At 41.6% G+C, this 258,439-nt stretch overlaps 2 protein-coding genes across 2 annotated transcripts; both read right to left on the reverse strand.

Moving 5' to 3' along the window:
- Positions 1 to 32,325: 32,325 nt before the first annotated feature.
- Positions 32,326 to 167,070, reverse strand: DOP1B (DOP1 leucine zipper like protein B). The gene is made up of 37 exons (XM_063447437.1): positions 167,020 to 167,070; positions 142,513 to 142,671; positions 120,272 to 120,453; positions 115,888 to 116,058; positions 114,052 to 114,241; positions 110,355 to 110,453; positions 109,209 to 109,332; positions 108,692 to 108,801; positions 108,163 to 108,277; positions 107,019 to 107,139; positions 102,285 to 102,404; positions 101,540 to 101,642; positions 99,796 to 99,987; positions 98,872 to 99,541; positions 96,551 to 96,822; positions 95,704 to 95,856; positions 94,259 to 94,359; positions 93,638 to 93,828; positions 91,613 to 93,191; positions 90,768 to 90,882; positions 86,001 to 86,186; positions 85,762 to 85,887; positions 83,904 to 84,038; positions 82,623 to 82,678; positions 81,356 to 81,460; positions 72,807 to 72,873; positions 70,467 to 70,611; positions 55,282 to 55,367; positions 54,850 to 54,959; positions 53,853 to 53,999; positions 46,819 to 46,880; positions 46,444 to 46,572; positions 45,155 to 45,291; positions 43,509 to 43,564; positions 36,524 to 36,685; positions 34,768 to 34,897; positions 32,326 to 33,342 (listed from the first exon to the last, which is right to left on the reverse strand). Exons 2-37 carry the CDS (start codon positions 142,648 to 142,650, stop codon positions 33,088 to 33,090), a joined length of 6,840 nt encoding a protein of 2,279 aa, XP_063303507.1. The 5' UTR covers positions 142,651 to 142,671; positions 167,020 to 167,070; the 3' UTR covers positions 32,326 to 33,087.
- A 62,675-nt stretch (positions 167,071 to 229,745) lies between these two features.
- On the reverse strand, positions 229,746 to 233,899 carry LOC134602476 (carbonyl reductase [NADPH] 1-like). Its single transcript, XM_063447400.1, has 3 exons — positions 233,526 to 233,899; positions 231,498 to 231,605; positions 229,746 to 231,068 (listed from the first exon to the last, which is right to left on the reverse strand). The coding sequence occupies exons 1-3, from the start codon at positions 233,809 to 233,811 to the stop codon at positions 230,632 to 230,634; spliced, it is 831 nt and encodes a 276-aa protein (XP_063303470.1). The 5' UTR covers positions 233,812 to 233,899; the 3' UTR covers positions 229,746 to 230,631.
- Between the last annotated feature and the right edge of the window lie 24,540 nt (positions 233,900 to 258,439).

Consider the following 258,439-nt stretch of genomic DNA (forward strand, 5'->3'; position numbering starts at 1 on the left):
TGCTAGATACGCCAATTTAAAGGATGTGTGGTTTGATCTATCCATCACATCTACCTGGAGAGCCCCAGCAAATTTGTACTGGATCTGTGGTAAGAAAGCCTATTCGGAGTTGCCACAGGACTGGGAAGGGGCATGTGTGTTGGGTATGCTCAAACCATCCTTCTTCTTGTTACCTATTGAAACAGGTGAGACTTTAGGTGTTAAAGTATATGATGTGAATCATAGGAAGAAAAGGGGACCCATAGAGATAGGCGCCTGGGAAGATAATGAATGGCCTCCCCAGCGTATTATAGATTATTATGGGCCAGCCACGTGGGCAGAAGATGGTACCTTTGGTTATAGAACCCCTATTTATATGCTCAACCGTATTATAAGATTACAGGCGGTGGTTGAGATTATTACTAACGAGACATCACAAGCGCTCAATCTTCTAGCGAAGCATAAGACCAGGATGAGGACAGCAGTCTACCAAAATAGATTAGCCTTGGATTACCTTTTGGCAGTAGAGGGAGGTGACTGTGGGAAGTTTAACCTGAGCAATTGCTGTCTTCAAATAGATGACGAAGGGCAAGCAATAGCTGAGCTTACTAGCCATATGGTTAAACTAGCGCATGTGCCTACTCAGGTATGGAAAGGGTATAATCCAAGTAGTTGGTTTGGTAGCTGGTATGAGTGGTTTGGAGGGCTTAAGGCAGTGGTAGGTGGAGTCCTACTGATTTTAATGTTGTGTCTACTCCTGCCGTGTCTTATACCCTTAGTAGTTAGCTCTGTGCAAAGCCTGATAGAAAATATAGCAGAGAGGAAGGCTGCTGCACAGATAATGGCAATTTATAAATATGAGGCTCTAGATCAGGGAGAACCAATGCAGGAAGATGAGTGTTGAAGATTCACATCATAAGATAAGTCTGGTCTGGTTCAAGGTAACTTGCGGTGTATGCAAACTAAGGTTAAGTGATGCCTCAAGTAATTGTGAAATATCAAGAGGCATCAAAGGGGGGAATGTGGTGGAATCTCCGTAAAAATAAATTTAGTAGGCCGAGATTACCACGTGGCATGTGTACGTGCATATGCTGACGTATCGATCAGTTGGTTGCACGAGGCAAGATACGATCAGTAGTGTACGGAGTATGTGCAAGAATACAGGATGTAGTATTCCCCTCCTCCATTGTGCTGGACAGGCCATGCGGTCAAGCAGGAAGTTAATTCTTATTTGTATTGATTGGTCAAGAGAATGTGCGGGTGGAGCTTAATATGGGAGGAGTTATGTGCCTATATAAGGAGCCTGCACTATTGTCCGGGGCTCAGAACTTGCTGTATTTTGGTGACGTTAGTCCCTCTGAGTCCCGATCGGTGATCCAATAAAGAATCTCTTCCTTCCTGAAGAAACCTGTGTCCATCTCTCTGTGCTTTGCTTCCGTCAGTTTCTCCGGTATCAATCACAATATAAGTATTACACACAATCTAGTGAATAACCAATTAATGTGTAGAAATTAAATACAAATAAATGTATAAAATTCAGGAGTAGCAAGATGAGGTACTTAACTTGTCTGAGGGAGCAGCAAGAAAGAGGAGGAGTCAAGGAACACTACACCTATATGGATTATACTGTATGCTGATTGCTGCTACTGTTACCAGGCTATTGTTATGGTTTTCTTTTTTCTATTATTCTCTCATACTTCCCTTTTCTTGCTGCTGGGAGTATAATAAAGAAAGAGAATGCATAATAGGAGCCTCCGTGTCTTTAATAAAATTATATTTAATCATATATAAATAGTACCTAAGTTAATATGATGGAATATTCATGGATAGAATATCAATGAAGAAATGTCATATTTTTAAACATAGCTGAATGTGTAAGAGACACGTATATATATCACATGCTGTCACATTACTAACTATGTAGCTTCACACAAGAAAACCAGACACAGGATTACAAATAACACTAAAGTAATTCATTTTACTTTTTAAATATTAAGTCTCTGATACAAAGTTTAATTGTATTACGAGGGTGAACAAGGGTTCGGTGGTGTCAAAATCTAATTTTATGGACCAAAAAGGAGTCAGTCAGACTGAGAAAAGACTTTGAAGTCTGACATGTTTTGATGGATGGTTATCCATAAAGATAACCAAAGAATTTAAATGCAACACAAAATTTCGTTAACCCCTTACACAAAGGATCATTGGAATTCCTGACAAGAATTTCTGGTGGTGTTATGGCGCCATCTACTGACCAAAATCTAGATGATAGCCTATAGGAAAGACATGCCTGCCTTCCTCTATTGGTCACTGAAACTAATGACGTAAAGGAAGATTATCCTTTAAAAATTAAGGACAAAGGAGAGAGAGGGATGAGGACGCGCCTAACTTTCTCTACCTCTTCCAATTAATTCTAGAACTTTTTATTAAATTAATTTTTGATAATTTTTATGAAAATATTATTTTTAATATTTATCACCAAATAAATAACCTCACAGTGCTAATGAGTTGTAGTATACTTTCATATCGATGAATGGGATAATACTCTTCGTGTATTTACTATGTCTTGTTCTTTGTCTTGAGGAATCAAGCCATAAATAAATAAAACCAGCATAATTACCAGCTTTAAAAAAAAAAAAAAAAAAGGTTCTATTAGTGTACCCCATTGATCATGGGGCAATGAATCGATTATGTTTTCTAATAGTGATCAAAGAATATATGCTGAAATTAATTCATAAATGAGGCAATAATATTTTATGAAACTAATGTATTATACATGTTTTTGGTATTTTATGTATCTATTATATAGTGTATTGAGAAGAGTATATATTAAATTAATTAATTGAGATTATCAAATCAAGATTTAACTTCAGAAACTGTCCCCATGTGGATAATTAAATGACTGTGTTATTTCACTTGCTCCGGGAAGTCTTTTAGTAACTCATCTTTGTCCAATCAAGCGTTTATGTAGAGTGAATGCCTCTCTCATCACTATAAAAGACAGTATAAAAGTGATCTAAGGGAAAGTTATGTAAACTTTTTGTAATAGACAAATTACCTGAACTACAAACAAAGTTTAAAGAAGTTCATGATACACCATTTAAATGTTTAACTTTGGGTTTTGATTAGATTTTTTTGCATAGGTAATTATTTAATTAATGATGATAAACATATCCTTTAGTAATTGTCATGTATTGATGCTTGTGTTTGTATGTTGTAGAGACCATTCTGGAGTGTTTGTGCCGTTGGATCGTTGGGAAATGCTAACAAATCTCTCTGGCTAAATTCTACAGACTATTTTATAATGGTTGACAGAAAACAATCTATTTATCACAGAAAAATAAATATAATGTACTTAGCTGAGTACAGACTAGATAGCTTCCCTAGAGGTCTTCCCACTTGGACCTCTTTAATGTCAGATGTGTAGAAAAATAGAAATAGGGATACAGCTAGAATATAAAAAATAAACAGCGTATAGTGATGTACAGTTAAGTTAATAACACACTGCAATAATGGTTACACTCACAAGATGTTAATGAGGTAAACGCCTTGAAATCCACTAAGGGATTCAACTGGACCGCTTCCACCGTGGAGGATGGTAGATAGTGAGCAGGCTCAGATAATTCAGGATACAAAATCCAGATGAAAAAAGTACTATTTATTAAGGCACAATTGCCTGATAAAATAAAGTATATAGCACCCGGTTACCCAAAGAAAGACAACAGGAAAAATGATACCCTTTGCAAACACAAGGGATTTAACCCCTTAAGGACACATGACATGTCTGACACGTCATGATTCCCTTTTATTCCAGAAGTTTGGTCCTTAAGGGGTTAAAGGATGCTCAATGTGTAAAGCATCTCATAGGATGAATTTAGGTGAATCCCTGAATTCCACTAGTTTCATTAGTCAAATTAGTTTCCCTATTAGATCTGGTATTGGCTGCCACACGGACTGTGTTGTATATGTATTGCAATGTCCGTGTGGCAAACAGTACGTGGGAAAAACCAAAAGACACCATAAGATTCGTCTTATGGAGCACATAAATAATGTTAGAAAAGGTATGACCACGCGCTCTGTACCGGTCCATTGTAACTTGTGTCCCTCTTTTAATTGAAGAGATTGTAGGGGTGTAGGTATTGAACAAGTGTCCCCATACTGGAGGGGAGGGGATAGAGACCTTAAATTATCCCGAAGAGAAACCTATTGGATCTACCAATTGCATTCTCTAGAACCCAAAGGAATGACTGTTGACATAGATCTAGCTTGTTTTATGATATAGTACGATTTTCTGGTCTCATGTGTCACCACTTATTAAATGTATAAAATGTGTGAATTGATTATGAGGATCCGTTTGAATGTTTGGGAAAGGATATGTATCTCCCATCTACAAGAGATTTTTTTCTTAATAGTCACAATCATTTAGAACAGGGCTTCCCAAACTTTTATGGCCCGAGACCCACTTTTCAAAATGGTAATTTTTCGAGACCCACTTGCTTTTTTTAATGCATATTTTAAAAAGTGAACACCATGACAATCCGCTTTAGAGGCATACAATTGGCACACCATAGCAATCCGCTTTAGATGTACACCATGGCAATTGCTTTTAGAGGCATAAATCTGGCACACCATAGCAAACAGCTTAAGAGGCATACAATTGGCACACTATAGCAATCCGCTTTAGAGGCATACAGTTGGCATACCATGGCAATCAGCTTTATAGGCTTACAATTGGCACACCATGGCAATCATTTTTACAGGCATACAATTGGAACATTATGGCAGCTTTAGATGCATAAAATAGGCATACCGTGGCAATCAGTTTTAGAGGCATACAGTTGGGCATACCATGGCAATCAGCTTTAGAGGCTAACAATTGGCACACCATGGCAATCAGCTTTACAGGCATACAATTGGAACATTATGGCAGCTTTAGATGCATAAAATTGCTACATTATGGCAATCAGTTTTACATGTATAAACTTGGCACATCATGGCAACTTTAGGTGCATAAAATTGGCACACCAGTGCAATCAGTTTTAGAGGCTTACAAATGGCACACTATGGCATACAGGTTTAGAGGCATACAATTGGAACATCAGGGCAGCGTTAAATACATAAACTTGGCACACCATGGCAATCAGCATTAGATGCATAAACTTGGCACACCATGGCAATCAGCTTTAGATGCATAAACTTGGCATATCATGGCAATCACTTTTAGATGCATAAACTTGGCACATCATGGCAATCAGCTTCAGAGGCATACAATTGGCAAACAGTCAGATGCATTAAATTGGCACTCCATGGCAATCAGCTTTAAAAGCATACAATTGGCACACCATGGCAATCAGCTTTAGATGCATAAAATTGGCATATCATGGCAGTTTTAGAGGCATAATTTGGCATATCATGGCAGTTTTAGATGCATAATGTTGATATATCATGGAGTTTTAGAGGCAGAAACTTTGCATATCATGGCAATCAGTTTTAGAGGCATACAACTGCTTACTCACAGACTCAGTCAGAATCAGACGTTGTGTCCTGCTCATCCAGGCCCCTCACATTGATTATCCCAGTGGTGGAACTAATGCAGAGAGAGCCCTGGTGCAAGTATGCTTTCTGGGGCCCCCTCTAGTGCAAGTGTGGCCAAAAGGTAGATCTCCATCTGTCGGAGAACTTCAACAATGCTATGCCTGCTGGGAATCTACCATTTGCCCATCGTTGCAGGGTTATATTTGTGAGCATTGTTTGAGCGTTTAAATGTAAGCATGTTTGTGTATTAAAGGACCACTATAGTGCCAGGAAAACAAACTCGTTTTCCTGGCACTAAAGTGCCCTGAGGGTGCCCCCACCCTCAGGGTCCCATTCCCGCCAGGCTGAAGGGAGAGAAAGGGGGTTAAAAACTCACCTTTCTCCAGCGCCGGGCTCTCTCCTCCTTTAGCCGTCATCGGCTGAATGCGCATGCGCGGCAAGTGCCGTGCGCGCATATAGCCAGTCCATAGGAAAGCATTCTCAATGCTTTCCTATGGACGCTGGCGTCTTCTCACTGAAAATCACAGTAAGAAGCGCTGAAGCGCCTCTAGCAGCTGTCAATGAGTCAGCCACTAGAGGCTGGATTAACCCATTTGTAAACATAGCAATTTATCTGAAACTGCTATGTTTACAGCAGGCAGGGTTAATCCTAGATGGACCTGGCACCCAGACCACTTCATTAAGCTGAAGTGGTCCTTTAAGTATGTGTGTGCAAGTATGGGAGTGTTTGTATGTACTGTTGCCATTGGAATGTAGTGGTGTACTTGTTTGTAATGTTTGCGTCTGAACGCAGGGGTGTTTGAATGCAGTGCTGGACTTTAAATGCAGGTGTGCTTTTTGTGTGTAGTGTCGGTGTTTGAATGAAGGGGTGTTTGTATATAATTTTAGTGTTTTAATACATGGGTGTTTTGTATGTAATGTTTGTGTTTGATTGCAGTGCGTGTGTAATGGATGCAGTGTGTGTATATTGTGAATATAAAATATACATATACACAATGTGTGTTTGGATGTAAGCATGTTTTTTGCATGGAGTGTGTGTGCAGTGTATACACATACAGAGACACAAATACACACATACAGAGACACACACATACACATACTGACACAGCGATACACACACAATGACACTTATTTTCCTACACAAAGATACACATACACTCATGTAAACAGATACACACTGACACACAAATACACACACACTGACACAAAAGGAGACTCAGATACACATACACGCAGAGACAGGTGAGGGTGACCGTGTGGTAGGGAGTGTGTGTGCAGGTAACAGTGTAGGGGGGCAGGGTGAAAAAGGGTTACAGTGGGCGGCGGGCAGGGGGAGAAAGTGTTACAGTGGGTGGGCAGGGGAGAGAAAGGGCTACAGTGTAGGGGGCAGGGGGAGAAAGGGCTACAGTGTAGGGGGCAGGGGGAGAAAGGGCTACAGTGTAGGGGGCAGGGGGAGAGAGGGCTACAGTGGGGGGGCAGAGGGAGAGAGGGCTACAGTGGGGGGGCAGAGGGAGAGAGGGCTACAGTGGGGGGGGGGGCAGGGGGAGAGAGGGCTACAGTGGGGGGGGGGCAGGGGGAGAGAGGGCTACAGTGGGGGGGCAGGGGGAGAGAGGGCTACAGTGGGGGGCAGGGGGAGAGAGGGCTACAGTGGGGGGGCAGGGGGAGAGAAGGCTACAGTGGGGGGGCAGGAAGAAAATGGGTTACAGAGGGGGAGCAGGGAGAGCAGGCGTTACAGTGTGGGGGGGGCAGGGAGAGCAGGGGTTACAGTGGGGAGAGGGGGGCAGGGAGTGAAGGGGTTACAGTGTGGGGAGGGGGGCAGGGAGTGAAGGGGTTACAGTGTGGGGAGGGGGCAGGGAGTGAAGGGGTTACAGTGTGGGGAGGGGGGTTGGGAGTGAAGGGGTTACAGTGTGGGGAGGGGGGCAGGGAGTGAAGGGGTTACAGTGTGGGGAGGGGGCAGGGAGTGAAGGGGTTACAGTGTGGGGAGGGGGGCAGGGAGTGAAGGGGTTACAGTGTGGGGAGGGGGGCAGGGAGTGAAGGGGTTACAGTGTGGGGAGGGGGCAGGGAGTGAAGGGGTTACAGGGTGGGGAGGGGGCAGTGAGTGAAGGGGTTACAGTGTGGGGAGGGGGCAGGGAGTGAAGGGGTTACAGGGTGGGGAGGGGGCAGTGAGTGAAGGGGTTACAGGGTGGGGAGGGGGGCAGGGAGTGAAGGGGTTACAGGGTGGGGAGGGGGGCAGGGAGTGAAGGGGTTACAGTGTGGGGAGGGGGCAGGGAGTGAAGGGGTTACAGGGTGGGGAGGGGGCAGTGAGTGAAGGGGTTACAGGGTGGGGAGGGGGGCAGGGAGTGAAGGGGTTACAGGGTGGGGAGGGGGGCAGGGAGGGAAGGGGTTACAGGGTGGGGGGCAGGGAGTGAATGGGTTACAGTGTGGGGAGGGGGGCAGGGAGTGAAGGGGTTACAGGGTGGGGAGGGGGGCAGGGAGTGAAGGGGTTACAGCGTGGGGAGGGGGGCAGGGAGTGAAGGGGTTACAGGGTGGGGAGGGTGGCAGGGAGTGAAGGGGTTACAGGGTGGGGAGGGGGGCAGGGAGTGAAGGGGTTACAGTTTGGGGGGGGCAGGGAGTGAATGGGTTACAGTTGGGGGGGGGGGGTAGGGAGAAAATTATTTACATTAGGGGGCAGGATCTGGGGGCTGTGTCCTACCTTCATTTAATTCCCTGGTGGTCCAGTGTCTCCCTGGTGGTCCAGTGGGGTAACTCTCCGGTCTGAGCTCCGCCGGGTGCACAGCTGCAGACAGTGTAATAAAAGTCTTGCGAGCTCCCAGAGTGTTGCCATGGTAACGCTCTGGGAGCTCGCGAGACTTCTATCACACGGTCTGCAGCTCTGCACCCGGCGGAGCTCAGACCGGAGCTGCTGGGCAGACTGACTGGAGGGAGCCCGGCGGCATACAGGGCAAACCGCCGGGCTCCCTCCTGGTGTCAGTCTGCTTGCCTGACTGCTCGGCGGCCCTGGATGTGTGGGTCAGCGCGACCCACTGGGAATCGCCCTGCGACCCACCAGTGGGTCGCGACCCACACTTTGGGAACCGCTGATTTAGAAAATACTTTTTCAAAAGTCACAATCACTTAAAAGTATTCATTCGTACTAATTCAGTATCTATGGGCTATCATTGTCTAACAAGATCTTTTTTTCTCTATTGTATATATAAGGAAATAATGTTTCCATTTGATATAAAATAGCTTTTTCTATCTAGTATAAAATGGTTTCCTATCCAATATAAAGAAAAATTTTCTTTATATCACATAACATTTTTAACATTACGTAGTTCCACTCATAATATTGTTTTGTGGTGGCATTGTCTCCATCATTCACAATGATGGAGGAATGTTCGTCTTTCCTGTGTAGGACATAACACACATAAATCATTTTTTATGTTATAGTTTATTACAATGATATATCTTCTTTATGCACAAACATATAATAAAATCCTTTTACTGGTAACTTTTCTTGGACAGTGTTTTGTCCTTATAGCTTCGTGATGAGAGATGCATTTCCTCTTTAATACTTGTATTAAATGTGTATATCCTATTGGTATGCGATTAACAGCTTTATACCTAACTTTTGTTTCTCATTTTCTATATTGTATATGTATTACACCACTGCTTTCTGAGCACTATGCTCTATATGGAACGCATGTGAACACAGTAATGGAACGCATATAGCGTTCAGGACATTCCGACCGGAACCGGAAATGACTAAAGAAACCGGAAGGAGGACGTGGAATGCATACACGATCCGGTGGACCGCAAGCTGGACGAACGAAATCGACCCGCGAGAAATCTACACCTGTAATTGTGTTCACATGCTGATGCCAAACACCAAGACCTATGGGATTACCCGACCATCCTGTCCACCAATAGAATCTTCTTGGAGTTCAGCTACACCTGGATTGATCTTCAATCAACTCCATCTGGTTATTGTATATACTGGGACTTGGGGAGGGTGGTTATTATGCATGTTTTTTCCATGTACCACTGTTTATTCTGTTTTTATCTCTGATGAAGTCCACTGTGTTGGACGGAACGCGTTAGATTATTTTTTTTTTTATACTTTATTTTATCAGGCAATTGTGCCTTAATAAATAGTACTTTTTTCATCTGGATTTTGTATCCTGAAATATCTGAGCCTGCTCACTATCTACCATCCTCCATGGTGGAAGCGGTCCAGTTCAATCCCTTAGTGGATTTCAAGGCTTTTAGCTCATTAACATCTTGTGAGTGTAACCATTATTGCAGTGTGTTATTCACTTAACTGTACATCACTATGTGCTGTTTATTTTTTATATTCGAGCTGTATCCCTATTTTTATTTTTCTACACATATTTCATAATGGTGTCTGTTAAGCTACAACGCATGCAGGCCGAAGAGACTGAGTTGCTTACCTATGAGGACATAAATTGTGCACACAAGTACCTGGAAATTCTTGAAAGTAAAGTTGCCTAAAGCCGCAAGCTCATGGAATAACTTCTCAATTGGGAGTGTTGTATAGAGTATTGTTGTGAAAATCCAGCAACAAATGGAAGTACTAATGACCATGTAAAACCGGACATTGTTCATTTTGCTACTATTAGCCACTTTATGGAACATCACCTATGGCATACAAACTGATTGTTCCTATGTTTTTGAAAGATTTCTTTTTGTTTTTCTGAACTATGCTAAAGTATTTTCTGACAATATTTTTTTGTAGAGTTAGCCAAAGAGAGAGGAAGTGTTAGCAGACACAGGTGTATGATTGAGTGAAGGATGTGTGAAGTTGATAAATGTTGAATTTGTCAAGTTTAGACTCCACTGATTTCATAACTGGGAGCAAATCACTTATATATAGAAGTAAGATATATGACTGTCCAAAGAAAGTTTTTAAATTGCAACCTTGATGATGCTGTACCTTGATTCCCCTCATATTTCCCACAGAGTGGCATCTTTTCGATAATATTGATTGGACATATAAATTGGGAGGTTAGTCGCATAAATAACATAATTATAGGCCTTATAGTGGTAGTATAATTTATTGCTATTTATAAATTGTGTATGTTGTGGACATGAAATATTACTCTAATTTCTCTAGTTAGTAAAATGTCTATTTACTTTTATAGTTCTTGAATCAGCATTTATAACTTCATAATATGATTTACTTAGTTTACCTAAAATGGCCGCTAGGGCCAGGGAGTTTCCCTTAGTCATCGAATAACATCCTCACTAACAAGATGACGCTGGAATCTGGGGGAGACCCGCAAGATGCAAGTGACATCACACCCGGTAGGAGGAGCAATGAATCAACCACTTAACCCCTAACCAATTATTGATGTATAAATCAATGTTATCTCTGACAATGCTTATGATGTAATTTTGCTTTATAAGGGGCATGCCACCCCCTCTAATAAACATTCCTCAAGTCTTTCATTAACCTGAAACTTGTGCCCGATGTGAATTACTTCAGGGAACGTGCATGCACTGTTTCTTAATTTGGCCAGGGGCAGATACACAAAATAATCAATTTATTGATTGATTTCCACTTCATTTGGCACCCAACGTGGGGCCCCGGATTGGCCGGTTCGGAGGGCCGGAAACCAACGGACCGGAGCGGACCTCCGGAAAGTGGGACAACCGGAGCCTGATCACCTCCAAATACAGCCGTTGCCTGTATTCTCCTGTTTTGTGCCGGTCTGTCTCCGTGTCCACTTCCGGCTTCCAGAAGGCTACAAGACAGGTAAATTCTTATCCGGTGCCTCTTTAAATGAACCTGTCGATTGTCTATCTGCCTCCTGAGTGCTTGTATGTGTGTGTGTGACGGCCGGTGTATGTGTTTTACTTTTTAATAATTTTAGCTTGACTGCCTAGCGGGCAGGGGACGCTACAGTCGGTAAAGGGCTGGGGACCACCCGAGTTAGAGGGTTGGGGTATTAATAGCAGCGCTGGGGACCACCTGAGCAAGAGGGTTGGGTTATTCCTGATAGCCGGTGAAGGGCTAGGGACCACCTGAGCAAGAAGGTTGGGTTATTATTGACAGCCGGAGAAGGGCTGTGGACCACCCGGGAAGAAAAGGGTTGGGAAAATTATGAGCAGCCGGTGAAGGGCTGGGGCCACCTAGTGTAAGGTGGGGTTGTTACAACCGACCTGGTAAAAGGTTGGGTTACAGTCCAGAGAGACTGGGATTGTCATTATTGTGTTTCACTGTTTGTTGCTTAATGTTTTAATATGTACATGGCCATATTGCTTTCTGCTATTTTGTGGATCTTGTTTAATTGTTGCTACAGTGTGGGTACCCTTGGTGTGTGTGTGTGTGTGTGTCGTGGCTTGTCTTGGATTCTGGAGTTTATCCTCATCTCTACGTGTGTGATTTTTGCAAATGCCTCCTGCTTAGTTTCGCCACGTTTATCTTTTCCTTTGTACTCTATTTCTCCTGCTTTTGCTGCCCAGAGCTGTGTGAGTCACCCACGCTCCGGTCCGTGGCCACCATCTCGGGTGGGCGGATCCCTGTGACTAGTCTACGTTTAGGGAAGACGCACAGGACTCAAGTCCTCGTGGCAGTCGAGCACTGTAGACTTTCCTCTTTCTTCTTTTCCCTCCCACTGTCACTGTCACGTGGCGTTCTTTGTTTGGTAAAGATGGGGCAGGAACACGCTAGACCTGCTAAGGGATTTTTGGCTTGTGACATCGTGAAAGAGAGGGCAGGGGAGGAAGCAATGTTGAAAATAAAGAAAATAGCTAAGATTTGTGGTTTCCAGATGTCACCTAGTGGTAGATTACAGCCTGAATTTTGGAGGAAGTTACTTGTCGATAAGGAAGGGTTGTTATTGGATAATGGGCTAACAAAGGCTGTGGAAGCCTGGTATCGGGTTGTGAGAGGGCTCAAACGGGAGGGTTGGACAGAGGAAGAACTAGAATTTGAAGGTCAGACGATTTATGTATATCACCGAAATGTATGTAATGACGATGCACCCCCTACTACCCCACGGCCACCGCCCTATGATGGCGCCAGAGTGTGCTGAGTGACTCTCGCCCAGCTTCCCCGGTTAACGCCCGGACTCCACCCCCCAGTAATGTAGGACATGTCCCCACCCCTCTGTGTCCTGTGATTGGAGCTGATGGAGCTTACTATTACCCTGTGCCAATTCATTCTTTTCCCCATGCTCCTGTTCCACAACCGCTCTTCCAGGTTCCCACAGCCCCCGACCCTGTCACCACCCCACCTCTCGATCCCCTCCGATGTCCCGGCATCTTCGCCACCCCCTTGTCCACCATCCCTCCCGTTGTCTCCGCCTATTCCTATAGTTCCTCTGTCAGTCCCTCCTTCCCCCGTCTCCGATCCCGTCCCATCTCCTTCTGTCCCACCCTCTGACGCTCCTTCCTCTACATTACTCCCACCTGCTCCTCCCCTTACTAACGTCTCATCACTACTCTCCGCCATCTCTGCCTCTTCGGCCCGCCCAATCACTCCGCCTCCACCTCTTCCTGTTACTCCCTCTACTAGTCTATCGTCACTCCTCACTGCTATCTCTGCTGCCCACGGCCATGCCACTAATCCTACCCCACCTACTCCACCCACTGACGTCCCCGATCCTCTTCCTAACTCTCACAATCCTCCACCCTCTGATCTATCATCCCTCCTCACTGCTCTCTCTCCTCATTGAACCGTCCTACTACTCCCATTCCTCCCACTACACCCTCTGACGCTCCTTCTAATCCTCCTCCCTCTGATCTATCATCCCTCCTCACTGCTCTCTCCTCCTTGACCCATCCTACTACTCCTATTCCTCCCACTACACCCTCTGACGCTCCTTCTAATCCTCCTCCCTCTGATCTATCATCCCTCCTCACAGCTCTCTCCTCCTTGACCCGTCCTACTACTCCCATTCCTCCCACTACACCCTCTGATGCTCCTTCTAATCCTCCTCCCTCTGATCTATCATCCCTCCTCACAGCTCTCTCCTCCTTGACACGTCCTACTACTCCCATTCCTCCCACTACACCCTCTGACGCTCCTTCTAATCCTCCTTCCTCTGATCTATCATCCCTCCTCACAGCTCTCTCCTTCTTGACCCGTCCTACTACCCCGGATGCCCCTATTCCTCCTATCCCTACTCCTCCTGTGCCTGTCCCTGTTCCCTCCGACCCATTGTCAATCCTTGCCTCAGCCCTGTCCACCCGGTTCCCACACCTAGCCCGACCTGTGTCTGCCCCTGCCTCCTCTATGGCCCTCGTCCCATATTCCCCCGATACCGATCCCAGTTATCCGCTCATGGTGGTCGGCACAGACGAGTCCGCCGCCTCGGGGCCACCTCATGCTGTGGGTGTCTCTCTGACGGCCTCAGGTTACCATCCTACCACGTCACAGATGGTCACTACCCGCAACATAGTTACCGAGCTCCCTGTTCTGGGGCCGTCAGCCGTGCAACCCCCGGCTTCTCTTGATGTAGCCTCTTACCATGACCTCCCAAACTTACCCGATGATGATAATGTACATGGCCATATTTTGTTCCATTCCCGAGATCACAGACCCTCACAGAGACAGGTACCCCCCCACAACCAAAGGGGCTCCACCTATGTATGTCATGTTCAATCCTTCACAAGCAGCCACTCTGGTCACTTCCCTCTCTGACCCTGAAAAACAGCCTATGCCGTTCTACCTTGGATGGCTCAAATACGTAAGACATATTCCGCAGCTTGGCGGGACCTGTACAATTTGTGTGAAATTAAAGCTGGTGATGCCTATTGGCCAATTATGGCGAGGAGTTTTAATGATGCAATTCTCACCACTGACATGGACTGACAGTCAGGTATCACATTCTGTGAACAACTCCGGGCTTGGGCCCAAGATAAGTTGGCCGATCAAGCCACCTGTATAAATGATATTGTTCAAGATAAACTCGAGTCAGTAGAGAAGTACCATTCACGCCTCACCCAAACCTTCTCTGATCTTGGATTCAGTGTCTATAACAAGGCACATACTCAGATGTTGTCTGCTGCCTTCGTGGCTGGTTCAAAAGAAAATATACGTAAAGGTTTAGTCCTCTTACGCCCCGAATACAGGATAATTCCCCTGGACACGCTTTTGCTGGTAGCTAAGGGTTTAGAGTCAGTGTCACAGCCTGTTCAGAGAAGATGCTCGCTGCCCCAGCCCCCGTTACGGGCCTGACCACAGCTCCCCAAGTCTACCCCATACAACAACAGTCTACTATTCCTACTCAGGGTCGCATCCAGACCGCAGCCAGAACCTGCTATAATTGCCACCATACCGGACACTTCCGCAGGGAATGTCCTCATCCCAGGTTGACCAGGCCACTACTTCCCCGGTATTCCAACCCTTCTGCTACTGCGTATGGATATTTCCCTCCAGGGTACTTTCAACCGCCACCACCCCCACCTGTTCCGTATTTCCCTCATCCTGAGTACTCCCAAGCTCAGCCACCCCCTCCAGACGCCCAAGCTTATTCTCCAGCTCCTGCTGAAGGGTATGATGCTGATGATTTACAGGAAGAGCGCCCCGCACCCAGACAAGGCCGTACTATACGTCCAGCTCCCCACACAAGCCTTCCTACTACCTCCACACGCCGCTACACTGGCCCTGACCAGGCTCATTTAGATTTATTGCAATAGATTCATTTAGATTTATTGCAAGCCTGTGTCTGAAACCCCTGTCATTGCAGTGTCTACAGGGGATAGGGGGGGGGCCTCTTGCTACAGTTGTCCTACCCGTTGAGGGACATCCCACTACCTTTCTGGTTGACACAGGTGCAGCCCGCAGTGTTCTTAGAGAACAAGACCTGCCAGACCCGTCCTGTCTGTCAGACACCAATGTATCTTGTGTAGGTGTTGACGGTACTCCCCGCAGTAACCCACTAACTAAACTCCTGCGTGTGGGTTCTGACATACTCTCACGATTTGTTGTTTCCTCCACATGTCCCATTACTCTCTTGGGTGCAGATGTTTTGTCCTGCCTCTAGGCCTCAATTACATTTACTGCAGATGGCCAGGTACAACTACTCACACCCCTATCACGCAAAGACACCTCTGTTCTCTGCTCCTTACCCCTGCTAGTGCACCTCACATCCCCCACAGAGGAACCAAGGGTCACGGATGCCCCCAGTGCTCTGGACAGAATCCCTGCTAAGCTATGGTCCACAGGCCCCAATGACATAGGCTGCCTACGTGTCCCACCAGTTGTGGTCACCCTCCTACCAGGGGCTGCCCCGCCATGAAGACCCCAGTATCCGCTGAAACATGCACAGGCTCTCGCTATCACTAAACAAGTTGACAGTCTTCTAGCAAAAGGAGCTCTCATCAAATGTGTATCACAGTGCAATACCCCATTATTTCCTGTTAAGCAGAAAACTGAAAAGGGCCAACCAGATCAATACCGTATGGTCCAATATCTTCGCGCTGTCAATGATGTCACTGTCCGAGACACAGCTGTTGTCCCTAATCCACACACCTTGCTGTCCCAGGTTCCACCCACAGCCAGGTTTTTCACAGTGGGTGATCTTGCTAATGCCTTCTTCAGTGTACCCCTGGATCCGTCCTGTCAACATCTCTTCGCCTTCACACATGGCCGTCAGCAATATACGTGGACAGTCATGCCGCAGGGGGCACAAAATTCCCCCACACAGTTTGCAAAGGCCATGTCCGCTGTTTTGGAACCCTGGCAGAAATCCCATACTGATGTGGTCCTACTCCAGTATGTTGCTGAACGTGATTCTCAGGACCTTCTTTGTTACTTGGCTGAAGAAGGATGTAAAGCGTCTAAATCAAAATTACAGTGGTGCCGGCCCTCTGTGGTCTTCTTGGGACATTGTCTTTCCCATGGCACCCATCATCTAATCAGACAGAGAATTCAAGCTATTCTGAATTTGCCGCCTTCATCAACACACCAGACCCTACATGCTTTTCTGGGCCTGATAACATATTGCAGATCTTGGATTCCTGAGGCCTCCCAACTTATGCAACCACTCTATGATGTCTTGAAGACCGACCCATTCTCACTACCACCTCATGCAATGACATGTTTTTCAGCCCTGAAAAAGGCAATCTGCTCTGCACCCGCCCTGGGCCTACCCAATTACCAGTTGCCGTTCAAACTGTTTGTTTCAGAAAAGATGGGCCATGCTTCAGGGGTGCTCACTCAAACACATGGGCTAAGACAAAGACCAATCGGTTATTTCTCCTGCATGCTTGACCCCGTAGCCAGGGGTAGTCCTTCTTGTCTGCGTGCAGTTTTTGCTGCAAGTGCTTTGCTTGGATAAGACTAATGATTTCGTCTTGGGACATCCTCTGACTGTTCTTGCCCCCCATGACATATCTGCCATTTTACAACAAGTTCAGCCAAAGCACCTTTCTTCACAATGTCATCTTCGCCTGCAGACCTCTCTCCTGTTGCCTGATAATGTAACACTTCAAAGATGTTATACCTTGAATCCGGCCACTCTCCTGCCACTTCCCAAGGGGGGAGTGCCATACTACTGGTACAGTTTAGACATTAATCCTGACGTCCGGATGGAATTTCAGGTACCCACTCACACGGCTCCTCATGATGAGCAGCCCGAGAACCTGCTACACTGTACCCTGTGGTTCAAAGACACCCCAGGCCCTGACTCATACTATGAAGAAGAGTTATTCCACTTGGTGGAAATACGCATCACACTAACAGATTTAATATGGGATTCCAAAGGAAACATGGTCTCATTGGTTCACCTGCCAATGGAAGTATCACATCTCTATCATCATTGGGATGTAGCTGTTCCACATGTTTCATTCACCAAGTCCCCTGACCTCTCATGGGAAGACCTTGGCCCATTGGCCAAATCTTGGAGTACTGCAACCCAAGAACAGCTTGTATCAGCAGGAGTAATCAAGAAGATCATTAACTGCAATACAGTCAGTTATCCTAGGTATCATACTGAAATATGTGAAGACCTTCCGCCCAGGGGCCAAGATCCAGAGGCACCCCATGATTGCTTTGAACAGATGAAGATGGAAACTACCCACTTACCAACTGTGCATGAAACTGCCTTGCCAAATCCAGATTGCACGCTATTTGTGGATGGCTCCAGATTTGCTGATGAACAGGGACAATATCATACTGGGTATGCAGTCACTACAGAAAGTCAAGTTTTACAAGCTGCTGCACTCCCACCGTCAAAATCAGCTCAAGAGGCCGAACTAACTGCCCTCACCGTAGCTTGCAAACTGTCTGAAGGAACACGTGTCAATATTTATACAGATTCAAGATATGCCTTAGGGGTGGCACACGACTTTGGTCTAATTTGGAAAACCAGGGGTTTCCTCACAGCTACTGGTACTCCTGTGAAACATGGAGCGGCTATTGAAGAACTAATGGATGCCCTGTTACTACCTGAAGAGGTGGCCGTGTTGAAAGTAAAAGCCCACGGCAGATTAAATTCAGAAGAGGCCCAGGGTAACCATCTGGCTGACCAGGCCGCCAAGGAAGCCACACGACAAAGATGGAAAGTGGACAGGAGAGTGGCCGTCGAAGAAACTTCAATTTATACTATGCAAACCTTACCCACAGATCTCAATCTTCTGCGAGAACAACAAGCTGCAGCAACCCTTTAAGAAAAGCAGAGCTGGAAGGACAAGGGGGCAACCCTCCACAATGATATCTACACTGTTAATCTTAAGTTTTGTCTCCCCAGGAACATGGATCCAGCTGTTGTACAGTGGGCCCATGGACCAGTCCACCTGTCTAAACATCTGATGAATTCTTTAATTGATAAATACTTCGAAGCACCTGGTATCACCACCCTGACACGGAACTATTGTAGGTCTTGCACTATTTGCACCAAGTGTAACCCCGGGAAAGTTATCAAAGCTGCTCCTAATCACCTGGCCAGGCCACAGTATCCCTTCCAGAGGATTCAGATCGACCATATCCAGATGCCAAAGAGTGGTCGGTATGAGTACGCACTAGTTATAGTGGACATGTTCTCAGGTTGGCCAGAAGCTTTCCCAGTAACCAACCTAACAGCAAAGACTACAGCGAAACACCTCCTTACAGAAATTGTTTGCCGGTATGGAGTTCCAGAAGTAATTGAAAGTGATCAAGGAACCTCCTTCACCGCCCTGTTAACGAGGGAAGTCTGGACAGCACTGGGGGTGACCCTTGCCTTTCATACACCCTATTATCCACAGAGTAGCGGTAAGGTAGAACGCATGAATGGCACATTAAAGGCCAGAATGCTCAAAATGTCCCAGGAAACGTGAGCCCTGGCCCGAGAGTCTTCCCTTAGCACTGTTTAGTGTACGCTATAGCCCAAGGGGGAAATTCAGTCTGTCTCCCTATGAGATCTTGTTTGGTACAGCACCTAGGTACCTAGGTACCTGTTATTTTCCTCACCAGCTTCAGATTCAGTCAGACGCTATGGTAGACTATGTGACTGCTCTCTCTAATGCCTTGACCAAAATCCATGCCCAAGTGTTTTCTTCTATTCCAGATCCAGAGTCAAATACAGGCACCCACAAGTTACTTCCTGGTGACTGGGTTATGGTCAAGAAGTTCCTCAGGAAACATACTATTGAGCCAAGATTTGATGGTCCTTACCAAGTACTATTGACTACGGCTACCTCCGTAAAGTTGGCCGGAAAAAGTTCCTGGATACACGCTTCACATTGTAAGAAAGTACCTGATCCAGAGGAAGCCATCTCCGCTGAATCATGAGCTTCCTGTGTGTATTATTGCTGCTAGGCCTGATAGAGGTCCAACAAGTTGCTATCACTAAAGATAATCATGTTTACACGTTTTGGTACAACTCTTCAAACACACATGTGGCTACATTTACTTTTGATTATTGTGACATTGTTACTTGCACTTTTCCACAGACACAACACTCTGCCATATACAAGGACATACCCAACAAAAAGGATCCATATATTTGTGTAACAGGGGGTCACTGGGGACATCACTGTAGCTCCTGGAAGGCAGCTGGGTGGAACACTGGTAGACCCTGGGGCTATAAGCCTCAATGTGCCCTAGGCAAAGTTGACAGAAATGGGAAGTCCTTATTCAACCCCGAGAAAACTTACATTAAACATAGAGCATCCCAGCCCAGGGGATGCTGGGGAATATGTAATAGGTATGTATTGGAAGGGAGGTGGTTCACACAACCAATTGGGAACCTTCTATTTACAAGACATGCTCACATCTCCCGACTGGGTAAGTACTACACATATGACTATGAACCCACTGAAACCTCACATTAAGACTTTGAAAGACATGGTTGCTATTGCTAACCCCACTTTTGAAGACAATGGCAGTAGAAACTGGATTCTCAGACACTAACCTATGTCAAAAAAGTTTTTTGTTTTTTTTAAATGCAAGCTATTGTGACACCAGATATGAGTGGTGGCACTGGGCAAGTGGGCACAGTATACGCTGTGAGCCTGACACACACGCTGGCAGGCAGGCAACTGCAATCAGATTACACAGAAAAAAAAAAGCAGACTGATGTTCTAGCCCTAAAAAGGGCTTTTTGGGGTGCTGTCCTTACAGCAGAGATCAGATGAGTCCTTCAGGACTGTAGTGGACACTGAATACACTAGCCTAGCTATCGATTTCCCTATTAAATCAGCAGCAGCTACACTGTCCCTCCTCTCACTAAGAATGCAGCTTCCGGGGGGGCGGGGCCTAGCTGTCATGGAGGAAAGACGCACTTCGTGTGAGCTCCCTCAATATCTCACTTTAAGCAGCTATCAACAAGCGAATTTCACCCCAGAAGGGGATGACCCAGCAATGTTGCTCCTACCTGACCGACCCGACATGCTTAATAGCGGTCAGCAACTCGACAGAGTCTTACTTACCTCCGCGTGGCAAGTGTGGCCTGGTGCTCACCGGGCGGGAGAGGCGGGCGATCTCCCGATCCTGGGATGCCCAGGAGCAGTTACTTCCCGGCAGGAGCTCCGTTTCCCCCCCCCCCCCCTCGGACCGGTGGGGGTTATATCGGTCCACCCCTGAGAGGCTGTCTGGAGCTAATGGACGCACAGAGCACAGCCGCCCAGGCTGACATACTCATCTGCGACTCTCCAAATATGGCGGCAGCCGCGTGTCCTCCAAGTACCAGCAAAGCATGGCAGGATATTGAGTCTAAGCTGGACAGACTCTTTAATCAATTTTGGAAGCAAATAACAAGCAGGAAGCCCCAACAAGCTCCACCACAGTTAAGCGAAGCAGTCCCCATTAAAATCCACCAACGCAAAAGACGTCGAAGACGGGACCGGAGGCACAAACAGAAATGCAGAGCCTGCCCCACGTCAAGCACTCGCCTCCACCTTAAGCCACCACAATACCGCACCGGACGTGAGGCACCGCCGGGACAGATCCGACCACCCGACAAAACAAGCTTCCACCACCTCAAGCCGCGAACCCGGCACTCAGCCAGAGACTTTTTCAAGATTCTTTTGTTTCAGGTATTGTACCGGAGGATTGGAGGAAGGCAGATGTTGTTCCTATATTTAAAAAGGGTTCAAAATCCTTGCCTGGAAATTATAGACCTGTGAGCTTAACTTCTGTGACTGGGAAATTATTTGAACGGCTATTAAGGGATAATATTCAGGAATTCATTGGGAAGAACTGTGTTATTAGCAATAATCAGCATGGTTTTATGAAACATAGGTCATGTCAAACTAACCTAATTGCATTCTACGAAGAAGTAAGTAGAATTGAAATTGGTCTAGATGAATATTCTTGTTCTTGGGTAGAACATTGGCTTAAGGATAGAGTACAGCAAGTTGTCATAAATGGTAAATTTTCAAGCTGGACAAAAGTGGTAAGTGGTGTCCCTCAGGGTTCTGTTTTGGGACCGCTTCTATTTAACATATTTATAAATGATCTTGAAATGGGCATTGAAAGCCATGTATCAGTGTTTGCAGATGACACAAAACTTTGTAAAGTAATAAAATGTGAGCAGGATATTGCCTTGCTGCAGAGGGATTTGGATAGATTGGGGGACTGGGCACTAAAATGGCAGATGAAATTTAACGTAGAAAAATGCAAAGTTATGCACTTCGGGGTTAAGAATGCACAAGCAATTTACACACTAAATGGTAGTGAACTAGGGATAACCACACACGAGAAGGATTTGGGAATTGTTATAGACAACAAATTAGGTAGCAATATGCAATGTCAATCTGCCATTGCTAAGGCCAGTAAGGTTTTGTCATGTATAAATAGGGGCATAAATTCTCGAGATGAAAATATAATTTTGCCTCTTTATAAATCGCTGGTAAGACCACACCTTGAGTATGCTGTGCAATTTTGGGCACCTGTTCTAAAGAAGGATATCATGGCACTAGAAAAAGTGCAGAGACGAGCTACAAAATTGATAAAAGGATATGATAACATTATACAAATATATTCGGGGCCAGTACAAACCATTATCTGGAAATCTATTCATAAACAGGGCTATACATAGGACACGAGGTCACACATTTAGGCTTGAAGAAAGGAGATTTCATCTAAGGCAAAGAAAAGGTTTTTTTACAGTAAGAGCAATAAGGATATGGAATTCATTGCCGGAAGAGGTGGTTTTGTCAGAGTCTATACAGATGTTTAAATTGCAATTGGATAAATACTTGCAAAAACATAACATACAGGGATACAATTTCTAATTAGTGGGCTAATAGCTGCTTGATCCAAGGAGACATCTGACTGCTATTTTGGGGTCAAGAAGGAATTTTTTCCTAGTTTGTTGCAAAATTGGAAGCGCTTCAGACTGGGTTTTTTGCCTTCTTTTGGATCAACAGCAAAAGCATATGTGAGGAAGGCTGAACTTGATGGACGCAAGTCTCTTTTCAGCTATGTAACTATGTAACTATGTAACTTGCCTTTGTTGTTCCAGGTATCAGGGACTGCCAGGGTCTGCACCTGGCGCCCAATAGTGATCGGATGAGCACAAGCAGTAAACAGCAGCCTGCCAAGCATGTCCCACTATAGCTGATCCTCCATGAACTGCTCTCTGCACATTAACTAATCGTAAAGTAGCAAGCGTTTAAACATGTAATTATTTCACCTCCTAAAGAGTTTATTGTCGTAGTTCCTTACATGCCTTTACCTTAACCGTTCATGTATTATGTTATTCACTAGTCTCATCTCATGGGGCGACTCACACTTGATTTATAACTAGTGGTGGAGCTGCTGATATAAATACACAGTTGATAACGTGCAAGCTACACCCTAAACATGACAGCCATCTTTCACAATGTACTGCTATATACTCATACCCTCCGTGCAACTAGCCATGATATACACACGTTCAGCCTAGCATGCTCAAATATAACACACTTCTGTCTAAAAAAATTTAATAAATAAATAAAAAAAAAAAAAAAAAAAAAAAGCAGCTTCTGAATGAATCTAAAATGGATGCTGTCCAGGAGGTGGGAGGGTCCTGGGAGGGAGGGTCTGCTGCTGATTGGCTGGAATGTGTCTACTGACTGTGAGGTACAGGGTCAAAGTTTACTCAATGATGACGAAAAGGGGGCGGACCGAACATCGCATATGTTCGCCATCCGTGGCGAATGCGAACAAGCTATGTTCGCCAGGAACTATTCGCCAGCGAATTGTTAGGGACATCTCTATCCCAGTCCCTTTCTCTCTAGGGGTTCACAAATCTATTGCCTCCTCTGACTTCCTTTGGATAATTACATCATTTGTTGTTTTTATTAGGAATGAGTGATGGTTTGTTTCTCTTTTCCAGGGCCATGGATGTTAGAATGATATACATTAATTGTGTGAAAAGCTCTTAGTTATTTGACTGTGATCTCATTTATTTTGATATAACACTTTAGTTGAGGTGGCATGAGCAATACGAATTACTACTATTATATTGCTCAGAGCACGCACATGTACTTTGGGATCTGATCAATCTCTGGTGTTGGTGACAATACGATAAGAATTCTGTTTCCCGGAGCTACTCGACCAAGATTAATTGAAGAGGAGAGTGTGGAGAGGACACTCAGCAGCCCAGTATTTTCTACGACAACTAGTGTGCACTCCAGAGGCAGCCAAGGCGTGGGCCTAGGGTGGGCCCCTGTCTGAAGCTGGAGCTCCAGGAACTCCACTAGACCACCAAGGAATGTATTATGGCCCTCCTTCCTGCACAGGAGGTAAGCAGGAGAGGGGCAAGTGTAATAGAAATAATTACTATTTGGGGAGACTGGGTTTAACACAGCTTCCCCACTTACGGTCACTCAACCCCCTCCCCCGCGTGCAGAGACTCTGCCCACATACACGGCCATCCCCTCACTCACCCGCCAACATTGTCACACTTGTGAAATGCTCAATAAAGTAAAACACAGGTTCTTCACACAATTGTTGAATAAGCAGAGATTCCTTTATTGCTTGTGCACATGGAGAGTGTTAAAGAAGACAGCCCTCCCTCTATATGAAAGTACATACCTTATATACAGTTAAACAAGACAGCTTATGTGCCAGGAACAGCAGAGTGACAAAAGATCAGTATCTTGATGTATGCAATGAAAACACAGTACCCTTGAACTAGTTCCTTCTAAACCTACTCATCCTGCTATTCTCAAATGCCGCACACACATTAGACCTCTACATAGTAAAGCATTGAATCAATGCTTTCCTATGGGGAAGAATCTGATGCTGGAGTTCCTCATGCAGAGCGCTAGGACGTCTAGTGTCAGATACCGTACCAAAGGTCCGTTTTGATGCAGACAGCCACTGTGTGCAGTGGGTTTAACATTGCAGCACTAGGTACAAAAGGAACACTGTACCTAGACAACTTCAATGAGCTGAAGTGGTCTGGATAAAAACCAAAGAAAAACATGTTACTTGCGCTCTATCCTTTATCCCTATGTATTTTTAAAACAAATGGAGGTCTTTTAGTTACCTCCAATGGCCATGAGAGGATTGAGCCCACCTGCCACATCAAGGCAGACCCCCCTAGGTGGGTCATAACTCTAACCATTCACCTTGCTTCCTTGAGCCTCTGGCAAAAATCTCTAATGAGACAGAAAGGGGTATTTTTTTATATACACCCCTATACATTATTAACCCTTAATAGGGAACACATGGGATGGGCGGCTGCATTGTAACAAGGCTGAGTAATACAAAAATTGGATACAAATGCAGAAAGAAAAGTCCTGCGCTCAACTCCCATCACTACTGGGCGGCTGCAATGACTACAGTACACATCAGCCCCAATACATAGTAAAAACCAAAGAAAAAAATGGTTAGAGTTAGGACCCACCTAGGGGGGTCTGCCTTGATGTGGCAGGTGGGCTCAATCCTCTCATGGCCATTGGAACTAAAAGACCTCCATTTGTTTTAAAAAATACATAGGGATAAAGGATAGAGCGCAAGTAACATGTTTTTCTTTGGTTTTTACTATGTATTGGGGCTGATGTGTACTGTAGTCATTGCAGCCGCCCAGTAGTGATGGGAGTTGAGCGCAGGACTTTTCTTTCTGAAGTGGTCTGGATGCCTACAATGTCTCTTTAGCCCCACAGTGACCCTCCTGCTCACTCTACCATAGTCACTCCTTGAAGAAAGTCATCATCATACACGATCACCTCCCACACATGAAACACACAACGCAAGCAACTAACCCACACACATACATTCACAGACACACACAAGGATGCTCAGGCACATACACAGATACACAATGCAAGAGACAAAGACAGTCAGAAAAGCACACACACTCTCAGGCACATAATACTAAACACATAGACACACTCAGCCCCTCCCCTACTATACATGCTCTCCATTCACAGAAACAGAACTCAGGACTCTAGCAAGGGGTCCCAATCTGCCAATCTGCATAGGGTCCTGGCAACCTTATTCTGCCTCTGGTGCACTCACCTCCTGCATCTTGTCCACCATGTCCAAGTCCATCTGTATCTGCTCTACAATCAACTCATTCTAAGGAGACAGTTGAGACTTTAGTTGCACCTGCTAGCATGAGCACAATTGGCTCATCCACTGTCAATGTTACCACCTTGACAACTACCACGATCAACATTTCCATTAATCAACCAAGTGCTAGTGTACAGGCTATTGTTGTGGCCACTCTCACAGCCACTAATGCAAATTCACCTCCATCTTCAGCAGATGAAAGGCTAAGGGTTGAGGGCATTGTATTAAGAGTTTACATAGTTACATAGCCGGAAAGAGGCTTGCGTCCATCAAGTTCAGCCTTTCTCACATCTGTTTTTGCGGTTGATCAAAAAGAAGGCCAAAAACTCAGTCTGAAGCGCTTCCAATTTTGCAACAAACTAGGAAAAAATTCCTTCTTGACCCCAAAATCGCAGTCTGACATCTCCTTGGATCAATAAGCAACTACCCCACTAATTAAAAATTATATCCCTGTATATTGTGGTTTTGCAACTATTTATCCAGTTGCTGTTTAAACATCTATATAGACTCTGATAAAACCGCCTCTTCAAGCAGAGAATTCTAAAGTGGCACAAAATTCCTCATTGCACCCATGGATCAAAGTTTGGGATTACTTTAGGTGCATTCCAGAAGGCCAACTTGCAAAGTGCAAATTATGTGTCGTGGAAGTGTGTTGGAGGCAAGTGAAGGGTAATTTCGCTAGTGCCGCTATGAAGCAACATCTGCAAAGATACCACAAGTCTGTATTACTAAAGGAAGAAGCACAACAAGAAAGTACTCAAGAAAGAAGGTAGCAGTGTACATCTGTATAATTGACCTTTAGGCCTTTAATATAAAATATATACAAAGGAGATGTGTATAGATGTCACTCGGGTCTAGTTGAATACCAAGGTTAATTATTTTTAACAAGGTTTATTATTTATATCATATGGTACATTTGGTGTTAGAATTTCCAGGACCAAAAGTCTCTGATCCAACGGTTATCAAAACAAAGCTTCTGTGCTTTAAGACAAGATATGGGACAGGTCTTCAGACTCTTGTCCACTGCCAACCTTAAAACAGGTAAGTGGCCTGAGTTTATGAGTTTTCTCCAACTTGTAATTAAATGGTAAAAAGCACTCTACTGACCCTTGTGAACTGTTTACAACATACAAGTATCAAAGAATTTGGCGTTGAGACTTTGATTCTCCCCAACCAATCACAGGCTACCAACATTATTTAGGATAGGTGAAGGTAAATCTTCAAAGGAAAATCTGTAAAACGTAAGCCCAAAAAATTAGGTATAGAAAAGTTATTGGGGGGGCGGGGTGAAGGGGAGGAACTCCTGCTAAGGATCAAGGTATCAATCCTATCCTGACAACCAAGATATTGTTTGTTTTATTTAAGTGACCTCCCTAGCCACTAGTCACCTCATGATCTCCCGATTGGTGCGGTCACATAAAAAATAAAATAGACTTACCTAAGTTGCGGCGGATCACAGCCAGATCCGCTGGCATGTCGATCCTCAGCGAGCGCGGTGTTCCTATGGATGCTGGCCGCTGTAAAAGTAGCAATTTATATATATATAGACATGCCTCCAGCAGGGACACACAATGAACGCACATGCACGTTCTGGAGTCAGGTGACCCCTGTCCACCAACCATTGATTGGGAAGGGCTATATAAGCCTATTTCTTTATTTCTTCCTTGCCCTGTCGTGGTTTCCAATCTTTTGGTTATCCGAGAGCGCGTTTGGTTATTTGATTCCTGGTTTTTGATCTTGGCTTATTCTGACTATCCGTATTTCTGGTATCCCTGATCCTTTGGCTTTGTCTGCTCGTTTTTGCTCCTGTCTGTACCCCTGATTTCGGCTTGTTTCTGACTATTCTTTCTACATTAAATCTGACCAGTCTAAGGACCGGTAATACATTTTTATAGTTTACTTGATTCTGCGTGTTAGGCCTCAGCCCCCTCCTGACACACACCTGACTAAACCAAGTGGCCTTTACATTGAAAGAAGTTGGCTCTTACTTGTTTATGGTCTGATACAAAGACATCTGTTCCTGGCTCAACTGATTCCTCATAACATGCTCAACTCTGATTTCCTTTGATCCATCCTGATTCATCCAAACATCCTGCTTTAACTCAAACTGGACTTTGTTTTCTATTATTCCTTATTTGCGTTGGATCTAACCTTCCTGGACTTTACTAACCATACTATTATTTGCAACTCTGCTGGAAAAGCCTGATCCACATATCTAGTAACTTCTGTACAAATCATCCAAACTAAAGGGACTGTTTACCTTAACTTAGAACCAACCTGAATTCCATTATATTTATTATGCTGCTTATATTTCTGATATTATCTTTACTTGTTACCTATTCCACCAATAGGTTTCCCTTTCTCCTTTAAACCTGCTTTGGGGCATATTGCCTAAACTTCTATTTCTTCTTCTACTCCTTCATACTTACCTGTAATTCTGTTTCTAGTTTCTGCTTTCCCCCCTTTATCTTTATTATTCATTTTCTCTGTTATTCTTATTGTTTCCTTTGTCTGAACCATGTCTAATAACTCCAATAAACTACCTAAAGTCAACCCCGGCATAAGTCTACTCTCTGACCTGCTCAGAAACATGACATAGGGAGTCTTGTTTTCCATCCAGTCTTTAATTATCTGACCATGTGAATGAGAGCAGCATGGAGCAGAGGGAACCAAGCCATATAAGCAGGGCTGGGATATTTCCTGGTGGGCTCCCAGTGTCTGGGCCAATCCTCAAGGTGGCCGAAGGTGGGGGCGCCGAGAGGAGCCCTGTCACAGGGGGCCCAGGAGGTGGCCATCTGGCCACCTCAGGGCGCCCCAAACCTGTATTAGGTAAGGCAGAGCAGGCACCTGCTTACCTTGATGGCAGGTGCCTGCTCTGCCAAAAAATGCTGGTAACCGGAGGTGAGGGGGACGGAACAGGAAGGCGGCGAGGGAGGCTGTTCTTGCAGCCTCTCACTCCTCCCTTGCGCGCCCTCTGTAATGCCAGGAGCCGGAATGTGACGTCATTCGGGCCCCAGGATACTAAACAGCAAGCTGGAGGAGTGAGGAGCTGCCTCACACTGGACCCCAAGGAGGTGAGTGTTTGAGTGTCAGTGAGTGTCTGCCTGTGTGTTTGTTTGTCAGTGAGTGAGTATGTAAGTGTCTGTCAGTGAGTATGTTTGTGTCTGTGTGTTTGTGTCTGTCTGTCAGTAAGTGTATGTCTGTGTGAGTATGTCTGTCAGTGAGTGTGTGTGTCTATCAGTGTCTGTGTGTGTGTCAGTGAGTGTATGTTGGTCAGTCTGTGCGTGTCAGTGAGTGTATATGTGTCAGTGAGTGTGTGTGTGTGTGTGTCTGCCAGTGAGTTAGTGACATGAGGGGGCGGCAAAATGGATCTTTGCCTAGGGCGGCAGAAATTCTTGCACCGGCCCTGCATATAAGTATAAATAATGAAAATATTATTGTATTCTGTTTAGGACCTATGTATGTTTTTATGTTTATACTTATAAATATAATTTATAAAACAATGGATGTTGTTTTTTTTTTTTCCAAATACACTTGTCTGGGTGTTTTATTTGTCCCTAAAGAAATACTTTAGGGACAAATATGTGATGCTATTCAGGTAGATAGGGAGGTGGGGGGACGACTAGCTCGAGGTACGGATATTGACGGGGCATAAAATTTATATTTTATCTTGATAATGTTGTTACGGATTCCTTATATGGCCTATGGCCTTATACTGAGATCGCTATGTTCAATAATCATACATAGTATTGCTACATGGTTACTGAAGAGAACTTTATTTGAGGATCCATATGAAAATAAAAACCAACCGAATGCCAACGTATAAACAAACAATGGATCATACATTCTTCAATCAGTGAACATGGAAATCATGCATAATGCAGTGTAAATATACTTGTATCATTTACATCCTTTTTTTTTTTAAATTAAGTTTCATTATTTCACATATTTTTTTAATTTTTTTTTTTATTATTTGTCCCCAAAAAACAGTTCTTGCATTTGGAATAATTTTGTTTCCTCTCAGTACACCGTTGCTGGTTACAATAAACTTCCTGTAAATCTGTAACCAGTTATCAAATTACATTTAAAGCACAAACAACGTACATTTAAAAACTAAACACAAAGCGGAAAACAAACAAACAAAAAAATTAAAGGGAACACACACAGAAAACAGAAACACAATACATTCAGTTTTGAGGGAAACAAATCTGGTATTATTTACATAGAACCTTCCTAAAAAAAAAAAAAAAAAAAAAAAACAACCACCCTCCAAAACATGTATTTTGTACAAAAAGAAGTAAATCACATTCAGAGGCCTGTATGTATTATTAAATTCCGAGCGTGTTCTAGACTTGCATGCGTATCTCTTCTTCGTCATATGAATAGTTATATAATCATCAATTTGAACAGTGAAAGAAAAAAAGAAAAAATACCTGACAATTGTAGATAATAAGACATTCAATTTAGGCTAAAAGAGCCAATTTAGAGCAAAATGCATCAACACTATTTTTCCACTTGGGCTATTTTGCCCTAAAAGTTACATTTATCTTAACAATCCTTCACATTTCTTAGATTTGTAGATTAACGAATAGCAATAGAAAGTACTGGCCTAATGGGAGACTTCGCTTTTAGTGCAACATGAATCATGAGACAGGAGATCCTCAACCCATAAAAAAATCCACAAGTAAGAGCCTAGCAAGTGCATGTCTGTATTTGTCTACATGTCCGTTAAAGAGAGATTTTATAATATCACTGATACTTGATACTGCAAATACTGTTACATTCGATTTTGCGTCCTTAGACTGGGCGAGCAGTATGAGTAATGTAGTTCACAAAGGTGTTTATTCACAAAACCTGAAATCTGGGCTAAACCGGCCAATCTTTGACTTTAACAGAATTAAAAGTTTTCTTGCCTACATTTTGAAGCTTGGTTTTCAGTTTACAAGAATTCGGTGCTTAGTAAATATACTCTGCAATGATCTGCAATGCAAAGGTAATGGGATACATTTACTGTACTACACCAAGAAAACATGTTTAATAAGCAGTTACTGAAAGCATGTTACATTACACCGTGAGCCAACTTCCAGTTCCCACTGGATCTGAAATAAGATACCCTAAAGTAGTGTAGGTATGTCAATAAATCACTGCAGCCAAGAACAGATGATTTGGCCTGAGTACATGGAACTGTTCTTCCACGGACAAGCAGAGTATATTTCTGGGTCATGCTTTATGCACACTGCAGGGAGTGAGCCTTTACCAATGGTGGTACTGCACCTGTTATAGGCGAATACACACCGTTACCCTCCGTAAACTGTTTATTCTTAATCTAACGGGAGTTAAGCCCCTTTCTAGGATTTTGTATTTTATGGAAACTGCAGCTCAATAATGGTGTGAAAGTCAGAATATTACTGTCTTACCTTTATACGCTGAACAAAATTATAAACGCAATCCCTTTTGTTTTTGCCCCCATTTTTCATGAGCTGAACTCGAAGATCTAAGACTTTTTCTATGTACACAAAAGGCCTATTTCTCTCAAATATTGTTCACAAATCTGTCCAAATCTGTGTTAGTGAGCACTTCTCCTTTGTCGAAATAATCCATCCACCTCACAGGTGTGGCATATCAAGATGCTGATTAGACAGCATGATTATTGCACAGGTGTGCAATAACGGAGTTCAGTTAATGGAAAATGGGGGCAAAAACTAAAAAGTGTTGCTTTTTGTTAATTTTGTTCAGTGTAATTAGAATGAATAATTGACTTCACTACAAGCTACATTAAATAGTTTACCGGAAAAAATGCGCGCACTTTAATAAGCGTGTCAATTTAAATAGCATAAATTATATATATAAAAAAAAAAAATAGTAAAACCATTAACAGTGTGATTGTTTGTATGATTTACATTTAAGACAATACTTCGTAATAATTTAAGTCCCTTCACATTATATCATGAATGGAGTTTTTAATTCTTGCTGTGTTCGGATTTACCCGCTACTAAAAAGTCAGTGTCTCTTTCACAGTTAGTTTTAATTATCTTTTAACAATGTGTTAGGAACACAGATATTATTCTTAAAATCAAAACAATATACAACATGGTATAGTGAAAATACACGATTAGTGTTTAACGAAAAAAAAAAAAAAAGTGTTTTTTTTGTACAACTTCCCCCCCTTAATATGCACATCTCTTTGGCAGTTCCTACTGGTTTTAATGCAGCATATTAAATATTTAAAGTGTTGCTAATTTTACGTAATGTGGCTGGTTTGCAAACTTAATGTCTCCTGTCCCAAAAAGAAAACATCACAGAGAACCTGTTCGCCTAAATCGATTCTTGCTTATCATGTTCCCTGACAGATACAGCTGGAAGAGTTTAATCTGCAGTTCTCGAGGACACAGAAAGTAGAAGAATGCAAGAGAACAGGATATATCTGCTAATCCATCAAAAAGAAAATATAATTGGGATAACTATATATTAAAGTGATATGTGAGGCCTGTCAATCTTCTTTAAAGACTGTCATTCAATTTTAAAACTGATCACAGAAAAGAATAAAATTTCCAATTTGTACAACACATCAAGTGATTTACTAATATCCCCGTAATCTAACGAAATAGTTGAACATCGGAATAACTTCTAGCAGCAAATATTTCTCTTTACAGGGGCTCGTCAGTATAAATACTAAGCCATTCATATCGTAATTGTGACCGCTTTGGTTTGTTTTACATACAGGTCTCAGATTCCTTAATGGAAGAAGAAATTCTATTTTCTATGTATTAGTAATACATAAGTTATAATTAAAAAAAAAAAAAAAAAAAACAATTTGAGAAATCTTCAATAAAAAAAAACCCAAAAACAAACAAACAAAAAAAAAACCACAAAAACTTACGGCTCCAGAAAAAAAAAACACGCATTAGGCATTAAAGCTTTACAAGTCCTGACTAAATAAACACCTGCAGTTGTAATAATAGGAATGAAAAAAACAAGCATCAGACATTAATGTTTCCATTTATTTTTTTCATTTTCCACTGTAGATGTGTGTTTAGTCTGGGCTTGTGGGTGTTTTGTCACCCTACCATCTAGTTAAATGAAACAAAACTATTGTTTCGGATTTGTTATATATAGTGTTTTTTTTGTGTTGGGGTCCACTTTTTCTTTAAAAAAAAACAAAACAAAAAACCCATAGTTTAGGTGTTCCTTGTATTTTGTTAGTGAGTGTAGGCCTCTTTAAAGGCAGTTTGTGTATTACTTAGAATTAGTTCAAACAATCGAATATTAGTGATATAAAAGGCTGTGCTTGCCTAATATTATACATAATATAGGCAGTTTCCCTGGTTAAAAAGTATTTTCAGTGCCAACGCGTTTTAAAATTAACTTTAAGCTCAGTTAGCACTGGCAAACTAAACAATTTTACCTTTTCACATTAAATATGAGAAGATATTTTCATTATCCGACTCTTCTTGACTAACAAGCTGATATTTATCAAGTATTCACATAATTAATAACCTATGTAACGGTTCACGCATTTTGGGTACCAATCAAGTTTTTTGTTTGTTTTTTTTAAAACCTGGTCAAGACCCAAAAATGTGTATAGTCCCGAATGTATAATTTTTGCTCTAACATATTGCATTGTGTAATGTGAGTCAAATTCAATTTCCCATAATTTCAAGAAGATCAGACTCAATATTTTCTTCAAGTTCCTTCAAAACCCTTGAATAGTCTTCTACTGGGTATTCTATAGGCAGTCCAGTAGCTGGCCCTTTAGTAGATCCTTGTCCTTTTGGTTTGAATGCATAGCTGAGGGTTGTGAAGAATGGCGTCAATTGTGTGATGTGGGATATAGAACGTAGATTGAGAAGAGGAAACACATGTCGCTTTAAAGTCGAGTCTTCTGGAATGTTTTCCTATAGATTAAAAGGGCAGTGATTATGAAATGTATTCCAAAACTCTAACACGAATCAAGGTCATTTTTATAAGAGTATTGCTATTTAACCCCTTAAGGACACATGACATGTCTGACACGTCATGATTCCATTTTATTCCAGAAGTTTGGTCCTTAAGGGGTTAAAGGGACACTATAGTCACCAAAACAACTTTAGCTTAATTAAGCAGTGTTGGTGTATAGATCATGCCACTGCAGTCTCACTGCTCAATTCTCTTCCATTTAGGAGTTATACCACTTTGTTTATGTAGCCCTAGTCACACCTCACTGCATGTGACTTAAACAGCCTTCCTAACCACTTCCTGTAAAGAGTCAACTAATGTTTACACCTCCTTTATAGCAAATTCTGTTATATTAGAATGTATTACCTCCTGCTCTGTTAATAGATTGCTAGGCCTTGCAGGAGCCTCCTGTATGTAATTGTAATTCAAGTTCAAGTTTAGAGACCTGGAAAAACTTTAAAACTTTTAAAGGAAGTTAACATGTGACTGAAAATGAAACCATTTTTTCATACAGGTTGTGTTAGTCACAGCCAGGGGAGGTGTGGCCATGGCTCGACGGACATAAACAAAAGCGATTGAATTCCTAAATGGCAGAACATTGAGCAGTGAGACTGCAGGGGCATGATCTATGCACACAAGCTTCATTAAACTAAAGTTGCCTTGGTAACTATAGTGTCCCTTTAACACAGCATGTAACATCTGTAAGGAGCTCTGTTGGGGACATGCATTGCAACTACAATAGAGGTGCTTACAAAAGGTACTTGGAGTGCCTGGTATTACTTTCCCAGCACTTATTTTAAAACAACAAAGCAAACCAGAGAAAGTTGGCTGTGATCAATCAAAGGTAATGAGCATGTTTAATAACAGATTTTTTTTTTCAGAACCACAAATTACAATCACAACATGGAGGAATAAAGGATGTATCAGAAAAGTCCCAAATCAATCTGATTTTTTTTTTCTATTCTAACATATGAGAATCTTTTTTTTTATTTCATATTTCCCAACAAAACTTCTGGTTTCTAAATCCAAATACTTTTGAGAGTTCAAACAATGTACGGATGAAAGCCATAAAAGGCTAATGAGATATAGAAAATGCAGGACCGTCTGGTTTTCAGATCTTGCTTTATGTAGCTCCAATGAATAGTCCTTTTAACGTAAACTATGGTAATAAACAGGTGATTACATATTTTGCAGTGATTGCTCCAATGTACCGCTATTTTAGAGGTGAAGTGCTTTAAACATTCAGAGCAGCAGGTGACTAATGGCTCCAGTAACCAAATAAAGCTTTGTTTCCATCACTGTACAGACTCCATTCCTTACCTACTTCAGCTGTACATCCAGTTTAAGGTCTCACCAAAGTCTATCCAGTTAGAATTATTACTCACCCCGAACCTCAATTTCATGAGTTCCACAATTCGAACAACATGAGGTTTGCATTCATGGTGATTTTCACCCATGTCTGTTGGGATGCTACAGGAATCAGTGTCAACTTCAGGAACAAATGCCCACCTGTACCTGTAAAATACACATTAAGTGGTCAATGACCAACAAAAAAATGTTGTTTCTCAAAACCAGCCCGTAGCAAGATTAAAGGAACAGTCCAAACTCCATACCAAGGTAATTAGTCAATTAGAACTGTATGTAGTTTGCCACTTCTGAAACTGAAAGCTCATGCTAGGAGCTTCCATAGACACCCCTAATGCAGAGCTAGGAGCATTAGTGGAGTGCTCTCAGCCAATTAACTAAACCCTACACTGCTAGGATAAGCTCAGTGCTGCAGCTTCCCGCTCCAGAAGAGAGAGACACCCTAGTAGGTAAGCTGTGAAACCATTTTGACAACCGTTTTGACTATTTCCCCCTACTGCAGTGTGCCTTAGTGGTTATGGTTCTTGGGGTGTTCCTTTACCCACAAGATAAAAGCTTAGGGCCCAGGAATTAGGCCATTGGAACCATTAAGACACTTGGCTCAGCTTTTCTTTTTTACCGTCCCCATGCTAAGAGTAAAGAGTGAGGCTTTTATATAACCTTTAGATTGCAGTGTCTACATGATAGCTAGTCCCCCTATATGATGGCAACACCAGCTGACCCTTGGGGGTATTGATATTCAGTGACTAGCTATTAACCCTACTATATTGGAGCCTGGATCACTCTTCAAGTTGACTGGGCTCTTATACTCTGATACACACCCCCCCCCCCCCCATTGTAGCCTTAGTCTATCAATATATCAATTGGGTCACGTGTGCATTTACGTTATGAGTGCCCTTTATTGTTTTTACACATTTAATAATAGTTTAGTTTTATTATTCATTTGATACTTTTCCCCCTCTATACCTTTGGTGCGCAGCTTGGCTACAGCTTCTCTGTGTTTGATAGTTCTATTTGGGTTACCCATTTAGGGAGAATAGTTTGGTAACCGTTTTGTGATGGTTGCCTGCCAGATCCTGCACCTTGTGCTGGAAGACCCCTACCATAATTCTGTTTATACAATTTAATATATAGAATACAAGTCTATATGCAGAGCCCTGTCAGACAGACAGATAGCGAGAGACGTGACTGCATTTATTATTTATTTTTAATTGAATTGGTTTCTGTAGTCAAAGGAGATGAGACTGCTTCTAACATGGCAGTAAAAGTTATTCATTGGCAGAAAGAGAACGGTTAGCTCTCAGCTGCGTAATTACAATGAGAGTAGGTAACTGCGCAGGACATCATGGCTGTAACTGCAGTAATAAAGATAAGGAAAGGAAGTGGGATTCATTGTGCTCTATAATTAGACTTTCCACCTTAAGAGAATCCACTAAAGAGAGAATGATTTAGGATGGAGATTTAAAGATTCTCAAGGCATTTGAACCAATTACTACAAGTACGTCAAAGGATATCTTTTTATGCAACACGAGAGTAAGAAGCCTCCACTGCAGTAAGGCATTTCTATTGCAATAAATTATAGTGCCTCCACCGCAGTGCTTCCAACTATGTTTAAAAACGGTATAATACTCCATTTTGTACACAATAATCAGTACGTTTTATTCCCAGTGCCAAAGGTGCCTTAGGAACTGGATGGTTGCCGAATAAATGATAATCAATTGCCCCCCTCCCCACCCACAAAAAAAAAACCTGTCCTGGATTATTCTAATGACTTACATCTGAAATAAAGGCATCTTATCTGGTGGAAAAGACAGTGCGGTGTCCAGGAACTTGCAGGCGGACAGGTAGAGATCCATGACATTCTGTGTGATCTCACAGTATACAGGCCCGTTGCTCTCTGCTGCCGCTACTGACTTGGATTTGCTGGACTTACTGGTCCTGTAAGGGTTAACAGCAAAGACAAATAAATATGGAGCCAAGCTAAATAAACCATTCAAGGCAGTGTCAAGTCTGGATTTTGTGTACTGCTGTCTAGTGCTGCACATAACGTGTCCAATTAAAAAAAACCAAAAAAAAAAAAAACCTTTTGTAACGGATCCCCTATACTCTGAATGAGTACATCCATGGTAAGTCTCCCAACTCCCAAGTAAATCAGTGATCAGAGCCCTTGGTTACCCAAACATCAGCCGAGACTTGATGAAGAGTACAACAGGAATGTATCTTTAATGGGACATGGTACACCCAAGTTATACACAGACCCCCAGCAGGGGTTCTCCATACAATTACACACAAACTCCTCCCCTGTGCCTGGGAGATAATGGAGTCAGGAACTGTACAAACTCATTCCTCTCCCAGGTACAGGAAAGCTATTAAACATCTAAATGTACATTTTCAATTTCAAAAGGTATTAATGTAAATTGCATAGGAATGTGAAAGGGGCCAGTGCGTTTACCATATGGATTGATCCTTTGGTTAATCAAAGGTTCAGCAGTGTGTGAAATGCTACCCTTAAAAAGCCTGTGTGGGTAGCCTCTTAGATAGGAAGTCCTTTGATATGTAGATAGAATTGCTGGCTCCCACAGCAGGTGGTCACTCACAGGGCAGCATTTCTTGATTATGTACAGCGCTACGGAATTTGATGGCGCTATATAAATAATACAATAATAATAACAAAGAGAATACATTTCATACCTAACTATACTTTACAGTCTATAGAGCTGCTGCCCCCCCTCGTTGACCCACAGCTGCATATACAGACACACACACTGCATCATGTAGAATACGGCGCACACAATACAGCGACATCTAGACACATGGAAAACAGTCACAAAAATGGCACCGCAAGTTCGTGGCCCGCGCCAAACAAATCAGGCCATCCATCACATATGGGAACCCTACAAATAAACCAGGGAAATGTCTTGTGAATAGAAGGCAAACTATTAATTTTGGCACAAAGTATATGGCCCATATTTGATGGAAAAAACGTCCAGGGTAAGGAGCGTTCGTCTCAGCGTTTGGTTTACATTGGTTGGGGCGTTGGGAGGGGGGAGGGCGTTGGGAGGTTGCAGGGTGTGTACCAACAAGATGTTAGGATGCCTCATTGTGCCTCCTGAAGCTAATAACCTACATAAACTGACAACAATTGGTAAAGCTGCCCGACAGCCAGGTTTTGCAGGACAATACAAATTCAACTTTAAGCATGGCGTGGCATTTTACACTAGGGGTTCATGAATTCCATTTATACTTTGGCAAAAAATGGCTTTATCAGTAAGTGGAACTGTCAAGAAAGAATAACCCCCAAAACTTCTTCATTCTTCACACCTTCTTATGTTTCCCACAATAAACATGGCAGAACGGCAAATCTATCCAAGTCAATCTACTTTCCCTCTCTTCCTTTTCCAATCTTTTACTGTAACATTATTCGTTATAAATCAGTCACGACAAGTCAGTCATCCAATGCGTTTCGCCCTTTTGAGAGTTCCTTAGGGATAATTCATGTATCACAGTGAAAAAAAGCGATTACAGTTTAGCACACACCCAAAACATCCTTTTAAACCCCACTAATTATCTTCAGTCGATTAACTTTTTTTTTTAAAAAGATGCATCAAATTCTCCTCCGCCGATAGTCTTGTTCCGTCCGGTCCATCTGTAGAAAAAGATCACCAATGGGAGCCAACAGAAGAAATTAGTGGAGATTAAAAGGACGTCTGCGTTTGTGCGGAATTGTACTTGCATTTTTCTTTTTTTATCGGATATATAAATCGACCCTAAGGTAGTCCCAAAAGGATGAAACGCGTTGGACAACATGTAGTGACTTCTGTGAATACATTTGTTTTTTTTTTTAACCTAGATGCAAGTGAATATTTACATTTAAAAAACAGTAGTTTTCAGTAGGAAATCTTTGGGGCACATCCCTTATTGTTATGGTAATTTTTTTTTTCTCTCACAGTTTTACACTTTTATTGTGATTGTCACATTGTATATATACACATTGATCGTTAAGTCTGCTTATAGATATGCAGTTACATTATTCTTTTATTTATCCGCTGTTCTATCACAACCGTTATCTCTTGGATAGTTAGCAGACAGACTAACTGGGCAATTGGTTTTAGCATAATCTATTCTCTATAATGTGAGAATTATCTTTTTTTTTTTAGGTCCCTGGGGGTAACTGTATAGTCTCTTGCTGGTGCTGAACTGTTAAATAATGGATTGATGGAAAATTTGACAATCAGTTCTTTGCTGCAGTAGTTTATTGAAGGAAAACATATCTCTATTTTTGGATCAGAAACGTTTATATATTAGTACAAAGTTCAGACTAACCCACATAATGACATACGGCATCTAATGAACTGTAAGGATTGACTGGACTATCTGAAAACACTATATAAATCAGTTTTACACTCTTAAATGCTGTGTATTAAAATGTTTCTCTAAGCCACGTAAGCACTACAGCTAGTTACTGTTAGCCTGCTCCCAGCACCCTCAGCCCATCACAGCTCTCCATGATAATGTTAATTCTGCCTTATGAATATAGCTGGGGAGATGGGGTCAGTCTCCAGGTGCAATGAACAGCCGTGGTCATTTTTAATTGGACTCTAAATGGTTTGACATCAACCGAGATACAGCATTCAGAGGCTATATGCATTAAACCGCTACTCTGAACTGTAATGGTTTACTTGCTTAGAGTGTCCCTTTAAAGGGACACTATAGTCACCTGAGCAACTTTAGCTTAATGAAGCAGTTTTGGTGTATAGAACATGCCCCTGCAGCCTCACTGCTCAATCCTCTGGCATTTAGGAGTTAAATCCCTTTGTTTATGAACCCTAATCACACCTCCCTGCATGTGACTTGCACAGCCTTCCATAACCAGTTCCTGTAAAGAGAGCCCTATTTAGGCTTTCTTTATTGCAAGTTCTGTTTAATTAAGATGTTCTTATCCCCTGCTATGTTAATAGCTTGCTAGACCCTGCAAGAGCCTCCTGTATGTGATTAAAGTTCAATTTAGAGATTGAGATACAATTATTTAAGGTAAATTACATCTGTTTGAAAGTGAAACCATTTTTTTTCATGCAGGCTCTGTCAATCATAGCCAGGGGAGGTGTGGCTAGGGCTGTATAAACAGAAACAAAGTGATTTAACTCCTAAATGACAGTGAATTGAGCAGTGAAATGGCAGGGGAATGATCTATACACTAAAACTGCTTTATTTAGCGAAAGTAATTTAGGTGAATATAGTGTTCCTTTATATAATAAAAGCCTTACTGCTGGCCCTGACGTAACATTGTAAACTGACAGATCTTTTTAATTTTAGTCTTGGGAAGAAGTTTATTAGGATATCTTCTATATTATTTTGCCCTATAATAAGTTACGTGCAGTATATATGTTCATAGATCTGACTAACCATAGGAGACTTTTTGTCAGTGCTGTCTATCCTGTATTATTTTGAATTATAGCCGTTTTATATTGAATAAACAAATCATTGGCATTCAAAATGAGGTTGTGCTTTCTTCACAGGTACGATTATGGGATTTAAAATTTAAATCTCAATTGCACTTTACACTGACCAGCCACAACTATAGCAACAACAATGAAAACCAACCTCCTGCTGCCAAAACCGCTCAGAGGTGTCAAGGCATGGACTTCACAAGACCTCTGAATGTGTTCTGTGGTATCTGGCACTAGCAGCAGATCCCTTAGGTCCTGCAGATTGCGAGGTGGGGCCTCGATTTCCTGTTCCATCCACAGATGCTCAATCGGATTAAGTTCTGGGGAATCTGGAGACCAATGCAAAATCTTGAACTCTGTCATCATCAGCAGGGTGCATTATCCTGCTGAGAGAGGTCACTGCCATCATAGAACACCATTTCTATGAAGGGTGTACACTGTCAGCAACAATCTCTACGTAGGTGATACGGGTGAAAGTAACATCCATATAATTGCCACATTGCCCAGAGTAGAACACGGCTACCCCCAGTCTGCATTTTTTTCCCCATAGTGCATTCTGCTGCCACTTCTTCCCAATGTAAACAATGCACATGCAACTGGCCATCCACCTGACCTAAAATAAAATGTGAATCAGGCCAGGCGACTTTCTTCCATTGCTCCATGCTCCAGTCCTGATGGTCACGTTCTCATTGAATGTGTTTTTGGCAGTGGACAGGGGTCATCATAGGCACTCTGACTGCCCCATACACAGCAAACTGCAATGAACTGTGTGTTTTGATACCTTTCTAACATGGCCAGCATGAGGTTTTTCAGCAATTTGAGCTACAGTAGCTCTTCTTTGTGAGCAGACCAGATGGGCTACACATCGCTCCCAAAACATGAAATTCATGAACTGACTGTTCACTTGCTGCCGAATATATCTCACCCTTTGACAACTGCCATTGTAACGATATAATGTTACTCATTTTACCTGTCAGTGGTTTTAATTTTGTGGCTGATCAGTGTATATATCATAATGGAACAATTAAAAGTGTTTTTTTTTTTTAAATTAGAAGATTCTAAAATATTACACAAAAGACAAACTTAACTTCATGGGTTTTTCTTTCTATGTATATAAAAAAAAAACAAAAAAAAAACATTGTGCCCATTTCAAGACAGATGCATGTGTCAGGATGGCTAGATAACAATGGATGTGCCCAATGCTGTCTCTGAAGGAGTTCGAGGAACAAATGTGTATTTTTAACGCTATAGAACCCTTGTGGCCGTATAGGCTTCGGCTCTCACCTGTAGGGAGTAAAATAGATAGTTTACTTTTTTTTTTTTCATCACAGCGCCCGTCTCTGCACTGCCCTCCCGCCTCCATTGCTAAGATCATTGAGGTTAGGAAACCTTTGGGAGACTGGTGAGCATGTGCGGCAAAATGCTGGACTTCGCCAATCAACGGGCCTTTATGAGACCATCTGATTGAAATATAAGAGTTTTGGGGGCGGGGCCTGACCAGCATGGAGGACAGACGTGCCACAGCAGAGCTCCTCCGCATACAGGGAGCTTAAGGGCACATCCAGCCACACGAAGCCTACAAATGATGCTCAACACCGACTTACCAGACCCACGATGGGGCTGGGAACCGATGTGGCGGTCCATGACCCACACAAAGCCTGTTTACACTTCTCGCAGCATGGAACCTGGAGCGCACCGGTCGGGGGAGGCGGCCGATCTCCCGGTCCGGGACCGCGTGGTGAAGATGCCCAACGAGCAGGGGCCCTGCTACTCCCCCCCCCCCCTGGGCCGTCGGGGTTAATGGCGGTCCACTACAGAGAGGCAATCATGGAACGGGGAGAGCGCAAGGTGAAGCCATTTTAACCGGCAGAGCAACCAGCGTGACACCCATCATGGCGACTACAGCGCGCCCCCCCGGCCCCATGAACACAGACCATGGAACCTGGCAAAAGCTGGAAGCACTACTAGCCGATTTTTGGCGCAAGATAGAGGGCAGAAAGCAGCCACTCACCTCCCTCCAGCCACAGAGCCACCTGACAAAGAGGCTGTCTCCAGCTCAGAAGAGAGCTCCAAAGGCCTCACCTGCAGAACAGGCCACAACATGGCGGCGGACCACGCTGCATAAGAAGAGGAAACTTTGCAAGAGACACCAAAGGGGACACACCGCACAGAGAAAAAGCAGGACCCGAAGTGCATACTTAACCCACCTCGCGACACATAAGACCAGAAGCCTACAGTATCCCACTCCAATCCAGCTCACACTCGTGAACGACCGAAGGGACAACAACAAAGGGGCAGCGGCAGTCTCACACCAAGAAGGTGACCAGCTATGGCCCAACCACGACCCTCACACTAGGCTTCTGCACCAAGCCTCCAGAGTCGGAGTGGGATGAGCAATATGGACTACCATAAGTACTTAGCATGCAGAAAGCAGTCTATAAAGCCCGCAGTTAATCCCCATTAAGCCACATAAAGCTAGACACCCTTATTAGAGCCCCAGCACTTTTAGATGTTAAACAGACAGCGCTCACAAACCCTACTGGGCCTTTAAACCTCATCTCACTCCCACAATAGCCCAGTAAGTCTATATGCACAAGCCTATTAAAGCCCAAGGAACCTAATACGGAGGAGCTTTTCCTCACCTAACAGCCCCCCTATCTTGTAACTCAACTAGGATATACCTAGAATATTGCAGCCAGTTTTAAAAAATATCCTAAGACAAATGCATGATCCTAATTTGCCATTTCCTGCTGTTAACATGTCCAGTGTTTCCTGCCCATGCCGAGGTGACATATAGATAGCATATCTGTATATTTTTCATCTACTGAAAACTACCCTGTTAATCGTTAAATAATATAAAAATGTACCTGACTAACAATGCCACAAAATGTAATGCAAATGTTTGCCAATTCACCCTGATGTCGCTATTGTGGCGCACCAAGGATGCTTGTTTATCTTGTGTACAACAAAATAAAGTATTATTATTATTGACATTTAAAAAAAAAAAAGAAAAAAAAAGAAATATAAGAGTTTTGCTGTTTGAGTGACAGCCACTAGCAGCATTTAAACCCTAAAATAAAAGCATTGCCATTCTGCAAAATGACTAGGTTTTCACTTGCAGGTTTAAACAGGCTGGGACATGGCACCAAGAGCACTTCATTGAGATTAAGTGGTCAAGGTGCCTGAGATTAAGTGATCTGGGTGCCTAAGTGTCCCTTTAATCTTTACTCCTAAAAGAGGTCTATTCACAGTTCCTAATATGGATGGTTTAAGTGCGTCAAACTAAAGAAAGGCATACATGTAGAAGGTCTTACTTTGATGAACTCTCTTCTTCCATTAACTGATCTTGAAGTTGGACAAATGAGTGGATCTTAAAAAAACAAAACAAAAAAAAAAAACAAGAGTAAATCAACACTTATACAGCTCGTCAGGAAGAGAACAGCTATTAATAAACTATGAGGCTTAAATCTAGAGGCAAACATAAAAAATAGATAAAAAATTCTCACAGTCACAAGACTTCCTTTTGAGAGTGACTGAATTACAATACATAAATTTCACAGAAAAACCAAACAGTTTAATTGAAGTATTTAAATATTTTGAAACTGTTCAGCATTTTGGAAAGTAAAGTATAGAGACCTGCAAATGTACAAAAAAAACAAAAAACTAACAACATACCTGTCCTGAACTAGTAACACGTGTTACAGGAATTCAATATCAATGACATGTCACTAAACTGAAGGATCAGGGGAAGGTCATCGTAAAGTATTAGTCAAACCTTAAACAAAATGTAATTACTGATGATACTGCACTGTGGTTTTCCATTCTAATAAATATCCTGATAAAGTATTGCGTAAAACCTCAATATATGATACACATATTACTACTCAGGACCTGGGGATAAAGTGTAGGAAGATAAGCCTGTGGTAGTCTTAGTTGGATGATTTAAAAATATATATACATAAATCAATTAAAAATACAAAAATACCAAGAAACCAAAAATGTTGTAAGAGTTAAGAAAATAGCAATTTCAAAGTATTTATTAAGGAAATGTCCATTTAGCTAGTCGCTAGTCTCCAAGTACATCCTAGGTCTAGCAGTTTAATGGGATGCTCTATGTACCATAACCGCTTTAAACTATTGAAATGTTTAGGGTGCCCTGCATGCTTAAATTTGATTAATATGCACCAAAATTTGCAAAGAAAAAGAAAGGGAATACTTATATTATTCACTGAATGATGTTCCAATTCATGCCCGGCATGTAAAAAAATATAGAAACAGAAGGATCATAGAACAGATCTGTATGGCTTGCTAGAGAGCCTCTTAGGTACTATTCAAAGTACAGATGATGGCTTAATTAAGTTTTTATATAAAACAATTTATTGCTAGTGTAACAATTCCAATGATACAAAAAATTAATTTTTTGTAATTTTTTGTATCATTGGAATTGTTACACTAGCAATAAATTGTTTTATATAAAAACTTAATTAAGCCATCATCTGTACTTTGAATAGTACCTAAGAGGCTCTCTAGCAAGCCATACAGATCTGTTCTATGATCCTTCTGTTTCTATATTTTTTTACATGCCGGGCATGAATTGGAACATCATTCAGTGAATAATATAAGTATTCCCTTTCTTTTTCTTTGCAAATTTTGGTGCATGTGGGAGAGGGACCTATCATAATTTGTAAATCGCTCCACTTTTCAATATTTTGTTTGTATTACGTGAGATATGGTGAAGGGATCACTCTGAAGTGTTGTAGCGAATATAATAAGTATCTAAAGATTTGAATATTCATGAATAGCTCTATATAAGTCCCTATAGAGTATTTATATATCAAGCGCTCCAGTATTGTGCATTTTATTCTCTTTAGCAAACTGCAGGAGTTTTGCTACCTGAGATAACGAAATGCATTATTAAACCAACGCTCCGGGTTATTTATCTTTATTGGGGCTTTCTTACCAGTTCAGTTACCATAATTGGCCACAACGAGGTAAGATGCTGGGGTGAAATCCGTAGGAGGAGGATTCGGAAAAACAGGAACATTTGTGCAGCCATGATTGGGGTCTGTCCCACGCGAATATTATCCGTCAGACGTTCTAAATAAGAGGGGGCACAATTAGGCACAATTAGGAAAATTATTTTATAGGAAGCCAAACATAACAAGCAAAACAAATACGTGAGAGAGCAATTTGAAAACATGGGATTAGTGTTGTCCAAGTTTTAAAACCCAAAAATACTTTAGGGTGAAAGCTTTCAAATTATTCACCATCTATTTCCAATCCAAATCGGTCTGCTAGAAACAGGAAGAACAGCATGGTTTGTTTTATAAGAACAGTTTTACAAGTCGATTTCTCCAAGAAATCAGTGTAAAGCACTCTTCCAAGCCCAGTACAGTCATGATTGCAGCCACTCGGCTGATTAAAAGCACTTATTGCCTTACAGTTCATTGATTGCTAAATGTGAGCGCGTGACGAGTTCCTCCCTTTTGTTTGAATCCGAGAGCTGTGATTAAAGAATTGGTGAGTAGGACTGGGGGAAGGGCGTATTCCCAAACTGTAAACATATATACATTATACAGATTTCTGATTGCCGGGAAAAGTAACATTAACCCCTTAAGAACGCGACATGTGTGACATGTCATGATTCCCTTTTATTCCAGAAGTTTGGTCCTTAAGGGGTTAAAAAGGAATATTTTGAAATAAAACAACCTGTTTAATAACATCTACATGAGAGGGAGAAAAACAAACAAACAAACACTAACTACACTTCCTCCACCCAACCCAATTATACTCATATTTGATGCAAATTTTATTACACATCTATCTATATGCTTGTTGACCCAAATCCTCATTATCAGCAGAAACATTATCTAGCCACAATTATTAGATTTTCTTATTCCCCAAGTATGTGAATAGAACATTAAATACCAGAATGCACAAACACACAATCCTGGAACGGAGAATCTCCACCATGGATCACTGCCACTCGTGGTTTGCACTTTGCAAGCCTCAGTCAGCATAGAGAAAGAAGGGAAACATGTGCCCTGCCTGTGCCCGGACTGAACTGGATTGGGATGTCAATTGCTAAATCTTTTATTACACAATTCAAGGAAATGGAGCACCGCCTGAAAAAAATATTAACACAAGGTATAGGTCATTTAAAATGTTTTACCCAATGATGTAAATTCCAGAGATATTCCCCATATCATGTTTTTTTTTTTTTTTTTACCAAGGAAGAATTGTCCTTACCTTGTATGAGAGGCAGGTAAAGGTGATACTGATCAGGTTCTCCACTGAAAACAGCGAATCCTTGGCGCTTTAATAACATTGCCTTCTGCTCGTTACTTGGGTACAGCTTCAAGGAGCTGCTCGGCATATCTGTGAAAGAAATGGTTCCAGACCAAAGATTACTGTGGATCCCATATTTCTATTTATGTTGTGCCAGAAAGTATGCATTCTATAGCAGATTGCTATCTCTAATCTCTGCATTTTCTGGTGTGGATTGAGTTTAACATATCTAGCAAATGCAAATAAAATCGAACATAAGGAATCAAACATAAACCTAGAAAAGTAACACAAATATAACAATTAAATGGCATCTGGGTGTTAATGAAAGACACTTACTCATCAAGTCCTTAAACATAGTCTTCTCATGAGTCAGGAGATGGTCGATAATGGCTTTCCAGCTGCAGCACAAGAAAGTGTTGTTTTAGCAAAATTCATTCAAACACTTCATTCCCTCTGCCCTCAATAAAAACCCTGTTTAAAATAGCCAGTAAAGACTATAACTAAATATTGTGATAAACTACACAGACATTACATGTGATGCTCCTAGTCTGCTAACGCACAGCGCAGTGCCCAGTTAGTAGACACATTGCATTTCACACACTGCGCATGAGATTGAAATGTCAATGTAGTCACAGAGTACCTGCACCTCGTCAGTGGGCAGCCAAGTAAAGATGTGATTTCAGGAGATCAGAGCTCTAACATGGCTATTTACTAAAGTGATAAAGCAAAGTGAATTTCAAAATTTAAGGCCAGAGTAGCCAAACTGAAAGCGTAACTCAATCAAAGAGTGTTTCCAGGGGGAAGGGCTTGGAAGCCATACTGGATGGTCGCAGATCAGTGGAACTCAGGCCAGATACAGCTATTAACGCAACTTTAAGGGTGTTAAAACCCTATTTCCAGACATACCTGTACTGGACCCACGTTTGGTACTCAATGGGCAACTGTGGAGTGAATTCCGGGTCTCCTCACTTAAGCAGATCAACGATTGCTGCCTCCAGTCACTCACGGCCTGTGGGCTCTCAGCGGGAGAAGCGGTCGATCTCTCCACCCAAGTCAGCCCGGGCTCTTTTCATTGCGGAACAACGGAGCACGTACTTCCCCCTTTCTCCCCCCCTTTGGACCAGACAGGAATATCCCAGTCCCCACTGGGTAACTCTGATGGCTTAACCCCTTAAGAACCAAACTTCTGGAATAAAAGGGAATCATGACATGTCACACATGTCATGTGTCCTTAAGGGGTTAATCTACAATTAATCAATACTGGGAGGGGCTGGAGATGACCATGACAGCTGGAGATGACCCAGCTGCCATGGTCCATATTGGTACCAATGACAAAGTCAGAGGAAAATGGAAGGTCCTAAAGAATGAGTTCAGGGAACTAGGAAGTAAGTTAAAGAAAAGGACCTCCAAGGTAAATTGTTCAGAAATATTACCTGTGCCGCGCGCTACAGCAGAAAGGCAGCGGGAGATTAGAGAGGTCAATGCGTGACTAAAGTGTTGGTGCAGTGGGTTTTTAGACCACTGGGCCTACTTTGCGCTTGGGTACAACCTGTATTGTATAGCCATGATGGATTGCACCTAAACGGAAGAGGGTCTGCTGTGCTGGGGGATATGATGGCTAGAAGGTTGGAAAAGATTTTAAACTAGTAGTAGGGGGGAGGGTCAAAGCAATCTAGAAAATGGAGATAGGATGGAAAGGAGATGGGCTTTAGCTCAGAACAAAGGGGGTGGAGATGGGGGCAGGGGAAAGCTCAGAACAGAGGAGGTATGTAATATTGATAATTCACAAAAAGTACAAAAGACTCATGATAATATTGAATGTATGCTTACTAATGCAAGGAGCCTATATAACAAAATGGGGGCACTAGAGGAAATAGCATACACTAAACAATATGATATAATAGGCATAACAGAAACATGGTAGGATTAGACACATGACTGGCCAGTTAACCTAAATAGGTACACGTTATTTAGGAAGGATAGGAAAAACAAGAAGGGTGGTGAGGTATGTTTATATGTCGACCATGAGTTAAAGTCAAATCTTAGGCATGTGGAGTGTGACGAGGAAAATGTGGAGGCTTTATGGGTAGATATCTGCTTGGGGCAAAAGAAGGGAAATCCATTATTGGTTGGGATATGTTATAAACCACCCAATGTTAATATTGATGAGGAGCAACAGCTGTTTGAGCAAATTGAGAAAGCTGCAAATCTGGGTAACACGTTAATTATTGGAGATTTTAATTACCCGGACATAAATTGGGTTCGAGGGACTAGTACTTCAGCAAGGGGAATCAGGTTTTTGAATGTGTTAAATGACACCTTTATGTCACAACTGGTACAAGCACCAACTAGAAAGGATGCTTGTCTGGATCTAGTTATTACAAACAATGTTGATCTTTTAACCCCTTAAGACCGCAGCCAAATGTACAAGTTGTGAACGAAAGAAAATGTAAACAAAACCTGGCATTTGCGCTATATGTCTGTCCAACCGTAATTCACCTCTTTCATATTAAATGCACCCCCCTTATTATATATCATTTTATTCAGGGGAAACGGGGCTTTCATTTAATATCAAATATTTAGCTATGAAACATAATTTTATATGAAAAAAATGGGAGAAAATAAGATTTTTTTATTTTTTTAGTTCTACATGACATTTTAACTGTCAATGTCATAATACTGTTTGCTTTTACTGCAATGAAATACACATATTTGTATTCAGCAAAGTCTCACGTGTAAAACAGTACCCCCTATATACAGGTTTTATGGTGTTTTGGGAAGTTACAGGGTCAAATATAGTGTGTTACATTTGAAATTGAAATTCGCCAGATTGGTTACGTTGCCTTTGAGACTGTATAGTAGCCCAGGAAATACATTTACACCCATAATGGCATACCATTTGCAATAGAAGACGACCCAAGGTATTGCAAATGGGGTATGTCCAGTCTTTTTTAGTAGCCATTTGGTCACAAACACTGGCCAAAGTTAGCGTTAGTATTTGTTTGTGTGTGAAAAATGCAAAAAACGCCAATTTTGGCCAGTGTTTGTGACCAAATGGCTACTAAAAAGACTGGACATACCCCATATATATATATAATTTTTTAAAATATTTTTATTTATATATAGGTATATATATATATATATATATAGTGATATATACGTATATATTTATGTATATAGATATATATATTATTTCGTTCGTGTATTTTGATATAAATATATATATATATTAATATCACAATACAGTTAGAACTAAATAAAACACATCTATATATTTTTTAATATTTTATTTTTAATTATTTTTTTAATTTAATTTTTTACGTATTTACATATTTATTTTTTATATTATTTATAAATATATATATAACAATAGTTATAATACCAAAAAATCCTGCACTCCACCCAAAACAAAACAATAATTATATATATATTTAATCAGTATCAGTCTACGTGTAATTTGATATTAATATTTATATATATATTAATATTAGAATACACCTAGACAGTGTATGTGTGTGTGTGTATATGATCTATATGATAATATATATGATCTAAGTATATATATTTTTTTATCTATATGATAATATATATGATCTAAGTATATATATATATATTTTTTTACACTTATTTAATTTATTTGATTTTATTTTCAGCCAGCAGGGGGACCAACTGTCATAACAGGCAGTCCCCCTGCTGGCAATGCCTGAGCCAGCTATCCCGGCCATGTGATTGTGAGGTCCTCGCAAGGACCTCACTCTCACATGACCGGGGGGGACCGGAGGAGGAAGATCTGCAGCGGGGGGGCTCCCTGGGAGTCCCCCCAACCGCGATCGCCGGCGTGGGATCGCCGGCGACCGGGTAAGTGAATAAAAACCGGAGGGCGTACATTTACGTCCTGCGGCGTTTAGAGCCGCTTTTAAAAAGGACGTAAATGTACGCCCTCCGGACTTAAAGGGTTAACCAACATTCAAGTAGGGAAGCATTTGGGAAATAGTGATCACAATATGGTAATTTTTTAAATAAATTCAAAAAAGCAAGTGGGGTATATTAAAACTTATAATTTTAAAAAAGCCAATTTCAATAAGATTAGGGCAGCTCTACAACATATCAACTGGCATAAACTTCTTAGTGATAAAAACACTGAGGATAAATGGAAACTATTCAAACAAATATTAGAAAGGTACATTTCTCAGTATGTACCATTGGGTGATATATATAAAAGAAACAAATTAAAACAAATGTGGCTTAGTAGAGAAGTAAAACAAGAGATTCAAAATAAGAAAAGGGCATTTAAAGCATTTAAATCAGAGGCATCCTATTTAAGATATAAGGAAGCCAATAACGCTTGCAAAAAGGCTAAACTAGAAAATGAGAAATTGATAGCCAAAGAATGCAAAACCAACCCCCAAATTTTTTTCAAGTACATCAATTCTAAAAAAATAAAAAAAAAAATAAAAAAAATGAAAGTGTAGGTACACTGGAAACAGAGTTGGGTTTATTAGCTAATGAATACCAGGAAAAATAAATTTTAAATAACTATTTTTCTTCAGTATATATTAATGAGGATCCTATGGCAAGAGATATGCAATTGATTGCTGCAAAAAACTTGCAGATAACTTGTGATTGGATAACTCGAGACAAGGTGCTTCAGCTATTAAAGAAAATTAAATAAAGCTCCGGGGCCTGACGGTATTCACCCACGAGTACTTAAGGAGCTAAATGGGGAAATAAGTGAACCTCTGTATTTAATTTTTCAAGATTCTCTTGTTTCAGGTATTGTACTGGAGGATTGGAGGAAGGCAGATGTTGTTCCTATATTTAAAAAGGGTTAAAAATCCTTGCCTGGAAATTATAGACCTGTGAGCTTAACTTCTGTGACTGGGAAATTATTTGAACGGCTATTAAGGGATAATATTCAGGAATTCATTGGGAAGAACTTTGTTATTAGCAATAATCAGCATGGTTTTATGAAACATAGGTCATGTCAAATTAACCTAATTGCATTCTACAAAGAAGTAGGTAGAAGTATAGATCAGGGTGTTGCAGTGGATGTGATCTACTTGGATTTTGCCAAGGCATTTGATACGGTTCCTCACAATAGGTTAGTCTTCAAACGAAAATAAATTGGTCTAGATGAATATTCTTGTTCTTGGGTAGAACATTGGCTTAAGGATAGAGTACAGCGAGTTGTCATTAATGGTAAATTTTCAGGCTGGACAAAAGTGGTAAGTGGTGTCCCTCAGGGTTCTGTTTTGGGACCACTTCTATTTAACATATTTATAAATGATCTTGAAATAGGCATTGCAAGCCATGTATCAGTGTTTGCAGATGACACAAAACTTTTTAAAGTAATAAAATGTGAGCAGGATATCGCTTTCCTGCAGAGGGATTTGGATAGATTGGGGGACTGGGCACTAAAATGGCAGATGAAATTTAGCGTAGAAAAATGAAAAGTTATGCACTTCAGGGTTAAGAATGCACAAGCAATTTACACCCTAAATGGTAGTGAATTAGGGATAACCACACACGAGAAGGATTTGCAAATTGTTATAGACAACAAATTAGGCAGCAATATGCAATGTCAATCTGCAGTTGCTAAGGCCAGTAAGGTTTTGTCATGTATAAATAGGGGCATAAATTCTCGGGATGAAAATATAATTTTGCCTCTTTATAAATCGCTGGTAAGACCACACCTTGAATATGCTGTGCAATTTTGGGCGCCTGTTCTAAAGAAAGATATCATGGCACTATAAAAAATCCAGAGACGAGCTACAAAATTGATAAAAGGAATGGAGCATTTTAGTCATGAAGAAAGGTTAAAAAAAATTAAATCTGTTTAATTTGGAAAAACGGCGCCTGACAGGGGATATGATAACATTATACAAATATATTCGGGGCCAGTAGAAAACCTTTATCTGGAAATCTATTCATAAACAGGGCTATACATAGGACACGAGGTCACGCATTTAGGCTGGAAGAAAGGAGATTTCATCTAAGGCAAAGAAAAGGTTTTTTACAGTAAGAGCAATAAGGACATGGAATTCTCTGCCTGAAGAAGTGGTATCAGAGTCCATACAAATGATTAAACTGCAATTGGATAAATACTCGCAAAAACATAACATACAGGGATATAATTTCTAATTAGTGGGGTTATAGCTGCTTGATCCAATGAGACATCTGACTGCTATTTTGGGGTGAAGAAGGAATTTTTGTCCTAGTTTGTTGCAAAATTGGAAGCGCTTTAGACTGATTTGTTTGCCTTCTTTTGGATCAACAGCAAAAACATATGTGAGGAAAGCTGAACTTGATGGACGCAAGTCTCTTTTCAGCTATGTAACTATGTAACAATGTACTGACGAGTTGGAGGGTTGTGGCCTACCTCTTAAGATGGCCGCCTCCCCAAAGTCTCCCCATCTGTGGGTATTGGCTGAGCAGGCTACAGACTCCCCCTACAGAGACGCAGTTCTATTACCAGCCTTCCTCGTATCAGTTATAATTGCTTTGTTTATATTGTTTTAATTTCATGTTAAGCAGTGAATGTCGATTCTAATAGCACCCAGTGGTATTTCTTCCTCTCTAGTCAGTCTCATATATGTTCAGTTAAAGCAGTGTACAATATCAGCTCTCTATTACTCTCTTACTGACATATATCTGTTTGGAGCGTGCCTATATTACCTAGCATGAATCTTCTCAAGTGAGGACAGACAATACTTCATGTTTCCTAGCTTGCCTCTTGCTTGACTCATGTACCCAATATAAAATGTGCGGCCCCATCGACATTTCTTACCACAACTATACATCTTTATTATCGCATGTACGTTTGGTAAAATGTCATTGCCTATATGTTTGTTTCATTTTGCATGCAAAAAAAAAAAAAAAAAAAGAGGAGTGTTTCCAGTTCCATTATTTTGACCTTACAATATCAAATTAACTTTGAATTCTCACTTAAGTGAATAAACCTTTAAGCCTCTGGGCAACCACTGCCACATCACTATTTTATCCTATAAAAGAGTGGGCAATTATTGCTAAGAAGGCTTGTTACAGGAACTGTACTGACCAATACACGGGCCAATCACGAAGAGGAACGGAGATGATAATCATCATCTTAGCTGTTCTGAACCCTGTATTCCTTTTTAAGTCCTACATAAGAGCAGACTGTGAATGCACATGCCAGAATTAGTGAAAGAGCTTTTTTAATAGCATGAAAAAAACTAGGATGTTTCTAAAATGAAATGGGGTGAGAGAGGCCTGATTTACACCGTTTCTGAACACATCTCAAGAGAACAATTACAGAGAGAAAAAACACCATAGCTTCCTATCACTGTTCAATCTATAAAGTAAAGTAATGATTGACGGTCTGATCTCCTTACTGGACGCAGGAATTATCCATCTGGAAAAAGCCAGGGTCCATGAACAGGTCCAGGACGTCTTTCTTCCAGGCTCGCTTAGTGTAGGCGTACCCACTGAGACTGCTCAGGAGCTGGGAGCCAGCACGGAAACTGGGTGCATTGTACGAGCTAGAAAAGACAAGGGCAACCTTACTAAATCATACTACATCAAACTGATCTAAAAAACAAATATAATGAAACAAGTCAAAAGTGCAATGGGCTCTCTTTAATCTAGTCATTCCCTTTAATTCTCAGAGGGCTAAGGAGGAGAATGCATTACTCTCACTAGACAGCATTAAACCTGAGAGATGCAGAGAGACAGAAGCTCTGCATACACATGGATTTTTAATAAAGCGTAGAACTGAAAACGTTTGGCAATTGCTTCGATCGTCCAGAATAAAATACGCCCCATAAAAACACAGTGATCCTTCATGTTAATCATTAAAAGGCTATTATCCTGTAATGTGGGTTACTTACTGCAGATGAGTAGAACATTAAATGAAGGTTGCAGACTGAACAAAACTGTAAATATTTAATTTATGGAATGGAAACATATGCTGCAGTGGGTTTGTGTTAGAGGTCCCACCATTGTACAGCGCTACAGAATATGGTAAAAAAACACTTTAGTGTTAGGAATACAAACATGTTTTCCTAATACTAAAGTGTCCCTGGCTCCCTGGCCCCTGTCCATGAAAGGGTTAAGATTCCCGGTAAAGAACACAACCACTAAAGCGATTTACACTTCAATGAAAATATTGCCTTATCTCCAAAACCATGATTTACATTGCAGAACCAAAATGATAGGGACCTGTTCCCAGACCACTTCACTGGGATGAGTATAGCAGTCCTTTCATTTCAATATTACATGGAAATGTTGATATGCTCCGTAAAGAGTAGAATAAATCTGACTGAAAGCTGTGCTTGGCTGCTGTGGCACTAGATTGGTTAATAGGTCAGGCTGTGATGAGGTTTGGGTTACCTGTGATTACGCAGATACGGAAACACATAGTAGAGCAGACGAGATATTAAAGGAACAGCTTTCTCTTTTTCATCACTCCTGTAAACCATGTCCAGAAGAACCGCCAAAACCTTAAGACAGAAAGGAAGTCTCAATGAGTTAATCCTGCACTTAACTTTACAAGTGCCACATGGGTTAGCTACGGTCTGCACAGTCCTCCACCTCTTTCTGGTTTGAGGAAAAGGATCCGCAAGAAGACCGACAACCTCCCGATATTTCCCTTTAAGAATTGCCATTTTTAACAACTGAGCTTTCTGGAGTCTGAGATATCACCCCAGATCAGTTACTGACACCATTAAGACATCAGACAAACTTTAGATTACAGGCATAATGTTACTGCATGGTTTATATACATTGTAGCAGTTACTTCGTGGCAGCACAAACAGTACGTACTTCGGCGAGCATAGAGAGGGCTTGGACACTGTACACAGATGGGGCAGAGGAAGAAACCATCGAGGACTGAATGGTAGCAGATTCATCTGTAAGGAGGAAATTAAAAATTCAGCATATGCAGTACAGAAGTGTGTGCAAAGAATCAGATTAAACAAAGTGCAAATTATACCCTTATTCTGAACACAGCTATATTGAATCACTGAAAGGAAAAATGCCTGCAGCTCACCCAGAGTGTCTACCAGTGTCCACCAGCCTTACCCACAAAGCACAATTAGAGGTGCAAGCTTTCAGGAACTTCCGATACGAGTGCTGCCAAAAATGTCATATTTATCATGGATCAGCCTGTGTCGGAGTGTCAGGGTATTTATATCGGCAGACATTTGTGCTATGATAGAAATACAAAGTGTATATTCTGAAGTCATTGCTAAACAGACCAGACTCCATTTTGTTATTCTCAAGTTAACAAAGACACAACATTTCTTTCCTTTCTCTATTGCTGACCGCTTAGCCAGAGCTGAATGGAATGTGTATATAAACAAAATAGATAAGACATTGAGAATGGGGGTGGACAGACTGTCTAATTGCGAATGGAATAAGAATAAATTCTAAACCCAGACCTGGGTGACAGAGGATTAAATAATTAAATTTTACTTTCGATATTGTACAACGTCCCATTATAGTTTAAGGTGAAACTTAGTTCACAAACTATCAATTTTAGGAATTATAGCAGAATTTGCAGACGCATAGTCTGAAGAAATCCTCTTGATCTGACAGAAGATTTGAGTTAGGGCATACATAAAGATAACGTAAATGACGTCAAAAATAGCCACCAGGAAAAGTTAACTCTTTCCTGGATAGGTATGTCTAGTGGAACAATACTGCCATCTAGAGTCTGAATATTAAATTGGTTACCTAGAAGGGAACCACACCCCACATTTGTGATTGGCTATCACCTAAGGAATTTTTCCCTTTAAAAAGTTAAGACAAGGGAAGAGAGGGGGATTCGAGGAGATTCAAAGATTGAAGAGAGACACATTACAACACTCTGGAGATTCAGAGAGGTCCAGGCAGAACCGGGTGATCAGAGTAACCAAGAAACTCTTACACTCCATGCAGAGAACCACTTAGCTACCTAAGAATATCTGATGAGAAAATATCTACATAACTGGTAAATATACAGGCATTTAATTAATTAATTTAAATTAATTAAAATTAATAGAATGATATATGACTGGATAAATCATGTTTGATTTCATATTTAGAAATCTTAAAGGACCACTCTAGGCACCCAGACCACTTCAGCTTAATGAAGTGGTCTGGGTGCCAGGTCCTTCTAGGGTTAACTAATTTTTTTTATAAACATAGCAGTTTCAGAGAAACTGCTATGTTTATCAATTAGTTAAGCCTTCCCCTATTTCCTCTAGTGGCTGTCTCACTGACAGCCGCTAGAGGCGCTTGCGTGATTCTCACTGTGAAAATCACAGTGAGAGCACGCAAGCGTCCATAGGAAAGCATTATGAATGCTTTCCTATGTGACCGGCTGAATGCGCGCGCAGCTCTTGCCGCGCGTGCGCATTCAGCCGACGGGGAGGAACGGAGGCGGAGAGGAGGAGGAGAGCTCCCCGCCCAGCGCTGGAAAAAGGTAAGTTTTTACCCCTTTCCCCTTTCCAGAGCCGGGCGGGAGTGGGTCCCTGAGGGTGGGGGCACCCTCAGGGCACTCTAGTGCCAGGAAAACGAGTATGTTTTCCTGGCACTAGAGTGGTCCTTTAATTATTAAAGAATATATATATGGTTATAGCATCCCATCTGCAGCTGGGATCAATATAATCATTAATGTATTTGTGTGATTAATATCACGTTAGCATATCATGACCATTTATCCAGCTGTATTGATTGGCTCTAAAATAAGATAAAATATCTATTTAGACAAATTAATAAAATATCAGCTAATATAGCATAGTAGATTTCTCTCATTGGATAAAATCAAGTAAATGAAGGAATGCTCTGTCTCCATGTGAAACTTCCACATTCGCTGTAAAGAAAGGGTCGTAAATCAGTCTTGGCAGCTAATGGAGTCTATGCTGTACTAACCAGGGAGTAAATTGCCTATTGTATTGCATATTGTTTGTATACTGCATATTAATTATTATTGTCATATTGTATTACATATTCATGTTATACTTGAATTCCATTGATTATTATCATGCATGTTACTCATCATCATTATTATTTAAATTGTTAAGAAATAAATATCTATTTTTATAACAATTTGTGATTTTAATTAACGGTATATGGTTATAAATTTCATTTAACACGATAACGATTAGGGATCTGAGAATTGAAATCGTGGGCAATTCTCTCTGTTTACATTATTATCCCATAAATTTCCCCACAAATTGGAGGCACGCTGCTGAGATCGTTTAGGTTGAAATTATATTCCATATACAATAATATTTGTGTAATTCATGCAATTAATCTTAATATAGAAAAGAGTTTTGCATTGAGATTAAATCACTGTATAAAATATGGCCAGCGGCAGCGATACATCTGTAACAGATAATACTGAAATAATTGAAGATTTAAGAAAAAATGCTCTAATCAATATTCATAAACATATGAAAAATGATTTAAGCTATGACGTTTGGTTAAAGAGCGTAGAATGGGATGCTAAACGGACGCTTATGACTGATGAACACATACTGAAACAACTTAAAGTAATTGCTGAACAAAAGAACATAGAGAAAAAGATGGGGTACATAATACACTCTTGGCCTTTCTTTATGACAGCACTTCTTAAGGCGTTAGATGAAAACAAGGTATTGAATACCAAACTGGACACGTACAGTGAACAATTTGGCATTCAAGATGGGAAATACCAAGATTTACTTGCTGAGCATAAAACTAGTCAGGCTGATCATGAAAAAGAAATGACAGCTTTGATGGATAAATATGCACAGGAAATAAATCAGCTCAAAATGCAATTGGATAAGTATGAAGAGGAGAGTCTGAAATCAGGCAGTGAGGTTGATAGCCATCATTCTGTGCCAAAAAGTTGCACAAAAATGAAAGAAAAGACTATCTATAAATCCCCTCCTTGTCATGATTTTCCCACACCAGACCAGGTTTTCATAAAACAGTCTGTAAGGAATGAGGTGAGTAATTCAGGAATATCACCTGTGAAACAGAATTCTCCATCTCCTGGCATTGCCAAACAACCCAGTTTGAAAAAGCTGTCTTGGCCAAACTTGAGAGGGAGAGTCCAGTTCAAGATTATAAGAATGAAAACAGACATGGTTCTGTGCACTGGCAGGATTCTGATGCTGATCAGAATTGTGACAGTGAACAAGAAGCTCAGAGTGATGGGAGTGAAAGTGATTGCACTGTCCACTCTGAAGGCCATGTGACTGATATGCCATCTGCACTGTTGTACGGGTCTAATTCCTCTTCAGCAGACAGATCGCATAGACGTTTACCCAAAAACAGAAACAGAAGTCGTAAATCAACGACGCCTGTTTATGAATCGCCAAAGGTTGTTAAGTTCCTTAGAGAGACTGTCCCACAATTTTCTAGAGGTTCAGGAAACATATCTGAACATCTGGAAAATTATGATAGAGCAATGAATTCATTGGGCATGTATGATGACATTCAAAAGAAATGGTTCATTACATGGACCTTTGATTCAATGTGCCGTGTTCATCTTGAAAGTCTTCAAGCTATGCAGTTAATGTCCTGGTCCAAGATGAAATATGAAATAATCATGGAATATGGTAAGTATAAAACCGTTGCTTCTGCAAAGAAGGCGCTTTATAACTTAAAGTGCCTTCCAGATCAAAGTCCCAGAGAATTTTTAGTAATTCTTAAGAATGCATACTCCGTGGCCCAAAGAAAACCCAGGTATGAAAGCACAGATTTCAAAGATCTGTATTTTCATGCCATGCCGGTAAGTATACAAATGAATCTAGCAAGAGATTATGATTGAAAGCTACCATTAGAATGGCTAGTCAGTCAGTGCATGAAATTGTATACCATACACCATGCACATGACGAAAATCAGCCAAAGGTTAAGAAACCTGGTGATAAAATGGTATCAGAGACTAAAATTCAGTTAGGTTTAGAAAACAAACAGAAAAAGAGGACCTATTCTGAGGTTTTGAAAACACCAAAGCCTCAGAAACAGGAAAACGCCAGAAGCAATTCTGCAAACTCCTCTGACAATAACTCTGAAAAATCCAATTCCAATGGGAATAAACGCCCCTGGGTTAATAAAAACCAAGGCAATTCCCAATGGAGAAGGAATCCTCAGGGAAATAGGAGATATGGAAACAGAAACAACCAATCTGCTTCCAATAACTCCCAACAGTCTCAGCCATCCCAGCCAAATTCTAATGGGCAAAGACAAAACGGCAATGGGGGAAATCATTTGCGTCGTCAGGTTGGTCAATTGACAGATAGATTGGGCAAATTAATGGAGCAAATGACAAAGATCAACCAAGTCTTTGCTATCAATCCTTTTTTAGGGACAGCTCAAATTGCAGAGACACCTGTGCAATTGCAGCAACAACAACAAGTGCCGCAGAAAATATAGCTACAGTGACTAAACAGGATAGGTTATCAGTAGATGTAATGCCTAACCCTGTTTCCTTTCCAGGTACTAACAGTCAAATAAACAATAGTTGTGTTAGGAAACCTATTGCCAATCCCGTCACTTCACTTCCGGGTGAAGGAGGCGCAACATGTTCCTCTGTTTTTTCATTTCAGCCAAAGGCTAAAATAGCCCCAGCAGCCACTAGTTTCCAGGATCCAGCCCTGAAAGGGTTAACTGATGAGATGCCGACCACTAGTTCCCGCTTGACAGTTCAAGATAATCCTAAAAGGGATGGGCCTGTGGGTAAGACTGAGCACTCCTCAGTACAGGTAGAAACTACTGCTGTGACCGGTAATGTATGGAAAACAAGTAATATGTTGACACATTCTAAATTCTTATGTGAATTAGAAGAACATGAAGGAAGGTACTACATGTCTGTAGAAATACAGGATTCGCTACCCCAGCCTTTCAAAGGGTTAATAGATACTGGTTCACAAGCCACTATCTTATCCAATACCTACTTCCAGCAGGTAATGGACTTGGCAACGGATAAGCCGAAGCTAAGAGATTTCCCCAATGCTCTGTTGAGTGTTGGAGGAAATGCACTTCATGTTATTGGCAATACCTGGTTAAAGTTTAAAATAGGTAACAAAACCTTTAGACACCCGGTGATAGTGGTAGATCTCCCCTATAACCGACTAATTCTGGGTATAGACATACTCAGAAGACTTAACACAATTATTGACTGTGTGAATGGAATTGTATGGTCGCAAGCTAAGGTTCCTATAACCTATGAGAAATCACATGTACAATCTGATCGTAACTGCCATGTAATAGAAGAAAGACCTGACTCGATAGAGGTACATTTTAGGAATAGTCAGTCACCTGACGTGACTATCCTGCAGGTGAATGACGCAATCGCACCTGTAGATGAGCATTCCGTAAGAATTGCTCCAGAGAGGATCCAGAATGTCTCTCTGGAAGGTGATGTTTTAACCATTTCTCTCCACAGGGACTATGTTGAATCTGTAGATCTGGCAGGTCATGCTCAATTCCTTGCCAGAATTGAAAGGGTTAATAACAACTTATTCTTTCCTATTCAAATAAATGACTTGGGAAGAAATAGGAATGCAAAGCTGGTCTTACAGAGTGAGAACAGCTATATTAGCAGAAGTCTGTTAAAGCAGATCGCTAATCCTAAAATGATCAGGTACGCTTCCCCACATGACAGGTGGATCCAGAACCTGGATTGCGAATCAGAGAGTCACAATGTGATAGCAAAATGTTTACTATCTATTTCCATCGGAAATAAGACAGTTAAACATGTATTCCTAGTGATAGACGAACCTCGCTATCAGGTTTACATTGGCAATGATGTCATACATCGCTTTGCCATACACCTTGACCTGATTAATTCCAACTCGTGGACAAGGTTAAAAGGTAATCCTTGTGGATACCTACACGAGGAAAACGCCCTGAAATCAGGACAAATACTCCCATATGCGGTAAGTATCCAAGTACCTGACGACATAACCATTCCACAAGGGACAAGTAATTTTCTTTTACCCCTACAGGTCAAGGAGGGTCAGAGATTAGAAAACTCTGATGCCCTAATCTGTTTATCCAACAGGATACAAAAATTAGGGATGGTGGTAACACATACACCAATGGTAAGTATTGGTAAGAATCCCACCTGTATAATGGTCAACAATGTTACACCCAATAGTGTTACTTTACCAAAAGGAACATTATTAGGTCTAGCATTGGATGCTGAGTACTATACATTTGGTTTCCAAAACCAAATTATAGGCCTCATCCCTGAAGAATACTTAACGGAGGACGAAATTGTCGATCAAATATTCCATTCCTCCCCAGAAGGATTATTCACTATCCTATCTGTGTATCCCTTTAACGTCGAAGACGGCTTGTGTAAAATCGAAGAAGCATCAATCACCTTCGATCATCCGCTCAATGAGCAGGAATCACAAGAGTATCACGACCAAAGAGAAAAGGTAAGTCAACACCGAACTGACCTAACTTCTAGGCTTGAAGAAGCTTATGAGATAGGCCAGCCTGAAATCTTTCCAGGATTTCAGGAAAGGCTAGAAGAGCAAATATCTTTAGCTGACGGTTGCTCCAACGATGCTGAGCGACAGCAGCTAAAGGAAATCCTTTTGGAATTCCAAGATATTTTTGCCAAAGATTCCTACGACTGTGGGTTAACTAACCTCCACATAGCCAGAATACAAACTGATCCAAATTTACCACCTGTATTTATCAAACAATATAGACTCCCATTAGCGTCATACGATGGTCTACAAGACATCATTCAGAACTTAAAGGAAAGGGGCATTATACGTCCAGTGCACAGTTCGTATAATAATCCGATCTTGGGGATTCTGAAACCTAATGGACAATGGCGTTTATGTGCTGACTTACGACAGCTAAATAAACACGTCTATATGTCTCGTTGGCCAGTGCCATACATAGACCAATGTTTGGTACAAATGCAGGGATCCAAAATATTCACTGCCATTGACTGTGCGCAGGGATATTGGACTGTACCAGTCCATAATGAAGACCAATACAAATTGGCCTTCACATTTGGAAAGCAGCAGTATACCTGGACCCGTATGCCTTTCGGTTACATAAACTCTGGTCATGAATTCGCTGTGTTCATGCATAAAGCTATGCCTGACGCACTCGAGAGAGGAACGTTATCATATGTCGATGATGTCTTGCTGAAAAGCACTTCCTTTGATAAACATATCATAGAGATTAGACATGTTCTCACTCAGTTAAGAGAGGCAGGAATTAAACTGTCTTTACAAAAGGCGCAATGGTGTCGCACTCATGTCAATTTCCTCGGACATGAGGTAACTTCTGAAGGATTAAATCCCCAGAGGAAGAAGGTTGAAGCCGTACTGAAGGCTAAAACACCTTCCCCAACATCAGGGAATTAAGATCGTTCCTTGGTATGACTAACTACTCCCGTAAGTTCATAGATAACTATGCAGAAATAACGAAACCACTCTTACACCTGCTTAAAAAGGAAACTACCTGGAACTGGGGGGAGCCTCAGGACCTAGCGGCAAGTGAACTGAGGAGGAAGCTCACTCAGGCACCCTGTTTAGCATACCCAGAGGGGGGTAAACCCTTCTATCTGGAGACAGGATATACCGATTTAAGCATAAGTGCTGTTCTGTATCAGAAGCAGGACAGTTTAAACAAAGTTATTGCATATGCTAGCAAGACTTTGTCACCTGTTGAAGTTAAATTCAACACGTGTGAGAAGGCGGTATTGTCGACTGTCTGGGCACTACAAAATTTTCGTAGCTATATCCAAGGTGAGAAAATAATTGTAGAAACAGCTCACCAACCTCTACAGTATCTGCAGAGTGAAAGAATTAGAGACGGTAATCTCTCTAACAGTCGAATTACTGCATGGACTCTATCCTTACAGGGATGGCCGTTAGAAGTCCGTTATAAACATAATAAGAGAAGCCCAGTTGCCCAAGGTTTAGCAGAATTACATGATTGTACTGCTCCATCTCTGGATGATAATGACACCGGAGATGACTTCCTAGAAGAGCAATTGCTATCCCCTTATAAAGTTTATGACGAGGAATACTGTCGACCACTACCGTGGGTATACATTGATGGTTGTTCATATCACCACGTCGCTGGTGCTGAACGGAAGTTAGTTGCAGGTATCGGAATCACCTGGATAGGTGATTATCCCAATGTATCTATAGGATACAATATTGGTCCCAAAAGCAGTCAGATAGCCGAACTCTGTGCAGTATATAAGACCATTCAAATGGCAATAGAATATAGTATCACAGAATTTGTTATCATAACTGATTCCAACTATGTTCGCAACAGTTTCGTTGAATATCTGCCTAGCTGGAAACGTAACCAAATGCTGAAAAGCAATAACAAACCTGTTAAACATGGGAAATTGTTTTGTAAAATCGATGAGTTGGTTAAGGAACATGGTTTGACCATTATCATATGTCGATGATGTCTTGCTGAAAAGCACTTCCTTTGATAAACATATCATAGAGATTAGACATGTTCTCACTCAGTTAAGAGAGGCAGGAATGAAACTGTCTTTACAAAAGGCGCAATGGTGTCGCACTCATGTCAATTTCCTCGGACATGAGGTAACTTCTGAAGGATTAAATCCCCAGAGGAAGAAGGTTGAAGCCGTACTGAAGGCTAAAACACCTTCCCCAACATCAGGGAATTAAGATCGTTCCTTGGTATGACTAACTACTCCCGTAAGTTCATAGATAACTATGCAGAAATAACGATATTGGAAGAAAACCAAAGGCCATTCTAAGATAGAAGGTATTGACAAGGATGGTAATGACTTAGCCGATTCACTGGCAAAACAAGCAGCCATCAATGGTGAAACCCTAAACATTGATGATCTTATGGGTTCAATTCACGTTGAAGCCATAACTAGACGACAGGCTAGAGATACTGCCGACTTAAATGTCGTGCAATGGAGTCATGAAGCTCCTAGTGAGGACCTGATTACCAGTCAGAAGAATGATCCTGTCATAGGCATATTCTATAGACATATAGAAGACCCTACTGCCAATCCCATCACAGATGAGGATTGCAAAGATAATGAAGATTTACGAATCTTGATGAGATATAAAGTCCAATTTAGTATCATGGATGGGTTGCTGGTCAGAACTTCTAAACATGGTATTCAACAATGGGTAGTCCCGACTGTATACCGAGGGTTAATGCTCCAACACGCACATGATGCACCTACATCTGGGCATCGTGGTGATAAGATCACATATGAGATATTGCGTGATCATGCATATTGGCCACACATGTTAAGAGATGTTAAGACATACTGTCAGGGATGCTTGATTTGTCCACAATATCAACCCCATGGTCCAACCCATCGTGCACCACTTCAGAAGAGGGGGGTGTCATTACCCTGGTCTGATATCCAAATTGACTTTATAGGTCCTGTAACAAGATCTTCAAGAGGTAACAAATACATGTTAACCGTTACATGTATGTACACAAAGTGGATAGAATGTTTGCCTTGTAAAGAGAACACGAGTACCGTGTGCGCCACTTTGTTGATTAACCATGTCTTTTCCAGGTTCGGTCTGCCTCAAAGAATTGAGTCAGACAGAGGTAGTCATTTTACCAGTGAAGTAATGGCTAAGATGTGGAATATTCTAGGTGTTAAACGAAAGCTACATATTGCATACCGCGCTGCGTCTAGCGGGGGGGTAGAGCGATATAACCAGTCTATCGTTAATATTCTGAAAAAGTACGTTAAGGAGTCTGGTAAAGACTGGGACATTAAATTGCCCCTAGTTTTAATGGCGATTAGAGCTACACCTAGCACTGCTACCAAATTGTCACCTTTTGAATTGATGACAGGAAGAAAGATGGTTTTACCACAGCATTTACTATATCATACTTCAGATCATAATTTGATCAATGCTGCCACTACGCATCAGTATATCGAAGATTTGCGCAAGCATTTACAGCATGCGTTTGCTTTTGCCCAAAAGAATCTAGAAAAAGCAGCAACAGGGGTTAAGACCTATTACGATTAAAAACCACGAAAAAGGAATATGAGATAACAGATCAAGTCTATCTGTATAATTTTGCGCGAAATCAAGTCAAGGAAAAGAAATTTTTACCTTCTTGGAAAGGGCCATATGTCATCATTGACAAAATTTCCCCAGTAGCGTACAAAATAAAAATTCCTAAGGATGGTGATTTTATTGAAAAGTGGGTTCACATTAACCAGTTGCGTGCTTGTCATCCTAAATCTCAATTAAGGATTATAGGTGTGGATTCAGATGCAGAAGGGTGAACGACTAACCTGGATGAATGCTTGATTCACGTGGTATAGTATGATGTGAAATGTTGTGATGTGCCATGATCTCATGTACGTTCATGTCATTAACCATTTCCTTGCCATCCAATAACTACATTTTTAAGCAGGTTAATAGCTTGTTTAATTGCTATAGGCATATTGCTGAGGAGTCAGTAATAAATGTAGTGAGGGATGAAGTTATAAAAATAGAATTAAAGAGAATACATATATTGATGTATCGTAATAATGTGTTGTCCTAGGCCAAGTGATGTCATACTGTTATAAGTTTGTATACTTAACAAACCTTGAATCATTAGAAGATAAGTCTGAAACGAGTTCCTGATCCGTGACTGTTGAAAGATGTCCAAGAAGGATGTGGCGTGTTTCTGGATCGTACTGCTCCTGTGCCAAGAGCTACGGACCGACCCGATCGCAGAGATGGGACCATCCTCCGGCATCCTGATTCAAGAGACACCAGGGTTCATCTTGACAGAGAAGAGGATCCTTACCCGACGTGTGTTCGTCAGCTTGGACCCCAAGATTTCCATCGAGAAGGCGTACAACATTTCATCGATGCAGCTTCCTGAGTTACAGACTTGGTACCAGATGCACCTCCAAAGAGCACAGGACCGTGTGCGAAACATCTTGGAGCAAGCCCGGAAACCATTTGTATCCAGTTCTATTTCGATGAGTAACCGACCCAAAAGGTTCCTCACCGCTATAATTGTTGCATTAGTTTGTGCCACTGTTGGTGCAGTTGTCGCAACTGGAATGTCTGCAGCCAACTCTATTACTGTCCAAAAGCTGGATATGGAAATCTATGCGCTAAAGCAACACATTAACGATATTCATCAGGTGATAAAACAGCAAAGAACACTTCTCCAAGACGTGTTAACTATTGTGGAAGACACAGTTGTTACAACAAATTTGCATTCGGAGTTAATTGCTAAATCCACTGAGTTGCACCAAAGTCATGACTTATTTAAGCGTGAACTTCTATTTCTGCATGACCCAATATTGTTCCACACACTTGCTTTTCTCGACGAAGTGCAAACTGGAATGACCGAATTGGCAGGGGGACGCATACCTCTGTATTTTGTATCCAAGGATATTGTTCATGCGATGCTTGCCAATGTGGATGGAGAAACAATTGAGCCTATGCAATTAAATCTGGCCTTTGAGATGGGGAGCGCTATACCTCTCTTAATTGACCCGGAACGTATGGAGATTTGCTTTTTATTGGCCATACCATATGTAACTCCCAAAAACATTTTTCAAATGAAAACAATTTACAACGTTGGTACATGGAAGGAAAATATCCATGTAAAAGTCCAAACCCCAGATGTTTTGGCTTTTCAACCGTGGATACCAGATTGGTATTCAATACCCGTTTTGAATGACTGTGAAAAATTCAAAGACAATAATTTCCAATGTGATGGAAAACCTTTTGTGTACGATTCTACCAATGCTTTGTGTGGGATCAAGTACCTTAAACATGGCTCTGAAACATGTCAAGTGACTATGTCAAAAACCGACAGTAATGCGTTAGTGCATGCTATCTTAGTAAAAGATAAATGGTTGGTAAGCACGTGTCTTAAAAGCATGAGTGTTTTTCGCAGGGACCAGGTGACGAATAAAGTAACTGCCTTACCAGCACCTGTATCACTGATCAAGGTACCCCACGACTCTCGTATCACCATCGGTGACGTTACGCTATACCCAGTGTACACCGACGTCCTCGAAAGTGCTATTGAGATGGTGGATCCCTTCCAGAATCTAGATATCCCTCTAGATCCTAATCTAAAGTTCTTGCTGGACCATAAGCCCAACCACACTATCCAAATGTCGATCAAGAAAGATAACATTTCTGTGGACACATTTAAATACTCTGAGTTAGATACTGACCTTATTGATCGTGTTGACTGGTTCATCCATGTTAAGATTGTTATTGGGTGTGTTATGATAATGATGATATTATGGTTGATTGTACTAAGCATAAAGTTCAAAACACTTACAGGTACAAAAATATACAAAGATGTTCATCCCACGCATGAGCCTATGTTAGAAATGATGTGATTGCACAATATGTCTTGTGACTTCCATAGTGCCTACTCATAAGCTAAATTACTTGGCTATGATATCCACTAAAGGGGGGTTATGTCAGGGTATTTATATCGGCAGACATTTGTGCTATGATAGAAATACAAAGTGTATATTCTGAAGTCATTGCTAAACAGACCAGACTCCATTTTGTTATTCTCAAGTTAACAAAGACACAACATTTCTTTCCTTTCTCTATTGCTGACCGCTTAGCCAGAGCTGAATGGAATGTGTATATAAACAAACCAAATAGATAAGACATTGAGAATGGGGGTGGACAGACTGTCTAATTGCGAATGGAATAAGAATAAATTCTAAACCCAGACCTAGGTGACAGAGGATTAAATAATTAAATTTTACTTTCGATATTGTACAACGTCCCATTATAGTTTAAGGTGAAACTTAGTTCACAAACTATCAATTTTAGGAATTATAGCAGAATTTGCAGACGCATAGTCTGAAGAAATCCTCTTGATCTGACAGAAGATTTGAGTTAGGGCATACATAAAGATAACGTAAATGACGTCAAAAATAGCCACCAGGAAAAGTTAACTCTTTCCTGGATAGGTATGTCTAGTGGAACAATACTGCCATCTAGAGTCTGAATATTAAATTGGTTACCTAGAAGGGAACCACACCCCACATTTGTGATTGGCTATCACCTAAGGAATTTTTCCCTTTAAAAAGTTAAGACAAGGGAAGAGAGGGGGATTCGAGGAGATTCAAAGATTGAAGAGAGACACATTACAACACTCTGGAGATTCAGAGAGGTCCAGGCAGAACCGGGTGATCAGAGTAACCAAGAAACTCTTACACTCCATGCAGAGAACCACTTAGCTACCTAAGAATATCTGATGAGAAAATATCTACATAACTGGTAAATATACAGGCATTTAATTAATTAATTTAAATTAATTAAAATTAATAGAATGATATATGACTGGATAAATCATGTTTGATTTCATATTTAGAAATCTTAAAGGACCACTCTAGGCACCCAGACCACTTCAGCTTAATGAAGTGGTCTGGGTGCCAGGTCCTTCTAGGGTTAACTAATTTTTTTTATAAACATAGCAGTTTCAGAGAAACTGCTATGTTTATCAATTAGTTAAGCCTTCCCCTATTTCCTCTAGTGGCTGTCTCACTGACAGCCGCTAGAGGCGCTTGCGTGATTCTCACTGTGAAAATCACAGTGAGAGCACGCAAGCGTCCATAGGAAAGCATTATGAATGCTTTCCTATGTGACCGGCTGAATGCGCGCGCAGCTCTTGCCGCGCGTGCGCATTCAGCCGACGGGGAGGAACGGAGGCGGAGAGGAGGAGGAGAGCTCCCCGCCCAGCGCTGGAAAAAGGTAAGTTTTTACCCCTTTCCCCTTTCCAGAGCCGGGCGGGAGTGGGTCCCTGAGGGTGGGGGCACCCTCAGGGCACTCTAGTGCCAGGAAAACGAGTATGTTTTCCTGGCACTAGAGTGGTCCTTTAATTATTAAAGAATATATATATGGTTATAGCATCCCATCTGCAGCTGGGATCAATATAATCATTAATGTATTTGTGTGATTAATATCACGTTAGCATATCATGACCATTTATCCAGCTGTATTGATTGGCTCTAAAATAAGATAAAATATCTATTTAGACAAATTAATAAAATATCAGCTAATATAGCATAGTAGATTTCCCTCATTGGATAAAATCAAGGAAATGGTTACTGACTTTTAAATATTACATTTTTATTTAAAATCACACGAGAGTAGATCTTAACTACTTAGGAGGTCTAGCCAGCACTGAAAGGGTTATTTCTAACTGCTAGCTACGTTCTATTGCCCTACACTGCAGCTCTAAGGAATGCTCTGTCTCCATGTGAAACTTCCACATTCGCTGTAAAGAAAGGGTCGTAAATCAGTCTTGGCAGCTAATGGAGTCTATGCTGTACTAACCAGGGAGTAAATTGCCTATTGTATTGCATATTGTTTGTATACTGCATATTAATTATTATTGCCATATTGTATTACATATTCATGTTATACTCGAATTCCATTGATTATTATCATGCATGTTACTCATCATTATTATTTAAATTGTTAAGAAATAAATATCTATTTTTATAACAATTTGTGATTTTAATTAACGGTATATGGTTATAAATTTCATTTAACACGATAACGATTAGGGATCTGAGAATTGAAATCGTGGGCAATTCTCTCTGTTTACATTATTATCCCATAAATATCCCCACAGGAGTGAAAAGAATCCAAAACTAGTCATTATTGTTTTTCAAATATCAGATTTGAAAACTCACTGCTGCAGGTTACTGGAGACATAAAGTGGAGCTTGCTGGCCAAAGGCCATTCAAAATACTTCTGAAACTTCCTCAACACTCCTAGTCAAGCACTCTCTTAGCTATAGATGCATTGCAGGATTAGTGTACTGTTTGATTCCCAGCTGGATAAACACGGCTTTTCCTCCTTGTGAAGTCAATAAAGTGAGTATCAATAAGTTGGGTAACAAGATTAGCTATTGCTCAGGATAAGCTTGAAAACATTTTTTATTTAAAAAAATATATATATAATAAAAGGTAGTTTTTGATAATAGGTGAAAACCTCACTAATCGGAAGATATCGACCCATTCTCTTACCATAAACATCTTCGTCAGCCTCCGTGTCATCTGGAGAAACCTGAGGCTGTGCCTTCACCTCCAAATTCCTGCTCAGCCAGCTGGTCTGCTCCAGAGATGAGCCAGCAGCATTACCCACCGCTTCCAGGATTTTTTGAGTCACCTCCTAAAATAAAAAAAAGATTACATTTCAATTTATCAAATATATACAAATGCTCTGTTTTAGCTACAGAGAATACAATTTGGAATGAATGGTCTCTCGAGATAGTAAAAATGTAAACCTGTTCAGCATGGTTTAATTTATAAGACCACAACATTAAAAAATGTAAGACCCAATTAAACACGAGATGGTAGAAATAGCTAGAAATGTCAGCTGTGCAGTGATAATGAAGCAGACCTCAATAGTGATTAAAATGACTTTAGTTTTTTATTTCACATCATGTGAAACAACAGAAGTACAGAGCACATTTAAACGGCATCTGTGAATTTCAGTCAGGAGCAACCCAGTCAGAAAACCAAATTACTCTGATACAATATTTGGTGCAGGCCGCTTTAAAACATGTATAAGATAGACCAGGATGCTAATCACTAGCCATTGGAGAGTATTCATTTGCACATGAGGAGTGGAAATCCTGCTATGGCCACATAGCACTAGAGTGAAAGACATTTTAATCGTGTACTTTATAAAGCTAAACTGTATTTACATTTTATTTTTTTCTGACTGCCGTAGCAGTGAAGTCTACACATTTGTCAGACATCCTGTGACTCATATTGTGCACCCAAATGTTAGGAATGATTTGCTGTGCGAGTTATTTGGAGGCAGGGTGTCTGTGCATGAGCATACCCTGTTACGACACAGAAGGTTTATTTGATGAATAACATTTAGACCAGGATGTGTCTCCATGTTTCCTTCTTGCAGCTGTCGTGTGCTCTGTGTGTAGCGGTCAGTCATATCACAGAAACAGACAGTGTCCTGTCCCTCACTATATAATGTACCTTTGTCACTGTAATATACATGGAATGACAGGTTTCATGCTCCAGAACCGCAGATTAAGCAGAACATGAGGATGTATCATGGCATGTGTCAGAGATATTGTGTGATGAAAATTAATACATGCATAATAGCAAAAACACAATTTAGCTAATATGCCACGAGGTGCTAAAAGGAAGAAACTATATGTTTTTCTCAAAGTATGACCCTGTGAACTAAAAGAGACAGACAGTGGGTAAATGCATCTGTGTCAATAAAGATAAGAACACAGATAAGACAAATAGTGTTAATTAAAAAACAAAACAAAAAAAAACTTGTTCAGCAAACACATATATTGCTATAAGGTATATAAATTAAGTTTAATTATATACAAAAATAGTAATATAGTGTGATATATCTTCGTTATCAATCTATACATATGTATAGAAATATATGTAAACATATAAAGATGTAATCAATACAGATAGATTAAGTTAGACATCTGAAAAATCTTGAAATGCCATAACGCTTAGGTGAACAAGGACACATTGGTTGAACAAAAAAGCTTAGGGTTAAACATTCCTAAATTGTCCTGAACAAGGATTATCCCTATATGATAATAGCTGGTAATGCTCCTGACTGTTATAGAAATATATGTCAAACTGACGTCAACCCACATTAACATAAAGACTTGTCCCAAAATTTCATTGGACTAGGTCTAATGAATGGTGTTTACATTAAGAAAACAATCCACACATTGTAAATCATACTAAGAGGAAAAAAAAAACTAAGATTGTATTTATTTAAGATCCTGAACATCTGTCTTTAAATTATAATAATCCATTAAATTATAATAATCCATATGCTGATAAACTCATATGGTTCTTTATAATTAAACAAACAGTAACATTCTATTTGTGGATTGTCTCAATCAATTGTATATGAAGTAACATATTCCATATACTAACCCGGTTGATTGAAGGTGCCATGAACGAACAATCCCATCACTCTAAAGAGTTTGAAATTGCTACTGAGATTGTGATACTGTACTATGCCATATCTTGTTCAATATTATTGAAAAACTAGTCACTAATTACCATGTATATTTACAATTATTGACATAAATAAATATAATTTTTATAAAAAGTTGTGATATTAATGTATGAAATATTAAATTCGAACAACGTACTCAGGTCTAAAGAGTTAAAATAGTGAGTAACTCTTCGCTTTAAATAATAAATGGGAATAGCGCCAATAAAATATCAACCCCTGATTAATTTTTATGAAAATATTATTTTTAATTAATGGAAATTAATTAATAATAATGAATCCCCATAAATATCCTCACACATGTAATCTAGGACATGGGTTCAGAGTTTGTGGGCATTTACCTGGAGATCTTTCTGGTCCTTCTTGTGATCTAGATTTGGTGTCCTGGTTACAAAGTCATTCAGGATACTGTAAGATAAATCATGTGCAATACTTTACTGTCAATAGTACAAGAGCCATAACTTGAGATTAACAAACCAAGAACATTGTGACATTTTAACGATGGGCTCACCCTTGTGCGCACATGTTATAGAGACAGACTTAAAGGAACACTATAGAGTCATGAATACATGTTTTTAAGTGCTATAGGGTAAAAAAACCATTTAGGTGGATTGCTCCACCCTACGCCCCCTTAAAATGTAATAAAGCTCACCTTATTTCAAGCACCGCGCAATCCACAAGCACTGGCCCTGCCCACGATCCACCTTCTTACGGACATCAGAATTTATGGATTTCAGCCAATCCAATGCTTTTCACAGGGAAATCATTGGATTGGCTGGAATTGGCAAGGAGGTGGGATGGGGCGGTGCCAAACGCCAGCTTGGCCAATCAGCAGCTCCTTATAGAGATACATTGAACCACACTGTGCAGCACTGCCTCGGGAAGCACCTCCAGTGGCCATCTGAGGAGTGGCCACTGGAGGTGTTCCAAGGGGGCAATGTAAACACTGCCTTTTAAGCTGTAGTTGCTCTAGTGACTATGGTGTCCCTTTAAAAACTAGAACATTTTACATTAACCAATAGAGTGTAAAGACGTTTGTGTTAGCTATTGAGGTAGAGACAAGAAGTAGAGCAAAGGTTATAATTATATTGGATAAAAAGAAAGGAGGTTTTGCGCACACAAGGGACGTAAGTTCTGAAAGATAAACAACTTTCATAGGGCAATATATAAAGTCCCAATAATAATAAAAAAAGAGTAAAATGAAGTACTCACACTTTAGAGAGCCATATAAGTCAGCTCTCTACTTTGAAGGCACATAAAGTATTTCCAATAAAGTGCTCTTGTGCAGATTGGTCCCACCATCAGATTTCGTCTGGATATAATCAGGAACCAGGTTAAGTTGAAGGTAAAATACTTTATTCACATTTAAAAGATAAAAAATAAAAAAAACAGTAAGCACAACGCGTTTCGACCACTCTCTTGGTCTTCTTCAGGTGCAATGATAATACATCAGACAATTTCTGTTTATATACTGCATATTTCGTTAGAAAATTAATTAGAAAACACATACCTATAATCACAAAAACCCCACCCTCTATGCCCATATATGGTAATTCCGGTGCACTTGCCCTCCCAAAATGGTGTCCTTTCATCCTCCACACTATGGGGAATGACCTCCTCATCATGGCCGTGCGTTCCAAATACTTCCGTGCGCACACGTAACTTCCGGTTCTTCTGCCGATACGTCATTTCCGTCTGCTGCTTTCAGCATAGAGATTCCCTTGTCCTTTCGTATGCAGCATTTTCAGAATGACGCGCACCCGGCGTCACTTCCGTTCCGTTCGGATTCATAGGGAAGTGGGGAGGATCAGCTACCAGTCTTATTTGAAAGTCCCAAAACTATAGAAATCCAACATTTAGCTCAATAAAAATTGGAGACAGGGGAAGAGAGGGGTTATAGAAGGGAGAACAAAATGAGAATATTTTAGTAAGAGATAATATCTATAAACCCATAAATAATATCAGAAACATATACTAAAAATATATTTTAAAAAATTATGTCTATAAAAAATAGCAATAAAAAAGTAGTCATATAAGGTTATAAAAAGTTTGTACAACAGCTTCATAAAATAGGACCAATGTCAAAATCTAAATTCAAACCCCTGGGATGTAACGTTTGCATGTCAAAGATCCAGGAGCTTTCCTTTTTGCTAAGGTTTAAAGCACTATTCCCTCCTCTCCAGTTATTTGAGACTTTTTGGATAGCCATGAATTCTAAGTCTTGTGGATTTGACTGATGGACTTCTAGAAAATGCTTAGACACGCTGTGTTAAGCTATGGGGACCAAGTTTGCCCCAGGTTACGCTAACCTTTTCATGTCCTTCTGGGAGAACACGTTTGTGTACCAGGGACATGAATTTGGGGCAAACTTGGTCCTCTACAAAAGATATATAGATGATATCTTTATTATATGGAACGGAACGGAAAATAATTTTACCAATTTTTTTTTTTTAACTATTTAAATAATTGGGGGATCATATTGACTAAAAATATTAATCCGGTTTCTAAAGATTTTTTAGATCTTAACATTTTTATTAGCAATAATCAGGTTAAAACCAAAACTTTTTTTAAACAAGTTGATATTAACAGTTTTATTGATATTAAAAGTTGTCACCATGACCCCTGGTTGCAAAACATACCAAAGGGACAATTTTTACGTCTAAAACGCAATTGTACAGAACGAAAGGATTTTAAGGAACAATCGGAATTTTTAAAACAACAATTTTTACGAAAGGGCTATAATGAGGATGCACTTGAGAGAGATTTTAAAAATGTAGACATTATAGAGAGGTCTGATTTGCTTAAATATAAAGAGAAAAAAGAAAGCCAAAAATCGAACCAAATTCCGTTCATCTTTAATTATGCAAGCAATATTGGTGTTTTAAAAAAAGACCATCAGCAAAAACTGGCACATTCTTAACCAAGAACATGATATTAAAGAATTTTTAGGGGAAAAACCAAAATTCGTTTTTAGAGGTGCCAGAAATTTAAAACAAATTTTAACTTCAAGTTTTATAAATGCTGAAGAAAAGCATACATTTATAGAAGATTGATCTAAGAAGCAGAAAGGCTTCTTTCATTGCGGAAATTGTAACGCTTGTAAAAGCACTAAAGTCAGTAAAAGGAAAAAAGAAACTTTTTTATCATCTATAACTAAGAAACAGTATTCAGTTTGTTCCTTAATTTCCTGTGAATCAAAAAAATGTTATTTATTTATTACAATGTCCCTGTGGTCTACAATATGTAGGAAAAACGTCAAGGCTATTAAAAATCCGTGTGAGTGAACATATTAGGAATATAAAAAAAGGTTTCCTTAATCACAGCGTGTCTAAGCATTTTCTAGAAGTCCATCAGTCAAATCCACAAGACTTAGAATTCATAGCTATCCAAAAAGTCTCAAATAACTGGAGAGGAGGGAATAGTGCTTTAAACCTTAGCAAAAAGGAAAGCTCCTGGATCTTTGACATGCAAACGTTACATCCCAGGGATTTGAATTTAGATTTTGACATTGGTCCTATTTTATGAAGCTGTTGTACAAACTTTTTATAACCTTATATGACTACTTTTTTATTGCTATTTTTTATAGACATAATTTTTTAAAATATATTTTTAGTATATGTTTCTGATATTATTTATGGGTTTATAGATATTATCTCTTACTAAAATATTCTCCTTTTGTTCTCCCTTCTATAACCCCTCTCTTCCCCTGTCTCCAATTTTTATTGAGCTAAATGTTGGATTTCTATAGTTTTGGGACTTTCAAATAAGACTGGTAGCTGATCCTCCCCACTTCCCTATGAGTCCGAACGGAACGGAAGTGACGCCGGGTGCGCGCCATTCTGAAAATGCTGCATACGAAAGGACAAGGGAATCTCTATGCTGAAAGCAGCAGACGGAAATGACGTATCGGCAGAAGAACCGGAAGTCACGTGTGCGCACGGAAGTATTTGGAACGCACGGCCATGATGAAGAGGTCATTCCCCATAGTGTGGAGGATGAAAGGACACCATTTTGGGAGGGCAAGTGCACCGGAATTACCATATATGGGCATAGAGGGTGGGGTTTTTGTGATTATAGGTATGTGTTTTCTAATTAATTCATTTTCTAACGAAATATGCAGTATATAAACAGAAATTACCTTGGGTTACCACTTATTGACTCCACGCCCACTATATGGGCTTTATAAGCCAGGACCAGCTATACTAGGACGTGATCTGAGGAAGCCGATTGGGCGAAACGCGTCATCACGTTCACGACGTCATCACGCTATCACGTGACTGTACGGAGCTCCGAACCCGGAAGTGCCTTGCGAAGTGCCAAAAAACATTTTGGAGTGTTCATCTCTGCACAATATTTTACTGGACACTGGCCTTCTATGTGGGAGAGGGAGCCTTTTTTAATTGGAAGAAATAAAGTTCGTTTTATCTAGCTGGCGTCCTGCTGTTTTACTACTACCAAGTCCCATGATGTGGACTATATGCTGAAGAAGTTGGAGCAGACTTTTACTGCTCCTCCCTTGTGAGTTTTATTCCCCCTTTTTTTTTTTGTTTTATTACAGTCTTATGCTATGTGATTTTATATCTTTCCTTTTATGTACCACATCTCCTCATTGGAATAACCGAATATTATTGATTGTAAGTTATTATTCTTTCAATTTTGTGTTCACTTTTCACTTGCAATTTTGCACAATTGTCATATAGAGTGTAATTACATTGGACAGACACTCCCTATTTGCACTATTTTGATGCACTTATTTGCACTTTAAATTTTTAAAGGTACAGCGCACCTTTCTAGTTTTACTATTGGTGTCCCTCAGGGGTCTGTTCTGGGACCCCTTCTATTTAACATTTTTATAAATGATCTTGAAGACAGCATTGAAAGTCATGTTTCAGTGTTTGCAGATGACACAAAACTTTGTAAAATAATACAATGTGAGCAAGATATTACTTTGCTGCAGAAGGATTTAGATAGACTGGAGGACTGGGCACTCAAATGGCAGATGAAATTTAATGTTGAAAAATGCAAAGTTATGCACTTCGGCGTAAAGAATACACAAGCAACGTATACCCTTAATGGAAGCGAATTAGGGATAACAACACACGAAAAGGACTTGGGAATTGTTATAGACAACAAACTATGCAACAATGTGCAATGTCAATCAGCAGTGGCCAAGGCCAGTAAGGTATTGTCATGCATGAAAAAGGGCATTCATTCTCGGGACGAGAATATCATTTTGCCTCTCTATAAATCACTGGTAAGACCACATATTGAATATGCTGTGCAATTTTGGGCACCTGTTCTAAAGAAGGATATCATGGCACTAGAAAAAGTGCAGAGGCGGGCTACAAAATTAATAAAAGGAATGGAACATATCAGCTATGAAGAAAGGTTAACAAATTTAAACCTATTTAGTTTAGAAAAACGTCGCCTGAGAGGGGATATGATAACATTATACAAATATATTCGGGGCCAATACAAACCATTGTGTGGAAATCTATTCACAAACCGGACTTTACATAGGACACGAGGCCATGCGTTTAGACTGGAAGAAAGAAGATTTCGTCTAAGGCAAAGGAAAGGTTTTTTTACTGTAAGAACAATCAGGATGTGGAATTCTCTGCCTGAAGAAGTGGTTTTATCAGAGTCCATACAGATGTTCAAACAGCTACTAGATGCATACTTGCAAAGACAGAATATTCAAGGATATAATCTTTCAATGTAGGGTAATAACTGCTTGATTCAAGGATAAATCTGACTGCCATTCTGGGGTCAATAAGGAATTTTTTGTCCTAGCTTGTTGCAAAATTGTGCTTCAAACTGGGGTTTTTTTTTTCTCTTTTGGATCAACAGCAAAAAACATATGTGAGGAAGGCTGAACTTGATGGACACAAGTCTCTTTTCAGCTATCTAACTATGTAACTATTTATAAACAGAAATTGTCTGATGTATTATCATTGCACCTGAGGAAGACCAAGAGAGTGGTCGAAATGCGTTGTGCTAGCCGTTTTTTTATTTTTTATCTTTTAAATGTGAATAAAGTATTTTACCTTCAACTTAACCTGGTTCCTGATTATATCCAGACGAAATCTGATGGTGGGACCAATCTGCACAAGAGCACTTTATTGGAAATACTTTATGTGCCTTCAAAGTAGAGAGCCGACTTATATGGCTCTCTAAAGTGTGAGTGCTTCATTTTACTCTTTTTATTATTATTGGGACTTTATATATTGCCGTATGAAAGTTGTTTATCTTTCAGAACTTACTATTCGTCCATTGTGTGCGCAAAACCTCCTTTCTTTTTATCCAATTCTGTACATGTAAGTGTTTTTTGGTGACAAAAACACGGGTTGGTTTGTTTGACGCACTGGGATTTTATGTACATATTTGTATAGCGCCATTTCACCTTTTGTCTGTGTTATAATTATATTGTCTATTGAAAAAACTTTGAGAATGTATTCACTGAACAGTTAACTGGAAACCAAAATTGTAGGCAACAATAGCTGATTTTGAAATAAAAATCTCGAATTCACCTTAAGATATTGTCATAGCTTTGTTATTTCCACCAACATATTGCAAACCATTTTTTAATGCTCTACCAGAGACTCTAGGTCTGACACCGTGTAGTTCAGTATTTGGGTCAAACTCCTGTTCTCCACAAGTGTGGAGGTTCCCGTGGGCTCTAGCCAAACCCATGAATAGGCCTGTGGATGTTTTCATAAACGTATGCCTACAGCCAAAGGTTTAAAGGACAATCTTGAATTTTTGCTTAAAAAAAACTATATAAGGACTGTGACAAAATGCCTTGGGGTTGGGGAGGAAAGAGCAAGAATCGGAATGTTTTGATAAATGTATCCATCATGTATCCTCGTCAAACCATAAGGTTTCTGGTGGGAGTATATGCATGGGGAGTGTTATCTAAAGGAATGTGCTTTTTCAACAATATTATGCAGTTTACCAAATGAGGTGTTCTTTCTGAGAAATGCTATGTAAATGGAAACACCAATCATTATACATATTATCCAGAGATACAAATTATACTTAGTTATGCATATTCAGTCATGTATAAAAGTGTGAGAAGGCCTGCCATTCATTTATTAAATCTCCCAAGTTATCACTCTCTTTGCGGTCAGTATACAGCCATGAGTTTAATAATCAAGCGTGGGGATGTAAAAAAAACGTTGTCTTATCCAGAAATCCTGCTAACACATATTAGGTAAGGTTGTGGTTTCCTACAGACTACATCACTTTCAGAGTGCCTGCATCTTTTACACACAAATCCGTGAGGGAATTTGGACCAGAACATGAGCCTCCTCCATGCTCTAAAAGAACACTTAAATAACAATAAATGTATTAAAAGGGTATTTCAAGCACCATGACCTGGACTTTATATATGTGCAGTGTTTCGCTATGACACGCTGTGTATATGGAGATTAATCCTTCTGCTATTGGAGGGGGTAACTTCACCTCTGGATGTGTATGGGGTGTAATTTGCCAGTCTTGTCTGGCTAATGTAATCCTGTGCAAATTTTGATCGGCTGAGAGTGGTCAGCTGACGCTCTCAGCCAGGTAATAAGCGATAGCTTCGGCAATACGCTTCTACAGCTTTGCAGAAGTCAGGTGTTGTAGATCTTCCTACAAAGTAGATCAGGAGCCCAGTGGTATCCAGATAAGAAGGTAAACTGTTACAAATGGTTTTCCCCATAACTGGGGAACGGGGCCACTGTACTCCTGGCATCAAACACTACAGAGCGCTACAGTGGTTATGGTGGTTGGGGTAACCCCTTAAATAAGATACATTGCTCTTCTCTGCAAACCAGTGTCTGTAGACAAAGCACACTCGCACTCAACCCTCGCTCAATCATTTTCTGACAGTAATGAGAATGACAAAACAGCATTCTATTACACATTTTATTTAAGGAGCACTATAGGGTCAGGAACACAAACATTTATTCCTGACCCTATGGGGTTAAAGCCACCATCTAGCTCCCCTGGGCCCCACATGCCTCCATAAATATAATAAAATCTTACTTTTATTCAAGTCTGCAGCTGCTTACTTTTGTCCCTGTTTCCTTAAGACCTGCACACTGCCTGCTGGCATCAGCAGAGGTGGTGGCCTGATCCAATTACAATGCTTGCCCATAGGATTGGCTGAGACTGACAAAGAGGCAGATCAGGGGAAGAGCCAGCATGATTCAAACACAGCCCTAACCAATCAGCATCTCCTCATAGAGATTAATTGAATCAATGAATCTCTATGAGGAAAGTTCAGCGTCTGCATGCAGAGGGAGGAGACACTGAATGTTTGGACGCATTTAGGCAGCAATGACCCAGGAAGGATTTCTAATAGCCATCTGAGGAGTGGCCAGTGAAGTTATCACTAGGCTGTAATGTAAACACTGCATTTTCTCTGAAAAGACAGTGTTTACAGCAAAAAGCCTGAAGGTAATGGTTCTACTCACCAGAACAAATTCAATAAGCTGTAGTTGTTCTGGTGACTATAGTGTCCCTTAAATTATTATTTTTCCAGCTGTATACTAGCAATCATACTACATACAAAGTGGATATCAGGATAGATAAATGATCAGTCACTTATCAGTATTCTGAATTGCCAGTATTAGACATGAATTGGTTTACATTGCTGCACCTAGAAATATCAGGTCATAGCTAAACCTAGTCCCGTAGTCCGGGCTGAATAATGCTGAATGATAGGACTACCATTAAATAAGAAGTTAATTTAACACTGTGCTTTGTAATCTTGTATACAATCGTTTAACCACATGCTTTTAGGAAACTTGCTTGTACACAACATTTTATGTGTGTGAGTTATGCATTTTATTTGTGCCTATTACGATTTCCAGTGATATTCATAAATACAATAAAAAGATCTTACCTTAAAAGCAGGAAAAATCCTGGCGGTGACAAATTCAGTGGCACGGACTCTTTCAGCAAACTGAGTAAGGGCTGGAAGTTTTCTTGCAAGTCTGAAGCCGAAAGCCTGCCAATAAACACATGAGCAATGTAACTGTGTGTGAAGCTCAGAATATATAGTCACCTCTCACAGGTACGAGGCTGGTGAGAGGGCCAATGGCATTCTCTGCGGTCATTTCAATATTTCCCCAGCTAAATAGTATCAGAAGAGACATGCAGAGCTGCTGATGTTAACTAGGGCATTCAGTGGTAGTGCAGGCAATATGACAGGAGTTAGGTACAACACAGCTAAAAATAAAAATATAAAGATTAGTTCTGTGTCTGGTCAGCCAGATATATAGAAACCAGTGACCCAGCGTACAGCAATATGTCATACCATACAATATTATTATTAAGCCATACACACAGCATCGTAACTTCAAGCACCATAACCACGTCAGTGATTTGAAGTGGTCATGGTGCCTGGAGTCTGTATATGCAGAGTTTCACTATTCAGTATTTACCCCTTTGCTGCCAGGAGCGCCCCCTCCAGTTAGGGTGAGAGACATTGGTGAAGGATCAGGGTAAGGGGAAAACGTGGCCTCGGCACTGAAACCGAGGTACATTTTAGCGTTCCGTTTTTAGTATGTTGTGGTGGGGTAGGACCCATAGATAGGAAGGGTTACCCTTTAAACTTATGGTCAATAGTTCAGAGATGTGCACAGACACTGACAATCATGTTATAACACACAGGAATTACACAAAGCACTTACAACTTATACACAGAGGCTCATAATCTCTGTTCATGTTTTAGCCATTAACGTTACTGAAGAGGTATACTAAGGGTGTGGTGCACAGCTGTTAAATACATTTTCTGTTGTGTTCTTAAATACACACAACTAATAACAGCACTGTCATTTGCATGTAAAGTATTCTGGGAATTAAACACAAAGGTCACGAGATAAAAATACAATTCACTACATCAGTACAACATCATCATATACAAATGATAGCTCTGTATTTGCTATACACAAGTATTTTCAATCATAAATAGCATTTTATTTATGATCTGCTAGCAATTTCTATAGGACAAGGCACAGATCGAAAACCTACTGACACAATAAATGTGTGTTTGACTTGAACCACATCTGATATTTTCAGAGGATGGTTGACTCATAGCAAATTTCCAAAAATAGAGTACAAAAATTAATTTTAAGCAGTAAACAGGTTTATTAAAACATATGTTTTACCTTTGAATGAAAGCGTAACTGAACTGCAGCATGGGAATATCAACTAGTGAAGCCTTCTGGAAAAAATACAGAATAAAAAGAAGATTTAGAATTAATACAGTTAACAGAAAAGCCAAAAATCACAGTGTATTTGGATAGATTTACAAGGTTTGATAGGACACACGCGCAAGGTCTACCAGGGCTGACAGCCAAACCACTGAAGGAAACAGGTTCAAGGTCTACTGGGAATCCCAGCCAAACCCATGAAGGACACAGGTCCAAGGTCCACCAGGAATCCCAACAAAACCACTGATGGACACAGGTCTGAGATCCACCAGGAATCTCAGCCAAACCATTGATGGACACAGGTCCAAAGTCCACTAGGAAGCTCAGCCAAACCACTGATGGGCACAGGTCCAAGGTCCACTTGGATTCCCAGCCAAACCACTGAAGGACCCCAGTCCAAGATTCACCAGGAATCCCAGCCAAACCACTGAAGGACACAGGTCCAAGATCCACCAGGAATCCCAGCCAAACCACTGAAGGACACAGGTCCAAGATCCACCATGAATTCCAGCCAAACCACTGATGGAAACAGGTCCAAGGTCCACCAGGAATCCCAGCCAAACCACTGAAGGACCCCAGTCCAAGATTCACCAGGAATCCCAGCCAAACCACTGAAGGACACAGGTCCAAGATCCACCAGGAATCCCAGCCAAACCACTGAAGGACACAGGTCCAAGATCCACCATAAATTCCAGCCAAACCACTGATGGAAACAGGTCCAAGGTCCACCAGGAATCCCAGTCAAACCACTGATGGAAACAGGTCCAAGGTCCACCAGGAATCCCAGCCATACCATTGATGGAAACAGGTCCAAGGTCAACCAGGAATCCCAGCCAAACCATTGATGGAAACAGGTCCAAGGTCCACGAGGAATCCCAGCCAAACCACTGAAGAACACAGGCCCAAGGTCCACGAGGAATCCCAAACAAATCCTCGATCCACCAGTAGGACAGTAATGTTCTATATAAAAGAATTCAATAAATATCCCCCCCCAATCCCCCTATTAAATGTATCTACAATGTTTGGACTAACTTAAGAGCAAGAAAAACGAATAATCTTTTGTTTTGTAGACTTAATCTAAATATAATTGATTGGTGATGTCTATTCTTTCCCACTAATTGCTTACAGTCAGACACTAAGCAGGGTTATTTTTAGGACTTTATATATGGGTATTTATAAAAAAAAATAAAAAAAAAATGGGCATGCACTTCTGTAGACAATATAATAAAATAATACCTCTTCTCCTTTCATCAACGGCGGCTTCTTAACAACTTCCTTCAACAACTGTAAAATGGTATCAATCTTCAGACTCTTCAGAGCCAAAACCAGGTCAACAAGTGTGAGCTGAGACTCACTGGGCACTGGAATAATCTATAAGAAAAAGACAAGACATTGGAATAATATTTTAGGATCACATATAGAATATTTCTAAAAAAAATTATACAAAACAGGATTTAATTTATAAAATGAGCAACATATGTTCTCCCCTATTCAAATTTTAAAGACAACAAAGCATGATATTTGTATGTATAAGGGTCTGCTTTTATTCCAGCTGTTTGGTGCAAAGGACGGAAGCATTGTATGTATTGCAACCAACAGTTGGAATAAAAGCAGATCATCAAATAAACTTTAAGTGAGGAAAAAAAAAAAATAGAACTGCCAGGGGAGAGCGAGAAATAATATTGGTATCGCTGGTGGAGGGGTAAATAGCAACCAATTAGGCTTGGCAATTCTAAAAATAAAACATAACTTTTAATATAGCGATTGAGAGGTGAAATAAGTCGCCACCACAAAAAGAAAAGGAAAATAAAATTCAAACAGAAATAATAATGTACATATTTACAAAACAATAATCCTGAGTGTAACTATAATGTCTATATATGAAAATCCGGTAGTTCTACCCAAATATAGGGATAATGAATACAGAGTCAGGTAGTATAGGCTGTAGCTTTGTGAGTTCAGAATAATAATTAAAAAAAAAAAAAAAAACATCTGTAGCAGACCAGCGGTATAAGGAGAATAGATAAAAAAATCTAAATCTAAACTCCAAACTAAGGGAGAAGGGGACGTCTCCATCCCTTTTAGAAAGAAAATAAAAAGTAGTATTTGATAATGTGCAGTGCTGCAATAGGAATACTAAGATACCAGAAAATGCTAGTAATACAGGCTAAATGGTCTGGCTGGAGATAGTGCAACTAAAAAGGTCCAGCAATGTAGTGGGAACAAAAAAGCACCATTGTATTAGCTAATAGTCGCTGCCAAACAATGTAGCCAATACATGTCTGTATCAATAGGGGTGATAGCAGGGAGAGGCAACATAAATACTAATTCTGTGCCTTCGAGGGCACCCCTTAATCCAAAATGCCTGTATAAGAAATGCCTCCCGCCCCTAGAATCAATATAATGAAAGAAATCTGGAGATTGTAACGATAGCCGTTTTTTCCCCTACTAATATATAATATAATATATAATAGTACAGGTGTAAACGCCATTATAAGCCAAACATGAGCTCACTCGTGATATAGTGGCTATGTAGTGTGCGTGTCAGAACCCCTGACGCAGATGAGCCAGATTGGTAAAACGTGCGTCAGGGTTTCTGACATGCCACTGTATCACGAATCCGCTTATGTTTGGCTTATAATGTTTACAGAAATTCACTAATACCTGTCCCCATATATTAGTGAAAAAAAAACAAAAACGGCTATCGTTACAATCTCCAGCTTTCTTTCATTATATTGAAACTAGGGGTGGGAGGCATTCCTTATACATCTATTTAGGAGTAACAGGCATTTTGGTTAAGGGGTGACCTGGAAGGCACAGAATTAGTATTTACTTTACCTCTCCCTGCTACGTGGGCCATTTCTTTATTATTATTTTTTTTTTTAATGTAGGTGAAGAACAAATAAAAGCAAGAGAAGGGGTAACTTGTACATGGTTTAAATGTCACAGAAAAAAAGACGCAAAAAAAAAAAAAATAGGTAAAATTAAATTTGCTAATACAATTCTATATTAGTAAGTAAGGCCAGACATAAAAAGTTCAATTAATTTTATTTTGTTCACAGTATGGGAATTAGTAAGATACTGTGTCTAATACCTTGGCTTTATTTTGGCTCTTGTTAATTCTCTTTCTCTTCCACACGGTGGCTACAGCAGCAATGAGCTGCACTCCCAGGTGTCCGGTCAGAGGATTCAGGAAATACAAGATTTTTTGCTTCAGAGTCTGCAGAGAAAAAACAAACAAACACCAGAAACATAATTAGATGACAATATGAACCTCATGTGGACCTTATGCCACACTAATGCAGTAAGAAAATAGGCCCAATGTCCCCTTACTTTAGTTGTCTTGAAATAAACGGAGGACGACCCTTTGATGCTTCCGAGGAGGTCAGAAGGCCTCTTGTCTCTTTCTTGTTTAGTTATGACACTCCAAAGAAGAGACAAGCTGTTAATAATGCGGGGAAGCTCCTCTAGAATAGCATTCCTTGCGTTCTTCAAGTTAGAAGGGTCAGTCGAGGAAGACTATATAATAAAAAGCAAAAGAAACTCAAAATAGAACTATAAATCAAAACATTATCAACTGTAATAAAATCACTACAAGGAAGTGACTGCCACCACAGGTATGGGGGATCAATGTCTTAAAACGGCATGGTCATCCGTTTTTGTTTTTTTTAACCCCCACTCCACTACATTTTAATGTCCCCCTGGTCTCCCCCCAAAACGCCCCTAGGCCCCACATTTTACCTCTTTCCTCACTCTTTATTTTATGCCCAGACCTAGGTCCTAGGCACGCCATATTTGTGTGGGTAGATGAATTCCCTGCGGGACACATCATCTGCCCACACAAGATAGCGATGTAAAATTCCCACTCATGCCCATTTGAACACTTGGGCATTCATTATAGTCTGAAATTCAGACTGAAATTTCGGCTATTCGTTCATTCAGAACAGTGCCACTTCCTAACCCCGACTCCACTCCACGCCACTCCACACTCTACGTGGGGTTAATATGACCCACATATTAGCCAAGAGATATTAAAATTTCATGTCAACTAAACAGTGAGCAGCCAGTGGCTATTCACGGTTGTAAAAAAAGACCCCACCGCAAACCAATAAAGGGGGACCTAGCACAGGTCCCCAATGACCCACACACACGCCACTCATGGGTGGGGGCTAGGCAGGTGATAGTAGCAACCTCCCTCGCTTGTCACTTAGGGTCCCCACTCACTGCTAATGGGTGAGGGCCAGAGAGAGGAGGCGGTGGGTCTCCTCATACCCTTTGTCACTTAGGGTCCCCACCCGCCGCTTGTAGGTGGTGGCAAGGGAGGGAGTGAAGACAGTAGGTTCCCCCTGTCACTTAGTGCCCCCACCTGCTGCTAATTGGTGAGGGCTGGAGGGGGACCCGGCTAGATCCCCTATTTAGTTGAATAGTTTAATTGCTATCTTTACTGGTGGGTTATGTCCACTAGATGTCAGTGTTGGTAAATAGTAAGTACTGAAACTCTTAGGAAAGTATATGATATATATTTAGGTTTTAGGAAAACAATCTGCAGAATCAAAGATAGGATGTTATTTGAGAACAACAGGAATGGAAAAAACTGTTCTGAGAGAGCCTTTTGTCATTTAGGATCTAGACTGGCCTTGTGGGTGGGTTGAGTCTCTATTGGCACAAGTGAGCTAAACTTGTATGAGATCAGAGCAGGCCCCCACAGAAGGGAAGGCTATATGAGTTGTTTGGTCTCATAAACTCTTGTTTTTGGACAATCTGCAGAAGACTGGTTGTACTACACATCATAACAATCAACATAAAAGACAAACAAAACATGCTTTCACTTTATAGGGAACTCAATACCATTAATGGTTTCCCTTTCAATATCTCTCTCTGCTAAGAAAAGGACAAAACGCAGAAGCATCATCATCAACCAAATGCATGTGACCATCCTGAACCTTGGGTATACACTTATCTTCAATACTGCTGGTGGGTTTGCTAATATAATGTACAGATCAAATTATATGTATCGCTCACCGAGGCTGCTGTGGTTATCCACTCATTTTGAAAAGGACACGTTCACATTAAATAAAACCGTGGCTTCAACCCCTTCTATTTATTTTTGTAGCTGTTGATTATAGAATACAAAAGGTATTTCTCCCACTCTCCTCCCAATTCTGAATATTCATATTATGCACAGGGATGTTTACAGGCCACGTATTATTATTATTGGTATTTATGGTCAGGAACGACACAGGGATCCAATACGCAGAATGCAAAATAGGAGAAAGTTTACCGGGCCTTAGAATGGCTGGACTAACATAGGAAAGGACAGAGAACAGTCAAGGACAAGCAGAGGTCGAGGGAGTCAGAAAACAGGTAAGCGAATATACAAGCCAAGTCAAAGGGAAGGACAATACAGAATAATCAAAATCAGAGCCAAGTCAAATACCAATAAACCAAACCAGAGTATGCACTATAGGAACAATCAAGCTAGAACCACAATAGGGAAAGGATTCATTGCAAATGAGTCCTTTATATAGTTTGGCTCTTTAAATGATGGCCACACCCCCAAAACAACCAAATTCAAAGTTCTTGGCAGGCCGCGAAGTCCATTGGCGCACATGCGCCGCGTCATAAAAAGGGGCGGAGCTACAGTGCCCGGCATCTGAACGGCCGAGATGAGGGAATGTGAGGAGTGTCCCCATCATGAGGAAGAAGACCCACAGACTGGATCCCTGCCTGGGAAGTTACAACAGGTACCCTGACATTTATATAGCGCCAACTAATTCTGCAGCGTTTACAATATTATGAAAGGGGGAAATTTACAATAAATTAGACAATTACACAGGAACAATAGGTAGATGAGGACCCTGCTCAAACGAGCTTACAGTCTAGAGGAGGATAGGTACAAATACACAACAGGGCAGCAAGGGTGACAGCCAACAACATGGCGGAAAAGTAGCATAACTGGAGGCGAGAGTGGAGTGTGGCTCTTTAGGAGGGCGAGAGACAGATATGGATAGGTAAAGATAACTTACAAGCATTTCTGAACAGATGTGTTTTGAGGGACTTCTTAAACAATTGAAGTCTAGGGGAGAGTCTGATGGGGATAGGCAGGCTTTTCCAAAGGAAGGGAGCCACCCATGAAAAGTCCTTCAAGCGTGAGTAAGCAGTCAGGGGGCGAGCAGAGGACAGGAGAAGATCACCGGAAGAGTTGAGAGACCGAGAAGGGGCATATCTATGAAAGAGGGGCTAGAGTTGGTCAGAGCTTTATAGGTAAAGGTTAGTATTTTGAATTGACACCTACCGTATATACTAGAGTATAAGCCGACCCGAATATAAGCCGAGGCCCCTAATTTTACCCCACAAAACTGGGAAAACTTATTGACTCGAGTATAAGACTAGGGTGGGAAATGCAGCAGCTACTAGTAAATTTCTAAAAAAAATTAGATCCTAAAAAAAATTATATTAATTGAATATTTATTTACAGTGTGTGTATATAATGAATGCAGTGTGTGTGTATGAGTGCAGCGTGTGTGTATGAGTGCAGCGTGTGTGTATGAGTGCAGCGTGTGTGTATGAGTGCAGCGTGTGTGTGTATGAGTGCAGCGTGTGTGTGTATGAGTGCAGCGTGTGTGTGTATGAGTGCAGCGTGTGTGTGTATGAGTGCAGCGTGTGTGTGTATGAGTGCAGCGTGTGTGTGTATGAGTGCAGCGTGTGTGTGTATGAGTGCAGCGTGTGTGTGTATGAGTGCAGCGTGTGTGTGTATGAGTGCAGCGTGTGTGTGTATGAGTGCAGCGTGTGTGTGTATGAGTGCAGCGTGTGTGTGTATGAGTGCAGCGTGTGTGTGTATGAGTGCAGTGTGTGTGTGTATGAGTGCAGTGTGTGTGTGTGTGTGTGTGTTGCAGAGCCTTGGTGGGGGGTGGGCAATTTTATTATTATTATTTTTTTTAAATTATTTTAATAATTTCTTTTTATTATTTTTTATTTTATTTAATTATTTTTTATAATTATTTTGTATTTTATTTTATTATTTAATTTTTTTTTGTCCCCCCTCCCTGCTTGATACATGGCAGGGAGGGGGGCTCTCACTCCCTGGTGGTCCAGTGGATGGGCACTGAGTAGGAGGGGGCTGGCAGAGCTCTTACTTACCTCTCCTGCAGCTCCTGTCAGCTCCCTCCTCCTCCGCGCCGGTCCGTGCAGCTCCCAGTGTAAGTCCCAGTGTAAGTCTCGCGGCCGCACTATGACCCCGCGGCTCTCGCGAGACTTACACTGGGAGCTGACAGAGGTGTTGAACGGACCGGCGCGGAGGAGGAGGGAGCTGACAGGAGCTGCAGGAGAGGTAAGTAAACGCTCTGCAGCCCCCACAGCCCCATTGTCTGTATTATGGCAATGTAAATTGCCATAATACAGACATTGACTCGAGTATAAGTCGAGTTGGGGTTTTTCAGCACAAAAAATGTGCTGAAAAACTCGGCTTATACTCGAGTATATACGGTATATGATACAGGAATCCAGTGTAAGGATCGACAGAGGGGTGAGGTATGGAAGGAGCAAAGGGTTAGAAAGATCAGCCTGGCAGCAGCATTCATTACGGATTGTAGCGGGACAGTTCGGCGTCTGGGGAGACCAGCTAGGAGAATTTAATGATGCAGAGACATGTCAGGCAGGGGACAAACCCCAACATTAATAAACAATGACTGGTTTTGGGTGTCAAATCTGCAACTGGGCTGTGTGTAAACAGAGCAGCTGGGGTATATCTGCTATCATCAGATATGTTATTTTACGAGTGGAACTGCTACAGGGATATAAACGACATATCCCATAAAATATCAGCTGAAAAGAAGTTTATGGGTTAAAAAAACAGACCCAGAAGATCAGTCTAAGAGGCTCCTGATTGGCGAGGAAGGAGTCTGCCTGAATCTGCAGTAATCTTCATTAAGCAATGCAACTTTAAGACCTTTCAAAGTGAGTATTTGTGCAGTTTATTTTTTGCATTTAAATTGCTTTAAAGCCTGGATTTCATTACAGAAACCACCTTATATTCATCTTCTCCCACAACGTAATTTAATCTGTGTGCGCATGTTTCCATATATAAATAAAATTACTTACCTTTTTTGTTGGTGAAGGATGATCCAAGAGGCAGAAGTGACCGATTGTGGTTAGACCTTCCAGAAGGGTGAGAGGGTAATCTGGTGAGATATTTTCTCTTTTAGATGTCATGTTCCTGCCAAAAAAAATAAATAAAAAAAAGTCAGTTATTTAGTTCTTCTAGGCTGGGTGCGCATAATGGGAAATGTATTTATAAAAAAAACATCTGCAGAGACCAGGTTAGCATCACAGCTTAAAATGGCTTTATAGAACCCATTTCTAAAGGCAGACCCATGTGGCACATTCTATAAATCTGATTTTACCGGTCCTTCACATAAATGGTTTTATTTTTCCTGGTAGAAAGATGGATAATATTGCTTTTTGAGAAGTGGTGGAGCAAGTTACCATGCTAATGTATCCTTTTCATGAAAAGAAACAGAAGGATTTTAAAATTAAAAACCTACATCTCTCCATTAAGATACCCGTCTCCTACCTCCATTGCACAAAAGCACTCATTGCATATTGTTAAACGAGCCTTTTAAAATGATTTCTGGAGGCACAGTGGATTCAGACATGACTGGACATATGTGACAATCATGGTCTGCCCATTACAGACATCCTTAAATTGGAATTCTGAAAATAGATTATGCTTGCCATGATGTAAAAACAATATGTATATCTTATTCTACAGAACACACAAAGCAGGTCTGAGACCTTTCATAAAACTACTACAGACTAAAGGGAAAAAATAAAGAAGTTTACTTAGCGGAAGAGATGATGCATCAAAATGTTCTCATCATGTATTGCAATCTCTGGCACGAGTGTCTTTCTCAGAAAAGAGATATTGAAAAATATATGAAACTTACCCGATCTTTACCGACTCTCTTTCATATTGCTTCACGAGTTCATCCAAATTTTTACAAATCTGCGCAATAAAAGGGGCAACTGTGAGCCCCAACGACTTTCCAAAATAAGGCAAAGATGAAGTCACTAAAGTAACCCATGGAGAATGCATCCCATATCCATACTCCGGGCGCAGAGCTCTCACCACTGCGGAGACAAACAATCCCTGGGAAGTTATTGCATGAGACTGTACGTATTGCATTGCATTAATAGACTGCTGAAAGTTGAGACCTCGTTGCCATTCCTTTGAGAGATCTGCACTAGAATCCTGATCTTCTGATAGTTGACGCAAATAGTGCTCCAGAAGAATTAAGACCTGCAGGAGTTTAAGGAGCTCAATCTGTAGAGGGTGCTCACTCCAAATTTGGTCTTGACCAAAATTAATGACGCTTTCCTCAAATAAACCTTCGTCAACATCTTTAACACCTGAGGACACCATCTCATACCTTTTTTGACTTGTGTACATGGAAGCGGATAATGAGAGAAGAACAAATTCCTGAACTTTACATCTGTCCAGCAAACTATGGATGAATTCAACGTTCTTGCTCTCTGAGGATTTAGCTATGGAGGCCAACTGAGACATCACTCTGATCAAGACTTCAACACTTTTCACTTGAACATCTCTGTTGCCCAGCACATCCTTGTGGGTGACCTTAATGTAACATGGGTAGTATGCACGTAGGAAGCTGAGGCAGAGATAAGTTAACAGCTCTATCAACAAAGAATGAGGACACATTGATGGTGACTGTGCCTGGAGTTTGCCATAAAAGCTTTGCCCAACAAGGGCTTCCTGATGACGGGCTAGGAGGTTGTATATTAAGTTCAGATGGGCTGTGGAGCTGGTGTCCATACTGGTGCTGGCTACCGCTTCAATAAATTCTTTAGGGTTGGTCTTTAAAATGGCTTCCAGCACAGAAAAGGCGTACAATACCCTTTTGGAATCATAGGGTTGTAGATACAGAAGAATATGTTTAAAAAGAGCCTCGATCAGCTCTTCTTTCTCTCTCTGCTGCTTCAGAAGTCTAGTGCTTCGGATGGCTTGAAGCTCCACATCCATTTCTTCGTCACTGGACAGCGATTCTGATGTCTGCGTTATATCAGATTCGGTTCGTACCAGATTTAACAACGTACTTTGTCTTGGGGCATCTACATAGCCCATGTTTGGGTGACCAATGTTCTTCAGATTGCTCTGCCCATCAGTATTGTCTCCGCAAGACTGGTCATTGCTAAGGTCAACAGAGCTGGGCGTAAAGGAGGACGTGTTTTCGCTGTCGTTATGGCCAGTACTAGTATCAGCAGATTCTGTGTGTTCACTGTCCTCTTCGCCACCATATCGAGAGTTGCTGTAATTGGATGATTGACTTTCTCTCCACTCATTTCTTATCCTCTCAGGATCTTTCTCCACTTCAGCCCATATAGCCTCTCGGTCAACTGTGTTAAACTGAGGGTAGATTTCATCCCCGTTACTTTCTGGGAATTCGTGAATCATTGAGGGGTCTTTCAAATAGTTTTTTTTACTTCGAAACCAGTAATTGAATTCTTCTAAAAAAAACAAACAAACAAAAAAAAAACAACAAAGCAAAACACAGACGTTACACAAAAACACAGGCATTGGTTCAACACAAAATATATAAAAAAAAGTTACACTGCAGACTGCAATGTCAGCAGATAATATTAGCATAATGCAATATTTGCATCTGATAAAGTGCAGAATTAATTTTAGAAGACATTAACAGTGCATGCAACCCATTATGACAGTAACATGGTAGATTAAAATCTCTACGTACATTTTTAAAGTTTTACCGATCATGAAACTGAATATATGATTTGCTACCAAGTTGTCTATCACAGTCTGTAGATTAGATTGCATCTTTTTTAAAGCGCTACCATCCAATGAATTTATTTAATGTGAGCAAGACAATAAAAAAATGCATCCACATTTACATGGTAAATATGAACATGGACGACTTATTAAAACGCCTCCTGACCTGATGCGTTGTTCTGCTTGATGCAATGAATGGAGGTACGTTGTGTCTTTGGGTGAAGTAGCAGCAGTAGTATAGGTTCCAAGATTCTTGCAACATCGTTTAAGGAGAGAGCTCGGATAAGCCATCCCTGCGCAGCTGCACCGATCGCTCCATCGGAGCAGTTGAGGCTATCAAGTACCACAAACAGGGATCTACAAAAAGGAACAGGGCACAAGGCGTATTTACTGGTTCTATATTCACATATGGAGAATCTGTAAAGACACCCAGGGTTATTCCCTAACATGAGAATTGCTCGGAATTCAAAGTGAGTTGAAAGTAAAAATCACAAGTTTATGCCCAAGTAGCCAAGTTTGAAAAATCTCCAAGTCAATTCTGTTTTCAGTTTAGTTGTTTTAGCCAGAATTTGATATTCACTTTGAATTCCCAGCAGTTCTCACTATTGTAAATAGCCCTGACTGTTTCTATAATTGTGTGAATCAAAGCTTTATTGAAAAGGCCAAAAATATAATCCAAAATCCATAATATCAAAAGTAACATCAAACAGAAGACAGAAATAAACTCATTGTATTCCCCGGAGCAAAAATCAATAAGTGAGAATAAAAATCAATATCATTTATTCACCTATCGAAAGAGCGGTTGTGAGATGTGACTCGGCTGCCTTGTATTTCCCTTGTCAGATGCCAAATCACCGAGAATCGGAACAGAGCCTCTAATCTGGTTACCTGTTAAAGAATAAAAACATATATATACACACAAACTTTGCCTCAGAATTATACAGCCCAGTATATCTAGAGTACGAGTTCTAAATATGGAGCAATCAGAAAACAGGGATATTCACCGTTAGCTAAAGCGACAGTTCAAATTTAAGGCCAAAGTAACGGAACTGGAAACACAAATGAATAAGAGAAATGTTCCTATCGGCTATTTGATATTCACTTTGATTCTCACTATAGTAAGTAATCCTGTAAACATAGCCAGTATACAGTGACAGAGAGTTGAAGACACCCACTGTGCCAGCTGCAGAGTTTAAAATCAGGCATAATATTCTACTATCTGTGATGCCCAGTAATAGATCATGGGATTCTAATGACTCTGCATGTTTAGTGCAATTAAAGAATTGCGGTTTAGTTGTGGTTTTATACAGAAGTCTAAAAATGAAGCAATCACTGTGGAAACCACATTAGTCTCTCTCTGATGCCCCACCATTAGAGAATGAACTTTAAATTGCTCTTGTGTGTTAGCCCTGTTGGTTTAGAAGATCACTTAAAAGGCACACACCGGGCAATGAAGTTGTTATGGTATGAGGAGGTCCCAGGTATGCCGGCATCTGCTCGCACTATAACAACCTCATCAATGGGCATCGTTGCATGCCTGCTGACCCCTTTAAGAAAAGAGAGAAAAAAAAAAAAAGCATCTTTTTCCCTCTATTTTTTTAATGGTGAGCTATTGATAGCCTGAGATCACCAGCTAATGCTCCCAGTGGCAAAAGGTCCAAAACTTCCTGATAGAAGTTTTGGACATTGAGAGAAAGAACAGGGGCAGAGCGATGGCTTTAAACCATTCCTTTATGGTTAACGCCTTCAGGAAAGCCAGTGACAAGGATTTCCTTCCACCATTACAACCTAATTGTAATTAAGTTGTTATGGTGCCTGTAGTGTTACTTTAAGATGAACCAACAATTCTACAAGCAGGTAATTCCTCAACAAAAAATAGACTTCACAATTGCAAGGTGCATGGGATTATGGAGCACGATTAACTGAGGAGTAGTAATGACACAATGTTAACACAATCACACAATCACATCAAACACAAAATGACTATACAGTTTGTTTCCTATGGAGAGGAACATACATTTTTTAACATTATTGTTTTCTGTGAAATTGTAGATTTCATCAGTTTGACCTAAAACACAACCAGATCGTCTTCATCACAATAGACAAGAAACGGCTGATAAAGTCATAGCAGTTGTTTAACCCAATATATGCCTGATTACACATTTTCTCATGTTGTGTTGTATAATATCTTAGGACCGATCTATACTAGGAATTCAAACTACCGTATCTCACCTTATCATTGTCCAGCAGAGTCTGGCAGATGATTTCTTCGCAAATATTAGCCGAAGGAGCCAAGCAGTGCAGTCTGTAGAACAGCTCGACACATGTAATGTGATGTTCTCTGGTTTCCATATTCAGTTGATTCCACAGGACGTGAGCCACTCTCTGATGGGAAATAGGGCTCAGTGTTAAAATACACAGAATAATCGCAAAATAACATTTCTAAAAGTGGGCCAACACGCAAAAACGTCCATTATTTTTATATATGGTGGCAAGCATGTTTAAAACTTAGAACCATTTTTACTCTTTATTTTGTATTATATTTATATACATATTATTTATAATTACTTTGAATCAAACCTAAAATGTATTGACTTGTTAACTTTATTTCTCATATGGAGAGTTGTCATGTTTGCAATGTTTTTAATGACATGCTCGTACCCTAGATATACTGGGCTGTATAAATCTGGGGCAAAGTTCTAAACATGGAGCAATCAGGAAAATGTTCCACTGGTTTCCATGGCAATTTCTCCACTAGTAATGCTTTTTATCTGTAACTCTCACTATCTCCACAACTGGAAACCATGTTAAAGAATACATTGCTAGGTCAGCCACTAATTTTATTGTAGTAAAAATGGATATTATATTAAATCAGACTGGGGGGGACACTGCCAGGACCTATCTTCTGCACAGTCCAACAGAAACTGACATACACAAGTGGGCCAAGACGTGCGTAAAGTTCCCTAAAATACAGGAACACAGGTGTTGACGGGAAACTATCTAAAGATGGGAACATCAATGGTATCAACGCTTTCAGTATGAAAGGCTAGAAGACAGACATTGGACACTAAACTCGTACCGGGTAGAAATCTGTTTTCTCTGCAATGAGTTTCAGGACGCCTGGTGAGACAGGCGGCACCGTGACCATTTGCAGTTTTCCAAACACCGCACCATATCCCGATGTTTTAGCCCGTTTCATTCGATCGTCCATGACAATAGATAAGGACTGGGAATGATTGATGACTTCAAGCAAGGTGGAAATGGCTACATTCTGGATATAACAATCCTTCACACAGCAACAGATGGTCATGAGGGATTTAAACCATAATGGGAACCCGGCATCACCAGATCCTTATAATGAACACACAAAAAAATAATAAAACAAAGAGAGAATTATTAGGATTTTCATTTAGAGTACTTGGAGCAAGTTTGGATGAAATGTTAAAAAGTAACACTATAGGGTCAGGAACACAAACATGTATTGCTCCCCCTGAGCCAACGTAGAAAATGTTAAAAAAAAACTCACATTATTCCCAGCGCAGCGCAGGTCCATCAATGCTGGCCGCGCCCCAATTTGCCTCCTTGGTGACATCAGAATTTCTCTTTTTTAGCCAATTCAATGCTTTCCCAAAGGGAAAGCATTGGATTGGCTGAAATCGTCAAGGAGGTGGGATGTGGGCGACATACACTGAATGGCACTGCTGCCTACTGTGCAGCACTGCCCCAGAAAGCACCTCAAGTGGCCATCTGACTGGCGGCCACTTGGAGGTGTCCCTAGAGGGCAATGTAAACACAGCCTTTTCTCTGAAGTGTTTGTATGAAAATGCCTGAAGGCGATGATTATACTCACCAGAACAAATACATTAAGCTGTAGTTGTTCTGGTGACTATAGTGTCCCTTTAACATTTCGGCTTTTCTTTATCTCAATTGCCTACCGTTCTCTGTTGTTTTGATAACAAACATACAGAATTAAGCCTCATGTAACAATGTGATTCATTGTTTACTGGATTGATGTTTCACAATAACTTATTTTCTAACTTGTTTTTTCCCCCCAGTACCCGTACAAACTTGTACTCTAAGAGATAAAGCTATTAAGGGAGCGAAATGTGAGTTTAGAGTGTTAAACTGGACAGTTTGGAAACAACTTGGTACAAACCAAGCTACCATCATTCAGACTGATGGATATTTATTACAGATAGCTACACTATTAGCAGCAAGCCAAACAAGCACTTGGTAGTAAGAAAGCCTATTTGTGCTGAATAAAATGAAATACTTGCTCAATGTCAAGTGAGTTTGCTTAGTGGATAGGTCACCGGCAGCTGTTTGATTGCCTGTAGCTGTTTGATTGCCAATGTTGTCCACACTTATCCCATAAATGTATCACACAAAGGTGATAAACTGAGTACTTTACGCACCATAATCATTACAGCTCATTGCTGGAGGGGCTTGACACAACTGTGGCTCTCCCTGGCATCTCTGATTGGGTCTATGTAGTGCCTAATATAAGTATTTGTCCTGAGCTAGGTATTTTTCCAGCTCTTTTAAATTTTGAATCTATTAAAAGTCACTGGACAGCTTAGATTCCTTTTGTTTGTCATTTAGTCCGATGGGTTAACCCCTACCATTTCTGTCCAGCCACCCTATACACTGCTTCATCAATTTTTCTTTATCCCCTAGATGCATAAATATTACTATTATCGGATGTACTCAATTCTGAGCCATTCTACGATGTGACGCTGTAACCTAACATGACTTTTACAGGTGTCCCCACGGTTCAGTTCTGAATACACTTTTCACAAGTATTGCATGTGAACACATTCATGCACGTTTGTCGTCCACGGGCATGAGTGCCCACTGATGCGGGTACTTGTGCCCTGGCATTTTCCCCCCATTATATATCCTTTCAATAACAGACTTGAAAGGAGTACGGCAGTACACACAATGCATTACTGTTCCCAAGTATACATACTTCTCCTTTAAAGGGACACTACAGGCACCCAGACCACTTCATCTCATTGAAATGGTCAGGGTGCAATGTCCCAATCTCACTTAGTCCTGCAATGTAACTCATTGCAGTTTTTGAGCAATTACAATGGTTACTTTGCAGGACTAAGACTGCCTCTAGTGGCTGTCAATCAGAGAGAAACTAGAAGCACTTCCTGGTTGCCAACAAACTTTTGGTCCCTTAACTGATGTTCTACATGGAGACATCCAGCATGAGTAAAATTCCCATAGGAAAGCACTGAAGCATTGGAACCAGACAGCTCTATAGTGTTGGGAATGAAGCTTTGTATTCCTATCACTATAAAATCTCTTGAAGTAAATACCGGCAATGAACAAGCCAGGAAACAGTTATAATAAAATGACCGTTATTGCTACCGTAAGCCGATGTCCCCTTACCAGGCACTTGAAAGAGGGTGGAATGTAACTGTTCAGTTTCTTCATCAGATAGATAGACTGGGAAGGTTGCACAATCCAATAAAAAGTGGCATGCAGCAGCAAAGGCTTCCCTGCAGTCCTCTGTCACCTCCCCCATGTTCTGAATAAAATGGTCAATGTCCCATTCATCTTCAGTACTTTTGGTTCCTTTCCTGCTGTGCGTGTACCCTGGGGAAGAGTCCAACTTCGCGCTTTTATGCTTCGTCCCTGGGGCTCGGGGAGTAAAAAAGTCTGTTAACATCTGCTTAAACTGGGGAACTGTGATTTGCTTTGTTTCCCATGAGCCCCTTTTTCTTGCATTCCCCTCCTTCTCTGGAGGCACTGCGATCACTGAGGAGCTTTGCCCATTATTCTGCAGATGAATACCAAACAGCTGCTTACTGGCAAACGAGGCTATCAGCTCCTGGATGCAGTGGAGGGTTTTTTGCACACTACCCCCCTTTTTCCAGACATCTCCCTTTTCTGGGCACACCCTGGGCACCCGCAGATGTTGAGACAGTTCAGGAGATGATGCGCTTAGTCCGATTCCACTGTCTTCTGACTTCAGTGGGGGATAAACAGGTTCCTCTTCTACAGAGTCCACTTCCGTTTCCCCAACGGGATTTAGGAGCACTGAAAGTTTTAATGGACTCTGGAATAAAACATGGAGTGGAGTCTGTCAAAACTGCCAAGACAAAGTTATATCACTAAAACAAACAGAATAACTATGGGACAGGGCTCTAGGGTAAGTGATATACAGGACAGAAGAGAAACAAAAGCAAAGGAAACTAAAATGAACTGGGGAGAGAGGCGCCCTTTAATCCACGTGAAATATATGATGAAAAAGAGGATCGGAGTTTAATCTGATATTTGGCAAGCACTTTTCTCCAGTCGATCAATACTCACAGAGTCCCCACTCAGACTCTCCATGTCCAGGTAGGCAGGAGGCATCTGAACTTTGCTAAGAATTTTGAAACATGTTTTGAGCGCCTGGGTCAGCTCTGATAGGCTTAGTACATCCAGGTTCTCAGACAGAGACTGGGTCATGTAACTCAACATCTGTGGCAGGTACTGGGTCTGAACTTCTGAATACAGCTCCTGCAAAAAAATGAATCAAACATGTTTGTTTATCTTTCTGCCATATAAACAAGCGTGCTCTCTATGGTTGCAGATATATATTATAACTACTGCAAGAGAAGCTTTTTAATTATCTTTGCTGGTACTCATTTCTAATCTACCCGTTAACATCAATAATTAGATTTCGGTCATCGTGTACTGCTGGCTAAACATAGGCTAGAGTTTCAGAGCTCTGTACTTATCATTGCTCAGAAAACTCACAATTTAGATCAGATACTTACATCAAACTAACAAGGCTTTATCTTACTGCACCGGGTCAAATAACATATTGCCTGCTTTAATCCAGGGATTCAACTAAGGAATAACATTACCCAGAAAAAAGGGATTTAACCCCTTAAGGACACACGACATGTGTGACATTTCATGATTCCCTTTTATTCCAGAAGTTTGGTCCTTAAGGGGTTAAAGTGGCACCGACAACTGAAATGTCTTTTCAAGACAAAGATTAAAACTAAAATGAAAATACAGGAATATTATCCCTTGTGCCACCAAGCTATAGTATGTTTAATTCTTGCTCCTTGAAGACTTACCAGGATTTCATTATGAATGCGGACATTTAATTGAATTACAATTTTCAACCCCTCCGTACCAGTTACTGGTTAAAAAAAAAAAACAGGGCTGAAGCAGCCAGAGTATGGGATTTACGGAGAAGCTCCCAGCATTCCACTGTCCAGGAAATCGAGAAATGGTTATATCATTTCTTTAAGATCAAGGCTAGCTGGTAACCTTTTTTTTGTTTTTATTATAAAACTGATGAACTGAACAGATATATATATTATTTATTTTTTCAGCTATATGGTTTCGGCCCAAAATATTCTATTTATCCCCACTTTAGTGAATAAATTCCAGCTACATTTGTATCACAGAGTTAATAACGATATTCTTTTCCATTTCACGGTTTGACTTAAAGGGACACTATAGTCACCTGAACAACTTTAGCTTAATGAAGCAGTTTTGGTGTATAGAACATGCCCCATGCAGCCTCACTGCTCAATCCTCTGCCATTTAGGAGTTAAATTCCTTTTGTTTATGAACCCTAGTCACACCTCCCTGCATGTGACTTGCACAGCCTTCCATAAACACTTCCTGTAAAGAGAGCCCTATTTAGGCTTTCTTTATTGCAAGTTCTGTTTAATTAAGATTTTCTTATCCCCTGCTATGTTAATAGCTTGCTAGGCCCTGCAAGAGCCTCCTGTATGTGATTAAAGTTCAATTTAGAGATCGAGATACAATTATTTAAGGTAAATTACATCTGTTTGAAAGTGAAACCGTTTTTTTTCATGCAGGCTCTGTCAATCATAGCCAGGGGAGGTGTGGCTAGGGCTGCATAAACAGAAAAAGTGATTTAACTCCTAAATGACAGTGAATTCGGCAGTGAAATTGCAGGGGAATGATCTATACACTAAAACTGCTTTATTTAGCTAAAGTAATTTAGGTGACTATAGTGTTCCTTTAAAGAAGGACTAATCATTGTAAAGTGATATTTATTTTATAGGATGAAGAATTTCCATACCAGAGGTATGACATCCAACAGGAAAACGAGCAGAGTGCAGATCTCAGACACAGAGGGTGCCCAGCCCACGTAACGACTACTCGTACTATCCAGAGACTTCTTCCTAGATGGACGAACATTCACCAAAGAAAAACATAGAAGAAAAAATATTAATTAAAAATCACCCATCACTGTGCTTATTATAAAACCAAAGTAATCAAAAGGCAGGATCAGGGTTTTCAGACAGTATGATGCATTCAGCTACATATTCAGAATATAACTGCGCTGTGTTTACTCAATGCCGAAAGAAAAATAAATGTTAAAAAAGGGGGGGGGGGGGGGGAAATTGAGTGCTTTAAAAAGGGAAAATCCTGGAGGGGAGAGAGAAATTCTAGTGAGAACGTGGAGAGGTGACACAGGATAGGACATATAGATTGAGGAGCTCAAATGACAACACTGCTGGGAAAAATATTTCTAAACTGCTGTTAATACGTAGTAGCTTAGTCCAATACGTGTCAGACATTCCATGATGAATATAGTAAAGTTTTTTTGCCCTATATTTGGCATTATAACTGAGAACAAGTTATTAAAAACGGTTTAACAAAAAGAACAAAAGAGTTGGACAATTAAACAGAATTATTCATTAAAATAAAAAAAAGAACAACAAATATATCCAATGTGCAAACAGGAAACCGTGACCATATTTCAAGGCTTAAGAGGGAGAAGAATACAGACAGCACAAGGATGTCAAACAGGTTTACTCTACCTGAAGCAATCTTCAAAGCACACAGTCATATAATCCCAAAGAAAGTCAGTGCTTAGAGAAGTGATTAGTAAATTGACTGTTTTAACGATCTCAGATGCATTCTTGTTTTCTTTAATTGCACTGCAAAGAGATTGGGGAAAAAACACAAGTCAAAGATCAGTATTAAAGGGGACCAATTGCAAGAAAAAGGGGTGCCCTAACCTGGCCTTCCAACTACATTTCCCATAATCCTTGTTATGAGACTCAAAAGAGTCTAAGGGTCAAGATTGGACACCTCTAGTCTATATGCAGTGTTATATTTTTGAAATGGATTTTAACTTTCTAGTATTAGATGGTTGTGGCAAATCCAGCCACTATACATTGTATTTTATGTATATATAATGTTATGCATACGTGTATACACCTTTAAGAACCAAGCGTATGTATTCTGTGTAACATGGTTCAAGGAAATCCTAGCGTTCATATGCTGCCGGCATACGAAAACCGCCAGCATTCATGTAATCGTTTCACGAACGGTGAATTTCAACACCATTCGTGAAACGACCAAACTACCGAATGGAGACCACACACAGGAGGTCGTGTGGCACCCATTAAGGATTGCAACATTGTTGCAATCAGGCAATTAAGAGGATTCAGGGTGGCCGTCGTTCGGCTACGGACCACGCGGCGGTCGGCCATCTTGGATCCTTTGTTAAGCCCAGCGGTATTTGGTCGTCGAGCGCCTGGAACTAAAATCGGCTACTCGACGGCACGAATACCGCTGGACTTCCAAGCCGTTCGGGAGCCCCGGTCCTTCGGTAATGTGATTCTATAGTCATTCGGTAGTTTGGAGGTAACTTAGAAATAATGTGTATTTCGTACGGAGTTCGGTTATTTAAGCTGGGATCTGAGCGGCACTTTCACGAAATGTGCGCTCAGACCCCATCTATCTACCGAACGTCCCTTCGTTTAAATCAGACGAATATTGTATGAGTTATGGATTTTTGTGTGAAATATTGGTTCTGCTGCACGAGGGGATAATCCACTTAACTGTATATTCTGGTGGGAGTGTCCCTCTCGTGCAGCAGTGTATTACGGGAGAAATGTCCAGGTTGCTAAGTTCCCCATGTAGTCCCCTACTGTACAACCCCTGCAATGTCAGTAGGGAAACCCCTTGCATGGGGAATTGCATAAATACTGTGACCTGTGAATAAAGCACTCAGTTGACTCCCAGCCTATGTTTCGTCTAGTTCTTGGGAGGGAAGGATTCTTACTACGCTACCTGGAATATTGTATGCTGTACCTGCCTATGCTGATTATTGCCTGTGTTCCTGTCTACCAGCGGAGATCTGTGGATTATACTGCCTCTCCGCTACAATGGTCATTTATAGCTATTGGACATATGAATAAAAATCCACACACTTTACACATCAGATTTTATACATTAGAGTGAGTTAAAATACAGTGGGACCTCGGTTTACAAACACCTCGGTTAATATAATTTTTGGTTTACAAATAAAATTTCCATTGAAAATAATGCCTCGGTTTACGTTTTTGTTCGCAATACGAAGCAAGTTTCCCCAGGATGCATTGCGCCTGGGAGAGTTATAGCGCCGCCCCCATGCGTGCTGGAGTCTGTGAGTAGCACGTGGCGTCGTGTGTGGAGGTGTTGGAGCGGTTTTTGCATCGAGTTTTGGAGCCATTCTGGAAATTATTTGCAGCGGTTTGGGGATTTTTTTTGAGCGTTTCTCAAGCGCTGGAAAAGTAGGGAGCTGAGCTACGTCGCTTGCATGCCTTTTACTGTGTGTTCTGCATTGTGGGTTGGTTTCCATGTCAGCTCATTTTGACTTTTTTCTGACCTCCAGAACGGATTAATTGGTTTTCAATGTATTCCTATGGGAAACCATGTTTCGGTTTCAAAAATGTTCGCAATGAAACTTCCTGGAGAACGCATTAAATTCATAAACCTAGGTACCACGGTATATTTGAGGTACAGTTTCACTTTTTGTAATGATTGGCTTCTTCTATAAAGAACAACTATCCGACTTAGCATTTTTGCTTTTTCCTACATAAATGTCTGTTATTTTATGTCCATGTCTTTGCCTTTATTTAATAAGTTTTTTTAAAATGATTTAATCTACAAAAATGTCACTATATGTTAATGGTGAATTCTGTAGTTAAATCATTTAGAATGTTTTTCTAACAGTATTGAATCATTTGGAAAGTGATTTAAATAGAGGCCATAATAAATTGATAAAACATGGCTTACAATAGATTGTTAAACAAGGTCTACAATAAATAGATAAAATATGACCTTTGTTACGTCTTTCGATTGCAAGTAGTTTCAAATTACATTGATCTATCTGCTAATAGAGTTAAGAGTGCATTTCTAAAGGTGATAGAATTGTCATTAGCTCTCTTTATAGTTTGTTTTTCTTTGAAATATGAAGCACCTTAGCACAGATATATGGGAATGTCTATGTTAGGGGGGGGGGGGGGGGGGGATGGCTTACAAAGATTGCAGACCTCAAATTTGCAGCTTTGGTGAGTTTTTTGTTTCCAGATACGCCCAGAGAAATAATGCATGAAAAATACATGTTCATTATATTCGGGGTGCATCTACTAAATTGTCACTGTAGTATCACTTACATCTGTGTAAAATACATCTGTGAATGCATTAATTTGTTGCACTATAGATCAGCATTTGTTATTCATTTCTATCCCAATCCATCTCTGCACCTAAATGGAGGAAAGCCTCCTGACGCCTTCAATACTGCAGTGACATGTTCTGGTACACTACAGGGATTGTATAATAAAAACGTAGTAATGTCCTTGACAATAAAGAAGCTTGACATAACATCCTGAAGCTATATACAAGAACCTGCATTCCTAGATATGCCATTTTGTTTCATACAAATGCTCAGAAGCAAGTTATTTGCCCAATTTTATTTTGCTTAACAGCTTTAGCTTAATGAAGCAGTTTTGGTGTATAGATCATGCCCCCGGAGTCTCACTGCTCAATTCTCTGCCATCTAGGAGTTAAATCACTTTGTGTATGCAGTTCTAGTCACACCTCCTTGCATGTGACCTACACAGCCTTTCTAAACACTTCCTGAAAGGAACCTAGATAGTCTAGGTTCCTGTATTGCACAGTTTTTCTAATCTAGAATTTCTTATCTCCTGCTCTAGATCCTGTAGGAGCCTCCTGTGTGTGATTAAAGTTCTATTTACAAAGCAAAGGAGGTAAAAACTTCTAAAGCACTTAACCTTTGATTGAAAATTAAACCATTTTTTTTCAAGCAGGCCATGTGTCTGAGTGAGGTGAGACTGTATATACAGAAACAAAAGTGATTTAACTCCTAAATGGTGAGACAGCAGGAGCATGTTCTATACACCAAAACTGCTTAATTAAGCTGAAGTTGTTTTGGTGCCTATAGTATTTTACACAGTTGGGCTTTCTAACCTTTAATTTTCTTGCCCAACCAAACCAACATTTTCATTAAAGATGAAAATATAAACGAATCACTAAATGTTTCATCATGTGTATATGTGCTAGCTACACATCCTGAGTTTCAAACAAATGTTATGCTATTTATTTTTAACAAAAACAGCCTGGTGGTAAAGGGTTAAATAGAACTTCAATTTACTCCTAATGAGATTTGGCCTCCCATTTATAGACGTTACAATGGACATAATGCAGATATACATAACCAACTGTTTGATCGCACGATAAACTTCAGTATCTACAGACCAGTTCTGCTTTTCCTTCCCCACAAGATATGAGCATATTAAATGTACAGAGGATAAGTTAACTGGAATGTTCTATTTGTGTTTTCAGCTCTGTAGATCTTAGTTTGTCTGTTTTGATGTGTTAAGATCGTAGAGAGACTGCTTGTGTGTACTGAATTTCAGTCACTGAACCGGCTATCTGGACATATTCACAATAAAGAAACCCATTTAATTACAGAGCATCAGTGAGCCAGGCAAACAAATTTGGGGAACACCCCTCCCTCGCTTTTTTTATTTATTATTATTTATTGAAGGAAATTGCAGACTTTATAATTTGTTGCAAGAAGCAGGTTGAAGAGGATCAGATTAACATGTAGAGGGTATGGATACGGATACGGATAAGTGTTACTCTGTATTAAACACACTGACTGATATCAATGATCGGCAGCAGTGGTAGGCAGAGCGTGCTCATCTGACACTCTTAGCCTACGTCTGCCAATGTCTGCACGGGTTAATGTGGAAGGATTAACCAGGGCTGCAAAGAGGGACCAGGCCTCACTCAGTGTAAAAATGTTTGAAAACATTTCGACACTGAACAAGTGGGACAGCATTCGGGGACTCCAGGCAGCATAAATGCGTCACATGAAGTGTTTATGGTTCCTAGCATGCCCCTATAAACAGGGAAACACGAAGAAAACCAGTAACATGTGGTTGTAAATGAGAGGTGTAAATGAGAGGAAGGAGTGTTGCCACTGAAACATTTTTGTGGCTTTTAGTGCTTTGCAAACACACATGATTTCACTTGTGAACCAAGTTAGTCACCTGTGTCAAATACTTATTTCTTTTTATTTAGTGCTTAACAGATGGCACTGTAGCATGATGGCAAGGGTGCAAGCAACCCCCTCCACTGAACATGGGACTATGCTACACCTTCTCGTTTTCTTTTGGGTAGATAGGAGAAACAATGCAAACATAGAAACACACAAAAACATACAATTTACAGGGTGTCCAAGTTTGTAGACGTACCTTATGAGCTGGATTCCAGTCTGACCATAGCTCAGCTTAATATCTGTCCCTAGAGCGTCTTTGCAATATGCGTAAAAGGCCCGTATCACCTCCAAAAATAAATCCCCCACCACTGGTGGACCTGGAATGGAAGTAGTGAGACTGTAATAGTAGCAATGTAGCATGTATAGACTGTAAGTTATTTGTAATTGTCCTATTTATAGTTAAATCCCCCCCTCATAATATTGTAAAGCGCTAAGGAATCTGTTGGCATTATATAAATGGCAATAATAATAATAATGGTAAAAGTAAAATAAAAATATAGTAAAAATATAAAAAAAACAAAAAAACATGCAATAATTATAGATTTATAAGACACAAATAGAACCTGGAACAATAAGTGATCACTGCTGGAAATAAGTGAAAAAACCTGCATCATTGTGATTTATAACCTGCAGCTGTGAAGTCCCTAGTCCCCACTGCAGCCTAATTTGCTCCATCGGTATTCATCAATATGTAGCAACTGCATGCCATCCACATTGCACCCCATACACATGAAACAGCCCTAATCTGCCTAACTGCGTAACATATACCAATCAATAGTAGCTTTTCTGCTTCGTAAAATGGCAAACTGCATGAAACTCTACCAGGACCACATTCTATACCGTCTCTGTAGCTTAGATTCTCCCTCAATTAGATTTGTGAGAACACGGATGTCTTCTCTATTTAGCCTTTTCTTTTATTAAATGCAATATCTCACTATAAGGGATAGCATTTTGTGTGCTCAGTCTGAGGAGAAAAGAGGAGACCTGAGCCTCTTACCTGTGATTAATGCGACACAATTAAAGCCCACATTGAGATACCTTCCTAAGGATTTTTATCCATTTTTAATTTGTGAACATTCTAAATGTATTCTGCCTAATTTATAAATTTACCAGATAACACGTATAGGGTTATTTACAAAACTCCTGATTGCTGTGAATTGAAATCTGAACTGCAAAACTAAAGTTAAAATAAAGCAAGCTGTCAATACAGCTAAACAAAGAATTTCTCCAAATACGTTGCTATAATTAAGTGTTGTTGTGAAATTATGCAGTAAATTATTGTAGTTTTAGGAAAGCCAAAATCCCAGCTTTTTTGTTTGATCAGCGGACACTGTCTTTACCTATCTCCGGCTTGTCCAGGAGACTGACCAGGATTCTGAAAGGCTTCAGGTAAAACTGCAGACCTTGCTCGGAGTCCGAGTGCGGGATGTTCTGATGCAATATCTGCATTAAAGCCTAGTGGAAGGACACAAAACCAAACCATCATTTCCAAAGATTACAAACCTATCCCAGACAGCATTAAAGGATACACCACTCTTCTACTTCCCCACAAACTACATATATGATTAATGTGTGTGATTAATCTATTGCTCAAATGTTACATCTCTACTTCATGAATGGAGTGGTGCACGCACTGACATACAGTCAAATAACCCTGCTGGGCTCTGTTAAAAACTGAAACTAATGATCTTGATTGGCTGAGGCACTTCCTGATTTAGTGAGACATAAGTGAACATGCGCCGAACAGCGGAATGTTCTGTATATCCAAAACTAGTAGAGTTTACAGCTGCAACAAAAAAATCCTACCTGATAATGAAAGTCGTAGCTTAAAGATGGCGCTATCTGAGTAGAGCCGCTGCACGCACTTACCTGAACCAGGAGATCTTTGGAGTACGTCACGAAAAAACTATTGAAATAGTCTTCGTCGTCCGCTGAAACTTTCAAATGTGGAGCCACAATTCCACCTTTTATGTCAGAGCCTGGAAAATGAAAACATGTTTGTTTCTGCACATTTAGACAAGGTGTAGACTTGAAGACGAGATCACTTGCAAGGCTTGTTGATTCAGGGAGCACACATTTCCTCCATTTGTGCTGTATTACACTCCTTCATTTGGAAGCTGGTACAGGTATATGTGAAAGGTTGATTTGATGGGCTTGAGTTTTTTTTTCCCCCAAGCTATATTATTGGGGTTTTTATATTGGGTTTTTTACAGAGTGGGTTTGAACATCAACCAATTTTATTAAAAGTTTGTTTAAAGTAAAAACATTAGCAGACTTCTAAAACATGCACTATAGGGATTTAGCCAGAGAACACACATACAAACCCCGGTTCCCATATTCTCAGAATCCCCAACTTTTGGAAGTGACCCCCTGCATTTTCACCTACCTAACAGCCAGGCGAATAACCTCCTGTTCAGAGACATGTCCCTTCTCAAGACAGTCTGGATGGACGCAGCTAGTATATTAATTTGATCAGCCCTCAGGAGAACGATGGGACAGACCTCGGGCTCCTACACAGAGAAGTATAGTTTGTTTAATCTGAAGGCCAGTCTGTTATTTTTACAAACATCAGTAAAGGGTCTCATTATTTCTTTAATCTTTCAGTGTGGATTTAACGACAATTTAAAACAGGCTGAATCAAGCCATTACAATGACAAGAGGAAACCGCTTTCCAACATTACTGGATCCATAAAAGGGACACTATAGTCACCAGAACAACTACAGCTTATTGAATTTGTTCTGTCTTTTTGCTGTAAACACTGTCTTTTCAGAGAAAATGCAGTGTTTACATTACAGCATAGTGATAACTTCACTGGTCACTCCTCAGGTGGCTGGTAGAGATCCTTCTTGGTCAGGGCTGCCTAAAATGCATCCAAACATTCAGTGTCTCCTCCCTCTGCATGCAGACACTGAACTTTCCTCATAGAGATTCATTGATTCAATTCATCTCTATGAGGAGATGCTGATTGGCCAGGGCTGTGTTTGCATTTTGCTGGCTCTGCCCTTGATCTGCCTCTTTGTCAGTCTCAGTCCATCCTATGGGGAAGCATTGTGATTGGATCAGGCTACCACTTCTGCTGATGTAAGCAGGCAGGTCTAAAGGAAACGGTGACAAAGTAAGCAGCTCCAGACTTGAATACAAGTAAGATTTCTATATTTATGGAGGCATGAGGGGCTCAGAGTGGCTAGATGGTGGTTTTAACCCTATAGGGTCAGGAATACATGTTTGTGTTCCTGACCCTATAGTGCTCCTTTAAAGTCCAGGCAAGGTGCTGATGCTGACACTATGTTGCCAGGATTCCAGTGGCAGTGCCGTGTAAGCTCCAGAAATTGCTGTCATTACTTTCGATCTTTTTACACATGAGCCAGAGTGAGGTGTAAACACTGGAGGACGTGGCTCTGTCACACTCCGTTATGTATGTAAAGTGTTTACATACAGTGCTAAGTAGATGAACAGTGTGACTTCCACTGCCTTATAAATGCACACGGTGCCAGTCAACCATCAAACACCAACATCACATTCAGAGCTTACCAGTGCAGTGTGAAACGGGAAGAAGAAAAGAAGGATTTCCAGTGTATTCCTTTGTACCAGAACATTTCCATCCACAACGGAGACACACAGAGATTTAATCTGCAAGGAGAAGTGCAACACACAGGTTTCATGGTTCTGCAGCTTACAGAGGATAATAATAGAATCTAACTCGAAGGCTTGTTATTCAATATTGCAGTTTTCATTATCAAATTAAATAAAAACCATACAAAACACCCGACAGCCTACTCCTCAAGTCGAATACAATGTTTGTGAACCCAACATTGCCATGAACTGTCACAGGACCTAAAGGGACTCTCTGGGCTTGAAAACACCCAAAGACAAAAACCAGAGTGTGTTTCCACACTACAAAAAGCTGCGTGCATCATGTTTATCCTTTTATAGAGCAGCTGTTATCCATAGATCACATGGAGCACTCGCTAACCTTCAGGCAAGTGATGTAAACCCCCCCCAAAAAACATGTTTTACAACAAGGATGTACACTTGTACTACTGCATAGGCTTTCTGTTATCACCCAGTATTTGTCAATCTCCCACAATTGTACCTTCTTTCATCTGTATTTTTTTCACACTATATTTCACAGATAAGATTTAAAGATCGACACAAAAGTTTTCTTACTCTTCAAGATGGCAACTACCCCTATTATTGAGCATTTTGGAAGTGATGTGAGTACCCTTAAAGGACCACTATAGGCACCCAGACCACTTACGCTTACTGAGGTGGTCTGGGTGCCAGGTACAGCTAGGATTAACCATTTTTTTCTATAAACATAGCAGTTTCAGAGAAACTGCTATGTTTATTAATGGGTTAATCCAGCCTCTAGTGGCTGTCTCATTGACAGCCGCTAGAGAGCTTCCGCGCTTCTCATAGGAAAGCATTGATAATCAGGGCACTATAGTGGTCCTTTAATGCTTTCCATTGGCCTCCACAGTTGTACTCATAACCAGCAGCAATCCACATAAAATTATACTATGGAATATATTGTCACGTATACATTGGCTTGTAGTTTGATTAAAACGTTTACGAACATACAACATCAATTGTTCCGTCCCAGCCATAATACACTTTTATCACTAATTAAAATTTTTTATTTTTTTTTTTAACGCCAGTTACTCTCCAATCAGAGATTTTCCAGAACGGCATCAGATACTGCTCCACATCAGATTAGCCATCAGGTTGACAAATGCACGTCAAGGAGAAATCCTATGTCATTTAATCTCTATGCAAAGGGTACTATTAAAACATTTTTCAGTGCCAATGCTAGCTAGCACTGAGAGGAATTAACTCCTATTACAATTTGTGTTTGACCAGTATAATCTGTAATTATGTTAAGCTATTTTTATTACTTAGCTAAGCGTATTATGGTTTAATCACCACAGTGCTTATAATCAGTGCTTATAATCATCTAGATTTTTTTATGTCGGAAATTATGTTCCCATTTAAGCCAGAGTATATTTATTTTGTTCCCCATGTTCTAGAGCATTAATAGGCAACCTTTTAGTAGTACTGGGCCAAAACAAGATTTTGAAATCTTTTGCCAAGCCGAACCTCTTTTTCTTTTTTATTGAGGTTTGTATGTTGCCGTATTGTGCTAGTTTATGGGTGCTGCAGTTGCTTTGCAGCCTAGTACTTGTGTATATGTGAACGGTTATATTGTACATTATCAGTGGCGTACACATGACCCATGGGGCCCCGGTGCGAAAATGGATCCGTGGGGCCCCCCCCCCCCTCGCGCTTACTCTGCGCGGGCCGGGGCAGCAACACATGGCGGCGGGCACCTGGTCGCAGGGGTTGCGACCGCGGTATGTACGCCACTGCATGCAGATGCACACACACTTAAAGGACCACTACAGACACCCAGATCACATCAGCTCAATGAAGTGGTCTGGGTGTCAGGTCCCTCTAGTTTTAACCCTGCAGCTGAAAACATAGCAGTTTCAGAGAAACTGCTATGTTTCACTGAGGGTTAATCCAGCCTCTAGTGGCTGTCTCACTGACAGCCGCTAGAGGCGCTTCCGCCATTTTAAGACACTGAACGTCCATAGGAAAGCATTGAGTAATGCTTTCCTATGGGCGGTTTGAATGCGTGCGCGGCTCTTGCCGTGCATGCGCATTCGGAGCTGAGAGGTGGAGGGATCCCCAGCGCCATGGGAGTCCGGCGCTGGAGAAAGGTAAGTGCTGAAGACACACACACACTCTCACGAACAAATGCATACACACTAGCTAACAGACACACACATTTACTGACAAAGACACACTCAGCGGCAGACATACATACACACTCACTTACAAAACATACACTCTCACTGACAAACACACACTCACTAACAGACATCAAACAGACTCACTAACACACACACACACACTAACACACTCAGTAACAGACACACACAGTAACACACTCACTGACACTCACTAGCACACACTCTAACACAAACACTCACACTAACACACACACACACACACTAACGCTCACACACACACACACTAACACACACACACACACACACTAACTCACTCACACACACACACACACACACACACTAACACTAACACACACTCACACACTAACACTCACACACACTTACACTTACACATGTTTTTTTTTTTTTATTTAATCCCCCCAGCCTCCTTACCTTTTGGAGTGCTGAGGGGATTCCCTGGGGTCCAGTGGTGCTGCTGGGCTCCTGGGGGGGCCGGTCACCCGGCGGGCTGGCTGGTCCTGCGGGCGTGCGAGGGAGCACTCTCCCCTGAGTGCTTCCTCTTCAGCTCCCTCGCGCGCCGCGTACTGATACCGGCGCCGGAAGATGACGTCATCTTCCGGCTCCGGTATCAGTGCGGTGCGCGAGGGAGCTGAAGAGGAAGCACTCAGGGGAGAGTGCTCCCTCGCGCACCATCTGGCCGCGGGTGTAAGCAGGGCCAGCCTCGGGGGGCCCGGAGGTGGCCGGCTCCTGGGCCCCCCAGGAGAAGAGGCTGGCCCAGAGCGTACATACCGGGTCGCAGGGGCGGCCGGGCCCCCTGGTGGGCCGGGCCCGGTCGCAGCCGCGACCCCGGTATGTACGCCACTGTACATTATACATTCCATGAGTAGTTTGTGGGATTGTGTAGGATACCTGTGACTGTTGTCTGCATTTGGGAACTGCTTGTGGAATTGTGTGTGTGGATGATATGTCCCATTGTGTTTTTGGTGTGTGTATGTGTGGGGCTGCTTGGGGTATTGCTTGTGAGATGGTGCTTGTGGGGTTGTGTGCATGTATGTAGATTGTCAGTGGTATTGTGGAGACTGTCTTTGTGTGTTTTTTTGTTTGTACTATTTGTATGAGGGGGAGGCTCAAGGGCTACAGGTCAAGGGCAGCAGTTGTGAAAGCTGCTGCAGGTTGCTCTACTCAAGAGCGCATTACAGTACACAAGTTCTGCGATGAAGTGATCGGAGATTACTTACTCTAAGTGCTGCAATGAGTAAATTGAGGAACGGCTCTCACCACTCAGTTTGCACTAAGGACTCCTGATAGGCCAGAGTCTGTTTGGCTGTGGCAGCCGTGAGTGCCATGCACGGTAAATGTACCATAGGTTGCCTGACCCTGTTCTAGAGAAACATTGTAGCTGTATCACCTTGGATTTTGGGGTCTCTAAGGATCTATAGATGTTCCTAATATGGATATATGGCTGCCATACTTACCGCCAGCTGGCTGTCATTGCCCAACAAGTAGCTTTGGGCTTTGGCTGGCAGATCCCTATTGATGTGACTGACCACAAACAGAGAAGCTGGCAGTCTGATACAACTGCTGACCAGAACGCTGCCCCAGAGAGCTGCATAAAACACCTCCTGACCTTCCACCACGGCCAGCCTCAGAAGCAACTGGTCCGTCCTAGATGAAAAAGACATAAGCAAGGTCACATTTCCATTCTGTAAACAGACCAAAACAAATAGAAGACTAACTATTTTTATTATGCTAGTATAGAGATCTAAAACAGCCTTCTCCTCTTGGAATGAAAGACCTTTTGCGTAATTTAATTTTTTAACTTTGATCTCCTCTGTCTCCTCAGGAAATCCCTTTACCTGCTCTATGGTATCAGCTAATAAAAGAGTCTCTACGTATGGTGCTTAAAGTATTCGAAAAAATCTGATTGGGATTTTTTATGTTTGTTTCCAGAAGAAGCAGCATTCAAGTGATAAAAACCACTGGTGGGTCATATTACAAACGTATTCTTAAAAAGTGTGTATTCGAATAAAACTTTATTTGTAGAAATTTTTATCAGTTAGAAAGAATAGGTAGGCTTCTCCTGTCTGCAATATGCCTGGAGAATAGATAGGTACCTACTATGTGCCTATCTGCAATGTGCCTGGAGAATATATAGGCTCCTCCTGTCTGCAATATGCCTGGAGAATAGATAGGTACCTACTATGTGCCTATATGCAATGTGCCTGGAGAATAGATAGGCTCCTCCTGTGTGCAATATGCCTGGAGAATAGATAGGCTCCTCCTGTGTGCAATGTGCCTGGAGAATAGATAGGCTCCTCCTGTGTGCAATATGTGGGACAGGGACTGAGTAAAGGGACAGGGACTGAGGAAGGGTACCAGGGACTGAGGAAGGGTACCAGGGACTGAGTAAGGGGACCAGGGACTGAGTAAGGGGACCAGGGACTGAGTAAGGGGACCAGGGACTGAGTAAGGGGACCAGGGACTGAGTAAGGGGACCAGGGACTGAGTAAGGGGACCAGGGACTGAGTAAGGGGACCAGGGACTGAGTAAGGGGACCAGGGACTGAGTAAGGGGACCAGGGACTGAGTAAGGGGACCAGGGACTGAGTAAGGGGACCAGGGACTGAGTAAGGGGACCAGGGACTGAGTAAGGGGACCAGGGACTGAGTAAGGGGACAGGGACTGAGTAAGGGGACAGGGACTGAGTAAGGGGACAGGGACTGAGTAAGGGGACAGGGACTGAGTAAGGGGACAGGGACTGAGTAAGGGGACAGGGACTGAGTAAGGGGACAGGGACTGAGTAAGGGGACAGGGACTGAGTAAGGGGACAGGGACTGAGTAAGGGGACAGGGACTGAGTAAGGGGACAGGGACTGAGTAAGGGGACAGGGACTGAGTAAGGGGACAGGGCCTCATAGAGGGGGACTGAGGAGGGGTAAAAAAAAATGCATCCCCCCCCTCCCTGAGGCTTACATTGGGCCAGGAGGGGTGGGATGTGATCTGGAGCCAGTGGAGTCAGCCGGCCTCTCCTGATGAGAGCGGTCCTGGGAGAAGAGCAGTGAAAGTCACGCCCCCTCCTCCTGATATCATCAGGAGAGGTCAGCAGACTCCACTGGCTGCAGGGAGAGAGGCGAATTTAAAAATCCAACTCCCCAGCCAGAGGAGAATAGATAGGCTCCAAAATAAAGCTTGGACCTATTGCAATGTGAGAGTCTGGAGCATCAGCCCCTATATTAATCTGGCCCTTGTAGTTAATATGGCTCTATGGCTTTAACCACACAGAGATGCATGCTGGAATATACTGAGACTGTACCTTTCATAGACTTCTGATCCTTCTTCCAGTCCTGGTAGCAAGCCGGTGATAAAAGCTTGAAGACTAGGCAGTAAGGACTTCTGAAGAGGAAGGAAGTAGGTCTCATACAGACCAAGCAGTACGGGCCTCACTGACATGGCTGCGTGGGACAGCAGCGGAAACAAGCCAGAACTTGACCAAAAGAAGAACACAGACAACAAGTCAAGAACGGTAGATACAGCTATAAATTCAGATAATCACCACAATAATCTGAATTTACTATAAGAAAATAAACAATGTGCAATTATGTTTATTTGATTTTTTTATATAAGTTATAATAATACAGAGGCTATAGAGCTACAGAGGCTTTAATGTTAACATTGTACACCCCATGGTCAGGATCTGCATCCACTCAAATAATCAGATACCTTGGGAGCTATGCACCAGTAAAGACACTCCAGCTGTGTCTGCAGGGCTTAACCCTACAATATATGAATAGAAGGAAACAGAAAAAAAGTCACTCAAACCACAACAAAGTGGATGCATGAAAGCTGCATAGTAGGCACGTATCTTGTTTAAATACCTGTTTAGTTTAGCCGGACCAGTACTAACTAACACACACACTAACACACACACACACACAGCAAAACTAGAAACAAAGTAAGAAAATGACTAGCCTTATAAGGCTTCTCCACTAACTCATAATGAGAATATGGGGTCATCCAGTAAATTGCTAAAACTAATGGTGGCTTTATTAGACTGGTTGTTTTAGCTCACGATTTGCCCTCTCCCCAATCTAGATGAACATAAATATACCAGGGTGAGAGTAAATACCTTATTGGCGGGGGTATCTGAGACCAATAGACACCATATCTAAGGAGTAATATACAGTCCTAACAAAGGTTAATTAGAAAGTTTGTAGGACAGCAAGATAAAAAGCCTCTCTCCCTGGTAAGCTAGCTAGATAGTTAGCAGATACAGAATAAAAAGAGTGAGAGAATAATTAAATCAGTGAAAATGCTGCATGTCTATATTAAATAGACATCCCAAGTGCATTGGTAATAGGTGCCCAACACCCACTCAGAACATAACACCCGACGCGTGTTTCGGTGCACTAGCGTGTCACCTATGCACTTGGGGTGTCTATTTAATACAGACATGCAGCGTTTTCACTGATTTTTGTGTCCCTTTATAACTAGAACAGTAAGAAGCTAAAAGGCCAAGGAAAAGTAATTAAACTCTCAGTAATTATTAACATACTGACTGGTCACAAAAAGATCACTGTTGAAGTCAAATCAAATCCTAGCCCATACAGAATATATGCTTTAGTAATTATCATTTAAAATCAGATACAGTTGGGACAATCACGTCAAATTATGGATACTCTGTGCCAAATAACGGGCAAATTAAAAAGTGAGAAACATACTTCATTTCAATAAAAAACAGTGTGTGCTGTAATTTGTAAAAGGGAGGAATTACACCCAAAGACAACCCTTTTTCATAAAATGCCTATTTCTTTCTAGCAGACAGATATTCGGGAAGTCATTAGAGGAATTGATACGTTTAGTTCCATAAATATAGGGGTTTGTGTAATTTTATACATTTTTTTAAGTGAGTTGTAGCAAAATGAAATTACATTGTTGCTAAAATCTTTGCAACATATTTAAGACTTATAATATAGCCCAAGGGGATACATATGTGTTTAGCTCATACAGATGAAAAAGGAGCAGATTTAAGTATACGATTGCTAGTCCATATATCCCCATGTTGGCCTATTTCCTACAGTTGGTTAATAACGTTTCAAAGACTGATATATTCATAGGAAGGAAAACAATACAAAACTTCACTGTCATATATATATATTTAGTGACTAGGTCCCTATTTACGGTGCTGACTTACTGCATGTAGGAAAAAACTAGCATCTATCAAAGGCAAGATATCTTATTTAATCTGGTTTAACTCTATCAAGCCTGCTTTAGTGTGGCAGGATCTTATTGCAATGTTACTGCACAGCTCGCAATGGAGTTAACAAATTCTGGCACATTGTCCAAACGTTATCTCTATGTCACCTTCTCAGCCTGTTACCTGTAGTATCGAGTAAAGAAATGTACATTCAGAATAAATGTTTGCACGCGGTGTAGTTAATTAAGTTTCAGAGACTAGTATATTTATAGGAAGAAACCATATAAATCTTCACGGTCATATAGACATTTAGTAAATAAGTCCCTTTTTGTGTTACTGACTTACTACAAGCATGAGAGACTGATGTCTAAATGTTCAAAGGCAGATATACTCTACAATTAAGGAAAAGTTCCTGGCACATTGTCCAAAATAATCCTTAGAGGGAGAGATCCATTTCTGAATGAATCACGAGTGTCTAGCTGTTCATTCTCAACGTTTACCAAAGTGTTCGGTGGGAAGAAAACTAGCAGAAAACGCAATTCAATACCTATACGGATATATACCCATACAGATGTGTGTATACATGTTGATTCACTCCTCCTTAGTCATAGTTCTCAATGAGGGCTCACAACGTGATAAGGAAACAAAACTCAAAGTAGGCTGATGTAAATCCTATCCCTGGGGCCATGACATAGACCGGCTTGCACGCGTCAGACCTGGATTCTAGCTAATTGTACTAGCAGTCCTTTTCTGTTCCTATGAATACACTAGTCTCTGAAACTTTATTAACTACACAGCGTGCAAACATTTATTCTGAATGTAGGTTTCTTTACTCGATACTACAGGTAACAGGCTGAGAAGGTGACAGAGATCATGTTTGGACAATGTGCCAGGATTTGTTAACTCCATTGCGAGCTGTGCAGCAACATTGTAATAAGATCCTGCCACACTAAAGCAGGCTTGAAAGAGTTAAACCAGGTCAAATAAGATATAATCTTGCCTTTGAACACCTAGATAGTAGTTTTTCCTACCTGCAGTAAGTCAGCAACATATAAAGGTACCTACTCACTAAATGTCTATATGACAGTGAAGAATTTTTCTCTTGTTATGAATATTTTAGTGTCTGAAACTTTATTAACCAACTGCAGGAAATAGGCCAATACAGATAATATATAGACTAGCAATAGTATACTTAAAAGGAACAGTATGGTGTCAGGAATACAAACATGTATTCTTGACATTATAGTTCAGGAATCTATGTTTAGGTGACCCAACCCTCTCCGTGGAGATGACAATGGTTAAAACGTGCCTTTTTTTTTTTTCTATGTCGCGCCGGTCTCGCCCGCCTTTGTAGTTGAGATACAAACCCATGCTTTCCCATAGAAAAGCATTGAGAGGTTATTGCGCATGCACGGCTAAACACTGCAGTGCGCCAATCAGCATCTCTTTATAAAGATGCATTAAATAAATGCATCTCCATGCAGTGCATGTGCGGCACTGGACTAGGAAGCACCTCTTGTGTCCATCTGAGCGACTGCCAATAGGAGTGATACTAGGCAGCAATGTGATACTGCCTTTTGTATGAAAAGGCAACATTTACATTGAAAAGCCTGCAGGAACATGCTATAGACACCAGAACCACTACAATAAGCTGTAATGGTTCTGGTGCCTATAGTGTCCCTTTAAACCTGCTCTTTTTTTCCGGAATGAGTTATACACATATGTAACCCTTTGGGCTATATAACAAGTCTTAAATATGTTGCAAAACGTTTAGCAGCACTGTGATTTAATTTTGCTACAACTCACTTAAAATATAGGATTGCATTAGGCAGACACCTGTATTCCTGAACCTGTATGCTAGAAAGAAAAAGGTATTTTATGAAGGGTTATACTTACTAAATGTTGCACATTACGTTTTGACTTTGAGTATAATTTGTTCCCTTCACAAATTACAAAACTCTTTCTGTGTAAGTTTCTCACCATTTGGTTTGCCCTTTATTTGGGACAGAGTATCCATATTTTGCCGGAATTGTCCCAATTGTTTCTGTTGCAGGACTGCAGGCACCATCCCAATTTCAATAAGATGGATTTGTTAAAGTGCCTACAGTGTTCCTTTAATTTTGATGTAAACATATAAATCCTTATAACAACCATAAAAGACTCCCCTGTTGAGCACAAATAGAAGATCAAAATAAGAGGTTATTTAATAAACAATGAAAAGCACAAATTTAATTTTGGCTTTTAAACATACATTTAAAAAAGTGGTTATTAAAAAAAAAAAAAAAAAAAATCTAATATAATACATATATTTTGACAGTGGATATGGGTATACGGTTGGTTCACTTACTCAAGTCATTCTTTATCAAAAACCATCTAGCTTGCTAATTTCTTCTGTAAAAGGATTTTGTTTCATGTGATCAGCATTTTGTCTATATTACTGTGTGGGCATAACGCTATATGAATCATTGCATGTGCAAATATGCAGTCATTTTATTGTCCTTACCTGTATAGGAAGAGGTCTCTGGCTAACCATTTTGTCCCAATTATTTTGAATATTATCTCGTAGGTCTCTAGAGCTTTTAAATGCACGCCGCTGGGGAGAGCTGGGTGCAGGCATTGTGCCAATCTCTTGCTAATGATCAGACGTCGGGGCAGCAAGCAGTACTTTAAATTGCTTTGCAAGGCCTGAAAAGACATTAAAGACATTGACTTGAAATTGAAATGAAAGGCATTGAAAAAGCAGGAAATAATAAAATATAAAGAATATTTATATCTACAGTACAATTAGCACCACAACAACTATGAATTAGATATTCCCATTATTCCATAACTCCGATTTGGGTCACCCCTGTAGGTTGGCTGTGCATCATCAGAATTATAGTCCAATGGACACATCTTATTTATTAAGAGTTTGAGGTCTGGCATTTAAGTTCCCCTGACTGGGAGTTATTGTGGAGCCATCATTTGTCTCTTGTATTAATTTTGTGGGTTTAATGTTGAGAAACTATACTGGGAGTTGGAAGTTATTTGCACCCAGTCATTTTATCTGGGCTTTTTTAAACGAGAGCTGTTCTTGCTGTGCAAGTTTCAGTACACACAGCAGCAGAAATCAACACCACTCACAATGCAGTGAATGTACAAATAAGTAATCAATATACCGGGATCCTTCCATTAGACTAGACATTGCTATTTGTCTGGCATGCCATCAGCAGTAATATACCAAGAAACACAAAGTGTACCAGAAGACACACTATGCCAATAATTAGACCCCACTGTACACATTTTAGGCAAAACACAGCCACTATATACAATGAAAAACAACAGACAAAATGGTACATACACTGCTTGTGATGAAACAGCCAACCATGTACCACTGAGCAATGTGTTAACGGTTTTCCACAACAATCTATTACACGCGGAGGCTTCTCACATGACAACATACCGGTTTAACCTGTACGACTTACCTAAAATAATTGCAGGTTCACATTAAGTGTCCCGTGTCAAACACAGAAAGCACCGGAACAAGTCAACGACAAATAAATCTCTTGCACAAAAAATTAATTGTGGATATTTTGCACAATTCTAAAGCAATATGCAGTTCTTATTTTTATTCAGATTTTAAGGTCAGAAAAGGGGCAATGAACCATCTCGGGGGTTGCTGATTGCTTTCTTAAACATACAATAAAAAAAATGAAATAAAAAAAAACTGGACAACTCTGTCCTCAGACAAAAAAAAAAAAAGCATCACCCACAGAGTCACCGATATAGAATTCCACATTACACTGCTGCCCAACGCCTCCTCTTGTGGCTTTTCCTCAGAGAGACACTACGGGACATCCTGGATGCAGTCCTGCAAAGATTGCGCATGGAGACGCTGAGCACTCCCCATAGGGATGTTTCCCGGAGTCAATGCATCTTTATGAGGACATGCTGACTGGCGCAGTGATTGTCACACACGCGCACATGCCTCCAAATGCTCTCTATGGGGAAGCATTGAATTGGCTGAGATCATCAGTATCGGGGAAAGGGGAGGATTGGCAGCTATGGTGAGACCAGTACACCGGGGAAGTACTGCAAGTAAACAGCTTTATTTTATAACTTCTTGGGAGGGGGCTGAATCTACCAAGCTAGTATAGGAGTCCGCAACCTGTGGCACGTGCGCCATACATGGCATTTAAGGCTGCCAGAGCCAAAAAGACTCTAGTCTATCAGCAGTCCCAGTGGGACTTCAGATATCTGCCAGTGAAACTCGAGCGGTTATTGCAGGTGTGATGGACAATCCTCAATTTACGCTTTGCAGCACTTCGAGGAAGTGATCTCAGATCAGCAGCCTGCTGAAGCTATCACAGCTCCTGTCTATGACCTGTGCCTGGCCAGTCCGGTCCCCACTGGACCCCCAAGGAAGCCACCCATACTTCTAGATATACACAGAGCTGCAGAATCAGCCTCCCCTCATACAAATAATACAAACAGCCAACACATCAACACACACAGTCCCCACAAACACAACACCACTGACAATCCCACAAGCAGCCTCTTGCATACACATACCACAAAACACACTATATCATCCAGACACATTTCCACAAGCAGCTCCCATACACCGCCCACATCCATAAGTACCATACACAATATCTCAAACTACTCATGAACATAAACGATAAAACAGCCCACATACACACAAACACAACACAATAAAGCAACTACAGCACCTATAAATAACACAAGCACAATAAGACAACATACCCACCTCAATTAAAAAAAATAAAAATTAAAAAAAAAATAGGACCGGCACTCCAAAAGCTTGTTCTGGCATAGTACTACCAAAAGGTTGCCTACTCTCCAGCTAGCATTAGGAATACATATTTAAATACCCAATGCCTGAGTGGCCAAGTGCAGTTTGAATGCAAAATACAAAAGGAGCCATTTCTCTCAGTCAGTGACTAGGGGTTACTGACACAAATAGGTTCATCATTGAATCTGTCGTCCAGGGTTAGCATGTAAAGTGGTATATGTGACATGTAGTGCAGGTTGCCAACATTCTTTTTACACAATACTACATATATAGAATACACATGGTTTTCCCCACATATGTGCGTTCATAAAATTCAGCCAGGTCTAGGGCTTCAAACATTAAAATACAGCACTCTATGTCGGCACATCCTACTAAATACCAATGACGTGTGTACACAAATAAAGCAGTATATTCTGGGCAAGTCAAAATGACACTGTAGCGCTGGGATAAATGTTGAGAAACAGAGTTTTAATTTGTGTGTTGTACCAAAAGGAAACTAAATGCTAAATTCACGTTAAATTTGACATTCTTATTACAGTGGAACCTCATAACACGAACGGTCTCTTACCCGAACAATTCAGTAGTCAAATAAAAAATGTAGGGACATTTTTTTTCTCTCCTCGGTACATGAACGATCCTCGGTACTCGAACAAATCATGCCACCAACATGTTTAATGATAATGCTATGTCTCGCTTCAGACACATTTTAAACGCCAGAAGAACAGTTACCTATCCCCATCCAAACCATCATATCTCTTTTCCTTTCCACTTACGTCATCAACTCTCATCATTACAGGTAAAGTGAAGTAAAATTTTTCATTTTATTTACTGTACATTGTGTTTATTCATTTTTTTCTATATATAAATTTTATGCATGATAAGTATTATTGAACTGTAAAATTTGTGTTAAAATGCTGTAATTTTGGGGGTCTGGAACGGATTAATCAAATTTACATTTATTCTTATGGGAAATGTTGATTCGGTTCTCGAACAGCCTTCTGGAATGGATTAAGTTCGAGTTCCAAGGTTCCACTGTATTTATAAAGCACCAACAAATTCCATAGCACTGTACAATAAGTGGACAGACATGTATTCATCAGCGTTATTAAAACTGGTCTTCTAACGATCTAATAATCTCACACAACCATGGTTCATCAACCCTGTGATATGTTTTTCTGTGTAATATTTTCATCGCTCCCCCTCCATAGTCTCTAAACAATCATTACAGTCAATTAACAGGCACAACAAATAATTACAAGCTGTAAATGTAATTACTGTACTTGTGACTGCATTGAAATCACTACTAGAGAAAGCTTTTATTTGACTTAAATTACACGTAGTCCCACACCCTCAAGACACACTGAAAGGGTTTGTTTAGCCAAGAATAAACAGATATGAAATGAAACACATACAAGGACAAATGTTTTAAATCTGCCATATGCCCAACAATCAGACTCCTTTCTTTCTTGGCACCAGAGATATATCCCATCATGAGACAGACACACACAAAGACACACACCCCACACCCCCCCCCCCCCCCCCCACACATGCAAAGACACACCACGCTATTGAGAAGTTCTTTAGATATTATAATAAAGCATTATTCCTAATGCACAGTACATTTCCCCTTAACATATTCTTCATGGTTATGCATCTTTTATATTATGTGAGAAGAGTTAGGGTTATGGATAAGTTAAAGGGACACTACATTCACCATAACCACTTCAATGATGTTACGGTGACCGGAGTCCCCTGGCGCTCCCCTAATGTTCAGTGTTAAAGGAATTATTTTAAGGAAAACAGTGACCTCAAATTTTTTTTAAAATAATACTCCCTTACTAAGTTTACTAAGATATAGAGGTTATACTTTTACATTAGCAATAGCATTTGTATCCATATTTGGCTGAACATGGCTGACATGCTCAAACATTGCTCTCCATTGGGTATATTGTTATAATGTGGAAGTGGAACTTCTCAATTATTAATAATGGCACAGTCACAGGTCCGTCAAGCTGCATAAAAACAGCTTGACCCAGAACTGGAGTATAGCGCCTAACAACATCCTTACAATAGTGGTTATAGTACTTAGTCTGCCGCTATAATTAGCTAGTAAACTTTTTCTTCAAATAGAAAATCTACCCACTGTCCATTCTTCAATTGCAATATTTCAATTCTACAAAATATTTTCATTAGACTCTTTCCGACATTAAAGGGTTCTACATTGTACGGATGACCACAGTATCCCGGCAATAAATCTTTTTTGTGGGATGTTATCTGGGGTCTGACGAATATAATGTGCCTGTTCCACTGAACGTGAAACCGTGGAAATCAGCACAGGGATCCAGTTTTGGGTTACGTTCCAGGGCCTTAGACTGGTCTATAGCTATAAAATGCCATTTGTGCACTCTCATAAATAATTTAATTAGTTGAGCTGAAAACCCACAGGTAAGGCAATTATCATTCCACAGACACAACTATCACGGACAGGAAGCATATTAACTCACTGCGCGAACACTCCAGACTGGAGTGTGTATTAGAAAGCTTTCTTGAATTTCCGACATACCTCACATGGGATCTAAAATACACAGGCACGTGTGAGAAAACAGATCAGTGGACACACAGAAATCCCAACTCATGAAGACAGAAGACGTTGCAAATGTAATGAACCATTTTAGCTGCATAATTTTGTGGAAATCAAGGGGTTAAACCCATATTACTATACAAAGACCACCAATTTTACAGTCTGCTTTGCATCTAATCAATTACCAAGTCAATAAAAATGGTCTGAAAGACTTTGTATGAGCTCATTCACCTCTAATCTAAAGCATAGCTTGTTTTCGGCCTGGTGCATCACATCATTTATTTTTTATGAATGCGCGCTTTGTTTAAAAAAAAAAAAAAAAAAAATTCCCCCAAAAAATCAATAAAAGAATACTTAAACTGAGGTAGGGCCATTACCACAGATATATTTTTATATCCAAATATAAATTCTCCATGATGTGGGCCGGTAAACAAAAAGTGTTGCCCAGTACGTAACCTTCATATTCGGACATTTGGTAATTGTGCAATTAAAACAAGCAGGGATTCCAGACGGATAACAGTCAATTCGTTAACACAGTATATGAAGTCTATATAGTAACAGGCTGTAGCTTCTATGTGGAATCTGTGTGTATTTGGTTAAAATAAAAACATGACTGCTAATTAACACCCTTCGTTACTGCAGATTTTATTGCTACTTTTCCAGTCTAGTACAATTTTCTAATTAATTACATGACGGAGCAAATGTTCCACTCGCCCCCTAACTATTGGTAAGTGGAAAAGCAGCCCTGCTGAGTGTACCCATGACTCTCTAAAGCGGGTAAACTGGCATGCAACAAATTAGCAGACGCCAGGCTAGAGAAAGCTTGCAGTGATGATTTTGTAGCCCAGGATTTGAGATTTTGAGCCCTGATGTAAGAAATCAAAACTCCACGGCTTATGTGTCATTGAATAAGGCGGTATAACTAATTAAGCCGTTTGTAAAGGAAAAGGCACCACACTTAAGCCTTTTGCTGCAGAAAAATCTGTGTTTGAATTATTTCATCCCCTTCCGTTTAGTTGGTTATAGGGACGATTATTCTTACTGAACGCATGAAATAGCCAAATGAAGATTTCTCTAGGCTTTGCAAGGTAGTGTGGGTGCTGCTCGGCGATCTGTTTGTCATTGTCACTGGAGCTGCGGAGAACCTACTGGCTTCATTCTGTACCTGAAAGATGAAACAATGTATTCTACATCCTGTTCCAGAATGTTTACTTTGCAGTCCACACCCTGTGTAAGAGCCAAAGCAGTTATTGTGCATCTGAGAATACAGCAGCTAGCTGGTCATTTCAATGGGAAACGACGGGAATGTTCCATAGACAGACATGTACTGATACTGTGTTACCTGCATCCAAATCACACAGGGCCTTAATGGTTAGACACAGCACCCATTGCGTCTCATTGAAACATTCCCTAAAAAGGAACACGGAAAATGTTTAGTCCAATTAAATGCTGTGCTATATTCAAATCGGTAATTAAAATGTGCATATGCAGAAACATTACAAATCTGAGATGTATTATGGGAAAAGAACGCATTGGGGTAAGGTGACCTGGTTTGATCAACGCATTATGGAAAGGCGAATCTATAAAGCAATTTTATATAGAGATTAGATAATGATGGGGATCAAAGTAGGTTTGATATACAGCCCATAAAGTATTATTTGATTCATTTTATTAGATAGCATACATAATAACGCAGGTTTATAATCACTATGGCGGGTAGGCGGCCGTCAGTAACACTGCTGATGTACATCCACACCATGAAATGGGTTTCTCATCCCAAGCAGAGCAGTTTGTAGGCAAACTCCATTGGAAACCAAGTTAAAACCAGTTGAAACTAAGTAAATAGATGATGCCTGGAAAATCGTGCACTAAATTAAATAAATCATAAAAATTTAAAATAAAAACAATATTGCTTTCTCATACAAAGTAGTACTTTGTGTCTTGATACAGATATTCAAAGTAATACGTGTTCCTACAAATAAAATGGGATTGACAATACTGGGCAGAAAACCGGAAATTAGAATGATAGTATATCAGAAAATGCCTTGTAAGAATTGTATTTGAGGCGAACTGGATATGGAGATCTTCTAGACGATTTACAAGAGAGAGAGAAAGATAAGAGGGATCAGGTAATATTGAACATTAATATAACATGGGGGATGAGGGCAGAGCTTGGCAAAACACCTTCATATTACGGACAAACAGAAGACATGTTTTGATAACTCAGGATACAGGTTTAAGTGGCTTCTAAATCTGTCATTGAGTGGAAACACTGAATTATCCCTGAAGCAGATATCATGTTCTGCGTGTTAGCAGAATCCAATTCTATAACAAGGTTTTCATTCAAGTATTGCCAGAGTCTGTTCCTCCGGTTATTGCCATCACGAAGGAGGGACTAATAGAATTTAAAGAGAATTCTTTTGAAGCCTAGATCCCAATGAGAAAATGAAAAAGTTTTAAGATGGGTCAACTAAGTTTTGTCTGACCTATAATAACGACCGATCCCATAGAAGGGAAAGCCAAATAACTGTCAGGAAACATATCCCTTGATTTTAAATACACATTATAAGCCATTATTTCTACTTGTTTATGTCGCAATTCATATCCTCCTCCTGTCTATATTAGCGCGGCAGCAAATGCTATATACATGCTGCGACTATAAAAACACTAGTGTGGTTGTTTACCAGGCTGGAAATTTAGGAGAATGGATATTTTACATTTTATTACCTTAAAATCCTGATAGGGGGGAAAAAAATACTGCAACGCTACTTTCTCTGTTCATGCATGGCCGCAGAGTCCTTGCACCATAATCACTACAATAAACTGTAGAAATGACTGTGCTTTCAGAGTCCCTTTAAGGGCCAGAGGATTGTATTTTCTACACAAGAATCCGATATGATTTCTGTAAATATGTGAACGCTCAGTATTTGTACTGAACGTTGACAGGTGACTGTTAGTTTGCCTGTTAGTTGGAGACCAGTGTGACTTAGCGGGTCAACAGAACAAATTCTCGGCAAACGTAAAAAGAGAATCTAATTACCTTCCGCAAGCAATTGGTTTTAAATGGCAGTCTGCGTGTAACTGGGGAATAAAAGGGATATTTACTTCTCAGAAATTCCCTGTCCCATGACCCACGCGCTGTTTGTCAATAAATCGCTGTCTTGTCGCAGTTTACACAAATAAAAGATAGGAGTCCATCTAGAAAAATAACATTTCCCCTTTGCACAGTGTGTAATCTTATAGAAACAGAGTTTATCTTTTCGCTGGCATATAAAAGCACTATTAGTGGGAAGGTAAACCGAGAAATTTAAAATAATAAAAAGGACATATAAAGTATTTAAATCAGATACATCTAAGGCATCCTATATAAGATATAAGGAAGCCAATAATACATTCAGAAAGGCGATTAAATGCGCTAAACTAATTCAAGGCTCATGGGTGTGATACATACGGGTAGAAATGGCTTTCATATAAATAATTTGCGTTGGAAATCATTCGCTAAGCCAAGAATTGTTGAAAATTGACTTGAGTTGAAAAGTTGCAGATAAGTAAAAACCAAAAATATTGCACGATTTAGGTCAATTTAGGTCAAATTGTCTGGTTTAGTCCCAGCCTAAATTTTGAAAAATGGTTTCCCATTTACCAAAATCCATCTAGTGAAACCACTTATTCTGAGGAATTATACGACACCAATAGTAATTGATTGTTTTTGCTTTGTTCTTGTGAGTGAACACAGAGCTGTTCCATTAGGTTGAGATTTTTGTTGTATCCATTAAGCCACGATGAGCTTGTGACCGGTGTAAGATGCAGTCTAATGCTGGGAATTGGCACCAATAGTTGCCTCGCCCAACATTCGGGAAGCAGTCATGCAAAACTCACTGTGCATTGTACATAAATAACACCAAACAACTGATTCAACAAGGAATTCCAGGCTGTGCAGAGCTCTGCCCAGAACAGAACTTTAAAATATTTTGAAATATATAAATAAAAAAAATACAAGGAACAGCAAATCTTTCTTAGCACCCTGCTGCATTAGCACGGTTCTCCTGTAATGGGGCGGACAGTTTAGCAACAGTCTGCCCCCATATCAGAGTCCCAGCAGGACTCCGATGTTCTTTGGTGGACCAGCGGCATGCTTACAGATTCTGCAAAGATGCATAGATCAACAATTATTGTCTGAGACTGTCAAAGTTGCACAGAATTGACATTAGCCAGCGTGGAACTCTAGCTCCGCGCTGGCTTATGACACCGCTGGCCAAAGAGGGTCAATCTCTGCATACAGACTCCAGGCACAATGACCACTTCATATCACTGAAGTGGTCATGGTGCTTGGAGTAACCCTAATCTAATCCACATATCACCATGATTATTTATAAGGTACCAAATCATGGAACCCAACTGTGTGTAATTCTGAAAGACATTCCCAGTTGTGCCTCACCGTCTTGAGTTTGAACGGGACACCAGAGATAAATTCACTGGATGTGCTCGCACTGCGCAGGATTAACACAAGAATGTTTCTACCCATACAGAGTGTATCAACCATAACAGAGGCTGACCATGCCAGACTGACACACATACTTTGTCATTAGTGCCACAGCCCCACAACGTCATTGGTGACAATGTGTCACTGGCATGTCAGTTCTAGCCCTGCTTTCCTGTTGGGAGATATACCACAACACTCACATTTATTTACAGCCCCTCCAGTATATTTTACAGCTATACCATGTTTTGTGGCGCCAACAATAAAATAAAAGCAGGGGTTTTTCAGTAATCAAACCCCAGATAATAGGGATGTTCACTAAGCCGCCCACACAGCCAGACGCCACTGTCCAAATTTGGCCAAATAACAAGGAAGTGAAAAATGGCTTGTTGCCGGGGTTTTGTTTTAAGGAGGCTATGGGTGCAGTCACTTTTTTTGTGTCAAAACCAAAGCACAGCTTCTCTGTTGCAGACATGATTATGAGAGAGTTTCACTTCCTTATTATCCAAATTATTTTTACTACATATGAAAACCGTGATGCAGAAACTAAGCAAATGCAGCAAATATCCAAACAAATTACAGAGTAAGATAATGGCATATCTGTAATGGACACAACTTGCCACGTACATTGGAATATAGATAAATTGTGTAGATAATGCAAAGCATGAAATGGGTTGGGATGGTAGACGAAAGGGGTCAGGAGCCAATATGGTCAAACAATGGGGCTTGCTATGGGTGGGAGAGGTGGACAGGGGTTAAGGGGTTCCGTTTCTCAGATGGCGCTTATCTTCTTGTACTCTGTGGACATGAGATACAGGTGTAAAAAAAAAATAAAAGGATAACCTTAATGCTCAACAAGCAGAACTTAAGTAACAATAAATAAAATAAAGAAACCCTAAAACGTATTACCGGACCTTAGAATGGACGGATTTAACGTTTTATAAAGAATTGTACAGGACAGGCCGAGGTCAGGAAAATAGAGTGTACAAAAACGGTAGACAAGTCAAAGGTCAGGGGAAGTAAGAATAGTCAAATAATAAGCCACGGTCAAAATACACAGGAATCTCTATCGAACGTAAAATAGTCTCCAACAAAATGGCTCAAATAGTGTAAAACTACATTTCACATCCCCTACATTTTTCAGGGGCCCGAATCCTTTGGCAGGATGTATGTAGTGCAGGTCTGGTATAGATCCTTACCAACTCCATTCTACAGACACACACTACATAACTGCTAGTTGTAAATGGAGTGGACCTTTTAGCAAATCAAAGGTGGTCTCTCTTTAAATCCCCAAACTATAAGAGAATTGATCATCAGATTTTGCAATTAAAGACTTAAGGAAAACAAACATAAACCTTTTCTTTTATTTTCTTTGTAATAATGGCTGTTCAAAATGAACATATTTACACATGCATGTATTATTAACTAGACTTTTTTTTTGTTGCAACCTGTTATTTAACAGATGTGTCTTAGCACTGCAATGTCATTATTGCAGTTTCCCAAAAACTACAATGTTTTACATTGCAGGACTAAGTGGGACAGGGACACTGCACCCAGACCACTTTAATGAGCTGGCGTGGGCTTGGTGCCTATAGTGTCCCTTTAAATCACCTTTGTTTCTGTTCATGCAGCCTTGTCTGATTCACACAGCCTGCATGAAATAATGGTTTCATTTTCAATCAGATGTGACAGCACAGTGTGTTTAATTTAGTGTCCCTTTAAGGAAACATTCCCATTAATAACAGAAGATCCTAATATTTTAACACATTATTAATTGCACCTATCTGCAGTATTTACTTTGCTACCTTACATTTAGTTAAATATTCTCCTTGAACCAGCTCTCTATACATTTATCAGGTTTTAGAGATATTTTATTTTCTGCAAAGAATGACAAGGGATTGAGAGAAAAAAACATTTGACTTAAAGATTTTCAAGGAGGTCCAATGTACGTCATGACCGCAAATGGAAACACAAACAGGACTTACTAGGAAATCCCAGGAGGCTAACAGGATATGGCTGTAGACAGACAATGGGTCAGGACACGGCTGAAAGCACTATGAGATGTGGATACACTTTATAACTTGCATTTTCTTTGACTAAAGAGAATTATGTACGGTGTAATCATTAAGAGTAGTAGAATTGGAGTTTGGGCTCTTTTGGTCTAAAACAAGCATGTCAATGAAGATCTTTGCGACCAAGCGAGCCGTGAGTTTGCTCTCCCCACATTGCAGGTGCCTACTATGCTCAAATTTACCCGGCCGGAGAGGAGAGGTCCTCAGCAAGGGAGCTCAGTCTTCCTGCTCCTCACTGCTCCCTCGAGCGCGCCCTCTGTGGTGATGCCGGAATATGACGCCATTCTGGCACCCGGCATCATTTTTTTTTTTTGCGGCCCACACAAACTTAAACCTTGTTTATTTGGCCCATACTAGCCTTTGAGCTTGACATGCTTGGTCTAAACAAGCAGTTCCATTGTCAAATCTCCCCAATTCCTTGTTAAGTGAATTAATTTGTTTGATACCAGTGCTTAGATTTATTAGTCAGTGACTCGTCAGGTTTCCATTTATTGCTGATCAGAAATAAGTAAAAAATAAAAATTAAACGTTTTTTTTTAGTTATTCCCCTCCCCAGTGGTTTTGCACTCATATAGATTAGAGGAAATTACCTTCCTCTGTTAAAGGTACAGTAGTCCTTTAAGTTTTCGGCCATTCTTCACAAAAATATTAAATTAAAAATGACAACAACAAAAAACACCCCAATACAACTGCTTACAAGACACTAAAAAATGCATAAAAGAAAGAATGGAGTATCATACAATTCACTTTGTCTGTCACAGTTGCTCCATCATCCCAATGATGTCACTGACACATTTTGACAATTCCCGTTAGGAAGCCCTGGGTATGACGTATTTTGATGTCAGATGCAGCTGAGCTAACCAGATTCTCCTGCATGGAGGTTTTGGCTATTGTATTACCTTAAGGGGTTAAACTGTTCATGAAAGTTTTAACTCGAAAGTTGTGAAGACAGCGTCCATCAGCTAATCCCCTCGTCTTCAATGAGGAAGCCTCACGCTGGGCTCTAGTGATAGGCAGAGAGTGTCACTAGCTTCCTATTCAGAAAGCAGAGAGAAAGCTACGCCTCAGACTTGGCTGGAAAAAGAGGGGTGCCATTTTCCCAACTCTGGGATAAAAAATTAGTAAACGGTTTAACACCTTAAGGTGAGACGGTGCTCAGGACATCCAGTCCTAGATACCATAATAACTTCATTGGGATAAAGCTGTTATGCCTGGAGTCTTTCTTTAAAGCAAACATGTTCCCATAATCTCAGAATATTGCTGAAACTGGCGAAAATAAAATATTTACTTCTCCAAGATGAAATTTTATTTATTATTTTTACGGACGTCAGCAAGGAGGAAAAAAATAAGTAAAAAAAAAAAATCTTCCCAGGAGCACTATAACAAATAATAGATATTATCTCACAGGTCACAATCTCTAAGGAATAGAGCAGGCAGACATTACAGAAACACCACGTGAATAAGGACAGCACTGCTAATTAAATCACGATTACAAAGGGGAGTCATGTCAGGTTTATCATACCTCAGCGGTATGCGTCGAATTTAAAAGAAGTCTAATAATTAAAGGGTTACTCCAACCCTTATAAAAACATATACCGTATATAATATTTTTTTTTTTTTTTTTTTTTTTTATTTACAATGCCCCATGGGACGTTAATATTAGGTCGCCCCTTCTCATAGAGAAGCCTGTACTTGGACTGATTCCCTGGCTGAGAGCACATGCACCCAATCTGAGTTGGCAAGGGAGACTTTAATTGTTTATTTTAAACCTATTCATGTAGCAGAGGGAGATACGGAGGAGCAGATTATTATGTCTGTTGCCAGCATGTTGACAACATATGTCAAATATGCACAGAATTGACATTAGGCAGCCCGCAACAGAGTTCTGGGCTGCCTAAGTTACGTGTTCCGACGTGCAACTTGCCCCCAACACACAATTAAAAATAACTGCACATACAGACTCCTACTACCATGACCACTTCAAATTACTGAAGTGGTCATGGTGGTTGAAATAACCCTTTAACGCAGTGGTTCCCAACCTTGTTTTCACTTGAGTACCCCTTGGTAGCCCATTTCCATAAATTGTACCCTTCACTTTAGCAAAATTAATATAGTTGCATTTATTTCACATTTATAAAATTTTCTCTGTTCAATCTCCACCTAGGCTCAGCCCTGCTTCTCCTCTGCCCCATGCTCTCCCTAATTCTCCTCCGCCCCTGACCCTCCATGCCTCTTCTCTGCCCCAGACACACAAACTGTCACACATGCAGAAACAAACACTGACACACATATAGATACAGATACACAGACACAATGATACACAAACATGCTGATGGAAACACTGACACACATACAGATAAAGACAGAATAAAACACTGACACACATGCATATACACAGACACACACACACATACAGGTACACAGACACACAGATACATACCCTGACACATATGCAGATACAGTGAAATACAGATGCATACACTGGCACACAAACAGACAAAGATACCCACACTGACATGCAGATATGAACACCGACACACAGATACAGTGACACACATGCAGATACAGACACTGACACATATATAGGCACTGACACACATACAGATACATATCCTGACACACATGCATATACATACACATAGATACATACCCTGACACACACACGCACATATACTGACAAAACAAACATGCAGAAAAACAGACACATATATACATAGCCTGACACACAGATAGAAAGACTGACATAGAAAAACAAACTGACACACATGCAGATACATACACACGCAAATACACAGACACACATCATGACATACAGATACATACCCTGACACACATAGATACACAAACACACTGACACATACACACCCTGACACACAGATACATACACTGATACACACCTACACACATGCAAATACACCACGGCTTGACAAATTTGCTTGGAATTTAGGAGCCAGCTAAAAATAAGTTATGAGCCAGTATTGTTTTTAACTAAAAAAAACTCGATTTTCAGCGACAAAAAATGAATTCTTGAAGTCACCAGAACCAGTGCAGCTTAATATAGTGGTTCTGGTGTCTACAGCTATTCCCTTCAGGCTTTTCAATGTTAACACTGCATTGCTGCTTAGTAACACCTCTAGTGGTCATCACTCAAACCACGCTCGGCATGGAGGCGCTGAATGTTCCCCATAGTGATGCATTGATTCAATGCATTTCTTTGAGGAGATGCAGATTATTGCATGAACAATAGCCTCCTAATGCTTTCCTATGGGAACGCATTGTTTGGCTGAGATTATCAAGATTGATTATGGCCACCCGATAGACTCAGCCAGCGATTCCCAGCTTGTGCGGCGGCCATTACTCAAATTTTTTCGCGTACCCCCAGGGGCACTGAATTGTACCCCTTGGGGTACGCGTACCATGGGTTGGGAACCGCTGCAATAAAGAAACATTGCCCATGTCTTAATATCATCTTTATAATAAGCCACCTTTTTTTCTTAAAGGAACACTCTAGGGTCAGGAACACAAACTTGTATTCCTGACCCTATAGTGTTAAAACCACCATCTTGCCTCACAGCCCCTCTAAATATAGTAAAATCTTACTTCTATTCAAGTCTGCAGCTGCTGGCTCTGCCCCTGATCTGACTGATTGGCTGACATCTTCAGAAGTGATTCTCCAAGCCATCTCTAATGCTATCCATAGGACTGGCTGAGACCGTCAAAGATGCATATCAGGGGCAGATCCAGCACAAGCCAAACACTGCTCTGGCCAACCAGCAACTCCTCATAGAGATGCATTGAATCAATGCATCTCTATGAGGAAAGTTCAGTGTCTGCATGCAGAGGGTGGAGACACTGAATGACAGTGCTGCTCACTGTGCAGCACTGCCCCAAGAAGCACCTGTAGTAGCCATATGAGGAGTTGCCAGAGGAGGTATCCCTAGGCTGTAAACACTGCATTTTCTCTCAAAATACAGTGCTTACTGCAAAAAAAAGCCTGAAGGGACTGATTATACTCACCAGAACAAATACAATAAGCTGTAGTTGTTCTGGTGACTATAGTGTCCCCTTAATTCATGTACATTTAAACGTTAGAAAGAAAGAGGGAGGTATGTAAGTGATTTCTTCAGACAGCCATCTTTATGCATGTTTGGTCAGATTGTCAGGTTTATAACTCAATGCTTAGCATTTTGCAAATGTCCATTGCTTTTCAAAATCGCCTGACAGAAAATGTCACAAGAAAGCAAGAGCACACCGTTTTAAAAAGCAATGCACAGTAACAAAATAGTGAGCTTTGGGTCTGATACCTGGCAATCTGACAGAAGGTGCATAACAATGGCTGTCAAAAAGTGTTAGCAGGAAGGTAGACTAGAGAAGTCTTTAATAATTTCAAAACAAACAAATTGAAAATAAATAAATTTATGAGATGGTATAACATAACTTTATTCATTATCTCAAGGTAAACATGTAAAAAAAGGACAGCGTCTGCCATACATTGACAAACTGTACCTAGAGCAGAATTTCGCAAGTGGTGTTCCGTAGACACCGGATGGGTAGCTTCCTGTAGTATCAGATGCTGGGAGGAAGTGACAGCCTGTCACTTCCTCTCAGACACAGAGAGGCCGAAACGGGGAGTGTGCTGCTGCAAACTCCACACATCAGCCTCAGCCAGCAGCACTCCAAGCAAGTCACCCTCTTGTAAAAAAAAAAAAAACAAAAAAAAAAAAAACAGGAGGCTGGCTGCATATATGAACATTAGGACCTTTGTGTATGGATCTGTGTATGTGTTTCTGTGTGTCAAGGTGTGTCTGTGCATGTGTGCATCTGTCAGTGTGTACCTGTGTCACTGTATATGTGCCAGTGAGCGTATGTGTGCCAAGGTGTGTGTATCTGTGTGTCAGTATATATGTGTGTATGTGTGTACGTGTATGTCAGTGTGTATATCTGAGTGTTTGTATATTTGTGTGTCAGTGTGTATATGATTGTGTTTGTTTCAGTGTGTTTCTGTTTGTTAATGTGTACGTATATTTTTGAAAGTGCATGTGCAGACATCCCAGCAATCAAACACCAACACAACATGCAAAAACAAACCTGCAAACACAAACATGACATAGAAAGACACCCCTGAACTCCAAAATTATATACAACACTCAAACACACCCTTCACTCAAACACCAGTATGACACATAAATGTACATCTGCATTTAAAATCCAACCCTACATTAAAACACAGCACTGCGCATAAAGGTAAACATTACATTCAAACATATCCCTGTATTAAAATGCTAAAACTATATAACAGCACCAGCTCTACACGCAGAAGCACACCTGCTCCTAAGTACTACAATCTGTTGGCAATCTGTTGTACAATCTATACAAATAAGTGTTTTATACCAAAAAAATTAAAAGTAAAAACAACAACAACAACCTTTGTCCAAAAAGAAACCATTACGCTCTGCTAATTAAAAGGTTTGAGCTACAGCGCAAACTTTTTGGGGGGAGTTCCACGATATTGGTACACTATGTTAAAGGGTTCCACGGGAAAAATGAATTTGGAACCCGTGACCTAGAGCAAGCATGAATGAGCTGTAAAACAGGCCTAAGGGAGAGGTCAGCAGGATGCAGAATAGCACTGTTAAAATCTCATTGAAACATTGCTTGTGTACTGACAGCCCTGCATTCGCTGATGTTACTTGCGTTACTTGCTCAGTGACCGTATTAGCCGCAAGCAGAAAATTAGGACAGTGCATTAAGGGTGGGAGGGTGAATGGAGAATTCTTATATGGGAAAATGGGTTTAAAAAAAAAAAAAAAAAAAATGAGTATTTCCTATTCCTATGTACATATATTTGCCGTCTAACTTTATCAATCAGAAATAATAACAGGGTTATATGTTAAAGTGAGAATCCAAAGTGAATTTCACATTTTCGGCCAAGTAGCTGGGAAAGTCTCTAAGCCAGCTAGGCTTCCAGTTTCGTTACTGTGGCCTACAATTTTAAATTCTATGTGAATTATCAGTTTAGTGAATAACACTCTAAATATTTTCAGAAGTATTAACTTGGTCAATGGAATAACAAGAGAAAACCGGCTACTGGATAGAACAAAAAAGAAATTCTGCATTATTGCAATTCATATCTAAAATGTAATTTATTTTTTCAATATTTTGGAATAGATAAAACTGAGAGAAATAGAATAGGTGGTGATATTGTTAAAAAGGTTTGCCAAAAGGAAGCCTTTTGGCAAACATCAATTAAAAATATATGGAATGTTTGCATTTCGTATGAAGGTTGACTTTTATGGAACATGTTTATGTTTTGATATGTTTTGATAGAGTGTTATTAACACTAATTTCTTCTTTTTTTTTTTTAGTTTATACGTGCCATTTAGTGCAATTTTTAAATAAAACACTGTAGATTAAATTTTAATCTTTACATTTCTAAAACATGTAAAAAAAAAAAAAATACTCATTATAAATAATAAATTCAGTATTTTTTTCTGTTTGTTTCAAAGCATTTTTATTCGTTTTAGGACAAGTGACCACAATGTATAAATGTATACTATCCATCATTTCAAGGATCTCAAGCATTTGTACATGAACACATACATACCTTTAGATACCGTACTCATTGTATTAAAGCTTCACGTTCCAGCCAATTTCAAATTCATTTGCCATCATTCATACATGTCGGGCTCATTCATGATAATCCCCGTTCCATTTTCAGTTGAAAAACTATTTCATTTTTATGCTGTGACCACAGAAAATTACTACACTGTGCCAAGGTAGGGACAACTGGGTCCTTGTGAGTAAATGAATGGGCTTACTTCTTCTCGAATGGGTGAGCAACATTAATAGTAGATCAGGCCAGGGAACGGGTAGCTATGGGGGAAAGAACTTTAAGGTAAATAAAGATCATTTGAGGTGTCATTAGTGGCATTTCAAGGCATTGTTTCAAGGCTCTTCACAGCATAGGGCATCAGCACACAGCAGTGTTAACAGCAGATTAAATGGGACAAAACCACTCTCCTGCTGTACGTATTATTTGGCTGACTGTTGATGCTGTGGCATTATTTATTCACTTAACCCCTTAAGGACCAAACTGCTGGAATAAAAGGGAATCATGACATGTCACACATGTCATGTGTCCTTAAGGGGTTAAAGGGACACTATAGTCACCTGAACAACTTTAGCTTAATGAAGCAGTTTTGGTGTATAGAACATGCCCCATGCAGCCTCACTGCTCAATCCTCTGCCATTTAGGAGTTAAATCCCTTTGTTTATGAACCCTAGTCACACCTCCCTGCATGTGACTTGCACAGCCTTCCATAAACACTTCCTGTAAAGAGAGCCCTATTTAGGCTTTCTTTATTGCAAGTTCTGTTTAATTAAGATTTTCTTATCCCCTGCTATGTTAATAGCTTGCTAGATCCTGCAAGAGCCTCCTGTATGTGATTAAAGTTCAATTTAGAGATTGAGGTACAATTATTTAAAGCGGCACTGTCATGCCGAACTTACCTTTCCTCAATATCTTCCTCTTCTCTCCCCCTCTCTCGGGATCTGTTATTCTTTTCTTCCTGTCTTCTTTAAAATCATAAGACAAAGTAGGAAGCTTTTCTAAATCTTCTATTGTATTGCACAAATATACTAAATAAAAACAATTTCTATAACTATTCAAAAAAATAAAAACAATAATTGCTGGCAGCCGTGCCACTTATTTCCTCTTTTAGTGTCCAAAAACACAGCGGCACAACAAAAAGGGAAGAAAAATTCTGCATTTTGGAAGTGAGATGCAAAAGATATATTTCAACAGGTTTTTTTTCTGAAAATCAGCAGATTGCTTTGATTAATAGGATAAAAAAAAACCACAAAAACAAACAACATACAAAATAAAAAAAGAAAAGTGACTTTATTTTAGCTCACTAAAATATCTCTGCCTGACGTTGTAATGGAAAAATAAACAGAAACCGTTTGCCAGGATCATAACATTTCCATGTGAATAGTCAGGACTCCGGACACATTCTAGATTCGAAAAGTTGGAGTATGCGGAGGGAGTTCCCAAAGCGTATACAAACACAAGTACATGAGCTTTTATTCACTGTATTGCAGTGTTTTACAGGTAGAACAACATTAAATGAGAGAAACCATTAGATTACTTGAAACAAAAGCTGTTCTGGTTTAGATCATCGGTTCTCAGAATTTAACCATTTCAGATTGATTTAGGTATTAATGCACAGTACCAGATCAGCATCTCGGGGGGCGGGGCCGGGCCGCTGGGCCGACTGGACGCCATCCACATGGGCTCCAGAGCCAAACGAACAAAAAGGCACAAAAATAGCCCCAGACCACGCAAAAAATATACATCCCAGAACGGAGACCGGCATTAGCTCACTCCAGATACCCGCACAATACTTACTGCACGACAGGCAAGCAAAGAGGACCGGGCCCGGCCTCCATGCGGCCGAGAATCGGAACACCAGCGGCCAGCACACGCAGCATGGCGCCGCGGAGACACCACGCGGTATGGAGATGCCCTCGGCCCGGGGCACGGCCCCGCCTCCCCCCCACTTGGCCGCGTGAGTTGGATGCCGACCGCCTACACTGGCGAAGGCCGTGTGAAGGTCAGCCAGCAATAGCAGACACAGCCGCAGAGGGGAAGTTATACCCTCCAGAGGCAACACCCTGGCTGGGATTAACAGAAGCCCGAGCTTCCACAGAGGTCACTGAAGCCAAGTGCCGGACAGGGCTGAGCCCCACAACCTACAGGGATACTCCTTAAGGGCCATATAATGAGGAATCCTACCTCATGAAGAGCAAAGATGGCCGCCGAATGTGCAAGCTGCAGGGAGGTACGCGGGGTCGCCTGGGCCCTCGGTGTGGCGGGTCCCACGGATGGACCCCCCGAGGCGGCAGAATGGTCGGCGCGGAGCCGGCCCTTACCCCAGGATTTGGTGGTGGTCCAGGGAAGGATGCCCCCAACTTTGTGAGCCCTGTGTCGTCGGGGTGAGCTGGACCCCCGGCGGACCGGTGGCCGGGGAGGCGAGCACCGGCGACATGCATGAGACCGGAGAAGGGTAAGGCACCATGGGGCTGGAGCTCCGACGGAGAACTGCAGGAGTTGGGGAGGTGCAGGGGACAAGGGGCCGAGGACTTTTCAGGGGTGGGAGTCTGCCGGACTACCGACATCCCTGAGTGCCCACAGCACCGCAGTGTTCCCGGTTGCACGGCCGGAGCAGGCCTGGAGGGGAAAAGAGGGGGACAGATGCACCAGGGGTGCTAGAGAGACCTTGCAATGACCGACCGACTGGACAAATAGGGGCACACTTGGCATTAGCGTACCAGAGGCCACGGTAGAGAGCAGCCTGCACAGCTACAACTTATCTTGCCAAGCACTGCTCTGCCACCTCCAGCGGAGAGACTCAATTAATGCCGCTATACAGATCCTCTTCGCCAGAGCACTGTCCCAAGCAAAGGATAAATAAAACAACGAAGGACAGATAAGGCTAATGGGACTGTTTCATGATAATTCGTTTGTGAAACCGTTCTTTATGCAATTTTAGTTTTTACTTGCTTTGATTATTTGATACTAGTTGGTCGTTGTTAAGTTAGCTTAAAATGCTACAGGAATTCATAGTTTATGCTATCATACCCATAGGGGTCAATGATTGATGCTGTTTATAGCTGTGTATATAATAGCTGCCAGCTACATGATAAGCTGTGAAGTAGCCTCTTATTACATACCTGACAACCAGATAACTTTATTATATATTAAGCCAGGCTATTACAATGCGTTCTACATGGGGCCAAACATGCCACTTCTCTTAAATGAGGGAGCCCTTATGCAATATATATATATATATAAAATTTGTTTGCTTACCTATGCTTATCCTTCTGAAAATCCTGCATACGAAGGATTATTTTTTATTATTCTATTTACCAAGTGCATTTCCAGGCACTATTTGAAGTTAAATAACGGTTGAGTCTTTTTTCTGAAATGTCCATACTGGTAATAATACACTGTATACAGTGTACAATGTCCTATTCGGTTATATATCAGCAAGGATGTAATGATTTAATACAGCACAATAACTGCATTGTACGTTCCAACGTCTCAGCACTCTCGCATCCTACCTAACCCAAAGCACTGACACAAGCCAGTGGTCACGACACTCTTGCATACAGCCTGCAGACACAGACCACAGGCATACACTTACTTAGGGTTAGACATAAGTATGGCTCAGATGACTAAACAGCCTGCATAATGCGTTAATATACCTGTTGAATATGCCCTTGATATAATTAATTTAAATTTAGAATACGCAAAGTTTATGTACACTTAATTTACTTAAATACATGTTTATTTAACAAAGTATAAGGCAACCCATGCGGAAAGCGCCATCGCACGCATAGCTGGACATAGGTATGGCTCGGACGACTAAACAGCCTGCATAATGCGTTAGTATGCCGATTGAATGCCCTTGATGTACCAAATTTCGCTAATCTATGTATATTCAGTTTCCTATATTACTTGTTTGCTCTGACTTATATGCCTCTGCGCAGGCACCCTTATGTTACTTTTACCGATTCATAAAATGCCTGCCCACGCTCTATGGCGACTCTAATAAACATATTTAAAACAGATCAGCATCTCCAAAATCAGTTCTGATGCAAAGCATGCACCAATCGTCCAGGCTTGAACAATATACAGAACAATGTACACGAAAAGGCATTTGTTGGGAATGCATGTTGAATGGATTCACGGAAAATTGCTACATAGAAGCCTTTAAGTGATGAAACAGACCAATACAATTTAGGTTTCACGTACCTTGTTGAGTTTCCCAAGGGACGATATAAGATCTGCCCATTCGCTTGAAGACTCAAAGTTTCGCAAGGCTTTCTCAATGACAGACGAATAATTCCTATATCGGTAATCCCCCTGCAACTCCTGTTCTTCTGGGTCCATCTTTCATTCTGGCTTACAGTCCTGCAATTAGAAGATGGAGATTGTGTTTACATTTACATAGCATCATTTATCAGAAGAAAAGAGAAAGAAAGACTTGGGACATGACCTACCTACCTAGAAGGTAGGTAGGTCATGTCCCAAGTCTTTCTTTCTCTGGAAATCTGGCTGACCTCTTTTACATGTACACAATGTGTCTCCTGTGTCGGATACCCATCTTATGTGATGAACTACATATACCATGAACTCTTGCTAAACAGGCAAGAAAACTCCCGTAAAATTCCTAATGGTGGTCGTTGTACCACTTTCCCTAGCAAGTACTGCAGTTCTAAGACCTGTAATTTTTTTTATCTATTTATTGCATTTAAACTTTGTGTTCCATTCCTGCCTATTGTATCACTTTCTATCTTTGGGTATTATTGTCTAATGCCTAATTATTCTCTTTTCATGGCATCTCTTGGCTTTCCCTCAAACCGAGTGGTCAGCTATCTTTCAGGCCTCGTTCTTCAGAAGCAAAGCTTGTCCCCCTGAATACAAAGCACGATTTGGCCAATTCTGTTCAAGAATTGAGAACTAAACATTGGTTATTTACACTATCTTGGGCCGGGTAAGTGGTGTTTACAAACAGTGCAGTATTTACTTACATGTATGTATTGCAAATCAATACACACACACACACACACACACACAAACGGTATGGGGGGGTGGAGGGGGACCAAAATAATTAACATTACATCTACAGTAATTTTCTTAATTTAACCGTCCAAAGCCAAGTTAGGGAATATAATTGTGCTACCGAGATACACAGTGAATACAAATACATTTGGTGAATATAGCTTGCACAAAATAGCATGTCACAAATTACTGTATATTTTCAAGGTGTGATCAGCCAACACTCTAGAATAATTTTCATTTCTTATGTACAATGCATTTGTTCAGTTTTGAAATTTAACAAGAACTTTGTATTTGATTAGTAAATAAGTACTAGTGAAGTATGCACATTTTTTTTAAATATGTCTCCTTTAAAGGGACACTATAGTCACCTGAACAACTTTAGCTTAATTAAGCAGTTTTGGTGTATAGAACATGCCCCTGCAGCCTCACTGCTCAATCCTCTGCCATTTAGGAGTTAAATCCCTTTGTTTATGAACCCTAGTCACACCTCCCTGCATGTGACTTGCACAGCCTTCCATAAACACTTCCTGTAAAGAGAGCCCTATTTAGGCTTTCTTTATTGCAAGTTCTGTTTAATTAAGATGTTCTTATCCCCTGCTATGTTAATAGATAGCTAGACCCTGCAAGAGCCTCCTGTATGTGATTAAAGTTCAATTTAGAGATTGAGATACAATTATTTAAGGTAAATTACATCTGTTTGAAAGTGAAACCAGTTTTTTTTTCATGCAGGCTCTGTCAATCATAGCCAGGGGAGGTGTGGCTAGGGCAGCATAAACAGAAACAAAGTGATTTAACTCCTAAATGACAGTGAATTGAGCAGTGAAATTGCAGGGGAATGATATATACACTAAAACGGCTTTATTTAGCTAAAGTAATTTAGGTGACTATAGTGTTCCTTTAATCTTATAATGGACAATTATTTCCAATCAGTGGTTCTCAACCTGTCCTCTTGCGGTCTCTTGTAGGTCTCAGTAATTTTCCTACGCCTGACACTTATAGACACTGGGTGGAGTTACCACCGTCAAGAATTTTTGATCCCCCAGCGAAGGATGCATGGAATTGGTTCTATCTATGAAGGATTCCGTGGGATACCCAATAGTGACTTTGGCACCTGGCATCTCAAGTGCCAAGAGGAAAAAGGGGCAAGCACGAAAAGAATGGTGGCGCCTGCGAGGGACAGGTTGAGGATAGTAGGACTCACCTTTGCCTGTCCCCGCTGGCCATCAGACCCACAGCAGCGATGTCACCGCATGTTTTTCTTTGCAAATTATGCAAAGTGACAGTGCCGCTTTAAAATTCAACTCTCGATTACATCAGAGAAAACCTTCAGTTAAAACACCCAATATGTAAACAGTCCGTTACAAGCAGTGGCAGAACAAGTAATATAACCTTTTTATCATCACTCGGTCATGTGTTTATACTTGTTACAGTACAGGAAATAGAATGGCTGCTCGTACTATAGATCGTCCAAAAGGAGACTACCCCTCAGCCACTATAAGATGAGCACAATGTAGCTTTCAAATAAAAAGTATATATTTAAATGCCCCCTGCAATGCAAAATGTATCCAGACAGGCCGAGCATAACACAAAATATAGCTTTATTAGATAGACAGAGACAAAAAAAAACTAACAAACCAAGAAAGTTAGGGTGGGGAAAAAAGTGATTGAAAAGCCCTTCCACCTAAAGTCAGTGGGTAGTCAATACATTGTTAAACACAGATTTGCACACAACAGTCAAACACACACACACACACAATTTTTTTTTCCAGCACCACTAGAGATGACCTTTTATCATGTTGTATTCAATATTTGCCCGAAGGATAACCTTTCCATCTTACAGTGTATTTTTTAGTAATACTAAATATAGAGTTACAAAAAGTTAAACTAATATCAGCTTTTACAAGCCATGAATTTTCCGTGGGCACATAAATACAGATTGAAAGTCATACTTCAACCAAGCAGACTCAAAGATGATAACTAAACCACACAGTGAACTCAAATTATACAACATTCAATGGATGGGAAGGGTGGACGCAGCACAAAGCAAATCAGCTACTTATCACTTACCTGCTTTAGGGTTACTCACTTAGCGCGTAGTTAAATATGAAATGGCTAAATTGAGGACAAAATACCCCAGTTAAAGAATTAGTTCACATCAACTATTCTAGTCTCAATTTTGCAATATGCTTTTTATTTGCCCCCTTAAGGGGTTAAACATGCTACGTAAGCAAGGCCATTCACCCTGTTGCTCCAAGTGTCAGATTAACAGTGGTAAACACCAGATTACAGTAATAGAGGCTGAGTGACTGCAGATTGTTGGTGCCCTAGATAGACGCAGAAGTCCCATGCAGCTCACTTTGAGCCAATGGGTCATGGATTCTGAATATTGCAGTATCAGAGTAAAGGATCATGGGTCACTAACTGAACCCAAATGGAATTTGGATTTTTCTCACAGTCCTTCACCCACTCCCAGTGATGTACTGCCCAGTGTGCAAGTGCACTATGTTGGTTTAAGGAGAAATAATGCTATAAAGAGAAAATATGCCAGGAAGCAGAAAAGTAAATCATAATTAAACGCTCCCTTGGGAATTTACAAATAAGACAAGTTTCTCAATCAAGAACACATATCCACTTCCCTGCTTTCAATGGCCAAGTGACCGCATAAGGGGACACAATATGACGGGATGTGGAGAGGGATCTTATAGTCAATAAGTAAAAAAAAAAATAATAAAAAAATAACTGCAAAGATCAGACAAAAAGACGAGAGGGATGGCGTATGAAAGGACAGCCTATAGTACCTCACGGACAATAACAGGCATTCCCACCCCGGCTGGTGACCAATCACTCCCTCTATTCGCAGACGACATATTGCTGTTAACGGACCCTATTCGTTCACTCTGGGGTGTGATGTCCTTGTTAGCTGCATATGGCTCTGTTTCATACTACAAAATTACCCCGACCAAAACCCAATTCTTTTCAATATGGATTCCAAAAGTGGATCCCATGAAGCTCAGAACTACATTCCCCTTTGATTGGCACACAATCTCTTATTTGGGAGTGAAACTCTAACCGCACCAACATACTCTCTACACAAGGGGTTCCCAAAAGGTAAATCCCCAGATGCTTTAAAACTACAGTTTCCATGATGTGGTCATTTTAAAAGGCATGCAAAGCATCATGGGAGTTTTAGTTCCACAACATCTGGGGATCTAGCATTTAAGCACCCCTGCTCTACACTAATAACTAAATGGGCCTTGCATTAAACCTTCTTGGATAGGAAGGATACAGACAATTAAAATGAGTTCTCCCACTCATCTTGTACCTTTTTCGAAAACTACCAATCCAAATCCCGAAAACTCTATTCCAATGCACCACCACATATTATATTGGAGTCTATGAGAATTCAGCCTAGTGAGGGCGGACTGGGAGTCCCAGACATAGGAATGTACTATGAAGCCTCTCTTACTGTCCATGCCTCAATTATGCTAGCACTAGTAGATACTACTCTCTGGATGGCATTTGAACAAGCGTACAAGCTCACCTTAGCCCCCCACTGAACGCTATTCTACCCACAACACGGCTGGCGCAATAAATTTGGAGAACTAAAGTTTCCAAACTTCTCCCTGTTCCAACTGTACACAATTGGATAAAAGCAGATATAACTTCTGTTAAAAAAAAAACTTAATCCAGGACAACTCAGTAATAGCTTTTTCAGACTTGACCTCTCTGACTTCCCTGACTTCATATGTCCTCATTCTACAAACTGCGTGATAATCCCCTCTGCATTAGATCAAACTATTCTCCACATATAACTGTACTCTCTAATACATCTTATTAAAAAGCATCCTTCATTAAACAATGGGAAGTTGACCTTAAAAGATTGTTTCCTAGACTAGACTAAAAAAAAGAGCACTGGTAGCCATGAAAGGTTTATTGTTCCCCATTGAGAAACTAGACGCAAGCTTAGGTTCCGATGGTATCTGAAACAAGAATGTGTAGCCCATATCTATCCCAACACAACAGACATTTGTGGGAGATGTAGGACTGGAAAAGGCTCACTAATCCATGTATTCTGGGACTGTTCGTCCATCAAAACCAGCTGGTAGGACATACAAGCCCTCATTCTCAATCTTACACAAATCGGACATCCCCGAGAGCCGAAATGCTTTCTTCTAGATATGCTCCCCCAGACAATTCCAAGGTATCAACAAGCTTCAATCCTCCACATTCTCACCACAGCCAAAAACTCTATAGTCAGATATTGGAAGTCACATACAGCCCCAACCATTCAACTGGTAACTCAATCATTACATACAACGCGAATCTACGAAGAGATAGTTCCCCGGAATCTAAACATGCTACCGATAGTCAGGACAATCTGGTCTGACTGGGCACTCTCTGTGCCTTAACAATCTAGCACCTCATAATGCTCATTGAGCTACTCAAGCAGCACCTCTAACTATCCCCCCTTGCTCTACGTTAACCTCCCCCTTTCTTCTCTAAGCTCACAGCGTTCACCTCTACTTTGATTACATAATATCAGCGCACAAAATGTTTCAAAAACACGCTCTTTACCGTCTCTGTAAAAGTTATTTGTGCGGTTCTATTTAGGTTGTACGCTTCTAGAAAATCTTTATTAAGATTATGCATAAAAAAAAAATAAAAAAAAATTAGAGAGCCATAAAATAAGCATTAAACCCTCACATAGGAGGAGAAAATGCCAGAAAATTTCCACATTAACATTCCAGAAAATAACCTACCATCCCTTTGGAGGTCAGAATTAAGGGGTCATGCAATCAGCTGCTAACCAGTGCTTATCAAACTACAATTCCCATGATCATAGTGATTGGTGCTAGACGTATATAGATGTTTATCCAGTAAACACAGAATTGCAGTTGAAAACAGAACTGCTAATATGAGGCAAACAGCCCAAGCTGTTTTTCTTGCAATCCAGCGATTTCAGTGTAATTCTGCAATTTGGTCTCCGATTCCCCATTATCAAGTGAATAAATCCCATTGTATTTCTGTCTAGTAACAGGTGATTTCAGATCACAATCTCTTAGCTCACCTGTTGTTTTTTTTGTTTTTTTTCAAAGATAAGGCTTACAGAGAGTCTGCTGTCCTGAAATAATCATTAACCACTTTTTATTAGATATTTCCTATAGTTCAGCTGTCCGCTCAATCATTTCCCATATTATCAATAGTTTAGGAATGCCAACTGTAACACCTGACACAGACTTATCTCAAGCATTATAGCATACACCTTGTATGGACATTAAGCAACACAACTATTGCATCTCACTGTATCACTTAGCTTGCCTACAGTGTCCAAGGGATCTTTTAATTATACATTATAATTGGGCCAAGCCGATGGTGATTTCCTCATGCCAACGAGAAACCCATTATTGTTAAATTTCCCAAATATTATTTGATATTAAATAGTGGGAAGGTGCCCAGAGACTCTACTCAACATAACCACTACACCACAACATTGCTTAGAGTGCCCCATTAACCCCTTAAGGACACATGACATGTGTAACATGTCATGATTCCCTTTTATTCCAGAAGTTTGGTCTTTAAGGGGTTAATGCCACAATGTTTAGTAAGCGGCACAGACAGTGTAGTCATTCCTATTCTACACAAACATAACCAACTATAACATTCACACACAAAGGATTGAACACCTGTCACTTTGTTCCTATTTATTACAAAACTGCAAAGTTTAACACACATTCTTGCTGGGATGGAACAATGCCACTGTGAATATTCTGCCACTTCTTCCCATGCCATGTCCCTAAGACTAGAATTTATCAGTACCAGCATTTAAAAGAATAGGGCAAACTCCAACGTGATTTAAAATTTATTTCAGAATTTAAGTTAAGTTCTCATAAACACAACAGTGATGACAATTCTGTTTTTGGTTTGAAATGCATTATCATCGATTTATAAAATGAAGATAGACCAAACCTATATGAGGCTGCGTAGGTTACCTCTGAAAGGGACACTGTAGGCATAACAATTTAACCCCTTCCTGACTGCGGACGTACTAGGTACGTCAGACAAAAACGGTCCTTAAGGTATTCGCGGTATTCTTACTTACTCAATTGCAGCTGTTTCCCTGCCGGCGATCGGTGTTCCTCTCCGTCTGGAGGAGTCTTCCCTCTGCAAATTAGGACCCCACTATGGGCCTCCATAGTGCTGCCTGCAGGGGGACTGCTTGAATTGACAGGCAGTCTCCCTGCAGGTGTAAAATAAAAAAAAGATTATAATATATAGACACGTCATACTAAGTGTATTGTTTTTATTAAAATATATAATATAAAAATACACTTAGAGTAAAATTACACACGTCTATATATTATAACTATATAAGTATTATAATAAATGAAAATAAATGTAATTTATTCGAACTGTATTTTAATAGTAATATATACACTTATATCAAAATACACTTAGTATTAAATTATATATCTACCGTATATACTCGAGTATAAGTCGACCCGAATATAAGTCGAGACCCCTAATTTTACCCCAAAAAACTGGGAAAACTTATTGACTAGGGTGGGAAATGCAGCAGCTACTGGTAAATTTCTAAAAAAAAATTATATCCCCAAAAAATTATATTAATTGAATATTTATTTACAGTGTGTGTATATAATGAATGCTGTGTGTGTGTTGATGAATGCGTGCAGTGTGTGTATGAATGCGTGCAGTGTGTGTGAGATGCAGAGTGTGTGTGTGTGTGATGCAGAGTGTGTGTGTGTGTGATGCAGAGTGTGTGTGTGTGTGATGCAGAGTGTGTGTGTGTGTGTGTGAGTGTGATGCAGAGTGTGTGTGCGTGTGTGATGCAGAGTGTGTGTGTGTGTGTGTGATGCAGAGTGTGTGTGTGTGTGTGATGCAGAGTGTGTGTGTGTGTGTGATGCAGAGTGTGTGTGTGTGTGTGATGCAGAGTGTGTGTGTGTGTGTGATGCAGAGTGTGTGTGTGTGTGTGATGCAGAGTGTGTGTGTGTGATGCAGAGTGTGTGTGTGTGTGTGATGCAGAGTGTGTGTGTGTGTGTGTGATGCAGAGTGTGTGCGTGTGATGCAGAGTGTGTGCGTGTGATGCAGAGTGTGTGCGTGTGATGCAGAGTGTGTGCGTGTGTAATGCAGAGTGTGTGTGTGTGATGCAGAGTGTGTGTGTGTGTGATGCAGAGTGTGTGTGTGTGTGATGCAGAGTGTGTGTGTGTGTGATGCAGAGTGTGTGTGTGTGTGATGCAGAGTGTGTGTGTGTGTGATGCAGAGTGTGTGTGTGTGTGATGCAGAGTGTGTGTGTGTGTGATGCAGAGTGTGTGTGTGTGTGATGCAGAGTGTGTGTGTGTGTGTGTGATGCAGAGTGTGTGTGTGTGATGCAGAGTGTGTGTGTGTGATGCAGAGTGTGTGTGTGTGATGCAGAGTGTGTGTGTGTGAGATGCAGAGTGTGTGTGTGTGAGATGCAGAGTGTGTGTGTGTGAGATGCAGAGTGTGTGTGTGTGAGATGCAGAGTGTGTGTGTGTGAGATGCAGAGTGTGTGTGTGTGAGATGCAGAGTGTGTGTGTGTGAGATGCAGAGTGTGTGTGTGTGAGATGCAGAGTGTGTGTGTGTGAGATGCAGAGTGTGTGTGTGTGAGATGCAGAGTGTGTGTGTGTGAGATGCAGAGTGTGTGTGTGTGAGATGCAGAGTGTGTGTGTGAGAGATGCAGAGTGTGTGTGTGAGAGATGCAGAGTGTGTGTGTGAGAGATGCAGAGTGTGTGTGTGTGAGATGCAGAGTGTGTGTGTGTGATGCAGAGTGTGTGTGTGATGCAGAGTGTGTGTGTGATGCAGAGTGTGTGTGTGATGCAGAGTGTGTTTGTGTGTGTGTGATGCAGAGTGTGTTTGTGTGTGTGTGATGCAGAGTGTGTTTGTGTGTGTGTGATGCAGAGTGTGTTTGTGTGTGTGTGATGCAGAGTGTGTTTGTGTGTGTGTGATGCAGAGTGTGTTTGTGTGTGTGTGATGCAGAGTGTGTTTGTGTGTGTGTGATGCAGAGTGTGTTTGTGTGTGTGTGATGCAGAGTGTGTTTGTGTGTGTGTGATGCAGAGTGTGTTTGTGTGTGTGATGCAGAGTGTGTTTGTGTGTGTGTGATGCAGAGTGTGTTTGTGTGTGTGTGATGCAGAGTGTGTTTGTGTGTGTGTGATGCAGAGTGTGTTTGTGTGTGTGTGATGCAGAGTGTGTTTGTGTGTGTGTGATGCAGAGTGTGTTTGTGTGTGTGTGATGCAGAGTGTGTTTGTGTGTGTGTGATGCAGAGTGTGTTTGTGTGTGTGTGATGCAGAGTGTGTTTGTGTGTATGTGATGCAGAGTGTGTTTGTGTGTATGTGATGCAGAGTGTGTTTGTGTGTATGTGATGCAGAGTGTGTTTGTGTGTATGTGATGCAGAGTGTGTTTGTGTGTATGTGATGCAGAGTGTGTTTGTGTGTATGTGATGCAGAGTGTGTTTGTGTGTATGTGATGCAGAGTGTGTTTGTGTGTATGTGATGCAGAGTGTGTTTGTGTGTATGTGATGCAGAGTGTGTTTGTGTGTATGTGATGCAGAGTGTGTTTGTGTGTATGTGATGCAGAGTGTGTTTGTGTATGTGATGCAGAGTGTGTTTGTGTATGTGATGCAGAGCCTTGGTGGGGGGTGGGCATTTTTATTATTTTAATATAAAAAAAATGTGTTATATTATTAATATATATATTTTTTTATTATTATTATTTTATTTTATTATTATTTACATTTGTATTTATATATTTTTTGTCCCCCCTCCCTGCTTGATACATGGCTAGGGAGGGGGCTCTCATTCCCTGGTGGTCCAGTGGATGGGCTGTGTAGGAGGGGGCTGGCAGTGAGCTGTAACGTACCTTCACAGCAGTTCCTGTCAGCTCCCTTCTCTCTCCTGCGTTCCGGTCAGCTCCCACTGTAAGTCTTGCGGCCATGCGGACCCGTGGCAACGCTCTGATCCCGCGGCTCTTGCGAGACTTCCACTGGAGGAGAAGGGAGCTGACCAGTCTCGCGAGAGCCGCGGGGTCAGAGCGTTGCCACGGGTTACCGTGGCAACGCTACGCGCGGCCGCAAGACTTACAGTGGGAGCTGACCGGAACGCAGGAGAGAGAAGGGAGTTGACAGGAGCTGCTGTGAAGGTAAGTAACAGTTCACTGCCAGCCCCAAACAGGACCGCCGGTCTTTTAATGAGCCCGGCGGTCCTGGTCTGTATTATGGCAATGTAAGTTGCCATAATACAGACATTGACTCGAGTATAAGTCGAGTTGGGGTTTTTCAGCAGAAAAAATGTGCTGAAAAACTCTACTTATACTCGAGTATATAAGGTATGTATATAAATCAATGAAAATAATACGACATATATCATTTCCAATGTGTGTGTGTGTGTGTGTGTGTGTGTGTGTGTGTGTGTGTGTGTGTGTGTGTGTGTGTGTATATACACACACACACACACAGTTACATAAATAATTTCATAAATATACACATAGACTTCAAATATATAAATGTGTGTGTATATATATTTAAATTCTATATGCATATTTATGTAATATTTTTACATAAGTAAGTCATTTTATTGATTGCAATTTGAGGGACCTGCCTGGCAACCCAGGCCGAAAGTCCAGAGAATTTAATTTGTTAGCACTGTATTTAGCCCTATAACTTTCCATGACACCCTAAAACCTGTACATGGGAGGTACGGTTTTACTCGGGAGACTTCGCTAAACACAAATATTTAGTGTTTCAAAACAGTAAAATATATAACAGCAATGATATTGTCAGTGAAAGTGACGTTTTTTACATTTGTCACACACAAACGGCACTTTCACACATGATAACATTGTTGTGATACATTTTACTGTTTTCAAACACTAATATTTGTGTTCAGCGAAGTCTTCCGAGTATAACAGTACCCCCCATGTACAGGTTTTACGGTGTTTTTGAAAGTTACATGGTCAAATATAAGGCTTGGTTTTCTGTTTTTTCACATTAAAATTTGCTAGATTGCTTATGTTCCCTTTAAGAGTGTATGGTAGCCCATGAATGAGAATTACCTCCATGATGGCATATCATTTGCAAAAGAAGACAACCCAAAGTATTGCAAATGGGGTGTGTCCAGTCTTTTTTAGTAGCCACTTAGTCACAAACACTGGCCAAAGTTTGCACTCATAATAGTTTTTTTTGTATTTTTAAGACACAAACAAATATGAACGCTAACTTTGGCCAGTGTTTGTGACTAAGTGGCTACTAAAAAAAAATACTGCATATACCCCATATTGAATACCCTGGGTTGTCTACTTTAACCCCTTAAGGACACCTGACGTGTGTGACACGTCATTATTCAATTTTATTCCAGAAGTTTGGTCCTTAAGGGGTTAAAAAATAAATATGTACATGTGAGGTGTGACTCAGATTTATGACAGAGAGTGTTACAATGTCCCTGTTGATATAATTTAAAAATATATATTTTGAAACAGCATGTCCTACTTGTACTTATAGCCCTATAACTTGCAAAAAATCATGTAAACACTGGGTGTTTTTAAACTAAGGACAAAATTTAGAATCTATTACGGGTGCATAACAGATTTTGAGGGTCAAAGTTCGAAAAAGTGTGTTTTTAAAAAAAAATGTTCATCATATTTTTTAAAAATTTTTATAGTATATTATATGATATGATGAAAATAACGGTATCTTTAGAAAAAACATTTAATGGTGATAAAAACTGTATACAATATGTGTGGGTACAGCAAATGAGTAAGAGGAAAATTACAGCTAAACACAAACACAGCAGAAATGTCAAAACAGCACCGGTCCTTAACGTTAAGAAAATTTAAAAACGGTCTGGTCACTAAGGGGTTAATCTCATTAAAATGGTTACAGTGCCTGGACTCCCCTGGCATTGTCCGTCCGTTCAGTGTTAAACCATTTTTGAGTCATTTAAAGGAGCACTCCTTTTCCCACATGGTAGAAAATAAATAAATCATTATTTAGTAGATATGCCTCCAGTGAATACATGCATGAATGCTTCATGTATGTTTTCATTGAGGGTATATCTTAAAAGAGCTTGCAAAGGCTGCAGATCTTATGAACTGCAGTCTTAGCAAGCTCTCCCTTTTTTCCCCCGGAAGAGACTTTCAGTCCCTTCACAGAGCAATAACCAATCAGAGCAGCCGACTTGGTGCCCACGCCCACCTCTGGTCTGCGGTCTGGAGCTGGTCTGAGATCTGTGAGGAAGGCAGGCACCCTCAAGTAACGTGCCTGCCACTTCCGATATCTCATGGTAGCTAACGGACTGAAACCTATTACAAAATTAAAGAAACACTCATTTCTCTCTCTCTCCCTCTCTCCCCCCCCCCCCATATTTTTTTGGCTTACCACCCAACCCTCTAGAAAAAGAATCTCAGTGTTTCTAAACTACTGCAAATCACTTTTTCCCCCCACATAAAAACGGATGCCACTACGGCTAAGCATCCAGTGTGCCAACGTGATAATGCAGGAGTGTAATTGTGTTTAGTGTATGTGTGTAAATGCAGGAATGTATTTGATTTACACAGCAGCTACTATCTTTCCCCTAGCTTGCTGTGAGGGGGTATGAGCTAATTTTGAGTCTTGGTCAAAATTTTTTTTAAAAATAACTCTTTGTATCCTTTAGCATTAAGATGATCCTTTACTGTAAGCAAGAAGCATAGCCCAAACCCTGAAAATCAGCTCCCGACCACTAGCCCTTCTTCACCTAAACTTTACAGTAAACTATGGTTTCTGGTAGCGTTCTCATGGCATCCACCATACCCATAAACTTCCATGAGACTGCGAGATAGTAAAGCACGATTAATCACTCCAGAGTCCACTGAAGATGGCTTTACATGGATGCAGACATTTGGCATTACGCGTAGTGACAGGAGGCCTACACACATCCTATGACAGTGCCACAATTAAAGTCACAGTATGACCCATTGTAATGCCAATATTTGTCTATGGAGGTTGCGTGGCTATGTGCTGGGTTTTATGCACCTGTTAGCAATGGGTGAGGCTGTAACACCTGAATTCAGCCATTAGCAGGAGTGTCCACAGACGGTAAGCCATATAGTATAGATACAGACTAAGAGCATTGAAAGCATTGCACGGTGTTGTAATAATGTCATGTTTTGGAAAAGGCTGTAGCTTGAATCATGTGACACACACACACACACACACACAAACACCACAATGTCCTATTAGCAGAATGGCTTAGTTGTTGTTCAAATGAAAGGCATGTGATTTACAGATAGAACATACGTGACTTTCTAAAAGGTAAACTCATGCAAAACTACAATGTGTTCAAACGATGCAGTAAAAAAAAAAAAAAGACAAAAAAAATAACCTAGTGACATAGAATCCAGCAGCCATTAAGTTAACACTCCCATGATGCTTAGCCGAAGAACGAACACCCCACTAGAAGCCATATGGGTCAGGGTAACTACTGCTGTTGTGACACAAACACTTCCACAATGCAAAGCATCATGGGATCGTGAGATCTAACATTTAGTGCCAACCTTTGTATGGATTGTACTTTGAAAGGGTTTTTTTTTTTTTTAATTACATCATGACATAATATAGTTTGCATTGCGCATGCAATTTCTGTCACCACAAGTACAAACTCCAATTTTGATAATGATTTTGGCACGGTTTAAAATTATCACACTGCACTGCATGCAGTGCATTGCATCCAATTTATCACTTTATTGTTTTTTATTTTTATTTTTACGGAGACCTTCTCATTCAACTTTTAGATTCCAACCCACCACCCACACATGCACGCACCCTCTCCCTTTCGGAGGTAAACATGGATAATCATTGGCACTCTGATCGTCTGTGACTACACAGCCCCATAAGCAGCGAAACTCTGACACCCTTCTTTCATGGCCAGCATTAAAGGGACACTCCAGGCACCCAGACCACTTCTGCCCATTGGAGTGGTCTGGGTGCCAACTCCCACTACCCTTAACCCTGCAACTGTAAATATTGCAGTTTTCATAAACTGCATTGCAGGGTTAACTCCTCATCTAGTGGCTGTCTACTAGACAGCCACTAGAGGGCACTTCCTGGTTTATAGCACAGATTGTGCTATAGCGTCGCTGGACGTTCTCACGCTGTGTGAGGACCTCCAGCGTCGCTGAAATCCCCATAGGAAAGCATTGAAAGCATCTTTCAATGCTTTCCTATGGGAAGGTCTAATGCACGTGCGCGGATGATGTTGGTGGGGGAGGAGCGTGGGCAGACCCTGAACCAGCACCGAGGGACATCGGCGCTGTACTCAGGAAAGTCACCGAAGGGTAGAAAAGAAGGAAACAGCGCTAAAATAGACAAATCCTATAAATAGATAACGTAAGAGGCAGCAACCTAAAAATAGGGTTCCCTCTAAGCCCTATGAACAAAGGTAATATACAAGATAAAATAGAAGAAGGTTGCGCCAAAGCTGGCTATAGTGCAGCTGAAATGAACAAAGTCCAAAGTGTAAGTGGTGCCAAAACAAAGTCTTAAGTTGGGCCTGATGAGGCACCGACGGCCTATGTGGAGGAGTATTCTCTCTAAGGGTCACTTTAACCCCTTAAGGACCAAACTTCTGGAATAAAAGGGAATCATGACGTGTGACACACGTCATGTGTCCTTAAGGGGTTAAGATGGTTTTACAGGATCCGTATGTAAAGAAAGAAACAAACAATAGTGCAAATACGTCTGATACGAGGGTTGGTATGCAAGAAGAAGAGATCTATAGTAATCCTACTCACGTGTAGTAGAGCTGAACTAGCTCTAGTGTGGATGGCATACAGCGGTACAATCCCCGCTTATAGGATACATAGAGAAGTATTGGTCTTTTAGTTTAGTATGAATAGCGCACAGCGGTATAATCCCCGCTTGTAGGATGCGTGTAGAGGGTTAAGTCTTTTGCCGATATGTAGATCATAAGGGAGAAGAGAGACAACTAATAGTGCTCGCTGTATAAAAACTCATATAAGGAGTATAAATAATAAAATGTGTACTCACATAGGATTGAGCAGGCGGACTGCTCAATGACTTAGGCGTGTGTGGTATAAGCCCCACCTCGGATGTCTTTGGAGTAATACTCAGCAGGAGAGATAAAATCAGGATACCAAGCAAAATTAAAAATAATAAATAAAAGAGTAAAATGGCACAATCAGAGTGATTTCAAAGTAGCCAAAAAACCTTTATTTGGAATACAGAATAAAATATTTAAAATATCCACAACGCGTTTCACCTATAGTGGCTTTAACAAGTGGAGACAAAATAAACATGCTTGGTAGGGTAGGGTTTATATAGGGGGACTGATTTTAAACGGTAAATGAGGTTTGGCGCCTAAATTATGTCATCATGTAAGGTGCATTTTCAAAATACAAAATAAACTATATGTATATATACAGTAGAAGTCAGGGAAGCTTCCCCTAAAGTTTGAAGTTAAAAAGAGGGTTATAAATAGGGTAAAAATTGTATTTTAGTTAGTCACGTGATCGGCTTCCATTTTTGAAAACGCACCAATCGCGTGACGTGCCGCTAAGGATATAAGGAAATGTAGTGTGCAGGAGGGACTGCTACAGATGGCATACTGGTGGGAGGGAGTAAGCAGGGATAGACAGGATGGGCGTGGCGATCGGCCGGGGGCGTGGTTATAATGCCGACGGCCAGGAGGTGTATACAGCTGATGTTGCTGTAGGGGAAGGAGGGGAAATGAATGTGTGGGCGTGAACTATGCCCAAAGATTATTCTAAACCAGGGATAGGCAACCTTCGGCTCTCCAGATTTTGTGGACTACATCCCCCATAATGCTCTTACACACATAATGCTGGCAAAGCATCATGGGAGGTGTAGTCCAAAACATCTGGAGAGCCGAAGGTTCCCGACCCCCTGTTCTAAACAGTTCAAAGGCTGTGCTTGAGATGTCTTAAGCAAAATGAGAAGCCTCTGATTGGTTTATTCTCCGGCACAGAATAAGAGTCTGTGTTGGGGAAAGAGGTCTGCATTTTCGCAAGCTACTTTTTTGTATACCCCCAAAGAAACCACGCAGGAAAACATATTTGCATATTGGGTATCGACTAAATGGTTTTAAAAGAAGGAAAGATTTTTCACTGGAATGTTCCTTTAAAATCCTGTGGGGATTATTCAATAAACTAGTTCATTATTGGAACCAAAGTGAATCTGAAATTTTAGCCAATCTGAAAAATGCAAAGGACTTGAATTACATTTTTTCCATTTTGGTCTAAAATGTAAAATTCCGTTTTAGTTCCGGACAATTTATACTTAAGTAAATAATGCTGTCAATTTCCCACAAGATGTATCCACATGTCTAAAAAAAAACTTAATTTGGTGATTTTTGAGGAACCCCATCCATATTACAGAACTGATGTTGTGAAACTCATGTTTTGACAGAACTGGGGTGTAAAATGTGTCATATAAGGACACGTTTCGTAAACTAATTTACAGTTTCAAAACATTCTCCATAAAGTAAACTGAATATGACAAACTGACATGCACAATGTACAATACAGTAGGCACTCTGAAAATGTAGCACATATAATTTGGTTGCCCATTCAATAGTAATATGAGATCCATTAGAATTTAGCAGGGATCCATGCGGCTCAATTTGGCTGTTAGTGAATACGATTTACTACAGAGGGATTTTAACAGCCGAATGCAGGAGAATTGAGCTGAATGTAACAATCGAAGTCGTTTAGGGAATAAGCCCCATTATTGGTACTTATTCAGAGGTCAGTGTAATTTAGCATTAAATCTTCAGACCTCTCGGGCAGCTTATTTCTCCTTTGCAGTGTGGTGAAGTGACAGTGACACGCAAAAAATAAATATCAAACTGAAATGAAAAATAAATAAATCACAGTTTATTAAAAGGATTATTCGCTAAACGGCGAATTGTGCTTGACTGAGAAATACATTTAAAAAATAAATAAATAATCCAATTCACTAATATTGCAAACCAATTAATGTAAAGTGCATATCTCTGGAATAACTCACTACAATCCATTCTCCCCATAGAAACTCAATGTACTTTTAAATTAGCAGTCAAGGAACCACAACCACAACATGTAGATGTAGTGGTTATGGTGTTGTTAGGCTGTGTGCACCATCATAACACATATGATAAATTGGAATGAAATAAACTAGAAAGTGTTATAAAATAATAAAAAGGATAGCACAATAGGGATCGACCGATATTGATTTTTTTAGAGCCGATACCGATATTCAGTGAACTTTCAGGCCGATAGCCGATATAATTTGCCGATATTCTGTACATTTACCATTTTGGAAAATAAAAACAATTTCTAAAGGTAAATGCACAAAATATACATGCCACATGTAGTGGATGCAGTGTGTTTAGACAGGGGAGCTGTTTGTGTTTGTGTAGTGTGTGTGTGTAGTGGATGCAGTGTGTGTTTGTGTAGTGTGTGTGTAGTGGATGCAGTGTGTGTTTGTGTAGTGTGAGTGTTGTGGATGCAGTGTGTGTTTGTGTAGTGTGAGTGTTGTGGATGCAGTGTGTGTTTGTGTAGTGTGTGTGTTGTGGATGCAGTGTGTGTTTGTGTAGTGGATGCAGTGTGTATTTGTCTAGTGTGTGTAGTGGATGCTGTGTGTATATAATGAAAGCAGAGTGTTTGTGTAGTGTGTGGGTAGTGTGCGTAAAGTTAATGCAGTGTGTGTGTAAAGTGAATTCTGTATATACTAAATGCAAAGTGTGTGTGTGTTTGTGTAGTGTGTGTATATAAGGAATGCAGAGTGTGTATATAATGCAGTGTGTTTGTGTAGTGTGCATTATATAAACACACTACACAAACACACACTGAATTATATAAACACAATGATTATATAAACACACTACACAAACACACTGTGTATATAATGCAGTGTTTGTATCATGCAGTGTGTTTGTATAGTGTGTATATAATGCAGTGTGTTTGTATAGTGTGTATATAATGCAGTGTGTTTGTATAGTGTGTATATAATGCAGTGTGTTTGTATAGTGTGTGTGTATATAATGCAGTGTGTGTATATAATGCAGTGTGTGTTACACACACACACTGCATTATATACACACACTATACAAACACTGCATTATATACACACACACACACTGCATTATATACACACACACACACTATACAAACACACTGCATTATATACACCGTGTGTGTGTATGTGTATAATAATGGAGTGTGTGTGTGTGTGTGAGGGGTTATTTTTTATGAATTTTTTTTTTATATATTAAATTATTAAAATACCGAATATCGGCCGATTATATCGGTAAAAACGATAATCGGTCGATCCCTATAGCACAACCAGCAGCTATCTCTTAAAAGAACACAGAGTAGCAGCTATCTATCTCTTAAAAGAATCCGTGGGTTTTACAGTGCTTGGGGATACTTGATCTATTTATATGAAATAGTCAGAAACATTGCCATGACATGGGCAGTTTAATTAACCCCTTAAGGACTGAGCCAAATGTACTTGTTGTGATCATATTCATATTATGTGCACTCACACTTATTATATATCATTTTATTCAAGGGAAACAGGGCTTTCATTTAACATCAAATATCTAGGTATGAAACACAATTTAATATGAATAAAATATTTTAAAAATGGGAGAAAATAAGAATAAAAAAAAAAAATTCTTTAGTTCTACGTGACATTTTAACTGTGAATATCATACTGTTACTGTTTGCTTTTACTGCAAAAAAATACACATTTATATTCAATGATGTCTCACGTGTAAAATAGTACCCCCTATGTACAGGTTTTATGGTGTTTTGGGAAGTTACAGGGTCAAATATAGCATGCTACATTTTTCGTTTTTTTTCACATTGAAATTCGCCAGATTGATTACGTTGCCTTTGAGACCGTATGGTAGCCCAGGAATAAGAATTACCCCCATGATGGCATACCATTTGCAAAAGTAGACAACCCAAGGTATTGCAAATGTCCAGTCTTTTTTAGTAGCCACTTAGTCACAAACACTGGCCAAAGTTAGTGTTAATATTTGTTTGTGTGTGAAAAATGCAAAAAACTAATTTGAACTCCAAATAGACCTCGCGATCACATGGCCCAGGGGGGTCGAAGTGGGCGGAGGGGGACTCCCTGGGCTCCCAGGTAAGTCCACATACCACGATAACGGGTAAGTACCCTGGACGGCGGGGACGTTCTATGCCGCCCTCTGGTGTTTAGAGCTGGTTCCCTAAGGATCCCATAGAATGCCCGCCGTCCTTAAGGCGTTAAAGGGATGTTATAGGTATTAAAACAACTTCGCTTAATGAAGCAGTTTTAGTGTATGATCACGCCCCTGAATTTGCCATTTACAAGTTAAATCACTTTGTTTATACAGCCCTAGCCACACCTCCCTGCATGTGACTTACACAGCCTTCCTAAACACTTCCTGAATCAAGTTTAACCCCTTAGGGACCAAGGCTTTTTTGAGATTCGATAAATTTGTGCCAGTGGCCTTTTGGCACTATTGCCATGCATTAAATTCTACCATATTGTAATCCTGTTTAAGCGCACCCATACATATTATCAATTATTTGAAGAAAAAGTTGGGCTTTCTTGTGATTCTCTATATGTATACATAACACAGGGCTTGACAAATCCCAGATGCCAGATCGCCACAGCAACTAGAAATGTCGCCCTGGCGTCTGGGATTTGCCAGCTCTCTAGTCATGGGACATCTTGGAGGCGGCCGCCCACCCGCGGGAACATGGAGACGGCCGTCCGCTGGCAGAAGCATTGTGCACGGCCGCCTGTGGGAGCATTGTGGGCGGTGCGCGAGGGAGCAATACTCCGTTTGCGGTTTGAATGCGCACGCGGCTCTTGCCATGCATGCGCATACGGAGCTGACAGGCAGATCGGGGCGGAGAGATCCCCAGCGCCAAGGGAGTTCGGCGCTGGAGAAAGGTAAGTGCTTAAGACACACACACACTCTCTCACGAACAGGCGCATACACACTAGCTAACAGACACACACATTTACTGACAGACACACTCAGTGACAGACATACATACACACTCTCTTACAAAACACACTCACACAAACTAACGCACACAAACTAACACGAACACACACACGTTTTTTTAAAACATTTAATCCCCCAGCCTCCTTACCTGTGGGAGTGCTGAGGGGATTCCCTGGGGTCCAGTGGTGTCACCCGGCGGGCAGGTCATATTCCGGTTCCGGTATCAGTGCGATGCGCGAGGGAGCTGAAGAGGAAGCATTCAAGGGAGATTCAAGGTGCGCCAGCCTGCCCGCTGGGTGACACCAGGGCCAGCCTCGGAGGGCCCTGACGTGGCCGGCTCCTGGACCCCCAGGAGAAGAGGCTGGCCGCAGTAGCATACATACCGGGTCGCAGGGCGGCCGGGCCCCCTGGTGGGCCGGGCCCGGTCGCAGCCGCGACCCCTGTGACCCCGGTATGTACGCCACTGAGGAGGGTGTTTACTCACCTTTCTTCCCATTTTCCCACGCAGTGCCAGTTTCACCATGGCTGAGATGATCAATCTTTATGATCTCAGCTAAGCCAACGCTTTTCCTTAGGAAAGCATTGGGAGGATTTAATGCATGCGCAGCAAATGTACCAATCCGGATCTCTTTATAGAGATGCATTACATTAATCAATCTCTATGAGGAACATTCAGCGGCTGCATGCAGAGCTTGGAGACACTGAACCTGGGTGCTGCACATGGTGCAGCAGTGACCCGGGACTCTCTAGCGGCCATTTGAGTAACGGTCACTAGAGGTGTTAGTAAGCAGCAATGTAAACTCTGCCTTTTCACGGAAAAGGCAGTGTTTACACTGAAACGCCTGCAGGCACAGGCTATAGACACCAGAACAACTACATCAAGCTGTAGTGGTTCTGGTGACTATAGTGTACCTTTAAGAATTGCACTTTCTCGTTAAAAATGACTGGCTCCTAACTTTTTTAGCTGGCTCCTATATTCCAAATAAATTTGTCAAGCACTGACATAACAATATTAAATAGGAATAAAAATATTTTTTTTAAAATTGAAAACAAATATTCTCAGTTTTACTTTTAATAATGTATACACACCAAGTGCAACAACAACAAAAAACTAACTCAAAATAGATTCACTAATTGGTCAAGATAGTCCAAATGTCAAATATGTCTAGGATTTAAATTAATTTTCATAGTGATAAAGCATTTGCTGCAAGCCGTGAACGTTATTAAAGCCAAAACCATGCAAAATTTGGCATTCTGAGATTACAACTTTTACAGTAGTCACAAAACCCACAAACTTCTCCACAAAAGGATATATTTGTAGAAAGTACATCCCCCAGGCTATGCAACAAAGAGCATTTTGACACTTTTAATTTATCGGTTTTATCACAGTCAAGTTAGTTACTTTTTTCACCAACACGTTTATTTTGGAGAAATTCACATGCCACGCTTGTTGCACTACTGCAACTACACCCCATATTGGTATTCTGCTACTGTTCTCAATTATGATCAACCGCATGCATACATTTTCCTTAATCTTGCCCCTAAAACCAACCCATAATTCTATTTTAGAGGGATTCCCTCTGTTGATGTCAGCAGAGGGATTTCCCAGTTCACACAGTATAGAGGGCTCCCTCTCATGCTCAGCTCTTACACAGTGTTTGGTGCTAGACAGCTGGAAAAGCCCAGCACCTATCCGAGAGCAGGGGGCAAGCAGTGAGACCTCACTAGGGTCTTTTGAGAGCTTGGGGTTCTCCATGACAATGCGGGGGGGGGGGGGGGGAGAGGGAAAAAAGCTGCTAGTTTTAAACTTACCACGACTGAACGCAGTCACTCAGGCATGGTATTTAATTCAGTTTAAAAGGGCTCTTCTGTCAGTCTCTGCCCAATAACTTTGGCCAACTGACGAAGAGGAAATAAAGCTACCAAAAGCTACCTGAAGACCCCCTTTGGTTTTGTGGTTTAAGTGGCAAGGTTGGGGACAGAGTCAGAAATACTGCGGCTGAGAGATCAGTTAGCCATGGCATTTAAAATTATTTAAAGGGCTATGCACATAACTCACTATGAGCACAGCACATATATTATTACAGTCTACAGCCACTGTGGTCCCGGCTGACAGAGTGCACCTTGAACTAACAAAAGACAGCCTGGGGTTCCTTGGTACCAGTATGGATTTAACCTCTGCTGGCACCTTTACTACATAATGACCTATGCAGTCAAAAGGCATTAAACCCCTCCACTGCATGGCTGCATAGACTGTTGTGGTAAATTAAGTGGTTAAAATTCCTTTATTGCACATTCTATTTAATTTAGAATTTCTTCTCTCCTGCTTTGTTAGTAGCCTTCAGGACTCTGCATGAGCATCGTGCGTATGATCAAAGGTCAACTTACAGAGCAGGGGATAAAAACTTCTAAAGCAAGTCAACATCTGATTGAAAATGAAACCATGTTTGCATGCAGGCTGTATCAGTCAAAACCAGGGGAGGTGTGTCCATGGCTGCATAAACTAAACTAAAGTGATTTGTCTCCTAAATGGAAGTAAATTGAGCCTTCAGGGGCATGATCTGTACAGCAAAACTGCTTAATTAAGCTAAAGTGTTTTTTATGCCTATAGTGTCCCTTTAATTAAGCAAAAGTTAAGCGTACTATCAAACCTAGCCCAAGTCAGAGATTAGAGCTAACTGTTAATTGTTTCCCTCACTAAATATTAAGCACCAATTAAAGGGTGCGGGGCTAGAACCCACAGAGAACGCACAGAAGTCAATAGAAGTCCAATACCTGAGCAAATTAATGTCACCTGTTAAGGATCATAAACAGCCTGTGCCATCATAACAAACTGTTATCGGTCATATTCCAAGATGGAATGACTCATTCTACTAACTGCAACAACATAAAAAGCAGGATATTGTGATATGGGAAAATATAGGATTTACAGAAATACATATGGCAAGGCTGCCCATACAATTCTATGTCTTATATTGTGAGACATGTCCCAAAAACAGCTAGGTACATCGATAAATACGCATTGCTGCAGTTCCAGAGAATTATTACTCGTGGGGGTTGCAGTGGTGACCAGTAGTTCGGTGGTGTTAGGGTGATAATGCCCAGTAGTGCTGATAGGGAAGAGGGGTGTTATGGTGAGAATTTCCCATAGTGCTGGGGGGAGAGGGTTATGGCAACCATGCCCTGTAAGTCTGGGGGGGAGGGTTATGGTGACCATGCTCCATAGTGCTAGGCAGGAGGGGGCTATGGTGGTAGTGCTCGGGAGGTAAGATTCTTCCCTAGTCTTAAGTCTTTTAAACAAACACTACAGTATAGTGTCATGAATACAAAACACTATAGTGTTAAAAACTCATTTTAGGTGGCCGGACCCCCCTTATAAAAAGGTATAAAACTTACCTTTATTCCAGTACCACGCAGACTTTGCCCCACATGGATCTGTCCCTGCTCCGCCTTCTTGGCTGAGATCATCAAAATTGACAATCTCAGCCAATCCAATGCTTTCCCAAAGCATTGGGAGCCTTCTGCGCATGCGCAGCCAAATATTGTGCTGCACCAATCAGCATCTCCTCATAAAGATGCATTGAATCAATGGGGAGCATTCAGGAAGCACCTCTAGTGGCCATCTACGTGACTGCCACTAGAGGTTTAACTAGTCAGTAATGTAAGCACTTCTCTGAAAAGGCAGTGCTTACGTTAAAAAGCCTGCAGGGACATACTAAACTCACCATAACTACATTAAGCGGTAGTTATTTTGGTGACTAGTGTCCCTTTAAGAAGTCCCTCAAAACTCTGCTTACAGCTTCCCAGAGTAACTTCTATTTTACAAACCTGTCTCTTGCTCTCTCTTAAAGGGCTACACTCCACACGCTCACCTCCAGTTCTCAACAACCTATTGTTCCTGTAACATTTTGGAATTGTCTAATTTGTTACATTTCTCCCTTTATAAGATTGTAAAGTGCTGCAGAATAAGTTAACGCTATAGAGATGCCAATAATAATAATAATAAGAGTTATGATGATGACATATTGGGCTGGGGGTAATAATGATGTCCTGTGGCGCTGGCGTCTACGGTGATGTCCTGTAGTGATGGGAGTTATGATGATGACATATTGTGCTGAGGTTTATGGCGAGATCATGTAGTCATTGGAGTTATGGTTATGTCCTGTAGTGACGGCATTTATGGTGATGACATATTGTGCTGAGGGTTATGGCGAGATCATGTAGTCATGGGAGTTATGGCATTTATGGTGATGACATATTGTGCTGAGGGTTATGGAGAGATCATGTAGTGATGGGAGTTATGGTGATAAAATGTTATGCTGGTGATGCCTTGTAGTAAAGGAGGTTATGGTGATGCCCTGCAGTAATGGGAGTTACTGTGATGACACGTTGTGTTAGGAGTAATGGGGATGTCCTGCAGTGATGGGAGTTGAGGTGATGCCCTGCATTGATGGGAGTTGAGGTGATGCTCTGCATTGATGGGAGTTGAGGTGATGCCCTGCATTGATGGGAGTTGAGGTGATGCCCTGCAGTGATGGGAGTTGAGGTGATGCCCTGTAATGCGGTGCAATAAGACTAATGTCCAGTGAAGTTATGGTGCTGAGCTCAGGCTGCCCAGTATAAGGAGTGATACAGCCCAGGTACACACCTTGAGTACACCTACCTGCCCAGCCAGCCACTCTCAGCACATCCTGCTCCCAGCCTCTCACTGCCCGGACACTACCGGTCTGCCTGACACCCAGAGCCTGACAGCCAGAGGCCGAGCCGGGTCATGCCAACACCAACAGGAGGGAGGCCGCCAGGGGAATACTGGGACAGGAACACCCCGCACTAACCAAGACCTGCCTACTGCAGCTATTACACGGAGATATTATATACACTCCGACTATAACTCTCATACAATACCGGGAAACCCACACGGCAAACCTTTACATAGAATTACCTTTACACGGCACCCCTATTTAACACATGGTACATCCCAGCTGCTGTCTGGCTGGTTAGTCTAGTTCGTGCTGGTGATGTCACTCCATTCACCCCCTCCTCCCTGGACAGATTTACACAGATTCTATTCTATAATAAAACACCAATCAGATGTATAGGAGGCAGGTTATCAGAGATACAATAATTACATTGCTTCATGTATGATAATAACATACAGGTGGCAGAACATTGTAAATTATTTTATTTTATAAATGGTAAAAATTGATTTATTATTATTATGATGATGATGATGATGATGTTGATGTTTGGAAGGCCTATATTTTTAATGCGTATAATTAAACTACTTAAAATGTGAAATCTACATTTAATTCCACCCCCAGCCCAACCAAATAAATAAATAAATAAATAAATATATATATATATATATATATATATATATATATATATATTTATTTATAAATATTACTTTGGTGAACAACCTTGTGAACAGTGAAGGGAAACAGAATTTAGATAATATTATTATAGGAGTGTTGGGAAATTGTACAATCAGCTGTTTGGTTTGTTTTTTAAGTATGGAGTATTTTTGCTGCATTTTAGCAAACATTAGTAAATCAGTTGTTTATTGAATAAACCCACTGGATCCTCTCACTTAACCCCTTAAGGACACATGACATGTGTGACATGTCATGATTCCCTTTTATTCCAGAAGTTTGGTCCTTAAGGGGTTAAAGAAAAATAAAGGCTAAAATAAACATTATGTAAAGGAATTTATTCCAAAATATTCTAAAGTCCAAATAAAATTATTCAAATGAACCTGTCATGACAAGTTCACTATAGGTGCTAACACCACCTTAAGCAAAGTACGTGCAATTTGTCATAAATAAAATATATTGTATAGCTAAAATAGCTGTTAAGTTAATAATGACTTCCTTTCCAGAACTGATTCCATTATGTGGCTTTGTGGATGTTACACTAATGCAACACTCCCTCCTCTCCTGTCTTACTTATTAACAGTGATTCTAATGAATGCCCACCCCTATCCAACAATATCAGCAATATCCTTGTCCCGTGGTCTGTAGGTGTTTAGTGATGTCCCGAACAGGTTGCTGGCGAATAGTTCCTGGTGAACATAGCTTGTTCGCGTTCGCCATGGACGGCGAACATATGCGATGTTCGGTCCGCCCCCTATTCGTCATCATTGAGTAAACTTTGACCCTGTACCTCACAGTCAGCAGACACATTCCAGCCAATCAGCAGCAGACCAGCCCTCCCAGACCCTCCCACCTCCTGGACAGCATCCATTTTAGATTCATTCTGAAGCTGCATTCTTAGATAGAGGATGGAAAGTGTAGCTGCTGCCGATTTAATAGGGAAATTGATAGCTAGGCTAGTGTATTCAGTGGCCACTACAGTCCTGAAGGACTCATCTGATCTCTGCTGTAAGGACAGCACCCCAAAAAGCCCTTTCAGACATCAGTCTGTTTTTTTTTTTTTTTCTGTTTAATGTAATTGCAGTTGCCTGCCTGCCAGCGTGTGTGTCAGGCTCACAGTGTATACTGTGCCCACTTGCCCAGTGCCACCACTCATATCTGGTGTCACAATAGCTTGCATTTAAAAACAAAACAAAACACTTTTTTAACTATGAAATAATAGCAGTCAGTTTCCTTCACGCGTGTGCGTTTCAGGGCCTGCCAGGGCACAGTGTCACACCAGTGCAACTCATATCTGGTGTAACAGTAGTGTACATTTAAAAATTTTTTTTAATTTTGACTGTAATAGATTGAATAGCAGTTAGATGTCTGCAAGCGTGTGTGTCAGGCCTACAGCGTTTACTCTGCCAACTTCTGCCAGTGCACAGTGCCACTCATATCTGTTGTCACAGTAGCTTGCACGCATAGTACCACTAATAAAAAAAAAATGACAGGCAGAGGCAGGCCACCCCGCAGGGGCCGTCGTGGTCGTGGTGCTGTGATTCCCTTTGGCCCTAGAATAATGCCCAGTGTTCAAAGGCCACGTACCCTGAACTCGAAAAGTTCTGAGGACATAGTTGACTGGCTAACACAGGACACCCAATCTTCTACAGCTTCCGCTCGGAACCTTGACGCACCATCCTCCTTCAGCTTAGCTTCGGGCACCTCTCAAGTTACCACTCGCCCGCCTGCCGCCACCATCAACACTAGCACCACAGCCGCTTCACTTGATATGTCAGAGGAGTTATTTACACATCAGTTGGTAGAAATGAGTGATGCGCAAGCATTGTTGCCAGAGGATGTAGATAACAGGGATATGTCTCAGTCAGGCAGCATTACACACATGGACGTACGGTGTGATGATATTGTTGTACCCGCTGCTGCTTCCTTTGCTGAGTTTCAGATACAAGTGAAGCGGTTGATGATGACGATGCGTCCGTGGATGTCACGTGGGTGCCCGCTAGAAGAGAAGAAGAACAGGGGGAAAGTTCAGATGGGGAGACAGAGAGGAGGAGGAGACGAGTTGGAAGCAGGGGGAGGTTGTCGCAAGGAGCTAGTGGCACAGTCAGACAGCATGCATCGGCACCCGGGGTCAGCCTGACAGCACGCCAATCAACGCATGCTGTTGCCACCACCAGAATGCCGTCATTGCAGAGCTCAGCAGTGTGGCATTTTTTTTGTGTGTCTGCCTCTGACAACAGCGATGCCATTTGCAACCTGTGCCAAAAGAAACTGAGTCGTGGGAAGTCCAACACCCACCTAGGTACAACTGCTTTGCGAAGGCACATGATCGCACATCACAAACGCCTATGGGATCAACACATGAGTACAAGCAGCACACAAACTCAAAGCCGTCATCCTCCTCCTGGTCCAGCATCTTCAGCCACGTCAACCACTGCTGTCCTCCTTGCCCCTCTCAACCATCCGCCACTCCGTCTCTCGCCTTGAGCAGTTCCTGCTCATCTGCCCACAGTCAGGTGTCTGTCAAGGACATGTTTGAGAGTAAGAAGCCAATGTCACAAAGTCACCCCCTTGCCCAGCGTCTGACAGCTGGCTTGTCTGAACTCTTAGCCTGCCAGTTTTTACCATACAAGCTGGTGGAGTCTGAGGCGTTCCAAAAATTTGTAGCTATTGGGACACCGCAGTGGAAGGTACCCGGCCAAAATTTCTTTGCACAAAAGGCAATCCCCAACCTGTACTCGATTATGCAAAAGGAAGTAATGGAATGTCTGGCACACAGTGTTGTGGCAAGTGTCCATCTGACCACTGATACCTGGTCTGCAAAGCATGGTCAGGGCAGGTATATCACCTACACTGCGTATTGGGTAAACCTGCTGACGGCTGCCAAGCATGGAATGCGTGGCTCTGCAGAGGAGTTGGTGACACCGCCACGACTTGCAGGCAGGCCTGCTGCCACCTCCTCTACTCCTCCTACTCCATCCTCTTCCATAACCTCCTCGGCTGAGTCCTCTTCTGCTGCTGCGTCTTGCTCCACATCAACGGCACCCCCCAGCTCCGCAGGTACTATTCCACATCCCGGATACGGCAGTGTCACGCCGTCTTGGGGTTGACTTGCCTGAAAGCAGAGAGTCACACCGGACCAGCACTCCTGTCCGCCCTGAACGCACAGGTGGATCAGTGGCTGACTCCGCACCAACTGGAGATCAGCAAAGTGGTTTGTGACAACGGAAGAAATTTGTTGGCGGCATTGAATTTGGGCAAGTTGACACATGTGCCGTGCATGGCACGTGTGTAATCTGATCGTACAACGCTTTGTGCATAAGTACCCAGGCTTACAGGACGTCCTGAAGCAGGCCAGGAAGGTGTGTGGCCATTTCAGTTCCTACACAGCCATGGCGCACTTTTCAGATATCCAGAGGCGAAACAACATGCCAGTGAGGTGCTTGATTTGCGACAGCCCGACACATTGGAATTCAACACTCCTAATGTTCGACCGCCTGCTCCAACAAGAAAAAGCCGTTAACGAGTATTTGTATGACCGGGGTGCTAGGACAGCCTCTGCGGAGCTGGGAATTTTTTTGCCACATTACTGGACGCTCATGCGCAATGCCTGTAGGCTCATGCGTCCTTTTGAGGAGGTGACTGTTGCGGAGTGCAATATTAGAATCCACGATCTCCGCTGGTATAACAGGTAAATCCACAGTCAGCGCTGAAAAGTAAGGCAATATCCCAATCCTCCCAATAACCGGACGAAACACAGTTTGGGAGTCAACTAACTGGCTTTATTCACAAGCTTGCATATTTATACAGTTCCCCATGCAAGGGGTTTCCGTACAGATGTTTCAGGGGATTTCTCCCATCATGCAGTGTAATTCTCCCAACAGGCTTTGCTGCACGAGAAGGATACTCCCACTAAAATGGACGATTAAGTGGATTATCCCCTCGTGCAGCAGAACTGACAATTTACATTAAAATACAGTTTCTGAGTTTTATTCGGTAGATTAACGTGACCGAACGTTCGGTAGATAACTGGGGTCTGAGCGCATCTTTTGTGAGAATACCGCTCAGCTCCCAGCTGAACTGACCAAACGCTGCAACAAATAAGGTATGACATTAAAGTTCTTCTCAATCTGTCGATCGTACTTAGGTGAACGATCTTACCGAACACCGGGCTCCAGAACGGTCTGGAAGTCCAGCGGTGTTCGTGTTGTCGAGTAGCCGATTTCGGTTCCAGGCGCTCGACGACAAAACACCGCTGAAGAATAGAGGATCCAAGATGGCCGACCGCCGCATGGTCGGTAGTCGAACGACGGCCACCTAGGAGAGCCTCTAATTACCGATTGCAACAATGTTAACAAGCGCCACACGACTCTAAATGTGTGTGGTCGACCAGGGGGGCCCTTATTCATTTGACGAACAGCCCGGATAGTTGCTGTTCATTGAACGAAGTACCTGCAGGCTGGTAGCTTAGGGCTGCCAGCATGCGAACTACCTTAGCGTAATACACAGCACAAATATACATAGCATACCATACAGCCTATAGACAACCTTCCATACATTATAGTCCAGAAGTGGCTAGGTTTGCCACAATGCTCCCCCAGAACCAAGCCGGCATACACAGTCTGATCCCAACGGATCGGCTTGGGGATGTCCGGGGAAGTACTCACAGATCACTTCTCAAGTTCAGTTTGTCTAGATAGCCCGTCGGCGTTACCGTTTTGTTTCCCTGGGCGGTAATGAATAGTAAAGTCGAAGGGCTGCAGCGCCAAGCTCCAGCACAGCAGCCTGGCATTGTCTCCAGCTACACGGTTTAGCCACACCAACGGGTTGTGATCTGTGAGTAATGAAAAAGGTTGTCCATACAGATACGGCTGCAACTTTTTGAGGGCCCACACCACGGCCAGGCATTCTTTTTCGATGGCGGCGTAGCTTACTTCACGGGGTAACAACTTTCGGCTCAAGTAAGCTACGGGGTGTTCTCCGCCATCTGCTCCAACTTGGCTCAGCACTGCCCCCAATCCAAACATCGAAGCGTCTGTGTGAACAAGAAATCTTTTAGTTGGATCGGGTGCAGCGAGTACAGGAGCATTAGTTAGAGCAGTCTTTAGCTGTTGGAATGCCTGATCACACTCTGGGGCCCAAGTAACCTGTCGGGGAAGGTTCTTACGTGTCAAGTCAGTCAGGGGTTTCGCTAGGGCACTATAATTGGGCACGATCTTTCGGTAGTACCCCGCTGTACCTAGAAATGCCAGTACTTGGGTCTTGGTCCTAGGGGTGGGCCACTTGGCAACAGCTTCAATTTTGGCCGGTTCGGGTTTCTGGTGCCCGCTCCCCACCCGGTGACCTAAATACTGCACCTCTGCCATCCCGATATGGCACTTACTAGGTTTCAGGGTCAGCCCTGCCTCCCCTATATGGTCAATAACTGCTCCTACATGCCGTAGGTGCTCTGCCCAGCTCTGGCTATATATGGCAATGTCGTCCAGGTATGCACATGCATACTCCTGGAACCCGTCCAGTAACCGATCTACCATCCATTGAAAGGTCGCCGGAGCGTTTTTCATCCCGAAAGGCATGACCCAAAATTGGTACAGGCCAAATGGGGTGACAAACGCCAACTTGGGGATGGCGTCATCGGCTAGCGGAATTTGCCAGTATCCCTTACATAAGTCTATGGTCGTAAGATACTGCCCCCTAGCCATTTTATCTAGCAACTCGTCTATCCGGGGCATCGGATAGGCATCAGACACCGTTTTGTCATTTAGCCTCCGGTAGTCAACGCAGAAGCGTGTGGTGCCGTCTTTCTTGGGCACCAAAACTACCAGCGATGCCCAGGGGCTGTCTGACGGTTCGATAACCCCTAGTTGCAACATCTCGTCAATTTCTGCCTTAATATGTGCCTTGACTGCTTCAGGGACACGATATGGGGTCTGCCGCATAGGTAGCTATCCTGGGGTTTCCACTCGGTGAGTGGCCAGCGGAGTGTACCCAGGTAAGTTGGAGAAGATAGCCCCTTTAGCTATGATCAACTCTTGTACCTGGGCACGCTCTGAAGGGATTAGCCGCTCCCCCAGTTGAACACCCTTTGAGGGCTCCATCTGGTCCTCTGATTCTAATAGGTCAGGTAGAGGCAGATTCTCCTGATCCTCAGAGGCCGAGGCGCATATTGCCGCCACGTCCTCCATCCTCTCATGGTAGGGTTTGAGCATGTTCACATGAAGCATGCGTCGCTTCCCTACCCCTGAGCAGGGGCCAATCACATAGGTAGTGTCGCATCGCTGCTCTACTACCTGGTATGGGCCTTGCCAGATGGCCTGCAGCTTGTCTGTGCGGACAGGTTTTAAAATTAAAACTTTCTGCCCCACTTGAAAGCTACGGTCTCTGGCTCCCCTATCGTACCAGCGGCGCTGGCGTTGTTGAGCCGCCTGGAGGTTGGTGCGTACAGCCTGGGTCAATGCCTCCAGTCGGTCCCTGAACTCCAGCACGTAAGATACAATGGGGTTACCATCGGGGCTACTCTCCCCCTCCCAATGCTCTCTAATGAGGTTTAATGGCCCACGCACCCTTCTCCCAAATAGCAATTCGAAGGGGGAAAAGCCTGTCGACTCTTGGGGTACCTGCCTATATGCGAAAAGTAGATGGGGTAGGTAGCGCTCCCAGTCCTTATGAGTCTCGCCAAATGTACGGAGCATCTGTTTTAGTGTCCCATTAAATCTCTCACATAACCCATTGGACTGGGGATGGTAGGCTGAGTTAACTATGGGTTTAATACCACATACCCTCCAAAGTTGTTGGGTAACCTCGGCGGTGAACTGGGTGCCCCTATCCGATATTATCTCTTGGGGAAACCCTACCCGGGAAAATATTTTTATTAATGCTTCAGCTACCGTCTCTGCATGGATGTTGGAGAGAGCAATGGCCTCGGGGTACTGAGTGGCGTAGACCACTACGGTTAAAATGTACCTCTTCCCGGAGGGACTGGGCTTGGGTAGAGGCCCTACGATATCTACAGCTACTCTGCTAAAGGGTTCCTCAATAATGGGTAATGGGCAAAATTTAGCCTTATGGCGGTCACCTCATTTGCCTACTCGTTGGCACACGTCACAGGAGGTGCAATATTGCCTTACATCCTTAGAGATCCCAGGCCAGAAAAAGGCGTGGGTCAATCGGTAGCGGGTGCGTGTCATTCCCAGGTGACCTGACAGGGGAATGTTATGAGCTATCCTAAGCAGCTCCTGCCTATACTTCTGGGGTACTACTAGCTGCTTAGTGGTCACAGTGACTGCTCCGCCTACCCCCCGCTCTGCTATGCGGTACAATAACCCTTTCTCCCAGATGTACCGCTCCCCCTCTAACCCAGCCTGATCAGTGTTCACTTTATCCTGGTACACCTGCAGCGTGGGGTCAGCTTTTACCTCTGCCTCAAATTGGGTGGGGGTGTCCCAGGTCATACGTGTCAAGGTGTTGTCATGGTCTCTTACCTGAGCCTCGGTGTGAGCTGGTGGAGCCGTGGTGCGTGCCTGCTGCCGGGTGGTTACTGGGTGGGCCTCCTGATGTGGGGCCTGAGGTACAAAAGCAGAGGTCATCTGACCCAGGTCATTTCCCAGTACCACATCCGCTGGTAGGTTTTGCATCAAGCCTACCTCTACCATGCCCTCCCCTGCACCCCAATCCAAATGAATCTTAGCAGTGGGCAATCGGTATTCTGCTCCCCCTGCCACTCGTACTGCCACAGATCCGCCAGTGTGTGCTGTATCGGGAACCAAATGGGGGACGATCAGGGTTAAGGTAGCTCCCGAATCCCGAAGTCCCTGGACTTCCTTCCCCTCTACGGTCACTAGCTGGCGGTGATGTTGCCGGTTATCCGTGGCTCGGACCGACATCACCTCATGTAGCATCCCCAGGGGTTCCTCGGCTTGGGTGCTCAACACCTCATGAGCGGCTGGCTCTATTTGGTAATGGTGAGCAGCCGCCCTTGGGGCCAGGTTCTGTCTGAACTGGTTCCAAGCTTGTCTGCTCCGATTTTGGGTGCACTCACGTGCCATGTGTCCCCACTGCTTGCAGGTGTGGCATTGTATATTCGCCCGTCCGTTGTATCGTGAGGGGGGTGGTGGATTCCCTGGTGCTGGGCGAAAAGGAGTCGCTGTGGGGTTGGTAGGTTGTAGCGGACTGGGTTGTCCTGTGGGTCGGGTGTACGTTTTATGCAGTAGCCCATGGTGCCTCCTGGCATCAAAATGCTGATCTGCTAATCTGGCTGCTTCGGTTAGGGTGAGAGGTTTCCGATCTCTCACCCATTCTTGGGCTTCTGGGGACAAACCGTTAAAGAATTGCTCCAACAGCATCAGTTGTCGCAATTCTTCCATGGTGGTAGCTTGGCTGGCCTGTATCCACCCCTGAGATGCTTGATCCAGCTTGTGGGCCCACTCTGCATGTGAATCTCTTTCTGGCTTGCGCAGGCCCCTAAACTTGCGCCGGTATGCCTCTGGGGTAATTGCATATCTTTCCAATATCGCTCTCTTTACTTTAGCGTAATCCTTGCTGTCCTCTCTGGGTACAGCCCGATACGCTTCCGCTGCCCTACCGGCTAGCTTGCCTGCTATTACCGGCACCCATACCGTCTGTTCCAAATCGTGCAACTCACACAGCCTCTCAAAATCCTGCAAATACCCATCGATCTCATCCTTCTCTTCACAAAACATTTTAAAGGCATGGTATGGGATTTTGGGTTTAACTGGATTGCTGAGTGACTCCGAAATGGATTCTGCTCGGGAAGATGCATTCCGCGGACTGTGTGCCATCACGTACTCCTGCACATCTGCCATCACCACGGATAGCATGTCCTGTGGTACAGGTTGGGGTAAAAATTCCAGCCTGGTCCTCATTTCCCTCTGGTATAGGGTCTCCTCCATGGCTGCTGGAGGTGTAGCGCTGCGGGCTCTGTCTCCCTCCATCAGTTCGGCAATTAGTGTAGCCTTGGGTTTGCTGCTGGCTATCTTTCCTCTGGCTTCCAGCAGTTCCTTTAACGTTTGTCTCTTTAGCTTAGAATAATCCGTCTCCATTCACTTCGGTAGTTGGTTCTTTCGCTGTATTCTGCTTGCCATTCCCTTTTCTTATTCGGCAGTTACAATTGCACGAATTGCGCTTTTCGGCTGTAAGGTCGGATCCCGTCGCTTGCCACCAATTGTAGCGGAGTGCAATATTAGAATCCACGATCTCCGCTGGTATAACAGGTAAATCCACAGTCAGCGCTGAAAAGTAAGGCAATATCCCAATCCTCCCAATAACCGGACGAAACACAGTTTGGGAGTCAACTAACTGGCTTTATTCACAAGCTTGCATATTTATACAGTTCCCCATGCAAGGGGTTTCCGTACAGATGTTTCAGGGGATTTCTCCCATCATGCAGTGTAATTCTCCCAACAGGCTTTGCTGCACGAGAAGGATACTCCCACTAAAATGGACGATTAAGTGGATTATCCCCTCGTGCAGCAGAACTGACAATTTACATTAAAATACAGTTTCTGAGTTTTATTCGGTAGATTAACGTGACCGAACGTTCGGTAGATAACTGGGGTCTGAGCGCATCTTTTGTGAGAATACCGCTCAGCTCCCAGGTGAACTGACCAAACGCTGCAACAAATAAGGTATGACATTAAAGTTCTTCTCAATCTGTCGATCGTACTTAGGTGAACGATCTTACCGAACACCGGGCTCCAGAACGGTCTGGAAGTCCAGCGGTGTTCGTGTCGTCGAGTAGCCGATTTCGGTTCCAGGCGCTCGACGACAAAACACCGCTGAAGAATAGAGGATCCAAGATGGCCGACCGCCGCATGGTCGGTAGTCGAACGACGGCCACCTAGGAGAGCCTCTAATTACCGATTGCAACAATGTTAACAAGCGCCACACGACTCTAAATGTGTGTGGTCGACCAGGGGGGCCCTTATTCATTTGACGAACAGCCCGGATAGTTGCTGTTCATTGAACGAAGTACCTGCAGGCTGGTAGCTTAGGGCTGCCAGCATGTGAACTACCTTAGCGTAATACACAGCACAAATATACATAGCATACCATACAGCCTATAGACAACCTTCCATACATTATAGTCCAGAAGTGGCTAGGTTTGCCACAGTGACAAACCTAGTCAGTCGCACCGAAGGCACCATCAGCGACATCATAACATTTGTTTTCTTCCTGGAGCGTGCCCTGCGAAGAGTGCTGGATCAGGCCGTAGATGAGCGTGAAGAGGAAGAGTTGTGGTCACCATCACCACCAGAAACTGCCTTATCAGCATCGCTTTATGGACCTGCGGCAACGCTGGAAGAGGATTGTGAGGAAGAGGAGTCAGAGGAGGAATGTGGCTTTAAGGAGGAGGAGGAAGACCAACCACAACAGGCATCCCAGGGTGCTCGTTGTCACCCTGTTACCCGTGGTGTTGTACGTGGCTGGGGGGAAGAACATACCTTCAGTGAGATCACTGAGGACGAGGACATGAGTAGCTCGGCATCCAACCTTGTGCAAATGGGGTCTTTCATGCTGTCGTGCCTGTTGAGGGACCCTCGTATAAAAAGGCTGAAGGAGAACTACCTGTACTGGGTGTCCATGCTACTAGACCCCCGGTATAAGCAGAAAGTGCCTGAAATGTTACTGAATTACCGCAAGTCGGAAAGGATGCAGCAGTTCCAAAATAAATTAAAAAGTATGCTTTACACAGCGTATAAGGGTGATGTCACAGCACAACGGGAATCTAACAGGGGAAGAGGTGAAAGTAATCCTCCTCCTCCCACGACCACGCTGGCAAGGACATGACGCTTTACAGACGTGTTGTTGATGGAGGACATGCAGAGCTTTTTAAGTCCTACGCATCGCCACAGCCCTTCGGGGTCCACCCTCAGAGAACGACTCGACCGACAGGTAGCAGACTACCTCGCCTTAACTGCAGATATCGACACTCTGAGGAGCGATGAACCCCTTGACTACTGGGTGTGCAGGCTCGACCTGTGGCCTGAGCTATCCCAATTTGCGATAGAACTTCTGGCCTGCCCCGCTGCAAGTGTCCTGTCAGAAAGGACCTTCAGTGCAGCAGGAGGTATTGTCACTGAGAAGAGAAGTCGCCTAGGTCAAAAAAGTCTAGATTACCTCACCTTTATTAAGATGAATGAGGGATGGATCCCGAAGGGACTGACAGTGGGCGATACATTCGACTAAAAAAGGCCTGATGAGGGGGACTACTTAACACACCACTCCTATCTGGTGGCACATTAGATGCACGCGCAGTGCCCCAAATTTGAAGTAGGAGGACCAACCAAGCATCTTTTTCCATCTCCCGGTTCCTAAAATCGATGCCATATACACGTCCCCTGATAGGGGACGTAACAGGGATTAAACTGATAGGAATAGTACTACTTAACACACCTTATAATAACGCAGAGAGAGGCAACGCAGAGAGAGGAGTCTGAAGAAGAGGAGTCAGAGGAGGAAGGTGGCTTTGAGGAGGTGGAAGACCAAACACAGCAGGCGTCCCAAGGGGCTTGTTGTCACCTTTCGGGGACCCTTGGTGTTGTACGTGGCTGTGTGGAGGAAGAGACCTTCAATGACATCAGTGAGGACAAGAAACGGGACATGGCTAGCTTGGTATCCAACCTTGAGCAAATGGGGAGTTTGCGGTTGTGCAAATGGACTGTTTGCGGTGCGTTAAACGGGGAGTTTGGTCTGTCACTGTGAAGCGGGCGTAACCCTTACACTACCTGATCAATACAACATCATACCTGATGTTTTAAAGCACGTTATTCCAAACAATTTAGGAATGTTAGGTGATTTATGCCCTTTATGGATTAAAACCAGACTCTGCATCAACTATGTAATTTTCCATGGGAGTTTTGCCATTCATCCCCCTCCAGCATGCCACAGTCCAGGTGTTAGTCCCCTTGAAACAACGTTTCCATCACTATTGTGGCCAGAAAGAGTCCCTGTGGGTTTTAAAATTCACCTGCCTATTGAAGTCTATGGCGGTTCGCCCGGTTCGCCCGTTCGCGAACATTTGCGGAAGTTCGCGTTCGCCGTTCGTGAACGGAAAATGTTATGTTCGCGACATCACTATAGGTGTTACCCAATCAAACATTTGCTCTCTGCCTTTGCCATCTCCTGGTCCTCCCAATGTGATTGACCCTCCTTAAGGCAATCCTCCCAATGACACTAACAGATCTGGCTTCATTGCCAGAGCTTTTCGTATCAGATTGGAGTGACCTTTCTCTCTGTTCTTATCACAGCAAATTAAGCGAATGCTCTGAGATTGTAAAGATAGAGAGCAGAAGAACCATCCATAGGAGGGTTCTCCTGCTCCCCCTTGCCACTAATAACTCAAAATAGAACTTTATTGCCAACTCTATAAAAAAATATTGCTCCTGGTGCATCATGGATGATCATTCTCCCCATCCCGAACATCGAAGAGCTGCGCTAGTAAATCCAGGGCCAGATTTACATGCAGGTTCCTGTAGGCAGAGGATTCTAAGTTGCACATTTATCCCCCAAAAGAGCCAATTTCTACGTTACCTGCTCCATAATTTGGGGGCACAGAAGAGAGAAATTCATTACATTAGGAAACTTGATTCCTTGCAGTCTGAGATTAAGTAAAGGGTGGGATTTGTCTCTTTATTATAGCAATCAATTATGGGATTAATGTAAATATTTAATATGTAAAAAAAAAAAAATGATTACAGCATCTGTGCTATTTGTAAATCAAACATTAGAATATATAGTGATTCATTTGTCAGCAGTTGTACAACTGCGAAACACTCTTCCCAATGCATTCTTAGCTCCGGCCTATGGCAGCGGTTCCCAAGCCAGTCCTTAAGGGACAGCAATGGTCCAGGTTTTGTCAGTATCCGGATTGGAACTGGGGACATATTCCCATATCAAAAAGTACCATTGCAGCCCCTCCAGTTGGCATAGAAATAGCAACATGCCTTAACTCTTCCAAGCTTTGAGAGAATTCAGACCCAAGATAGCATGGCAGTGGTGACAGTAAACACGGGGTTAAAAAACAAGAAACCTCCAGGCCCAGCAGACTGCATCTCCCATCATCCCTTTGGTTGTTAGCATGTGATAAGAACTTGGTCTAGAAACATCTGAAATGTCAGAGGATAGATAAATACTCTGTATCTCTGTCTTTTGGAATTCTCATCCCTGCCCTATGTTAGCTCTCTGGCCCGTGTGGCAGGACTCTTCTCTGTTACCCTCCTCGCTGGTAGACATTTCCGTGTAGCCACTACATTTTCCAAGTAGAAATAATAAATTCTAGCTGTCTCTCTCTCTAAACACACCAGTCCTTATTCTTTGTCCATTACCATCTCGGCTGGAATGCTTCTCAATGTACCTACCACAGCTGGAGCAGTGCGATTGTTGGATTCGTAGGAAGGTGTATATTGTATCCGCTGGTTTTAATTTTTCTAGAATAGGAAACATGACCCTTTGTAATATAATGCTGTAAGTATGTATTTTTAAGATACATAATGTGTGCAATAACGAGGATGTTATATAACTAGATTATACTGTATCCGCTTGTTGCTCAGTATTAACAATGCTTTATTATGGCCTCGATGGTGACATTTACAGAGCAAACAAACCAGGTCTGTATGATTTTTATTAACAGTGTTATCTACTAACGTGAAAATTCAAAGTGAATTCTAAGAGAATTTCAAATTCAAGGCCAGAGTAGCTGAATTTAAATCATAGCTGACTTAGACAATTAGTCCAGTTAAGCTATTTTGGTCTTAGATTTGACATAAACCTTGAATTCACCTTGAATTCTCACTTTAGTAAATAGCCCTGTATGATTTAGGGGGGGGCTGAAGCTAAGTAAAGAGGAGAACACTATAATGTCAGGAATCCAGGTACGTATTCGCTGTAGGGTTCCGTTAATGAACACATGTATTTGGGATAGTGCGCAGATACCATTTTGGTCTTGTATTGTTTATGTATTTTGGCTGATAATCATCAATGTTCCAACTGAAAAATATTTTCCTGTATACAGGTTCGGATGGACAAAAACTCTGCACCACACCACAATCAGCTCACTCTACACACAAGCAATCCAACAAGCAGGCTCCAAACACATGCACAATACTCTTTCCTGGCCCTTTTGTCTCCTGGTATCCATTTATAGAGACACCAGAGACAAGTTGCAAGGAAACACAGCGCAGCATGTTATTAAATTTGCTTGCACTGAGAACTGCAATTGATCTCTCTCAGCTAAGCCTTAGGAACGTCCGACTCTCCAGCATTAGTTGTAGAGGTGGGAGCGAGCTGTGATGGTTATGTAACTTGGACTATTACTTTAAATGGATTTAGAGAAAAATATTCTGAATTTACATCTCACAGAGCAGGTTTGCTCAGATCACTGTACATATATATAAAAAATATATAATTATTGTTATATGTATATTTATATATAATATAAAAAAATATGTAAATACGTAAAAAAATAAAATAAAAAAAATATAAAGATGTGTGTTATTTCGTTCTAACTGTATTTTAAAATTAATATATATATATATATTGATATCAAAATACATGTAGAACGAAATAATATATATATATCTATATACATAAATATATACGTATATATCACTATATATATACCTATATATAAATAAAAATATTTTTAAAAAATGATATATATACATATACATTTATATACACATACGTATATATATATATATATATATATATATATATATACACATACATATATACACATGTATTAATTCTACACATATATTTATGTAATATTTTTACATAATTAGGTATCTTAATTAATTACAATTAGCGGGGCCTGCCTGACAACCCATGCCGAAAGTTCAGGGAATTTAATTTGCTAGCACTATATTTAACCCTATAACTTTCCAAGACACCATAAAACCTGTACATGCGGGGTACTGTTTTACTCGGGAGACTTTGCTAAACACAAATATTAGTGTTTCAAAACAGTAAAGTGTATTACAACGATGATATCGCCAGTAAAAGTTACGTTTTTTGCATTTTTTTTACGCACAAACAGCACTTACACGGACAATATTATTGCTGCGATACTTTTTACTGTTTTGAAACACAAATATTTGTGTTCAGCGAAGTCTCCCGAGTACAACAGTACCCCACATGTACAGGTTTTATGGTGTTTTCAAAAATTACAGCGTCAAATATAAGGCTTGTGTTTAATTTTTTTCACATTAAAATTCGCCAGATTGGTTACGTTGCCTTTCAGACCCTATGGTAGCCCAAGAATGAAAATTACCCCTATGATGGCATACCATTTGCAATAGTAGACAACCCAAGGTATTGCAAACGGGGTATGTCCAGTCTTTTTTAGTAGCCACTGGCCAAAATTGGCGTTTTTTGCATTTTTCACACACAAACAAATACTAGCGCTAACTTTGGCCAGTGTTTGTGACCAAATGGCTACTAAGAAAGACTGGACATACCCCATTTGCAATACCTTGGGTTGTCTACTATTGCAAATGGTATGCCATTATGGGTGTAAATATTATTCCTGGGCTACTATACAGTCCCAAAGGCAACGTAACCAATCTGGCAAGTTTCAATTTCAAATGTAATGTGCTATATTTGACCCTGTAACTTCCCAAAACACCATAAAACCTGTACATAGGGGGTACTGTTTTACACATGAGACTTTGCTGAATACAAATATGTGTATTTTATTGCAGTAAAAGCAAACAGTATTATGACATTGACAGTTAAAATGTCATGTAGAACTAAAAAAATAACAACATTTCTTATTTTCTCCCATTTTTTTCATATTAAATTATGTTCCATACCTAAATATTTTATGTTAAATGAAAGCCATGTTCCCCCTGAATTAAATGATATATAAGAGGTGTGGGTGCATTTAATATGAAAGAGGTGAATTACGGTTGGACAGACATATAGCGCAAATGCCAGGTTTTGTTTACGTTTTGTTTTGTTCACAACGTGTACATTTGGCTCAGTCCTTAAGGGGTTAAAGGATTTGGGGGGTCTCCATCGTTTGGGTTGCTGACCATTTACATATTGTCTGTTAATTAGCGCTGACTTCCTGGTGTATTTTATTGTAGTGAAATGAAAACCAGATTACAAAATGAAACAGTGATCCAACCTGGCTATTGTCCCAGTTTGGTTTCTTTTGCCTAGGCGCAATTTTTAGTTATCAATTCAATATTAGTGAATAAGCCAGCATGCAACATTATTGGTTATTTTTGTAATCAGTGATCTACTGCCATCTTGTGGTATTTAAATTTAACTACAAGACTTGGTTTTCACACAGATTTTCACTATATTTAAATTTTTCTTTAACGTTTTCTTTGAGATTACAAAGCTGTCAGAAGATGTATATGAGACAAAGTAGGGATTATTCTGTATTGTTTAAGACCCAATATACAGCACAATGTGGCAAACTGCTGCTAATATTCGCCATATCCGTGGATCTTATTCTTTGTACATAAGGGCTATAGACGAAATCTTATTGTACACGCAGGAGAAGATCTATCTAGAAGATCCCACAGGCTCCACAGCTGAATCTGTCAGTAGCTACTAGCTGAAGAGACATGGCAATGTCGAGGAATGACAATGTCAAGTATATATCGCCTTATTTATGTATTATGAAATAGATTATATCCTTAATGGGATTTTTTACAGTGAATCTTTCTTTCCAATTATGGATTTTGTCTCACAGAAGATAATAATGACAGTCATTCACAAGCCTTTTGAGCACCAATTATGATATAGTCATGATATAGTTTGCATAAAGTGTTTAAAGGGAGTTTAATGTAGTTGTTCTGGTGTCTACAGCCTGTCCCTGCAGGTGTTTTAATGTAAACACTGTTTTTTTTCAGAGAAAGGTCAATGTTTACAGTACCGCCTAGTAGCACCTCTAGTGGCTGACATTCCGTGTCTCCATGCTCGGCATGGTGGCGCTGAATGTTCCTCATAGAGATGCATTGATTCAATGCATCTCTACGAGGAGATGCTGATTGGTGCAGCGTTGTGTTTTTCTGTGCATGCGCAATAGCCTCCCAATAATTTCCTATGGGAGAGAATTGGATTGGCTGAGATCATCAAGTTTGATTATCTCAGCCAAGGAGGTGGAGCCAGCTATGAGGAGCCCAGCGCTGCGCTGGAAAAAGGTGAGTGAAATCATTGTTTTTTACAGGGGACAAGGGAGGGCCGGGTACCTAAATGGTGATATTAAAGCTATAGTGTTCCTTAAATGTGCACAAAATCTTTTCCCTAAATGTTCACTTGCCTCCTAGACCTTTATCTGTTTGCAAAAGAGTCAGACTGGATGATTTACTGAAGTGAAAATCTCGGGAATTTAATGTCAATTCAAAGTGAATTACAAATTTTAGACCAAAATAATCGAGCTGGAAGCATAGCCAATTCAGATAATTATTCCAGTTCAGATATCTTGGGCTTAAATTTGAAATTTACTTTGAATTTAATTTGAATTCCCAACAATTCTCACAGGAATTGTAAATATAGCTGCAAATAGGTGAACTGGACAGGTTTTTTTCCCAATTCACATTCACACTCACACCCCATGTGAAATATATCCTGGCTTAAAGATAAGTAATCCCTTTCACGGTTATTTACTAAGTGAGAATTCAAAGTGAATTTCAAATCTAAGGTCAAAATAGCGAAATATTTTAAAATCTCTCAGTCATTAAAATCTCTCAGTCAGTTAGGCTTAGTTTGGCTACTCTGGTCTTAACCCCTTAAGGACACATGACGTGTGTGACACGTCATGATTCCTTTTTATTCCAGAAGTTTGGTCCTTAAGGGGTTAAAGGGATAGTTTAGTCACCAAAACAACTTTAGCTTAATGAAGCAGTTTTGGTGTATAGATCATGCCTCTGTAGTCTCACTGCTTAATTCTATGCCATTTAGGAGTTAAATCACTTTGTTTATGCAGCCCTGATCATACTTCTCTGCAAGTAACATGCACAGCCTTCCTAACCATTTCCTTTAAAGTGGGGTCTAATGTTTACACTTCCTTTATAGCACAGTCTGTTTAATTTAGAATTGTGCATCTCCTGCTCTGTTAATAGCTTGTTAGACCTTGCAGGAGCCTCCTGTATGTAATTAAAGTTCAATTTATAGAGCAGGTGATTAAAACCTCTAAAGCAAGTTTACATCTGGTTGCAAATAAAACCATTGCTGTGAATTCAAAGTGAATTTCAAAATTAAGGCTGTAGCAGCTCAGTTACAAAAATTCTCCTTTTCAATTCCATTTTAATTTTTGGCTATACAGGTAACACACAGGTAACACACAGGTAAAATTACAGCAAGTAGTGTATATATTTACTGTGAGAACAGTTGGTGATTTATTTCAGTATCGGTGACCTTGATATCAGAGATCTGACCTTCTATACTTAAAGGTGTATTCACTAAACTGAAATTGTTGGGAAGTTAAAAATGTTGGTTTAACCCCTTAAGGACGGAGGACGGTTCAGGACCGTCATCGGCATTTTTGCGTTGCCGACCGGTGACGGTCCTGAACCGTCCTAACCGTCCTATGTACTTACCCGATCGCCGTCGTTCCACCGGCGGCGATCGGCGGTGCTCCCGGTGTGGGGAGACTGCCTGCAGCCCAGACAGTCTCCCCATGGCGGTTTACGACCCCTGTGGCCATGTGATCGCCCAACAGGGCGACCACATGGTCACAATAGGTGTCCTAGTCTCTGCCTGCAGGGGGACTGTCTGTGCTGACAGGCAGTCTCCCTGCAACTGTAAAATCAAAAAAAATTTAAAGTTATAGTTAATAAAAAAAATATTATTATATATGTGTATATATATGATATATAGACATATATTATACCTATATAATATATGTCTATATATCATATATATAATGTCATGCTAAGTGTATTTTTATATTAATATGTACATATATTAATATAAAAACACACTTATAATTAATTTACACACGTATATATATATAATATATATAATAACTATATATATTGTATATATATATTATTATAAAATACGAATAATAAATAATTTAAATTCAATTAAAAAAATTAAAAATAATAATAAAAATTAAAAAAAAATTATATATCTATACGAAATTTTATTCTAACTGTATTTTGATATTAATATATATATATTTATATCAAAATACACTTAGAATGAAATTGTATATATATATCTATGTATATATAAATAAATAAAAAGAATGCGAACTATTCATATGTCCATATACAAAATTACATGAATAATTATATAAATATACACGTAGACTTCAAATATATAAATATGCATATATATTTAAATTCTACGTGCGTATTTATGTAATATTTTTACATAATTAAGTTATTTTATTGATTGCAATTTAAGGGACCTGCCTGCCAACCCAGGCCGAAAGTACAGAGAATTTAATTTGCTATCACTGTATTTTACCCTGTAACGTTCTACGACACCCTAAAACCTGTACATGGGGGGTACTGTTTTACTCAGGAGACTTCGCTGAACACAAATATTAGTGATTCAAAACAGTAAAACATATCACAGCGATGATATTGTCAGTGAAAGTGACTTTTTTTGCATTTTTCACACACAAACAGCACTTTTACTGATGATATAATTGTTGTGATACATTTTCCAGTTTTGAAACACTAATATTTGTGTTCAGCAAAGTCTCCTGAGTAGAACAGGACCCCCCATGTACAGATTTTATAGCGTTTTTGAAAGTTACAGGGTCAAATATATGGGTCAAATATTTTTACATTGAAAATGGCCAGGTTGGTTACGTTGCCTTTGAGAGCGTATGGTAGCCCAGGAATGAGAATTACCCCCATGATGGCATACCATTTGCAAAAGAAGACAACCCAAGGTATTGCAAATGGGGTATGTCCAGTCTTTTTTAGTAACCACTTAGTCACAAACACTGGCCAAAATTAGCGTTCAATTTAGTTTTTTACTTTTTTCACACACAAACAAATATGAACGCTAACTTTGGCCAGTGTTTACGACTAAGTGGCTACTAAAAAAGTCTGGACATACCCCATATTGAATACCCTGGGTTGTCTACTTTTAAAAAAATATGTACACGTGGGGTGTTATTTAGCAATTTATGACAGATAATAGTGTTACAATGTCACTATTGATACATTTTAAAAATGTATGTTTTGAAACCGCAATATCCTACTTGTACTTATAGCCCTATAACATGCAAAAAAATAGCAAAAAGCATGTAAACACTGGGTATTTTTGAACTCAGGACAACATTTTGAATCTATTTAGCAGTTTTTTTCATTCGCTTTTGTAGATGAGTAAAAGATTTTTCACATAAAATTCAAAAAAACGTGTATTTTTTTCAATTTTTCATCATATTTTTTCATTTTTTTTAAATTAAATTACATGAGATTATATAAATAATGGTATGTAAAGAAAGCCCCTTTTGTCCTGAAAAAAACAATATATAATTTGTAATGGAACAGTAAATGAGAGAGCGGAAAATTACAGCTAAACACAAACACCACAAAAGTGTCAAAAAGATGCCTGGTCGCAAATGTACAACATCGCAAAAAAAGTCCGGTCCTTAACCCCTTAAGACCGGAGGGCGTACTATTACGTCCTTTTAAAAGCGGCTCTAAACGCCGCCGGACGTAATAGTACGCCCTCCGGTTTTTAGTAACTTACCCGGTCGCTGGCGGTCCCACGCCGGCGATCGCGGTTCGGGGGACTCCCAGGGAGCCCCTTGCGGCACGTCCGCCCTCCAGGAGCCCTCCCGGCCATGTGAGAGTGAGGTCCTTGCGAGGACCTCACAATCACATGGCCGGTATAGCTGCCTGCTGCATTGCCAGCAGGGGGACCAACTGTAATGACAGTTGGTCCCCCTGCTGGCTGAAAATAAAATAAAAATGTTTTAAAACAGTGTAAAAATAAATAAATTATATACTTAGATCATATATATATATTATATATATATGATCTAAGTATATATATACACATATACACACATACACATACACCGTCTAGGTGTATTTTAATATTAATATATATATAATTATATATATATATTTATATCAAATTACACGTAGACTGATACTGATTAAATATATATATAATTATTGTTATATATATATTTATAAATAATATAAAAAAAATTAATATGTAAATACGTAAAAAAATTAAATAAAAAAAATAATTAAAAATAAAATATTAAAAAATATATAGATGTGTTTTATTTCGTTCTAACTGTATTCTGATATTAATATATATATATTTATATCAAAATACACTTATAACGAAATAATATATATATCTATATACATAAATATATACGTATATATCACTATATATATACCTATATATAAATAAAAATATAAAAAAAAATATATATATATATATACGTATATATACACATATGTATATATATACATATATTAATTCTACACATATATTTATGTAATAATTTTACATAATTAGGTATCCTAATTAATTACAATTAGCGGGACCTGCCTGACCACCCATGCCGAAAGTATAGGGAATTTAATTTGCTAGCACTATATTTAACCCTATAACTTTCCAAGACACCATAAAACCTGTACATGGGGGGTACTGTTTTACTCGGGAGACTTCGCTGAACACAAATATTAGTGTTTCAAAACAGTAAAATGTATTACAACCATGATATCGCCAGTAAAAGTGACGTTTTTTGCATTTTTCACGCACAAACAGCACTTACAGGGACGATATTATTGCTGCAATACTTTTTACTGTTTTGAAACACAAATATTTGTGTTCAGCGAAGTCTCCCGAGTACAACAGTACCCCTCATGTACAGGTTTTATGGTGTTTTCAAAAATTACAGCGTCAAATATAAGGCTTGTGTTTAATTTTTTTCACATTAAAATTCGCCAGATTGCTTACGTTGCCTTTATGACCCTATGGTAGCCCAAGAATGAAAATTACCCCTATGATGGCATACCATTTGCAATAGTAGACAACCAAAGGTATTGCAAATGGGGTATGTCCAGTCTTTTTTAGTAGCCACTTAGTCACAAACACTGGCCAAAATTGGCGTTTTTTGCATTTTTCACACACAAACAAATACAAACGCTAACTTTGGCCAGTGTTTGTGACCAAATGGCTACTAAAAAAGACTGGACATCGCTTATTTGCAATACCTTGGGTCGTCTACTATTGCAAATGGTATGCCATTATGGGTGTAAATTTATTTCCTGGGCTACTATACAGTCTCAAAGGCAACGTAACCAATCTGGCGAATTTCAATTTCAAATGTAACACGCTATATTTGACCCTGTAACTTCCCAAAACACCATAAAACCTGTACATAGGGGGTACTGTTTTACACGTGAGACTTTGCTGAATACAAATATGTGTATTTTATTGCAGTAAAAGCAAACAGTATTATGACATTGACAGTTAAAATGTCATGAAGAACAAAAAAAATCAAAAAAAATCTTATTTTCTCCCATTTTTTTCATATTAAATTATGTTTCATAGCTAAATATTTGATATTAAATGAAAGCCCTGTTTCCCCTGAATAAAATGATATATAATAAGGGGGGGTGCATTTAATATGAAAGAGGTGAATTACGGTTGGACAGACATATAGCGCAAATGCCAGGTTTTGTTTACGTTTTGTTTCGTTCACAACTTGTACATTTGGCTGCGGTGTTAAGGGGTTAAGGGGTTAAGACCGCAGCCAAATGTACAAGTTGTGATCAAAACAAAACGTAAACAAAACCTGGCATTTGCGCTATATGTCTGTCCAACCGTAATTCACCTCTTTCATATTAAATGCACCCATACCTATTATATATCATTTTATTCAGGGGAAACAGGGCTTTCGTTTAACATAAAATATTTAGGTATGGAACATAATTTAATATGAATAAAATATAAAACAATGGGAGAAAATAAGATTTTATTTAAATTTTCTTAGTTATACGTGACATTATAACTGTGAATGTCAAAATACTGTTTGCTGTTACTGCAATAAAATACACATATTTGTATTCAGCGATGTCTAACGTGTAAAACAGTACCCCCCATTAACAGGTTTTATGGTGTTTTGGGAAGTTACAGGGTCAAATATAGCGCATTACATTTTTCATTTTTTTCACATTGAAATTCGCCAGGTTGGTTCCGTTGCCCTTAAGACCGTATGGTAGCCCAGGAATGAGAATTACCACCATGATGGCATACCATTTGCAAAAGTAGACAACCCAAGGTATTGCAAATGGGGTATGTCCAGTCTTTTTTAGTAGTCACTTGGTCACAAACACTGGCCAAAGTTAGTGTTAATATTTGAAAATGCAAAAAACTAATTTGAACGCCAATATTGGCCCGTGTTTGTGACTAATTGGCTACTAAAAAAGACTGAACATACCCCATTTGCAATACCTTGGGTTGTCTACTATTGCAAATGGTATGCCATAATGGGGGTAATTTCCATTCCTGGGCTACCGTACGGTCTGAAAACCTGGCGAATTTCAATGTGAAAAAACTGAAATGCAAGCCTTATATTTGACTCTGTAATTTTTGAAAACACCATAAAACCTGTACATGAGGGGTACTGTTATACTCAGGAGACTTCGCTGAACACAAATATTAGTGTTTCAAAACAGCAAAACGTATCACAACAATTATATTGTCAGTGTAAGTGCCGTTTGGTGTGAAAAATGCAAAAAATGTCTCTTCCACTGATGATATCGTCGTTGTAAAACATTTTACTGTTTTGAAACACTAATATTTGTGTTCAGCGAAGTCGTCCGAGTAAAACAGTACCCCCCCCATCTACAGGTTTTATTGTGTCTTGGAAAGTTACAGGGCTAAATATAGTGCTAGCAAATTAAATTCCCTGAACTTTCGGCCTGGGTTGTCAGGCAGGTCCTGCAAATTGTAATTAATAAAATGACCTAATTATGTAAAATTATTACATAAATATATACGTAGAATTATTATATATATATATATATATACACACGTGTGTATATATATATGTGTATATATATATAATTTTTTTAAATTATTTTTATTTATATATAGTGATATATACGTATATACTTATGTATATAGAGATATATATTATTTTGTTCTACATGTATTTTGATATCATTATATATATAATTTTAAAATACAGTTAGAACGAAATTACACATGTATATATATTTTTTATTTATTTATTTTTTATTAGTTTTTTAATGTTATTTTTTTACGTATTTACATATTTATTTAATTTATATTATATATAAATATATATATATAATGATATTATATATATATTTAGTCAATATCATTGTATGTGTACTTTGAGATATATATATATATATATATGTAATTAGATATATTAATATTAAAATACACTTAGACAGTGTATGTGTATTTATGTGTATGCGTGTATATGTGTATATATATATATCTATATATATATATATATATATATAGATATATATATATATATACTTAGATCATATATATAAGAAATATATATATGATCCAAGTATATATTATTTAATTTACACTGTTTTAACATGTTTTAACATTTTTTTTTCCAGACAGCAGGGGGAGTACCTCTCATTACAAGCACTCCCCCTGCTGGCAATGCCTTGGACAGCTATGCCGTCCATGTGATCGAGAGGTCCTCGCAAAGACCTCGCGATCACATGGCCCAGAGGGGCCGAAGAGGAAAGAGGGGGATCGCCGGCGACCGGGTAAGTACATAAGATCGCAGGGCGTTCTATGCCACCCTGCGGCGTTTAGAGCTGCTTCCTTAAGGACGGCATAGAACGCCCTGCGGTCTTAAAGGGTTAATAGCCAAATTAAAAACAATTCTCCATTTCAATTCTGTTTTCAGTTTGGATATTTTTTACCTTAAATTTTAAATTCACTTTGAATTCCTGGCAAATCTCACTTTACAGAATAACCCTGTAAACGTAAATACTGTAACAGGATAAACCTGTCCATGTCTGAACACACAATGACTATTCACAGTGACTTTCTCAAATCTGTTTCCTAGCAGCGACCTTGCTGTCACAGTGACTAAGCCGTTTTCAAATTGTTTGATGAAAACACAAATCCCCATGTGATTGGTCCAGATAGAGGGCTGACCACGTGTTACAAGATCTCTAGGAAAATAAAAATAACCAAAGACTGGCACTAACGCTTCATGTTTGATTAACCCCTTCAGGACCGGACAGTTTTGGCCATGTTGTACGTTAAGGATCAGAGCTGTTTTAACACTTTTGTGGTGTTTGTGTTTAGCTGCAATTCTCCTCTCTCTCATTTACTGTTCCCATACAAGTTATATATTGGGGGTTTTTTTCAGGATAAGAAGGTTTTTTTTTTACATACCATTATTTGTTTCATGTCATTTAATTTTATTAAAAAATAAAAATAAAATATGGTGAAAAAGTTAAAAAAGTTTTTTGACTTTTACTTGAAAAATCTTTTACTTATCTACAAAAGCTAATGAAAAAAACTGCTAAATAGATTCAAAATTTTGTCCTGCGTTTAAAAATACCCAGTGTTTACATGCTTTTTGCTTTTTTTTTGCACGTTATAGGTTTATAAGTACAAGTAGGACATTGCTGTTTCAAAATATATATTTTTGACACTTTTAACACTGTTATCTGTCATAAATCTCTGAATCACACCTCACATGTACATATTTTTTTTAAAGTAGACAACCCAGGGTATTCAATATGGGGTATGTCCAGTCTTTTTTAGTAGCCACTTAGTCACAAACACTGGCCAAAGTTAGCATTTATATTTGTTTGTGTGTTGCAAATGCAAAAAACAATTATTATTATTATTATTATGATATTTATAGAGCACCGTCAAAATCCGCAGCGCTTTACAATGGGTGGACGAACAGACATGTAGTTGTAACCAGACAAGTTGGACACACAGGAACAGAGGGGTTGTGGGCCCTGCTCAATGAGCTTACATGCTAGAGGGAGTAGGGTAAAATGACACAAAAAGGTAAGGATAGTATTAGACTAGTGACAGTTGCAGAAGAGGAATCAGTCGGGAGCTATTAACAGTTTAATTGATACGCTTTTATGAAGAAGTGAGTTTTCAACGATTTTCTGAAGGAGTGGAGACTGGGTGAGCATCTAACGGAGGAGGGAAGCGAGTTCCACAGGAACGGTGCAGCCCTCGAGAAATCTTGAAGGCGAACATCAGAGGTGGAAGTACGGACAGAAGATAGACGTAAGTCTTCAGCAGATCGTAAGGTCCTAGACGGGACATACTTTTGTATAAGGGAGGATAGATAGGTGGGAGCAGCATTATGTAGAGATTTGAAAGCAAGAACCAGAATTTTAAATTGAGCTCTATATTTTATAGGGAGCCAATGTAGGGACTGGCAAAAGGGTGAGGCATGGAAGGTGCGGGCGCACAGGAAGATGAGCCTCGCCGCGGCATTCATTATAGACTGTAACGGCGCAAGTTGGGAGCACATAAGACCACTGAGAAGCGGATTACAGTAGTCAAGGCGAGAAAGGACAGTGGAATGGACCAACACCGTAGTCGCATCTGGCGTTAAGTAGGGGCGGATGCACGCAATGTTTTTGAGATGGAAATGACAGGATTTGGCGATAGATTGAACATGAGGCTTGAAGGAGAGGTCGCAGTCAAAGAGAACACCTAGGCAGCGAGGCTGCGTGGTGGAGCTGATGGTAGCACCGTTGACTTGGAGGGAGACAGACACAGGAGTAACAACACTTGAGGGAGGAAAGACCAGAATTTCAGTTTTGGTCAAGTTTAGTTTAAGGAAGTGGGCAGCCATCCAGTTAGAAACAGCAGAGAGGCAGTCAGAGACACTAGTCACGAGGGACGGGGAGAGATCAGGAGAGGACAGGTAGATTTGCGTGTCATCTGCATAGAAATGAAATTGGAAGCCAAAGGAGCTAATGAGTTTACCAAGGGAGGCAGTATAGATGGAGAACAGTAGGGGACCAAGGACTGAACCTTGGGGGACACCAACATAGAGGAGTTGGGGAGAAGAAGCAGAGGCAGAGAAATAAACACTGAAAGAGCGCTGGGAGAGGTAGGAGGAGCACCATGAGAGAGCAATATCTTGTATACCGATATTGCGGAGGATGAGAAGAAGCTGTTGATGATCAACAGTGTCAAAAGCCGCAGACAGGTCAAGGAGAATTAGGATAGAGTAGTGACCATGAGATTTTGCAGCGAGTAGATCATTGGATACTTTGGTCAGTGCCGTTTCCACTGAGTGCTTAGCGCGGAAACCAGATTGAAGCGGGTCTAGCAGAGAGTTGGACTTGAGGAAGTCTGTCAATCTCGCATGCACAATTCTTTCAAGGATCTTGGATGCAAAAGGCAGTAGCGAGATAGGACAATAGTTGGATGGGGAGTTAGGGTCAAGATTGGGCTTCTTTAGAATTGGGGTTACAGTTATGAACGCTAACTTTGGCCAGTGTTTGTGACTAAGTAGCTACTAAAAAAAGACTGAACATACCCCATTTGCAATACCTTGGGTTGTCTTCTTTTGCAAATGGTATGCCATCTTGGGGCTACCATACGGTCTCAAAAGCAACATAACCAACCTGGACATTTTCAATGTAAAAAAATGTGAACCTTATATTTGAGCCTGTAACTTTCAAAAACACTATGAAACCTGTACATGGGGGTACTGTTATACTCGGGAGACTTTGCTAAATTTGAATTCCCAACAATTCTCACAGGAATTGTAAATATAGCTGCAAATAGGTGAACTGGAAAGGTTTACAGTTTTTTTCCCAGTTTGGCAAAAATTTGCAATTCACATTCACACTCACACCCGTTGTGAAATATATTCAGGCTTAAAGATTAATAATCCCTTTCAAGGTTATTTACTAAGTGAGAATTCCAAGTGAATGTCAAATCTAAGGTCAAAATAGCAAAAATTTAAATCTCTCAGTCAGTTAGGCTTAGTTTGGCTACTCTGGTCTTAAAGGGATAGTATAGTCACCAAAACAACTTTAGCTTAATGAAGCAGTTTTGGTGTATAGGTCATGCCTCTGCGGTCTCACTGCTCAATTCTATGCCATTTAGGAGTTAAATCACTTTGTTTATGCAGCCCTGATCATACTTCTCTGCAAGTAACACGCACAGCCTTCCTAACCATTTCCTGTAAAGTGGGGTCTAATGTTTACACTTCCTTTATAGCACAGTCTGTTTAATTTTGAATTGTGCATCTCCTGCTCTGTTAATAGCTTGTTAGACCTTGCAGGAGCCTCCTGTATGTAATTAAAGTTCAATTTATAGAGCAGGTGATTAAAACCTCTAAAGCAAGTTTCTATAATAAGCCTGATTGTTAAAAACCGTGCATACAGCTCTGGCGTACATTTGTGGTGAACTTAGCTAACCAGACCTACACCACTACCAGTCAGTCACGCCTGCACCACGGCTCTCAGTAGCCAGATTAAGCTAATAGAGGTGAACCTTCTACACTTGGCACAAGTATTCATACACTCAGACAATCTAAAGCAGGCAATTCAAGCCATTTAACCTGGGTGATCCCCAGTTCTACCAGGAGTCTAGCACCCTCCAACACTACTCCCACTGACTGCCACTATCTCCCAACAGGACGAGAACTAGTCATGGAGGACACACTCAACCTTCCCAAGATTTCCAGGCAATAATAAACGCCGGAGTAGCGGCCTCAGTGGAGAAGGTTCTGTTAAGAGCTCTGCCCCAAACTGCTTGATGGAGGCCTCAGGCCCAAAAATATCCAAGTCAAAACGGCAAGGGAAGAGCTCCAGCCCCCCTGCCACTAAGGTCAAGGGCAAGACGCCCATCAAACAGACCAAGTGGACGAAGCACCGGGAATCCAAACCCCGTCCACCACAATCTTCTGACAAAGAAGACTATTACCCACCACGCACTTTGGACATGGTAGATGAGTGGCACGAAGACGACTCGCCATCTGAGGAAGAGGAATGGCAAGACCTACCTCACACTTCCTCGAAGTACGTTAGGGAAACCTTGCTTGGTGACGACGGCTGAGGCAGAGATAGCAGTAGGGGCACTAAACCAGAGTAGCCAAGGCGGAACGTTCCTGGACGAACAAGGGGCCTCACTCTTTGACCCCTGCAACATCCTGCATCCCCAGTCTTCACAGGGGGGCCTCCCGGACCACCCAGCACATTTCGTGCACTATTGGCTGCGCAACCGTCTGGAGATGGAAGTACGCGCACGCCTCAAGGCCGAATACCTCAGACCACTGCTACCAGACAAAGTGGCAGTTACGCCCGAGTTCAACAACACCGTGGTAGTCTTCATTGCACGCTCGGGACAAAACCCCCGCAATGGTGGGGAGAAAGGGAGAAAGGCCTGAGATCGACACACTATAAAGTACTTGATTTACCAGGCCTAATTGCAAAGATGCTCTATTTTTGCGGATCTGGCGCTCAACCAAGGTACACAACTCAACCTTAACACCATCAGAGAATGGGCTCAATGCTCGATATGCCTCCTGGGCAACGCAAATGACGCACTATGCGCCAAAAGATGCAAATCTGCACTGGTCCGCATCGACAACACACTCTTGGACTTAGGAACGAAAGAATTCGGTCCAAAAGCACAAGGCCTACTATTTCACGAACCGTTCATTGCAGAACTCAAGAAACACGTCAATTAATTCACCACACTAAATTAAGACCAAACCTCGCTAAAACAAGTCTTCCACCCCTACGGGGAGAGGTGTTTTTGGGAGGACTGGTCAGTAGTGGAATTGAGCCACCAGCCGCTTCTCGGCGACAGGTTCCAGATCGTGTACACAGTCCTCATATTTTTCCCATCTACTACACAAAGGACCTCATCCTACAGAGGCGCAGATAGAACCAGAGGCTTCAGAGGTTGGGGCCGCGGCTGCTTCTCTACTAGTGAGTCCACCCACTCCACCTTGTGTGCGTGAGGCTTCATGGTTATGTATCTTATAACCGCGCTTTGCGGGCTTAAGCACATGTATGCCTTAATAATAATTTAAAGAAAACTAGTAGCGCAAAAAACTGTATGCATGGTATACAAGCTTAGATTAAGGTATCAGTTCAAAAGGGGCAATGCAGAATATCACCTGCGCTTAGGCGAGTTAGGCAGTACATATAAACATATATAAACTTTGCAGGAATGCATTGGTACATATTTCAGCACGGACTGCGCATAAGGAACAGATTTATTATGTTACGCTAGCTGCTCGTGAGCGTGAGGCTTCATGGTTATGTATCTTGTAGCCGCGCTTTGTGGGCTTAAACATATATATGCCTTAATAATAATTTAAAGAAATCTAATAGCGCAGGGAAACTGTAAGTAATCTCTAGTCTTATACGTAGTTAACATGTAGCATAGAAATTAAACCAACACTAATGCAGCATGTGTATAAAAAGTAATTGTAGTTGGCCTGCGAGATAGGTGGCAGCCATCTAGTGGAGCTTATGCAATACTGGGTACTTTGATGCAGATAACGCTCCCATACCATCCTTGCATATTTATATCGAAAATATACAGGGCAATCATAATGAATGGCAAAAAGAGAAGAGAAAAGAGAAAGGAAATAAAAACTAAACAACCAAGATGACTATAGCCTAGGACTCTGTGGTGATCAGATTAGGGCCGTCCATGACACAGCTACCGTGTGACCCCAGTGTGCCGGGTCTCCATCCGTTCTCCCCGTTCCGGACTCAGTCCACCGGCAAGGCTTTTCGTGGCCCTGTGGGCACTCAGAGGCAGAGGCTGTTCGCAGGACCCCCACACCTAGAGTCCGAGAAACATCCGCCTCCTGCACCTCCCCAGCACCTCTCAAGCCTCAGCGGAGTGTGGGCCCCCCCATCCCTTCTGGCACCGGCCACATACTTGGGGGGGGGGTGCGTGCCTCCCCAGGCCACCGGTCCGCCGGAAAGGCCCACACACCCCCGGTCCACCGGGCTCGCAGCACCCGAGGCAGGTCCAGCCGAGGACCACCACAGACTCGGCCAGTCGGGGCTCCCACTCCTCCAGTGGCCCGTCAGTCGGGGGAGTCCATCAGGGTGCCAGCAGCATCTTTGGCCACCCACGCTGTTCAGGTTAGCGCCTCCTCTTTACCCGGGAGTAGGCAAATGTGCGGTTGTGGTGAGTTTGTAGTCGGTAGAGTGCGGCTGCACCTAAGTCCTTATCCCCTGTCATCATAGTCTCTGTCCGGGGGCTTCCTCATACCTCTTCCGCCCCGTTAGCTGGCAGGCTCCTTGTCGGCAGCCTTTGCCAGTCCAGGAGGTTGATCTGGGCCCAGCACAGAACTTCCGTCTCGGCCGTGTCCCCTCCATGAGGCCGGGATTACCCCCACCGGTCGGGGGGGGGAGCGGGGCCGCGCCCCGAGCCAGCAGCAGCTGCCGCCAGGGTAGTGTTCACCTTTGTGGCTATTTCTTGACGCGGGGGATCGGCATGCGTATTGACCGACTCGTGGTCGTCCGAGTCTGGGCTTGCGGCCGTGGGTAGGCCTTAAAGGTCGTTTGCGGTGCTTCCAGCCTGCTTTCGGGTTCTGTTTGGTAGCATCTTAAAGCTGGTGGTGTCCTCCGCCCTGTTTCAGCAGGTAATCAGATCTTTGTGCCTTCTGTGGGCATTATAAAGCCTTTTTTTGTTTGTTGAGGCCTGGAGCCACTGTAGTTTGCTTCCAGGCAGCTCGGCGGCCGGCCCCGCCCCCCCTGTTTTACAGAATTGGGAGACAATTACCAAAGATGCCTGGGTTCTCCAGACAGTACAAGACTACGTCATAGTAGTTTTTTATCACAGCCGTTCAGGTCGCCCCTTCACCTCCAATACGCATGCTGGCGGAACAGGAACACTTCGTGGACAAGGAAATCCGCACCCTCTTCAAGAAGGGCGCAATTCAATATGCACCGGAGGGGAAGGCTTCCTCAGCAATATTTTCCTGATCAAGAAGAAGCCAGGAGACTACATCAATTGAACTCCTACGTGGTATACAGCCACTTCAAGATGGAGGAAATTCATCTTCTAAAAGACCTCCTAAGCAATAATGACTGGTTTACACATCTGGACCTCAAGGACGCATACTTGTCAGTATCCATTGCCCTAGACTGCCGACGTTTCCTCCGATTTCAGTGCAGAGGACAAACAGGGCAGTTTACGACTCCGTGGTGCTCACGAAGCTACTGAAACCAGTGAGGGCACGCATCCGAAAATTTGGGCGTGCAATGTCTCGTATACCTGGAAGACTTGCTGATCCTTTGCGAATCCAGGCTACGGTTGCAGACAAAATTTGTTGTTCACTTCCTGGAATCCATGGGTTTTTGTAGTACACAGACAAAGATCGCTTCTCCCTCCGAGTCGGGCCAGTTCCTCGGTTTCGACATCGACTTGGAGAACTGCGTTCTGCGTCTGTCTACTGCAAAGATCGCCTCTATAAGGAAAGATATCAGACGCGCTCTAAGGTTGGATACGATTCCTCTCAGGATACTCGCCCGGATTGTGGGACTCCTCTCTTCCTCCATACAAGTGATATTCCCGGGCCCAATACACTACAGGGCCATGCAACCACTGAAGGCGAGATACCTACGCACCGGTCACTCATACGACCACTGGATCCCACTGTCAGCAGAAGTGAGGACGACATTTCGATGGTGGTTACTTCACATACAAGCTTGGATTGGCAAAGCGATCTTTGGCTCTTCCTCCGGATCCGAACTGCGAAGCGGTGGATGAATCCCTGCAAACGTGGCACCCACAAGATATCGCTCCTGCTCATAACACTCCTCTGGCAGAGCCAACCGTGGTTCCCTGATCTCCTGGAGATGTCTCACAAAAACCCCCTACTACTCCCTACCTTCCCTCTACTTCTGACGGGACCTCGAGGGGAAGCCCATTCCCTTGTTCTGGAAGGACAACTGGCGCTAGTGGCCTGGTGATTTCAGAGGATCCTGGTCAGTCCACGGCCTATCACAATCAACTACGACCTCCTATGGGACTCATGGGCTCCCGGCACCAGGAAATGCTATATTTCCGCCTGGTCGACCTGGAGTGATTGGTGTGTGGAAAGGGATTCCGATCCCTTTACTGCCTCTGTCTCACTGATCCTTAACTACCTATCTCATCTGTTCTCACTGGGACGATCATATCGATCCCTCAATGTGATCAGATCTGCCATATCGGCGGCACACGTTCCGGTACAAGGCAGACCAGTAGGTCAAGATCCACTGGTTTGTCGGCTACTGCAGGGTGCCAAATTAACGAGACCCCCAACACCCAAGTATTCACGCCTCTGGCAGGTGGATGTGGTGCTGAAATTCCTTAGGGAATGGCCGGACAACCCCTATCTGTCGCTGAAACAACTATTAGCCAAACTGGCCCTCTGGTTATGCCTCGACGAGTGGCAGATGTTAGAGCTTTCGATGTGGACGGTTTCTCTCTCACACCGGAAGGAGTTACCTTTTCCATATCGAGACAAACTGAGTCAGATTCATCTTCAGTGTCATACCCGTATTTTGGGTCAGACCCCAAACTATGTGTTGTCAGGACACAATGAGGTATACAGAAATCACAGCTCCCCTTCGAACTAATTCGACGGGTCAACTCCTGATTTCTTATGTAAGGCCTCACGGACCGGTGTCTATGACAACACTGGCTAGATGAGTCCGCTGGCTATTCTCGTTAGCGGGCATTGAACCTTGCTTCGGAGCACACTCAGTCATAGGGGCGGCAGCCTCCCAAGCCTTAACGGCAGGCGCCTCCCTAACCGACATTATGCGGTGCCCGGATTGGACGTTTTACTTTCGTCAAACATCTCATGCTTCCTTCACATTAGTCAATTAGAAACTTTAAAAATGCAAATATGAAGCCTCCTGTCATGTGGTAAAATTGAAGATTATATTAGCTTTAGTGTACTAATAATCTTAATTTTAGTAATGACAGGAGGCGAATATTTCCCGCCCTATAGGATCCCTCCCATGTCTTAATCAAGTTGAACAGAATACGTCTTTTATGTTCAGGAAGACACGTACGATATATGGTTGTAAGTTTAATACTTAGACATGTATCTTGAGAGGATTGTATATGGTGAATAATTAGACATGTATCTTGGAATATGTTGTGTATATATTTATTAAATAACATTAATTTAGAATTATATATTGATTTATTACCCATTCAGGCATCCATTGTTATGTCAGATTCTTAATGTTTATTGTATGCGGACAAAGTATCATGCCAGAGACCTTTCACCTTTTTCTTTTCTTGCAGTGTGAACGTCTTCTCAACAAGACAAAGATTCACCTTCCATACCTCTACATCACGGAACTACTGGAGTTGGATCTTATGTTATTGAACTGTTGGCGTTTAACCCCTTAAGACCGCAGGACGTACCATGCCGTCCTTATTTGGGCGGCTCTAAACGCCGCAGGACGGCATGGTACGTCCTGGGCGGTCTTTAGCCCCACGTGGCCGGCGGCACATGGCCGCTGCAGATCGCGGTCGGGGGGCATGCCTGGCCCCCCAGGCAGCTCCCCTGTGCCTGGGGACCGCGGTCTGCAGCTTCCGATCGCAGTGACAGCCTGTCACTGCGATCGGTATTTACCATGTGTCAGCCGATTTTAAAATCGGCTGACACATGGAGCCGGCCGCGTTTTCACTGTGCAGATCGCGGTCGGGGGACATGCCTGGCCCCCCAGGCAGTCCCCCTGCGGTCAGTGACCGCGATCTGCAGAGTCTGATATCAAAATACACGTAGAAGGATATTGATTAAATATATACATAATTATAATTATATATATATATATTATAATAAAAAATATGTAAATACGTAAAAAAAAAAAATAATTATTAAAAATATATATATGTGTGTAATTTCGTTCTAACTGTATTTTGATATTAATATATATATATATATATATATATATCAAAATACACGTAGAACGAAATAATATATATATGTATATACCTAAGTATATACGTATACATCACTATATGTATAACTATATATAAATAAAAAATAATAGTAAAAAAATTATATACATATATATACATATATATATACACACACACGTGTATATATAATAATTTTACATATATATTTATGTAATAATTTTACATAATTAGGTCCTTTTATTAATTACAATTTGCAGGACCTGCCTAACAACCCAGGCCGAAAGTATAGGGAATTTAATTTGCTAGCACTATATTTAACCCTATAACTTTCCAAGACACTATAAAACCTGTACATGGGGGGTACTGTTTTACTCGGGAGACATCGCTGAATACAAATATTTGTGTTTCAAAACCGTAAAATTTATTACAACAATGATATCGTCAGGGAAAGTGAAATTTATTGCCTTTTTCGCACACAAACGGCACTTACACTGACGATATTTTTGCTGTCATACTTTTTACTGTTTTGAAACACAAATATTTGTGTTCAGCAAAGTCTCCTGAGTATAACAGTACCCCTCATGTACATGTTTTATGGTGTTATGGTGTTTTCTGGTGTTACAGAGTCAAATATAAGGCTTGCGTTTCATTTTTTTCATAATGAAATTCGCCAGATTGGTTACGTTGGCTTTGAGACCGTATAGTAGCCCAGAAATAAGAATTACCTCCATAATGGCATACCATTTGCAAAAGTAGACAACCCAAGGTATTGCAAATGGGGTATGTTCAGTCTTTTTTAGTAGCCACTTAGTCACAAACACTGGCCAAAATTGGCTTTCAAATTAGTTTTTTGCATTTTTCACACACAAACAAATATTAACGTTAACTTTGGCTAGTGTTTGTGACCAAGTGGCTACTAAAAAAGACTGGACATACCCCATTTGCAATACCTTGGGTTGTCTACTTTTGCAAATGGTATGCCATCATGGGAGTAATTTTCATTCCTGGGCTACCATACAGTCTCAAAGGCAACGTAACCAAACTGGCACATTTCAATGTGAAAAAACTGAAAAGTGTAACATGCTATATTTGACCCTGTAACTTCCCAAAACACCATAAAACCTGTACATAGGGGGTACTGTTTTACACGTGAGACATCGCTGAATACAAATATGTGTATTTTATTGCAGTAAAAGCAAACAGTATTATGACATTCACAGTTAGAATGTCACATAGAACTAAGAAAATTTTTAAAAAATCATATTTTCTCTCATTTTTTTACATTTTATTCATATTACGTTATGTTCCATACCTAAATATTTGATGTTAAATGAAAGCCCTGTTTCCCCTGAACAAAATGATATATAATAAGTGTGGGTGCATTTAATATGAAAGAGGTAAATTATTGTTGAACAGACATATAGTCAAAATCTGTGGTTTGTTTACATTTTTTTTGGTTCACAACTTGTACATTTGGCTGCGGTCTTAAGGGGTTAATATGATTATGTTTTATAGTTGTTATTTGTTGTTTCGCTTCAAAGAAAGAGGAAGTGATGTCATAGACAGGGCCTCTTATGGGCATCATAACTTTTTTTCTGATTGGTTGTTATGTTTCTATGCTGCTGGAGTTTTCAGTAAAGAAAGATATGCAAATATTCGCCTCCTGTCATTACTAAAATTAAGATTATTAGTACACTAAAGCTAATATAATCTTCAATTAAAGTTCAATTTATAGAGCAGGTGATTAAAAACTCTAAAGCAAGTTTACATCTGGTTGCAAATAAAACCATTCCTGTGAATTCAAAGTGAATTTCAAAATTAAGGCCATAGCAGCTCAGTTACAAAAATTCTCCTTTTCAATTCCATTTTGAGTTTTGGCTATTTTGCCCTTAAATATTAAATTCTCATTGATTCCCTAGCAATTCTCACTTTATTGAATAGCCAGATGCACGGTTTTATGAGTCTTATAATTGTTTTGGTCCTGACTAACAATGACCACCAGGTGATGCTATTACACTATTTCGTTATTGAAGCACTTCACATTTATAGAACGTTGTTTATTCATAGAATATGAATGGAAGTTGATTAAAAAGCTAATTTTAACATCCATGCAAAAAAAAAAAAAATGTCAGGGAAAACAAAACTAAGCTATAGTCACTGTTTGGTAGTTTCAATCTTAATTTTGCACTGAATCCATTTGTTGGAATTTACTGTAACAAATAAACTGTGATGAATCTGGCCTACAGAAGGGACAACTTGCACCATTGTTTATAATGATATTAAACTTCAATCACCACCACCGCCACCACCTATTACCTCGTCAGTCTGACTATTTTGACTTGGAGTGTGATTTACAATTTTAATTCACTTTGTGCTGAAAATTCACACTGTAACCCCCTCATTCCAACACATGCTGTCGATAATCACTGGGGCATCTAAAGAGAATCAAGTCAAAATTAATCTGGGATCTTTGGCTTGTCCTTTGATATGGACCCTTCACCTCCTAGCATTGGGATGACAGGATGAAGAACAACCAAAAAGAGGTAAAAGCGCACACACACACCAACCAGGAGTGATTACCTTAAATCGGACAGATAGGTATCTCCTCCTTTATATACAACAATAAGTTTCTCTATTGGAAAATCCCTATACAAAAAATATAAACACAGAGAAGAACATAGTGCAACCTGTATATTATATATAAAACAAAGGGAAATTCTGAGATGAAATCACTCACACTTTTATGAGCCGTTTAGAAGTAGGCTCAGGACTTATGCAACTTTCATGTCACTTAAATGGGACATGTGCATTTCCTTGAATCCTCAGGCCAGTTCCCCTTAGGTCTCAATGATCATCTAGTTTGGAGTCAGGAGTCAGGAGCCAGGAGCCAGGAGCCAGGAGTATCAGGATAAGTAGTTTTATTTTAACAAAATTGTTAAAAAGATAAATAATAAAAAGCAATACTGCTTTTTATTATTTATCTTTTTAACAATTTTGTTAAAATAAAACTACTTATCCTGATACTCCTGGCTCCTGGCTCCTGGCTCCTGACTCCTGACTCCAAACTAGATGATCATTGAGACCTACGGGGAACTGGCCTGAGGATTCAAGGAAATGCACATGTCCCATTTAAGTGACATGAAAGTTGCATAAGTCCTGAGCCTACTTCTAAACGGCTCATAAAAGTGTGAGTGATTTCATCTCAGAATTTCCCTTTGTTTTATATATAATATACAGGTTGCACTATGTTCTTCTCTGTGTTTATATTTTTTGTATAGGGATTTTCCAATAGAGAAACTTATTGTTGTATATAAAGGAGGAGATACCTATCTGTCCGATTTAAGGTAATCACTCCTGGTTGGTGTGTGTGTGCGCTTTTACCTCTTTTTGGTTGTGCATGTTTCTTTAAGTATATATAGTGGTGATATACTTGGTTTTGGCTGCACCATCCACCTATTTGACCCTTGAGCGCCACATCTATACTGTTTTCTGTTACTTGTGCATTATTTACCACTGTATAGAGAAGGCTGCTTAGGAAAATGTCTATATTTGAGCAAAGACAAAACTGGTGCAAATTGGCACATGAAAAGTTTGGGGCAGATACTCAGATGACTGAACCTATGATTATTCTGAGTGATAACCTGGATGAAAGTATGTTTCAATTAGAGAAACTACTTATTCGTGAATTAAAAATAAAATGGGAAATATTCACTTTAGAAAAATATCTTGAGAGGGAAATCACCCCTAGGGGGCTGAGGTTTACCAAGTTTCCCACATTCAACAGGGAAAAAGAGAGTTTTATTAAGATATGGACCACTGCCTTAGAATCATTCTCTATTACCATGATTAATATCATTATCACAGAGAGAAAAGATAATTTACGAGAAATTGATGATCTAATCAAGTGAATTAAAGTCAGATTAGAACCCTTTGTAGAGACCAAAGATTTTAAAAGTCTCTCAGAAAAAATTAGTATTAAAATAAGTAAAATTGAGAAAAGTCTCATTTTCAACAAAAAGAAAAAATTTAATAGGGATCTGGATGATTATGCTAATAATGAGGTCAGGGTGTTACCCAAACCTAGAAAAGAGAATAATCATCAGAGACAAAAGGAGAGTTTAAGGACCCCAGGAGCCAGGGGGAAACCCTCCTTTCAACATCGGCATAACGATACCCAACAGCATTCTAGGCCTTATGGGAATTATAGATCCAGAAACGAGGTTCCTCATTCTCCAATTGAGGACACTCGTAGGCCTTATAAAAACAAGCCCCATTTTCGGGAAAATACATCCCTGAAACCTAGGAGGACCTCACAATCTGAAAGATTGAGATCCGACTTCCCTGAGCATGCGCCACTCCCACAGAGATGGAACAGGTTCAGGGAGAGGAAGACCTCTCTCAATAGGAGGAGAAGTCCACCTAGAGATATTTCTCCATACATACCTCTGAAAAATCGCTTTGAGGCCCTTAGAACAGAACCTAGGGAGGATGTTTTTTTAGGGAACAGAACGGGGAGAGAAACCCTGATAAAAGAAACCCCAAGAAAACGAACCAGAAAATCAGAAGAGGAAAGAGAGGAGGGAGAGATTATGCCGGGAAAAAGGAGGCAGAGGGATGTGAGATAAAGATTTTTAATTTATCTAATAGAGTCCTTTCTAAAGTTGAAGAAAGGATTTTATCTAAAAGTTTTAAATTTGTACCCAGCTGTCCAGCAAATAAATTTGAAGTATTTCTTGACCTCAACCGGTACACCAGAAAATTATGTCTTAAAAAAATTTTTAACAGACAAAATTCCATCACACCAGAAGTAATGATTGATTCTGCTTCAGTGAGTGTGAATTCGGGAATTATCCACACTGATCTGAAGAAAAAATCAGATTTTTTTCCCACTTTTCTCAAAACAGATACCATTAAGGTTTTTGAGAACTCATGTCTTGCAGATATACATAACATCAAGCCCCTCACCAAATTTGAACAAAATATCTCTTTTCAAGAGAGAACCGCTATAGATTCAATTAAAAAAGATAAATCGATAGTTGTCAAACCGGCAGACAAGGGGGGAGGAGTAGTCATCCTTGAAAAAAGTTGGTACATACAGGAAATATATAGGCAATTAAACGATATAACGACATACGTGAAACTCAAGAAAGACCCCCTAGAAGGAATTAAAAATAATTTGAGAATATTCTTGGAGAAGGGTTTAGAGGATAGTATTTTAGATCAAAAAGAATTTTCCTTCCTTCTCCCTGAACATCCGAGAGTCCCGGTTATATATATATTGCCCAAAATTCACAAGGATGTGTCCAACCCCCCAGGACGCCCTATTGTCTCCGGGATCGACTCAGTTTTATCAGCATTATCCCAATATATTGATTACCACCTTCAACCTCTAGTGAAAAAAACTCCAGCCTTTTTACAAGACTCTATGAGTCTACTTAACATCCTAAAAGACTTTAGCTGGCAAGATGACTATTTACTTGCAACGTGTGACGTAGCTAGTCTTTATACAATCATTCAACATGATATAGGATGTAAAGCTGTTGAATTTTATCTTGAGGCTGCAGAGATATATGGAGAACTTCAGAAAACTTTTATCTTAGAGGGAATAGGTATGATTTTGCACAATAACTATTTTTGGTTTGAGGAGGAGTTTTTTATGCAAATCAAGGGTACTGCCATGGGGACCAAGTTTGCGCCAAGTTACGCGAATCTATTTATGTCCTTTTGGGAACGTACTTTCGTCTTCGGGGGACATGATTTTGGCGCAAACTTGGTCCTCTATAAGAGGTATATTGACGACATTTTTATTATTTGGAAAGGACCTGAAAATTCTTTTTCAGAGTTTTTTACTTATCTTAATGACAATGAGTGGGGGATCTCTCTTACTCAGAACGTGAGTAGAAAGAGTGTGGATTTTTTAGATCTTAACATTTTTATTCAAGACCAGGTCTTAATGACCAAAACTTTTTTTAAAAAGGTAGACGTGAACAGTTTTATTGAACTTGATAGCTGCCACCATCGTCCCTGGTTGGACAATATACCGAAAGGACAGTTCCTCCGGATACGCAGGAACTGTACCAAAAAAGAAGACTATACCAGTCAAGCTATGTCACTGAAAAACCAATTAACACAAAAAGGGTATGATGGTGACGATCTACAAGAAAAAATAGATCAAGTTGGTGATATGGATAGGTCCCCTCTGTTACAATACAAAAGGAAAAATAATTTAGGAGAACAGGACAAACAGATTCCTTTTATTTTTAACTTTTCTAGTAACATAGGTGCAATTAAGAAAATTATTAACAAGAACTGGCATATCCTACAACATGAAGAAGACATTAAACAATATGTAGGGAATAAGCCGAAATTTATATTCAGGGGTGCGAGAAACCTCAAACAAATGGTTACATCTAGTTTTATTAAAACAGAAGTACCGAGAAACTTTCTGAGTGACTGGACACAAGAACAGAAAGGGTTTTTCCACTGTGGATCTTGCAGAGCTTGCTGCAACACCCAAAGACGTAATAATAAGAAAGTGGAAAAATTCCATTCTGCAGTCACTAAAAAAGAGTATCGGATTAAAACTCTAATTACCTGCCACTCCACCTATGTAATTTATCTCCTACAATGTAGTTGTGGATACCAGTATGTGGGGAAGACGTCCCGCCAACTTAAGATAAGGATTAGCGAACATCTTAGAAATATTCAGAAAGGGTTTCCGAACCATAGTGTATCTAGACACTTCTCACAACACCATAACTCGGATCCCAAGTTTCTAAGTTTTTTCGCTATTGAAAAAGTAGTAGGGCACTGGAGAGGTGGGGACATATCCAAAGCCCTTAGTTTAAAGGAATCAAAATGGATTTTTGAATTGCGTTCCCTGGCTCCAAAAGGTCTAAATATCGATTTTGAGATCAACAAGCTGCTATAACTGACGTCATCTAATATTTTTATTATTTTTTATATAGTTCTTATCTCTATGGCCCTTTTTACTTTTTTATTGGGTTTTATAGTTTTTATCTATTTATTGGAGACAATTCGATTTTCTGTTCTGTCTAGTTGGGGATCAAGAATCTGCTGGACAGCTGTTTTTATATATATATATAGGATTGAAGTTGCCCTTGCATAGTGATTTTGCATTGGGTTTATGTACCATTTTTGAGTTTATATTGGAGTTTCCCTATTATTTACATTAATGAGTATCATTAGGGATATAGTTATTTATGTTTAATTATGTAACTAATATGTGTTTTTTATTTTGCTTTTTCTTTGTATGCAATACTTGCCACTTGCAATGCATATATTTGCATGAGGACTGTTTGCCCACTCTTAAGATGGCCACCTTATCCTCAATTTAAGAATGGACATGACTATACCCTTAGAGGAAGAAAGAGAGCTCCTTTCGCTATTGAATTGTGAAACCGGAAGTGACACGGACGGTTTCAGCTGCTATACACGTCACCGGAAGTGACGCGACGGACGGACTCCATCTTTGGACACGTGACCGGAAGTGGGGCAACGAAATACCGATATGACTCCCAATACCTCCCTTTTCGTAGTCACACATGATTTTACTATATCATGGATGTTGATTACGATGGGAGATGGCTTTTACTATGAATACTGTGCTTTATTGCTACTTATGCATTATTGTATTTGATTTTGTGTGTTCCTCCGAACCGGATGTGCAGCCATATTGGAGGTGGCAGACCACATCCGGTCCGGACCATATATGGGTAATTACCTATACATATGTTTCTGATTTAACAATTAAGCATGTAATATTACCCCCTATATAAACTGTGATACATCCATTGTGATTTGGAAGAGCACCTGAGGAAGACCACAAACAGTTGGTTGAAACGCGTTGTGTTGCAATACTGCTTTTTATTATTTATCTTTTTAACAATTTTGTTAAAATAAAACTACTTATCCTGATACTCCTGGCTCCTGGCTCCTGGCTCCTGACTCCTGACTCCAAACTAGATGATCATTGAGACCTAAGGGGAACTGGCCTGAGGATTCAAGGAAATGCACATGTCCCATTTAAGTGACATGAAAGTTGCATAAGTCCTGAGCCTACTTCTAAACGGCTCATAAAAGTGTGAGTGATTTCATCTCAGAATTTCCCTTTGTTTTATATATAATATACAGGTTGCACTATGTTCTTCTCTGTGTTTATATTTTTTGTATAGGGATTTTCCAATAGAGAAACTTATTGTTGTATATAAAGGAGGAGATACCTATCTGTCCGATTTAAGGTAATCACTCCTGGTTGGTGTGTGTGTGCGCTTTTACCTCTTTTTGGTTGTGCATGTTTCTTTAAGTATATATAGTGGTGATATACTTGGTTTTGGCTGCACCATCCACCTATTTGACCCTTGAGCGCCACATCTATACTGTTTTCTGTTACATGACAGGATGAAGGTCTGAAATATCAGTTTAAATGCTGAAACCTTTGGATCTATTTATCTCTATCCCTGAACTGAATGTCTCCATTTGGCTCCTTGTCAATTATCCTTATAAGGAACGGATTTCGACATTTATTTTTATATTTCAGATCTTAAAACACATTTGTTGATGCACAGGAAGGGAGAGGCAGAATTCATTAAGGCAGGTGCTGTTTCTGGTGTAAAATGCTGAATAAGGAGCAATCACCATACAATCCAGTAAAATGACCCTCAGTCATGACCCTCAGCCTTTCTAAGTTTTCACCATAGGCGGAACTGATAGACCATAGGGTATCCCATAATCTTAGGGCAAACCCAATAGGTAAGCTCGACTCTTTAATATCTGCAGACATTGCTGGGAGGAAGTGATTACAGGACACTTCCTCCCAGCTTAAAGACTGCCCGGACTTACTGACCGCCTCAGACTCCCATCAGCATTAGCCAGCCCAGGAAAGCCACCCACTGCACTCAAAAGGTATGGAAGCAGGGTGGTACTTAACAATAATGTAAATTGCGACTTGTGTGTGTGCCAGTGTGCGTGTGTGTGTATATTTATAAGGCTGTGTGTGTATCTGAGTCTGCCAGTGTTGTATATCTATATGTGTGTGTGTGTGTGTGTGTGTGTAGGTATGTGTGTGTCAGTGTGTATATATGGGTATGTGTGTGTCAGTGTGTATATCTGTGTATATGTAGGTATGTGTGTCAGTGGGTATATCTGTGTATGTATGTGTGTGTGTGTATATCTGTGTATGTATGTGTGTGTATATATCTGTTTATGTATGTGTGTGTGTGTCAGTGTGTATATCTGTGTATGTGTGTCTAGGTATCTGTGTCAGTGTGTATATCTGTGTAATTTCCAATTAATAATAATATATCAACATGATTTCATAAAACACACAGGTAAAATTACAGCAAGTAGTGTATATATTTACTTAGTGAGAACAGTTGGTGATTTATTTCGGTGACCTTGATATGAGAGATCTGACCTTCTATACTTAAAGGTGTATTCACTAAACTGAAATTCTTGGGAATTTCAAAATGTTGATTTAACCCCTTAAGACCGCAGCTAAATGTACAAGTTGTGATCAAAACAAAACGTAAACAAAATCTGGCATTTTTGTTTAGGGTTTCCCGGAACATTCTTTATAGGCCCAAAGATGGGGGAGGACTGGGCCTGCCCCATCTACACAACTACTACCTCACGGCCCAGATAGCTCAGATAGCCATGTGGCACTCGACATCGGGAGACCGCAGATGGGCAGACCTGGAGGCCGGCATTATGGGAGCAGACCTACCCCAATTTTATATATGGCTACCGAAAGAACACAGGGCCCTACTACGCACCCAATGTCCAGCAATCCTAAACTCTATACGGGCCTGGGACGCCACAGCTCTAAAATATAAACTGACAACCTCACCCTCCCCAATGATGCCAGTCCTGAGAAACAGGGCATTCCCACCAGGAATGCGAGCCAGAGACTTCAAAAACATAGAGGGGGCGGGCCTACAGAGAGCGATCCACCTGGGCGACCAGATACTAACATTCGAAACCCTGGCAGAAAGGACCAGGCTAACACCCTCAGATTTCTTTCGATACATCCAGATCAGGGTTTTCGCACAACACAACCTAGCAAAAACTTCAGCACAAACTAAACCAACGGGCTTTGAGAAAATGTGTTTCAAGGAAAAAAAACCAAAAGGGCTCATCACTACTCTTTACGCACACCTTAGCTCCAATAACACCGACTGGGGGGAATTACATTACACGACTCAATGGGAATCAGATCTGGGAGAGGTCTTGGAGGGCACAGACTGGAGAGACATCTGGGATGCAAATAAGGCCACCTCAATATGTGTTACACAACAGGAGCAGGCATACAAAACCATGTTCAGATGGTATACCACCTCAGTGAAGGTATATCATATGCGCAAAATCCCTGACGATCTGTGCTGGAGGGGCTGCGGAGTGCGGACACAAAGGGACGTATAAGCACATGTGGTGGGACTGCCTGAAGGCACATGCCTTTTGGGGAGAAGTAGGGAGCCTATTAGACAAAGTGTTCCAGATAAGTTTGGGCATAGATCCATGGGTGTGCCTGCTATTCAGGCCACTCGATGAATGGTCAGGAAGGGACCAAAAACTCCTACGTAAAATCACCCTAGCAGCTAGACTCACCATGGCACAGGCATGGCTTAAACCCGAAATCCCCCAGATCCATATGGTGATACACAAAATAAGAGATATCCATGTCATGGACCACCTCACGGCACTGGTGAGAGGCACCACGAAAGCATATGAAAAGGTCTGGGAACCTTGGAAGGTCAGCGATAGAAAGAACTGAGGCTAGATCAGGAAAGGGGGCACTGCCAACACTAACCAACCCCAAACGTAATCCAGACGAAACTCTGATCTCTGCCTGAGGGGCTCCCCCCCCCCCCCCTTCTCTCTTCTCTATCCGTTACTCATTTTTCTTATGTGTTATTGGGAGAATTGGAGATCATGAATTGATGCTACCCGCCATGAGCGGAGGGCGACCAAAACAGACAAAGCACTATACTAAGGTCTCCATTCTTCTAACTGGTTAATTGTTCACTGTTTATTTGTTAACATGTGTCGCCAACAAAAGTACACTTAAGCTTGAGACAACGAACATAATACTGTAAGAATCGCATTACACCTTGTATATATGTACTCGACAGTATAAATGTATGTACTATGTTATGCATATTTAAAAGCCAAAGTGCAATGTAACACGAAAAAGAGAGGACCATAGGCACTCCAAATTGAAACCGTATGCAGATTTATTAGGAAAAAATGCAACGCCAAGCAACGTTTCGACCAACAAAGGTCTTTTTCAAGCTCCATTTTTTAGTTCTACATGACATTTTAACTGTGAATGTCAAAATACTGTTTGCTTTTACTGGAATAAAATACACATATTTGTATTCAGCGATGTCTCACGTGTAAAACGGTACCCCCTATGTACAGGTTTTATGGTGTTTTGGGAAGTTACAGGGTCAAATATTTTTCAGTTTTTCACATTGAAATTCGCCAGATTGGTTACGTTGCCTTTAAGACCGTATAGTAGCCCAGGAATGAGAATTACCACCATGATGGCATACCATTTGCAAAAGTAGACAACCCAAGGTATTGCAAATGGGGTATGTCCAGTCTTTTTTAGTAGTCACTTGGTCACAAACACTGGCCAAAGTTAGTGTTAATATTTGAAAATGCAAAAAAACTATTTGAACGCCAATTTTGGCCTGTGTTTGTGACTAAGTGGCTACTAAAAAAGACTGAACATACCCCATTTGCAATACCTTGGGTTGTCTACTATTGCAAATGGTATACCATCATGGGGGTAATTTCCATTCCTGGGCTACCATACGGTCTCAAAGGCAACCTAACCAACCTGGTGAATTTCAATGTGAAAAAACTGAAATGCAAGCCTTATATTTGACTCTGTAACTTTTGAAAACACCTTAAAACCTGTACATGAGGGGGCGGAGTCTAGCTGGGGAGCTGAATGGACGTACTATGCAAGAGCTCCTAGGCCTGATAAGGCAAATGGAGACCTAATCAAGGGGCACCCTATCGAATTGAACCCAAACCGACAGACCCTTGCAGAGTGCACAACGGAGCACCGGGGGATACCCCACATGAGCGTCTCGGACACCGGATAGCCCGAACGGAGGCCTGGGGCCTGCACCACGCCGAGCTGCAGAGAGACGGCCGCTCTCCCAGCTCTCAGAGCCCTTAAGCGACTGCAGCACGCAGCTACTCCCCCCCCCCCTTGGACCGGTGGGGGTCATCCCGGTCCACTACGGTGAGAATCCTCGCCCAGCTTCAGACCCTGGGGGCATACGCGGACAGCACAGTGCCACACTACTTACCTAAGATGGCGGCTGCCTGCAGGGAAACAGCACAAGCGACACACGCTGACGCACCACTGATTTGCGACAGCCTAATGGCCCGAATCGACCAGCACTTTGCAGACCTGTGGAGGAGATTGCAGGAGACGCTGAAAGCCGGGGTCAGAATGACAGCGACACCACAGCTGCCTACCTCTCCCCATGACAGCACCACCCTCACGGCTCAGAGACCGGGCCTGACCAGGCGCCGTCGGACCCGGCGGAGACTGAGCACCTGGGGACGCCATACACGCCTGACACAGAGGCGCGGTACAAACCCACCCACCCGGCTGAACAGCAGAGACAACGAGACCAAAGGGCGGCAAAAAGTAGCCATCAGCGGGAAATACTTTAAACCCAGCAACCACATGAAGGAAACAAGCAGACATACCGTGACAACACAGTCAAAGCCAGAAAGCACCCATCACGAGTCACATAAGACGACATACAAGAGGGCACCAAGGGTGCCCAGCATTGGAACTCTCACAAGGTTAGAGGTACCGGGAGAAACCCCCTTATGCTACATAACTACTGCTGCACTTGATGGCCTGCCACTAAGCCTCCCGGGGCACGACTTGGCAAGGACTGTGACTGGTGTAGGATGATCTGGGCTCTCAAATTCGGGGCCTTCATACCTGACTACCCTATGCTATATAGCTGTGGGAAAGTGATGCCCTGAACTAATGATCTATTGTTTTGCTATGTAGATCTCACAGATTATCTCCTGTCTTATTTTATGATTTAAGCTTGGATTGCTAGCTTGCTTATGTGCTTCACAAGACATTAATAGAAAATGTTTAGCCTTCACCATGTCTATCTTATCTCCTCCTCCTAACTTGCAAATGCAGAGTTAAGTATTTAGACCTGAAGATATAGCCTGGCAAGAGTGAAAGGTTTCCTTTCATAAGCATCAGTGTGACCATAGCCCATGTTTTGTGCATACACTTACTACTGGTTTTATCCCTTTGCCCTCTATCTAAAGCTACTGTTCCATCCTGTTAACTACGTTAAGTCACAAAATTAATCTTGTTGGCATGTGACCCCAGAGGTAACCAACTTGTGGCTTGGTTAGCTCTTGACACAGCAAATAATCACTTGTCTGACAATTTCAGCGGAACCACTATGTTATGCTATGCAAATGTTTAAACAAAGTAAAGCTATTCTGTTTGAATCCTTATCTATATAAAAATGTGCCTGATCTACCATGTACCTTTATGTTCAACTGTTGGTAATCTGCTAGAGGAATGCCTTTGGGGTACCTCATAAGCAAATGTTATATGCTTAAGCACTATAAAAATAAAGAATTTAAAAATAAATAAATAAAAAAAAAAACCTGTACATGAGGGGTACTGTTATACTCGGGAGACTTTGCTGAACACAAATATTAGTGTTTCAAAACAGCAAAACATATCACAACAATTATATTGTCAGTGTAAGTGCCATTTGTGTGTGAAAAATGCAAAAAATGTCACTGTCACTGACGATATCGTCGTTGTAATATATTTTACTGTTTTGAGACACTAATATTTGTGTTCAGCGAAGTCGTCCGAGTAAAACAGTACCCCCCATGTACAGGTTTTATGGTGTCTTGGAAAGTTACAGGGCTAAATATAGTGCTAGAAAATTTAATTCCCTGAACTTTCGGCCTGGGTTGTCAGGCAGGTCCTGCAAATTGTAATTAATAAAATGACCTAATTATGTAAAATTATTATATAAATATATACGTAGAATTATTCTATATATATATATATATATATATATATATATATAAACATATATACATATATATATACAATACCAGTAGAGAGCACTGGAGCAATAAAAGACCGGGAGCATTGAGTGCTGGGACCTGGGACATATATGTATAGAATTTTTTAAAATTATTTTTATTTATATATAGGTATATATATAGTGATATATACGTATATACTTATCTATATAGATATATATATTATTTTGTTCTACATGTATTTTGATATCAATATATATATTAAAATTAAATACAGTTAGAACGAAATTACACATGTATATATATTTTTTATTTATTTATTTTTTATTAGTTTTTTTATTTTATTTTTTAACGTAATTACATATTTATTTATTTTATATTATATATAAATATATATATAATGATAATTTTATATATATATATATATATATATATATTTAGTCAATGTCATTGTACGTGCACTTAGTATATTTATGTGTATGTGTGTGTGTATATATATATATATATATATATATATACTTAGATCATATATATTATAAATATATATATGATCTAAGTATATATTATTTAATTTTACACTCCCCCTGCTGGCAATGCCTTGGAAGGCTATGCTGTCCATGTGATCGCAAAGTCCTCCCAAGGACCTCGCGATCACATGGCCCAGAGGGGCCGAAGAGGAAGGAAGGGAACTCCCTGGGCTCCCAGGTGAGTCCCCATACCGCGACTGCTGGCGTGGGATCGCCGGCGACCAGGTAAGTACATAAGATCGCAGGGCGTTCTATGCCGCCCTGCGGCGTTTAGAGCTGCTTCCTTAAGGACGGCATAGAACGCCCTGCGGTCTTAAGGGGTTAATAGCCAAATTAAAAACAATTCTCCATTTCAATTCTGTTTTCAGTTTGGATATTTTTTACCTTAAATTTGAAATTCACTTTGAATTTCTGGCAAATCTCACTTTACAGAATAACCCTGTAAACGTAAAGACTGTAACAGGATAAACCTGTCCATGTCTGAACACACAATGACTATTCACAGTGACTTTCTCAAATCTGTTTCCTAGCAGCGACCTTGCTGTCACAGTGACTAAGCCGTTTTCAAATTTTTTGATGAAAACACAAATCCCCCTGTGATTGGTCCAGATAGAGGGCTGACCACGTGTTACAAGATCTCTAGGAAAATAAAAATAACCAAAGACTGGACAGTTTTGGCCATGTTGTACGTTAAGGATCAGAGCTGTTTTAACACTTTTGTGGTGTTTGTGTTTAGCTGCAATTTTCCTCTCTCTCATTTACTGTTCCCATACAAGTTATATATTGGGGTTTTTTTCAGGATAAGAAGGTTTTTTTTTCATACCATTATTTGTTTCATGTCATATAATTTTATTAAAAAATAAAAATAAAATATGGTGAAAAATTGAAAAAGGTTTTTTGACTTTTACTTGAAAAATCTTTTACTTATCTACAAAAGCTAATGAAAAAAACTGCTAAATAGATTCAAAATTTGGTCCTGAGTTTAAAAATACCCAGTGTTTACATGCTTTTTGCTTTTTTTTGCAAGTTATAGGTTTATAAGTACAAGTAGGACATTGCTGTTTCAAAATATATATTTTTGACATTGTAACACTGTTATCTGTCATAAATCTCTGAATCACCAGCCAAAGTTTATAACACCGGGTTTCTCTCAAGGCCGTTCCCAATAACCAATGGCACAAGACAAGGCTGCCCCCTCTCCCCGTTGATCTTTATATTATGCTTGGAACCGCTGATCACACACATAAAACGAATGAACGACATCAAAGGGATCCATACCCCCTTAGGACCCATGAAAATTGCACTGTTTGCAGATGACATTTTACTGTTTATTACTGAACCATCTCACTCCCTCCCTCATCTCCTAAACTTATTAGACAACTACGGCAAAGTGTCATACTACAAAAACAACGCAAAGAAATCGCAGGCTTTAGCGATTCGTATGCCACACAACGAACTGCTATCCCTCAGAGCCAAATACCCCTTCGACTGGCGTAAATCCTCAATCTCATACCTGGGCATCCAGTTGCCCACTTCACTCTCCTTAGTCACTAAAGTAAATCACAACCCCCTTATGCAAAAATTGGACCTCCAACTCAAACAGTGGGACGACAAAGGAGCCTCATGGCTGGGTCGCATAAGCACAGTTAAAATGATGATATTACCACATATCCTATACCTCTTCCGCACCCTCCCAATAGCGATCCCAAACATGATCATAAAAAGACTCCAATCCACAATTAACGCTCACATATGGAAGAGGAAACCTCCACGAATTACACAAAGATTAACATGGAGGCCATTCTCAGACGGGGGTCTTGGCATACCAAACATACAGCTATACTATAGGGCAGCAATCCTGGCACAGGGCATATCGATTCTAGAAAATAAAACACCTCCCTTATGGTTAGCATTGGAAAACGCCTGCATGCCAAGAAAAACGGTGGCCGATGCCCTATGGGCGCGCCAAGAACAACAAATGAAAAACACCTCTATACTACCCCCAACGGCGAATTTACTCCGCATATGGGATCAGGCACTGCTCCACCTAGACATCAGGAAAGACCTTCTGTACGTAGCGCCCCTAAAGATACTCACTCACCACACACCAGACTTGAATCTTGATTTGTGGACAAGGCACGGCATCTACCGTATCAGCACCCTTTTTAACAAGAAGGGCATAATACCATATCCAATACTACAGCAATCCTTTAACCTACCATCTAGGGAACTATTTACATTCCTTCGCATAAAGAATATCCTACAACTTCACAAATTGCATAGAGTCAGGTCCACACAAACACCACCATTTGTTCTCAAATGCCTAGGCAAACTACAAAACGCCAAAACACTTTCCCTATGTTATAACTCCCTCATGAACGCAGGGACTAAAGGTACGCCCTCCTACATGAAAGCTTGGGAGAAAGACCTGAACATACAGGTAGACCAAGCCGCTTGGACGACAACACTGGGCCAGGTAAAGAGAGCTACACATAGCATAAGCCACAGGGAAGCATTCTGCAAACTAGCGATGAGGTGGTATCTAGTGCCCGCACGCTTAGCACATATCTACCAGAGTGCCTCCCCAACTTGTTGGAGGTGTCACACTGAAATAGGCACGCTCCTCCATATGTTCTGGTCCTGCTCGATCATAGAGAAATTCTGGTCAGAGGTGGAAATACTTCTAGTACAGAAGTTGCACATAACTGTCCCAAAGTCACCGGAAAGCTACCTCCTACATATCCTCCCTCACTCTCTTAGGGAAGACGAAATACACATATTCACCCATTGCCTCATAGCGAAAATAGCGGTAGCCTATAGATGGAAAACACCACAAAGCCCTAACCTCTCAGAGGTCATCACTCGCATTGATACGACGAGTAGGTATGAACAGATGGCCAGCCGCCTTGACAATAGGGAACATACATACTCTGCACGTTGGCACAGATGGGTTCAATTCAGAGCTCAACAGGAGCCTTCCGAGGGCATACCACCACACACCAGTAGCTAGTCGCTCTACAGGTGGATCTCTACCCCGAACTGGGCAGACGAATCTCCTTCACTTACAGAATATGTTGTTTAAGTCTTAACTGCATGTATTGATCTGCCCACAGATTTAAGGATTAATGTCACAATATCTGTTACTGTTACAATATTTGTCTTGTAATATATTTACATGTTTTGGACTCGATTGGTGCCTCCTGCAACGGTTCGCACACACTCTGAATACTTGATCTGCGTTATCAAGAATCAATGTTGGTCTTAATATATGGCTGTATCCCCTCCCCCCCCCCTTCTTTCTTTCTGTACCCCAATATCTCCCATTTTATGTTGAATGTGAGGAAAAATGTCAATAAAAATCTAGACATTGAAAAAAAAAAAAAATCTCTGAATCACACCTCACATGTACATATTTTATTAAAGTAGACAACCCAGGGTATTCAATATGGGGTATGTCCAGTCTTTTTTAGTAGCCACTTAGTCACAAACACTGGCCAGATTAGCATTTATATTTGATTGTGTGTTAAAAATGCAAAAAACGGGGGCGGAGCCTAACACAGCACCGGAGCAGACGCCATTACTCGGAGCTCCGAGAAAAATCAATCAAAATCCGCCAACATCGAGACCATACGGCGGAACCTGTGGTCTAAAAAGGCACCGCTAGAAACAGTACACCTCCCCAATAAGGCTGATGCAGTTTTTTTTAACGCCCGGCACGAAAACTCGAAAACAAGGCGGTAAGGCCTACCGCACGGGCAGACAGCCCGGGAATCGAGTGGAGAGGGGCTGGCCGTGGTACATACCTGCCTCAGGAGACCAGCAGAGAAGCCAGCACAGTGCAGGTGAGATGGGACGGAAAACCCCAAAACCGAACCTAGCCACCTCGAAACGACGGCAGGACATTAGTCAAATGCTGCAAACACCCAGAGTGTCGCAGGCACCCACCCCCCGTGAGGCTTCACCTGCACCCTCGGAAGAGGAATACACATATGACCCCCACCAGACCCCCATTAACCAGAACTCTCACTGGCACCAAATGGCTGTGCCCCAGCCACGAAAGGGGACATTCAAACCATGCTGGCAGGCCTCCAACACAACCTTAAACAAATGTGGGAAGCAGACTTTGCAGCGCTTACCACAAAAGTGCAGGCAGTGACCGCACGCACTCAAGCCACAGAGGGGGACATAACAGATCTGAAACACAGCATCCATACAATGGACGACAAGATCCGACAAATACAAACCTCCCAGGAGAACCTTTCCAACCAAGTCCACCTACTGGACGACAGGAGCCGACGCAAAAATATTAAGATGAGAGGAGTACTAGAGACCGTGCCGCTAGAGGAACTACCACACTACATTCGGCGTCTAGTGACAGAGATACTGCCGATGAGACAGGCTAAATCATTCCTATTTGATGGAGTATACAGAATTTCCAAATCGCCACAGGCCCCCAACGCAGCTCCACGGGACATTATACTCAGGTGTCAAACAATGTCAGACAAGCTAGGGCTATTGGCTGCACTACGGGGGAAGACCCCCTTGGAGTTTGAATCATGCCGACTCTCATTTTTCCAAGACTTAAGCAGGGCCACACTCCTATGGTGTAGGGACATACAAACGGTTACCAAACCACTTCACGAAGCAGGAATAACCTACAAATGGGCGACTCCCAGAACCTTATGGGTGACTGTAAATGGAAAACAACACAAGGCAACGACCCCCCAGGATGGCCAAACTATACTGGACATATTTGCACTCACCAGCTAGAGTAACACGACAGCTACACAACCTCACCCTCAATCGTGGAAAGCAGACAAGGCTACAGTCTTCCAGCCCAGAGAGGCGAGACCTGCAAAGACATGAACTGGGCCCCATCATCAGCTCCCTCCGCTTGATCTATCGGTCCCGTACCAACCGTACAGATCGTTCTACCTTACAATATTGTTTAACTAGTTTATTTTATGTTTAGTTGTGCTTTAGAAACTACAAACACACTCACTCCCCAAAGGCAGAGACCTTAACTGATCCGGTGATGACTCCCCCCCCTCCCCCCTCACCACTAGGATATGGGGACAGGCACACAGAGAGCCACCAATATTTAACCCACACCGGGTCCTGACTAGCGTTATAGCTCTACACTAAATAGGCTCTACACTAAATAGGTCTAAAATAGATATGTCTCTTAACCCCTTAAGGACCAAACTTCTGGAATAAAAGGGATTTATGACATGTCACGCACGTCATGTGTCCTTAATGGGTTAAACGGCGACGAACAGTGCCAACAAATAGCCCTAGTATATCACGAGGATACATTTAGCCCTCAATGCCATCACTCGCTATGACATCCCAGAATGTTGTGTTATGTTCTCTTTTCGGTTTTATCTTTTTGTTACATGACATGTCTCACAAGTAGAGAAGTTTCTCACTCTAACTAGCCTCACTTCTAGGCAGCACACATACACTCCCTATTGTAACACAAAACCGATAACACTAGGCTACTTCACCATGACACGGCTTCTCCTGTTTACATGTACAAGTTTCCGAATCAGTACACTGAAGCGTACCAGGTTTAAAGTTGACACAAATGCTATGCTGTACCTCTAACCAGTATATAACAAAAAAGTGTAATTTTACTCATGCTACACCAATGTTTTATTCTGATGTACACGAATGCGTCTGTTAAAGCTGTTGTGGCTATGCAGGCTCTGATGTATTTACATGCACGACAAAAATGAAAAATGTATTAAAAAAAATGCAAAAAACAATTATGAACGCTAAGTTTGGCCAGTATTTGTGACTAAGTGGCTACTAAAAAAAGACTGAACATACCCCATTTGCAATACCTTGGGTTGTCTTCTTTTGCAAATAGTATGCCATCATGGGGGTAATTTTCATTCCTGGGCTACTATACGCTCTCAAAGGCAACATAACCAACCTTGAAATTTTCAATGTAAAAAATGTAACCCTTATATTTGACCCTATAACTTTCAAAAAACACTATAAAACCTGTACATGAGGGGTACTGTTTTACTCTGGAGAATTTGCTGAACACAAATATTAGTGTTTCAAAAAAGTAAAACGTATCACAACAATATCATCAGTGAAAGTGCCATTTGTGTCTGAAAAATGCAAAAAATTTCACTTTCACTGAGATCATCGCTGTGATATGTTTTACTGTTTTGAAACACTAATATTTGTGTTCAGCGAACAAGGATTCAAGGAATACAATATAAATAAATACTATTACTGAGACATTGGTAATACAACACATACACGTCAACGGTACCCAAAATGTCTAATATGAACATGCTTTAAAAATTAACTCCAAGCACTATAACCACTTCAGTGATTTGAAGTGACCATGGTACCTGGATCCTGTACGTGCAGTGTTTCACTTTGGAACGACGCACATACAGAGTTCAACCACTCTGCTGCCAGATATGTAACTTCACCTCTTGCAGCATCATTGGGGTGTCATTAGCCTACCCTGGGCTACAGTTCCAGGCTTGTTAAAGTGATACTATAGTCACTAGAACAACTACTGCTTAATGTAGTTGTTCTGGTGAGTATAGTCAATACCTTTAGGCTTTTTCATGCAAACACTGCCTTTTCAGAGAAAAGTCAGTGTTTACATTGCCCCCTAGATGGCAACTAGAGGTGTTTCCTGGGGCAGTGCTGCACAGTGTGACTGGCATTCAGTGTCTCCTCCCTCTGCATGGAGATGCTGAACTTTTCTCATAGAGATGCATTGATTTAATGCATCTCTATGAGGAGGTGCTGATTGGCCAAGCCAGTGTTTTGCCCCGCCCCCATTCCACCTCCTTGCCTATTTCAGCCAATCCAATGTTTTCGCTATGGGAAAGCATTGTATTGGTTGAAATCATAAATTCTGATGATGTCGGATCACAGTCGGGGCCAGCACTGGAGGACCCGCGTGGTGCTGGCCCCTAGATGCTAATGTTTCGCATAGAACAGTGGTTCCCAACCCAGTCCTCAAGTAACCCCTACCAGTCCTGGATTTAAGGATTAGCCTGTTGTGTCTAAAGTGTTTTTTTTTTCTTTCTAAAAACACCTTTGACACAACAGAGTAATCCCTAAATCCTGGACTGTTAAGGGGAACCACTGGCATAGAGTATCTAAATCTCTTCTGCGATGTCCATGGTTTTAAGAAGCTGGGCATGAGTGTAGGTGCTATGGGCAGGAGCACTGCTCATAACCTCCTATTGTTTTGGGGTAGGTTGCAGAAATGTTGGCCAGGGTTCCAACACTTTGCAGGCTTCCTCAAACTCCGGCCCTCCAGATGTTGTTGAACTACAACTCCCATGATTCTCAGCCTAGCTATTTCATTCATAGAATCGTGGGAGTTGTAGTTCAGCAACATCTGGAGGGCTTTTCTTTTTCTATGATTTAATTTAAAGTCAATTTGTGCTAAAATACATGATGGGTTGTTTAGTCTAATCTAATAAAACTTAGATTAACAATATACCATATTACAATTTACAGTGCATTGTGAAATGGCCCTTGTTTCGATATCTGACTGCGATCGCTAGGTGTCTTAGTATTTCCTTCCTAGCACAATCTCATTTGTTTTCTATCAACAGAATTTTTGGTTTTTTTTTTTTAGTCAGCATGAATCAGCATTATCTGGCTGCATGACATGCAGTTTGCTGGCTTTCCACTAGAGGACCTAGTGTGTAAATTGAAATTTGTATGGCATCCAGTGAAAACCACAATGAAAAACCTAGCTTACATTTTTACCTTTTTTTTTTTTTGCTATATTCCTTTTTTAAGATTCTATGTAGTAGTTTTATCTATCTTGCTTGCTATGGGCATAATTAATTACAGTATGTTTTGTAAAAGATGAACCAAAACAGCTTATTATTTATTATTATTACTACTACGATTAATGTTAGCTGTGGAATATTTTATGCTATTTTTAATTATCGTTTCATCTATGGAATATCCTAATACGTTATATTATTGGGTTTACAGTGACACTCTTTACCCCTGCCCTATAGTATCTGTGTCAAAATGTGTGCCTCGATTTGAAAAACATGCCTATGGATGTTCAACAATTCCTTTTTAGAATAGCAGAACACTCCAAGCACTATGACTTTTTTTTTCTTTCTAAAAACACCTTAGACACAACAGAGTAATTCCTAAATCCTGGACTGTTAAGGGGAACCACTGGCATAGAGTATCTAAATCTCTTCTGCGATGTCCATGGTTTTAAGAAGCTGGGCATGAGTGTAGGTGCTATGGGCAGGAGCAGTGGCGACCCGGTATGTACGCTCTGGGCCAGCCTCTTCTCCGGGGGGGGGCCCAGGAGCCGGCCACCTCCGGGCCCCCCGAGGCTGGCCCTGCTTACACCCGGCGGACAGACAGGCTGGCCGGTGCGCGAGGGAGCACTCTCCCCTGAGTGCTTCCTCTTCAGCTCCCTTGCGCACCGCACTGATACCGGAGCTGGAAGATGACGTCATCTTCCGGCGCCGGTATCAGTATGCGGCGCGCGAGGGAGCTGAAGAGGAAGCACTCAGGGGAGAGTTCTCCCTCGCGCGCGCCCCAACAGCCTGACTGCCCGCCGGGTGACCGGCCTCCCAGGAGCCCAGCAGCACCACTGGACCCCAGGGAATCCCCTCAGCACTCCAAAAGGTAAGGAGGCTGGGGGGATTACATTTTTTAAAAAAAATGCGTTAGTGTGTGTGTGTGTATTAGTGTTAGTGTGTGTGTGTATTAGTGTTAGTGTGTGTGTGTGTGTGTGTGTTAGTGTGTGTGTGTGTTAGTGTGTGTGTGTTAGTGTTACTTTGAGTGTTAGTGTGTGTGTGTGTGTGTGTGTGTGTGTGTTAGTGTTACTGTGAGTGTTAGTGTGTGTGTGTGTGTGTTAGTGTTACTGTGAGTGTTAGTGTTACTGTGAGTGTTAGTGTGTGTGTGTGTGTTAGTGTTAATGTGAGTGTTAGTGTTACTGTGAGTGTTAGTGTGTGTGTTAGTGTTACTGTGAGTGTTAGTGTTACTGTGAGTGTTAGTGTTACTGTGAGTGTTAATGTGTGTGTGTTAGTGTTACTGTGAGTGTTAGTGTTAGTGTGTGTGTTAGTGTTACTGTGAGTGTTAGTGTGTGTGTTACTGTGAGTGTTAGTGTGTGTTAGTGTGAGTGTCAGTGAGTGTGTCTGTTGAGTGTGTGTCTGCTAGTGAGTGTCAGTGAGTGTGTTACTGTGTGTGTCTGTTACTAAGTGTGTTTGTGTTTGTGAGTCTGTTTGATGTCTGTTAGTGAGTGTGTGTTTGTCAGTGAGAGTGTATGTTTTGTAAGTGAGTGTGTATGTATGTCTGTCGCTGAGTGTGTCTCTGTCAGTAAATGTGTGTGTCTGTTAGCTAGTGTGTATGCATCTGTTCGTGAGAGTGTGTGTGTGTCTTCAGCACTTACCTTTCTCCAGCGCCGGACTCCCTTGGCGCTGGGGATCCCTCCGCCGCTCAGCTCCGAATGCTTATGCACGGCAAGAGCCATGCGCGCATTCAAACCGCCCATAGGAAAGCATTACTCAATGCTTTCCTATGGACGTTCAGTGTCTTAAAATCGCGGAAGCTCCTCTAGCGGCTGTCAGTGAGACAGCCACTAGAGGCTGGATTAACCCTCAGTGAAACATAGCAGTTTCTCTGAAACTGCTATGCTTTCAGCTGCAGGGTTAAAACTAGAGAGACCTGACACCCAGACCACTTCATTGAGCTGATGTGATCTGGGTGTCTGTAGTGGTCCTTTAAGTGTGTGTGCATCTGCATGCAATGGTGTACATACCGCGGTCGCAGCCCTGCAACCCCTGCGACCAGGTGCCCGCCGCCATCCATGTGTTGCGGCCCCGGCCTGCGCAGAGTAAGTGTGCGGGGGGCTGGGGGGGGGGGGGCCCACGGATCAATTTTCGCACCGGGGCCCCATAGGTCATGTGTACGCCACTGGGCAGGAGCACTGCTCATAACCTCCTATTGTTTTGGGGTAGGTTGCAGAAATGTTGGCCAGGGTTCCAACACTTTGCAGGCTTCCTCAAACTCCGGCCCTCCAGATGTTGCTGAACTACAACTCCCATGATTCTCAGCCTAGCTATTTCATTCATAGAATCGTGGGAGTTGTAGTTCAGCAACATCTGGAGGGCCGGAGTTTGGGGAAGCTTGCTAGAGTGTAACCAGTATTTGTTTGTGAGTTCTTCAATCACTCTCATTGCTTCGATTCTTTGTAACCATTCTCTAATGGTTGGAGAAAACTTTTCTTTTTCTATGATTTAATTTAAAGTCAATTTGTGCTAAAATACATGATGGGTTGTTTAGTCTAATCTAATAAAACTTAGATTAACAATATACCATATTACAATTTTCAGTGCATTGTGAAACGGCCCTTGTTTCGATATCTGACTGGGATCGCTAGGTGTCTTAGTATTTCCTTCCTAGCACAATCTCATTTGTTTTCTATCAACAGAATTTTTTTTTATTTATTTTTTTAGTCAGCATGAATCAGCATTATCTGGCTGCATGACATGCAGTTTGCTGGTTCTCCACTAGAGGACCTAGTGTGTAAATTGAAATTTGTATGGCATCCAGTGAAAACCACAATGAAAAACCTAGCTTACATTTTTACCTTTTTTTTATTTTGCTATATTCCTTTTTTAAGATTTTATGTAGTAGTTTATCTATCTTGCTTGCTATGGGCATAATTAATTACAGTATGTTTTGTAAAAGATGAACCAAAACAGCTTATTATTTATTATTATTACTACTACGATTAATGTTAGCTGTTAGCCCTCCTATTGGAAGTAGTTAAGCTGATATTAAAAAATATGACTGTCCACTGGGCACCACTCCCTGCCTCCATGTCTTCCATCACCATACTTGCAATCGGCAGGGGGGGAGGATGGCACCAGACACCATAATCACTACATCACACTAGTTAATGGTGCATTGCGTGTTCCTTTAAATTTTGGCTATTGGGAAATTTGAGCACAGGACTAATTTCTGTGTTTTTTTCATTGTACAGACAAATGATAGTGGAGCTGCACAAACAATGTTTGCTGCATATGGGGTTAATTTGTTTGGATGACTACTTCTGTCTCATTAGAGATTGTGCCTTTTAACATAAAGCAGCAAGGTTAATTATTAGAGTAGCACTCAAAGTCTTGCCTTGAAGTTGGCAAGTGAGCTTACACTTTTATGACCACTTCAGTGGTAAAAAAAAAAAAAACCTCTGTTCTTTAGAAGGGTACTGTACGCACCATAGCCACTTCAATAAATGTTTCTTTTTAATTTGAAAATTAGTTCATGTGATGCTCCTTATATTTATTCACTTTTTGTGAAAACTATGATGAAAATATGTAAGAACACAACAATAACAATAATGAAAGTCTAAAGGTGTTGTTGATGGTGTGTGTTGTCAGAGGATTGTCGTGTGCACAAGGTATAGTTTAATTTGGATTAAAATACTTTTTCATCCAATGAGGAATTTGATAGAACTGGATAGACCAGAGGACGCAGATATGAATAAAAAAATGGAACAAATTCAGACCATGATAAGTTTACTTTAAATATAGCGGGTGTAAAAATGATAGAAAGGACCACAAATATTATTTTAGAATTCAGGCAAAGGGTTGGTTAAACAGCTGTTGAGAAAATCAGATCCTTGTTTTGAACACATTATATGTAGTTTTTTTTTAGGTTTTTCTGACTCATGTTTTACGTGGTAACTTAAACTTAAAACGTTTCGGCACCTCCTGGTTGCCTTAAAGGCAACCTTAAAGGCAACCAGGAGGTGCCGAAACGTTGGGGGGTTACTTTTTGTGTCCTGTTTCTGCCCTGTTAGGCTTGTGAAAACTTTTGGTAATTATCATTGATTTTTTTAAATTTATTTTTTGTGCCTAATTTTGTCACTTTAATTATAATTGTTTGCTTTTGCCTGTATCTGATATTGGCTTATTAACCCCTTAAGGACACATGACGTGTGTGACACGTCATGATTCCCTTTTATTCCAGAAGTTTGGTCCTTAAGGGGTTAAACCAGGTTAAGTGACTATTGTGGCTTTTTTTGGTGTGCATTCTCTTTCTTGTTAGATTACTATTTATATGGGTATTTGAGGGAATACCAGTGAGGATTAGCACCCAGATGGTTATGATTTTTGTTAATTAATCTCTCCATACTTTGTTTATTGTATTATAAAATATATTATACCATAAGGCATTGACATCGTTTTTATATTACCTTGTTGACATTTTCTGCTCATCCTTCGCCAGTTTTCCATTGTTTAACCAGTGATCCAGGCTTTACCATTAATTACCAAGCAGTAAATTCTGAATCGTTTTCTAGACTATCATAGTTATTAATTAAAGTAAGAATCAATGTTACTGCATAATGTTACCCCCCCTAGTTTGGCTTTTTTGACTTTGAAATTCACTTTAATTTCACACATCAGTGAATAGCCCTGGAGATGTTTCAGGGTGCAGAAAGTCTTGGACTGACACAGTATACAAAATGATTGTTCAAACCAGAATCACCGTTTTACGTATTCTTTATTTCCATACAAAATGTAATACAGAAAAAAAACGACACATTCATCCGTAAATGGACTGCAGCTCCCATAAACCATTGTCAAATACACAGGTTGTGGTTGATAGAGCTTGACGAATCCCTCTTGAGAAAAGCTATTGGTTGAAACAGGATTCCAGGATCGAGGACTTAGTGGCCACCTGTCATAACCCAAGCTATTTATGCTCATTAGATTAAGCAAATGTTTAGATTAGGAGAAAAAAACTATTTTAAAATGTTTTTTTACTTCCAGCTGTCAGTAATGCCTCGGCAAAAAAATTCTTCCCACAGGAGATCCCTCTGCTCTAAACCCATAATAACCGGTGCTACAATGTATCACTCGATTCTGATGCGGGCAAGCTGGCAACAAAGCCAGCGTGCCAACATCATTGAGGAGATTTTCCCTGTAGGGGATTCGAACCAAGCAGACCCCAGACGGAGCACTTTCGGGTAAGTTAATTTTTCCATAACAGGTTCACTTTAATTGCAGAATTAATACACAAGTAGTACATTTTTTGTCACCATTTCCTCAGTGCTTTATCTACGTTATGTTACTATGCTTTATTTATTGCATTGATGATGGATGTTTGACACATTTTCTTTCCCTCTATGATTGTTGTGCCATTTGTGTATCTATTTGCATTATAATTGGCTTTATATATTTATAACTTTTAGGTGTGCTTTATATGATTGTTGTTTAGATGTGACTGGATGGGTCATGGGCATTGGATGCACCCCTCTCTATAAATGTAAGGTCAGAACATTTGAAGTTTTATGGGAATGGTAATCAATTAACAGTTTTAATTCTATATCTGCGCCTACACTATCCAGTTGGAAGTTACTGGATCTGGTTACCACTTCACCACCTTCTTTTCGCTAACCAGCTCCCCGTGAGGCTCCGTTGCATCAGACGGCAGAAGAGCCAGATAAACGGGGGTCTCGGCACCTTCATCTGGGGACTTTGTAGCATTTGGACCCGCCATATCGGTCCTCACCCACCCCGGACAACACGCATTAAGTAGGATTCCATCCCCTTTCCTCGCTGCGGCTATCTCTCTTGCTTGGATCTTGGAGAGCACAGTCACTCCTATTTTAGATGTTCCGTAAGCAGTGTTTGGCCAGCCTTCTTTTTGATGTACATCTTGCTTGGCATCTTCTACAAACTTTTCCATAAGTTTGACCAGTTCCTCCTCTGTGATCGACTCACTACGAAAGACCTTCTGTAACTCTGGGCTGCAACGTCCCAAAGAACTGGAGCTAACCATGCTGGACACATTGACCACTCTCCCTAAGGGAATAGAAACATCAACTATTACTTGGGGTCTTTCAGTTTTCTGCAAATGACACCTTTAAATTAAACACTCAAAATCCCCTATAACTTGTGTTAAAATCTTTTCATATATATCAAATATTTTACAATTTACAACATAATCAAATTCAGTCCTGGCACAGTCATGGCCTTATTGCTTGCCGACATACGACTTTCAGAGTGTCTGAGAAAGGAGGAGGTATTTATCTCGCACACCAACCTGATTGGCTAAGATACAGAAAAACGGACATGTACGTGAGCAGTCAATAGGCTCTCAGGTGTACTTTACAGGCAGCAAATGACATGCATACATTTCCTGCAGCAGTTACATTGCTAAATTCATCAAAATAATGATAAAATAAAGTCACCATAATAATAACTGGAACTTCACTTCAATAATATTCTCACCGTGTGGTTTAATTAGTGGCAGAAGCTCTTTGCATATATCCCTGGTGCCATAGAAGTTGGTTTTCATCGTAACCTCAGCCTGGATACCAAACGGGGTTGTGTCAGCACCTGGCAACAAGACAAACAGAATGTGTTATATTTAAGTGACTCTGTTACTTACGTTATTTTTATATAGATAGAATTTGAATTGAAAAATAGCATACTGTGTTGTAATCTCAAAACTCAAATGCGCACACAAAAAAACCCCAAAGCAAATATTTTATTTTTTATTAACTTGACGGAACGCTCCAAACATTAAAATCACTACAGTGCGCTGTAGCGGTTACAATGCCAAGAGTGCACTCCCTCCATCCATTGTAAAAAGACAAATGATATTAAAAACAACAGCCAGAAAGTTAACTCAGCAGAGACAGAATCTCCTGCTCCGGAGATTCTGTCGGTTCTCTTAAAGGAACACTATAGGGTCAGGAACACAAATGTATTCCTTACCCTATAGTGTTTAAACCAGCCCTCTGTCCCCCCTTACCATCCTAAATATAGCAAAATCTTACTTTTATTCCAATCTGGCACCTGCCAAAGTAAGAATTCAAAAATAGTTTAACTATTTACATTGGTGGGCAGGGTTTTCCTGGCACCACAACCACTACAGCGGGCTGTAATATTTTGGTGCTTGAAGTGTTCCTTTAAATTATTCCATAGCACTCAGCCGTATGTTGGCAACAAACTACAATTATGTAAAATAGAATACAAGTAGTTACCTGACTAGAATATCCTGTATAGATGAACAAGAATAACCCTGTATGCTGTATTATGTGCTAAAAGGCAGAGTGTACGCTGGTGTGTCCGTTCCCAATCAAGTCCTCAAGTGACACCAGGATCCTGGCATTTACCAGTTCTGTTCACATGGTGATATTGGCAAATCCTAGACTACTGGAATCTTGAGGACTGGGTGCTAATCACACGTCTTATACATGTGAACAACAACAAGCAATCTGCCGTCATGCATAACACATACAGCCCTGCGGTTATTCAATAAACATTGATCTGCTACAAATTAATAATATCTCGATATCCAAAGCTGCGGAAAAAACAAACCAACTAAGCTATGACTGCAGCAAAGAAGGAGGTTTTATCTTCAGATGATCGATTTTATACTTCGTTTTGACAATCAGATGTTAATTCCTTACAATTTCTATAAAGGCAAGGCTATTCACTAAAAGTGAGAATTCAAAGCAAATTTCAAATTTAAGGTGAAAATAGCCAAATTGGAACAATTCTCGAAGTCTATCATTTCAGTTTAGCTACTCTGGCCTTCAGTGTAAAATTCACTTAAACTCTCGCTTTAGTAAGTAGTGCTGGCTAACTCACTAGTGATGGACATTTTTTACACGGTCTCTCTCAGTGTTGTCACATTGTTACGGTATTTGGGGTGTCTCTTTAATTAATACCTGGGTTGAAACATATAAATATTTTCTTTGTTTTTGGAATTCAGAATTTTCTCTCTGGATCATCACCACTTCCTAGTCTCCTTTAAAAAAACAAAAAACATTCTGTGCAGCCCAAACCAAATAAAGGACCAAACTTTGCTCTAAATGAAAAAGGGGCAATATTTGGATTAATGTTTGATATTGCCACACAGGTACTGCGTGCACTTTTGTCACCAAAAGGTGTATTCCTTGCATATAACAATCATTAAATATATCTCAGCAGTTATTCCTGTAAATTATGTTCAATGTTTCTCAATAATGGGCCCTTCTGGGGCAAAGTACTAAATGTGGAGCAAAGATCACGCTGTTTCCATAGTGACTGCCCACAGATAACAAATAAAAAACAGAATAGCCCAGCCTCGCCTAACCTGTTCTGTACATTATCACTATACAATAATACCATTATTAACCAGCATTAACCATTTGAGAACTGAACTTGCTTCTGTTCCCAGCAGAGTAGTTTCTTTACTAGCTGACGGCAGTGTGTGCACAGTACATTCATTCCTGTCACCCCAGGGGCAGTCAGGGCAGCCATACCCACCTTTAAAAGCAATGCCAGCGTTGTTGATGAGTACATCAATGCCCCCATACTTGTCCTTTAGGAAATCCCTGAGAGCCTGGATGCTGGGCAGGTCAGTGATGTCCAACTGGTGGAAGTGGGGGGACAATCCTTCCTTCTCCAGGGCCTTGACAGCTTCCTCCCCCAGTTTGGGGTTCCTGGCTGTGAGATAAACATCCCCCCTGAACTGCTTGCATAAGGCTTTGACTACAGCCAGCCCAACCCCCTTATTGCCCCCTGTGACTACTGCAACCTTTATACTGGCCATAATGTAATCCTGAGCTGCTGCTACAAACAAGGAACAGGAGCTGAGTGATACTGTACTTGGCAGAACCGATAACAGGCTTGGTTTGTAGATCCCACCCCACAAGGCTGGGCTGAGATATAAAACCACCCTGAATGGGAGGCAGAAACAGCACAGACTACTCCCCTCTTCCTGTTGCAATGTATGAATACTTCTTATCAAACAGTGCCACCTGCAGTTTAACCCATAAGGATCAAAGATCATTTATGATTGTGACCCAGGATTTTTGGGCACTTTTGACATACATTTATTGTACTAAAATCCCCCTCCTTTTTTTAAAAAGGACAATATAGTCACCAGAATCGCTACAGCTTAATGTAATGGTTCTGGTGTCTATAGCATGCCACTGCATCCTCAGCACTGTAAACACTACCTTTTCAGAGAAAAGACAGTGTTTACATTTCTGGGTAGGTATGCCCAGAGCCCATGTATGGGTTCTGATGGTGCCAAAGCCCCAAGTGTCATTTTGAAAGTGGTGGCATTTTGCTTCCCCTGTACAAGTTAAGCAGTCTGGTGCAAGCGTTTATCTGCTTATTTGCTAACCACAGAGGCAGCTGTCTGCCTAACTAAGGCTTGAATGTACGTAGTGGGCAATCGCGATGCAGCATAATGCATAAACCAACCCAAATCATCCCCCTTCCAAAATAATGACAGACAACGTAGTATGGGTGAAACAGGCCAGAGCATTTATTATAACATATGACAAATACTGTATGACACATCCATAATTTATTTAATAAATTTCTCTTCATTTCTGTAACCAAAACGTTTAACATAAATAACCATAAATGAACATATATATATGCATATAACTTAACACATAGTGTAATACAGTGAACCCAACCGTCCTTGCCAATAAACTGACCATGCGCCTATGTGCGACTTCCTCTCACCTTTCCCCCTCGTTATAAAAATCATTACCTTCCAATGCCTACCATCAGCCGACCTTATCCACGCTCGATGGGCATGACATCCCAGGTAACCTAAGGTTAACCCTTTGAAGCAGGGGTGGTTGAGACCTTAAAAACTTGTACCCCCCGCCTACCATGCCCCCAGAATGGGGAAGAGCTCCAAGACAGCCAGAGGTTCCAAGAGCCCCGATGCTTGCCAGCTTACTGGGCAAGAGTCAGCACACCATTGAGAGCCCAAAAATGGCCCCAAACCCCCCAAACCTGCTGCAGCGGTAAACAGGCGGAAGTCAGTGGAAGGGACCTACGGGGCCTGCCTGCACAAGCTACCGATATGGAAGGCCAAGAAGCAACCCCACACCGCCCCAAGGGCAACACCGACAGGCGAAGCCCAGCTTACCCGGGAGAGCCCACGGGTAGCGCAGCTGAAACCCACAACGCCCCCAAAACCACCGACACCTCCGCAGTCAGGGGCAACTGATGTTTCCCCGCCCTGGAATCGATCCCACTATCCAGGAAACTACAGCTGGTATCCCGACCCACGGTTATGTCCTGGGCCACGGAACTCCAAAACGCTGAACCACTACCCCAATAAAACGCCACAGCAGCAGAGCGCGTCAGAAATACAACCTAGAAAACAAGAACCCTGACGGGCGCACCTGCAGCAGCCCGAAAGCAGATTCCATGGTTGCCGTCGTCAGCAAGGCCTCAGGGCCTCAGGGCCCCACAGCCCTAACCACTTGGACTGCTGCGTCTTGCCACACCACCCCATACCTAACCCCTTGGAGGGAACAACAAATGAGTAAATAAGGAATCAGGTGAAATCGCCCCCCGCTCCTCTATGGGCACCATATCCCAAGGGACTTCGGGGCACACTAAAAACAGTCGAGAGGTAAGCTTATCAAGCTTCTTGGCAAGCCGCTCCCGCACCACCCAATGGAAGTCTCATATGGACCGATGGTCCTGCACGGAGAGCACCCAATGACAGATTGCCGCATGAAACCGTGGGAGACGGGATAGACCCCCCTGCAACCGGAGCCCTCTTGCTGGAACGGCACGAGGACCCCACTTACCGTGACCGTCTGTGAATTTCCAACCACCGCCTAGCCTCCACTGGGGGCCAGTGAGGAGGAGTGTGTTCCCCCATGACCCCCCCCAAGAAAAGACGAAGACGCGCGTCCCAGAGGGTGTCCTGACAGCAGAACAACGTGAGCATTCTTGGGGAGCCCTCTCCCCGACAATGCTATCCATAACATTATTTATTCATTTCTCTTTTATTTATATATTTTATTTTATGTATTTTTTTTTATTTCTTTGTATAGCACTAAGACCTCCCCCCCAGGGACCCGACTGGATAAAAGAAGGAACAAGAACACAATGTGTGCTGGCACTCAATTACGCAAGGTGCAGGTATTCGAGGTTCAACCCCACAACAACCTCCTAATCTCAATCATAAACAAATATGAATACCGCACTCAAAGAAATTTTTGGCAATGAAACTTATTGCTAATCCTGCATTTGATTTCAAAATATTTATTGTGTTGGTTTTAACCCCTTAAAGGGACACTGTAGGCACCCAGACCACTTCTGCTCATTGGAGTGGTCTGGGTGCCAACTCCCACTACCCTTAACCCTGCAAGTGTAATTATTGCAGTTTTTCATAAACTGCAATATTTAATTTGCAGGGTTAACTCCACCTCTAGTGGCTGTCTATTAGACAGCAACTAGAGGTCACTTCCTGGGTTCTAGCACAGGTTTCCTGTGCTAGAGCGTCGCTGGACGTCCTCACGCTGTGTGAGGACCTCCAGCGTCGCTCAAAACCCCATAGGAAAGCATTGAAATGATTTTTCAATGCTTTCCTATGGGGAGACGTAATGCGCATGCGCGGAATTTCCACGCATGCGCATTAGGTCTCCTCGGCCGGTGAGCGAGATCAGTCTCGCCCACCGGCCGACGTAATCACTAGGAGGAGCGTCGCGGAGGCGGAGACAGCGGCGAGGGACATCGCCGCTGTCCCAGGTAAGTCACTGAAGGGGTTTTCACCCCTTCAGTAACCGGGGATTGGTGGGTGGGAGGGAGAGGGACCCTCCAGTGCCAGAAAAACAGATCGTTTTTCTGGCACTGGAGTTTCCCTTTAAGTCCGGAGGACGTATATTTACGTCCTTTTAAAAGCGGCTCTAAACGGCGCAGGACGTAAATGTACGCCCTCCGGTTTTTTTTTACTTACCCGGTAGCCGGCGGTCCCACGCCGGCGATCGCGGTTGGGGTGACTCCCAGGGAGCCCCCCCGCGGCAGATCTTTCTCCTCCGGTCCCTCCCGGTCATGTGAGAGTGAGGTCCTTGCGAGGACCTCACAATCACATGGCCGGTATAGCTGGCTCAGGCATTGCCAGCAGGGGGACTAACTGTAATGACAGTTGGTCCCCCTGCTGGCTGAAATCAAATTAAAATAAAATAAAATAAGTGTAAAAAAAAAAATATATACTTAGATCATATATATATTATTTATATATATATATATATGATCTAAGTATATATATACACATATACAAACACACACATACACTGTCTAGGTGTATTTTAATATTAATATATATATATAATTATATATATATATATATATTAATATCAAATTACACGTAGACTGATACTGATTAAATATATATATAATTATTGTTATATATATTTATAAATAATATATATAAAAAAATATGTAAATACGTAAAAAAATAAAATAAAAAAATAATTAAAAATAAAATATAAAAAATGATATAGATGTGTTTTATTTTGTTCTAACTGTATTGTGATATTAATATATATATATTTATATCAAAATACACGTAGAACGAAATAATATATATATCTATATACATAAATATATACGTATATATCACTATATATATACCTATATATAAATAAAAATATTTTAAAAAAAATATATATATATATATACGTATATATACACATATGTATATATATACATATATTAATTCTACACATATATTTATGTAATAATTTTACATAATTAGGTATCCTAATTAATTACAATTAGCGGGACCTGCCTGACAACCCATGTCGAAAGTAAAGGGAATTTAATTTGCTAGCACTATATTTAACCCTATAACTTTCCAAGACACCATAAAACCTGTACATGGGGGGTACTGTTTTACTCGGGAGACTTTGCTGAACACAAATATTAGTGTTTCAAAACAGTAAAACAGTAAAAATTACAATGATGATATCGCCAGTAAAATGACGTTTTTTGCATTTTTCACGCACAAACAGCACTTACACGGACGATATTATTGCTGCAATACTTTTTACTGTTTTAAAACACAAATATTTGTGTTCAGCGAAGTCTCCCGAGTACAACAGTACCCCTCATGTACAGGTTTTATGGTGTTTTCAAAAATTACAGCGTCAAATATAAGGCTTGTGTTTCATTTTTTTCACTTTAAAATTCGCCAGATTGCTTACGTTGCCTTTATGACCCTATGGTAGCCCAAGAATGAAAATTACCCCTATGATGGCATACTATTTGCAATAGTGGACATACCCCATTTGCAATAGTATTGCAAATGGGGTATGTCCAGTCTTTTTTAGTAGCCACTTAGTCACAAACACTGGCCAAAATTGGCTTTTTTTGCATTTTTCACACACAAACAAATACTAACGCTAACTTTGGCCAGTGTTTGTGACCAAATGGCTACTAAAAAAGACTGGACATACCCCATTTACAATACCTTGGGTCGTCTACTATTGCAAATGGTATGCCATTATGGGTGTAAATTTATCTCCTGGGCTACTATACAGTCTCAAAGGCAACGTAACCAATCTGGCGAATTTCAATTTCAAATGTAACACGCTATATTTGACCCTGTAACTTCCCAAAACACCATAAAACCTGTACATAGGGGGTACTGTTTTACACGTGAGACTTTGCTGAATACAAATATGTGTATTTTATTGCAGTAAAAGCAAACAGTATTATGACATTGACAGTTAAAATGTCATGTAGAACTAAAAAAATAAAAAAATCTTATTTTCTCCCATTTTTTTCATATTAAATTATGTTTCATAGCTAAATATTTGATATTAAATGAAAGCCCTGTTTCCCCTGAATAAAATGATATATAATAAGGGGGGGTGCATTTAATATGAAAGAGCTGAATTACGGTTGGACAGACATATAGCGCAAATGCCAGGTTTTGTTTACATTTTGTTTAGTTCACAACTTGTACATTTGGCTGCGGTGTTAAGGGGTTAAATGAATTCATAAAGATAATAGTATTTCATCATAGTGACACTCATTTCAAACTATTTACGTATATATACACACAGAATCCTCCCTCGTCCGTGATAAAGTTCATAATATATACATCTTTATACAGTAGGTAATGATCAAAGAAATAGAAAAAATTGAAAAAAATAAGAAAAAATTGAAAAAATGTGAAAAATAGAAAAAAGTAGAAAAAATAAAATAAAAATAAAAAAGAGAAAAATAATAATAATAATAATGCAGTCCTGACTAGTAGCAGTCCAAAATATAGTGCACTATATGTTTCACTTTTTTATGGATGGATCTCACCAATGTATAAGTAGCTGTTTGATGTCCATAGTAGGAGTATGCTGAAGATTACAGATGGTAATGTAGTAGAAGGGGATGAAAAAAGATTCCTGTTCAATGCAAAAACGATCACTTCATCATCAGTGTGCTGTTTGATCCGGTCAGACTGGCAGGTCGCTGGGCAATCCTTTAAATGGGCTGCGCGCTCGGGATGTACGTGTCCCTTCGAAGGGGCCATCGAATGCACCTGCTGGGCATTGCTATGAACTGCAGCCAGGATCTGTGAGAAGAGCAACGGTGAGAAGGTGACCCACACTCTACACCAGGAGGCAACCAGCAGAGGGGACCACACAGATAGAACAGGGACACACACAGATAGAACAGGGACAGACACACAGATAGAACAGGGACACACACAGATAGAACAGGGACAGACACACAGATAGAACAGGGACACACACAGTTAGAACAGGGACACACAAAGATAGAACAGGGACACACACAGATAGAACAGGGACATACACACAGATAGAACAGGGACACACACAGATAGAACAGGGACATACACACAGATAGAACAGGGACATACACACAGATATAACAGGGACATACACAGATAGAACAGGGACACACAGATAGAACAGGGACACACACAGATAGAACAGGGACATACACACAGATAGAACAGGGACACACACAGATAGAACAGGGACACACACAGATAGAACAGGGACAAACACACAGATAGAACAGGGACAAACACACAGATAGAACAGGGACACACACACACACAGATAGAACAGGGACATACACACAGATAGAACAGGGGCATACACAGCCAGAATAGGGACACACAGAGGTAGAACAGGGACACACACAGATAGAACATGGACACACACAGATAGAACAGGGACACACACAGATAGAACAGGGACACACACAGATAGAACAGGGACATACACACAGATATAACAGGGACACACACAGATAGAACAGGGACATACACACAGATAGAACAGGGACATACACACAGATAGAACAGGGACATACACACAGATAGAACAGGGACATACACACAGATAGAACAGGGACATACACACAGATAGAACAGGGACACACACAGATAGAACAGGGACATACACAGATAGAACAGGGACATACACAGATAGAACAGGGACATGCACACAGATAGAACAGGGACATACACACAAATAGAACAGGGACACACACACAGATAGAACAGGGACACACACACCGATAGAACAAGGACATACACACAGGTAGAACAGGGACACACACAGGTAGAACAGGGACACACACAGATAGAACAGGGACATTGTAGCGGAGAGCCGATCTTGCACAGCTATTCTCCACTAGAGATCCCAGTGAGGCTCAGGAACAAGGTGATGATCAGTCCACAGGCAAGGTTTCTAGCAGGTAGAGTAATACAGCAATATCCCCATCGCAATCCCAATAACTGGACGACACACAGTTTCAGGAGTAGAACTGACAAGCTTTATTTCACAGTTCCTTATAAAGCCCTCTCCCATGCAAGGGAGGAGGTTCTATCACTTAAGACATTATCCAATCTACAAGCAGTAACCTCCCACAGATCTCCTCCCCTCCTCTAGCATCATAATCCCCTTATCATGTACATAGTTTTCCCCGAGTTTTGGATGTACCCTAAATACTTGGGGTACATCCACAAATCTAATATCCCCAGATAGCTCTATTCTGGAGGACCAACATACTTTAAAATCAGCCCATTCGGATAAAGCGTTCGGGAGTTATGGGACTTTGAAGTTTGGACCGACCGCAGAGGTAAAGTATCCGAAAACAGTTCCATGCATTTTGGCCCTGCGGTCGGTCACAAACAGGCGAATACAAACGGGTGAAATATTGCTGTTAAGTGGCCTGACGGGGATTCGGATGAATCCCCTAGTTCGTGGGGTTCTTTCTACCGAACGGCGGGCCGTTCGGTAGTTTCCCCACGAAGTATTAGGAGTCTGGAGGTCTCAGCGGTGGTTGCCTAGTCAAGTGTCCGATTTCGGTTCCAGACACTCGACGGCAAAACACCGCTGTTCGGCAGTTTAAGATGGCCGCCGCCACGTGTTCGTATCCCGAATGGCGGCCACCCAGAGGACAAAGACCACACTGCACGAATAGGTAATTACCCGTTTGCAACATTGTTGCAAACGGTAATTGAAGGCACACTTTACACAGGGTGGTCTGGTTGTTCGGTAGTTTCATTCCCTTGTTTTATTTGAATGATTCTACCGAACAACTAGAGGAATACAGTTCTTTACATACATTCAACTGTCAATATAACCGGATACCATGATTTCTATACATGTTCACACACATTAAACCAGCAATATGACCAAATACAATTATTCTCATACATGTTGTGGGACAGCCCGGTACCAATCCGCTACACTGCTCCCCCTTGCCCACAAGCCGGCATACACAGTCTGATCCAACACGGATCGGCTTGGGGATGTCCGGGGGCTCACGGATCATTTCTCTAAGTCAGTTTGTCTTGACAACCCGTCAGCATTTCCATTCTGCTTACCCGGCCGGTACTGGATATTAAAGTCAAAAGGCTGTAGCGCCAAACTCCAGCGCAGCAGCCTGGCGTTGTCCCCAGCCACCCGGTTCAGCCAGACTAACGGGTTGTGATCCGTGAGCAAGGAAAAGGGCTGTCCATATAAATAGGGCTGCAGTTTCTTTAGGGCCCACACCACAGCCAGGCACTCCTTTTCGATGGCGGCGTAGCTTACTTCTCGAGGTAACAGTTTGCGACTGATGTAAGCCACTGGATGTTCTCCGCCATCGGCCCCGACTTGACTCAGTACTGCCCCCAATCCAAACATAGAAGCGTCTGTGTGAACAAGAAAACGTTTAGTTGGATTGGGAGCTGCCAAGACAGGGGCATTTATCAGTGCATTTTTCAATTGTTGGAATGCCTGCTCACACTCCGGGGTCCAGTTTACTTGGCGGGGAAGGTTCTTACGGGTCAGGTCAGTGAGGGGTTTGGCCAGGGCGCTATAATTGGGAACAAACTTCCTGTAATACCCCGCTGTCCCTAGAAACGCTAAAACCTGGGTCTTAGTCCTAGGGGTGGGCCACTGGGCTACAGCCTCTACTTTGGCGGGCTCGGGTTTCTGTTTACCGCACCCTACTCTATGTCCCAGGTACTGTACCTCAGCCATTCCGATACTACACTTGGCCGGCTTCAAGGTCAAACCTGCTTCCCTTATCCTATCTAGCACAGCTCCTATGTGAGCTAAATGTTCCTGCCACGTATTGCTAAAAATGGCAATATCGTCCAGGTATGCACAGGTATAGTACTGCAATCCATCCAGGAGTCGATCCACCATCCTTTGGAAGGTGGCTGGGGCGTTTTTCATCCCAAATGGCATGACTTTAAACTGGTACAAGCCAAATGGGGTGACAAAGGCCGACTTCGGGATGGCGTCTGGGGCCAGGGGGATTTGCCAATAACCTTTACACAAGTCAATAGTGGTGAGGTATTGGCCCCTGGCCATTCTGTCCAGTAGCTCGTCTATCCGGGGCATCGGATAGGCGTCGGATACAGTCTTCTCGTTCAATCTCCTATAGTCCACGCAGAAGCGGCTCGTACCGTATCGCTTTGGTACGAGGACTACAGGAGATGCCCAAGGACTGTCTGAGGGTTCAATCACCCCCAGTTGGAGCATCTCGTCGATCTCCTTACGCATGTTTGCCCGTACCGCTTCTGGGATGCGGTAGGGCGTCTGGCGCATGGGTAGTTGCCCTGGGGTCTCGACCCGGTGAGTTGCCAGAGGCGTGTATCCAGGTACATTAGAGAACGTGTCGCGTTTCTCTTCTAATAGTTGCTGTACCTCGATCCGCTCCTGTGGGCTCAGCCGATCTCCCAGCGCGACCTCCCCTAAATCTCCGGACAACTGCCCATCCCCCAGCAAATCGGGGAGGGGTAAGCTGTCAAACTCTTCCGTGTTAGGGGCACAGATGGCGGTTACCTCCTCAGTACGCTCGTGGTAGGGCTTCAGCATGTTCACATGGAGCATGCGTCGCCCCCCAGTCCCTGTGCAGGGGCCGATAATATAGGTGGTGTCACATCTTTGCTCCACCACCTTATATGGGCCCTGCCAGGCGGCCTGTAACTTATCATGTCGGACAGGTTTTAAAATTAGTACTTTCTGCCCGACCTGAAAGCTACGGTCCCTGGCTCCCCGATCATACCATGTGCGCTGGCGGGTCTGGGCCTCCTGAAGGTTTTCCCTCACCGTCTTGGTCAGCGCTTCTAGGCGGTCCCGAAAGGCCAACACATATGGTATGATGGGGGTGCCATCTGTGCTCCGGTCTCCCTCCCAATGCTCTCTAATAAGATCTAATGGGCCTCGGACCCTCCTCCCAAACAATAATTCAAACGGGGAGAACCCTGTGGATTCCTGCGGCACCTCCCGGTATGCGAATAGGAGGTGCGGCAGGAATCGTTCCCAGTCCTTGTGGGTCTCTGCGAAGGTTCGGAGCATCTGCTTCAAGGTACCATTGAATCGTTCGCAGAGCCCGTTCGTCTGGGAGTGGTAAGGGGCACTGATAATAGGCTTAATGCCACAGATCCTCCAGAGGTGTTGGGTGAATTCTGCGGTAAACGGGGTACCCTGATCCGAGATAATCTCCCTGGGTAATCCCATCCGGGAGAATATCCGCATGAGGGCATCCGCGACCGTCTCAGCGTGGATGTTGGTCAGAGCCACTGCCTCTGGATACCTGGTGGCATAATCTACTACCGTTAAAATATACCGTTTTCCTGACGGGCTAGCTTTATTGAGGGGGCCTATCAGATCCACCGCTATTCGGCTAAAAGGTTCCTCTATTATGGTTAAGGGGTGAAGTTTAGCCTTCCTGCGATCTCCCCTTTTTCCCACTCTCTGGCAGGTATCGCAGGTCGTGCAATATCTGCGTACTTCCTGGCTAATCCCTGGCCAGAAGAAACTCTGGGTTAGTCTGTACCTGGTGCGACTAACCCCTAGATGTCCGGATAGCGGAATATCATGCGCTATCCGGAGTAATTCAGCCCGGTACCGCTGCGGTACCACTAATTGTCTCCTCGCTATCGGGTCTGACCCCGTAATCTGCTTGCTTGTTTCCCTGTACAAAAGTTGTTTATCCCAGATAAACCTCTCTCCCTCCGCCCCGGGGGAACCCGTGACAACTTTGTCCCTATACACCTGAAGCGTGGGGTCTGTTGCAACTTCAGCTACAAATTCATTAGGTGGAGCCCAGGGGACACATTCTAGAGGGGGGGGTAGGGTTGCTTACCTGGACCTCCGGCAGTGTGTTGTGGTCCTGGGTGCGGGCCTGTTGTCGGGTGACTACAGGGTTGACCTCCCCTGTGGTGGGCGACTGGGGCTCAAAAGCAGAAGTGAGCCTCCCCAGATCGTTCCCCAATAAAACCTCCGCCGGTAAATGCGGCATCAATCCCACCTCCACTTCCCCTGCCCCCGCTCCCCAATGTAAATGTACCCTTGCTGTAGGTAGCCGGTACACTGCTCCCCCAGCTACCCGGATGGCAACAGTTTTGTTCAGTTTTGCCTGATCTGAAATCAGGTGGCTCTGTACCAAAGTGATGGTGGCTCCCGAATCTCGTAATCCCCGGACTGCTGTACCATTCAGATATACCGTCTGTCGATGGTGCCGTAGATTATCCACATTGGCCTGGACAGGATCTGCCTCGTGCAGTACCTCCCATTGTTCCACAGTGGTAATGGGGACTGCGGAACCATACGGGGTGGTAACTAGGTCCTGGTAGTGGTGGGCTGCGGCCGCCCTGGGTGGAGGTGGGCCTGGACGAATCCAGGTGGAACGGTCCCGTAGCTGTGGGCATTCCCTTTTATAATGTCCCCACTTCTGGCAGTGATGACAGGGGCCAGCGGTGGGTTGTCGGAACCGGGGCTGTGCAGCGGGTGGTGGTGGTGGTGGTAGTGGTCTCGGTGGAGCTGGGGTGTAGGTGGTTCCCCCGAATGTTTTAAAGGTTGCTTTTGGAGCTGCAGGTTTTTGTGGCCTGCGTGCATCCAGGTAGTCATCCGCTTTTCTAGCAGCCTCGGTGAGGGAAGTAGGGTTTCTGTCCCTTACCCATTCCTGGACCTCACTGGTTACTCCCTCATAGAACTGCTCCATCAGCAACATCTGTATTACATCCTCCATAGAACGTGCCTTGCTAGCTTGCACCCACCCGAGTGCTGCCCCCTGTAATCGGCATGCCCACTCTGCGTGCGAGTCCTTCTCTGCTTTCTTTAGATCCCGGAATCTCCGCCGGTATGCCTCGGGTGTTATAGCATACCTGGCGAGTATAATTTCTTTTACTTTACTGTAATTCCTTATTTCGTCATTAGGTACAGTCCGATATGCCTCTGCTGCCCTCCCGGTTAACCTTCCGGCCAAAATAGGTACCCAGTCCTCTGTGTTAATTTTATGCAGTGCACACAGTCTCTCAAAGTCTTGCAGGAAAGCGTCTATATCTTCCTCTGCCTCCACATATGTTTTAAAAGCCTGGTACGGTATTTTAGGCTTACCTTCCTGTGGCACATTAATTGCAGAGCTTTGTTCTGGTGCCTGTGTCCTTAGGATGAATTCTTGTACCTCGGACACTGTCCTGGTAACAATTTCTGCTGGGGGGTTTTCCCCATAAAGGGATAGCCTGAACTGAACCTGCCTCTGGAATTCCGATCCTTGTGGTGTTCCTCCCGGCTCCCTCTGTGCCGGAACTGAATGCCCTCCATTCTGTACTCTGCCATGAGTTCTGTAACAAGTACTGCTTTCTTCTTATTGCTGGCTTGTATACCCCTTGCCTCTAGGAGGTCCTTTAGCGTGGAGCGTTTTAGCGCAGAAAAATCAATCTCCATCCGTACTCCATTTACGCTTGTTCCTCTGTGAGTTTGGATCCCACCGCTGCCACCAATGTAGCGGAGAGCCGATCTTGCACAGCTATTCTCCACTAGAGATCCCAGTGAGGCTCAGGAACAAGGTGATGATCAGTCCACAGGCAAGGTTTCTAGCAGGTAGAGTAATACAGCAATATCCCCATCGCAATCCCAATAACTGGACGACACACAGTTTCAGGAGTAGAACTGACAAGCTTTATTTCACAGTTCCTTATAAAGCCCTCTCCCATGCAAGGGAGGAGGTTCTATCACTTAAGACATTATCCAATCTACAAGCAGTAACCTCCCACAGATCTCCTCCCCTCCTCTAGCATCATAATCCCCTTATCATGTACATAGTTTTCCCCGAGTTTTGGATGTACCCTAAATACTTAGGGTACATCCACAAATCTAATATCCCCAGATAGCTCTATTCTGGAGGACCAACATACTTTAAAATCAGCCCATTCGGGGGGCGGAGCCTGACCGGGAAGCTGGACAGACATGCTTTTTGTGAGCTCCCGAGCCTGATCCAGAATCTTGCCTAAAATAGGGGGTAAAACACCCAACCCAGAACCCTTACCTGCCTCACTGTGGACTACAGAGTCTGGGGAACCGGGGGACACCTCGCAAGCCTGAATGCCGGCAGAATTCTCGGAGCAGAGTCTTGGGGCCTAATCAGTACAGGGCAAGGGAGAGACGGCCGCTCTCCCGGCCCATAAAAACAAGCGTTACCCGAAGTATCGGACCTCCCCCCCCCCCCCTAGGACCGGTGGGGGTTATCCCGGCTCCACTCAGCCTGTATCACGACTACCCCAGCCACTGGCTTCACCAAGCAATGGAACCAGCGGTCAACCAGGTCCGCAAAGGCCCAAACAAGATGGCGGCCTGCACGAGACCGGCGAAGCAAAGCACCCTCATAAAGCCACCTAAACTTGTCCACGACTTCTTTCAGAGGCTCTGCACCAACCTATGGGCACAATACCACAACAGGGGTCGGTCATTCCGACTAGCAGTGAAGGAAACGGCGGCATGGATCCGCCCTGCCACCCGGCGCCGCTTGTGCAGACACTCGCATCGCGCCCCCAGAGCAGCAGCCAGACGGAGACTGTGCCGGAGAGCCGGATGGCGGGAAGGAGAGGTTAACTCCACAAGCACCATCACCCACCCTCGCATACAACTGAGTGAGACTGCCAGACAAACCCGACCCGCTTACCACTCAGCAGCACTAGTGTCCTCCGAACACCGCAGCCTCCAAGCAACGGCAAGCCCAGAGCGGTTCCTCGCTTGCAGCCGCGCCAACCGCCAGAACAGCAAGACATCAACCCTTACCTCAACCTGGTGCAGACCGCACGATGAGGGACGAAAAGGTCGGTGCCCACCGCGAACCAACATGCAAGACTACCCCCAGAAGCACACCAGCGGCATCGGGTGAGGACTTACAACTACCCGTTGCCCAGCTACCTGCCTAGACACACAATGGGACTTGGGACGCTCTTATTACCATTACTAACAAGTAAACTCTAGACCCTGCCGTTTTACCATTGTTAGGTTTTTTCTTATTTTATTTTATTTTATTTTTTTTTTCTCTCCCACCTTGTTCCTGTGTAAGACGTTTAAAATGCTGAGCAAATCTTTAATGTAAATTTTCTGTCCTTCTACAGCATGTTTCTCTATGTTTGTTCATGCATAACTAATCAGGCAAGCAACAATACTACAGATGTACCTTGCTAGCTAAACAATCTATACCAGCATAAGTACCAATCGCTGGGAGCTAGACCTGATTGAATAGCCTGCATAATGGCCTAATTAACTACTTACTATAACTATATGCACGATTGAGCAATGTCTAAGCGTAAAAATTCACAGTACCATTTCGAGTCTAGCCGCTGCCATTAAAAGAACGCTCACCCCTGCTTGGTTACTGAGTTTGTTAATACGATGATTAAGCACACTATTGTGGCTGAATGCGCCACTAGGACTGACTAGTTTCTCGCATAGACCACTGAAATTTTATCAGGGCCCCACAGAGACAAAACAACCACCTACTATGATCCTATAGGATATTTAGTAGAAGGCCTCCCACTGCGACTCTAGCGAGTTATACTATTGTACAGTTTGTCATGCCCACATCTTAACTAGGCCGCATGACCTTACGAGCAACATCTAAACCTGAATGTTTAATATGTGCGACATACTCTCTTCTTTCGGGTACTGGGTGACAACACTCTGCAGGGCCTATACACGATATAAACTGAACGCCACAAGCGGACTCACAAGCGACCTAAAGCAATCAGGGTATAAGCCAGTTATATTTCATACCAGCGAGGTTGTAGATTGCACTTAATTTCTGTATTATTTTTCCACTATTGTTAGTATTATTTTGTTTAATGCCTCTGATGGTTGCCATGATTTGTCATATTGTTGCTCACGGTCAAGGTTATGGAGCGGCTGCTTTTCTCCTTGGATACCCTTCCTCCTTGGATATCCCTCCAAGATGGCAAAGCTAGCCCTAATGTGTTACAGCTGTTTAAGCTTTCTAATACACTACGAGTTAAACATGTTTATATATATATAAAAAATAGTGCATCGTTCTACTGTACTCAATTGCTTTCCATGTAATACACTCTGTCTTTGAAATGTGCATGCGGAGTGCCTTTGGGGTACCGCGTGCCTGTATGTTAACATCATATGCACTACAAAAATAAAAAAAATCAAAAAAAAAATCAAAAAAAAAAAAAAATCAGCCCATTCGGATAAAGCGTTCGGGAGTTATGGGACTTTGAAGTTTGGACCGACCGCAGAGGTAAAGTATCCGAAAACAGTTCCATGCATTTTGGCCCTGCGGTCGGTCACAAACAGGCGAATACAAATGGGTGAAATATTGCTGTTAAGTGGCCTGACGGGGATTCGGATGAATCCCCTTGTTCGTGGGGTTCTTTCTACCGAACGGCGGGCCGTTCGGTAGTTTCCCCACGAAGTATTAGGAGTCTGGAAGTCTCAGCGGTGGTTGCACAGTCAAGTGTCCGATTTCGGTTCCAGACACTCGACGGCAAAACACCGCTGTTTGGCAGTTTAAGATGGCCGCCGCCACGTGTTCGTATCCCGAATGGCGGCCACCCAGAGGACAAAGACCACACTGCACGAATAGGTAATTACCCGTTTGCAACATTGTTGCAAACGGTAATTGAAGGCACACTTTACACAGGGTGGTCTGGTTGTTCGGTAGTTTCATTCCCTTGTTTTATTTGAATGATTCTACCGAACAACTAGAGGAATACAGTTCTTTACATACATTCAACTGTCAATATAACCGGATACCATGATTTCTATACATGTTCACACACATTAAACCAGCAATATGACCAAATACAATTATTCTCATACATGTTGTGGGACAGCCCGGTACCAATCCGCTACAGACATACACACAGATAGAACAGGGACATACACACAGATAGAACAGGGACACACACAGATAGAACAGGGACATACACAGCCAGAATAGGGACACACAGAGAGGAAGGGGCACATAGATATAACAGGGACACACAGAGGGGAGGGGGGGGACATACAGAGAGAACACCAGACCCACCCAGAGGGAACAGGGGAAGGAGAGGAGGGCAGGGGGGGTGGGGGCAGGGGGAGGGGGTGGGAAAGGACGGTGGGAAAGGAGGGGGTGGGGGCAGAAAACAGAAGGAGGAGCCGGAGGGGGGGGGGGGCTCCAGGGGGAACCAGGTAAAAGGAGCGACAGAGGGTGGGGGGGGACAGGGGAGAGAGACCCAGGGGAACCTACCTCACCGGCCGAGGAAGCTCCAGGCCCACCAGAGGTCCTCCCCTGGTCCTGAACGGCGGTACCGGAGTACCCCGCGTGGCCCGGCTGGGCCTACTCACAGTTGGAGGCCCTTGTCACAGCCCCGCCAGCTGCGGGTGGAATAAAAAACGGCCGCCGGGCGACCGCACACTGACGGAAACGTGCGGTCCGCCATCCACCGCCCCCGGCCATGGATCAAGGCCGGGTAGGCCAGGGCTGCCATCAAAAATTTTGGGGCCCCTGACAAAGCACAAGGTCTGCCCCCCCCCACCGCCCCCTCCCTCCCGGGCCCGCCCACGCCCTACCTAGTCCGCTGACAATGATGCGGGACTGAATGTGGTGTGTATAGTGGAAGTGAATTAAAATGTGTGTAATGGATGTAGTGTTTGTGTGTATTAGATACTGTTTGTGCAGAGAATGCAGAGTGTGTGTTTGTGTAGCAGATGCAGTGTGTATAGTGAACGCAGAGTGTGTTTGAGTAGTGGATGTAGTGTGTGTACAGTGATGTAGTGTGTGTTTGTGTAATGGATGTAGTGTTTGTATGTACTAGATGAAATGTGTTTAGTTGATGCAGTGTCTGTAGTGGATGTAGTGTGTGTATTAGACGCAGTGTCTGTGTATAGTGAATGCAGAGTGTTTCAATTTGTGGTGGATGTAGTGTGTGTACTGTGAATACAGGATGTTTGTGTAGTGGATGCTGTGTGTACAGTTGATGCAGAGTATATGTTAGTGTAGTGAATGCATTGTGTGTGCATAGTTTAGTGAATGCAGAGTGTGTGTTAGTGTGTAATAAATGCAGAGTGTGTGTTAATGTGTAGTGAATGCAGAGAGTGTGTTAGTGTAGTGAATGCAGAAAGTGTGTTAGTGTAGTGAATGCAGAGAGTGTGTTAATGTGTAGTGAATGCAGAGAGTGTGTTAGTGTGTAGCGGATGAAGAGTGTGTGTTAGTGTAGTGAATGCAGAGTGTTAATGCGTAGTGAATGCAGAGAGTGTGTTAGTGTGTAGCGGATGCAGAGTGTGTGTTAGTGTAGTGAATGCAGAGTGTGTTAATGTGTAGCGAATGCAGAGTGTGTGTCAGTATAGTGGATGCAGTGAGTGTGTTAGTGTGTAGTGTATGCAGAGTGCATGTTGTATTAGTGAATGCAGTGTGTGTATTGTATTAGTGTATTAGTGTATGCACTGTGTGTGTTAGTGTATGCAGTGTGTGTGTGTGTTGTATTAGTGTATTCAGTGTGCGTGTTGTGTTAGTGTATGCAGTATGTATGTTGTGTTAGTGTATGCAGTGTGTGTGTTAGTGTATGCAGTGTGTGTTGTATTAGTGTATGCAGTGTGTGTTGTATTAGTGTATGCAGTGTGTGTTGTGTCAGTGTATGCAGAGTGTGTGTTGTGTTAGTGTATGCAGTGTGTGTTGTGTTAGTGTATGCAGAGTGTGTGTTGTGTTAGTGTATGTAGTGTGTGTGTTGTGTCAGTGTATGCAGTGTGTGTGTTGTGTTAGTTTATGTAGTGTGTGTGTGTTGTGTCAGTGTATGCAGTGTGTGTGTGTTGTGTCAGTGTATGTAGTGTGCGTGTTGTGTAAGTGTATGCAGTGTGTGTGTGTTGTGTTAGTGCATGTAGTGTGTGGTGTGTCAGTATATGCAGTGTGTGTGTTGTGTCAGTGTATGTAGTGTGTGTGTTGTGTCAGTGTGTGCAGTGTGTGTGTGTTGTGTCAGTGTATGTAGTGTGTGTGTGTTGTGTCAGTGTATGTAATGTGAGTGTGTGTTGTGTCAGTGTATGTAGTGTGTGTGTGTTGTGTTAGTGTATGTAGTGTGTGTGTGTGTTGTGTTAATGTATATAGTGTGTGTGTGTTGTGTGTTGTGTCAGTGTATGCAGTGTGTGTGTTGTGTCAGTGTATGCAGTGTGTGTGTTGTGTCAGTGTATGCAGTGCGTGTGTGTGTGTGTTGTGTCAGTGTATGCAGTGTGTGTTGTGTCAGTGTATGTAGTGTGTGTGTGTTGTGTCAGTGTATGTAGTGTGTGTGTGTTGTGTCAGTGTATGCAGTGTGTGTGTTGTGTCAGTGCATGCAGTGTGTGTGTTGTGTCAGTGTATGCAGTGTGTGTATGTGTCAGTGTATGTAGTGTGTGTGTGTGTTGTGTCAGTGTATGTAGTGTGTGTGTGTGTTGTGTCAGTGTATGTAGTGTGTGTGTGTTGTGTTAGTGTATGTAGTGTGTGTGTGTGTTGTGTTAATGTATATAGTGTGTGTGTGTGTTGTGTGTTGTGTTAATGTATATAGTGTGTGTGTGTGTTGTGTGTTGTGTCAGTGTATGCAGTGTGTGTGTTGTGTCAGTGTATGCAGTGTGTGTGTTGTGTCAGTGTATGCAGTGTGTGTGTGTGTTGTGTCAGTGTATGCAGTGTGTGTTGTGTCAGTGTATGTAGTGTGTGTGTTGTGTCAGTGTATGTAGTGTGTGTGTGTGTTGTATCAGTGTATGCAGTGTGTGTTGTGTCAGTGTATGCAGTGTGTGTGTTGTGTCAGTGTATGCAGTGTGTGTGTGTATGTGTTGTGTCAGTGTATGCAGTGTGTGTTGTGTCAGTGTATGTAGTGTGTGTGTGTGTATGTGTTGTGTCAGTGTATGCAGTGTGTGTTGTGTCAGTGTATGTAGTGCGTGTGTTGTGTCAGTGTATGTAGTGTGTGTGTTGTGTCAGTGTATGTAGTGTGTTTGTGTTGTGTTAGTGTATGTAGTGTGTGTGTGTGTTGTGTTAATGTATATAGTGTGTGTGTGTGTTGTGTGTTGTGTTAATGTATATAGTGTGTGTGTGTGTGTTGTGTGTTGTGTCAGTGTATGCAGTGTGTGTGTTGTGTCAGTGTATGCAGTGTGTGTGTTGTGTCAGTGTATGCAGTGTGTGTGTGTTGTGTCAGTGTGTGCAGTGTGTGTTGTGTCAGTGTATGTAGTGTGTGTGTTGTGTCAGTGTATGTAGTGTGTGTGTGTTGTGTCAGTGTATGCAGTGTGTGTGTTGTGTCAGTGTATGCAGTGTGTGTGTTGTGTCAGTGTATGCAGTGTGTGTGTGTATGTGTTGTGTCAGTGTATGCAGTGTGTGTTGTGTCAGTGTATGTAGTGCGTGTGTTGTGTCAGTGTATGTAGTGTGTGTGTTGTGTCAGTGTATGTAGTGTGTTTGTGTTGTGTTAGTGTATGTAGTGTGTGTGTGTGTGTTGTGTTAGTGTATGTGTTGTGTCAGTGTATGCAGTGTGTGTGTTGTGTCAGTGTATGCAGTGTGTGTGTGTGTGTTGTGTCAGTGTATGCAGTGTTTGTTGTGTCAGTGTATGTAGTGTGTGTGTGTTGTGTCAGTGTATGTAGTGTGTGTGTGCTGTGTCAGTGTATGCAGTGTGTGTTGTGTCAGTGTATGCAGTGTGTGTGTGTGTATGTGTTGTGTCAGTGTATGCAGTGTGTGTTGTGTCAGTGTATGTAGTGTGTATGTGTTGTGTCAGTGTATGCAGTGTGTGTTGTCAGTGTATGTAGTGTGTGTGTTGTGTCAGTGTATGTAGTGTGTGTGTGTAAATGTGCCATCTGGGGTGAGGGGGAGGGGGGCATTTTAACATAATTTTTTTTCTTCTTTAAATTAAATTAAATGTAATTGTTTCTCCTCCCTCCCTGCTTACCTGTGTCTAGTGTGGGGGGAGATTCCATCCCTGGTGGTCCGGTGGCATGGTGGGGCCCCCCAGGTTCCCTGTTACCGCAGAGGGGGCCCAGGCAGCACACAGCCTCTTCTCTTCTCTCCTCCAATAACTCACGCGAGACCCGCGGAGCGTTGCCATGGCAACCGGGTCTCGCGAGAGTTATTAGCAGAGACGAGAAGAGGCTGTGTGCTACCTGTGTGCGTCATGGTTGTCACCCCCTGATGGCGGCCCTGACGGCCGCGCATCCTAATGAAAAGATGCAGTCCGCGTGTCTGAAGCGATGCCTCGGGCTCCCACACCACAACCAGGGCCAGAGGAGGAGTGACAGGGTACCCCCAAGTAGTGGCCGGGTACCCCCTTGGAAGTGACAGGGTACCCCCTTCAGCGGCAGGGTACCCCCCGGGACGTGGCAGGGTACCCCCTTGGACGTGGCAGGGTACCCCTACGCGGTCCTCTGGCCCTGAATTCCAGCCAGGCCGTCTCCCAGGAGCAGGGGCCACAGGGAAGGCCCCAGAAGGACACAGGCCGCGGGGGGGTTGGGGGGCGGACCCACACCGGCAACCATACTAGGGGTGAGGAGAGCACCTGGATCATGGAGTCGCCGGCCACCATCCATGCTGCAGCAGTTCTGAGGGAAGCCAGAAAGCCTCAACCTCCATCCCTCAAGTTGGTAAACCTGCAGGCCCAGGCAAACAGGAGCAGGAGGACTGGACGCTGTTTGCTGGCCAGAATCCCAAGTGGCACTGAGGTAAGACCTTCCCCACACTAACTTACACAGAACATAATCCCACCCACACATTCTTTCCCAGAACATAATCCCACCCACACATTCTTTCCCAACCAATCCCATGCATCCATCCCCACACTCATACATGTGCCCTTGTCCGCTTAGCTGCGCTATCTCCCCACACACACATTGTCACCCCCCACCTACTGTCACCCTCCACACACACTGTCAGTGTCACCCCCTTCACACAAACTGTCAACCCCCCACAAACACTGTCACTCCCTTCGCACACACTGTCAACCCCCCACAAACACTGTCACCCCCTACGCACACACTGTCAAGCCCCCACAAACACTGTCATCTCCCTTCACCCAGCCACTCTTACATTAACTCCTCCTAATCCTGTCACACCCCTTCGACTATTTTAGACTCACTTGCTCTCCTTCTGCCACTCTTACTGTGTCACATTAACCCCCTCGCTATTTATCCATTCTATTTCATAGATTTTTATCATACCAACTGCATGTGAGAATAGTTGCATTTTTGCTTTTATCCTAACATTTCAGACCCCGTGTGAAATATTGCAAGATAAAGGACACTCTTCTTCTTCGTAAAAAGCCTCTTTGTGGCAAAACGTGTTGTGTTATTTTACTACTTTGCATTGCTTTTATTATTTATGTACTAGTGTATTAACCCCTTAAGGACAGCGGGCATTCTATGCCGTCCTTAAGGAACCGGCTCTAAACGCCGGAGGGTGGCATAGAACGCCCAAACCGTCCTTTGTACTTACACGGTCGCCGGCAATCCCACGCCGGATAAAAAATAAATAAATAAAAAATATATAAGTGTAAATTTGTTCTAACTGTATTTTAAAATTAATATAAATATATAGATATCAAAATACATGTAGAATGAAATAATATATATATCTATATACTTAAGTAAATACGTATATATCACTATATATATACCTATATATAAATAAAAATAATTTTAAAAGATTATATACATATATATATACATATATGTATATACACACATATATATAATAATTCTTCATATATATTTATGTAATAATTTTACATAATTAGGTAATTTTATTAATTACAATTAGCAGGACCAGCCTGACAACCCAGGCCAAAAGTCCAGGAAATTTAATTTGCTAGCACTATATTTAACCCTGTACCTTTCCAAGACACCATAAAACCTGTACACGGGGGGTACTGTTTTACTCGAAAGACTTAGCTAAACACAGTAACATGTAACACAGTAACACAGTAACATGTATTACAACGACGATATTGTCAGTGAAAGTGAAATTTTTTGAATTTTTCACACCCAAATGGCACTTAGACGGATAATATAATTGTTGTGATACGTTTTATGGTTTTGAAACATAATATTTGTGTTCAGCGAAGTCTCCCGAGTATAACAGTACCCCTCATGTACAGGTTTTATGGTGTTTTCAAAAGATAGAGAGTCAAATATAAAGCTTGCGTTTCAGTTTTTTCACATTGAAATTTGCCAGATTGGTTACGTTGCCTTTGAGACCGTACGGTAGCCCAGGAATGAGAATTACCCCAATAATGGCATACCATTTGCAATAGTAGACAACCCAAGGTATTGCAAATGGGGTATGTCCAGTCTTTTTTAGTAGCCACTTAGTCACAAACACTGGCCAAAATTGACGTTCAAATTCGTTTTTTGCATTTTCAAATATTAACACTAACTTTGGCCAGTGTTTGTGACCAAGTGGCTACTAAAAAAGACTGGGCATACCCCATTTGCAATACCTTGGGTTGTCTACTTTTGCAAATGGTATGCCATCATGGGGGTAATTCTCATTCCTGGGCTACTATACGGCCTAAATCTGGCGAATTTCAATGTGAAAAAAATTAAAAATGTAACATGCTATATTTTACCCTGTAACTTCCCAAAACACCATAAAACCTGTACATAGGGGGTACTGTTTTACACGTGAGACATCGCTGAATACAAATATGTGTATTTTATTGCAGTAAAATTAAACAGTATTATGACATTCACAGTTAGAATGCCACGTAGAACTAAACATTTTTTTAAAATTCTTATTTTCTCCTATTTGTTTATATTTTATTCATATTAATCTATGTTTTATACCTAAATAATTGATGTTAAATGAAAGCCCTGTTTCCCCTGAATAAAATTATATATAATAAGTGTGGGTGCATTTAATATGAAAGAGGTGAATTACGCCTGAAGAGACATATAGTGCAATTTCAAGTTTTTGTTTACGTTTTGTTTTGATCACAACGTGGATTGGGCTCAGTCCTTAAGGGTAGGGATCGACCGATATTGATTTTTTAGAGCCGATACCGATACCGATATTCTGTGAACTTTCAGGCCGATAGCCGATTTAATTTGCCGATATTCTGTACATTTACCATTTTGGAAAATAAAAACTATTTCTAAAGGTAAATGCACAACATATACATGCCACGTCTAGTGGATGCAGTGTGTTTAGACAGGGGAGCTGTGTGTGTTTGTGTAGTGTGTGTATAGTGGATGCAGTGTGTGTGTAGTGTGTGTGTGTTGTGGATGCAGTGTGTGTTTGTGTAATGTGTGTTGTGGATGCAATGTGTGTTTGTGTAGTGGATGCAGTGTGTATTTGTCTAGTGTGTGTAGTGGATGCAGTGTGTATTTGTCTAGTGTGTATATAGTGAAAGCAGAGTGTGTGGGTAGTGTGCGTGAAGTGAATGTTGTATATACTAAATGCAAAGTGTGTGTGTTTGTGTAGTGTGTGTATATAATGAATGCACAGTGTGTGTGTGTGTCTGTGTAGTGTGTATAGTGAATGTAGTGTGTGTATATAATGCAGCGTGTGTGTCTATAATGCAGCATGTTTGTGTAGTGTGCATGATATAAACACACTACACAAACACACTGCATTATATACACACACACTATGCAAACACACTGCATTATATACACACACACTATGCAAACACACTGCATTATATACACACACACTGCATTATATAAACACACTACACAAACACACACTGCATTATATAAACACACACTATGCAAACACACTGCATTATATAAACACACTACACACACTGCATTATATAAACACACTACACAAACACACTGCATTATATACACAGTGTGTTTGTGTAGTGTATGTGTATATAATGGAGTGTGTGTATATACTGCAGTGTGTTTGTATAGTGTGTGTATATAATGCAGTGTGTTTGTGCAGTGTGCATTATATAAACACACTACACAAACACACTGCATTATATACACACACTATACAAACACTGCATTATATACACACACTATACAAACACACACACTCCATTATATACACAGTGTGTTTGTGTAGTGTATGTGTATATAATGGAGTGTGTGTATGAGGGGGCATTTTTTATTAAATTATTATTTTGTTATATTTAATTATTATTTATTTTTGTTGTCCCGCCTCCCTGCTTGTTGCCTGGCCAGGGAGGGGGGATATAGCAGTCCCTGGTGGTCCAGTGGCATTGGCTGAGATGTGGGGGGGGCGGGCAGCAAGCGTTTACTCACCTCCAAACAGCTCCTCCAGCTCCCCAGTGTAAGTCTCGCGGCAACGCTCTGACGGCCACGGGTCTCGCGAGATTTACACTGGGGAGCTGGAGTTGCTGCTTGGAGGTGAGTAAACGCTTGCTGCCCGCCCCCCCAGGACCGCCAGGCTTGTAATGAGCCTGGCGGTCCTCGAAGATATTATCGGCAATATCGGTAGCTATATTGGCCGATACCGATATTGCCGAAAATACAGAATATCGGCCGATTATATCGGTAAAACCGATAATCGGTCGATCCCTACTTAAGGGGTTAAATGAAGCAGCTATTTGCTAACACTAACCTTATGTGGAGCTTGGGACCACATATTCCTTTGGTGGGAAAAATACCACCTGAGCGCTGTGGATTGAGCAAAACGTTTTTGCTCTCTATTTGTGAGTACGTCTCCTAATTTGA

Source organism: Pelobates fuscus, chromosome 1 (genome assembly GCF_036172605.1).
Source record: "Pelobates fuscus isolate aPelFus1 chromosome 1, aPelFus1.pri, whole genome shotgun sequence".
Classification (NCBI taxonomy): Eukaryota; Metazoa; Chordata; class Amphibia; order Anura; family Pelobatidae; genus Pelobates; species Pelobates fuscus.

Excerpts from the sequence above, each read along its gene's own strand:
- DOP1B (XM_063447437.1), bottom strand. The coding sequence starts at position 142,650 with ATGGACCCAGAAGAACAGGAGTTGCAGGGGGATTACCGATATAGGAAT. Across the intron at positions 108,802-109,208 it reads GTTATTCGCCTGGCTGTTAG|GCTCTGACATAAAAGGTGGA; the intron begins GTAGGTGAAAAT and ends TTCATTTTCCAG. Across the intron at positions 33,343-34,767 it reads TCATGAAATTGAGGTTCGGG|GAAAACATTCCAGAAGACTC; the intron begins GTGAGTAATAAT and ends TTTAATCTATAG.
- LOC134602476 (XM_063447400.1), bottom strand. The coding sequence starts at position 233,811 with ATGGCCAGTATAAAGGTTGCAGTAGTCACAGGGGGCAATAAGGGGGTT. Across the intron at positions 231,606-233,525 it reads CGCTGGCATTGCTTTTAAAG|GTGCTGACACAACCCCGTTT; the intron begins GTGGGTATGGCT and ends TCTTGTTGCCAG. Across the intron at positions 231,069-231,497 it reads GCCACTAATTAAACCACACG|GGAGAGTGGTCAATGTGTCC; the intron begins GTGAGAATATTA and ends CTATTCCCTTAG.